At 39.0% G+C, this 288,358-nt stretch overlaps 1 protein-coding gene and 3 long non-coding RNA genes across 4 annotated transcripts; 2 read left to right on the top strand and 2 right to left on the bottom strand.

Moving 5' to 3' along the window:
• The first annotated feature begins 13,219 nt into the window (after nucleotides 1-13,219).
• LOC131552523 (uncharacterized) lies at nucleotides 13,220-15,800 on the top strand. The gene is made up of 3 exons (XR_009273993.1): nucleotides 13,220-13,521; nucleotides 14,007-14,044; nucleotides 14,126-15,800. It is a non-coding gene; the product is annotated as an uncharacterized LOC131552523 (long non-coding RNA).
• A 190-nt stretch (nucleotides 15,801-15,990) lies between these two features.
• LOC131552574 (uncharacterized) lies at nucleotides 15,991-18,572 on the top strand. Its single transcript, XR_009274011.1, has 3 exons — nucleotides 15,991-16,631; nucleotides 16,779-16,946; nucleotides 17,812-18,572. It is a non-coding gene; the product is annotated as an uncharacterized LOC131552574 (long non-coding RNA).
• Nucleotides 18,573-63,795: 45,223 nt separating this feature from the next.
• On the bottom strand, nucleotides 63,796-65,668 carry LOC131552705 (uncharacterized). Its single transcript, XR_009274036.1, has 4 exons — nucleotides 65,531-65,668; nucleotides 64,687-64,727; nucleotides 64,480-64,590; nucleotides 63,796-64,267 (listed from the first exon to the last, which is right to left on the bottom strand). It is a non-coding gene; the product is annotated as an uncharacterized LOC131552705 (long non-coding RNA).
• A 56,731-nt stretch (nucleotides 65,669-122,399) lies between these two features.
• LOC131552435 (CUB and sushi domain-containing protein 1-like) lies at nucleotides 122,400-288,113 on the bottom strand. The gene is made up of 58 exons (XM_058796222.1): nucleotides 287,714-288,113; nucleotides 284,281-284,475; nucleotides 284,042-284,180; nucleotides 283,618-283,805; nucleotides 280,482-280,670; nucleotides 277,375-277,491; nucleotides 276,857-277,072; nucleotides 276,542-276,730; nucleotides 273,742-273,911; nucleotides 271,942-272,098; nucleotides 270,569-270,760; nucleotides 268,418-268,544; nucleotides 265,778-265,980; nucleotides 264,890-265,081; nucleotides 260,761-260,899; nucleotides 258,442-258,629; nucleotides 253,720-253,914; nucleotides 224,307-224,423; nucleotides 221,301-221,414; nucleotides 219,702-219,797; nucleotides 216,805-217,008; nucleotides 213,419-213,543; nucleotides 210,184-210,280; nucleotides 204,636-204,740; nucleotides 195,497-195,615; nucleotides 195,301-195,370; nucleotides 195,068-195,184; nucleotides 188,605-188,814; nucleotides 184,729-184,917; nucleotides 183,554-183,731; nucleotides 181,740-181,885; nucleotides 181,156-181,236; nucleotides 180,953-181,066; nucleotides 179,405-179,593; nucleotides 178,067-178,213; nucleotides 175,892-176,080; nucleotides 165,590-165,775; nucleotides 163,475-163,669; nucleotides 160,846-161,019; nucleotides 160,061-160,234; nucleotides 158,811-158,984; nucleotides 156,511-156,699; nucleotides 154,703-154,876; nucleotides 152,826-153,008; nucleotides 148,757-148,933; nucleotides 147,475-147,654; nucleotides 145,706-145,879; nucleotides 140,776-140,949; nucleotides 140,586-140,659; nucleotides 140,363-140,474; nucleotides 130,054-130,233; nucleotides 129,624-129,686; nucleotides 128,754-128,915; nucleotides 127,864-127,976; nucleotides 127,533-127,620; nucleotides 127,231-127,363; nucleotides 126,879-126,935; nucleotides 122,400-124,784 (listed from the first exon to the last, which is right to left on the bottom strand). The coding sequence occupies exons 1-58, from the start codon at nucleotides 287,961-287,963 to the stop codon at nucleotides 124,625-124,627; spliced, it is 8,949 nt and encodes a 2,982-aa protein (XP_058652205.1). The 5' UTR covers nucleotides 287,964-288,113; the 3' UTR covers nucleotides 122,400-124,624.
• Nucleotides 288,114-288,358: the final 245 nt, after the last annotated feature.

The raw sequence follows: 288,358 nt of genomic DNA, 5'->3' as shown, positions 1-288,358 counted from the left end.
GTATCTTTTCAAGAGGGTATTTGCATTGTGGTTTCATTGATTTTCATTAGGCATGTTCCAGGCACCGAGCATGCTTTAAGTGAAATGAATGCTTGTGGAATATTTTTGACTTCAGTGTCTCATGGGCAGCTCACAAAATCACCCTTATGCATCCAGTGCCTGAGTTAGGTGAAAGATGAATGAAACTGAAGGATTACGCACTGGTCCAATGGGGCCAATGCCCCGGGGCCTGAGACTGTCAGGGGCCTCCAGCCGAATGACCTGCGGTGCCTCAACATTTGGAAAAAAGCTCCTGCAAATTGAAAGAGACAGATGAAGAGTGCTTGATGTGCCAGTGACTATTGTGTCAATGTGAAATACCCAACGATATGAGAAATGGGATCTGCCTCTGTCTCCTCAGACCAGTAGTGCAGCTGTGATTTTTTATTTTAATTTTTTTACACTCTTTTGCCATTTATTATACACATGTGTGTTCACTCTTGTAATTCTTGCCTTCTTATATCTGCAATGCAAATTCTTGTTATGTGGTCATTATCTCAAAATTCACATATTTCTTTTAGACATTGTACAATATAGGCTATATCCGAAGGAATTATTCTGCAAAAACAAATCTAGCCTTCACTTTAATAAATGAATGAACGGAATGTACAGGATGATTTCAAACTGAATTTCACCTCCATCAGACAGAATTCTTATGGTGCATATCAAACTTGTAATAAATATATTAAATACAGAGCCTTTTTTACAGGGCCTTCTTTAGCGCTGTTGCATACCGTTTTAAAGGAAAATGCCACCGTTTTCCCATATTATAATATGTTCTTCCCTCAACTTAGACGAGTTGATACGTACCTCTCCCGTCTCAGTGTGTGCACTCAATCGCTCTAGTGCGCGGCGCCACTATGCTAGCGTTTAGCTTAGCACCATTCATTCCTTAGGATCCAAACAGGGATGAATCTAGAAGCCACCAAACACTTCCATGTTTTCCCTATTTAAAGATGGTTACATGAGTAGTTACACGAGTAAGTATGGTGAAACAAAATAAACTTTGAGGGAAGAACATACTGTAATATGGAAAAACGGTGGCGATTTCCTTTAAATTAAGGACAATTGTCTAAAAATGCCAACATTTCTTTACAATTTATATGACATTAAAATACAGTACGAGGACAATTACATAAAATTATAATGAATTAAATCTCAAGATAAAGGTTGGCTTTGATATTAAGTCAAATCAAGTCAAGTCATCTTTATTTATATAGCGCTTTTAACAATACAGATTGTGTCAAAGCACTTAACATCAAATTGGAGGATAGAGAGTCAGTAATGTATAATGATGAGATTAAACACTCAATTTTCTAAATTTTCAGTTGAAGGCAATTCATTATTGAATTCAGAGATGTCATTGTCTAGCTCAGTTTAGTTTAAATAGTATCTGTGCAACCAAAATCGATGATAATCGCTAGAAATTAAGTGTCCCCAACTGAGCAAGCCAGAGGCGACAGCGGCAAGGAACCAAAACTCCCTCTGTGACAGAATGGAGAAAAAAAACCTTGGGAGAAACCAGGCTCAGTCAGGGGTCAGTTCTCCTCTGGCGAGACAAAACCCGCAGTTCAATTCCAATCGTAGCCATGTCAGATTGTGTAAAGGCTTATCTGATTCCCGTGGTCTTGTCCCGATGGAGCATTTTAATTTATAATTTAATGTATTTGTTATATTTGTGTTTTATTCATTATTTCAAGTTTTTTGTTTATATGATTTATTCATTTGCTATAATTGTAATGTATAGTTCAATGCATTTATTGTTTCTCTGCGTGTTTTTATAATATATATTTGTTATATTACCTAAACTTAAAAGTGACTAAAGGTTTTAGCACAGCTGTGGAAATAGATTCTGACATACAATCTAAATTTGTCCTTCCTTAAAAGTATAGTGTTACTTTAAAAGTAAATATTCTAATATACATATTCTGTTTTTCTTGAGTTTGTATTTTTATGCATATGCAATCTTGATTAAGACAGGTTGTTTTAGAAGTTTTTGTGAATGTTTAATTCTCAAAATTTCAAATAAAGAGGTAATCAAATTTAATGACCTTGTCTGTGTAAAGTTCTACTGATCTAAAGTTCTACTCATTCTACTGATCTTCTCAGATTTATTTCAAAGTAGAAATGTCTCAAACCAAAAGAAAGATACAATTTTGTTTTCTTCAGGAATCAAAGAATTGCCAAAGGCATCAGAGGACCATAATCCATCCTTGATGAAGCTATCTTTCATTTGTCTGGAATGGCAAAAGAGGAGGGTGGAGACAAACAAATAAACAAACGGAACACAGGAAGCATCAGATAATCGAATGACCCATCCTACTTTGTTGTCGGTGCATGATTTTCAGGAGTACTGAAAACAAGGATATGCTATTTACCATCATTTCTATATAACAGAGATATTTCCAGGCCCTCTTCGGCATTGAGATGGCCTCCTCGAACCCCTTTCCCTCTGGCTGAATGAGAGAGAAACAGAGTAGTTACTCAACCTCAGAAACATATCCAATCACCTGCTGTCTGCCGATAATGGAGCCAGGTGGAGGCCGGTAATAGAAAATGTGAATTGCCGTGTGTCATGCCATTCGGTGAAGAAAAAAACCAAAAGTGATTATCAATATTTCACCTGACCCATCCTTCTGTCAGAGTCCATTTCCATCCGAGGATTCCATTAAGCAGAATTCACACGGATACTGAAGTCCAGACAATAGAAAAAAAATCCACTACTTGGGCTCCCTCAGGTTTTGACGTAGAAGATATAGCAGATCCTTGTATTTGTGATGATGGAGTCACGGGAATCAGGGGCTCTGTGATATCACAAGTGACCAGACAATGGCTTCAGCAATATCAGGTATTCTTTGTCTTAAATTATCTGCTTCCTGCCCAAACGAGTGATAATATATCTTTGGTGTAGGACATCCATTTTCCAATGGTGCAAGATAATGGCTTTATTCTGGGTTCTGCATGAGACAGTAATGACTTGGGCCTCTGGAGCCAAATACTTTGGCTGAGCAGGCAGGTTGGCTGCAATTATCAAATAATAATCCATCTTTCATATTGACAATCCCTTTGCAGATATGGGCCATTCCTGGCCAAGTTTTATGCATCATCTCTACAGTTGTTGTTGTTTTTTTTGTTTTGTTTTGTGTGTGTGTGGGGGGGGGATGCCACTATTAATTAAAGCATCTTCATTTTATCCCCCTAAAGACATAGTTCACCCAAAAAAAATTATTTTGTAATTATTTATTCCACCTCATGTTGTTCCAGACTTGCATGCTATTTTATTTTTATTTTTTTCTGCTTCATGGGATATAAAAGGGGCATTTTAAAGAATGCAAAAAAAAAAAAAAATAAATAAATAAAGGCCATCCTGCATTTGGATGTCCTACAGAAGCTGTGTCCTGATTTAGGGGTTGAAAACAAAACAAGGTTCATAATCTGTCTAAGTGTGTTATATGTTCAATTTAGTCAATTTTTGTGCATAATAAAAAGTATAAACTATATATAAAATTGTATCTTAGCAAGATATGTCAACATTTAAAGCAATTGAAATTTTTATTTTACAGTTGTTCTCAGTCGCTTTGGTGCATTTCTCAGATCAGAAATGAAATTTTCAAAACTACTTGTTCAACTTCAACTTGTGCACATCATAAAAGCAGTTTTTCATTCTTCTGAACAAATTGTGATTGCTTTGGTACATTCATGCAACTGATTATGTACATTTGTCTGTGGTTTCCTACATTTTCAGTTGCTAATATCATGTTGCTCAAAATGTATTATATAGTTCTCTGGTCTTTCCCTTCAAAACATCTAGTCATTAGGTCATCATGTAAGCCATTAGATGCAAAATGGTTGATCTAGTTGTCATAAACTATCAAGCTTATTTTCTACACATTTCCATTTGACTTTTTGTAAATTTGCCATGAATTGTTCAAGTGAATCTTGACTTTCACTAATGAAGAGAATATAGATCATCAAATTATATACCAGTTCTCTGAAATAACTCAAAGGTGCATTTCCTTCAATTGGAAAGCATATATAGACAGAGGACAACACAAAAGTTACAAATTCTGACGATGAATGAACATCCAGGAAACGATCAGGGTCAACAGACGAGAGGAAGAAGAGGAGTCACGATGCTTGGTGGAAGGGCAGAGGCAAAACAGAGGAAGAGGCAGAAGAGGCCAAGGACATAGGTGCATATCAGATAAAATAAGGGCCACTATTGTGGACCATGTTGTCAATCATGGCCAATATTGTCAATATTGGGAGATCGACCATATCCTCAATAATTCAAACATTTCGAAACAGTCTCTTTCAATCAATATCCCACAAACAGTAATGTGTAAATTTGCATTTACAGTTTTTCTCAGTCGCTTTGGTGCATTTCTTGAATCATCCTTAATATTTGCAAAGAAGTATGTGCATTTCTGAAAACAATTTGTACAAACAGCAGCACAATGGATTTCCTGCAAAAACCTGTAACTTACTCAAAATCTTTAGTTCATCTCTCAAAAGTAAGTATTTATGTCAATGAACATATCAGTGCCATCAGAATGAAAAGTCCTTGTGTCATTGTTCACAAACAAGACAGTCAAAATGCTTAGTCATGTTGTCAATATAACAGTGTTAGTAATACTAACAGCACTCTGTTAGTATTACCTGATGTAAACTATGGCAACAGTTTGGATGACAGTTACTGTATTCAAATGCAGAAGGCTGCGCTTATGTATGCCATACATCCTTTCAAAAGTACAAATTTACACATTGCTGTATGTGGGATATTGATTGAAAGAGACAGTTTCGAAATGTTTGAATTATTGAGGATAAGGCCATGATTGACAATAATGACATGATTGACATGTGGATTGATGGTCCACAATAGTGGCCCTTATTTCATCTGATATGCGCCTCTGTCCTTGGCCTCTTCTGCTTATTCCTCTGTTTTGCATCTGTACCCAGAAAGCAAGCAGTGCCGGCCCAGATCCGGCCCACATCTGGCCCGCATGGATTTCACACGGCCAGATGTGGACTGGATCTGGGCCAAAACTATGTTGCTGTCTGGGTACCCTTCCACCACGCATCCTTCGTCTGTCGACCCTGATCGTTTTCTGGATGTTCATCCATCGTCAGAATTCGTAACTCTTGTGATGTCCTCGGTCTATATATGCTTTCCAATTGAAGGTTCATGAGATGCACCTTTGAGCTATTTCAGAGAACTGGCATATAATTGGTTGATCTATATTCTCTTCATTAGTGAAAGTCAAGACAGTTTATTTTTGACAGTTTATGACAACTAGATCAACCATTTTGCATCTAATGAATTATAAGATGAACTAATGACTTGAGGTTTAGAGGGTTAAGATTATAGCACAGAGAACTATATAATTAATTTTGAGCAACATGATATTAGCAACTGAAAATGTAGGAAACCACAGGCAAATGTACATAATAAGTTGCATGAATGTACCAAAGCAATCACAATTTGTTCAAAAGAATGAGAAACTGCTTTTATGATGTGCACAAGTGACTAGATGATGTGGAGGTTGAACAAGAAGTTTTGAAAATTTCATTTCTGATTTGAGAAAACTGAAAGCATTTTGACCATCTTGTTTGCAAACAATGACACAAGGACTTTTCATTCTGATGGCACTGATATGTTCATTGACATAAATACTTTTGAGAGATGAACTAAAGATTTTGAGTAAGTTACAGGCTTTTGCAGGTAGTCTATTGTGTGCACATACTTCTTTGCAAACACACTGAACAAAATTATAAACGCAACACTTTTGTTTTTGCCCACATTTTTCATGAGCTGAACTCAAAGAATATAAGTATTTTTCTATGTACACAAAAGGCCTGTTTCTCTCAAATATTGTTCACATATCTGTCTAAATCTGTGTTAGTGAGCACTTCTCCTTTTCTGAGATACTCCATCCACCTGTAGCATATAAAGATACTGATTAGACAGCATGATTATTGCACAGGTGTGCCTTAGGCTGGCCACAATAAAAGGCCACTCTAAAATGTGCAGTTTTATCACACAGCACAATGCCACAGATGTCGCAGGTTTTGAGGGAGAGTGCAATTGGCATGCTGACTGCAGGAATGTGCACCAGAGCTGTTGCCCGTGAATTGAATGTTCATTTCTCTACCATAAGCCGTCTTCAAAGGCATTTCAGAGAATTTGGCAGTACATCCAACCGGCCTCACAACCACAGACTACATGTAACCACACCAGCCCAGGACCTCCACATCCAGCATCTTCACCTCCAAGATCGTCTGAGACCAGCCACTCAGACTCAGCTGCTGCAACAATCGGTTTGCATAACCAAATATTTCTGCACAAACTGTCAGAAACCATCTCAGGGAAGCTCATCTGCATGCTCATCGTCCTCATCGGGGTCTCGACCTGACTGCAGTTCGTCGTCGTAACCGACTTGAGTGGGCAAATGCTCACATTCTATGGCGTCTGGCACTTTGGAGAGGTGTTCTCTTCACGGATGAATCCCGGTTTTCACTGTACAGGGCAGATGGCAGACAGCGTGTATGGCGTCGTGTGGGTGAGCGGTTTGCTGATGTAAATGTTGTGGATCGAGTGGCCCATGGTGGCAGTGGGGTTATGGTATGGGCAGGCGTATGTTATGGACAACGAACACAGGTGCATTTTATTGATGGCATTTTGAATGTACAGAGATACCGTGACGAGATCCTGAGGCCCATTGTTCTGCCATTCATCCACGACCATCACCTCATGTTGCAGCATGATAATGCACGGCCCAGTGTTGCAAGGATCTGTACACAATTCCTGGAAGCTGAAAACATCCCAGTTCTTGCATGGCCAGCATACTCACTGGACACGTCACCCATTGAGCATGTTTGGGATGCGCTGGATTACCGTATACAACAGCGTTTTCCAGTTCCTGCCAATATCCAGCAACTTTGCACAGCCATTGAAGAGGAGTGGACCAACATTCCACAGGCCACAATCAACAACCTGATCAACTCTATGCGAAGGAGATGTGTTGCACTGCGTGAGGCAAATAGTGGTCACACCAGATACTGTGGTTTTCTGGGCCCCCCCGGACCCCCCACCAATACAGTAAAACTGCACATGTTAGAGTGGTCTTTTATTGTGGCCAGCCTAAGGCACACCTGTGCAATAATCATGCTGTCTAATCAGCATCTTGATATGCCACACCTGTGAGGTGGATGGAGTATCTCGGCAAAGGAGAAGTGCTCACTAACACAGATTTAGACAGATTTGTGAACAATATTTGAGAGAAATAGGCCTTTTGTGTACATAGAAAAAGTCTTAGATCTTTGAATTCAGCTCATGAAAAATGTGGGGCGTGGAGAAAAAGTCAAGTCAAGTCACCTTTATTTATATAGCGCTTTTAACAATACAGATTGTGTCAAAGCACTTAACAGTATCAAATTGGAGGATAGAGTGTCAGTAATGTATAATGATAAGATTAAACACTCAATTTTCAATTAAAGGCATTTCATTATTGAATTCAGAGATGTCATTATCTAGCTCTGTTGCCAGAAAGTAATAAGTAAAGTAACAATATTACTTTTGAAAGGAGTAACTAGTAATGAGTAATATATTACATTCTTTGAGTAACTAGCCCAACACTGGTGCTAAATGTTCTCAATAGGTGAAAGATCTGGACTGCAGGCAGGCCAATTCAGCACCCGGACTCTTCTACTACGAAGCCATGCTGTTGTAATAGCTGCAGTATGTGGTTTTGCATTGTCCTGCTGAAGTACACAAGGCCTTCCCTGAAATAGACATCGTCTGGAGGTGAGCATATGTTGCTCTAAAACCTTTATATACCTTTCATCATTCATAGTGCCTTCCAGAACATGCAAGCTGCCCATACCGTATGCACTTATGCACCCCCATACCATCAGAGATGCTGGCTTTTGAACTGAACGCTGATAACACACTGGAAGGTCTCCCTCCTCTTTAGCCCGGAGGACATGGCGTCCTTGATTTGCAACAAGAATGTCAAATTTGGAATCGTCTGACCATAGAACACTTTCCCACTTTGAAACAGTCCATTTTAAATGAGCCTTGGCCCACAGGACACGATGGTGCTTCTGGCCCATGTTCACATATGGCTTACTTTTTGCATGATAGAGCTTTAGTTGGCATCTGCAGATGGTACGGCAGATTGTGTTTACTGACAGTGGTTTCTGGAAGTATTCCTGGGCCCATTTAGTAATGTCAATGACAGAATCATGCCGATGAGTGATGCAGTGTCATCTGAGGGCCTGAAGACCACGGGCATCCAACAAAGGTCTTCGGCCTTGTCCCTTACGCACAGAGATTTCTCCAGTTTCTCTGAATCTTTTGATGATGTTATGCACTGTAGATGAGGATATTTGCAAAGCCGTTGCAATTTGATGTTGAGGAACGTTGTTTTTAAAGTATTCCACAATTGTTTTACGCACTCTTTCACAGATTGGAGAGCCTCTGCCCATCTTTACTTCTGAGAGACTCTGCCTCTCTAAGACATCTCTTTTATAGCTAATCATGTTACAGACCTGATGTCAATTAACTTAATTAGTTGCTAGATGTTCTCCCAGCTTAATATTTTCAAAATGTCTTTCTTTTTCAGCCCTTTGTTGCCCCCGTGCCAACTTTTTTGAGACCTGTAGCAGGCATCAAATTTGAAATGAGCTCATTTAGTGGATAAAAGTGTACAATTTCTCTGTTTAAACATTTGTTATGTTCTCTATGTTCTATTGTGAATACAATATTGGCTCATGTGTTTTGAAAGTCTTTTAGTTTTCATTTTATTCAAATTTAAAAAACGCCCCAACATTTACGAAATTCAGGTTGTAGTAGAGGCCCTGAGAACTTTGAATTTGGCTTGGAGCAAAACTACAGGACAGTGAAAACTTGACGTTTTTTCAGAAACTCCCCTTTTAAGTTATTAATTTACCTGTGGAGGAAAAGTTTACTCAAGAAGTTTTGTAAATGTTTTGAATCTATTTCTATTATTATTAATGGCTATCAAAAAAAAAAAACTAACCAAAAAAAAAAAAAAAAAAAACAGCTCCTCTTGTTTTCTTCTAAGGTTTCATCAATTTATCTTATTGCTCAAAACCAATTGCATTCCTTTCCCTCTTTCAACATCAGATTAACGCGGCTGTGCTTTGAAAGGCTGCTGCCTTAATGACTTAGCCAAGCAAACATCCCCGGTGATCCACACGGAGGTTTGTGAATCCATATGCAAAATGAGAGTCTGCTCTGACTGATTAGTTTTCAGGAAGACAATCTTTCCTCCCTATTGCCTAGATTAGTTGTGATCTTCCATTGCAAACATAGCTATCTGGATGTCATCTAGCTAACACCGGTATTTGTCAGTCTCAAGCCAACGCTTCACCGCAAAAGTCCCCCCCCCCACTCGGTGTCAAAAACTCAAAAATAATCCATGTGCATGAGAATGATAATTAAGAGTGGAGTTAATCAAATCATAAAGCCATAAAAACATGCAGATGCTGGAAATATGCGGGAAAGACTTAATGGCTGTAAACAACGAATATTTTATCTTTGTCATAAAATCTAATCTGATTTTTTTCCCACAATATTATCTACACACATGAGCAAAGGCTATATTAGTCATCGGTGGCTGAACACTACCCTCATAGGGCTGCCGCTAATGGGGTGAAAGGTGGGAACAAATCAGGGGCCCACAGCTGGGGGCACACAACAGTTCTAGTGGGATAGATGTAGGATCCAGTATAATGTTTAATTTAATGTTCAATTTAATGTTTCTGTATGAAGTTTGACATGCTGAATATGAAAATAGCATTACTTTGTGTGTATCATTAACAGTGTTAGTAAAACCTAAAAAAAAATAAAAAAATAAAAAAATAATAATAATGTTGAAAACTAATCTGTTACAAAAGCATAACAATTAAATGGTACATGCATAATACTGAGCTGACAGCTGTTTAACATAAGCAGTTACCAAAAGTGAGTCATCCGATACAGAAGTGTATGTGTTGGATGATTTGTGTCACTTATGACTAGTCCCATGTTCTGGAATGTTCCAGAAAGCACTAGAACATTCCAGAATGTTACAGAATGTTCCTAGTCTTGCAAAAGCAATATACACGCACATCATCACGCACACACACACACACACGTGCGCACATCACGCACACACACGCACATCATCAATACACTGAATCAATTACACACTTTAAAAAAAAAAAAAATTCACTTACATTTTTTTATAGCCACACACACACAAAATCAATCCTACTTCCACTTCCAAACAGTTGTAATGGAACAAGGTAGATCAAACATCAACGTTTAGGAAGGGAATTAATAATTGGATTTATATGGATTTTTGACCGAATCAGATTTTTTTGTTTGTTTGTTTTTTTTAAACAACTGATCAAATGAATTGTAATTTCCTGTGTTTTGGGTCCAGGGCTTGTCCTTATGCTGGTAAAATGTGACTGTCTGTTCAAAGGATTAAAACTGGTTGCAAACTGCAATTCACTTAAAAAAAGGACAAGGCCCAGAGCAATATACAGTATATATAGCAGCTCAGACTTTGTAGCAACAGGCCTGCTCATAGCATAACTCAAACTATATATCATCTAGATGTCTTCTAGGAGAACAAGAACATCCATACTGAGAACATACTGCTCAAAGGGGCGGCTGGTGTTTATCAAAATCATACATCATCATATGTTAAAGACAGGTCTTATTACACGTTCACAACTGACATCACAATACAAGTCTCAAACTCAGTCTCAGATTGCATGAGTTTGTAGCTTATTTCAACCAAGAAGAGGGGATGTAACCAAAAGCTACAGAGCGTTAATGACAGCATAGCAAACATTTCTCCAGCATTGGAGGGGGCAACGTCACTTAATGACACAAAACATAAATCTCTGTAATCTGTGAGGGGTGTTTCACCTTGCCTTTGGCCCAAACTGCCAAGATGTTTAATCTGAAAACCTTAAAGGAAAAGGCAATCATTTTTCCTTTTGTTTACAATTGTGGGGGCAGCACACCCTATGGCTCATTGGAGGGGATAAGAATGGTTGTCTTAAGAGCTTGTGAACCATTCCCCTGACACTCAGCTGGAAATTGCAGCAGTCTTTTTTAGATATTGAGGGGTTTTATACTTATAAATGGCTTAAAAAGAAATGTCGCCCCTCTCTCCTTGGCCCAATAAGCAATGTCTTGAGGACAAGGAATCTCAATAAAGAAAGGATGAGCAACAAGGGGGCATCATTGTTTTTTTTTATTGTCCCTGGAACACATGATCTGCAGTGGAAATGATGCCACATATCTTCTCTGACAAGTTGCAGGGGACAAAATGATAGAGAGATCTGAAATTGATTTTGCACAGATACTAAAACAAACAAGGTCATATCTGGCTGGGGAGCTAATAATGCCCATGATCTACACTGTGAAATCGGCCTCTGCTTCTCACAAATGGAAAACACTGAGGTATAAATAAGGATGATTGCTCATGTTCTGTTTGAAATGGAAATGTGAATTGCCCTTAAACGGACAAAAAGCTAGGAAGGTTGCAATCCATTTACTATGCCCCAGAACCTGAGAGATCTACACTGCAGTTTCTGGATCGGTCTGGGCAACAGGGGTCAAAGATGTATGAAGCTTTGGAGATTTGAAAATGCTTCAGAAGACTTAAATTTATGAGAGTGTCTTGGCCCAAAACGAACAAGTAGTGCAGAAAACATGTTTAGATTAAGAGACAAATCTGAAAATCTGTGAAAATATCACAAGAGTTTGCAAATAATATTTTGTGTATTAAAGGAACAGTCCAAAAATAATAAATGAATAAATAAATAGAATTGCGTACTTAATCTCATAGGTGCATCTCAATAAATTAGAATGTTGTAAATAAATTCAATGCACCCAGACTTCTCTAGACTGAAGTAGTTTAAGCCTTTGGTTGTTTTAATTGTGATGATTTTGGCTCACATTTAACAAAAACCCACCAATTCACTATCTCAACAAATTAGAATACTTCATAAGACCAATAAAAAAAAAATACATTTTTAGTGAATTGTTAGCTTTCTGGAAAGTATGTTCATTTACTGTATATGTACTCAATACTTGGTAGGGGCTCCTTTTGCTTTAATTACTGCCTCAATTCGGCGTAGCATGGAGGTGATCAGTTTGTGGCACTGCTGAGGTGGTATGGAAGCCCAGGTTTCTTTGACAGTGGCCTTCGGCTTTTTTTTGGGGGTTCCCGTTTTCAGGACATAAAAATAAAGGGGCATTGTATGATTATTCCTTAAAGTTAGGTTTTAATAGTTTTACTAGTCGTAGCCTCCCAGATAGCAAGGTGACATTGATTCAATGTTGAAATTCCATCAGAATCATCATTTTGGTTGAGGTTGAAAATTCAATGCTAAATAATATTGGATCAATGTTGATAATTCAATGCTTTTCAGTGTTGAAAAGACAAATATTGAATCAATGTTGATTTTTGGTCAGCATTTCACTGGTGAAACTTTAGACTGTCAATCCCTCATTCAGCACTTAAACATGGTACATTTTCCTGAATTGTAGTGAGCACATGCTCATCAAACAACAAATTCTGTAAATTTTGTAAACTCTTCACCACTAGCAGAACTCAGATAAACCAGCTGGATATTATTATTATTATTATTAGCAGTAGCAGCAGTAGTAATGTTTTTACATTAGTAATTAATGTGTTCATTACCTCTTTTTGGCTAGCTAGAGGAGTACATTCAGCCAGAGACTGATAATAACTAAATGCTCCAATGAATGTCCTTGTAATTCTTGTGGTCATCCAGTTCATTAACTTAAATTAAACATTTTATTTTAAAATTATAATTAAACATTTAAATTATAATTATATTTATATTATTTATAATTTATATATTCATTATAATTATTAGATTTAAATCATGTGGAATTTACATACATTTAATGAATTGCCTAAGGAGAATAGAGAGAATTCAGAGGGGTTTTTCATGCGCCACAATCCAGTCCATTAGGTGGCAGTAATGTAGCTAAAGCTGGCTGCCAACCGCCAATCAAATCAAAGCGCGGGAGAACAGATTTCAAATGCGAAACGGACGGAGACCAGGCCTAAAGGATAACAGCAAATTGTTTTTAGAGGCAAGTAATAAAAGATTACTAAAAAAAATAAATAAAATCTTGACATAGAACATAACGCATAGAAATAGTTTTATATATATAAAATCCTTGTAACTTAACTTACTTTCTTTACAGAGAGTTCCCTTTATATGACGACAGCTGACAGATGTTGATCCTTCACTTAGCTACGAACACAACGGATTCACCTCAGATAAAAGAATTAGTAGTGATTTCATTTCGCGTATATTTCACTATTCATCTTCCGTTATAACTTACGTGTTTTTCTGGACAAGTCCGAGTGAACTGCGAGTCACATGAACGCGCGCCGTACAGACCAACGAACGGCCGAGGTAAGGATTTATTAAATATATTTCTCTGTGTTTTTCCACCAAACCCTACCAGACACAACAGTGAGAGTGTAATGTGTGTGTTTGAACACTGTGTGTGACAGCACACGCAGGCAGGCGCGTTTTTGACTTTTCTTCCTGGAAAAAAAAAACACATAAAACATATTTCTACAAACTTATTCGTGCCATCGACCTTATTTAAATTTCGTGGGAGGGAAAACCTTGCATTGTTTGATTTTATGTAATTTTTATATTATGTGAACAATTTTATATTACTTTTGTTTTACTGTACTCCTGTGACACACCTTAAAGGGATAGTTCACCCCAAAATGAAAATGTGCTGTTAATTTACTCGCCCTCATGTCATCCAAGGTGTGGGTGACTTTTTTTTCTCTCCAGTAGAACAGTAAAGAAGACACAAAACTAATTACAACCAATACTTGGTTAACCTAATAGAATTTTCATTCTTCATTTTACCCTTTTTGTAGCCCATCAGAGGGACATTTCCTTGGTTTGCTCACATCAGGTAAGAATGAATTTCTGTTGTTTGTTACCTGTGACAGGTGTTGCATACTCTAAACTTTTACTTTTACCTTTTTAAATCTAGGTCAGAGGATGGAATCTCCTGGATCAAGGTTAATAATAAAAGGCAAGTCATTGTTAAATGTACAAAATATGTGTCTTACAGCATCTTAATGTTAATACAATCTTTTATTTTGTAAAGGGACGTAAGATGCTTTTTAAGCTATTTATTTAAGCTGCAGCAGTAAATAGTAAAAGAGTCATAGTCTCATCTCCCGTCCTCAGGCCCCACCCCAGAATGTTTTAGATGTCTCACTAATTAAAACACCTGGTTCAGCTGTAACATGCTGGGAGGGGGGTCTGAGGACTGGAGCTGAGAAACTACACTAACGGTTATGAAAAATGAACGCTGTGCAGGCCCGGCTCCACGGGAAGCTTGGCCCACCCTGGCCCCACACATAACAGCCAATCAAAAAATTGTTGTGATATTCAATTGAGGTTCATATACTTTTTCTTTTTCGTTTTCTTACCGCCCACACCCGAATACGTGCTAATACTGTATTTTCGCGCATCAGGGAGCCGCTATCAACATGCGCGAAATTGAAATGCTTTTGAATGAGCGCTCGCGCCTTTCACTTTCACTTTCGATTTGGCGATCACGCGTACCCCACTGAGCAAAGACACGTCCAAACAACGTCTTTTGTACTTCGTTTTTGAACGTCCAATTTTGGTCCCCTGAAGGTGCAGACTGTGACGCCAGATGACGTCTTTTTTCCAACGTCCAATGAACGTCCAGTATTGATGTCCACAGGACCTCTGTATAAGGGCTAATTGTAGGCCAAATGTGGTCTTTGTGGACGTCTTTTCTACATCAAACTTAAACTCATTTTAGACATCATGTACTCAATAAATAAATATTTAAATAACAAATAATGTTTCATCACAGGTAACCTATATTGATATTCATTAACCATGCTGATAAGAACAATGTTGATATGTGTCTTAAATAAAATAAATATTACATTCATTAATAATGTCAATTTTCTGCACATGTCTTCGACGTCCAAAAAAAGTTACCTAGTCCGACGTTCAAATGTAGAACTGCATATTGACGTCCAAATGGGGTCTTGGTTAGACGTCCAAATAGCGGACCTAGTTTGCACGTCGTGTAGACGTGCAGAATTGGTCTTGGACCGACGGACGCAATATAGACATAATCTGCACGTCCATCAGACGTCTAATGTTTAGTGGGACAGTGCTCTGTGTAAAGGGAGAACATCTTACAAGATCAGATATTTGTCAATGAGCTAAGAATCTGTTGATGTATGGTTTCGTCAGTCTCAGTGGTGTAGTGCAGGGTATATTCAGGTATAAGGCTTATCAGTCGGCTTTGCGTAGCCTATACCTACTTCTAAATACCCTCTGATGCGCATTCTGTGGTGTCTCGCATTAGCCAAAATAATGACAGTCCACCACATGATTCGCTAATCAAATCGTCTGTGAATAAATGCAAATATTCCCTAAAAACACCCAGTAAAGACAGTGATGCGGTCAGGACGCGCCGGCTTCCCTTTAAATATGATTGATGATTGCGCCTGCGCCTGCTTTGTCCCCAGACAAGATGGCAAAATAATAATTAATTATTGATTTCTAATTTGAATCAGTACATTATAATATGAAAAGAAAAATCAAAAGGACCAGGTTTTTGCGATCAGATATTTTTTAAACCGGTAAACTCCTGTAAACTTTTCAGTCCAAGGATCCAGTAAGCGAGCAGCGTTCAAACAGCAAGTTTAAAACAGCTCTAATACAGAAAACCGAGATCAGAGATTGCGGAGAGTCGTTTCAGCTTGTATTTGGCTTAAAAGCACGAGTGTTTTATAATGGATTTTTTTCACTATATATAAAAATTGTAAATGGTATGGGGGAGGGGGGAGGGAGGGATTACATTTGCCCGTCACTGCCATGGGAGAAACGGTCAGTCAAACAATTCTGGAAAAATGTATCTCTTTTGTTTTTGTTTTTTCAAATAGAGATCATATTCTCCTATGATTCTCAGTAGACAACTAAACAAATAGCTTGTAATTTACTAGAGGTTCTGACAAAATGTTAATTGCTCCGGTCTATTTAATTTTTAAAATTTGAATTATGTATTGCAAAATTTGCACCTCTGTTGTGGCTAATATTAATTTCATAATTATCCTTACTCCATGAAGTAGCAGAACTTACGTGAAAATGTGCAAATGGCCCATTTTGGGGTGAATTAAATGCAAGTCTTAAATGTCACTGTTTATAAGGCATTCATCCTTTCACTTTAAAAAAAAATGGGGGCATAAAAATAGTAGCCTATATTCCCCCCCCCCAAAAAAAATCATAACCCCTGCCCACCTGGAATATCACTTGGGCCTGACGCTGTGTATCATAGAAGTTGTTGATATACTGTGGTTTTTTTTTTTTTTTTCTCAAACTGCTTTCCCATTGCTTATTCTGAAGTGACTGTAATACTGGCTGAACCAGTGTCTGGAGGTCTGTTTCATGAGACGCAGCTACCAGAGCGGATTCCTCAAAGTGAAGATGACAGATGTGTGATGGTAATTTACATTAAGATTTATTTATTTTTGTTTTATTTATTGATTGACAAAAGCATGTTTTTCATTTAACACGGAAACTTCATTCCCATGATATTTATTTGTAACCTATCCATGTTTCGTACAAATATTTTCCTGACGTCCTTATAGGTTGGCTGTTTTGCTGTTGGAGGAGCATCAGTTGAGGCATATATTAGGATGCTGGGCTGTACTGTAACCATTGAGCCGGCTTCTCAGATGAACTGGGCAGTAGAAGACCAAAAGATCAGCATGAAAAAAAAAACTCATTTAGAGACACCAGGCTCCAAGATGTGCATGGTAAGTCTCCACATGGGTCCTTTGGTCTTAAATTCAGTAAATTCAGAGGGTTAAGGCCCATTCAGACCAAGAGCGATAACTTTAAAGATAACTATGTTCATCTGTTTATTCTAAGCACACTCATCTGCTTTTTAGAAATCTGTCTTTATCGTTATCTTTAGTGTTATCTTCCTTGGTGTGAACAGGCCTTCAGTTCACTCAAAACTGTTGTTCCAAACCTGTATCAGTTGTTTTTTTTGTTTTTTTTTTTACAAAAGATGATATGTTGGTAACCCAACAGCTGACGGAAAACATTGACTTCCATTGTACAGGGAAAAGATCCTATGGAAGTTAATGGCTACTGTCAACTGGTTACCAACATTCTTCAGAATATCTTATTTTATGTTCAACAGAAGAAAGAAACTCATACAGATTTGGAACATTTATATATTGACTATATACTCTTTGAGTTTGTATGATTATATAATTTATAAACAATATAGAATGAGGCATTGCCATTTATATCAATATACAGTAGTTTGATATTACAGGCACATCTTAAAAATAGAGGGCAGAGAGTGAGCGGCTGTGAGGAATTTGTTCCAAACATGAAAAATGCTTTATATTAAGGGTTTCAAAATAATACGTATGTCTATAGGTGCTTAATTTCTATATTAAAATTAAATGGTCTTAAATTTGAATTCACCATGTTTTAGCTTGAATGTAAACCTTTTATCAAATTTCAAATTGCACTTAATTTTGTAGTACATAAGTCACATTTCCAAATACTTAGGACCCACCTTCTTTCAGTTATACACTACTACTACTAATCACATGTTTTACAACATTGTGCAGGTTTAACATCCTGTTTGTTTTTATACTTTAGATGCCTAACAACAACAAGGGAAAGTTGAGAAAAAGGAGGCCTGCTGTGACAGTGCAAAAATGGCTCGGTTGTGGTCCTGAACGGCTTGTGGGCATTGCCTTGTGGTGGAAAGCCCTGAGTTCATCAGACTATCTGTTTAATGAGGAGTAAAGACATCTTTTTTTGAATCAGAAAAGAAGCTTTTCACGGATTGAAGCTACAAGTCCTAAACAGCAAACTGGAAATGTTTCAGTCTGTAGTACTTTAGTGTTTCTGCCTTTGGTGAGTTTTCATTTGCATTTACTTCCATTTTGCAGATGCAGTTTGCATTTGTTAGGCCTATATGTGTCAGTTTTACAGGCTCTTCTCCTAGCATTTGCTTTATAAATTCAGAATGAACTGTTCCATGTAATTAAGTCACTTTGTCATTCATTTGACCATATTCTGTATGTAAATTGTATTTTAAGCTCTGTCTCCCAGTTTCACAAGGCTAGTCCCAGACTAAAATGCATGTTTGAGCTGTCTTAACTGAAAATAACGCTCTGACAGATATTAATGTCATTGGCATTGCCTGTCTCAAGATGCACACCAATAATGTTTATTTATTGCATAAAGCTGTTTAAGTATCCTAATTTAAGGCCTAGTTCTGGCTTAAGCTAAGCCCTGTCTGTGAATCCGTGCCTGTTTTGAGGTCACCACCAAGTTTTAGTTTTATTATTATTATTTTTTTTAAGAATCACATGTTTTACTTTAGTATAATGTTAATTTCCTGTTCAAATAGTGTGGGGGCAAAAATAAATATTTTTGCATGTAAACTGACTGATGTTGTTTATTTTGAGTGACTTTTTTATTTTAAAACCATATTAATTGCAGTTCTGCATGTTCTCTGATTGAAAGGAGTAAAAAGCAGGATTGATTTGATAATGTTTCTATGTTGATTCAATGTTAAATAAGTGATTTAATTTACGTTGAAGAAATGTTGATTTTTTTTTTATGACCATCTTGATCTATTTTTGATTTTTCATCATTGAAATAACATTATTTCAGGGTGCAAACCTGATGAAAAATCCCCCCTAAAATAATGGTAGGGGAAACACTGTAAGTGATAAAAAAAATAAAAATAAATAAAAGCGCGGCAAGACTCAGCAAAAAGGTGCGTTTGAGAACAACGTGTGGGCCGCACTAACACTAAACTTTGATGTCAAGTAGGGGGGCCACAAAATATCATCCCGCGGGCCTCAATTGGCCCCCGGGCTGCGAGTTTGAGACCCCTGCCATAGATTCTCTATGGGGTTCAGGTCTGGTGAGTTTGCTGGCCAGTCAAGCACACCAACACCATGATCATTTAACCAACTTTTGGTGCTTTTGGCAGTGTGGGCAGGTGCCAAATCCTGCTGGAAAATGAAATCAGCATCTTTAAAAAGCTGGTCAGCAGAAGGAAGCATAGTGCTCCAAAATTTCTTGGTAAACGGGTGCAGTGACTTTGGTTTTCAAAAAACACAATGGACCAACACCAATGACATTGCACCCCAAATCATCACAGACTGTGGAAACTTAACACTGGACTTCAAGCAACTTGAGCTATGAGCTTCTCCACCCTTCCCCCAGACTCTAGGACCTTGGTTTCCAAATGAAATACAAAACTTGCTCTCATCTGAAAAGAGGACTTTGGACCACTGGGAAACAGTCCAGTTCTTATCCTTAGCCCAGGTAAGACGTCTCTTGATGCTGTCTGTGGTTCAGGTGTGGCTTAACAAGAGGAATACGACAACTGTAGCCAAGTTCCTTGACACGTCTGTGTGTGGTGGCTCTTGATGCCTTGACCCCAGCCTCAGTCCATTCCTTCTGAAGTTCACCCAAATTCTTGAATCGATTTTGCTTGACAATCCTCATAAGGCTGTGGTTCTCTCGGTTGGTTGTGCATCTTTTTCTTCCACACTTTTTCCTTCCACTCAACTTTCTGTTAACATGCTTGGATACAGCACTCTGTGAACAGCCAGCTTCTTTGGCAATGAATGTTTGTGGCTTACCCTTCTTGTGAAGGGTGTCAATGATTGTCTTCTGGACAACTGTCAGATCAGCAGTCTTCCCCATGATTGTGTAAGCCTAGTGAACCAAACTGAGAGACCATTTTGAAGGCTCAGGATTGGCATGTCACCATATTCTAATTTGTTGAGATTTGGTGGGTTTTTATTAAATGTGAGCCAAAATCATCATAATTAAAAGAACCAAAGACTTAAACTACTTCAGTTCAATTCAATTTGAGTTGAATTACTGAAATAAATGAACTTTTCCACAACATTCTAATTTATTGAGATGCACCTTTTTATATATATATATTCAGTGTTAGTGCTGTCAAATGATTAATCGTGATTAATCGCATCCAAAATAAAAGTTTTTGTTTACATAATATATGTTGGTTTCTGTTTAGTTCCTGTCTGGTCTTATTTGGTATTTCCTGTTCTCGTTTTGTCAATTATCGTTCAGTCTGATCACCTGTGTTGAATTAATCATCTTGTTTGCTTCAGTTTCCTTCTGTTCTTCGTCCTGGATTAATGTTATTTTGAATAATAAAATAATAATAAACAAACAAATATATATTATAAAAATACACCGAGAAACAATAAATGCATTAAACTATTCATTATAATTATAGCAAATTAATAAAACGTATAAATGAAAAATTTCAAATAATGAATAAAACACTAATATAACAAATACATTAAATTATAAATTAAAATGCTCCATCGGGACAAGGCCACGGGAATCAGATAAGCCCTTTACACAATCTGACATGGCTGTGGCTGGAATTGAACTGCGGGTTTTGTCTCGCCAGAGGAGAACTGGCCCCCCGACTGAGCCTGGTTTCTCCCAAGGCTTTTTTCCTCCATTCTGTCACAGAGGGAGTTTTGGTTCCTTGCCGCTGTCGCCTCTGGCTTGCTCAGTTGCGGACACTTAATTTCTAGCGACTATCGTCGATTTGGTTGCACAGATACTATTTAAACTAAACTGAGCTAGACAATGACATCTCTGAATTCAATAATGAAATGCCCTTAACTGAAATTGAGAAAATTGAGTGTTTAATCTTATCGTTATACATTACTGACACTCTATCCTCCAATTTGATACTGTTAAGTGCTTTGACACAATCTGTATTGTTAAAAGCGATATATAAATAAAGATGACTTGTTTATGTTTTTTTTAATAGAATTAAAGAATCTTTACGTTTACTCTCTTGTCGTGTCCCGTGACAATATTAGTGTGTACTGTGTATATTTATTATGTATATATAAATACAAACACATGCATGTATATATTTAAGAAAAATATGTTGTTTATATATTAAATATATTTATATAATAATATAAATAAATGTATATACATGTAAATGTTTTCAAAATATATACTGTATGTGTTTATATACATAATAAATAAACAGCACACACACAAATATTATGTAAACAAAATGTTTTATTTTGGATGCGATTAATCGTTTGACAGCACCAATATGTATATATATATATTTATATATATTAATTTACAAAATCTTTTTATTAATTGCAGTTCTTGAATCACACCCACATTTACATAATACAGAACAACAAATGCTTCAATCCTGGCCCAAATTTATAATGTGCCATATTTGAATCTGGGCACATATGAGATTTAAAAGCTTTGACGGAGGCCAAGATGATCAGTGAATGATTTAACAATAATTTTCAGTTCTCACATAGCTATCATATAGCTTTAGATGGGATTGTAGCCTTGAACTGTAGCACAAGTGTCTTATGGACCACATATGGAAAAGACTAAAAGTGCAACAACACTGATCTTTTAGGGTTTATGCTATTTTAAATCCATGCAACATCCTTCTTAAATCTGTTCTACCATCATTTCCATCATGCTTTGCTCAACATCACATAAACCGCTGCCCTCTCAGGGGAGGAACTTTTGCAAGAAAGGTTAAAAATCTAGCAAAGCATTACTAGGCTCAATAATGTTACTTGCAGAGGTGAGCAGTATTGAACTGAGTGAACATATATTACATTTTTGACATTTCTTTCACAAAGTGAAATCTGACCATGAGGGAGCATTGCATTTCTTCTGAAATGTGTCAAAGTTTTACCCACCGCAAGCACATTTGGAAGGGAAAATACCTTACCTTATAACATTTTTTACAGTTTAAAACATTAAACATATCACTACCCAGTCTGCCTAAAGTTTCAAATCAATGACATTGATTATAGTAGAGCATTTCTACAACTCATAGCAACAACAATATTGTGGGGCACAGAAATTGCAAGCAAAAAGGAAACTGTGGACACTACAGTATATTTGGACATGATGTTTTATACCCTCCTGATTTCAGATTCATAGCCGCTGTAGTTGATCAATTTCAATTTCAACTCCACCTCACAGCTAATCTGAGAGATCTTTTATTGCTTTCTCCCAGAGTTTTACACCAGCAGCTGCTCCTCTGGAGACCAAGAGAGGGACCTTCTATAATTTCTCTACCATATGCACTTGGTATCATTGTTCACGGTCGCCATCTTCCAGACAGACAAATTGAGCAGCCTGTACAGATGGACGTAAGCCATGTATCTTTCTGCAATGACGCCCTTGAGAAATGTCCTGGGTTCCAGGGTGTACTGTACCTAAAAGTAGTTACGCCACTAACCCAGCTGCATTTTTCAGCAGCCTGACTGCTTTTTCAATAACTACAGTTTCTAACAAGTAGCACTGTTTTTGTATTTTGTATGCACAGTCTTGCAACCAAGTGAGCTCAGGAAATAATCAAATATGCTCTTAATATTAATCTATCATATTAACTTTAGGAAGTCAGTTCTTTAAAATCGATTAATTTGAATTATCAAATGAATGTCCCATAAACTCTCTGTGTAACATAAGTCAAACAACTCAAACTGCTAGAGCTTTGTGTTGTTTTTGTGTTTTAGATTTTTATATTTCTTCATCTTCTTTCATATATATATATTTTTTTCTTGTAAAACACTTTGTTTTACTAGCAGTTTCTGTGACACGTCAAATTGAATTAATTAAGTTAATTTTAGAATGCCTTTGCCAGTTTGCCTACTTTGTCTAAATTGATGCATAAAACAGCCTGATGATCATCATGTTCTCTGGCATGATTTAACAATGTTCCAAAGTGCATCTTTTGTGCAAAGAAGTTCATATGATCAATGCCACAAAGCAACTTAAATTTCATTAAAACACATTTCATTTCTCAAGGAACTAAATTCATTTAAAATTTTCAAGATTTTAAAACTGATCTCTCAGGGAAAAAAAAAAAAAAAAAAGACATGGCACTATTATATTCCATTATGTTATATAATATTAAAATGATTATCTATAGCTGAAGGACACTGTCTACTCTTTCCTCCAGCCCTACATTATCTTAAAAATGATCTCTGATATATTTAAAGGAAAGTAGAGGTATGATGAGGATTAGGGGAATTTTGAAGATTAGTTTTAATGACAGGTCTCAATCCTGATTTTCTCTCTTCAGACTTCAGCCTGTGGGGAGAGGCACACTCATATTTGCCCATCTATTTTGTCCCTCAAATGAGGTGATTTCAATTTTGGGTTTAGTAGAATGAAAAACTGTGGCAGAAAGATGTATTCTGCTCTTGTGTCTGCAATGAGACATGATTCCCATACAGATATCCACCACAGATTTGGCCTGTATGTGCAAAGAGTTTGTAACCACAATACGAGCTGCCTCAAAGCCTGCAAAGCTCTGAGGAAATCTAGACTGATATATGGAAAGCCTAAATATTAAAAATGAATAAAAAAATAAAAAAAAGTTTAGCTTTACCACCTAAAATAACTTAAAGTATCTGTGACAAATTGATGCCCATGTAATGGCTTGATGACCTCAGTTTTCTCCTGTGTTGACATGTTCTGTTATACGGTATAATGCACTAAATACACAGGTAGTTCCAGTCAGTTAAATCACTGTTGTAAACAAATGTTCTACCATACAATCTTTTACACACAGAGATATACTCATACACAAACATTCAGAAGCACAAAAACTTGTTAATGCTGCCTGGTGTCAATAAAATAGCTTCACTGCTGAAAAGCTGAATTATATTTCTCCCTAACAAGGTTGTAACGCCACTGCTTTTGAATTAATTAAACCTACAGCTCCACTATTAACCAGTAATTAACAAAAGTAGCTTTGAGGGTGTAATAAAAAGGCTTTAAATTGCCATGTTTTTTTCTCTTTTTTTTTTTTTTCTTTCCCAAATCTGTTAGTTTATGCAAATGTTTCTGAGCGGTCTGGAGTCCTGTTCCACTGGTTATTCTTTTGTCCTGACAGGACTTTACATACCTGACAGCCAGGTTTGAGCTTGCCAAGGTTTCTCCTAGTAGTTGTGCGAGTTTGATCTTGTTTGGCATCAGATTAAAGTGTTTTTCATGGATTAGGGGATATGTTTCTCACATTGGTGTATAATTTGGACATGTTGTTAAATAGTTTAGCTCAGTTTTCAAGTCTGTACCATTCTGTTTACATGGACAGAACATTTCTTAGTTTAGGTTCGGTCACTGTGCTCAGGCAATATGCCAATTTATATTCACTATTTAGGAGGAAATACCATTTCCTAATTTCCTTTGTTGAGCTGACAGAGAAAGGCTAAACTAAAGGCTACATTTTAAATGTTCACATCTACTCAATATTTTTGTAAATGTTTCAGAGTAGACAAGCAAATCCAGATCATCACAAATCTTATATACAGTTGCAGTCAAAATTTTACTGACACTTTGCTGTAGCTGCAAAATAATAATTATTTTACCAAAATAAGAGGGATCATACAAAATGCATGTTATTTTCTTATTTAGTACTGTCCTGAATAAGATATTTCTTATATGTTTGCATGTAGTCCACAAGAGAAAAGAGAAAATAATCATTGAATTTATAAAAATGTCCCCGTTCAAAAGTTTACATACACTTGATTCTTAAACGTTAAACTGCCCGCTGTTCTTCAGAAAAATCCTTCAGGTCCCACAAATACTTTGGTTTTCTAGTATGTTTTGTGTATTTGAACCCTATCCAAAAATGACTGTATGATTCTGAGAACCAATATTTTCACACTGAGGACAACTGAGAGACTCATACTCAACTATAACAAAAAGTTAAAACGGTTACTGATGCTCCAGAAGGAAACACAATGCATTAAGAGCCTGAAGGTGAAAACTTTTTGAATTTGAAGATCAGGGTAAATTGAACTTATTTTGTCTTCTAGGAAACGTAAGTATATTCTGTAGCTTCTGAAGGGCAGTAATAAATGAAAAAAGGTGATATTTAGGGAAAATAAGAAAAATGTACACATCTTCATTCAGTTCAAAAGTTTACTCCCCCGGCTCTTAATGCATCGTGTTTCCTTCTGGAGCATCAGTGAGCGTTTGAATCTTCAGTAATAGTTGCATATGAGTCCCTCAGTTGTCCTCAGTGTGAAAAGATGAATTTCAAAATCATACAGTCATAGTTGGAAAGGGTTCAAATACACAAAAGATACTAGAAAACCAAAGAATTTGTGGGACTTGAAGGATTTTTTTCTGAAGAACAGTGGCAGTTTAACTGTTCGGGACAAACAAGGGACTACCAAAAAAAAAAAAAATACCTCGATCAGCCACGATCATCCAGGTAACAACACAGTATTAAGAATGAAGTGTATGTAAACTTTTGAACGGGGTCATTTTTATAAATTCAACTTTTTTTTTTTCTTTTGTGGACTGTATGTAAACGTCTTTTATGTGAAATATTTTATTCAGGTTAGCACTAAAAAAAAAAAATAAATAAAAAATATTCATTTATAAAAAATTCATTTTGTATGATCCCTCTTATTTTGGTAAAATAATTAACATTTTGCAGATACTCTAAAGTGTAGGCTATGTGACATTTTGACCACACATGTACATGAACAACAACAACAACAAACAAAAAAACACAAAATGTTTATGGTCTTAAAAATGTATTATCTCACATGAGATAAATAATTTTATCAATGCCAAAGTTTCGTATTCTTCATTTAGTGTAGCACCATATAATAAAACTACACTACTTTTTGGGTTGACCTGTACAATAATTATATCAACTCTTGAAGAATGTGGAATGTTTTTCATTGTATATCAACAATGAAGAATGTATATTCAGATTATATACTGCTTAGCACTATACAATACCATTTTTTGAACAGACATAGAAAAGACTATAAACTATACTGAATAAGACATTTTGAGAAATCTGCAGTGCATAATTATTTTAATCCAGTAATCATTCAAATTTCATATTTATTTTTAAGACTTTAGGATTTTAAGACAAACCAGTAATTCAATGCTTGGTGACACACACACACACACATAAAATGAAATATGAGAATAGCTAAAGAACTGTATATGATTTCTGATTAAAAATGGATCCAAACATCAATCTTATCTCACCCTATTTCAACATTGCATGCATACTGCACTCCAGACTGATTATACTAGAGATAACACAATTGCTCTGTTGTTTTAATTGATCTGCTATAACAGCACAACAACTAATTAAACAGGGTCGATCCATACTGCTTGTGAAACTATTTGAATGTTCATCTATATAAGCCCATGGCTGTGGAATATATATTATATTCCAAGATGTAAGGTGGTCAAAAATAATAGAAAAATAATTGACACGCATTGTGTATCAATCAGTAGTGAATAACGTTAGAGTAAAGAAAACATACTCAGTTACTAACGTAACCTCGGTTCCCTGAGATACAGGAACGAGTACTCCATCTTGCTGAAGACGCTACGGGAAAAAGCCTTTTTTCAATCACACAGTGTAACTGCACGTCCATTGGTTTGTGCAGTGTATTAAAAACGAGCCGATAGCTTGGCAGCGGAGCTGAACGAACCTATGGCAATGAAGCCCGCCAGAGCCATCTAGCTATATAAGCGGGCACTTCACCACAGGATTTTCAGGTTACTTTGACTGAAGCGACGACTGAGTCGTGCAGCTACATAGCACGGCTAGCAATGCAGTACTCGTTCCTGTATCTCAGGGAACCGAGGTTACGTTAGTAACTGAGTACGTTCCCTGTTAATACTTCAACCGTACTGCGTCTTTAGAACCTCCACATTATTACAACCTCCATAAGCAAGTAATGCCCATAGGGAAGTTAACAATAAACTCCAGAGCTAAAACGGGCTGAACTCACGCCTTGGCCTGGGTAATCGTTCCAGAAGTTGTACGACAAGACAAGTAAACCGACCCAAAGAGCTTGAGCGTGTTACGGTAAAGGACTCCCTGTCAGAACTGTTTGCATAATGCAAGAATGTGTCCATTCAAGAAGAAAGGACTCTGGCCTGTAAGGCCGGGACGTCCAGGTTATAAAACCTAGCATATGTGGACGGCGATGCCCAGCCAGCTGCCACACATATTTCCGTAATGGACACACTGCTAGACCATGCCCAGGAGGAGGCGATGCCTCTGGTGGAATGGGCCTGTACTCCGATAGGACATTGCAGGCCCGAGGAAGAGTACGCTAGCGTGATAGCATCTACTAGAAAGTCTTTGCTTCATGACCGGATGCCCCTTGCCGCGGTTACCGAAGCTAAAAGGTCTGAACAGGGCGGAACGCTCAATGTAAATCTTAAGAGCTCTGATGGAGGAAAGAGCAAGGAACGGTCCTCCTAACGGTCTCGGTACTCTTCAGAGCGAAGGAGCGCAGAAAGTGCGATAACCTGCGCTCTGAATGGAGTGGAGAGCACTTTGGGTGTGTAACCATGCCTTGATTTCAGGAAGACCTTAGAGACGTTAGGCCCGAATTCCCGAAGGTGCCCTATTCGCTTTACCGATGCTAGTGCTAGAAGCAGAGCAGTCTTTAGCAACAGTCACCGAAGGTTGGTAGATTGTAGCGGTTTGAAAGGGGGTCCCTTCAGGGCCCTCAGCACAGTGGGCAGATCCCATGAAGGCACGGTGAGGGGGGGCGAGGTGGATTCAGCCTCCTGGCGCCCCTCAAGGAGCGGAAAACCGTGCTGCTCCAGCCCACCAATTGGCCCGCTATAGGGGCATGAGAGGCCGCTATAGCTGCTACATAAACTTTGAGTGTAGATGGGGAGCGTCCTTTATCCAGAAGCTTTTGCAGGAATGACAAAACCACTGATAAGTCAGAGCTAGATGGGTCTTCACCGCAGTTTAGGTACCAAGCGGAAAAAAATAGACCACTAAAGAGCATAGAGGCGTCTTGTAGACGGGGCTCTAGACTCCGAAATAGTGTTTAATACTCCCTCCGGGAGGTTTGTAGGCTCCTGTCGAGCAGCCAAAGGTGCAGAACCCACAGCTCGGGCCAAGGATACCATATTGTCCCATTCACTTGAGAGAGGAGATCCCGTCTCAGCGGAATGGGCCAGGGGGCTGCTACAAGCAGCCGAGTTAGCTCTGATAACCAGTGTTGGTTCTTCCAGATGAGGACCACCAAGAGAACCTTATGTCTCTGTTCCCTGATTTGCCTGATTACCTGTGAGATCAGGGCGATCGGGAGAAATGTGTAAAGGAGGAGGTTGGGCCAACCCTGACCTTCGAATAGTAAACTGGGCAGTGAGAGTTGTCTTCTGAGGCGAAGAGGTCTACCTCGGCCTCGCCAAAGATCTCCCAAATTCTCTGAACCGTCTGCGGATGCAGCATCCACTCTTCTGAGGGGACGTTGCTCCATGATAACATGTCCGATCCTCAATTCAGTATGCCCGGTATGTGTGCCGCCCTCAGCGAGCGCAGGTTGCATTGAGCTCATTCCAGAAGGCGCTTAACCAGAGTGAAGAGGCGCTTCGAGGAGAGGCCTCCTTGGTGATTTATGTAGGACACCACAGACATGTTGTCTGAGCAGATTAGCACATGGTGTCCCTTTAGGTCTGGCGGGAAGAACTGACAGGCACGACACACTGCTAACATTTACAGGCAGTTGATGTGAAGCCCTGCTTCTGCTTTAGAACCAAAGGCTGAAGGTCGGTTTGCCCTCACACAGCACTCGCCAACCTGTGTTGGAGGTGTCTATCGTGACAACCTTTCTTCTGTAACGTCCTGTTCCATGCAGCGAGAGCTCTTCCAAGGGGCCAGGGCTGTTACACAGGCCTGTTCTACACGGCTTCCGTGACGCCATGCATTGGATGGAACCCGTGGTTTCAGCCAGTGCTGAAGGGGCAGCATACGAAGCAGGCCCAGCTGTAGTGCTGGTGACGCTGCAGCCATAAGGCCCAGCATCTTCTGAAATGCTTTGAGAGGGTGAGTGGTACCGATCTTGATGGAGGTTAATCTTGGTAAAAGTGCAGGGAGCCAGAGACAGCCCGAAACCATGCACTGATAAGCCACTCCCTCGAAGGCGGATCTCAAGAATTGTCTGTGGTGGGGGGCTATCTGGATGTGAAAGTAGGCATCTTTCAGATCTAGAGAGAAGAACCAGTCCCCTGGGCATACTTGCGAGAGGATCTGTTTCAATGTGATCATTCTAAACGGCCGTCTCATGAGGGCGTGATTCAGGTGCCTGAGATCGAGGATGAGCCATCCTTTTTGGGGACGAGGAAGTAGTGGTTGTAGAAGCCTGACTCGCTCTAGCTGGCAGAACTGTCTCTGCAACTCCATTTGCCAGTAAATTCATCACCTCGGGCACAGGACATGAGCGTCTGTGCTCTGCACTAAGGTGGGAACCGCGCCGCTAAATCGCAGGGGTCTTTGAGCGAATTGAAGTGTTTAACCTCGTTTTATTATCCCCAAAACCCAGTCTGACACTCTGGGGATGGCCTGCCAGGCCTCGGCCCATGTGACAAGCATTTGGATTGGTTCGAGTGGTAGGCCAACTTGTGGGGACCTGACAATCGTGATAAGTGGAAGAGGAAATTTGCTCTATTTTGAAAATGTTCGTTTTATATTTTTCCTCGCTTTAACAGCGGCTGGTTGTGTGGGTGCTATTTGGACGGATCCATTGTTCACAACCGCAATTACAACAAACACAGTGCCGGCGTGAGATCATTCAAAACCGGTTGTTCAGCTCCGTGGCTCTATTTTTTCATTCTCTGAGCTTTGCTGAGAGAGGAGAAACGGGAGAGCGGGGCTGCCTTCATTGAAGGCATTTTACGAGCGGAGAAGAGCGAGACTCATGTTCTCAGTGAGAGCATTCCGTCTCACTGCCCTTCTGCATCGTGCAGAATTCCCCGCACGTGCCACACTCGCAGTGCAACATTTGCAACAACATGCTAGAAATTTGCTCTTTAGAAATTTGCTATTTTAGAACTCACAGGATAGCAGCCGGGGACAGCTGAGGGCTGCATGGCCGCTGAAAGCAGCTCGAGCTGGAAGCACAGAGTGAGAACAGGAGAGCGGCGCAGGTCGCTGAATCAGCTTTTGTGCTGCAGTGAGGCAAGTCAACGGCGAGTGGCTTCTCATAGGTCAGCGAAGGGATGATTGTCGTCGCTGAAGGAGAATTAATCTGAAGATCCTGTGGCGAAGCGCCCGCTTATATAGCCAGATGGTCGCGCCCATTCTGGCAGGCTCTGGCGGGCTTCGTCGCCATAGGTTCGTGCAGCTCGTCCATTGGTTCGTTTTAATACACTGCACGAACCAATGGATGTGCAGTTACGCTGTGTGATTGAAAAAAGGCTTCAGTTCAGGAGAAAAAAGTATTTTTCAAGTCTTTAGCAAGACGCAGTACGAGTGACGTATCGACAAGGAACTTCATTGCTTTTGCACCATCAAAATGTTTCTCTTAACCACGTCAAACATCATGCAAATAAATGTTTGAGTTTATATTGAAATATCTCTTGATTACAGACAATAAAATGTTATGGGGTCTTTTTCTTTTTGCACACATTAGCTGTTTAGCGCTATGAGAACAAGACCAAACCTCATAATTGTAAACCCAGGCCAAATCAGAGTTTTGATCAACAGTAAACTAAAAAAAAAAAACTTACAAATTGCTGACATTTTTAAATATAGCCCATTCAGGCACCACTTTATCAAGACTTTTAGATATTATTTTCTATTGCCATGAGAGGATAATTATTTCAGTCAATGATTAAATGAGTAACATTTTAGTTGTGTGTCGGGGGGGGGGGGGGATACTGTGAGAATCCATAAAATTTTTGCTTTTAAGTAATACATTGAAAACTGTATCATTAATTTTATTAGTCATTCTGCAACTTGTTACAACATCTAAACTACAGGAATACCAACCTACATTGTGCACTTTTTTCCCTATGTCCCAAAGAACATACAATATTAATAAAATTCTTACTTGAAACTCTAATGCAAGATGAAACATGTGAATAGTGGTTTCTTTTAAGTAAGCATGGTGCCTGAAGGGAATATATTGTTTAAAAAAATGCAGAGTCTATTTGAACTAAAGCAAATAGCATTCAACATGATGGATGCTATTTACACTACGTGTTTCTTTGCACAAGCGCAAATAGTGTTAGAGGCTGTGTATACTTTATATGTATACTAGTGTAGAGGCTATAGTGACAGATAGCATACTATTTGATTCTCAGTGTATTGTAGTACATTATAAAATGGTATGCAATAATAGCAAATTCAGTGTATATGATTATATTTATTAAAATCAGCCAGGACTCAAACCAAGATGTGAGCTGACAGTGCTACCCACTGAGTCACAGTGCTGCCCTCTGAGATGACATGAAATGGGAAAATGGAGAAAAATAAGATTAAAACGGGCGGATTCAGACTTGGGTTGGTCACATCAAATGCCAAACCAATATCCTTATTCTCCACACCATGTCTCCTGTTATCAGAGGGAGTTCTTCTTGTAATTTCTGTCTGTCTGTCTGAAGTAGACAATGGTGGGCAGAGTTATTGTAAATATATTTTGCCAACAAGAAGGACTATTTAATATGGTTATTTGAATGGTAAAAAGTGTATTAATTAACTATGAGTAAAAAAGTGATATTATAATTACAATACAGACTAGTATACATATTACTGTAAATACATGTTATTTATCTGTAAAGTATTGTTAAAAAAAAAAAAGTTACACTTTATATTTGGGTGTCATTGTTACAGTGTAATTATATATTTAAGTACGGAGTAATATTAATTATCTACATGTACTTACTATTGTCACTATGACTTAGTTCACACTGCAGGTCTTAATGCTCAGATCGGATTTTTCGCTGTTGTTCACATTGTCATTTAAATGCGACAGCCATCAGTCTCACGTGTGAACCGTATACGGCCCTGAAGTGACCCGCATGCGCAGAAGAAGACGTGACGTCGGACGCAGCACACTGTGTTTGCGGAAATAAAAATGGATGCTGATCGTGTTAGCGTGTGTTTAGCAATTTTTAAGTTAATGTGCAATCACGATTATGTGACGTTATCCTCGTTTCCACCTTGCTGTTGTGTTTTGTTCTTGAACTGTTCTTTGCTGCCTGCCCTGACCTTCACCTGTTTTTGTGGATTACTCTTTGCTTGTGCCTTGGATGATACTGTTTTTGCTGGTGTTTTGGCCTATTTTTTTTATTTTTTTTAAATTTATGTTTTTATTAAAGCCTGCATTTGGATCCACTACTCAGTTGTCATGACTCTCACATTAAAACTATATGGTTAGGGTTAGGGTTTGTCTTAGGGTTACTTGCATGTAATTAAGCATCATTTATTATCATTATAATAGTAAGTACATGTAACATATGTATCAAGGACACCTTCAAATATAGTTAACCAGGCTCAACAAACTTAAACATTTTGTCATGTAAATATGCATATAATGGTTATAATTGCATTGTTTTTTATCTGCATTCTTTTGATCTTACATTCAAAAACATTCACAAAATGTTAACCTATCATTGACGGAAAAACAATTGAAAGTGGGGGAAAAAATCTCATTGTGAAATGCAGTGCAGAAATGCTTTCTCTAGTTCATGTTGGCCACAATTATTTGTACCCAATTATTGCAACGTCTTTTTCCCAAGATATCAGCTCTGAGTTTTCTCTTATAATGCAGAGTTTGGAGAACATCCGATAAGATATCAGAGACCATTCCTTCATCCAGAATCTCTCCAGATCCTTAAGATTCACAGCATGCTGGTGCTTTTTCTTTTCAGTTAACCCCACTAGGGTTCAGGTCAGAGGACTGGGACGGCCGTGGCAAAAGCTTAATTTTGTGATTAGTTACCCATTTTTGTGTTGATTTTGATGTTTGTCTTTAGAGGCAGTCAGGTTTAGATTTTGTATCTGTTGGTATTTGACACATTTAGTCATTTTGCAGATGCTTTTATCCAAAGCGACTTACAATTGGGAAATACATAAAGCGATTCATCTTGAAGAGGTAATCAGACAGCGGATGTGCTCGCAACACCAAGTCTCAGGCATTGTTCAAATAAGTACAAGCTAGCAAGGGAAGGAATAAATAAAGAGAAAGAGAAAGATTTTTTTTTTTTTTTTTTTTAATTTTAGGATGAAGTCAAGTAGTGTTGAAAGGGATGAGTTTTCAGATGTTGCTTGAAGATTGACAGGGATCCAGCATTCCGGATAGGGGTGGGAAGATCATTCCACCAGCTAGGAAGGGTGAACGAGAATGTCCTGGAGAGTGATTTTGAGCCTCTCTGTGATGGTACCATGAGGCGTTGCTCACTAGCAGATCTCAGACTTCTGGAGGGGATGTAGATTCGTAATAGTGAGTGGAAGTAGGCGGGTGCTGAGCCAGTGGTTGCTCTATATGCAAGCATCAATGACTTGAACTTGATGCGAGCTGCAACCAGTAGCTAGTGCAAGGAGATAAAGAGAGGTGTAACATGGGCTCTTTTGGGCTCGTTGAAGACCAGTCGTGCTGCTGCATTCTGAATCATTTGTAGAGGTTTGATTGTGTTTGATGGAAGTCCAGCCGGAAGAGCATTGCAGTAGTCCAGCCTAGAAATGACAAAGGCCTGGAAAAGAAGTTGTGCAGCATGCTCTGTCAGAAAGGGCCTGATCTTTCTGATGTTGTGTAGTGCAAACCTGCAAGATCGAGCAGTCTTTGCAATGTGCTCTTTGAAGGTCAGCTGGTCATCAAAGATTACACCAAGATTTCTGATCGAAGTTGATGGGGTAAAGTGTAGAAGTATCTAGCTGAATGGTGAAATCATGCTGTAGAGTTGGAGTGGCAGGGAAGACAAGAAGCTCAGTCTTTGCCAGGTTGAGCTGTAGGTGATGTTCTTTCATCCAAGCCGAGATGTCTGCCAGGCAGCCTGAGATTCGTGCAGCTACCGTTGGATCATCTGGTTGAAAAGAGAGATAGAGCAGTGTGTCATCAGTGTAGCAATGGTAGGAGAAGCCATGTGCCTGTATGATGGGACCCAGTGATGTAGTGTATGTGGAGAAGAGGAGGGGTCCAAGAACCGATCCCTGAGGAACCCCAGTGACCAGTTGATGTGCTTTGGATACCTCTCCTCCCCAGGCCACCCTGAAAGACCTACCAGTGAGATAGGATTCAAACCAGCGAAGTGGAATCCCAGTGATGCCCAGTGATGAGAGGGTGGACAGGAGGATCTGATGATTGACAGTGTCAAAAGCGGCAGATAGATCCAGCAGAATGAGGACTGATGATTTGGAATCGGCTTTTGCAATTCACAGGGCTTCAGTGACCGAGAGTAGCGCAGTCTCAGTTGAATGGCCACTCCTGATAGAATCCATGATGCCATGCATCTGAACAAGATTCCCAGGACCTCCGGCAGAAAAACAGGCCCAAAACATTAAAGATCTTTTTTAAGCAGTATATTTAACTATGGACATGGGGTACTTTTTATCCCTGTTTAAACTAACTGCCAAAAAGCTCTTTTTTTTGTTTGTTTCATGAGCTGACCATAGAAGCCAGTGCCATTTGAAGTTCCAGTCGTGTCTGACAACTGAATATGCTGGAGTTTGTTTTTTGATGAGCAAAGAAAATTTTCTTGAAACCCTCCCTGAACATGTGGTGATGTAGGGACTGTTTGATTTTTGATTTTTTTTTTGGGCTGTCTGACCCCAAGACTCAACTAATCTCTGTGATTCTCCAGCTGTGATGTTTGGAGAGTATTTGGCCACTCAAACTCTATAGATATAGACACACGTCCCCTTCCAGGCAGATTTATAACATCTTTAGTTGATTGGAACCTTTTAATTATTGCCCTGATGGTGGAAATGGGGATTTTCAATGTTTTAGCTTTTTTCTTACAGCCACTTTTTATTTTGTGAAGCTCAACAATCTTGTTCTGCAGAACTATCAGAACTATATTCTTTGGTTTTACTCCTTGTGATGGATGATTAAGGGAATTTGGCCTTTGTGTTCCGCATATTTATAATCCTGTGGAACAGGAAGTCGTGGCTGGACAATTACATGTGCCTAGTCACCCTGCTGTGCTATTTTTCTTTTCTTTTCTTTTTTTTTTTTCTTTTTTTAAATATGACTGGGAATATATAATGTCCAACATGCATTGGAGAAAAACATATTTCATCATGAGATTTTCTCCCCACATTCAATTGTTTTACTTCAATGGAAGGTTAGAATTTTTGTGAATTTTTTTGAATGAAAGATCAAAAAGATCAACAATGCAGATTTTCACAGCTGTCTTTGCTCATATTTTGCAAGGGTTATATATTGGCTATTGGTGGAGGGCACTGTATATTTCTAAAAATTGGTGGTGTACAAGCACCGAAGAACTACAGGTTTGGCACATAAGAACAACAAAACAAAAACAAATAAACAAACAAAAAGTCTAATAGTTCTGCTGGTCCACTAGCATGCTGTTGGAGCAGGTGAACAGATGCCATCTGGTATGGCTGCAGAAATACACAGCTTGCAGAATTTAATAAAGATTTTGTGTTTGTTGCCTCATCCCACCAAAATGTAGGCTATACACCGTCACTAAAGCACAGCGTGATAAAGGATGACATTGATGAATGTTTCATCTCCATCTGACTAAAGAAACATAATGAGTATTAGGTACACACATGAGATGATTACGATGATTTATGAGGAGCAGTATTTTTTGTGTAGTTGTAGCAAGGGGGAAACACATGTGGGACAGTGTAACATGCTGTAGGCTTCTTCAACCTTTGTATACCAGATTTTATTTATTTATTTATTTATTTTGTGCAAAAACATGTTAACCTCTGATTTGCTGATGTGTATGTAAATTTGAGTTGCATAATCAGACTCTTGTCATGTAGATAAGAGAGGGCTTACATCACTTTAAGCTATTAATGCTTGATATATTGCAAACATTATTGTTGTTGTTTCTATTGTTATTATTTATTTCTTAGTGGACTGCATGCATTTAAACTGGAGACCACAGCTGTTTCCATCCACCTATTTTTATGCGCATTTTGGAATATCGCATTTAAAAAAAATGCTGAATGGAAACGGCAAGATGCGCATAAATTCTAAAAATGTGCATTAAAAAAAAACTTATGCGCACAATTGAGTAGGATAAACTTTTTATCCGATAAGAAAAAAAAACGCATAAACTACGATGGAAACACATTTACTGAATAAATTCCACCATGCACATTGAAAAAGTCACGTGACTGCGTGATGAGACGGGATAACTTGACTAACCAGTGGACCAATCTCGTTCACTGCATCTATATGTTTTTTTTTTTTTTTTTGTCATTCTGAAATGCCTGAGGAAAGTCTGTCATCAAAGTATTTCTGTATAATTACTGTCTTACATGGCTGTGTTCCCAAACAGCTGGCATCCACCTCCGAAAACAATGACCACCATATACAATGACCACAAAGAGCACAGGAAACTCTGGGCTTATGTATACAAAGGGTAAAAAGCTAACTAGACACAGTTGCACACAATAAAGGAGTAATCAACTAAAAAACTACAAAGGACTACAAACATGGTGCAGGGAATGAGGAACCAAACAGAGCAAACTATAAATCAAAAGTCCAACCAAAAGACACAAATTACACGACAGAGCCCCCCACCAAAGGCAACTTCCAGACACTCCAAAACAACAAAACAAAAAATAAAGTTCAAGAGGGTGGTGGAGTTGAGGAGGACTAGGGGCAGGGACGATGGGCTAGGCCTGTGTGGTGGATGTTGGTCTAGAGACAGACAGAACCATGGTAGAGCCAGCAGGGTGGGGAGCTAGGATGGAGCAAAAGACCAAAGTGGAGTCAGAACCAGGGTGGAGATATGGTGGGGCTGGCGGAGCTGGAGACCACGGGGGTACAGGTGGGCCAAAGATCCACAGCAGAGCTGGAGACCACCACACTGGAACCAGTGGGGCTGGAGACCACAGTGAAGCAGGAGACCACCAGCGTGGAAACAGCAGAGATACACATCATGGTGGAGCCAGCAGATCAGAAGGCCATGGTGGAGCAGGGACTGGGAGCCCAAGAATTCAGAGATGACCTCCATGGCCATTATGGAAAGCACAGAGAGTTCAAAAATGAAAGTGAAGTGACATGTGGCCAAGTATGGTAACCCATACTCAGAATTTGTGCTCTGCATTTAACCTATCCAAGTGCACACACACCCAGAGCAGCGGGCAGCCAATGCTGAAGTACCCAGGCAGCAGTTGGGGTCGTGCTCAAGGGTCTCAACTCAGTCGTGGTATTGAGATCATTCACTCCCCCACCTACAATCCCTGCCGGACCTGAGACTCGAACCCACAACCTTTGGGTTACAAGTCCAACTCTCTTTCCATTAGGCCACGACTGTGTGGCCCAGAAACACAAGATGGTGATTGCCATCACTGGAAGTGCAACCAACAATAGAAGAACCTTTGGGAACACTGAATTTGGTATCACCAGGACCACTGAACTTGGGATCATGAGACCACCAAACTTGGCACCACCGAAACCACCGGACTTGGGAGAGTTAACCACACCGGGCTTAAGAGCACTGCATCTACTGGGTTTGACAGACATCAGAGCGGGGGATCCACCACACTTGGCATGTGGTACTGACCATTGTTGTTTGTGGTGGGAAAAAAAATGCCTGGGGCTTCCTGTGGGTTAGTCACTTGTTCCACTGAGTTCCCTGCTGAGTGAAGTTAAGTCAGCTTTATTTATATAGCTTTTTTAACAATACATATTGTCAAAGAAACTTTACAGTATTAAATAGGAAAAATAGTGTGTAATAATACAAAAGGACAACATTGAACACTCAATTTCAGTTAAAGTAGTAACAGAACCTGCTCTACAAACTCCCTTAAGGAACATAACAGAAGTATAATACAATAACATGCAGTAAGTTGTCATTTTAATGGCACATTGTGTCCGTACTGATAGAAAACAGTAATAGACTTATCATAACATCAGTTTGTGCAAGGTCCAAAATTCCCAGGTGTAATCCTCGAGGGAGCTGTAGCCCTGAAAGAAGAGGACATGTACTCCCGCAGGTACTATTGAATCCATAATATATGGCTGGGTCTTCTGTTGTGCTGAGTGAACTCAAAAAACTGGGGAATGGACGGGATCCAAATGCAGATAATACTTCAATTAAATATAAGAGCCAAAATAAACAAAATAACATAATCAAAACACAGGTGCACATAATAAAATTAAGCTACTAGAAACCTGGCAAAGCAAAAAATAAATAAATAAGAAGATCAAAGTCCTGACAGAAAACTACAAAGGACTATAAAACATGGCACAGGTAACCAAACAGGGTTCCACAACCTGAAAGTTCTACACAAAACAAGAGCAAAAAAAAAAAAAAAGTGGTCTGGTAAAGTCACCTTTATTTATATAACTTATTTACAATACTTTTTGTGTCAAAGCAGCTTTACAGTTTTAACAGGAAAATAGTTGTCAATAATGCAAGAGGATAATAACAAAGAGAAACATTTTCCAGCTAAAGTCAGTTCATTGATGATTCAGTGATGTCATCATCCAGTTCAGCTCATTTCCAATAGTGTCTGTGCAATCAGTCAAGCATCCCCAACTTAGCAAGCCAAAGGTGACAGTGGCAAGGAACCAAAACTCCATCAGTAACAGAAATGGAGAAAAAAAAAAACCTTGGGGAAACCAGGCTCAGTCGGGGGGCCAGTTCTCCTCTGGTAAGTAATGCAAGTCACAAAACATGACTTAAAATGATTTAAAATGAGACAAACAAGCATGCAAATGAGGTAAAACAACTATGAACTCCACAATGACTTTTTTACGTTGAAAAATATTGGACAAATGAGGTGGCCTAATTTTAAAAGTGTGATATCTAGACCTTGGTCATTAGTCATTAGCCTGGCCACTGCTGTATATCATTGAATATTATTGTGAATAGTGGGAGTCTTTTGAGTAAAAATGGTTGAGAGCCACTGCTATAGAGCAAAAATAGTGCTCCAGAAGTAAAAAAGAAATCCTGTTTATTATCTCCATAGAGAAATTGTTTTTAGCTATAACATATAAACCCTCCAAAACAGACTAACCAGGTTGTCATGATACGTGTTCCTATAGAAGTCATAAGTCAGTGTGATTTCAATTTCATTCAGTAGCCAAATTCTTGGTGTACACCATGTACACTACCAATAATCCACAAGAGAGATCCATAAATCAGAGAAGTCACTCTTACTGGAAATAATGCCAATACCCATATTCATGAAGCATTGTGACTGATATAATTGAGCCACTCTCCCTTGCTTGAGTGTGTATGTGTAACTCATATCTAGAGTTGGCAGAATGTATAACTCATATCAATTTTAAATAAAGACTCTTGCACCTTTTTTAATACAGTTTATACATTTGATCTTTCATTAAAAATTAAAAATAAAATAAAATCTAACCGTTAATTGAAGGAAAAAATTTGAAAGTGGATGAAAATCACATTATGAAATAAATATGTTTCTCTAGTACAAAATGGCCAAAGTTGTTGGTACCCCTATTAATTCTTATGAAAAAATATCTCTGAAGTATATTCCCATTCATATTTACATTTTTTAGCACACCAGGATGACAATGAACATGAAATTATCCAGCTATGGCTTCCTGTTTCACAGTAACGTGAATATGAGGGAACACAGAGGCCAAACCCTACCTCCTGAAACATAGACCATCTGAAACTTATGGAACTTTTTTTTTGTGCAATCGAAGTGTGCTACACACAGGTGAGTGGGCCTGTACAAACCACCTGTAGTAGCACACTCTCCTCCTCTATGCGCACTAGTCACTTTTCACACACACTGCTGTGTGTATACAAATCCCACAAAAAGACTCAGTAATATACATATGTTTATATGCTCATGCACTACAAATCATCCTGCACTGTTCCCCAGCCAGCTGCTGACTCACAATGTTTCTCTTCGCACATGTACAGTATTTATCTTAAGCACTCGTATAGTTTGTATTGTTTGTATTTTTTAGTTTATGTATAGGTAAAAAATATATATATTTTATATATAGCATATTTATAGTCAAATCTATCAGTAGGATAGTTGTGTATAGGTTTATATTGTTTTACTTCACTGCTGTATTCCTGTATTTATGTAGCACTGTGGTCCTGTGAGGCACGACATTTCGTTCCACTGTATGCCCCCGACAATAAAGCTCAACTTGACTTGACTTGACTTGAAATTCCCTTAATCAGCCATCACAATGAGAAAAACCAAAGAATATAGTCGTGGGGCTTCATTTATAAAAATGTTGCACAGAAACCATCCTAAAATTGATCTTACGATCATCTCTCAAATATGCGTACGTGTGATTCATAAAACTAACGTACGTAGAGAAAATGCACGTACGCGTCTCTTTCAGATGTGAAATCTATGAATCGCAAATGATCTTGAACTTGCGCGCAATTGAATGGTTTCAGCTCTCTGCTTGTAAACGACTTCTAATCGTTTGGATCACCAGTCATCATCCAAATCCTTTCATTTAGAACAGCGTGCTGCAAGAACAGCTTACATTTCCAAAAACCTGCAGTACTCGAACAAGAAAAAGTGTGTACGTCTGCTCACAGACCCTGACGTGACGCTAAACACTTTTCCACGTCAAAGCCAGTTTTTACAAATATGAGCACTGATGTGGATTTAAGCGTATGCACACTCTAAGATCAAATCTGAGCAGATGCACGCTTTATAAATGAGACCCCTGATGTGCAGCAAAAGATTGTTGAGCTCCACAAAATAGAAAGTGGCCATAAGAAAATAGCTAAAGTGCTGAAAATTCCCATTTCCACCATCAGGGCAATATGCCTATTCAATATGTGAATCTGCCTTGAAGAGGACATGTGTCTATACTGTCTTAATGCAAGTCAATGGGGTAGTTTGAGTAGTCAAAGTCTCTCCAAGGATCACAGCTGGAGAATTGCAGAAAATAGTTAAATTTCTGGGTCAGAAAGCCAGAAAATCTGAGGAGAAAATCCTGTTGCTTCGGAGGGTTTTGAGAAAAAAATTAGAAAATGCTCTCATTTAAAAACAAACTCCAGCATATGCAATTGTCAGACACAACCGGAAATAGAGCAGTCGTGGCTTATAATGGTTAGAGAGTCGGACTTATAACCCAAAGATCGCGGGTTCAAGTTTTGGTACCGGCAGGGATTGTAGGTAGGGGTAGTGTACAGCGATCTCTTCCACCTTCAGTATCATGACTGAGGTGAGACCCTTAAAGCCCTTTAAAAAAAAAAAAGGCAGCAAATAAATGGCTGCCTGCTGCTCTGAGTGTGTGTTCACGGTCGGTGGGTGTGGGTGTGTGTGTGTGTGTGTTTGTTCACTACTCACTGCTGTGTGTGTGCACTTGGATGGGTGAAATGCAGAGTACAAATTCAGAGTATGGGACACCATACCTGGCTATACATCAAGTCCTTTCCTAAGAAAACGGGACTGGTCAAATTAAAAAAACTTTTTAGCAGCAAACACTCAAGATAGATTTGGTGCACACAGGGTTAAAAAAAAAAAAAAGTACCCCATTTGTTCAGTGCTGTATGTTTAATGTTGTGGACCTAATTTTCATACATGGCATCATGAATTCTATCAAATAGCAACAGAAAAAAAAATAAAAATCAAAACCCGACTGTCCCTGGCACAGGTTGGATCTTCCAACAGGACAATGATCCTAAAAATAAATAAATAAATAAAAATAAAAAATATGGGTCATTCAGGAAAAAATGTAGTTTCTACCATGCCCAACCCAGTCCTCTGACCTGAACCCTATAGAAAATGAGAGGGGTGAACTGAAGAGGAGAAGCACCAACATAGAGCTGGGAATTTAAAGGGTCTGGAGTGATTCTGGGTGAAAGAATGGGCTCTGATCTCATGTCAGGTGGCCTCCCAACTCATCAAACTCTGTTATTTTGGCAAAAAGAGGTTGCAAAAAGTACTGAATAAAAGTGTACCATTAATTGTGGACAATGTGTGTAAGTGAAAAAGCTATTTTTATTTTCTGGTTAGATTAGGTTAGATTTACATAAATTTCAAAAAAAAAAAGTTCAAAAGGATTAACAATGCAGATTTATTTTCTCAAGTTTCCTTGTTCATATTTACCAAGGGTACCAATAATTATGACCATTACTGTCAGCACGTCTGGCACTTTAACACTTTTGGCAAAGGATTGTAAAACAATGTTGATCCCACACTGCCTTGTGCAAGTTTATCTTCTATAGGGAATGGATCGAAAACACCCGGTCAGCTCCCCTCATTTTGTGGAAGCGGGCAGACACTCAATTGTGTGGACTCAAAGTCTCAAGAGCCAGAAGCAGTATACACATGAGGATGGACAGTGCTATAATGCTACATGACATTCTAAATATTGTGTGGAGTGCATGATTGTGCAGTAATTGCGGGTTACCATGGAGAAAACATGTCATGAATGTGAGGAATATAGAGGTATTAAAATCTGCCATCAGTCATCATTCTCACCAGACATCTCTCATGGCTGGATGTGGCTACAACCGACTCACCAGCCTTATGCACATTGTGTGGAAAATGGATCAGTGAATGCTGAATGTCCACATAATATCAGTTGACACTGTTGTTTGCAGTATTAAGCCACTGTTTATTCTACAGGCTGAAGCTTCAGGCCAGAAACACAGGCCTACTCTATGCAAGTACATAAACACAGATGTGAATGCTTGCCTATGTCTGTCCCATTGTACACTTACAGTGTACTCAAAGGGGCAATAGAGTTAGTTTCAAATGATGTGCAATGTGTATTGTATGATTATTTGCATGCATTTGTAAAATTTCCATATATATATACTTTCATAGGTACTTTTGAACACTTCTTACTCAACATATCTGGGAATCTTTTGTGTAGATCATGTTATATATTCTGTATAATAATTCCTTACATTTATATAGCGCTTTTCCAGGCACTCAAAGCGCATTGTGAGGGGGGGGGTCTCATCCACCACCAGTGTGCAGCATCCACCTAGATGATGCGACGGCAGCCATAGTGCGCCAGAACGCCCACCACACACCGCCTTATTGGTGGAGAGGAGACAGAGTGATGAAGCCAGTCAGCAGATATGGGGATTGTTAGGAGGCCATGATGGTCAGAGGCCAATGTGTGAATTTGGGATTTTTAATGACTACAGAGAGTCAGGACCTCGGTTTAACTTTTCATCCATCCATTTAACGGTATAGTCTGTCAGCTGTTTAGAATCTGAGGTAGAAATGATTGACTAGTGATTGATTTACTTGTTTGAGATGGCTTTATTTCAAAGAAATGGTCAAACTAGTTAGCCAAACGGTCTTCAGTCTGAATTATATAGTTTATTCACACACTAAATCATGTTAGGTGGTACAACTATAAGACAAAAGGTGTAAAGTAGAATATTTACCTATAAATGATTGAAATCTAACCTGAAATGTATCCTGTCATTTGTCAGAGATAAAAGAAGGCTTTATTAAAAATGAACACCTGCATGTGCAGCAAGAGTATCATAATATTTAAGCGCCAGGTTTTTTTTTTTTTTTACTGTGATATTAGCTTAAATATAGCAAACTTTTGTCATAACAGCTAATTAGATATTTTATTTTAATGATTTTTTGAGAAGTACTTGTAATTTTAGCTAGCTAAAAGAGCTAGTGTCCACAACTGGTCTTGTTTCACTCGATGTGGCAAAGCAAGTGTTAATAACCTTTGGGTTGTGTTTCTGCTCAAAATTCAGTTCAACATAGTGTTCTTTCTCTGGAAGCCTCACATTTTGTATGTCTTCCCTATTAATACATTTCCTGATATTTTATGGCAATATAATGTGATATAATAATACACCTGTTTTTGATTGAAAAATGGATAGGTTTAGTTGTAGACGTCAGGTTAGGTGCGCAACATCAACAGTGCAATGCAAGTAAAATTATTGTGGCTGTAAATTGCGACCAATGCTCTCAACGTCAAATGCAAAAATGTTAATTCATGCGTTTATGACCTCAAGGTTAGACTATTGTAATGCTTTATTAGGTGGTTGTTCTGCACGCTTGATCAACAAACTACAGTTAGTCCAAAATGCAGCACCTAGAGTCCTTACTAGAGCCAGGAAATATGACCATATTAGCCCGGTTCTGTCAACACTGCACTGGCTCCCTATCAAGCATCGGATAGATTTTAAAATCTTGTTAATTACTTATAAAGCCCTGAATGGTTTAGCTCCTCAGTACTTGAGCGAGCTCTTATAGTCCTCCACGTCCGCTGCGTTCTCAAAACTCTGGCCGTTTGATAATACCTAGAATATCAAAATCGACTGCGGGCGGCAGATCCTATTCCTATTTAGCACCCAAACTCTGGAACAGTCTACCTAACACTGTTCGGGAGGCAGACACACTCTGTCAGTTTAAATCTAGATTAAAGACCCATCTCTTTAGCCTGGCTTACACATAACACATTAATACGCTTCTATTATTCAAATCCGTTAAAGGATTGTTAGGCTGCATTAATTAGATCAACCGAACCGAACACTCCCCATAACACACGATGTACTCGTTACATCGTAAGTTGAATGGCATCTACGCTAATATTTGTCTGTTTCTTTCCTAGTCTGTTTCTCAGTCCGTATCCGATCAGATGGTGGATCAGCACCAAGAGATGATGTCTACAGCCCTGATCGTCAGCGGAGACCAGGACACCCAGATGACCCCCAGAGATATATCCCCAGATATATCAACCAAAAATAACAAAATAACTCAAATATAATAAAATACCTAACTACATAATACTACTATTGTTAGAAAATGCAACAAAATTAAAATAGAAATATAAACTTTTGAACTGCGTGTTTCGTCTGGTCAGAGGAGAACTGGCCCCCCGACTGAGCCTGGTTTCTCCCAAGGTTTTTTTTTCTCCATTCTGTCACAGAGGGAGTTTTGGTTCCTTGCCGCTGTCGCCTCTGGCTTGCTCAGTTGGGGACACTTAATTTCTAGCGATTATCGCCGATTTGATTGCACAGATACTATTTAAACTAAACTGAGCTAGACAATGACATCTCTGAATTCAATAATGAAATGCCTTTAACTGAAAATTGAGTGTTTAATCTTATCATTATACATTACTGACACTCTATCCTCCAATTTGATACTGTTAAGTGCTTTGACACAATCTGTATTGTAAAAGCGCTATATAAATAAAGGTGACTTGACTTGACTTGTATTAGATGCCTTACCATACAGTAGAAGCAGACGGAAGAAAGCTACATAGCTGGAGGCGTTTGTTTACTTGCGTAGTCTTTCTGCAAACTTTCAAGCTCATACTATGCACCTACACAATAGAAAAACCAGCATGCATATTTATGCATGTTTAACAGCATGCATAATATGCATTTTGAGGTTGTGTTTTGAAAAACAGTTTGAACTCAAGAGGGAATACAGTAAATGCATTTCTGAAAGGCTTGGCAACAGTAAACAGCCTGTAGTTAAGCTAATGACCTGTATTGCTTGTTTATTCCAATTATTAACCATTTATTGAACATTGGTTTTATTACATTGCTACTTTAAAAATAAAAATAATGTACTTTCCAAAATATTATAGCTTACATCATGATATTTCACAATAAAAATTATACAGTCATGGCCAAAAATATCGGCACCCTTCATAAATATGATCAAAGAAGGCTGTGAAAATTAATATGCATTGTTAATCCTTTTGATCTTTTATTTTTTTGAAAAAATCATTGGATAATAAGAATTTAAAATGGGGGGAAATATCATTATGAAATAAATGTTTTTCTCAAATACACGTTGGACACAATTATTGGCACCCCTTGAAATTCTTATGAGTAAAATATCTCTGAAGTATATTCCCATTCATATTCACAATTTTGAGGTGATTATGAACATGAAATTATCCAGCCATGGCTTCCTGTTTCACAGAAATATAAATAGGAGGGAAAACAAAGCCCAAATTCCCTTAATCATCCATCACAATGAGAAAAAACAAAGAATATATTTCTGATGTGCAGCAAAAGATAATTGAGCTTCACAAATTAGTGAAATGGCTTTAATAAAAGAGCTAGATCAGTGAAAATTCCCATTTCCACCAACAGGGCTTTAATTAAGAATTTCCAATCAACATAAAATGTTACGAAACTGCCTGGAAGCGGATGTGTGTCTATATCATCCCAATGCATGGTGAGAAGGAGAGTTTGAGTGGCTAAAGACTCTCCAAGGACCACAGCTGGACAATTGCAGAAAATACTTGAGTCTTGGGGTCAGAAAACCTTAAAAAAAAAAAATTGGCAAAACCTACATCACCACATGTTGTTTGGGAGGGTTTCAAGAAAAATTATCCTAGCTCATCCAAAAACCACCTCCAGCATATTCAGTTATCAAACACGACTGGAACTTCAAATGATCAGATGAAACTAAAAAATGAGCTTTTTAGCAGCAAACACTCAAGATGGGTTTGGTGAACACAGGGATAAAAAGTACCCCATGTGTACAATGAAATATACTGCTGTATTTTTGATGTTGTGGCCTATATTTCTGCTGGAGGTCCTGGCCATCTTGTTTAGACACATGGCATCATGGATTATATCAAATACTAACAGATAAAAAAATCAATAAGTGACTGACTCTGTTAGAAATCTTATAATGGGCCATGTTTGGATCTTCCAACCGTACAATAATCCAAACCCAAACCTCAAAAACAACACAAAAATGGGTCACTGAGCAACAAAACCAAGCTTCTGCTATGGCCATTCCAGTCCTCTGACCTGAACCCTATAGAAAATGAGTGGGGTGAACTGAAGAGAAGAAGCACCAACATGGAGCTGGGAATCTAAAGGGTCTGGAGTTATTCTGGATGAAGGAATGATCTCTGATCTCTTGTCAGGTGTCCTCTAACCTCATCAGGCATTATAGGAGAACATTTAGAGCTGTTAAACTGGCAAATGGAGGTTTCAAAAAGTATTGAATAAAAGGGTGCCGTTAATTGTGGCCAATGTGTATTACAGAAAAACATTTATTTCATAATGATATTTCCCCATTTTAAATTCTTATTATCCAATGAAAGGTTAGATTTTTGTTATTTTTTTTAAATAAAAGATCAAAAGGATTAACAATGCAGATTAATTTTCTTCTAAAGAAAATCTAAAAATTAGTTTGGATACCAAGAGAAGCTTTCGTGACACAAACACTAAAGATGTTGGATCACTTCTTTTTACAAAATCTCTTTGCTTCATCAGTGGAGACGAACTGAAAGTTCAACTGTCTCCTCTGTTAAAGAAACCTGTTTTTCATTCACTTGATCTTGATCATTGTTTTCACCTATGTTATTAAGTTATTGATTGCACCAGTGATTGGCTCTATTTAAGCTCCAACCTGATTGGTTTTTGTGTGCACCTCAGTTCTAATCTATACTTTGTAAAGCTTGCCAGATATTATCCTATTTTTTGTGTCTCTCCTCCCTGCTTTGTTCTGAGTTCACAAGATCCAATTCCACTTGATCATTTAGAGGTCTCTCACCATGGCAACCCAAGTTTGATTCCGAGCTGCAACAGTCTTGCATTATAAACCAAAAGTTTGATCTACAACAGTGGTCAAACTTAGCTCATGGAGGGACAGTCTTGTAGAGTTTACAGCTCCAACCCAAATGTCACCCTGCAAAATATTTTTTTTTTAGAATAAATATCAATTTTTGAAATATTAATATAAATAATGCTATTACTACTTAATATGGAGGAGGGGGGGGCTTGAATCATATGGCCTGCTTTACTTTAGAAGACTCAGATACAGTACGCGAGTGAAATTCTTTTTATACTTCTTTTCATCTCCTTTTGTGTTCCACAGAAGCTATGCCATACGAATTTGAAACTACAATAGGATGGAAAAAAAATATGATATTGTTATATTTGCACCTCTTATTTGCTCAAAGTTCACTATGCGTGTTCTTTCCTTTGAGTGTAGGCTAATTCCCTGCTTCCAGTATTTCAAAAAAAGCTACCAAATTAGACAATTTTTGTAACCTGATCTACTCTTGGTTTTCTTTTGGAAGTAATGTGTGGTAGACTAGAGGTTAGTTATCAAGTCTCTAAACATGGCAACCTGAGTTTCATTCCTTAGCTGGGCACCCTAGTGTTACACTTCCTCAGGCAATGTTTTTAATGGTCTGGAAAACAAAAGTATTTCAATACTGAACGAAAATGAAGAAATATAAAGTATGCCATAAAAATGATTGATCATCTGACACAGCAATGAATGTGTTGATAAAAATTACTGGTCATATAACAGAAACAGTGTTCAATGTATATTCTACTATATAGTAGATAGTTGTCACAGCAAAGTTGACACAAGGACTAACTATAAATATATGACTATAGGAATATGATACATTTGCGTATTCTTAATTCTCAGATTATTTTAGTATTAACATAATACATATTTTTACATTTTTACAAATTAGTTTCATAATTCATGAACTTTGCAACACTGACTCTGTTATTAAACCGAACTGCATTAACAGTGGACTTGAGCTGAATAATAACAGTTCTGTAGAGCTGCTTATAGTTAAATTAAGCTCATTTTGATGAACTTTGTACTTTTATTGAACTAAACTAAATCAACACTGAACTGACTTGAGCTGAATAGTGACACTTCTTTAGAGCAGCTTCATAGCTGAATTGAGTTTGCTTCATAACTAATGGACTTTGTAACATTTAAACTAAATTGTACAGAATGACATTACCTTTAAAGAGCTGCTTTACAGCTGAAAATGTATTTGCAATGTTAAAATTGTTATTAACCTTTTTATTGTGAAGATGCATTGAAACAATATATGTATAAATGTATTGTACTGCTAATGTTATATGAATAAACAAATGATAAAGCTTGGCTTACTGAATATCAGGTCCCTTTCTACGAAAGCACTTTGTAAATATGATCACGGATCATAACCTAGATGTGCTCTGTTTGACAGAAACCTGGCTAAAACCAGATGAATACAGTTTAAGCAAGTCTACCCCCCCCCCACTTTTAACAAGATTACTGTTATTAAAATGAACCGCGTCCAAAAGGCAAAGGGGGTGTCACAAATCAAGCTGGAGACAACGGGTAAGTGAAAGACATGAAGGTTTATTAACAAGGAGCAAGGGGTGATCGTTTGGAGCAAGGCAGGTGAGAATCCAACAAAGTAAAGTTCAATGATTCTTAGCTGAATACTGAGGTTTGGTTTCTGTGCAGGTTCAGGGGGGGGGGGTTCGTGATCCTGGAGCAGAAGAGCAACGTAGGAAGATCATCAGGAATATGGAGGCAAGAAAAGACAGGCAAGTAGCATACAGAGAAACTGGTAAAGTTCTGGGTAGTGAATGGTAGACCAGACGGTGAGTGACTGGAAGGAGCGTGCTTAGCAATGGTGACTTGACTGCTGATGACCGGTGCAGGGAATCAGAACGCCAAGTAATGGTGATCGTGACTGAGAACAGGTGTGAGCCGGGGAGGATTCTGGGACATGGAGGCCAGAGCTGGTGACAGAGACTCCCTGACATTACCTCCCCCTCCCGGAAGGCACGTCCCGCGCCGTAACAACATCCAACAGGAGGGGGGGGGGGGCACTCTGGAGGCCCCTCAGGACAGACACGGACAGGCTTCTACCGGGACGGTCGGCCTCCAGAGTGGGACCCATGATGGATCAGGGAGTTCGTGGGCGCAATGGCGGTGCAGGAGACACGGGAGGCCATGGCGGAGCAGCCCTCGAGCCTTTATGGCTGGAGCCATACTACCCCCCTCCCCCCAAACTTACGGGGCTGAACTTGGGGATTGGAGCCCTCTCTGGGCTTAACAGGGGATCAGGAGCCCTCCTTGGGCCAAACTCGGAATCTGAGGCCCTCTCTAGGCCAGACATGAGACCAACAGCCCTCCTTGGGCTGAACGGGGTGACAGGGGCCTTCTCAGGGGTGAGCTCAGGAACCGCATCCATCGAGGCAACAAGAGAAGCAAGCGGTTTGGGAATGGCCTCCGTGGCCATGACAGGAGAAGCAGCCTGCTTCTGAAGAACCCCAACAGACAAGACCGTCTAGACTTGCTCCTGTGGACAATACTTCAGGGGACATGACTTGATTCTGGATAGGTGCTGGAGCCATCCCACTGGCATCTCACTGGACTCTGGACGGGGCTGGAGCCATCTCACTGGACAGGGGCTGGAGCCCATGATATCCCCTCACACACCACCAGTATTCCTAGGGGCACGGAGGGCTTGAGTGTGCTGCGAACTGTGGCCTTAATTTTGGAGCGGTTGGTGTTTCTGGGCTGAGGACGAGGGTGGAGCTTTGGATGACTCGAGGATATTTTCGAGGAGCGGGCACTGACTTCAGAGCGGCTGGCAGGTTTGGAGGAGCCACAGCCGGCAGGCTTGACTTCGTAGCGGTCAGCAGACTTGACTGATGAGTGGCTGGTGGGCTTGGGATTGTCTAGGCCTGCAAGAAACCAAATTTTCAGCTCAAAATGGCACCGAGAGGAGTTTTTTGCCAGCTCCCAGAACTCCAACACGAAGTCCACCAATGGCTGGCCATTCTGAGCAAAGGGTTTCATCTTTTTTTTTACGGTCCGGTCTTCTGTCACAAATCAAGTTGGAGACAACGGGTAAGTGCAGGTTTATTAACATGAGGAGCAAGGGGTGATCATTTGGAGCAAGGCAGGTGAGAATCCAACACAAAGTACAGTTTAATGATTCTTAGCTGAATACTGAGGTTTGGTTTCTGTGCAGGTTTGGGGTTCGTGATCCAGGAGCAGAAGAGAGCAACGTAGGAAGATCATCAGGAATCTGGAAGTAAGTAAAGACAGGTAAGTAGCATACAGAGAAACTGGTAAAGTTCTAGGTAGTGAACAGTAGACCAGATGGTGAGTGACTGGAAGGAGCGTGCTTATCAATGGTGACTTGATTGTTGATGACAGGTGCAGGGAATCAGAACTCTAAGTGATGATGATGGTGATCGTGACTGAGAACAGGTGTGAGCCGGGGAGGAGTCCAGGGCTGGTGACTGGTGACAGAGACTCCCTGACAGGGGGAGTTGTTGCTACAGTTTATAGCAATATTCTCAGTATTTCTCAGAGGGCAGGCTTTAAGTATAACTCCTCTGAAGTAATGGTGCTTCATATAACATTATTTAGAGAAACAAGTGTTAATGATAAATCCCCTGTGATGTTTGTACTGGCTACTGTATACAGGCCACCAGGGCACCATACAGACTTTATTAAAGAATTTGCTGATTTTCTATCAGAGTTAGTTCTGGCTGCAGATAAAGTCTTAATCGTTGGTGATTTTAATATCCACGTTGATAATGAAAAAGAAGCATTAGGATCAGGACCTACCTAAAACATGTCTCAGGGCCTACTCGTTGTCGAAATCATACTCTAGATTTAATATTGTCACATGGAATTGATGTTAATGGTATTGAAATTCTGAAGCAAAGTGATGATATTTCAGATCATTATCTAGTCTTGTGTAAACTCCATATAGCTAAAGCTGTAAAGCCAACTCCTTGTTACAAATATGGTAGAACCATTACCTCTACCACAAAAGACTGCTTTATAAATAATCTTCCTGATTTATCTCAATTCCTCAGCATATCCAACAGCACAGAAAAACTTGATGATATAACAAACTATGGACTCTCTCTTTTCTAGCACTTTAGATACGGTTGCTCCTTTACGCTTAAGAAGGATTAAGGAAAAGAGTCCAACACCGTGGTATAATGAGCACACTTGCGCCCTAAAGAGAGCAGCCCGGAAAATGGAGCACAGCTGGAGGAAAACAAAACTAGAGGTATTTCGTATTGCTTGGAGGGAAAGTACCCTATCCTACAGAAAAGCATTAAAAACTGCCAGATCTGATTACTTTTCATCTCTTTTAGAAGAAAACAAACATAACCCCAGGTATCTATTCAATACAGTGGCTAAATTAACAAACAAATTAAGTATCAGCAGGTGTTGACATTTCATAGATCCTCTTTTGGGTATTATTAATTTGCCATTGTTATTAGGATATGTTCCCAAAACCTTCAAATTGGCTGTTATTAAGCCTCTCATGAAAAAACACAACTTGACCCCAAAGATCTAGTTAATTACAGACCGATCTCGAATCTCCCTTTTCTGTCAAAGATACTAGAAAAGATAATATCCTCACAATTATATTCCTTCTTAGAGAAAAATGGTATCTGTCAGGATTTCCAGTCAGGATTTAGACCGTTTCATAGTACTGAGACTGCTCTCATTAGAGTTACAAATGACCTGCTCTTATCATCTGATCGTGGTTGTATCTCTCTATTAGTACTACTACTGGATCGTAGTGCTGTGTTCGACACTATCGACCTCAACATTCTTTTGAATAGACTAGAAAACTTTGTTGGCATTAGTGGAAGTGCATTAGCATGGTTCAAATCGTACTTATCTGACCGCCATCAATTTGTAGCAGTGAATGAAGTGGTATCATATCGATCACAAGTGCAGTATGGAGTACCTCAAGGCTCAGTACTAGGGCCGTTACTTTTCACACTTTAATTATAATAATAAATGTAGCTGCAAAGCAGCAATTACCGGGGTTCAAGCATGTAAGCACATGAGAAAAAAGATTTTGTGTTTACATGGCTGTAACCACCTAAATCAGTGATTAAAAATAGCATTTTGGGCAAATGCAGGTAATTTACCAAAGAAATATGATGATTTTAAACACATCCAAAATGGAGAATAGGCTCACAGACACACAACATACATACACACACACTGAAATTAAATGATTAAACTAGTTTATTAATACTCTATAAGCATATTTACACACACACACACACACACACAAATAGAAATGAAATGGTTAAACTATCATATTAATAATCATTAAGCCTGCTTACACATAGAGACACACTCATACACGGACAGACATGCACACACATTTTGTTGCAGATATAGATATTTGAAATAAATGATAGGTGACAATAGTTTTTGCAAGTCTTCTCCTTTTAAGAGTTTATATTTCTCTGTGATCATAATATGGCAAAATTGTAAAAACTGACATAGCAAAATGGTAAACTTGAATTAAATGTGATTTTAAATGTTATAACAGTGATTTTATAATATCTCCACAAGAAAAGCTATGAACAGTTCTGTTTGAGAGTTTAATTAGATTAGATTAGATTAGATTCAACTTTATTGTCATTACACAAGTACAGGTACAGGGCAACGAAATGCAGTTTAGGTCTAACCAGAAGTGCAATAGCAGCAAGTGCAGGATATACAATGGTTGAATAAGTGCAGGACAAGGATATGTACTGAATATATGTATAAATATATATAGAAAGATGGTTACTACTATAAACAGAATTTACAGGTGAATATGTATAGTGAATAAATATACAGATGGCTATTACTATAAACAAGGTGTAAAAGTGCAGTGGAAGTGATTGCATATTACAATTAGACGTACGGTGCAAAATGCTAATGTAACATTGATAATGTAAATAACAGTCGGCAGTGCAAATGAGCATAATCCAATTTAGGTATGGTAGTGCAAGATACAAAAGTAAACAGTTGTTACTGTAATAAAAATTTACATTCAGTAGTGCAAATAAGGCCGATGTGAGGTAGGAGAGAAGAGTTAACAATATACGAGGAAGTGGATCAACGGGGTTAGAGTTCAGTAAAGAGACAGCTCTGGGGAAGAAACTGTTCTTTAATCTGCTGGTCCTGGTCCGGAGGCACCTGAAACGCCTGCCGGAGGGCAGGAGAGAAACAGTCTGTGGGCTGGGTGAGAGGAGTCCTTAAGGATGCTGCGAGCTCGATGCAGACAGCGTTTCCTCTGGATGTGTTCGATGGCAGGTAGTGGAGTCCCTGTGATGCGCTGGGCAGTTTTCACCACCGCTGCAGTGCCTTGCGCTCCGCAACAGAGCAGCTCCCATACCATACTGTGACACAGTTGGTCAGGATGCTTTCTATTGCGCAGCGATAGAAGTTCACCAGGATAGCCGAGGAGAGCTGATTCTTCCTCAGTGTCCTCAGAAAGAAGAGGCGCTGGTGAACCTTCTTGACCAGGCTGGAGGTGTTGGTTTTCCACAACATGTCCGCCGAGATGTGGATCCCCAGGAACTTGAAACTGGAGACACGCTCAACAGCTATTCCATTGATGTGGATGGTGTCGTGTGTGCCTCTTGACTCCTTCCTGAAGTCCACGATGAGCTCCTTCGTTTTGGTGGTGTTGAGGAGCAGGTTATTTTCAGTGCACCATGTGGCCAGGTGCTGGATCTCCTCCCTATAGGCAGTCTCATCGTTGTTACTGATGAGGCCAATCACCGTGGTGTCGTCTGCAAACTTGACGATGGAATTAGATCCATACACAGGCTTGCAGTCGGAGGTGAAGAGGGAGTAGAGAAACGGGCTTAGCACACAGCCCTGTGGTACACCAGTGTTAAGTGTGATGGATGTGGAGCAGGTGAATCCTGATCGAACATTCTGGGGTCTGTTGGTCAGGAAGTCCAAAATCCAGTTGCACATTGAGGTATTGATGCCCAGGTCTCCAAGTTTGGCTATTAACTTGGTTGGGATGACAGTGTTGAATGCTGAGCTGAAGTCAACAAACAGCATACGTGCATAAGTGTTCTTATTGTCCAGGTGAGTGAGCACAGAGTGCAGTGCCATGGAAACTGCATCCTCTGTGCTCCTATTGCTACGGTAGGCAAACTGGTGTGAGTCCAATGTGGATGGTAGAGAGTCTTTTAGGTGTTCCAGGACCAGCCGCTCAAAGCACTTCATAACGATGGGTGTGAGTGCTACAGGGCGGTAGTCATTAGGGCATCTCGGGCTAGAATGTTTTGGCACTGGCACAATGGAAGTGCATTTAAAGCATGTTGGTACGGCTGCTTGGGCAAGAGACAGATTGAAAATGTCTGTAAAAACCCCAGCGAGCTGCTCCGCACATGCCCTGAGAACACGACCAGGGATGTTGTCTGGTCCAGCAGCCTTGTGCGCGCTGATCCGGCTCAGTGACTTGCAGATATCTGTGGAGGAGAGTATGATTGGGTCAAAGCGAGCATAAAAGTAATTTAGCTCGTTCAGGAAGTTGACATCAGTGGCTGCGGGGGTGGAGTGGGTGGGTTTGTAGTCACTGATGGCCTGAATGCCCTGCCACATGCGTCGAGGGTCAGAGTTGGAAAAGTGTCCCTCTATCTTTAGCTTGTAGCAGTGCTTGGCCTTTTTGATGCCCCTCTTCAGGTTTGCTCTGGATGTGCTGTAGGCTTGTGCATCTCCTGATCTGAAGGCAGTGTTGCGTGACTTCAACAGGAGTCGCACTTCCTTGTTCATCCAAGGCTTCTGATTTGGATATGTGGTGATCTGTTTCTGGGTTGTAACACTGTCAATGGTGATATTGATATGATCCAATACAGAGGAGGTGTAAGAGTCAATGTCTGTGTGAGCGCCACTGGTGGCTTGAGAAGCAAACATACTCCAGTCTGTGTGTAGAAACCTTTCCTGGAGTGTGGAATCTGCCCCGCAGGCCACACCTTGATGGTCTTCACTGATGGCTTCACACGGTTGATGAGGGGTGCATATTTGGGGTGAGGAACAAAGAAAGGTGATCTGACTGTCCCAGGTGGGGAGGGGTGTCGCAACGTAAGCTCCAGCCATGTTTGTGTAAACATGGTCTAAGGTTTTGTTTCCTCTGGTGTGACAGGAAACATGCTGGTGAAACTTGGGTAGCACTGACTTTAAGTTTGAGTGATTAAAGTCACCTGCAACAATAAAAGCCGCCCGGGTGATCAGTCTGTTGTTTACTGATGGCTGCGTGAAGTTCTTTCATAGCAAGCTTGGCATCAGCATCCGGGGGAATATAGGCTGCAGTTATAATGGTGGAAGTGAACTCCCGCGGTAGATAAAACGGTCTACATTTAACCATGAGAAACTCAAGGTTAGCTGAACAATGACTCCCAACAATAGCAGAGTTTGTGCACCAAGCTTTGTTAATGTAAATGCACAATCCACCACCTCTGGTCTTACCGGAGCCATCTAATGTTCTATCCGCCCGGATAAGCCCGGGCAGATAGAACTTTAATAAGCCCTTTAATGGTGTTCCGCTGCCATCTAGTGGTTATAAATTGCAAATTCTCATACAACACTGTGTTTTTAACCTTTATAACTATAGTGTTATTTTTTGCCCAATCTCTCTTAAATATTGCATGCTTGTTTAGAATGAAATTATGCATCATTTTACACAGTTTGTGGGATTTCTTTTAGTATTAATAGGCCTTTGGGTACACTATGTAAATAACACATTTTAAAATGACCAGTTTGTAGTTGTCCAAATGCAAATGTTTAACATTGTTTTGATAATTATTGACCTAGAGAGTCTAGAGAACAGTACTGCACAGATTTGATTGATTTTGAGTTAAAAACTGAAGGCTATTTGACAAAAGCATGTTTTTAATTAATCTCAAATACCTAAAGTACAGTTTGATTGACAGCAGTGATCCTAGAGGCAAAGTTGATCAGAATGAGAAGATCTATCGTATGATATAAAGATAGTGTATTTGTGATTATATGAGCAATTTTTAGCAATTTGAGGCCATTTACCCTAGAAATCATGTGTTTTTGAAACCTTTTTAGCTGTTATAGCGCCACCAATGGTCTGATCTCTATGAAACTTTGCATGCTTGTTAACAGTCATCTGACACATATTTTCACCAACTTTCGTGAAGTTTCAAGTTTTTGTTTAGGTTTTATAGACTTTTGGGTATATGTGGCCACTTCGCCTTTTCTAAATGACCCCGTTATAGGTAACCAAAGGACAAAATTCAACATTTTTTTTGATAATTATTGATCTAGACAGTCCAGAGAATTACGCTGCAGTGGTTTGATCAAGATTGAGCAAAAAACCTTGGACTAGTTCCCAAAAGTATGTTTTTAACATAATTGAGAATATTTAATGAACTATTTGATTGACAGCAATAGTAAATGTGGTAAAGTTGCTCATTATGAGGAGATCTATTGAATGATATGTATATTGTGTGGATTTGTGAAACATTACAATTGATTACAGAGCCAAAAAATCTCGTTAGTGCCAACTAGTGGCCGATTTCTTTCAAAATTTTTACAGACCTTTAGGGGCATGAGTCGAACATGTCCATTGAGTTTTGTTTTCCGATCGACCTCCGTTAACCTTATCAAATAGGTTCTTACATTTCATTGGCAGATGGCGGCCATGTTTTCTTAGATACGTGAATGTCCCCATAGATATTTGAGCCACTTCGGACAAAGACACTGCATACCAAATTTCAAGTAGATCAGACTAACGGTTACCCAGTTATAGTTTTTCGATCTTATAGCGCCACCAAGTGGCAGATCAGCGTATTTTTTAATTTGACCAAAGTTTGTGCTCATACATATGTGTACCTAGTTTGGTGAAGATATGTCATTTCGTTCACGAGTTATAGCCTGTTTCGTAAAAATGGCCCAAGACTTTTAAACATTTTGGGGCCCCATTGCGAAAGTGAGTTGAAATTTAAACTTTTTTTTTTTTTTGATAATTATTAATTTTCAATGTCCAGAGAACATTTCTGCAGTGGTTTGGTTCCGATTGGGCGACAAACCTAGAACTATTTCGCAAAAGTAGGTTGTGAACATAATTGAGAATATTTAAATAACACTTCGATTGATAGCAGTGCTCCTAGAGGCAAAGTTGTTCAAAATGAGGAGATTTATCATATGATATGAATAACTAGTGGATGTGTGAATATATGAACGTTTTTTTACAATTTACGTTCATGTACTATTGAAATATTGTGTTTTTGAAGGCTTTTTTTTACTGTTATAGCACCACCTATGATCCAAACTCCATGAAACTTTTCATGCTTGTTAAGAGTCATCTGACACATGTTTTCACCAACTTTCGTAAAGTTTCAAGCTTTTGTTTAGGTTTTATAGGCTTGTAGGTATATGTGGCCAAGCCCCCTTTTTTAAATGAGCCAATTATAGCTACCCAAAGGACAAAATTCAACATTTTTTCGATAATTATTGATCTATAGAGTCCAGAGATTATTTCTGCAGTGGTTTGATCGAGATTGAGCGAAAAACCAGAGACTAGTTCGCAAAGGTAGGTTTTTAACATATTTGTGAATAATTAATGAACGATTTGATTGACAGCAATGGTTCTTGAGGCAAAGTTGCTCATTATGAGGAGATCTATCAAATGATATGCATATTGTGTGGATATTTAAAACAACACGTGATTACAGAGCCAAAAAACTCGTTAGAGGCAACTAGTGGCCGATTTCTTTCAAAATTCTTACAGACCTTTAGGGTCATGAGTCGAACATGCTCACCGAGTTTTATTTCGATCAACCTTCGTTAACCTTGTCTAATAGGTGCTCAAATTTCATTGGCCGATGGCGGCCATGTTTTTTGAGATACGCAAATGTCCTCATATACACCTGTGCCCCTTTGGACCAACACGCATGCAAATTTTCAAGTCGATCGGACTAACAGTCACGCAGTTATTGCTGTTTTTTTGTTTTTTCCCTCTTACAGCGCCACCACGTGGCAGAGCTGCGCAATTTTTTTATTTGACCAAAGATTGAGCTCTTACACATTTGTACCAAGGTTGGTGAAGATATCTCATTCCGTTCCAGAGTTATGTTTCAAATAACATTTGGCTAACGTTAGCATAGACGCTAATTGACGTACTGTTTCGCGCGAAAATCACAATTTCAACTTTTTGTTTGATAATTATTGATAATCAGTGTCCAGGGAATATTTCTGAAGTGGTTTGATTAGGCCGATTGGGGCGAGGCTTTGTATCTGAGTAGCGAGCAATACTTGTAGTGCTTGAACCCCTAATAATAATAATAATAATACATTTTATTTAAGGCGCCTTTCAAATCACTCAAGGTCACCGTACATCAGGGAGCAATGAATAAAACAACAATAAATAGCAACAATATCAATGAACCATAAAAAGAATTAAAGATTTGAGTGTAGACAGTAATCATGTAGGATAAGCTATTCTGAATAAGTGAGTTTTGAGTTTAGCTTTGAATTGGGATAACGAGTCTAAGTTGCGAATGTTAGCTGGGAGGGAATTCCAACGGCGAGGAGCAGCGCGGCTAAAGGCTCTGTGACCCATGGTTGTCAAACGAGCCATGGGTGTATGGAGAAGACCCATTGAGGAAGAACGAAGTATTCGAGAAGGAGTGTAGGGCTGAATGAGATCTGAGAGATAAGTTGGAGCAAGGTTATGGAGAGTTTTATACGTGAGAAGAAAGATTTTAAATTCAATGAGAAATTTGATGGGAAGCCAATGTAGCTGTTGAAGAGATGGAGTAATGTGCTGTATAGATGGAGTGCGGGTTATGATACAAGCAGCTGAATTCTGAATCAACTGGAGTTTATGAAGAAACTTATGTGGTAAACCAAATAAAAGAGAATTACAGTAGTCAATGCGAGAGGTGACAAGTGAGTGAACAAGAATGGCAGTGCTGTGTGGGGAGAGAGATGAACGAAGGCGAGCAATATTACGGAGATGAAAGTAACAAATCCGGGTTATTCTATTAATGTGAGCTTCAAATGAAAGAGTGCTGACAAAGATGACCCCCCCAAGTTCTTAACCTGGCGAGAAGGAGAAACGGAGGAAGCATCAATGGATAAAGAAAAACTACAGGACCTAGAGAGAATAGAATTAGTGCCTACAAGGAGTACTTCAGTCTTACTGCCGTTAAGTTTAAGAAAATTGGCAGAGAACCAGGTTTTTATTTCGTGAAGACAGTTAGTAAGGCAGACTGGTGGAAGAATGGAATCAGGCATAGTAGATGCATAAAGTTGTGTATCATCAACGTAACAGTGAAATTTAATACCAAATTTTGAAAAGATATTACCAAGTGGGAGAAGATAAATTAGGAACAACAGAAGACATAGGACAGAACCTTGGGGGACACCACAGCTAACAGAAAAGGGATGGGAGTGAAAACTTTTTAATTGTACGAACTGTGTACGATTGGAAAGGTATGAAGTAAACCAAGCGAGAGGAATACCAGAAATACCAATAACAGATAAACTGTTTAACAACATATTGTGTGAAATGGTATCAAAAGCTGCACTCAAATCAAGCAAAACAAGAATAGATAAGGACCCACCATCAGCAGCCATTAACAGATCATTAGTTGGCTCATTAGGCGGTTTCTGTACTATGCTTGGGACAAAATCCTGACTGAAAACACTCATATAAGTTATTATTACTAAGGTGAGCTTGGACCTGTGCTGCAACTGCTTTTACAAGTATTTTCAAAATAAAAGGAAGATTTGAAATGGGATGGAAGTTGTCTAAATTGTTAGGGTCTGCAGCAGGTTTTTTGAGTATTGGGGTTATAGCAGCTATTTTAAAAGATGATGGAACAGTGCCAGAGCTAAGGGAAGTAAGAACGATACGAGTTATAAGAGGAGAAAGAGAAGGAAGACAGTCTTTTACCAGGTGAGCTGGTATGGGATCAAGTGAGCATGTGGAAGAATTAGATTTGTAAATAAGATTAGAAATTTCTAATTCAGATGGCAGGGTAAAAGAAGAGAAAAGAATAAGAGGGGAATCGGTTGAAACGCTGTATAATGAATTACAATATGGGTTAGCCGGAGAGGCCAACTGTTGGTGGATAGCAGTTATTTTGTTACTGAAAAAAGACATAAATTCAACACATTGAGCAGTGCAGTACAGGTGTGCAGGAAGGCTGTCAGGTGGTTTCATTATACGATTTACAGTGGAGAACAAACCTTTAGTATTACAATCTCCAGACTCAATTAAATGTGAATAAAACCCATATTTGGCAGCAGAAAGAGCATCTTTATAAAGATGAACATGTTCGTTATACAGCTCTCTATGTACCATAAATCCAGTTAGTTTATAAAGGCGTTCCAAATGTCGCCCTCTAGTTTTTAGCTGGTGAAGTTCAGGAGTAAATCAGGGCGTAGAGTTAATGAAAGATACAGTCCGAGTTTTAAGAGGTGTAAAATTGTCCAGGAGTTGTCGTAATTCAGAATTATAAAAGGAGACCAGTGCATCAGAGGAAGAGAGTCACTGTATGGGAGGTCGGTGATTGCAACAGTAAAAGCTGAGGGGGTGATTTTTTTTTATATTCCGGAATGTCATAGAACGTTGTTGCTTGGATCTAGAGAGTGTAACATTTACATTGAAATAAAGCAATTTATGATCGGATATGGGTATTGCAGTTGCCGTACAGTCCTGAGTTGTAACACCTGAACAGCAAACAAGGTCCAGAGTGTGGCCTTTAGAATGGGTTGGAAAGTCCACATATTGCTGGAGACCAAAACTGTCCAGGCAGGAAATTAAATCCCTTGTGAGTGAGTTACTAGCAGTGTTCACATGAATATTAAAGTCACCCGGTAGAATAATATTAGGTGATAAGGTACACAGTGAGGTTAAAAATGCACAAAATTCACAGTATTTGGGTGGTCGATAGACAACAGCTAGAACTGTAGGTGTTGGACCGCTGATAAAGCAACTGACTCAAAAGAAGCGTACATTGATAAAGACAATGGAGATGCTTTATAAGTCGATTTGTGAAGTATAGCTAGACCTCCGCCACGTCTGGAGATATGAGTTTGCGAAATATTTAACCCCAGGGGACACGCATGATTCAACTCTAAAAAGTAATTCTCCTGCTGCCAGGTCTCAACCAAACAGAAGAAATCGAACTTACGATCATCCACAATGTCACTGATGAAGAGACCCTTGTTAGAGAGTGAACGTACATTAAAAAGTCCAACTTTGAGCTCATTTCCACCCAGTGAAGAGCTAGCTGATCTGGCTAAGCTAGCCAAGATGCTCTAGTCAACAATCCGCCGAGTATTCTGCGTTCAAGTCCTCCTGGGACGTTCGTACTTACGAGTTGACCAGTAGTTATCACGACGTCGGGTGCGTTCAAGTCACTTTGGTCGGAAAAAGATGGCGATTTAACTTTTCTACATAAAATTCAACAATTTTTTAAAACTCTACATCTACAAAATATTGAATGAAGAATGTGCATTAGTGTGTTTTTTTCTTTTTTCCGTTTTTATTTAATTTATAGGTGATGTAAACTGAATAATTATATATTATATTGTAATTATACAATAATATAATATTGTGTATATGTAACATAGTTTTATTGTACATTACAAAAAATAAATAAATAAATAATAATTTTATTAATTTCAACAATTTTACGGACGCTGCATATCTTTAGTCTTTATTGCATCCGACACGTTTTTTCACTGACACACCCCCAACTCGGAAACTCGGGGGCTTATGCTGCGTTCACGCCATATCGTAATTACCGTAATTCCGAGATGACAACACGTGACGTTCAACTCGGGGCTGTTCACGTCCTACAACTGGGGATTATCTGTTGCTATAGCGACAGTCAACAAAATGAGCCCGCGAAAGAATGTTGAGAACAACAACAAAATAACAGTACGAACACGGTATGTTTTTTTATAGTACATTATAGTATCTATATACATGCATCTATTTTCCTCTTTTTTTAGAGCAGTAATATAGCTTTCTTTGAAAGCGCCGGCATTTTTCTCTGGTTCCGCGTTAGGTGTAGCGGTCATGTGGTACAAGCCGTAGCTTTCAGAAAGCTCCTAGTTCACAAATTGTAATTACGAGTTCTGAGAGGACGTGAACGCTTTTTACAAGTTGGTATCTCGTAATTACGGTTATTACGATATGGCGTGAACGCACCTTTAATGCTGCCTTATCGGAATTATTGTAAATAGGAGTTTCCCAATCGGAAATTGGACGTGAACGGACTCTCAAGTCGTATTTACTACTGGGAAATTCGGAAATAATTTTGATATCCGAGTTTCCGAGTTGGGCGGGTCATAACCCAGATAGCAAAATTTGTCTGGCCCATCTCTGGGCCACAACCTTGCTTAGCTTCTGGCCCAGTTCTGGCTGGGTCCCCGGCCCGAAACTGGCACATACACTGAAAACCGACTCAAACAATTTCCTCTGGCCCAGATGCGGCCCACACCCTGTAAAATGACTCTTATTTATTGACGTGGTTCAAATCTGGCCCGCATACTGTAGAGTGACTTCTATTATTTTATGTGGCCCAGGTCTGGCCCAGACACTTTAAGCCAGATCTGGCTGAGATTTGGCTTGGTCCCCGGGCCGAATGTGGCCCAGAAACTGCTAAATGTAATTCAGCAGTGAAACACAAATACAACCATTTAAAAACATTAAAAAGGCTTTAATTATAAAATTACCAAATACTTTAATATAAATATATATGAACAAATTCACTACAGTATAAACATTCACACTTTTTAAACCACAAAGTAACAACTAAATTATATTTACTGTATATTTTATATATGAAGAGTTCATTTGCAGAAACAGATAACTTCGTTTTAACAATTTTTAAAAATCATGTTTTTCATTGTGCATTCCAATTAATCTCAATCAAACTGCATTCAGGTTATTTTGATTAGGCAAAGAATAACTAATAAATACTAGCTAACTAACACAAAACAAAAACACGATAACAAAAAACATGATTTTTTAAAATATTTAAAAACTGAGTTATCTGTTTTTGCAAATAAACTCTTCATATATAAAACATTATGTGTCATAATTCAGTTCAGTTCTTATCAAATGGTGTCAGTGCAGTCAAGTCAGTAATATTGCTGAATATTAGGAGTCTTCAACCAAGCAAGACAAAAGGCAACAGTGACAAGGAACCCAAACAAGACCGGGCTCAGTCAGGAAACAGTCTCGTCTGGCCAAACGAGTGAATGTGGTTTGATTATTCCAGGCTGCATCACAAGTCAGATTGTGGATTGATATCATTCAGAATATTTCATCCAACTTCTTCTGCTTGAAGAAACATCACGCCAGCAGGTGAAGCTGGTAGAAAGGGTCTGCGCAGAGGGCTTGTCTGGTTCTCGTAGTCTTTGCTGAGGATCTGTGCTGGGGTCATCAGTGAGGTCTTCACAGGGATCTGTCATCCAGCTGACATGGTCTCCGCTGACAGTCAGGGATGTGTTGTGGTCGCTCCTGGTGCAGGTCCACCATCTGGTCTGGATACGGCTGGATCAGCTGATTACTGTAACCTAGGGATAAGGGTGAGACAGTATATAAGCAACTAATATAAGCATTGATGTCATTCTTCTTACAAATTAACAAGTACATTAGATATTATAGGAAGTGTTGCTGCTTACCCTAATTGGTGCAGCATAAAGATCCTTTAAGAGATTTGAATTATACAAATGTGATAGTGTGTCATGTGTATGGATGGCTAAAGAGATGGGTCTTTTAAACTCACAGTGTGTCTGCCTCCTGAAGTCCTCCCTTCTGATCTGCTGGAGCCACCTCTTCAGTCCCCTTGACCTCCATTTCAGCAGCATTAGCTTGAAAGTTTTTTCCAAATTGCAGCCTTGAAATATGTATAAATATATATTGTAAGGTAATTATTTAATCTTAAGCATTACAGTTTTTTTACAATCATTAGAACCAGACCCAGAATTCGCACCTTATAAGTTTGATGAATGTTCATGCAGCAGCTCAGAATTTCTGTAAAAAAAAAAAAAAAAAAAGTCAGATTACATAAAAGTTTAATCTGAACACTATATATAAATTTGTTTGCTCATAATAATCCCAACCACAGTAAAATAAGTACTGCATAAATCACACGGCATATCTATGCTTCAAAAGTTTTCATTCACTCTAAAAACTGAACCTCAAGTGCAGCAGACAGATTATCTCCGTTCAAGAACAAAAGATGGTGCACTTACATTTTACGGCTCTCTTACGTATCTATAGTGTTTTTCTCTCTCAGAGCTTCCCACACGGCAGTGTTACCACAAAATAATTATTATTATTAAATTCAGATTGCACATATTGAATTGTCTTAGCAGGTGTAATGCTACAACAGCGTGCTCAGTTTGATTCACAAACAAATGACTCATTTGAATGGTTAAGTGAATCAAATCAGAGAGTCACTCGTATAGATGTTTATGGCGCCACCAGTCCGACTCCTTTGATTCAATAGCAGTCACTCGTTGAAAAAGACGAATCGAATGAATTCTAGCAAACAAAATAGAATTTAACTCATTAAAATGTAATTACCTAACATTATCGTGCACTGGATACAGCTCATCGGTTTTTCATATTAAAAAATTATATATTGTTTTCCTAAAGAGACCGCCTGACAGTTAGGCCTACCGTTACTCATCAACACTCAATATATCCGGACCGAACGGTTTTTCTGACGCTATTATCATCGCAAACCTAACAGAAACCATCTAAAACCTATACTCTTTGTGGCATTTAAACATCAAACAACACTAGATTGATCATTAAATAACTTAATTTACCTTTTTGCAGCTGAAGTATTCCTCTTGAGAACTGTGCCCGCCGAAATCTCCTCAGGATTAACCGCCAAATCTCTCTCTCAGGCGGCTTTCATTCTAGCAGCGGCCGCCGGAGACAAAACCAACTCGGGCCGATGGTAGATACACACAACTACACCGAAAAGCGGACCTGCCGCACGCATAACAGCTTTCAGCCGAGATCGCCCAGAGAGAAAAAGCCATCTGTCAGCCAGAAGTGTTTTGTAGAGTCGGCGCGGCTCTGGCCCATTATCTTCTCACCGACGTCGTGACTGAACCGACAGTGCCGCATTTCAGCCAGAATCGGCCCGAGTGTGCTTGCTATCTGGGAAACTTTAAACATGGTGGAGGGAACAACCATTGCTGCTGTCAATGCTGTTCTCACAACAACTACATTCCTTTGTCCTGTCACTAAAGTAGTGTATTTATAGGCTAGATATGAACGATCATGCAAAGCATATTGTATGTTTTATATAAGCATGTATTTGACTGAAATTCCAGAATTGTCAGCGAACTGTATAGCGCGGTGAATTTATGATTGTCAACCAATGGGATGCTACATTTTATTCTTTCCGACATTAAAGCACTTGAATACGACAAGCTTGTAATCACGACCTCATAAGTGGGAAATAGGAAACTTCCGATAGCACGTGAAGGCAGCTTGATTGGCTCTATGACACTCTCTCCTCTCCGCCTGTAGCTGGTGTGTGGTGAGCGCACTGGCGCCGTTGTCCTGTGGCTGCTGTCGCATCATCCAAGTGCATGCTGCACACTGGTGGTGGTTAAGGAGAGACCCCCACATAATTGTAAAGCGCTTTGGGTTTATTGCAACACACAATAAAGCGCTATATAAATGCCTCATTCATTCATTCATTCATAAGGTAAATTCAGGCCATATCGTAATTACCGTAATTACGAGATACCAACTTGTAAAAAGTGTTCACGTCCTCGTAGAACTCGTAATTTCAATTTGTGAACTGGGAGCTTTCTGAAAGCTATGGCTTGTACCCGGGTGTGTCTCACTAGAGCTGGGAATCGATTCCAAAAAGAATCGATTCCGAGGCGTTGGGAATCGAGAGTCGATTCCAAAGGTTGAATCGATCCCATCAAGAGGAATCGACTCCTCAGAGCTTATTTCAGTTTAACAAAGCTTATCTATGGGTGCCTCTCAAATGGAAGGCTGCATCCTACGAAGGCTGCACACATATAAATTCACGAAAATAAACTGAAAGAAAACGAGTCGGTACTGAGATCATCTGAATTTGAGGATGCAGCCTTCCGTTTGAGAAGCACCATTCGCCTCCCTCATGCTCGATAAAAGCCGTAATTACGAGAGTTGTGAGATAAAAGATTATTTTTTTATATATAATATATATATATTTAATTTTTATATTTGTATTATCCTTCGCCTCATGCTCGCTAAAAGTGATTAGAAGTCTGATTCGTTTCCACGAAAACCCAGCCAACATTGATATGTGGGCCCCATATGGGTTATACCCGGGCAGCATGGGTTCCATGTGGGCATGGGCTGAAAAAGGGCAATTTATGTGGGTCCCATGTGTGTTTCACAATGTGGGTCCCATATAGGTTTGACCATATGGGACCTTTATGGGATCTATGTGGGCAAAATTATTTCACACTTAAAATACATGCTTATACCTTTTAATTTGTTTTGGTTAATAGTCGCTTTTTAACAAAGAAGATTTTATGGATCTGATTAATATAACTACTTTTTAAATGAAAATGCATTATTTTCTATTGTGATGTTTCATTTTGTTTGTTTATCAAAATGTATTTGTTTTCTTTTACTGTAGCCTACACATTTTAGCAGGGACAATCACAAATTCCAGAATTTAAATGGGTCTCATACACGCTCAACATTATCTCGTCTCTGACAACACCTTCCGCTTGACAAAGTAGTCCTGATGAATTCAGCGTTTCGTTTCGAATTTATCCACATAATTTAATATCATAATATCATAGATCTTTGTTGAAAATAAGCGGACATTTAAAATGTAAAAGATTTAAAATGTTCAAAGTAGAGGAATTCCCGCCCCGGCGCAAGGATACAGTTTCCTCCAAGCGCAGTGGAGCGGCGGCGCCGTCGAAGCGGGAGACGGGATCACCTCAATCGTTTCAGCAAATCAAGGATGTGGATGCGGAGCGAAAATATGCAGGTACATGCAGATTTTCTAAACATATCTTTGTTAATATGTGTTTTCAAGCATCGGAAACTTTGTTTTTACAGTTTAAATGACCTTTAAACTATCTGTTTTTTTGGGGGGCGTAAGTTAATAACGTAAATGTCTCTGAGGTTTAAAATTGAGGTCATTTTTGCTGACTCTGACGTGTAATGTTGTTTTGTCATTTTTCAAGTGGTATAGCCAAATTTTGTTTATTTTAGACTTTCCTGCTGTATTTTGTGGCTGTAGCCGCCATTTTTTCCCCTGAGGGAAAAATCAATTTCCAGCCGATATAGCACTAATTTTGAACGACATAATTCTGAATTTGCTTTCTGACATAAGTTAAGTTCTGAAATATGGGATTTCAGGCTGTGTACCACCAAATTATTATGGCTGTCCTAATTAAAGTAAAAAATGAGTGATGTTGATTGCGGCATTAACTGCTTATGTTGCTAAGCCTTAAAACCAACCACACCTGTTCATGTTGAGTTTATGAATGTAGTGGCCAATCAGCGTTTAGATTAGTCATCGCGCCGGAGTTTTGAATTTCGCGCTGTGAATTCTGCATTTTCATCCTAAACAACAATGCAGCATGCAAGTAAGAGATTAATTTTACAGTGTGCACTGCTTCAGTGATTATAACGAGAGGTTTTACCAAGGTGCATAAAACCTAACATAAAAATTATTTGTGGTATTAATTAATGTGACATTGTGAAATTTTGTGATATACATTTACATTTACATTTAGTCATTTTGCAGACGCTTTTATCCAAAGCGACTTACAATTTGGGGAACACATGAAGCGATTCATCTTGAAGAGGCAATTCGACAAAGGAAGTGCTTGTAACACCAAGTCTCAGGCATTGTTTAAATAAGTACAAGCTAGCAAGGGAAGGAATAAGTAAGGAGAAAGATTTTTTTTTTTTTTTTTTTTTTTGTGTAGGTTGAAGTCAAGTACTGTCGAAAGAGATGAGTTTTCAGCTGTTGCTTGAAGATTGACAGGGATCCAGTACTCCGAATATGGGTGGGAAGATCATTCCACCAGCCAGGAATGGTGAACGAGAATGTTCTGGAGAGTGATTTTGAGCCTCTTTGTGATGGTACCACAAGGCGTCGCTCACTAGCAGATCTCAGATTTCTGGAGGATGTAGATTCTTAATAGTGAGTGCATGTAGGCGGGTGCTGAGCCTGTGGTTGTTCTATGAGCAAGCATCAGTGTCTTGAACTTGATGCGAGCTGCGATTGGTAGCCAATGCAATGAGATAAAGAGAGGTGTAACATGGGCTCTTTTGGGTTCCTTGAAGACCAGTCGTGCCGCCGCATTCTGAATCATTTGTTGAGGTTTGACTGTGTTTGATGGAAGTCCAGCCAGAAGAGCATTGCAGTAGTCCAGCCTAGAAATGACAAGGGCCTGGACAAGAAGTTGTGCAGCATGCTCCGTCAGAAAGGGCCTGATCTTTCTGATGTTGTGTAGTGCAAACCTGCAAGATCGAGCAGTCTTTGCAATGTGGTCTTTGAAGGTCAGCTGGTCATCAAAGATTACAGCAAGATTTCTGACCGAAGTTGATGGGGTAATTGTTGATGAACCTAACTGGATCGTGATGTCATGCTGTAGAGTTGGAGCGGCAGGAAAGACAAGAAGCTCAGTCTTTGCCAGGTTGAGCTGGAGGTGATGTTCTTTCATCCATGCCGAGATGTCTGCCAGGCAACCTGAGATCCTTGCAGCTACCCTTGGATCATCTGGTTGAAAAGAGAGATAGAGCTGTGTGTCATCAGCATAGCAGTGGTAGGAGAATCCATGTGCCTGTATGATGGGACCCAGTGATGTAGTGTATGTGGAGAAGAGGAGGGGTCTCAAGAACCGATCCCTGAGGAACCCCAGTGACCAGTGTATGTGCTTTGGATACCTCCCTTCCCCAGGCCACCCTGAAAGACCTACCAGTGAGATAGGATTCAAACCAGCGAAGTGGAATTCCAGCGATGCCCAGTGATGAGAGAGTGGAGAGGAGTATCTGATGATTGACAGTGTCAAACGCGGCAGATAGATCCAGCAGAATGAGGACTGATGATTTGGAATGGGCTTTTGCACACGCAGGGCTTCAGTGACCGAGAGAAGTGCAGTCTCAGTTGAATGGCCACTCCTGAAACCTGACTGTTTAGCGTCCAGTTTGTTGTTCTGTGAAAGAAACAATGAGACCTGGTTGAAGACAACACGTTCAAGTGTTTTCGCTATGAATGGAAGGAGAGAGACAGGTCTATAGTTTTCTATAAGAGAAGTGTTTAATGTAGGTTTTTGAGCAGTGGGGTTACCCGAGCCTGCTTGAACGCAGTGGGGAAGATGCCTGTGAGGAGGGATGTGTTGATGATGTGTGTGAGTGTCGGTAAGAGCGTGGGAGAGATTGCTTGCAGAAGGTGCGAGGGATTGGGTCAAGAGGACATGTTGTAGGATGGTTGGAGAGGAGAAGTTTGATACTTCAGCCTCCGTCAGGGGACAGAAGGAGAAAATGGGAGGTTTAGCAGTGGAAGTGGTTGGTTGGGGGTCCTGTGTGCGTGGAGGTGAGAACTGATCACTGATCGATCTAGTTTTGTCTGTAAAAAGTAGCAAAGTCATCAGCTGTAATAGAAGTGGTGGGAGGTGGTGGAGGGGACAGAGGAGAGAATTAAATGTTCTGAAGAGATTACGCATGTCTGGAGCGCTGTTGATCTTGTTGTGGAAATGTGAGGATTTGGCAGTGTGGACATCAGCAGAGAAAGATGAGAGCAGAGACTGATACCTACTCAGGTCCGACGGGTTGTTTGATTTGTGCCATTTTCTCTCTGCCGCTCTGAGTTTAGTCCGATGTTCACGAAGAACATCAGATAACCAGGGGTTAGAAGGGGCAGTCCGTGCTGACCTAGAGGAGAGAGGACAAATGTCGTCTAGACAAGAAGTTAAGGTAGAGCATAAAGTTTCAGTAGCTGCGTTTACATCCAGAGATGAGAAATGGGTAGGTGAGGGAAGAGAGGAGGATACCACAGAGGAAAGATGGGAAGGAGAAAGGGAGCGCAGGTTTCGTCTAAAAGTAACCGGTAGGGGGGTTGGTGGCACACGGGTAGCAAAATGTAGTGTAAATGTAATGAAGAAATGGTCCGAGATATGTAGCGGTTGTACCAGAATGTTATCTGCAGTACAATTGCGTGTGTAAATTAAATCAAGTTGGTTGCCTGATTTGTGCGTGCTAGTAGTGGTAAGGCGATTGAGATCAAATGAAGCTAGTAGCGAGTGGAAGTCTGTAGCATAAGGCTTGTCTAGGTGAATGTTGAAATCACCAAAGACTAAGAGTGGAATGCCATCCTCCACAAAGAGGACAACAACCCGTCCAGCTCCTCTAGGAAGGTGGCTAGAATTTGTCCAGGGGGACGGTAGATTACCACAATCTGGAGTTTTATCGGAGCTGATACAGTAATGGCATGACATTCAAATGAGTTGTAATTGCAAAGGGTAGAGCGGGTTGAGTATTTCCAATTGTGTGAAACGAGCAGGCCAGTACCCCCACCCCGACCAACTTGACGCGAAGTATGAGAGAAAGAGAAATTAGTAGAGAGAGCAGCTGGGGTTGCTGAGTCTTCTGGACGAATCCAGGTCTCAGTCAAGCCCAAGATGCTGAGAGTGGATTTTAAAGAAAAGGCATAAATGAAGTCAGCTTTGTTGACGGCTGACTGACAATTCCAGAGACCCACAGAGAACGCCAGAGGTGTAGTGGAAGATGTAGAGATAGGGCGTAGGTTAGCAGTATTACGTTGCCGTCTGCGAGTGATGTTAGAGCGTGGCTGAGAGAGAACCGGAATGTTTTGGAGACACATGATAGAGGTAGAAGGAAAGAGGATAGGAGAGCAGAGTGAGGAAGGAAAAAGATACTTAAGTGTGTAGCTTGGTGTCGTTGCTCGGTTCAAGTCGCACAGGAAAAGTCGCAGGTCTTTCCACTCCTCGGTCTTCACACGAGGAGGCTGAACACGACGGCTGAACGCTTCCGCAGACGCTTCCGCGTCAGCGCACACACCTCAAACAAATACACAGTCTTGAGTGAAAAAAAGCTGTGGTCGCTTTTAATTAGCACAACCACCAGCCAATCGCAGGGCAATGGCTCAAATCGAAACTAACACTTCGCACTTAAGTGCAGGAAAGGAGTTTGCACTGATGTTTCTTAAAGGGATAGTTCACCCAAATGTGAATACTCTGTCATGATTTACTCTACCTCATTTACTTGTTCCAAACCCATAAGACATTCATTCATCTCTGGAACACAAATTAAGATATTTTTAGAGATTTCTTGCTCTCCATTAAAAGTCTAATCCCAAAACTGACACTTTTAAATGTTCTTAAAAAGATCATAAAAAAAAAATCCATTTGAATTGAGCTGTTTAATCTAAGTCTTCTGAAGAGACAGTCACTTTAAATGAACAGATATAATTTATGCTTTTGTGCACATATAAACACTGATCAGCGGACAATGACATTTTAATAAACGGAAAGTCAAGCCTGCTTGCTTGAAGCATGAGAACCAATGAAGTTTGTTCTCATGCTAGTACCGTTGAACTTCTTTATATATTCACTGATCAATGTTTATATGTAAATAAAAGCTGAATATAAATCTGTTTACCATGTAATGTGATCATGTCTCTTTAGAAGACTTGTATTAAACCCCTCGATTCATATGGATTTATTTTACAATCTCTTTATGAATGTTTTGAGGAAGTAAACTTTCAATGGAGCAACAAAAATTGCTCAGATAAAAAAGCAAAAATCTTCATTTGTGTTCTGAAAATAAATTAATTTCTTATGTGTTTAAGATTAGTTACATAAGACCAGTTGTTGAGATGGTATGACCCTGTTGGTTTATCAAAATGTTAATGCTGATGTTCAACATTTTACAAAAACCTGAAAAGTATAAAAAATGTGTCAGAAAATGATAATAAAGTATTATATTGAACATTTTAATGTATGATTTTTCAAATTGCACACTTTCATGTTTTGTGAGTTTGTAGATAAATAAACAGTGGAATGTTCATGCAGAAAACTGACATTTACCTAACTGAAATACTGATGTTGCTTTTATCAATATAGTAAATAATTATTTATAATTATACTTTCCGTGTGAGATGCCTCAAAAAAACGTAATCAAAACACTCATATACACTATGTAGGGCCAGTCCAGTACCCATACTGGGCCTTAGTATATCCCACATGTGCTTCATAAGTGGGACCAATATGGGTCTTGTATGTGTTGCCCATTTGGGCCCCACATTAGCCCCAGTCAGGCCCCATATGAGATTCAGATGGGGCCCACATGGAACCCATGGACAAACCCATGTAGGGCCCATATTTACAGCCCGTATGGGCCCCAGTCAGGCCCCATATGAGATTCATATGGGCTAATTCAGATGGGGCCCACATGGAACCCATGGACAAACCCATGTAGGGCCCATATTTACAGCCCGTATGGGGCCCACATGGGCCCCAGCCAGGCCCCATATGAGATTCATACGGGCTAATTCAGATGGGGCCCACATGGACAAACCCATGTAGGGCCCATATTTACAGCCCGTGTCCAGAATGTTGGTCCTGCAGTGTGATCAGTTTCAAACCAGATGTTTAAAACTACAAGAGCAGTATACCCCTAGACGCTCCAGCTAGATGACAGGTTTCTGTCAGGTGGTCAGGAGGAGGGACCTCAGTATGGTCTCTCCCCTTCTTTGGTGACCTCCATGATGAGAGTACTTGTTCATGGAGTAAACCCTATTTGTCCTTGAATTTTTCGAATATTGTGGATTCAAAGGCACAGGGCTACATGATGATACCCCAGGTGGAAGACACGCTAGCGAGCTATCTCTACCCTGGGGGTGCATCATCACTCGAAAGTCAACACTCCCTGCCAAGCTATGTAGAGCAACATCTACACTTGTAGGGAGAGCATTTCATGCAGCAGGTCATGCTGGTGCTGCCCTGCACACCACAACGGTTCTGCAGGCACATCAGACTGACGTTCATAAACATCTGCGCGCAGGGAGGCAAAAAGCTCAAGAAAGCTTTCAATAAGTTTCTCCCCCACCGTGCTCTAGTGTCGGGGCTGTCGGCCACCCAGTCCCAACACGGCCAGCTCCTCTGAGGCGAGAAGCCCAAATTAGAGTGTGCGAGCTATGCGCCCCCTCATAAAAACTGGGAAACAGCTCATAGCACTCAACAGCGAAGAGGGAGCCGGACCTAAAAAAAAAAAATGTTGTTCTTTATCTTTATGACCTGAAGGAAGTCCTGAGGCTCTGCCCAGGACAATGGGTGTGTCCCCTCGGGGAGTGCCACGGAAAACTCAAACGACGAGAGTAAGGGCTCCTTCCCGGCACCCTTAGGGGATCGCTTTATAACTTCCGCCATCACTGGTGTTTCGGGGGTCAGCGATCTCCGGTGAGATGTTACATGTTCGGTTGTCTCCTGCCGTGTTTCAGGACACCAAACATTTAAGATTGGTTATCAACAAATGATCTTAAGGACGCATACTTTCATTAATAAATTTTGCCACAACGCAGGAAGTTCCTGAGGTTTGCTGTTGGGGGTTAAGCTTACCTGGGTTCTTCCATTTGGCCTAGCCTTATCACCCCGCACATATGCAAAATGTATCGATGCAACTCTAGCATCGGCAACTGGCTGATTTGGCCCAGTCTTAAGAGCATGCATTTACATTTACATTTAGTCATTTAGCAGACGCTTTTATCCAAAGCGACGTACAATATGAGAACAATAGAAGCAATAAGACCATCGAGAGTGCAGCAGTATACAAGTGCCATGCCAAGTTTCAGTTAGCCCAGCACAGTACACGTAGCTAGGGTTTTTTTTTTTTTTTTTTTTTTTAAATAGATAGAATAGGTAAGTGTTAGTATTAGTTGGTCAGGTGCTGGCGAAAAAGATGCGTCTTTAGATGTTTTTTGAAAATGGATAAAGATTCAGCTGTTCGAATTGTGATTGGGAGGTCATTCCACCAGCTGGGTACAGTCCAGGAAAAAGTCCGTGAGAGGGATTTGGTACCTCTTTGTGATGGCACCACAAGGCGTCGTTCACTTGCAGAACGCAAGCTTCTGGAGGGTGCATAAGTTTGAACTAGTGAGTTTAGATATATTGGTGCAGTGCTAGTTGTCGTCTTGTAGGCAAACATCAGTGCCTTGAATTTGATGCAAGCGGCTATTGGTAGCCAGTGTAACCTGATAAAGAGAGGGGTAACGTGAGCTTTCTTTGGTTCATTAAAGACCACTCTGGCTGCTGCATTCTGGATCAGTTGCAGAGGCTTGATAGCACATGTGGGAAGGCCCGCCAAGAGAGCATTACAATAGTCCAGTCTGGAGAGAACAAGACCTTGGACGAGGAGTTGTGCGGCATGCTCGGACAGGAAGGGTCTAATCTTCCTAATGTTGTATAAGGCGAATCTGCAGGAACGGGCCGTTGTAGCAATATGGTCTGTGAAGCTTAACTGATCATCGATCACAACTCCAAGGTTCCTGGCCATCCTGGAAGGAGTTATGGTTGACGAACCCAGCCGTATAGAGAAGTTGTGGTGAAGTGATGGATTGGCTGAGACCACGAGCAGTTCTGTCTTGGCAAGGTTGAGCTGAAGGTGATGGTCTTTCATCCATTTAGAGATGTCACTCGGACAGGCTGCAATGCGGGCAGCTACCGTCGGATCATCTGGTTGGAATGAGAAGTAGAGTTGAGTATCATCAGCATAGCAGTGATAGGAAAAGCCATGCTTCTGAATGACCGATCCTAATGACGACATGTAGATGGAGAAGAGAAGTGGTCCAAGCACAGAGCCTTGAGGAACCCCAGTAGCAAGAATTTGTGACTTTGAAACCTCACCCCTCCAAGACACCCTGAAGGACCTATCTGAGAGGTAAGATTCAAACCACAGGAGCGCGGTTCCGGAGATGCCCATCCTTCTGAGAGTGGACAGGAGGATCTGATGGTTAACTGTGTCAAAAGCTGCAGACAGGTCCAGTAGGATGAGTACAGAGGATTTGGAAACCGCTCTTGCCAGTCTCAGGGCCTCTGTAACTGAGAGTAGGGCAGTCTCAGTAGAGTGGCCGCTTCTGAAACCAGATTGGTAGTTGTCCAGAAGATTGTTCTGTGCAAGAAACAAAGAGAGTTGGTTGAACACAGCTCGCTCTAGAGTCTTTGCAATGAATGGAAGAAGGGATACCGGTCTGTAGTGTTCTAAAAGTGCTGGATTTAGAGAGGGTTTTTTAAGCAGTGGGGTTACCCAAGCCTGCTTAAATGCTGTTGGAAATGTACCAGTGTGAAGAGAGGTGTTGATAATGTGAGTAAGCGCAGGTATGACCGAAGAAGAAATGGCCTGAAGGAGGTGAGTGGGGATAGAATCTAGCGGACAAGTAGTGGGATGATTGGAAAGGATGAGTTTTGAAACTTCCGTCTCTGAGAGAGGAGAGAAGGAGGTGAGAGAGTGTGTGTTAGTCAGTATGAAGTTATCAGTTTGTGGTGTGAGGAATTGGTCACTGATGGTTCTTGTTTTATTTGTGAAGAAAACTGCAAAGTCATCAGCTGTAAGAGTTGATGAAGGAGGAGGGGGAGGAGGACAGAGAAGAGAAGAGAAAGTTTTGAAAAGTGTGCGAGAGTCAGAAGAGTTGTTGATTTTGTTGTGGTAGTATGTCGATTTAGCCAAGGAGACGTTTGCATGCGTTTCGACATCGGGATGTCATCCTTGCTCATCTTAACTATCTGGGATTGAGACTCAACGCCAAGGAAACGTTTTCTCTCTTGCCCAGGGCACAATGTATTTAGGGGTTAACAGGATTCTATCATAATGTGGGCACAGCTGTTTCCTACACGTATCGAATCCATTCTGAAAACCCTGAAGGATTTCAGGCTAGGCCAGAAAGCTACTGTACATTACTTTCAGAAAGTTCTAGGTCTCATGGCGACTGCATCCACGTGAAACCTTTGGACGTCTTGCACATGAGACCATTACATTTGTGGCTCAGAGCCAGGGGATTTAATCCAAGGGCCAATCCTCAGAGGCATATAAGGGTTACGCGCTAGGGCCACGTACCCTTTTCTATGTGGTTCAGACCCCGGTTTTTGACTTTGGGTCCCACTCTAGGCATGTGCTGTCGTCGCAAGATGCTAACGACAGACGCTTCCCTCACGGGCTGGGTTACCTCTGGAGAGGTCATCTTCTCGATTGGAACATCAATTGCCTCGGAATGATGGCTGTATTTTAGGCCCTGAAATACATCCTCCAGCAGGGGCTACCATGTCCTAGTGCAGGGGGACAAGGCTGTGGTAGTCACTTACATAGGTTGACAGGACAGACTGCATCCGTGCCACCGGAAAAGGCTTGCACAGCAGGTTCTGCTTTGTACGTGGGACAAGTTCTAGTCCATCAAGGTGATTTACATTCTGGGGCATATGAATGTTGGAGCAGATTCGCTGTCCGAATTTTGGAGCATGCTGTTGCTGCCCTTGAGGACGCTGAGTGCAAGCACTGTAATCGCTTCAATCGGAGTGCTCTGCTCGAGGCTCGCTTTCATTCAGGAAGGGGCGAGCCTCTGCGTCCTCATTGCGATTGTGGGGCTCGCGTGTCGAGCTGGCTGAGAGACGAAGGGCGTGCGAACTACCCCTCTCTCTCTCTCTCACATTTTCCCCGATCGCTCTGCTCCCAGGAGTCCTGGCCAAGATATGTCAACGAGGGTCTCACCTCTTACTGATAGCGCCCCGTTGAACGACCAGAGTGTGGCTCTCAGATCTAATATTCCTCCTTGAGTTGTGGAACATTCAACTCTGGCCTCTGAGGAGGACCACAAGAGATACTGGGTTTCCAGCAGGTGTACTACAGACTATACTGATTGCTAGGACTCCTTCCACTAGGAGAAGTTATGCCCTCAGATGGTGCTTTTTCGAAAGTTGGTGTATGACACCATGCAGACCCAGTTCACTGCCAGGTTGTTTCAGTGCTGGAGTTCCTGCAAGAGAAATTGTCCTCAGGCACATGTCCTGATACTTTCAGAGTCTATATGGCCGCCATTTTGGCTTGCCGCGTTCTGATTGATGGTGTTTCTGTGGGAAAGCACCCTCTAGTTACCTGCTTCATTCATGGAGCTCAGCGGTTGAGGCCGCACACCAGCAACAGTCCTTTCGTCTGACTTGGCTTTAGTGCCCAAGGGGTCTGGTTGGGACCCCATTATGAACCACTAGAGTCAGCGCCTGTCAGGTTTCTGACTCTAAAGATGTTTTTTCTCATGGCTAGTACTTCTCTGAGGAGAATTGGGGATTTGCAGGCTCTGTCAGTCTCGTCATCCTGCTTAGACGTTGCCCTGCACCTGCTGTGGTGGTCAAACTATCTTGCATTCTCACCCTATTATCTTATGGTCATTCTTTAAGCCTCTGACCTCCGCCGTTCAGCACACCGGAGCTAGAAGGACTTCATTTACTGTATCCAGTACATGCTCTTCGGATTTACATCCACCGCATTAGCCAGTGGCTTAAATCAGAGCAGTCTTTCATATGCTATGGCATTGGGTGAAGGATGCTATTGCCCTAGCCTACGAGGCGCTCAATGCCGCACTATAGGCGTGCCTGGACGTCTCTTCAGACAAAGGTTTAACCTGAAGTTGTGTACGTCTCACGTCTATTTATAACCTGCAGGTGCACGTAATCAATGACGTCACTCACCAAGGTTATTTAAGCCAATTCTTGGCGTGTTTGACACACGTGCTTCACAACCGGTCGAACAAAGAATGTTCTCGTTAGCGTTATTGAAACACAGCATCTCGTTCCCGCTTTTTCAGGGAACAGGGTTACAGTCAAGTGACCCGAGACGATCTAGGCCCGGCAAAATACACCAAATTGAGCAACTAACGGAATGCATAGTCGATATAAAAAAACTAGATAACGAGTAATTCCTTACTGCTAAATTCTGAAGAAAAAAACCCCCAAAAAAACCAGGTGTTAATTATTGGACCTAAAACCCCCATATGTAATAACCTAGAACAAAGTCTAACACTTGATGGCTGCTCTGTCGATTCTTCGTCATTAGTTAGGAACCTAGGTGTGCTATTTGATAGCAATCTTTCATTTGACAGCCACGTTTCTAGCATTTGTAAATCTGCATTTTTTCATCTTAAAAATATATCTAAATTGAGACCTATGCTCTCAAAGTCAAATGCAGAAATGTTAATTAATGCATTTATGACCTCAAGGTTAGATTATTGTAATGCTTTATTGGGTGGTTGTTCTGCACACTTAATAAACAAACTCCAGATGGTCCAAAATGCAGCAGCTAGAGTTCTTACTAGAACCAGGAAGTATGACCACATTAGCCCGGTTCTGTCAACACTGCACTGGCTCCCTGTTAAACATTGTATAGATTCTAAAATCTTGTTAATTACTTATAAAGCCCTGAATGGTTTAGCTCCTCAGTACTTGAGCGAGCTCTTGTCGCATTATAGTCCTCCACGTCCACTGCGTTCTCAAAACTCTGGCCGTTTGATAATACCTAGAATATCAAAATCAACTGCAGGCGGCAGAACCTTTTCCTATTTAGCGCCAAAACTCTGGAACAGTCTACCTAACACTGTTCGGAAGGCAGACACACTCTGTCAGTTTAAATCGAGATTAAAGACCCATCTCTTTAACCTGGTTTACACACAATACAGTAATATGCTTCTAATATTCAAATCCGTTAGAGGATTGTTAGGCTGCATTAATTAGGTCAACCAGAACTGGGAACACTTCCCATAACACCCAATGTACTTGTTACATAGTAAGAAGAATGGCATCTACGCTAATATTAATATCTACACTGTTTCTTTCTTATTCCGAGATCACCGTAGCCACACGGATCCAGTCCGTATCCAGATCAGATGGTGGATCAGCACCTAGAGATGACCCCTACACAGAGGCGGACAAAGTACACAACTTCATTACTTGAGTGAAAGTACAGATACTACTGGTCAAATACTACTCCACTACAAGTGAACGTTTTAAAGACTATTTTTACTTAAGTAAAAGTACGGAAGAACATGTTTTTAAAAGTACTTAAGTATCAAAAGTAAAAAGTAAATGCATTGTTTTATTGTCACATTGTTGTATACTTACAATAACTTGTGCCACAAATGCAACCTACTGAATACACTCATTAGCTTGTATTATCTTTGGAATCAAGAGCTTTTATGTTACAAAGCCTATTGAAATGGAACAACCGAATGAAGATAATCATCCTTATTTTTGTTTTTTTTTATTTAACACTCCTACAACTACATTTATTAACAACTTAATTTATTATTTGTTTAAAAGTTACAAAGTTATTTTGCAATGAGATACTGAAGTCTATGATATGGTTCATTTTATGCAAACAAAGCAAACATTGAAAAGAAAACAAATCTTTAGTCTTTTCAGAAAACTGGAACATACTCTCTCAGTATGGCCATGGGTGTGCAGGTTGCGCCAAAGAACCGTCTTTTTTAATTTTACCATCAACTGATCAGTGTTCATAAAATGCTCAGAAATCAGTGAACTTCACAACATGTGGCTAGGGTTGAGCATTGTTTGAATTTTATCGATTCCGATTCTGATTCTGCTTATTGATTTCAATTCTTATCAATTCCCAGTTTAGATTCTAAAGTTGTAAAAAAAATTAAGTACAACATTTTGACCTGTATGATCATTTAGCCTACATATTGATCATTTGTTTGCAAAAAAATATATGTATTTATATGCAGTGTTTTGACAATAAAATAATGCTCAGATTTATATACTTCCCTGACCATTTTTTAGTAGCAATTTACCAGTAGGCCTAAGTTATTTATATATATATATATATATATATATATATATATATATATGGTAAAGAATAGCAGCCATTTTTGACGGATACATTAGCCTACCATTTGTATTGCCATAGTTTAACTACAAAAATGTAACTATAGTTACTATAATGAATTTAATGAATATAATGAATTTTGTGGTTATTGAAGTTTTACTACAAATAGCATAATTATGGTTACTATAGTGAGATAATAGTAAATTTGTGGCTACTGTGATTTTACTGCAAATACCATAGTTATGGTTACTATAGTAAAAACATGGTTCATTTTCCAAAGGGCTTTAATGAGTTAACACATGCCTTTTTAGAGCGCTTTTAGCTGTGCAGTAGTGCAGACATTTACATTAGTTTAGCGGGGAAGGTCCCAAGGTTGTCAGATTTGTGTTAAAACAAAATCAGCCAAATGTCAATTCAAAGCTAGGCGGAAAACTGCAGACTTAGAAATACTCTTAAGACTTTGCAACACAGGAATGTCCTGGCAGATCGCAGGCTGAATTTTCGCAGAAAAAAAAAGGTTAAGTGAATCTGAAAATGCGAGCACAGGAAAAACTGCTACACATAACGACTTTCGACTTGAGGACCTTGATATAAATGTAGTTGAGTAAAAAGTATGATATTTGTCTTTCAAATGTAGTGAAGTTTCCAGAAAAAAATAATACTCAAGTAAAGTACAGATACTCAGAAAGTGTACTTAAGTACAATACTCAAGTAAATTTACTTCGTTACTGTCCACCTCTCTGCCTCTTCAGCCCTGAACGTCAGCGGAGATCAGGACACCTAGATGAGCCCCAGAGACAGATCCCCAGTGAGGATCCTCGTCACCTAGACAGCCATCGGGACAAGACCTCGGGAACCAGATGAGTCCTTTACACAATCTGACTTTGCTGCAGTTAGAACTGAACTGCTGGTTTCGTCTGGCCAGAGGAGAACTGGTCCCCCGACTGAGCCTGGTTTCTCCCAAGGTTTTTTTTTCCCATTCTGTCACAGATGAAGTTTTGGTTCCTTGCCGCTGTCGCCTCTGGCTTGCTCAGTTGGGGACACTTAATTTCCAGCGATATCGTCGACTTGATTGCACAGATACTATATAAACTGAACTGAGCTGGACGATGACATCATTGAATTCAATAATGAAATGCCTTTGATGTAAAATGACAAGATTAAATACTCAATTTTCAGTTATTGACACTATTTTCCTATTTTGATATTGGAAAGTTGCTTTGACACAATCTGTATAGTTAAAAGCGCTATATAAATAAAGGTGACTTGACTTGACTATGAATGCGACTTGACCTGGAAACAAAATCCGTTGTCCCAAGTTACCCTATATAATTGTAAACTTATTAATAATAAAAAAATGTCCTCTTTATGGCCTTAAAACTTTGGTGAGAAAAATACTTTTTGTCTTCTGTAAATGAAGACTTTCTATATGTATCCATTATGAGAAGCTTTTGGGAGTTACTGCTTCCTTTGATATGCTGTATCATGCACTTTGTATAAAAGGCCCTGGTGGATTACACTTCTGAGAGCTGTGAGCGGTCACGTTTATTGAGCCCAGCAGCACTCCTTACGGATTCACATCTATCTTTCCATCCTTATATCTGTCAGAGCTGGAGACCACCCTATCTCCCCTCCCCACCTCCGATAATGCATGTCACTTCTCATCTGTATCATACATAGGTTCTGACAGCGCAAGACGACACATCATTAGCATTCAGCTGTGCGTAGAGAGAGTGGAAAGCTTGGCAGGTGTGACTTTTTTTGTTGAACATGACAGTCAAATGGGATTATAAATTACATGGGAATAGTATTAATGCTGTTATGAGACAGTGTCCCACGAGGTTTTTCAGAAAGCACATCTCTATTGGGGAAGCAAGCTGATAATGTATCATTGAAGGGTATGTAGTGTGAAGCTGTGCGGAAAGCTAATGGACAACATCTTAATAAGTGAGGCTAGACTCAGGCTCATGCTCTCATGGGCGATTTGGAATAACTCTTCTGGAAAGAGTCAGCATGAGAAGGGATGGCTGCTCGTTAGAATAACTGCCATAAAGTTATTGCTTATTCAATCGTCCTGGCTATAGCCAGGTTAACTCCTCATTTACTTGCAAATTAAAATTATTCCTTTTTATGTAGAAAATTCAAAAAACATTTAAGACCATGCACTGTAATTCATGCAAAACTATTTCACCATAGTCATAGATGGCACATTGTTTGAAAAAGTGGTGAGGACAGTTGACGTGTACAGGTTATAACTTCAAGAAATGGCAAAGGTTAACATTAATTATTAATTAGGTTATGCACAAATAATTTAAATAAAAAAGGCATAATTACAAACCTGTATTATTTGTATTTTTTTTATTTTATTTTTTTTTGTACAGAAAACAAATTATTATATTTTTGAAGAATGGTGATAACCAAGTTTTGGTCACCACTGACTTCCATTGTATGAAATCAAACAGACAAACATATTTATCCCTTACAGAAAAACACATGAACTTCACATGTGCAATCACATTAAAATTGCATGTGAAATATGCAAAACATACTATATGAAATATGGTTTTAAGAACATTTTCATGTTCATTTCTACATGATCACACACGTGTCCACATTTGTTCACATAGAAATGTTCCAAAACCACATCACATGTGTTTTACATTTATTTCACATGTGATTTTAACATGTACTTGGACATGTGAAGTTCTTGAGTTTTTTCCTGTAAGGGAACTAAAATGTTAACAGTTTTACAGAGAATAATTTAAAGTTTGGTGCATTAAAAAGTACTTTGTTTCATTAAATGAAATTAAAGTGTCTGGCAGTGTCTGTCACATGATTTTGTTTCTCAGTTGATAGATACATGGAACAGCAACTGACAGTAAAAGTATGAATCATGCTTTGACTTTCAGGTTCTAATCCACACTATTGTAACTTTTTATTTTCATAAACCAAATTTACAGCTGCATGTCAGTGCATGTATTAGCAATGAGAACATATTTATCTGTTTGCATTTTGCTTTGTTGTGATTTTACTAGAAAAGAAAGCTGTAGAAAAGCTATTAGTTATAGTGTACATGCAATGAAAGAACACAGCATAACATTAAAAATAAAACATTGTATGCATTAGATTGCCTCTCATTTTTTCACACACATTCAATTGGAAATCGTAAAGATGGTTCCTCTATATTTGATTCATCCCCGCCGAGAGATCTTTCCTAAAGCGGTGGTGACCAAAGGTGTCACCATGTCAAACTCGTCCCCACTGTGAATGATGTCCTGTGACCACAGTGTGATCAATGGTGCGTGGTATTACGGTTGAGCTTTATTGACAGAATCATGCTGTCTAAGACAGCTTTTGTTACATTTATTCTGGTTTCAAGGAGATTCACGAGGTAGAATGATCAAATACAGATACTTTAATAAACACTAGGAATCTTCACAGAGACCATGCAACACGTAGCACCATGTAAAATTATATCGTGGTGCTAAATAAGGTGTTGCCTACTTGAGTTAAACCCCCAAACCTGAAATTTCATAACTGCAGTCATAACTGCAGTTGTATTCGCTCCTCTACTTTTAACCTAGCGATTGATCTTAAGTTTACACAACCTTATTTTGATGCTTCCTGGTGTGGAAGAGAATTGCTTTCTGATTAAGTTCGAACTCCATTGTTTTCATGCGAACAGGAAAATAGCCATTAAATATTTCCTGTGTTAATTACATGTCCCAGGCTTTTAATGTTCTGTTACTGCTCCCTAATCAAGGTCGTTGCCAACTTCACATTGGTATTCCAGTCGCCTCTGCCCTTGGTACTTTTAAACTCACATTTACTGTCAGGAGCGGTTTGGTTTCTGCTCTATCACTGGGTTCAGCGATGAAACAGCCATGAGAACTAGACAGAATAATGTAGCAGAGGGCGTCAGTGACCTCTACTGAGAGTCTGTCAGCCGTACCCTCATCATTACACTCTCTCAACAAAGACTCATAGGCTCAGCTCCAAAACCTAGGGAGTTGCCTACATAGGTAGCATTTTAAGTCATCATTGGTGCACTTATGATGCAAAGCTTGTACCAAAAAGTAGCTTTTAAGATATCTTCTTGATAAAAAATTAAAGCAGGACTGCATGTATCCTTTTTAGAAAAGACCGACCTATAATGCATCGTGACAAGCGCTAACTATTTTCAAGATGGTGGACAGATCTTGAAAAATATTAATTACAAATATAATTCATTCAATTTCAAAAACGATCAAAGTTTTTTTTAAACTAATATTTGTGTGTGCTGATTATTAGGTTGTTTACCTTATTACATAATAAAAATGATTTTTCAAAGTTGGAAAGATTATCAGAGTATATAAAACTATTTTAGTTTTTCTACTTCAAAATGTCATGTTTAATTTGATGCGTTACTTACAGTTTCATTGTAATTGTGAAATTTACTAGCAAATTCTGAATGAAAGGTTTGTTGTTTTTACACATGTATTTTTAAGTGTAGAGTATCTAAAGTTTCAATAATTGTGTTTGTAAGTGTATTTGTCAAAGGTGCTGGAGAGTGAGTGCATCTGCTAGCTGCACTCTGTGGTTTTTAAATACTGCCCTCTATGTTCAGAGAAATAAAAACAATGAAGCAATGCCCCTCTCGCTCTACTGAACCGAAATATCACTTATTCAGCAAGCTGAGGTCAGGACTTGACATGTGCTGTCACATAAGGGTTTTTTCTTCCTCGCCCACTCTCTCGAATTCTCTATTTCTCTCACGCTTTCCATTCTGTTCTATTTTTTTTTTCTTTTTTTTTTTACTTACGTGATACTGCCAAGAGACCTTCATCACACACCTGACCAGCATTTGACATGATTTCATGAGGAATTTTGTTTATTTGAGGATTATAGAATCTGCTCCGACATGAATACAAATGAACATCAACCTCACCAAATGCAATTGCAGTTTGATCAGTGTTTGCAGATATTGTCCAAGAAAATAAACACGTAAACCAATGTCAGCATGTGCCGTCAATGTAAAACAGGTGCAGACTTCAGCTGTGGAATATATTTAAATTATAGCCTAAAACATTATTGCACATTTGCAATTTGATTAACTCCCCCCTTCCCCTCATTATATAATAATGAAACCAATTATATAATATGCCTTATTTTAGAATATGCTAAAACGCTAAACAAAACAGACAGTGCATGCAAACAAATCATTTGAACTCCCCTCAAATTTAACATTGTGTCCAGTCCCAATGTAACAAATAACAAGCTGTTTGTTCCATATAAACTGTAGTTTTTGTTCTAGTGGCACAGCAGTTCAGATGAATGCCCATTTGTGGAGATTTTCATAGTACATGAAAGTATTGTATTTCAAAATATCAAGACAAATTGGATTTCTTATGACACGGACTGTTTAAAACGGTCTCACAGTCTTTTAGAATCAGTGTTTGATTGATGATATCTTTTTGATTTAGGGAAAGTGCAGCTTTTGCAGTCTTACACTTTATGTACAGTAATTACCTGCTGTAATTCCTCATCCAGTGACCATGTAGTGTGCATGCCGTGAAAGAGATGTTATGGCTCTTTAAACTGAGGGTACTTAGTATGATGAGCATAAACATACCGCATGTCATATAATTTGAAATATCACCTGCAACTTATCTAAAATTGCTGAGTTCATAAAAGTCATCAAGCTATTGAGTGTGGACCCCAGTTTACACTCCACGGCTAACATATATCCCCATAAAACTGCATTGCCTAACAGGAGTTTTAATTTTCATTCATCAATTCATTTTACAGCAAGCTTTTATTTTACCATTATGACCATATGCGTAGAAGAGATTACCAAATTGGAGGAAATATAAAATTATTTATTACAAGGGAAGTGATTATGCAAGAAAAAGAAAGAGAATAGATCAAATCATGTAATGGCCAGTGTCTCTTGAAATACTTATCTTAATGTCTGTGGAATCATTTTAGTAGTTTTGCCCCATAGGTTTGACTAGTTATCTGCTGCTGGTAAATGGAGTAACTACACAATTATGGGGGCAAAAATGTTTCTTCGTTGATGACCATTAAAATGTAGCATGTACATGTACAGTATATATCAATTATAGCAAATCTTTTCACACTTTATATTAGGTGGCCTTAACTACTATGTACTAACATAAAAAATAAATAAAAATAAGTACAATGTACTTATTGTGTTCATATTGTATTGCAAAACATTTCTGCTGCTATTGAGGTACGGGGTAATGTTTGGGACAGGTTTGGTGGTGAGGGTAGGTTTAAGGGTGGGTTAAGGTGTAAGGGATGGGTCAACAGTGTAATTATAAATGTAATTACAGAAATTGGTAACACTTTATTTTGATGGTCCCTTTTTTGAACATTCTGTTAACACAGTAATGTTGCAACTACATGTCAACAAACTCTCATTAGAGTATTAGTAGACTGTCTGCTTCATATCTGCTAACTCGTTTTTTTTTTGTGATGGTCTCCCAACAGACACTCTACTGACTGTAAGTAACTTTGCAAGTACGTCAACTTATTCTAACCCTAACCCTACCAGTCTACTAATACTCTACTAACACTCTAATGAGAGTTAGTAGATATGTAGGTGCAATGTTACTTATAGTCAACAGAATGTGTTAAAGGGACCATCAAAATAAAGTGAAACCCAGAAATTAATTACAGATGTTATTACATATAGGTATTTTTAAAAATATATGTACAATGTAAAAACATGTATGTACACAATAAGTGCATTGTATCAAATGATTAATTTAAATGTAAGTACATAGTAAGTTAAGTCGTGACGTATTGTGACCCATACTCGAAATGGTGCTCTGCATTTAACCCATCCAAGTGCACACACACAGCAGTGAGTAGTGAACAAATGCGCACACACACACACACACACACCCTATTGCTCTAGCGCCAGGGGAGCAATTAGGGGTTCGGTGCCTTGCTCAAGGGCACCTTAGTCATGGTATCGAAGGTGGAGATTCACAATCCCCACCTTCACAATCCCCACCTTCAATTCCTGCCGGCACGAGAATCGAACCAGCAACCTGCAGGTTACAAGCCCGACTCCCTAACCATTAGGCCACGACTACCCCAGAGAGGGGACATGTGCCGAAACCCGGGATCGAACCAGGGACCTTTAGATCTTCAGTCTAAGGCTGCATTTACACTGCAAGTCTTTATGACCAATTCCGATTTTGTGACTATATCCGATTTTTTGGACGACGTGCTTACATTTCTTTTAAAAGTGGCCCGTATCCGATGTGTGCATTTTACACTGCACTTGGTGAAACAAGCCAAAAATAGCATATGACATCACAAATCAATTTGAATAGTACATTGAGTTTAATTTATTGACATGGAATTCATATAGAAACGTTTTTAATGCAATAGTTACATCTATACATCAAAATAATTATATAGCCTAGAACAAATTCTTCAGGACAGTGATGTACGCAGCTCCGCTGAAAGCTTGCGAGTGGAATAATACTCAGGTGGTAGATAATGTTAAACATGTCACATCGACTGTGTTTTTTAGTAATTAAAACCAAATGCGTTCATCAGTGATTTTAATCAATCACACATGTTTGTGTGCATTTATTTTGTGGGTTCAATGGAACGAACGGGACTGAAGCGCTCGTCTGACAACAGCAGCAACAAGCACTCAGCATGATTTCAAAAGCAATACATTCAGTGTCAGATCGCCTTTTATTTAACACAAACGAACTAAATGAATACTCTGCTACTCAACTAGAGATGTTTCATTTGTTACAGGTATGTCTGTACCCTGAAATGTTTAAAAAACTCACTTTTCAATGACGTAGGAGTCGCATTTACAGGGGAATATCCGATCTGACCGCTTACACGGCAGGCGCAAATGCACGTATAATTCATATCTGATTTATTTCCACATATGAATGAGGCCTGAAACCGATCGGAGCATATCGGAATCGGAATTATTTTGTTTTTAAATACAGTGTCGGGCCGACTGCCAAAAATTGCATAGAAGCTTAGAAATCAGCATCATAGCAGATCATTTTATGGTAGTTTTTGCTAGTTTTGTTCTCAATATGTATCAAACTGTGAACGAACTGTGGCCGTGCTGTCTGAGGCTGAAACTACCATTTAAGGTAGAGAAATATGACATGGATATAGACATCCTCCGCCATCTGGTCACACTGTGTCTCAGTGGGATCTTCCTGAAAATTAAGACATTTAGCGAGAGATGCCCAGAGAAGAGGACCTCACGCTGGACTGCTCTCTAAGGCAAAAGAGGATGTGATTACACTCTGTATGGCTCATTTGTTCCTCAGGGAACACCATCTTGTTATGAATCAGCAAGTAAAGAACATTTTATGGCAACAGTGAGGAATTCTGAGAGCTCCATATTGTTTGCTGAATTTTGTATTGATTGTAGACAACAGCTGAGGAATATATATGTAGCTGGGCCCTGAGTGGCACAGATAAATTAACTAAATAATTTTAACCAAAAACCAAAAAAAAATACCATTGAAAAATAATGCCTGGCTACGCCACCTTGAATATTTCACCCAAAGAATCACCCATAAGACTTTGCACAGGTTCCCTACCCAGTATCAAGCAAGACATGGAGGCACAGTTATCCATCAAAATCCTTTATTAGAACAATATAAAAACAATATAAAAACTTTAATAAAGCAAGGGTTTGAAACATCAACTCTAAGAAAGACTTGCATCAACATAGAGCACTCAAAATCCACCATGGAGCTGCAGCCTAGATTACAGGGAAGACAATTCAGTAATAAATGATCTCCTGATCAGCACTGCACACTCACAAACAAGGAGCCCCCAGTGCACACAGCAGACCACAGCACACAGTGAGGAATGCCATCATCACCCCCTAAAAGGGGACATTTTCTCCCTGGTCAGTCAAGGCTTGTAGCTCCTGGAAGGCAAAAAAATAAAAATAAATTAAAAAAAAAAAATAAAATAAAAAACATTTAACACACACAGATTCACAGATTAGTACAAACAATCCTATACCAATTACAGAAATTACAAAAGTCTTAAACACAATACACTTAACACAAAATAATACCAATTGTAGAAAAAAAAGAATAAAACTATACCCAAAATAACAATACACACAATGTTAGCAAATCAAGAAAGTAAATAAACAACTTCAACAGAAACAATAACACAAAAGCTCCAGTTTCAACACTCAAAAGAAAATAAATCAAAACCCCAAAGACAACAAAAGGAAATCAAGCTAATACAAAAAATAAATAATAATAAAAAATAATATAACCCAAAAATCACATCAATACAAAAGACTCAATTACATTATAAACAAAGCAAAATAAAGTTTACAGAACACACACACACAAAAAAACAGCTAATGGTAATTCAAACAGAGTTGGGGGGAAAAGGGAGAATCAGGAAACACAAACAATTTTAACAAAGACTAGTTTATAGTGACTAATAACATAAACAAATACAACACTAAATAAGACAAACACTCAAAGTCTTTAGAGATGAAACGTTCACACAAAAAGAACAAGATTCTTCTGGCACTTGCAACCGTATCCCAAAACACATAGGAATGCAATACAATGTTCAACACAAAACAAAACAGCAGTGATATCCACTCTGCAATCCATGCAAAATAATTTTGCATGAGTTTGATTTCGGGCCTTCAATAATGAACGATGAACATGCTTTACCTCATCTGGCATGTGCACTGGTGCAACAGAATAAACAACACCACCCTTTTTCGCCTTCAGCAGCGCCTTCAAAACACGGTGCACGGAGCTCCACAAGTCTTAAATCTTATTATGACCTCTCTTACTGAAATCCTAGAAATACACTAGCTGACCTTTAATGAACGGAGCATCCTGGACATGCTGATTGTTACTGGTATTTCTACAACCTGCGGCATCCTCAAAAGCAACCTGGAGCCTGGATTGATGTTCCACGATGTTCATGGACTGTACCAGGTACCACATCATGTACTCTTCCGAGAAGGAAATCCACATCCACATACAGCAAAAAAAAAAAAAAAAAAATGATTCACCGGTGGCCTAGTGAGGAGTGGTATTATAACAAAACAATACTTGGGAAAGACAAGATACCCAATCCTTTATCCTAGAAATTGGGAGGGTAAGCAAGAGATTGTGCGGTTTACGGTTGACCCACTCGAACTGACCATTACCGGCCACATAGTGTGAGGCCATATATGAGCAGCACAACTGGTCCTGAGTAGGAACAGCCACACTGTATTTAGTAAAGACATCAGTCATTTCTGATCATTATAGTCATTCTCTATACTTGTCTGTGATGCCTCCAGGACTGCAATATCACCAGGACTTCATTGGGCCTGGACAACATTGCCGTACCAGTTCCGTTTTACACTCAATTCCCTGATGCTCATGCTCCTGATGCAGCAAGGTCAGCACCTCACGACACAAGGAAGCACAAGGAGAGCACAAGCGAGAAATACCTGTAGGAGCTCCTCTCCCCATCGGGTTGGTGAACACAACGATAAACCACCCTGTCCTGCTCAAATCTATCCCACTGCCGAAGCAGAACTAGAGTGGGCTAGGAGAGAAAACAATACTCTTCACGACTGGGATATGTCCTTCTCTCTTAGAAACTCTGGACCCCACTAAAAACGATGGACTACTCACTGGTTACCCACAACCTGATGTACCTCTACGGCTAACTTTGTACCAAAATTCTTGTGACCTGACTCACAATGCCCAGCTGGATCGAGCCATGAGAGGGCATCTTCATTAGTTCTCCTGGATCTATTCCTAAGTTCAAAATCAAAGGAGGCCAGTTGTGCAGCCTAGTGCTGTTCAGTAGCACCAAGTTTGGCATAATTCAGATGGATAAATTGGTTATTGTCTGTAAATACAACATGGAGCTATAATTGTACAAATTCCACTCAGTGGGACGAAAACTGTGGCTGGCATAAGCAATAGGCCCCACCCTGTCATCTTGCATGGACAGGACTGCTCCCAGTCCAGCATGCCTGGCATAACCTTCCAAGATGAATGGCTGGGAGAAGTCTGTGTATGCAAGGAATGTATGTGTCTGTGAAGTCTGTGTATGTAAACTTACTTTTTAGCCCCTCAATCTCTGTTGCCATTCAACAAAATGGTGGTAGTAACTCATAAAATCTAGCAATGAATGCAACTCCCTAGCTGTCTCCAGGCGATGTCACTGAGACACTGCTTAAATCGTACTCGGATCTGCTGACACTCCGTACGACGAGATCACATGCCCCAAATATCTTACCTCTTTCTGGAAGAAGAAACACTTCTCCAACCTTGCCTTCAACCCTTCCCGCTCCAGACAACTCAAGACTACCTCCAACTTCATCAAATGCTGCTCTACAGACGATGAAAACACCAGAATGTCATCGAGGTATAACAGCAAAGATTGACACTGCTGATCATTAAACAAGCGTTGCATCAGTTGTTGGAATGTGCTAGGATCATTGCAGAGCCCAAATGTTATCTGATTATACTCAAATAACCCAAATAGGAATTTAACTGATGGCTATGCATGCTGCTGCTATAGAGCAAGTATGGACTTGCTACTGCCAGTAGATACACAGACATCGTGTAAGTTATGCTGCTGCTGCTGAATAAATAGGCATCAATAAATTCCCCAAAAAGACAGGAACAAAGGAGCATAACACAATATAAGCCAACACATATGCATGCAGCTATAGGGAAAAAAATCTGCTGCATTCATAGACATACAGTATATAAATTATCATAAGAGAGAGAACTGTAAGACTATTGGACACTACAGCCCCCTAAAAACGAGACATGTGTACTGCTGTTGCTCCAAAGAGGCATCAAAACCACGTTTCATCTGTGTGTGCCTAGGCCTACTTTGCCAGATAGCTTAACACTAGTGAAACATGCATTGTATCTGGTTTCTTGACCAGCTTAAAATCTAGTGGCTTTATTAATGTGTATCTGGTCTACTGAAGCCCAAATTTATTTAACTAGGGACTTAGCAATGTGTGCCTGGGTGCCATACCCTTGAATACAAGATATGTGTGATATAGCTCAAACTTACCTAGTTAGAAACATGCACTATGTGTATCTGTAACAATAAATGCTATATATTGCAAGCTGATAGAGATGGGAGAGTTGGAAACCACCTGAACTTTTTCTTTTTTTAATTAATCAAGTGAGAGAGGCCAGTCCAAATGAACAGTCATGTTGACTCACAGCAACACGTTACAAACAACAAGCAGTATCTTGGCTGCATGAGCCTCTAGATATAATTGTTGTGCTTTTCCTTCCAGACCATATGAAATGATACTTACTAGAGAGGAGCTAGCAGGTGCTTCAGCACCCCCAAGAAAGACCAAAGCACCCCCATAGTACCCCCCAAAATAAAGATGATGAAATAAACAAAATATTTAAAAAAAACATTTGACTCATTACGCATGCATAACATGCAAAGCAATACAACATGACGTGATTTGCAGTCGCACTTTTCATAATGTCATAGCATTTTATTTTAAAAATGGATCGGTCTATGGGATTTTTTAATCCATTTTACTATCCACCATGCAAAAACCACAAGTCTGATCACTTAGGCCTGTGCCCGACAAAAGATTCTTCTAGTCAACTAGTCTAGTCAACTTATGTTAAACTGATTAATAAAATAACCTACTAAACATCCTTTAATATAGGCTAGTCATACTTGCGTATTATAGCTTATTCCGTGCGTACATAAAGCTTGCCGCAAAGCACTTGCAAAAGTAATGATTATGAATGCATCTGGGAAAAAGAAGACATTTTTTTATTTTTTGTTAATAAACTAGTGCTTTCTCGGTGTTGGCTGCAAACGTGAAGTTGTCGAATGCCGACGCTGACTCGCCATCTCCATAGTAATGGACGTGCAATTAATAGAGAAATGCACCTTTACATACAGACTACATAATTAAAGAATATTTGTTTTTATTTGAATTCGTTCGTATAATAGTATAGCCTACATTTCAAGCTTTCTATAGGCCTAGATTTATTTATTTATTATGTCTGTGGGCCGGTTCATTGTTGTGACGCGCTGAATTTCATGGAGACTGCATGAGACGGCAGAAAGCGCATCCAAAAATGACGGATCGGCTATGTATTTTAAGTTCTTTCCACAGGAAAAAACAAAAAACAAGGGATTGTGCAGACACCTCCATGCCTCGATAATACTCCCACACTCATAAACAGTTGACATATGCGCCTGCACAGTGCATATTCATCAAAATTAACGTCATAGTGAACGGCCAAAAAAAAAAAAAAAAAAAAAAAGAAAATGTGATGAGTCAAATAACCATGTAATAAAATGTTACAAAATCGACTGGGTGATTTTATTATTCATATGAAAAATAATAACCTGTTTTGGTCATATTTACTATTAATTGCCCAGCTCCACTGTCAATGATCTAGCACCCCTTCAGCACCTGCATTCAAAATACTCTGGCGCCGCCCCTGCTAGAGAGTGTAACTTTGCATGCAAACATATATCTGATGCTTAGTATAGATTCACGCTGCATGAATCTTGCTTCTTATATTGTGTAAAAAGCCTATTTTTTACTTACGTGTCAATACTTGGCTGTATCCGCAAAGAGAAATTGTGTTTCTGCTGCGGCTTTTGCTGCTGCTATTAAAATGTATATTATCATGCTAGCTTTGCTCTTTGCTTGTTAAACATCAAACATGATTTAAACATTGTGCACTGTTGATTTATTTAGGAACTGATAAATGGAGACCATGCAATGTTTTGTGATTTGGAAGTAATGAAATTCCATTTACTTATCTTAAGGTGATACATTTCAGGGAAACTCTGATAGTGTGCTGCAGCACCAGCTTACAGCAAACATCCTTACCTAAATTTTTTAAATGCTAAAAGTGTGCTCCGCTAAGCTGCATGTCTGGATATATACTTGGTTATAATACTTTTCATCATCATTGTTTGAAGAATTAATTCCACCATGACACTGAACAGACACTGAACAGTAACATCCTTTTTGAGAAAAATTCACTTTACAGCCTGCTTTTTGTGACTTTGGTTTTGGATTTTTGAGGACAGCATCATAGCATTGGCTTTAGTAAATAAAGTACATCCAGTAATATGTCTAATTTACATGAAAAGAAGTTGTTTGCACACACACACACACAGATTTCCATTTTTTGTGGGGACATTCCATAGGCATAATGGTTCCCTTATCGAGTCAGTCTCTCGACATTACGTATGGGGAAACTCCTTTTCCTCGAAATGCTGAAGCCTGATTGAATCACTCTATTGCTTTGCAATAGCCAATGGCGTCCGAGCATTCGCCTGATTGGCTGGTTTAGCCGCTATATAAGCGATGTCGGGCGCCAGAATATCTCAGAATCTTTCTCCTTCACCTGGAGCCTGTTTTTCGCCATTGACCTACGCGACTAGAGTGGACGACTCAGATAGCGATCCCCTCTTGCGTTCCGGCAGAGTACAAGATACCGACAAGATGTCTCTTTGCCGCATGTGTGGCGGGCCCGTTGACTTTCCAGATGCACACAAGGATTGTGCACTGTGTCTGGGCCGCGCCCATGCCGAGCGGCACTGGAAGGATCGGATTGCCAAGCCTGTGAAGAATTGCCAATCAAGATCCTTCGGGCAAGGCTGGCCGTTATTCGCAGCGGTAGCCCGCCGGCTCCTGCATCTCCCCCGCCCGCCGCCTTCGAGCCACGGGCCGGCAGATTGCAGGTTACTCCTTCAGGAGGCTTTAACGAGGGGCTGACGTTGGCCCAGCGCCCACATTGCCCTCGCACAACGGAGCCTCCGCTCGTCTATGTTGAAGAGAGTTCCCACCCTCCGACAAAAGCGCGGGAACTGGTCTCCTTCGGCTGTGAAGAGGACGACAACATGTCCACGAATGCCTCCGACCCGGATGCCTGGTCGGAGGTCCCTTCGGAGGCTAGCTGCACTCCGACTTCGTTGGATGCAGAACTTATGAACATCCTCACGGAGGCTGTAGCAGATCTGGAGTTGGACTGGGCAGCCCCTGAACAGCCGTCTAAACGTTGGATGGACGGATCTTTTCTCGGCGCGAGCTGCCAAGTTGACGTGCCACAGAGACCCGCCCCTTTCTTCCCTGAGCTCCACGAGGCGCTCACTCGTTCATGGCGCTCCCCTCACTCAGCCCGAGCCCATGCACAGGGAACTCAGCTTCTCACGACAGTGGAGGGAGCAGAGAAAAAAGGGTACGCACGACCGCCTCCCGTTGAGGACGCCGTCGCGGCTCACCTTTGTCCGTCCCGGGGTTGGAAGACCGCCTCATTGCCTTCTAAGCCATGTCGAGCCACAGCTCACATCGCTGAAAAGGCATATATCTCTGCAGGACACGCAGCATCTGCCTTCCATACGATGGCAGTCCTGCAGGTATTACAGACGCGACTGCTGAGGTCCCTGGACGAAGAAGGCCCGGACCCAGAGTCGTTCCGTAAGTTGCGCACGGCAGCTTATCTAGCCCTGGCCGCATCTAAAAAGGTCGCCCAGGGAATCGGCCGCAGCATGGGCAGCCTGGTGGTTCTACATCGCCACCTATGGCTGACGCTTACGGAAATGCGAGATGCAGAGAAGAAGCAGCTCCTCGATGCCCCGGTGAGCCCGCAAGGTCTCTTTGGAGTATCGGTGGAAGCTTTTCCCGAGAAGTACACGGAAGCACTAAAGCAGTCGAAGATGCTGCCACACCTTCTTCCCAAGCGATCTAGCGCTCCTCCCAGGTCGCGATCCAGATCGTCGTCAGCTCAGCGATCGGCCGGATATGCTGGTCAAGCTCCACCACCGAGCGCGAGCTTGCGACGCGAGCCTGAGCCTCCACTTCGTCAGAGGCAGTTTAAGAAATCCCGCTTTGGAGCAAAGCCGGCGCCCCGTCAGCAGGTTCGGCCTGTGGAGAATAAAAAAGAGCAGCGTTCCTAATGTTCGTGCCAGGAGGAAGAGGGCACGGTCCGTGCACGACAACGGGCCAGCGGCCAAGAGGGCATGTTCCTGCCCAGAGTTCGCTCGGCGGCTAGAAGCCAAGAATGTATGTTTAAATGTTATGTTGAAACCGATGGGTTCTGTTGCAATAAACATAAAACATTACATACCTCACCAAAAGAGCTCTTTTCCTCCACTATTACCCGCAATATAAGTGAAACCTCTCTTTCGGGGGACGTTTGGCGGAGCGGAAGTTCGGGGCAGCCCAAGTTATCAATGACGAATGCCTCCGTGCGACGCGCCGCGGGCACGTCACTTGTCGTTCCTTTAAGCAGCGGTGTTTCACCGGCGACTGGCACACAGCCCTTGCTGCGGCTAACACCACCGGCTCCGTTATCGAACCACTTGAGCGTGTGGGCAGCGCTCCCGTCGGCGTCAGATTGGGTGATCAACACTATAAAGCGCGGCTATACTCTTCAGTTCGCTCGCAGACCACCCCGCTTCTGCGGCGTGATTATGTCAGAAGTGTCAGAACAGAGCGTCCCGCTACTACGGGCAGAAATCTCCTCCCTCCTAGCCAAGCAGGCAGTAGAGATAGTACCCGAGGAACAGATGAAGTGTGGGCTATACGGCCGTTATTTGATCTGGAGTCTCTTTGGCGAAGCGGAGATCGACCTCTTTGCGTCGGAAGAGAACGCCCACTGCCCGCTATACTTCTCGCTGACGAATGCTACCCTGAAAGGGGATGCGCTGTCGAGCCGCTGGCCCAGCAGTCGGAAATATGCATTCCCCCCAGTCAAAATATTGCCGCTGGTGCTGCAGAAGATCAGAGAGGAGAGGGATGCTGTGCTTCTGGTAGCGCCAAAATGGCCCAACCAACCATGGTTTCCAGAGTTGGTAAACCTGTCGTCGGTCCCTCCGTGGCAGATTCCGCTGAGAAGGGATTTATTGTCCCAGGCGAAGGGCGCCATATGGCACCCCAGGCCGTAATTATGGGATCTGCATGTGTGGCAGGTCAGTATGGAGTGAATCAGTTAACCGTCTCACAACGTGTATTGCACACGATAACAGAAGCGAGAGTGCCTTCTACGAGGCACCTGTATAATTTGAAATGGAGAGTGTTCGCGAACTGGTGCGTTAGCAGGCATGAAGACCCGATAAGCTGTGATATCCCGGCTGTTTTGACCTTCCTGCAGGAACGTCTGGATGCTGGCAGTTCTCCCTCGACACTGAAAGTTTATGTGGCCGCTATCACTGCCTATCATAATATGCTGGAGGGCCGCTCGGTCGGTAAGAACCCCCTAATATCGTGCTTTCTTCGTGGGGCGGCTGAATCCTTCCCGCCCGCGCCAGATGCCAGAATGGGATTTATCATTGGTGCTCAGAGCGCTGTCTGACCCACCGTTCGAACCAGCTGAGTCTAGCGACATGAAAGTGCTCTCTTTTAAGACGGCACTGCTGCTCGCGCTAGTGTCTGGGAAGCGAGTGGATGATTTACATGCTCTATCAATCAATAGTGTTTGTATGCAGTTTGGCCCAAACGATTGTATGGTCAGACTCACGCCTAAACTCGGCTACACACCTAAAGTGCTCTCAACCCCGTTCAGGGCCCAGGTTATCACTATATAAGCGTTCCGTTCCCCCGAACGCCGATTCAGTGTCACAGAAGCACACTCTGTGCCCCGTGCGTGCGCTGCGTGCTTATGTGGACAGAACTAGCCAGTTTCGAACTTCGGAACAGCTTTTCATCTGTTTCGCGGGCACTAAAAAGGGTAGCCCGCTGTCGAAGCAGAGGCTGTCTCACTGGATTGTGGAAGCCGTACGCCTACGATTCCCAAGGGCTCGACTGCCCGTTAGGAGTGCGTGCCCACTCCACTAGGAGTCTGGCATCCTCATTGGCCTGGGCCAAGGGAATGTGTATTCAAGACATTTGCTTGGCGGCGGGCTGGTCATCTCACAACACTTTTGCGAAATTTTATAACTTGGATATTCCCTCGTTTGCACCACACGTTCTGTCAGTGCAGGAGGAGAAGGCTGAGCAGCCATTGGACGACTGAGTCGCCTAGGACACGCCCCAGCCTGGTGCGTGCTTCAGTCCATGGTTTCAACTAGGTCGTCTAGGCGAGACGGTTCAGAGTCATATTTATTCTTTGTGTCCATAAGTAATTTACTAAGTAAACAAGCACATATCCAGAAGTGTCCCCATTATATATGCCCGCTTATTCAGGCCGGCATTGTTTTTTCAAGCAACAACATGTTTGCTGCTTTATTTCTACCCCTTATATCACACCAGTTCAGTGCTGCTTGACGGTGTGCAGGGAGGCGCTGACAGCGCCGGCGCAGTATTGGCTAAATGTTTCAACTAGGTCTGATACCCGACCTAGAGGGGGAGGGGCGAATGGCGAGTGCTCTGAATTATCTTACTACTGCCTCAGCGCCTTGTTCTCTGCATCGGCTATGTGCGAGCTGGCCAGCAGGTTTTTTCACACGGCAGGGTTTTATACATTCCCCATATGTAATGTCGAGAGACTGACTCGATAAGGGAACGTCTCCGGTTACTCACGTAACCTGGGTTCCCTGAGAGGAGGGAACGAGACATTACGTAGACGGCTGTGTAGGAAAAACCACCCTACAGTCAATAGCTCTCTCTCAGTCGAAAGATTCTGAGATATTCTGGCGCCCGACATCGCTTATATAGCGGCTAAACCAGCCAATCAGGCGAATGCTCGGACACCATTGGCTATTGCAAAGCAATAGAGTGATTCAATCAGGCTTCAGCATTTTGAGGAAAAGGAGTTTCCCCATACGTAATGTCTCGTTCCCTCCTCTCAGGGAACCCAGGTTACGTGAGTAACCGGAGACGTTTTTCTACTGTATAAACTGTATTTTCGACATAGTGCCACAGTGCTGTATCAGCATTTATGGGTATTACATGAAACACATGGATTTGCACTGAAATACTGCTAGCAAAAGTGGTGCATGTGTTTAGTGAATTCGCTGTGGAATGTTACTTTGCCAGAGACTGAATTAAGTTGTGTTTCACAGATAGGTGTCAATTTGCCATAGATTTGTAGGTAACAGCCTTTATTATGGCTGCAAAGCATGTCTGCATAGCTGTTAATCTTGAATAAAAGATTTATTAGGAATAAATTATTGGAAGACAGTTTCACTCTTCAGCCTGATCGCAAAAGGACAAAAGAGTTGGTCGAACTGCATTTAATAGTTGTTGCTGTATTAAAAGAATATTCCCTCACAAAAATGATTCAGCATTTACTCATAACTACATATTGTTTCAAACCAGAATGCTGTTACTTTTTGAAGATTCTTGCAGCTGTTTTCTTTAGGACAGTTCAACCTCCAACCTAGTGCTCAAATAAATAAATAAATAAATAGTCTATATGACTTGAGGTATATTTATTTGCTATATGGTCACACTGAACAGAAAAGAGTTGTCACTAGTCAAGTTACTATTATTTGTATAGCGCTTTTAACAATGCAAATTGTGTCAAAGCAGCTTTAAATCAGCTTGATGGGTGGCTTTATATCAGCTTTACAGTATTTAGACGGGGAAATAATTTGTCGAAATAGTATCATTCTCCTCTGGCCAGACAAAATCAGCAGTTTAAATCTAGGCTAAAGCAGAGCCAGATTGTGCAAAGGACTCATCTGGCTCCTGTGGTCTTGTCCCGATGGCTATCTAGGAGACAGGGTCTTCCCTGGGGATCAGTCTCTGGGGCTCATCTAGTCGTCCTCGTCTCCGCTGACGTTCAGGGCTGTAGGGGTCATCTCTAGGTGCTGATCCAGCAACTGATCTGGATACAGACTGGATCCGGGTGGCTGCAGAGATACTCCTGGTTCTAGTAAGAACTCTAGCTGCTGCATTTTGAACCAGCTGGAGTTTGTTTATTAAATGTGCAAAGCAACCACCCAATAAAGCATTAAAATAATCTAGCCTCGAGGTCATTAACGCATGAATTAATGTTTCTGCATTTGACATTGAGAGCATAGGTCGTAATTTAGATATATTTTTAAGATGGAAAAATGCAGTTTTACAAATGCTAGAAACATGTTTTTCAAAGGAAAGATTGCTATCAAAAAGTACGCCTAGGTTCCTAATGTCACGGTGCACACAGCAGGGAGGAACAAGGAACACGGAGACGAGGATTAACTCAAAACACAGTCTTTAATGAACTCAAACAGGGCAAGACAAGGCAAGGCTGGGACACACAGGAACACCGGCGAGTAACGAGTAGACCAGATGAAATCTAACTAAACAGGCATGAACTAAATACATATGACAATAACAGATAATTACACACACACACCTGAACTAAATAAACTAATAAATCACACTGAACAAGGACAGGAACATGACCAAATATAGAAACATGAGGGCGGGAAACACAAGACACGACAGAGGACTGACACCTAGCTGATGACAAAGAATTTACAGAGCAGTCATCAAGTATTAGACAGTGATTTAGGTTATTACATGCAAAAGTTTTTGGTCCAGTAATTAACACTTCTGTTTTTTTCAGAATTTAGCAGTAAGAAATTGCTAGTCATCCAGTTTTTGATATCAACTATACATTCCGTTAGTTTTGCAAATTGCTAAGTTTCATCAGGTTGCGAAGAAATATAGAGCTGGGTATCATCAGCATAACAGTGAAAGCTAACACCATGTTTCTTAATGATATCTCCCAAGGGTAACATGTAAAGTGTGAAAAGTAAGGGGCCAAGTACTGAGCCTTGAGGTACTCCATACTGCACTTGTGATTGGTATAATACCTCTTCATTTACTGCCACAAATTGATGGCGGTCAGATAAGTAAGATTTGAACCATGCCAGTGCACTTCCTCTAATGCCAACATAATTTTCTAGTCTATTTAAAAGAATGTTGTAGTCGATAGTGTCAAACGTGGCGCTAAGATCCAGTAACACTAATAGAGAGATACAACCACGATCAGATGATAAAAGCAGGTCGTTTGTAACTCTAATGAGAGCAGTCTCAGTACTATGATATGGTCTAAAACCTGACTGGAAATCCTCACATATATCATTTTTCTCTAAGAATGAACATAGTTGTGATGCTACTACCTTTTCCAATATCTGTGACAGAAAAGGGAGATTCGAGATTGGTCAGTAATTAATTAATTATTTGGGGTCAAGTTGTGTTTTTTTTTTTTTAATGAGAGGCTTAATAACAGCCAGTTTGAAGGTTTTTGGGACATATCCTAATGACAATGATGAGTTAATAATGTTCAGAAGAGGATCTATAGTGCACTATCTGATGCGATACTATGGCTGACAGCTGCATGGTTACAATTTTATCTCTAATATTTTCGATCTTGGAAGTAAAGTAGTTCATAAAGTCATTACTACTGTGCTGCTGGGTAATGTCTGCACCTGCTGATGTTATAATTTTTGTTAATTTAACCCCTGTTTGAATAAATACTTGGGGTTGTGTTTTCTTCTAAAAGAGACGTAAAGTAAGCCGATCTAGCAGTTTTTAAGGCTTTCCTGTAGGAGAGAGTATTTTCCCGCCAAGCAATACAAAATACCTCTAATTTTGTTTTTCTCCAGCTGCGCTCCATTTTCCGGGCTGCTCTCTATTACTATACTGCGATCTGCTCATTATACCACGGTGTTGGACACTTTTCCTTAATCTTCCTTAAGCATAAAGTAGCAACCGTATCTAAAGTGCTAGAAAGAGAGAGTCCATAGTTTCTGTTACATCATCAAGTTGTTCTGAGCTATTGGATATGCTGAGGAACTGAGATAAGTCAGGAAGATTATTTATAAAGCAGTCTTTTGTGGTAGAAGTGATGGTTCTACCATATTTGTAACAAGGAGTTGGCTTTACAGCTTTAGCTATATGGAATATATACTAAACTAGATAATGATCTGAGATATCATCGCTCTGCTGCAAAATTTCAATGCCACTGACATCAATTCCATATGGCAGTATTAAATCTAGAGTATGATTTCGACAATGAGTAGGTCCTGACACATGTTGTTTAACACCAATAGAGTTTAGAATGTCTATAAATGCTGATCCCAACGAATCCTTTTCATTATCAACATGGATATTGAAATCACCAGCAATTAGGACTTTATCTGCAGCCAGCACTAACTCTGATAGAAAATCAGCAAATTCTTTAATAAAGTCTGTATGGTGCCCTGGTGGCCTGTATACAGTAGCCAGTACAAACATCACAGGGAATTTATCATTAACACTTGTTTCTTTGGATAACGTTATATGAAGCACCATTACTTCGAACGAATTATACTTGAAACCCGACCTCTGAGAAATATTGAAAATATTGCTATAAATTGTAGCAACACCTCCCCCTTTACCTTTTGGACGTGGTTCATTTTTGTAACTGTATTCTTGGGGGCTAGACTCGTTTAAAGTAACGTAATCATCTGACTTTAGCCAGGTTTCTGTCAAACAAAGCACATCTAGTTTATGGTCAGTGATCATATCATTTACAAAAAGTGCTTTTGTAGAAAGGGATCTAATATTCAATAAGCCAAGCTTTATCATTTGTTTATCTGTATTTTATCTGTTTTTTTATTTGTTGAACATCAATTAAATTGTTACTCTTACTTTGGTTTGGATGTTTTCTGTGTTTTCTAGTTCGGGGAACAGACACAGTCTCTATAGTGTGATATCTAGGTGAAGGCGTCTCTATGTGGTGAGAATTAACTGACTTCTGTGATGTGAGGCGGCTAGGCTAGGTTTAGTCAGTCTGTCTGCTTCCTGACCTGGGCCCCTGTTAGTCAAGTACGAACTCTAAGACTATGTGCCATATTTTGGCTATGTTTTGGCTATTAAGACTATGTGCAGTTGTGGGATCATTCTTCTTTTGTGTTAAACAGAAAAAAAAGCGGAAAAAAACCCGAATAATAATATAGGTTTGTAATAACAGGCTGAGTAAATAATGACAGAATTTTCAATTCCGTGTGAAGTAATCCTTTAAGGTTTATCAGCACAACTAGCTGTAACTTATTTGTCAGTCATCACATTTTGGTCAGAGAACACATTTGGTATCCAACATCTTTCAATTATCAATAAAGCATGCACATTGCAGTTTATGAAAGTAGCCTGGTGATTAAACATGCGGCAGCAGAAAATGGATCTTTATTGAGTGTGCAGATTAGCAGAATTTAATTTTATTTGACTCTGGCTGGTCTTTGTCAAGGAAGGTTGAAAATTTAAGCTGCTTTCCATTAAATTATTTAAGCATACGAAATGATTCTGAAAGTTAAGGAGGCTGGAATTGTTTGAAGATTAGCTCGCTTGATCCTCACTTTTTCCTGGCGACATCATTTTGGACACAAAGTCCTGGGGATGAGTACAGGAAGATTGTGCAGGCATAAGCTGATCGTAGTTTCAATTCAATTCCAACAACATCGCTCCTGCATTCATATTAATATTACCTCTGTAGACACTGCAGCGTCTGCTTAAAAACCACACTCTCTGAATCCATTATGATCAACAACAACAGAACAGAAATACTATTACTACTGATGCTAGTAAGTCTGGGTGATATGGCTAAAACAGTTTAGATAGAATTACAGATATTTTTCAGCATTTTAGCTATATTGAAATGCTGAAATAATATATAATATAATATAATATATCATATATTTTTTTACATGAACAGCGAATTTCAAACAGGTTTTTTTTTTTTTTTTTTGGACCTTTGAAGGGCTTTGGGTATAGGGGATGCCATTGTAGAAATGTTCAAAAACAAAGTGAACAACCTTCACAAAGAGTCCTTCCAGAAGTCTGTTAGTGAAGGGAACAGTGGTCACTCTAAAGAAGTGATTTCCGTTTGTGCATTTCAAAGCAAAGTTGGGGTTGATTTCGACTTCACATACAAATGTAAGTAGAACAGTTCAGTTTTCTTTATTTTAACGTAATATAAAATATTTTTGTTAGTGATGGAAATATGATTTCAAAAGGTTAAGAGGTAGCTATTTTAAGCAAGTTTAATTTGAAAACTATTAAAAGTAAAGAAAACACAATTAAAACATTTGAATAAAATAATACTAAATGTACATATACTGCTTAGCAGGGAAACACGTAGGGGAAAAGTTCTGAAGCTGTCATGGTGTTGAATTGTAGTTGCAATGCATAGCAGGTTTGCAGAAAAGACTTTCTTAAATGCTTATATGAAAAGTCACTTAACCCAAGGCAGAGCCTTCACTACAACACTCGTTGGTTGACTTGGGAGTCATGAGTGTGGAAAGACACATCCATCCTGGTGAACTTAAACTCAGATTGATGTAGCAGAAGTAGGTTGACATAAAAGGGTTGAGTACACCGTATCCTCTCAGTAAATGAAAGAAAAAGCAGCAGCAAGACCCAAGATTGCTCTTATTTTATGAGATATCTCCTCATTTATCAGAACTGACAAGTGAAATGATGATTTGTTTGGCAGAGAGCTGCTACACCTGATGCCAAGACGCTATTGTTGGGTTCATACACTATTTTGAGGATGGCTTTCTCACAAGATGCCTCAAGATTCACTGAAATGCCAGCAGAAATGCTAGATGTACTTCAAGCAAAAAGACGTTGCATACAATTCTCTGCACGTCCTCTTCAGAATATTTTAAAGAGATAAATTATTCTATATGATATAGTCTGTGATTAGTCACATTTGTGTCCACATACCATGTTTCTTACCCAGGGCCAAACACTTTTCCATTTATAGATTTATAAAACAAGGACCCATAAATTCAGTGCAGCACTTTGGCTGAGCTGTTATGCAAGATTTTTAATTATAAATGGTGCGGCTTAATTTTGCATGCTGTAGAGTATGAATGACAGAGAGGCAAACCAGGGTGTCAGACTGTATAAACTCAGATTTTCTATTGCCGTGCCAAAATGTGTTGGAGTTTAAATAGAAAAGCACATGTATCTGTCATCGTAACCACATGGGCTACAGTTTATGCAGAAGTTATGTCTGCAAGAGGTTACACAATTTTCCAGCATGTACCATTAGGAAAACAAAAATTGACTGAGACTTTTGTATCCCAAAAATGCAAGCTGAAAAAGAATTGACAAAAAACAATAAGGTTTATGTTACATCAATAGCAATACTCCTGGATTATTGTTTGTGCATATAACAGTGTGCATTCTACAACACTACAAAAAAATAAAAAATAAATAAAAGAAACTTTGCTGCAACGATTTCATTAATTCTTACACTTGCAATACATGAGCTATGTTCCAAATCTAGCTGCCTTGCTGTCTACTTCTAGGCAGCATGCTAACTGACATGGAGACTCAGCAGTGTCCATTTTAGAACACTCTATGCAGCAGCAACTCTGTATGTCAAACAAATAGTGAGACTTACAGTTTGCTGTTAGAATATTTCTAAGCGAACAAACATAATTTTAATTAGACTGAATTTTATAATTTTGTGCTATTGAATGAATGACAAGTACATTTCAGACAAGCATTTCTCGCGTTTTGTGTAATGCATTCTGGGATTGTCTCCACAAAGGAACCCTGGATCTCTTAGATGGCTGCATAATTTTACTACCAAAATTTTTACAATACATCTGGGATGACTTGAAATATTGCTTATGTGCCACTTTATTATTTATTTATTTTCTTTTTTCAACAGAAAGTCTTGAGTCCACTTGGGATGGGAAAAAACAGGAGGTCAGAAACTAGTGTGCACATCTTTCAAACATTAATTAAATTTGCCAGTCTTTTTTTTTTTTTAATCTACAATTGAGGGGAACATGTGTCTTTCAGGTTATTCTTCCATGCATACCATCTGAATTGGCATTGGCAAAATTCACACAGAGAACACTGCCTGAAATCTGTTTTAAACGGGTCATTGGATGCAAAAATTCACTTTTACATGTTGTTTGAACATTAATGTGTGTTGGCAGTGTGTGTACACATCCACCCTATAATGATAAAAATCCACCCAGTGGTTTTTATTTAATCCCTAAAAATAATATCCCCTTTTTCAAATCAAGCCGTTCTCAGCTTCTTGTCAGTGTGAAGTCACACGGACCCAGGCCCCTCTCACTATTGTTGATTCACACAGCCTTCTTATCTTAGACCTGCCCTGAGTGAGCTGTACAGTCTGCCATTGTGTCGACTCTGGTGCACTGAAAGACAAGAATGTCTCCTAAGCGATTGAGGTGTTCTGTTGTTGGATGTTTTAAGAGTTTTTCTCAATTGCTTAAACACATTGGTCTACTCAGACATCACATTTTCAAAACAGTTAACACACAGGGTGAAACAGAAGCTCAATGGCCAAAATGACTCATTTTGTTTGCAAAATGCTCCAACACTCACAAAACATTAAAAACAATCAACATAAGCAAATACTTCTATCAAACACCATAACTTGTGGTCAAATTAATTTATTCTTTCAATACATCATTACACAATGGACAACAAAATACAAAACACAGCTATCAATATGAAATTACACAGTTCAAACTCAGAAGTGTTGAATAGTTAAAAAAAAAAAACAAAGGAGACTTATGGGTGGGAATGTCTAAAAAAAACAATATAAAGATTTGACATACTCAGAACTTCACATTGGATATTTTCCCTTGCAGTGTTGCAATGCACCAATGGAACTACCTCCTTGCATGGCAAATCCATCAACAGTCCTCTCTCTTTAGGTGAAACCAGTCTTTCAATTAGTGCATCAAAAATGTGATGAGGCATTTTGTATTGAACTGATAGTTTGTTTGTGGCAAAGGACACGATCAATGGAGATGGCAGCACACATGGTGATATTGGCACCCCTCTGACCTGGCACTGCAACAGTGACCCTCTGCCCAATAAATGTTCCTCCCGCGTCTCCTCACATTTCACATGAATTCATTTGTGATGTGCTGCCTTCATCTTCAAGTACATTATCCTCTAAATATATATATATATATATATATATATATATATATATATATATATATCCATTGATCGTGTCCTTTGCCACAAACAAACTATCAGTTCAATATTATATATATATCATAGAGCAAATTATTCCAGTTGCATGTGGTATAGCAGTGCATTGCAATAACAATAATAAAGCATATCAAAATTGACATTATGACAAACACATAAATGGGACTGATGAAACATCTGCATTACTGTAGACACAGTTTGTTCTGCCAACAGGGCAATACAGTAAAGCTGAAATACACAGTGCTATACAGTAAAACTGTGACTTACCTGTTGTCATTTTGAAAAATGCCTGGCAATAGATGCCACAGTGCTCCGACTCAGAATGGGTTGGACCCTTTGTCCAGCCTCTCTAAAGGACAAACTATGATTGATGACATGGTCAATAATCAGTTCATGAATTTCATTTGAAACTTGAGCTGTATTTTCTCCTTTACAGTTATGCAACTCCTCCACCATGTGTGCAAACTTCTTTTTCTCTGGCCCCTGCCATGGTATTTTACTCTCCTTCCATGCCTTTGGCCTCTGTGATCCATACTTGCAAATAGCAGGACAGAGGTGGAATCTTTTGTAAAGGGATAAGGATTGATTGCTGATTGAAGAGTTTCAAACAAGTTTCACACTGGTGCATTGGAGATTCATAATTATGCAAGTACTTTATATCAGCTGTGAATAGATGTTTTCCTTTCGTTCAACACAATGAATCCAATAGAGTTTGGGGTCTTTCAATGAGATCTGTGGTGACTGTTTTGACAAAGGGTGTGAAAAATGTGTGAAACAAATGAAAAAGTGTTAAGGCATTTGAAAGAGAAGACTTCTGCTGTGCTAAGAATGTGATGATGAAGATCAAGTGGATCCCAGTTTCACTGAGTGTGTCTTAGCAAATGAGAAAAACTGTAATGAATATAGCAGTCGTCATTTACTCCCGACATCTGAGACTCTGAAGACGCAGTGAATTACTGTCAGTTTTGAAGGGAATGCGCCTCCTGATCTACCTAAATGCGTCGATGTTCGCGCGAATCATTTGTGACCCAGCTTCACCTACAGAATTAGTGAGTATAAGGGTTTTTTTTAATGAATCTTTGCAAATCGACTTTCCTAATAATGTGCTAGTTAGCAAGTTTAGCAAATTTGCTTAAAAAGGGAATTATTTATAATTAATTATAACTGGTTATAATTAATAATAAATATTTAGATTAGATCTTAGAATTAACTGTAGCAGAATCGACATTACAATTATTTGATCTGTCCGTCCACCAAGCAGACAATATAATTATTTATCAATTCTAGGAAGATTATTTTCCTGGCCAAGGAACAATAGCCTTCCTACTGCTTATACAGTGCTAGCAGTAGTTTAGCATGTAGCGAGGAGCAACATTCAGTGACTTTGAATTGTGAGAGGAACACAGAGACAATCAATTGTGAATAAAAGGGATTTAATAAATGAAACTATAACTAACGTACACCTAAACTAAGCAAAACATCATGTATACAGAATGAAGGGAAGTAAGGAAAAGAGAGAGAGTAAGAAAAAGAGAGGGAAGAGCAAAGAATGGCAGTATTTCACATCAGTTAACCACAACCTAAATGAGAATCATCAAAGAGTCACAATTCACCTTAAAAGGGGTTCAAACTTAAACACGCATCTAATTAGTTGTAAATGGCTACTTGCATTTGGTTTGCTGCTGAATAAGAGTCTTGATGCGGTAGACGAGGTTCTTTAGGAGTGAGTTGAAGAAGTCCACAGCAAGTCCACAAAGTTACTTGAAGGTAAACACTGCCAGAAGGTTAAACTCAATAGCAGAGTTTTGGAGTGTGTTTGTCTCAAGAAGAAGAGTTTTGAGCGTCGATTAGTCTGAGTTCGGAACTTTTGATAGTTCATTGCCGCACCCATTTTGTGGGTGGAGTGGCCAATCAGAGGCCTGCATTTTGAGCGGGAGAGACTTCCTTTGTCTCCGTTTATGGACCATTTGCATTTTATTTCTGATCTGGAACTCTAGCAGCTTTTAATTCAAAACATAGTAAGAATTGTTTGATGCATTTCACGATCACATAGTGTACATCATTGTGTGAGAAATAAAGAGAAGATCATTTTGATACCAAGAAAGTAACTTCCAGACAATATTAAAGCAGAGATACACTCATACACTTGAATATAGGCATTTAACGTCTAACTAATACAAGTAAAGGGTTTTAACTAAGTTAGTATAATAGGGGAATATACATACAACACATGCATATAGCAGATACATTTATAACTGCTTAATTATGGCCTAAATAAAGACAATGTCTTTAGGTGTGTGTGTGACGTGTATTGGAAATTGTGGAGACATACAACTGGTCTGTTGCCTGGCATGGGGGTCATTCTTTCCCCTCTGGAACGTGTTTGAAGCTTGATAGGGACACCATAGAGTCAACCTGTTTAGCATCCTTTTGATAGTGAAAAAGACCGTCTGCAATTTAGCACCCATATAAATGTAAACGGTGAGGCCAGGTCGGTAATTTATATGCAAATGTCAAAAGGCTAAAAGGTTTTTTTTAAAACAACGTGTAATCAGCCATCACTGATCCTACACAGATGTTACACAAGTTTCGTGGCTAAAGTAAACAATACTGCTTGTCACCCCACAGAAGAGAGGGGCAGGGTGACCAGAGCTCATTAGAATTTAAAGGAATATGCAACAAAACAGGTTGCTCTGAAAAGAGCTTGACAAGGTAAAAAGGGTGTTTTTTTACACTACCATTGAGAAATTTTAACTAAAGCGTGTTATAGACTTTTCATTAAGACCCTAAAGAATCCTATACATTTTTGGAAAATGGGCATCCAATGACCCCCTTTAAAGACTTTTCACTCCTGTTTAAAAGTGTTTTAAAATCCCTCCAATATAATGTGTCTAGGACCTTATCAAACTGTTATACTGAGACTGTATGAATGGTGGAAAGTGTAAACAAGTTCAGGGGTCAGGTTGTGAGTACACATAATTACGTTTAAAGGGGTGGTTTACTGCTTTTTTTCTTTGCTTGATTGTGTTTATGGGGTGCAATATAACATGTCTTCGTGTTTCGTTTGTTAAAAAACGCCTTATTTTTCATATATTTCACCTTTATTGTAAGCCGCTTTCTCCTCTGTCATTTGAACGACCAGTTGACTTCCTGATTCTATGAAACCACTCCCTCAGAAACAGGCAATGGGCTCAGATTGGTTAGTTGGGCCGGTGTGTTGTGATCGGCTAAACTGCGTACTGCACATTGTCCGGAAACTTCACGCCCATTACCTTTACGGGCGACAGTTGCATGTGCTCCGGTCAAATGTAAATAATGGTGTCAATATTGCCGTATCAGTTTGAGCCAGAATCAGACCCAGAAAGCGGTAATGAAGAGAGTCAAGCAGAACTCTATTGAAGCACGGCTCTTACAAAACGTTTCTGAATGGAAGTTTGCTGTTGTGATTACATATAATTGTTTGAAGTTTGTACACGTTTGTCTTATACACACAAAATAGCATTGAACTAACTGGCTACTATAACCAAACAGCGTTGGCTTGTGTTTACGTTCTTGATCAAATCGAAAAATTACGTCATAAAGTATACATGGAAAATACATTTACAAAATTAGTACATAATTTCAAATTCGGGTCCAAAATGTTTGTACTCGTTTGTCAAAGACACACGAAATAGCATTTAACTAACTGGCTACTAAAGCCAGCGTTGGCATTTGTTTACGACCTTGATAAAACTAAAACATTACGTCTGAAATTATACATGCAAATACATTTAAAATTATGAAATCTTACTTACAGGTTGTGGCCCAACAACTGCTGCCTCTGTTTTTAAAGTTGGAACTGCTCCATGTTTTAGTAATAGTTTCTGTGTGAATCCGGCATTGAACTCGTGTAGATTCTGGAAGCTGTCTTCCGTAAAATGCGCAGCACAGAGAGCTAAATTAGGATTGTAATTGTCAGGAACATAATCAAACATAAATTTTAACCATTGTTGACGAACTACAGCATCCGTAGGAAGCCCGAACACAGAAGACCTGACAGCTGGGTGAAAATAACACCGTTTCGACGGCATGGCTACAACTCTCCACTATAACTCTTCCTCTTTGACGAAGCCGCAGAACATGGCCTTTCCCCCTTTTTTGCATGTTCCGGAGGGAGGGGTTGATGCAAATTTATGGGTTTATTACATATGCAACCCGGGAAGTATCTCGTTGTAGTCCCATATGAGTCGTTTTTGTAGGCATTAAACTTCCTGATTTTTAAAAGACGATATCTCCACTTACGTTGAACTTTCAGCGCAGCAACTTTGCAGATACTGTTCATGCACCAACAGCAACATTACACACTATTTAAAATGAAAAAAGTGAAATCGCAGTAAACCACCCCTTTAAATGAGTGTTTAGAGTTAACAAGGTCCAAAGGTGTGCCCCTTTACAACACCTCACAAACTAAGACACTTGAAGGATGCCATGAAAATACAACCCGAAGTCCGGAAATGTTGGGACGTTTTTTAAATTTGAATAAAATGAAAACTAAAAGAATTTCAAATCACAATATTTTAGATAACATAACAAATGTTTAAACTGATAAATTTTACAATTTCAAATTTGATGCCTGCTACAGGTCTCCATATAATTGGGACGGGGGCATGTTTACCATCTCCTCTTCCTTTCAAAACAGTTTGGGCATCGAGGTTATGAGTTTCTGGAGTTTTGGTGTTGGAATTTGGTCCCGTTCTTGCCTGATATAGGTTTCCAGCTGCTAAAGAGTTCGTGGTCATCTTTGACGTATTTTCCGTTTAATGATGCGCCAAATGTTCTCAATAGGTGAAAGATCTGGACTGCAGGCAGGCCGGCCAATTCAGAACCCAGACTCTTCTACTACGAAGCCATGCTGTTGTAATAGCAGCAGTATGTGGTTTTGCATTGTCCTGCTGAAATACACAAGGCCTTCCATGAAATAGACATCGTCTGGAGGGGAGCATATGTTGCTCTAAAACCTTTTCATAGTGCCTTCCAAAACATGCAAACTGCCCATATCGTATGCACTTATGCACCCCCATAACATCAGAGATGCTGGCTTTTGAACTGAACACTGATAACACGCTGGAAGGTCTGCCTCCTCTTTAGCCCGGAGGACACGGCGTCTGTGATTTCCAACAAGAATGTCAAATTTGGACTCACTTTTCCACTTTGAAACAGTCCATTTTAAATGAGCCTTGGCCCTCAGGACACGAAGGAGCTTCTGGACCATGTTCACATATGGCTTGCTTTTGCACGACAGAGGTTTAGTTGGCATCTGCAGATGGCACAGCGCACTATGTTTACCGACAGTGGTTTCTGGAAGTATTTCTGGGCCCATTTAGTAATGTCAATGACAGAATCATGCGTGATGAGTGATGCAGTGTCGTCTGAGGGCCTGAAGACCACAGGCATCCAACAAAGGTCTTCGGCCTTGTCCCTTACGCACAGAGATTTCTCCAGTTTCTCTGAATCTTTTGATGATGTTATGCACTGTAGATGATGAGATTTGCAAAGCCTTTGCAATTTGACATTGAGGAACGTTGTTTTTAAAGTATTCCACAATCTTTTTACACACTCTCTCACAGATTGGAGAGCCTCTGCCCATCTTTACTTCTGAGAGACTCTGTCTCTCTAAGACATCCCTTTTATTAAACAACAACAACAATAATAATAATAATAAATAAAGTTAAACAATGAAAGCAAATGCATAATCTACCACTAGGAAGTCTTATGTTCAAGGGATAGTTAGTGAGTAAGTGGGAAATATGGCTTTAATGCAAATGTAATCTAACGCAAACAAACAAACAAAAATAGCAAACTGGAAGAATGAGTTAGTTCAGAGAACAAAGTAAATTAAAAGAAAACAGGACAACAACATAAATCAGATTCCAAGCTCCGACCTCTGAAGGAAGCCTAACCAACAAGCCTCTTCCAGAACAGCTTGCAACATTAAAGGTCCCATGACATGCTGCTTTTTGGATGCTTTTATATAGGCTTAAGTGGTCCCTAATACTGTATCTGAAGTCTGTTTCCCGAAATTCAGCCTTGGTGCAGAATTTCAGCCACTATGAGCCAGTCCCACAATGAGCTTTCCTTAGGACGTGCCATTCCTGTGTCTGTAGCTTTAAGGACGAGAGAGGCGGGGCAAGGTGGAGCTGTGGCCTTAACAAGCTTGCGCTACCATGCGCTAATGTTGACAATGGATGTATCGCAATGGCTCATAGACACGCAGTCATTCAAGCTTTTCAGTTTGACCCAGAATCTGATCCGGATGGAGAAGCACCGGATGAAGAAATTGCAACTCAGCGGCTACAGCAGGACGTATCCGAATGGTTAGTTTAAAATATTGTGTCTGGATACGGTACTTTAGTTGGTTTGTTTATGTATGCTGTTACAGTTATTATCATGTAGCTACTGCTAGCCATAGAGTCGGATGAAGGAACTAAAAAAATACTTTGGTGTTCATTTGTTCATTGTTTACACCTATCGCCATTTCTAGCCACTGGGGGACCATAGGCAGGCTAGGGGAACTCATATTAATGTTAAGAAACCTCATAAAGTGAAATTTTCATGCCATGGGACCTTTAAGACAAAAGAATACTTATTGATAAGTACAATGCCGGAAGGAGATCGTCAAATTTGGGACAAGTAATCAAGACTGATGGTCAAAGAGATAGCCATCACATGCGTTCCACGCTGGAAATCACGAGCTTCCTTAGATTTACTTTTTCCCCACAAGACAAAGACTGAGACTGAAATTCTTTAGGAGACCTTTTAACCTCTCTCTGGTCTTCACCGAACATGTCCCTATGTCCTACATAGAACTACACAGAGACTTTCTTTTTCATATGCACATAAAATCATCCAAAAGGACATTGCTAGGCATAACACTATATTATGTATGTAACCACACATTAGACTATCATGTTTTAAGCACATATTATGTATGTCTTTTTAATAACTATTGTATGACTTTAAGGTTTATTCATGTTTGGTATGTATGACAATTCTAGCTTGAAACATTTCTTCCAATTGATTCTTTGTCAAATGTATCATATTCTGGTTATAGAAATCACATCCAAAAGTATACTTTGCAAAAGTGTGTAAAATTCGGACCATGTGACTGATAACATGCTGATTTATGATGGAAGGAACAACCCTAGCTAAGATAATAGCCTATCTAATTGGTCAAGACACCAGATGGGATGTGTCCAAAAGCCGAGTTTAAAAACTCAGGACACCATCAAACCTTCTCCCTTCTCGCCCTTCTCTCTTCTGTCTTCTCGCCACCGCATTTTGACGCTGCTTTTTAGCGCTCTTTGAGCATGCTCTGGCCTACAGGCCAGTTGCTACTTAACACCACGATGAGAAGAAAAACCACCTAGTCTCGTTACACCCTTTCTTTCTTTTATTTTAGTTTATTTTCCGTTGCGAGTTTCGTGTTCTCAGTTTAGGTTTTGCCGCCACGCCTTGTCTCAGAGTTCAACTCGAGCCTGTGACCATCTCAAAACTTCAACCAGACCAACTCCGCATCCTCAGCCAACGCCCAAGACATCACTTCAACGACTACTGAACTTCCAGCCAATCAGCACTTGGGAAACCCCTTTTCCTGCAACAACGACGACGACAAAAGGGAATCCCTGTAACACAAAGGTAACGCAAGCAAGTAACCTCCCAGATTCTAACTGAGCTGGTGCATTTAATATAAATTTTAGCCTCACTGAGAAACTCAGTTTAAATAAGTGATTGATGGTTGTTCAGGTCTATGCAATAGCCCATATTGCTGTAAACTTGGGATTTCACATTTTCATTCTCTTAAACTCATCCTGTACTCATTTTCTCTCTTTCTGCAACGTGTGAATGTGTGAATGCTTGTGTTCATGTGTTAGATTAGTTTATGTCTTAGGTTTATATAAATAAAGTCTTATTTATATTGAAAAGAGAAGTATCTTGTGTTTTGTGCTTACAAGTTAATGTCTTAATCTGCCGATCTTGTTACTGTGCTTACTAATAGTGTTTTCACTATATTTTGGATTTTAATATCCAGTGCAGAATTAATGTTATACGGCTCGTTCAGTGAATCGCTGGCCGACTCAGTGATCAGCCGCAAGACAGTGATTCTGTTCAAATTCCCTATAAAATCATAAATGATTCCCTTTGAGCTAAATTTAATTATTTACATATTAAACCCTACATTACCATGGCTGCAAAAGACACATCAGCAAGATAAGACTGTTTAACAATCCAAAGGAATTTACAGAGAGTTTCATTCTTGCTTTTAAACAGACAAATAAACCCTTTTAATCCTATACATTCAATATATAACTTTCTGAGAAATGTATAAAAATGTACCCAATCTTCCCTTCTTAAAATTTTCTTTTATATTGTTTTGCCTTTGTATTAATCCTGTTTGTGTTAATCCAATTTTTATTTCCTGAATATTCATTTACACTATATAACTTTTTAGTGTTATAGGAATTTTAAAGGTTCTCTCTCATCAACAAAACCAAAACAGAGATCAACCAGAGCCTCAACAAATTGCATCAGGAATCGCTTTCAAACAGGCAAGACGTGCAAGTATTAGTCTTCTTAACTGATACATTAAGTATCAGCAACTCCTTTTCACAAAGGTGTATCAGAACTAAGAAACGTCTCGGTTACGTATGTAACCCTCGTTCCCTGAAGGAGGGAACGGAGACGTCACGTCGGATGACCGACGAATTGGGATCTCGCCAGAGTGTAACTAAACGAGCCAATGGACATTGGCATGCGATCATTGCATCCAGCTGCCGCTGATCACAGCGTGAGTATAAGAGGCAGCAGGTGCACCGCATTAATTTATGCTTTCGCTGAGGAGCCGAGCCAGTGACCCGGCCGCTCAGCGGTGATACAGCGACTGTGGCGATGGGACGTGACGTCTCCGTTCCCTCCTTCAGGGAACGAGGGTTACATACGTAACCGAGACGTTCCCTTTCAGTTGGTCACTCCGAGTCACGTCAGATGACCGACGAATTGGGATCCCTACCAAAGCGCCACAGGAGCTGCCCCTTCCAGTGCCCTGTGTAGGCCTCCTGATCCTTCCTATAAGGCAGACGATAGGACCGGGCTCTACACAGAGAAGGTCAACTACTGTTGTCCCTTGAGCAACCCAGACAGTAGGACTTGGATAACACTGGGAAGCGTGCCCTTCCGTTTGGAAGAGGCACACTGCGGAGTCATCTCCTCCCAGAGGGGGCTTAAGTGGCATTTAGACATGTGAAGTAACCCCGTAGGGCCCTATTGCACATGGAAGTCTCTGAGATGGCTTAGGCTGCACCATTAGAGATGGCAGAACGTGGTCTGCCACGGGAAATACGGCTCTAATAAGCATACCGTGGAGTACACATATGGAATCCCGGCAGGGTCTCTCATATGGGCACTAGCCTCACATCAGATTTCAAGAATTCATTGGCTGAAAGGCCTGGCGCTGGACGCTCCGCCACGTCCGGACGCCGGAGTGCTGGAGGACTCGACGGGGTTAGCCTGGTTAAGGAACTCTCTGGAGAATTAGGCGTAAGAACGCTGCAAGCCGACTCTGAGCTGGGCCTCTCAGTGCCACTACCCGTTTGAGGTGAGAACACAGGAGGAAACCGGTTCGACACGTAGGCTTTAAAACCTAGCGAATGTGTTAGGAGTCGCCCAACCCGCAGCTCTACAGATGTCTGCTAGCGAGGCACCACGAGCCAGCACCCAGGACGATGCGACACCCCTAGTGGAGTGAGCACGCAACCTGAGCGGGCAGGGCACACCTTCCCCTTCTGCTGTCCTCCGTAACAGACAAAGAGCTGTTCTGAGGTCCTGAAGCTCTGAGTTCTATCCACGTACTGTCGCAGTGCACGTACAGGACAGAGCAAAGCTAGGGCTGGGTCTGCCTCCTCCAGGGGCAGCGCTTGCAGGTTCACTACCTGGTCCCTGAAGGGAGTGGTAGGAACCTTGGGCACATAGCCGGGCCGGGGCCTCAGTGTTGCACTGGAGTCAGCTGGCCCAAACTCAAGGCACGATTCGTCGACCGAAAATGCCTGCAGGTCCCTCACCCTCTTGATCGAGGCCAACGCAGTTGAAACCTGACAACCAGATCGTGCTTCCCCACCGACCTCCCCTCTACGGGGTCGTGGTGAGCGGAAATAGCAGCAACATAAACCTTAAGGGTGGAGGGGGACAAAAAGGAAAGCACGGCTCTGATCGAACATCTCCGGGGGTCCTCACGGTGAGGAACACCATTCGACAAACAGGTTACACTTCAGCGCATAGGCCCATCTTGTGGACGGTGCTCATGCTGAAGCGATAGTGAGAGCTACCTCCTGGGGCAGATCATCTAGAACCTCCGCATCCCGTCCAGGGACCACACATGGAGTTTCCACAAGTCTGGACGTGAGTGCCCCATCTCTGAGAAAGCAGATCCTTCCTCAGAGGAATCGGCCAGGGAGGGGCTGTCGCGAGGAGCATGAGTTCTGGGAACCAGGTCCTGTTGGGCCAATATGGAGCCACTAACAAGACCTCCCTGATCTTGCACAGTGTCTGTGCTAGCAGGCTCACTGGGGGGAACGCATATTTGCGCAGGCCCTGGGGCTAGCTGTGTGCCAGTGCATCCGTGCCGAGCGTTGCCTTGGACAGGGAGTAGAACCACTGGCAGTGGGTGGTTCCTGGAGATGCAAACAGGTCTACCTGAGCAGCTCCGAACCGACTCCAAATCAGCTGGACCGCCTGGGGATGGAGTCTCCACTCCCCAGGGAGTGCTGCTCGAGACAGCTCGTCGGCCGCCTGATTGAACACTCCTGGGATGTGGATGACACGAAGGGACCTCAGATGCTTCTGACTCCAGAGGAGGAGGTGGCGGGCGAGTTGCGACATGCGACGGGAGCGTAAACCGCCTTGCTGGTTGATATACGCAACGGTCGCAGTGTTGTCCGTACGGACCAGAACATCCTTGCCCCGAAGGTGCCCTCTGAGGCGGCTCAAGGCAATGCGTACTGCCAGCAACTCGAGGCAATTGATATGCCAACGCAGTTGGGGACCCGTCCCTGACACTGCGTGCCTGTTGTACGTGGCTTCCCAGTTTCTGTGGGACCGCCGTCCTGCCTGATAAAGTCTTGAGGCAGTGCAGCACCGACTGAGCACGTTCCTGGGTGAGGAGTGCTGTCTGGTTGACCGAATCCAACTCCATGCCGAGAAAAGAGATCCTCTGTGTTGGCACGAGTTTGCTCTTTTCCCAGTTGACCCGAAGACCCAACTGGCTGAGGTGCCTGAGCACCAGGTCCCTGTGTGCGCACAACTGCTCTTGAGATTGTGCAAGTATGAGCCAGTCGTCGAGGTAGTTGAGGATGCGCACACCCCATTCTCTCAGGGGAACAAGGGGTGACTTTCTGTGACTTTGATGAAGACACGAGGCGAAAGGGACAGCCTCAAGGGCAGGACCTTGTACTGATATGCCCGACCCTCAAACGCGAATCGCAGGAATGGCCTGTGTCGCGGGAGAATCGAGACATGAAAGTACGCGTCCTTCAAGTCGATCGCTGCACACCAATCTAGGGGACAGACGCACTCAAAAACGCGTTTCTGCGTCAACATTTTGAACGGCATCTTGTGAAGTGCACGGTTCAAAACTCGCAGATCCAAGATCGGTCGTAACACACCGCTTTTCTTGGGCACAATGAAGTAAGGGCTGTAAAACCCCGACCTCATATCGGCTGGAGGGACCGGCTCTATCGCGTCCTTCGCCAGCAGGACTGCAATTTCCGCACGCAAGACAGGGGCATCGACGGCCTTGACTGAAGTGAACCGCATGCCCCTGAACTTGGGGGGACACCGGGTGAACTGAATCGCGCAGCCGAGTCTGATGGTCCGCAGGAGCCACCGAGACGGACTGGGGAGCGCTAGCCAGGCTCCGAGAGACCGTACCAGCGGGACCAACGGGGCCACTGACGTACCTGTGGTGGGGCAGCAAGGTGGAACACAGGCCTGGAACACCGGCCCGGAGCCTGTGATGGCCTGGCCTGTGATGGCGGGGGGCGGGGTCTGGGTGTGCAGTGTAACACTCACCTGATTCCTCCTTGTGAGGGAGGAAACACAGGAACCCGGCTTGTGACAGCCCGGCGTGTGACGACTTGAAGCGGGGACTCGAGTGCTACCGCCCTTACCTGGTTCCACGAATGGGCAGGAGGGGTGCTCTTGGGCAACCCACTGCTGCCTGCTGGCGAGAGAGGAGGAGGGAATTGATCCCGTGATGCACGATTCACCACTCTCCTTCTCTTGAGACCCAGAGATTGAGGAAACTGCTCTTTTATTGATGTTTTGGGTATCGCTGGCTGCTGGGCCAGCGGCAGAACAAAAACAAAACGAAACAAAAGATTCTCCACCCGGCCCTCCTCCAGGGGAGGAAGTGGTGCGGTCAACATCTCCCGACGAGCAGTCTCCTCCATCCCTGGGTCGCCCGTCTCAGGGCCTCTTGCACTTGCACTTGCCGCCAGGTTTGGCGGGGGCCTGGACGGGCTGGGCGTCCTGCCTGTGACCGGCTCCACGATTTGTTTTGGGCAGTGAAAGGTGCCTTCCACGATCTTGTAAGCTCCTCATGCACTTCCGGAAAGAATGGCACCGGAGAAACCACTCATCCAGCCGCAGTGGAGGATTCCACATGAGCCAGACATTCTCGGCGGCCCGGGAAAGCATAGCCGTCATCTCTGGGTCTGGCTCGGACAACGCTACCACACCCGAAGGGGGCAACGCAGCCGGGTCGTCATCCCCGGAGAGAGAGGGCTCGCCCTCCGATGCAGCGATCGACATCTGGTCATCAGAGGGGACACCGAAGGAAACGCGTGGTGCACTCTGTCCAGCAGAGGGCCCAGCGCGCTCCTTCGGCAGCTCCACCGGCAGCTCCACCGGCTGCAGAGTGCTTGAGGGGTGAGTAACTCCTCTTGGGGAAGCCCTCACTGTCACCCTCAGATCACCTCTGACTCCACCAGATACAGCGCCGCCCCAGGAACGAACGCTGGATCGTGGCAGAGGCAGAGGGACTCTGCCATGTTTGACATCTGTTATGGAGTCTATTATGCAACTCCGAGATGGTCATGTCCCCACAAGAAGAACATGAACCATCCACAAAAGCTTCCTCAGCGTGCTGAATGCCCAGACACGCGAGGCAGCGATCGTGACCGTCCTGAGGCGCCAGGAAACGACCACACCCAGAAACGCACGGGTGATAAGACATCTTTAAAAAGACGCGATCACCCGTGTTACTCTTTTAGAGAAATTGCTCTTTCAGAGAAATGCTCTTTTAGTGCTGAAGCACGCAGGGGAGCTGGCCACCGCACACTCCTAGTGTGGCTGTCAGCAGAAGACGAACTTTCTCTCCCGCCCGACGTGACCACCACTGCTGCGCCGTAACGCCCGCACTCACTTGCAGAACACTCTCTGTGGAAGGGGAGCTGTAGCTTCACCACTACCGCTCGGCTCCGAAGCGAAAGGATGAATTAATGCGGTGCACCTGCTGCCTCTTATACTCACGCTGTGATCAGCGGCAGCTGGATGCAATGATCGCATGCCAATGTCCACTCGAAGTGGATTGGTCTCTCTGGCGAGATCCCAATTCGTCGGTCATCCGACGTGACTCGGAGTGACCGACTGAAAGGGAACTGATGTTTCCTGCAGGCTTTAGATTCGTAGAATATCAAATAATTCCATAACTTTTATTTTTCACTCTGCTTCAGCTTTAACCCTCTTCCTCTACCAGAATGTGTGTGTGTGTGTGTGTGTGTGTGTGCACTGGTATTCACTACATTCTGGGGACCAAATGTACCCACAAGGATAGTACTACCAGAAAATGTTGACCTTGTGTGGTCCCCATGAGGAAACAAGCTTATAAATCATACAGAACAAAGTTTTTTTTTTTTTTTTTTAATCTAAAAAGCTTTGTGTGAGCAGTGGTTTAGTGGTAGGGTTAGGTTAAGGGGATAGAAAATACAGTTTGTACAGTAGAGAAAAAAAACAACAACAACAAAAAAGGTTTTTGGAAATGTAAGCTGTTCTTGCAGCTCGCTGTTCTAAATTAAATAATTTGGATGATGACAGGAATCTTTTACATGTTAATGACATTAATTAGGAGTCGTTTGCAAGGCAGAGAACTGAAACCATTCATTTGCGCGCAAGTTCAAGATAATTTGCGATTCATAAATTTCACATCTGAAAGAGGCGCGTACGTGCATTTTCTGTACGTACATTCATTTTATGAATCACATGTACGCATATTCGAGAAATGATCGTAAGATCAATTTTAGGAAGGTTTCTGCGCAACATTTTATAAATGAGGCCCTGGGTCACTACTCAGCAGTGTATTTTATTTTGAGCTTATATATACAGTAGCTAGTATTTTCTCTGTATTTTTTTTTATTCACTATCAGTAGGGTGATTTCAGGGATATATTAATGGCTAAATGTGTCACAATTTACCTGAATTCATGCCTATATATTTTTAAAATTCTGATTTCATGAGGCATTACATCAGTGGTTTTCAAACCTCTCCATGGAGTACCCCCAGCACTGCACATTTTTTATCTGACACACCCATTTCAGATCTTGCAGTCTCCACTAATTGCAGTCTCCACTAATGAGCTGATGAGTTCAACCAGGTGTGATAGATGAGGGAGACATACAAAATGTGCAGGACAGGTTTGAGAACCACTGCATTACATTTTGTATAGAATGCAAAATATTTAAATCCCCTACTTACAAGCATACCATGCTAGTGAATTCCAGTCAGATACAGTATACGTCAAGAAATTCACAGAAGAAAAACAGAAAGAGCACTTTTAGAAAAAGTTTAATATTTATCTCAAATAATACTTTTCAAAATATTTGTCATTTAACAATCTGCAGTACAGTTCTCTAGGGTTCATGATTTTGCTCACGTCAAAGAACACATACGAGCTGAATATTTCATAAAAGCTCGTATATATTGACATTTGTTGGAAAATTTGAAACCATAGATATATACTTATGGGTAGATAAACAATTAATTTACATTTTTATACAGTAAAAACATTTATTTTAACAATTTTACCTACATTAATCAAAAAAGTACAGCATATTTAATAATTTTACAAATTCTGCATAAAAAATATATTTCTGTACAAAAACATCTTTTGCACCTACTTCAAGTCAGCAGCACATGATCGAATGACAATGGTGAGTAGCACGATTGTTGGTCTGAATGCAGTTTTACAGCTCGACAGTCGCAAAACTATTTTACAGTCGTGAGGAAACAAAACTGTACAAAACGCAACTGAACAAAGAAACATTATTGCAGCAAGCCTGAGAAAAGGCAAGACGTGGATCATCCGCAGTGTGAGAAAACCCACACCGCCCTTTTACTGCCAACGGGCCGAAATGGTTCGATCGGAGAGCATGACTCAACGGAACACATCCAAACGCATTTGGAAACAAAACGTGGTTTTGACTGAAAATACAATCAACGTGGAAATGATATGATATCCGACAGCAAGCCTACAACAATGTCATTGTGCACATTTTATGCTCGATGTGTAGCGTGCAAGTGCATATGGTAACACAGCATTGAGAAAACATCAGGCATCACGTTGTTCACGTGGAAAAATGGGAGCACTTACAGGTTTAGCACATGCACTGGAATCAGCGTGGTCATGACATTTAAATCACAGTGAATATGCACCCCAGCAGCCCTACGCACTTCATCTAGGTTAATGTACTAATGATATGGGTCATTGGGAACCGGTGTGGCCCGGTCATGCTTCTGAATCTAATAAGGCAGTGTTTCTTTGAGAGTAAGTTTGATCTTAACCCCGCTGATTTTGTGTCTCTAATGGGCACGGGAGATGCACACTGGTTCGGAAAAAGGAGGAATGGAAAAATAATAATAATAATAAAAAAAGCATCAACTTGTGGGCTCAGATAAATCTTGTATAGGCATCCACACAGAGCTGATGAATGAACTCAAAATCTGCGCCATCAACATACAGTCATGTTCTGCACAAGAGGTATATTTGATATGTAATGAAAGCAAATTGGTGATACGGCAAATTGGTGAGTAAAGCTATTATGATTTCAAACGTAAAAATGAAATGTAATTTGTCAGCATACGCTAGTCCAAGCGAGTGATCCGACACCCCACGAAGGAACAGTACAACATGTGCGTGACGTGGTGTACGATGAATGCATTAAAAAGCAATCAAAAATGATGATCGTAAGTTTCAATTGTGTCCTTATCACCTTGTAAACATAAACAGAACCTCATTTCAAAAATAAATTCAGTCTCTCTTGATAGCCGTAGCATGACATCATGCTCTCTATGGATGTGGGTTTATGTTTATATACATATGGTCAATAAAACCCTGTATATAATTTTTTGTTTCTTCCAATACATTGATTTCATATCCATTTCATACTAGTGCAAAATTTGTGCGATAAAGTTTATTCTCCTTTTCAACGCAGCGGTTGAGTTCCGTCCTCCACCCGGAGGTGAGCGTCTCTCCTTTGAGCTTGTAGCGTTTTGTCACCTTCTAGGTGGAGATCTATTAAGTGTGCTAAGCCACAGTAGTCCAGTTGCTTTCTTGTTTTGTGGTTTGTCTTCACTGAAGAAAATACATAGTGTCAACAACTTTGTGGCGTTCAAAGACACTTCAGCATCTTTCCCAGGAAGTCTTTTAAGGGGGAATACATAAAAAAAGATAAAAGCAAAAAAAACCTTCATCCTTTAAGTGCCACGTACGGTACAGATCCCAGAATGAATGTTGACCTTAGTTCTGGCCGAACATGCGTCAAGTGAGCTTCTTTCTTTGAAAAATCTTTTTTCTTTGATGTTTTTTTTTTTTTTCTGGGGTTTTGTTGTTGTTGGGGCTTTTTTTTTGTTTTGTTTTTTTCTGTAAAAAACATAGTCATCAGTTTTATTTTGTCCATTTTAAGCTTGTGATAAAAGTAAGTCGCATCTGTAGCAAAGTGCAGTCAGTCGTAAAGGAGTATTGGCGTCTGGTACCCACTGCTCCGCTGCTTACCCATGAGGCCGGTCGGTCCAGAGCTGATAATAAAGGCTATACTACTGTGCAGACTGTATTGAGGGTCGTATCAAACCTCACAGCCTTTGCCTCTGTTGGCTTCATGTTTGTATCATACATGGGATTCTCAAATGAAGCTTGTCCATTAGTGTTCTCGTGACCTGCATATCCGTTGTACTGAACTTTTGGTCTTGTTCTGGAAAGGAGAAAAAACAAAGACGGCAAACGATTAAGAGGAATAAGGACTTCTTTCAAAGCCAAAACACAAATGTATTCATTTGTTTACATTTATTACAACAAATTCCAGTGTCATTTTCAATTACGGAAGAACAACATAAACATTAGACATGTTAGATAAAACCTAAAACTAAAGAACACGATGTCCTCATCCAACAATGGGAAGTGACAAATGTGTTAGCCGGGTTAAATTACTAATTTAGGACAGGAAAATAGAGTATGAAAATTTTTCATTCAAAAACAGTTAGAGAAGCAGTTCATCACAAAATTAAAATTTGGGCATTTACTCACCCTCATGTCATTTCCACCCTATACATTCTTACATGAAATGCATTATATAAGTAGTCCATATGGAAATATCCTTACTTACATGGAACACTGTACTTCACAATGCATTTTGGTCAACTTGACATTTTTACGCAACACTGTATTAAAAATGCAAAATAATTTTATTTCCAAGAATATGTCACTTGCTTGAATTAAAAATGTAATGTGACAAACGCAATGAGGTCAGGTGATAATGTGGCATACTACTGCTTAAAACATTTATGGTGGAATAATGCCTATGGAATACTAGCATACTGTGGAGTAAATGCTGAATTATTGCATACTTTTCTTCCAAATAGTACAGATTTTAGCATTATGCTGCATTGTCAAGCATTGCTGTGCTTGTCACATGACAAATTCTTTTGCATTTTATTTTAATTTTGAGTAAAACTCTTGGCTGATCTGATCAAATATTGAATTACTTTCAAGTCATTTAGCATACTGAAATGTGATATCAAATTGAGTGCATTGTGTTTTTCCATTCCAAGTGCATTATGCTCTGTTGTATAATGCATTCTGGCAAATGTAGTTGATAATCTAGGCAATGTTGGGGAAAGTTACTTTTGCGTTACTTTCACGTTACTTTTTAAAAATGAGCAGGGCTTGATTTTTTTATAATATAATAAATTCTGTTTATAGCAAATGTAAAAGCCCTTTCACACCAAAAAGTGTAATGAATTAACCTCAGGCTGAAGGAAAAGTACACTCTTCAGCAATAAAAACAAACAAAAAAAAAAAAAACAATGAAGCACAATTGTTAGTTTATCTAAAGTTATTTTTGCTTATTAGTATGGTTGAACTGGATCATCAAAGGTCAGCAGCAAAGACATTGGTTAATAAAATGGGATTAGATACACTTGTGTTATTTAACATATTTAATTATTGCAGGTTTGCTCATATTCTGAGTTTGCATTTCACTGTTTTAATTCATTTTGATGAATACTAAATCTATTTTTTTTTTTTTTTTTGCGAGTGGGATGAATAAATGCACATTCACATTTAGTCTACAACTACAGTAACATCATATTCACACAGCGCACACAACGCCTCTGTACTTCCGATTTCTCCCAATATGGGGACAGGAGACTTGTCAGTCAATAAATGGGAAAACAAAGTAACTGTATATTTTCTTGTAAAGTAAAAAGTAATGCGTTACTTTACTAGTTACTTGACAAAAGTAATCTGATTATGTAACTCGCGTTACTTGTAATGCGTTACCCCAACACTGAATCTAGGTATTCTATATGGTAATATGCTATTTGTAAAAAATTTCAACTGGAAATTTTGCTGCTTCTTACAAACAGTAATAAAAAAACAAAAAAAACCACTGACTTCTTGATTATCTAAATTTTGAATACTGTAACTGATTCCTAGGCTTGCTTGGATGATTCATGATCTTGCTCAATTGTACAGTCTAAATCTAAATAAATGACCTACATCCTGTTCCCAATTCATATTTCCACTGACTAACATCAGACACAATTCTCATGATATTCTGGTGGCAAATGCACACAAACAGAAATAAGCAGGATGACTTTTAGTTGGTCAAATTAGGCTTGACAGAAATGACATCTAATATGGGACTACAACAGTATGGAAGTCACTTCTTTTCCCATAATTCCTGCACTCTGCCCTGCTTTAGATGAGATGAGCAAATAAAATGCAGACAATGAAGGTGTGGCTGTAAAGCGTTCGTCGCCTGTGGCATTAGCTTCCGGTGACTTACCTGGAGGCGGCCAGGTCTTTGGGTCTCTCATTGTCATCTGTGCCTTGTGATAGAGCCCTGCCAATTTTTTTTATTATTTTAATATCGGGGAACTGTCATGCTTCATGACAACTTTGTCACATTGTTTTATTTGTGTAGGAAAACTCCCTTGCTCCTTTTTTTAACATTGCCTTGATTTTAACTCAGTGGCATTTTAAGAGATTTTAATTGCTAATATCAGTAGGCAGATGCAATATCGGTCACAATTACTGGCTTGGCAAAGGAGTTTCCTATCACTACAGTGACACAATGCCAATTCACATTCATTACGGACAAATAACATCAACACACTGCTAAAGTCAGCTGCTCTTACCTGTGTTTGTAGAGGTAAAAGGCAAACCCTGATAAAATAAGCGCAAAGAAGGGCACTAGAATGGCAGCTGCCACAGAACTGCTGTTTGTGCCGTAGTAAGGATTAGACGGATCCATATCTGTGGTAATAAGACCTGAGGGAAAATTCAGAATAAACTATTTGAAATTACCACCTGCCTGAAAATCTGTCTAGAATCATAAATTAAATAAGCATTAAATCTATAAACATTATACATTTTATTATATTCATTTACTTTTCATGATTTGAAAGGCAAAGAGAAACTATGAAATGAAATAATCTACCTTGTCTTGTTAACTGAAACTTCCCAAAATCCTTGCTGTGAATGTGCCCTTGGTAAACAAACATTTTTTTCTCCGTTTCTGTTGTAACCTATACAAAAAAAATAGACATTAAAGATATAACAGCAAAAAAAAAAAAAAAAAAAAGCTTTTTAATATATAGCCCTATTTTGCCAAAGCAATGACTTTCAAATGTATTACTAGACTGCCGAAGATAAAGATAATATTAAATATAATATAATATAAAACTTGCAATGCAAGATTGCAAATGACATGCACAGTATAAAATACAATGCTTTATTAATTTGATTATTACCACGTTTGTAATACTCACATATCCATCCATTGCCCAGTTATCGTTTTTGAATTTGCTAAAATATTGTTCTGTTGGTCCTCTTATCTGGTAAACTTTTAATAATAGATGATTTTCTTCTTTCTTGTAAGTTCCTGCAAAACAACCCAAGAAAAAAAAAAAACAAACAAAAAAAAAAAAACAACCACAACAACATTATAAGGAAATAATTAACTGAAATAACCAACAATATCCATCACATGGAATTTCTTTTATAAACCTGCATTTGTAATGCTTTTCTGTTTATTTTTGGTCTAGGACTAGGAAGTAGGGCAAAGGAAAACATATTTGGGAAATGCGGAAAGCATCCATAGCTATCAAGCCAGCTCAATTCATCTGAGAAATTGGATGTAATCTCAGCACTGAAGTAATAAGATGCAATGCTAATTCAATTATTTACTCTCCATCTCCCATCAAAGTAAGAAAATCCTTGTCTTTCAGCATGTTTAATATGTAAGAGCAGACTCCTAAATATCTTCGAACAAGACAACATTTGGATCAGTGACACGTCATATTGTTGCCGCAGCAGCTGACCGCACATCAGTTGATTTCTATATTGACCCACAAAGAACGCAGTTTCTCGTTGTGACTATCAACGCTACTTAATAACATTCTTCATTCCACTTTACATTCACACATTAGTCCATGTTTCCTACTGTGCTCAAGTGCAAATAACCTAAAGTAGTCCTGCTCACTGACATCTGTGTGGATATATTTACAGATATAAACAGTATAGCAAAATGTCATCCAACTGACAAATTTGTCCTGTCGTACAATTTCTTGTGTTGTCGCCTTTTTTATCCATCATACTGTACCACCCAAGTCCTAGTGTCTTCATTGAACATGGTGTCAAAACCTGACAGAAAACTTACCAGAGAGTTTAATGTGCACCCCGCTCTGCTCCAGAAGAGTGACGTTGACCCGGCTGGTGGTGGCATTGAATGCATTGACTGTTACTGTGGCAGCCTGTCTCTTTCCCAGGTACTCATAGAATCCAGCCCAACCAGAGTTCAAAGAGAACACATCTGCAGGAACTAAACACAACACATACAGTAATCATTCCTAGATCTATGCAATTTAATGAAATACATTACAAGCATATGCACTTGAGTAGCTACAGGGGCCCCAAGTATTTGGGCATTTAAGGCACACATAAAAATGTACTAAGGTAACAAAAGACAAGCACATTTTATACTGACAGTTGACTTTATTTAGTTGATTTCACTAGTAAAATTAGTTGATTTCACCAGTAAAATTAGTTGATTCCACTGGTAAAATTTCACCAACATCAGCTGCTTAAACATAATTGTAAAAATGGCACAGAAAAATTAAGTTAGTTCTGAGAAAAGCAGACTTTGTTTGCAGATGCCACTTGTTACTAATATAACAATAATTTAAGAGTAATTGAAGAGTCTAAAAACTTTTGTTAAAGGTGAAATGTCTCATTTCTGCCATAGTAGCGGAAAACAGGTTTCCCAAACACTTCTACAAAACCTACGAAAGGTTTACAAATAGTTGGTCTTTGCCAGTCAAAGCGGGATAGGCAATCAAATTTTAACAATGAAAATAATCACACTTCACCTTATCTTTGTTACTCTGACATTTTAAAAATATCATTTTCAGAAATGCAACATTACAGGCCTATTATTTCCAGTGACCATGGTTCAACTTCATGTAGGCCAAGTTTATTTTTGATGACAGCAAAATGGATCATTCAAGGGTAAGCTTGAAAGGTTTCATACCACGAATCTTGTTTTTCTGCAGGTCTGGATCCTCATTTGATTTGCTGTTTATTTTTGGTCCAACTAGGAAATAGAGCAAATAATTGATCATTTGACATTTGTGGATGCAACCTGCACAATGGTAATGACAGTTAATCAAAGTTTCTTGCTGGAGTTTCTCTGAGAATGAGTCACTTCTACATCAATTGACAGACATGAGTAACTTTCATACATTCATAAATGCTGACTCTGCTGTTCTGTTTAACAATGCACATTTTCAAAGAGTTTAAACAAGTCATGTATTTAGTCTTAAATGGTTCCAAGAACTAAACATATGTATCACTATAAATTAATAAGTGTTTTTTTGTTTTTGAGTAAACAGTGTCAGGATTTTCATGTTTGGGTGCAGTAACCCACATTCCATAAGTTATCAGTCCAGTTGTTTCAGTACCTTTGCAGACTGGAGGTTTGCCTGACCACCTCCCATCTGCTTTGCAGGTCCTGTGCTCTGATCCTCCAGATAGGTAGAAACCATCTTGGCATGTATACATGAGTGTGTAACCAAGAGTAGGCAGGTCTATAGCCTTCACGTCTACATGGGATGGCGTCTCAGGCTGCCTACAGGCATGTGCTAAAAAGTGAAAGAGAAAGAAAAAAAACAAACACAAAACAACGATGCTCAAACTAATTACCACAGATCAGAGCCAGTTACTTCCAATGGGCAATCACATAAACCCATGTATTTTGGTCCTTCAAGGAAATAAGCCTAATGGTCAGACTTAAGTATCACTTTAATGCTAGTTAGTTTATTTTTTTATTTAATTGTTTGTTTTTTGGGGTACACTCTATTTTGATAGTCCACTTTAAACATTCTACTACTTTTAAGTAACTTTGCAATGGCATGCTAGTAGAATATGTTGACATGTACTTGAAAAGTTACTTAAGAGTCAGTAGAACATGTGCCATCAAAATAACATAATTGATGATTGATGATATTAAGCAGACAGTCTACTAATACTCTAATGATTGGTAGTTGACATGTGGTTGCAAAGTTACTTATAGTATGTCTAAAATAGAGCATCAATATAAATGCTACCTCTTTTTGTCTTTCCCAGATGTCTATATCTCTATATCAAGGACATAATAGACCCTACGTACAATTATAATTATTTTAACATACTGTATATGACCCTGGACCTGTCAATTTTTCAAAATTGAGACTTATACATCAATTTATACATCAAACTTTCCATTGATATATGGTTTGTTAGGATAGGACAAAATATGGCCGAGATACAACTATTTGAAAATCTGGAATCTGAGGGTGCATAAAATCTAAGCCTTTAAAGTTGTCCAAATGAAGTTTGTAGCAATGCATATTACTAATCAAAAATGAAAAGTTTTGATACATTTATGGTAAGAAATTAAAAAAATATCTTCATGGAACATGATCTTTACTTAATATCCTAATGATTTTTGCCATAAAAGAAAAATCAATAATTTTGACCCATACAATGTATTTTTGGCTATTGCTACAAATATACCCCAGTGACTTAAGAATTAAGGTTTTGTGGTCCAGGGTCACAAATATCAAGAAGCTTCGGAATTGTTTAAATTGTTTATCTTGCATCTGTTTTTTTTTTTTCTTCTTTTTTCTATTTAATATTATGTTCAGTAATGTGTCTTATTATATTATTATTATTATTTATTTATTTTATTTATTTTGCAACATAAAAAAAAGGGAAGAAAAACGTAAGTAGAATGCTTATTTGTTCCAAGGTGGACATATTAGGACATCACTACCGATGTGAGGAATCATACGCTACTGTTCCCATTCAGTCGTTCACATTCGACGTACGTCGGACTGACCGACGAATAGGAATCTCGCTAGAGAGGCCAATCTGCTTCAAGTGAAACTAAAACCTATCCATTTACACACATTTAGATTAAATATGCCACTCTCATGGAGTTTAGTGAACAAATGAAAAGAAATCATTATCCAGGAGTTGCATGAATTTAAGCTGTAAATAGAATATCGTCTCGGTTACATAGGTAACCCTCGTTCCCTGAAGGAGGGAACGGAGACGTACGTCGGACTGACCGACGAATAGGAATCTCGCTAGAGAGGCCAATCTGCTTCAAGTGAAACTAAAACGAGCCAATGCACATTGACATGCAATCATATGCAGCAGCTGTTCACCTCGCAGCGCGGGTATATAATGAGCAGTAGGTGCGTTGCATCTTCAGCTTTTCGCTTCGGAGCCGAACGGTTGTTCTCAGCTGGAAGTGATCTAAAAGAGTCTCTGCAGGACGATCTCTTTGTGTGAAGAGTGTGGGTGAACAGCACAGCAGTGGGGTCGAATACTCTCTGGCTTTCCTTTTCTTCTCTTTTTTTCTTGCCTTTTTTGAGCAGAAAGAGCTGCAAAAGCCGTTCTCACGGCTGGTAAACGGTGCGCTTAAAGAGCGCGTAAAAGCTGTTTTAACAGCTGGTAAGAGAGCGTCCTTCAGAGAGAGAGAGAGAGCACACGACAGGCTGCACAAAATCCCTGTCCGTGTTGCCGCGGCCGTTCCCCTGCGTGCTTCAGCACGGATTAAAAGAGCAAAGTCCCTAAAAGAGCTTACACGAGTAGAGCTTGCGTCTTTTTAAAGATGACATTCTACTTGTGTGTTTCTGGATGCGGTCGTTACCTGGCACCGAGAGATGGTCACGAGCGTTGCATCGCATGTCTGGGCTTAGCGCACGCTGAGGCAGCGTTTGTGGATGAGTTGTGGGAGGATGACCATCTCGGAGTTGCGGTCGAGACTCCAGTTCCTGCAAAGGGGCGGAGTCCCAGTGCCGCTGCCCCGTTCCAATGCTCCTCAGAGGGTTGCTGTGGCCGCCAAGCCTTCAGCCCGTGGTCAGACCCCTTGATTCTTCGGGCAGGAGTGCCCCTAGAGCAGGTGTCCCGGCATGCCGTGGTCTTCACAGATGCCTCTGCCACCGGCTGGAGTGCCACGTACAACGGGCATGCAGTGTCAGGGGTGTGGACGGGCCCCCAACTGCATTGGCATGTCAACTGCCTCGAGTTGCTAGCAGTACACCTTGCCCTGAGCCGCCTGAAGGGGCTGTTACGGGGCAAACATGTGCTGGTCCGGACGGACAACACTGCGACTGTTGCGTACATCAACCATCAAGGAGGTCTGCGCTCACGTCACATGTCGCAACTCGCCCGCCATCTCCTCCTTTGGAGTCAGAAGCATCTGAGGTCGCTTCGCGCCATTCATGTCCCTGGTGTGCTCAACCGTGCGACCGACAAGCTCTCACGAGCTGCGCTGCCGGGAGAGTGGCGACTCCACCCCCAGGTGGTCCGGCTGATTTGGGGAGAGTTCAGCGAAGCTCAGGTAGACCTGTTTGCCTCGCCAGAAACCTCTCACTGCCAGTTGTTCTATTCCCTGTCCGGGGGGACACTCGGTACAGATGCACTGGTGCACAGCTGGCCCCAGGGCCTTCGCAAATATGCGTTTCCCCCAGTGAGCCTACTTGCACAGACCTTGTGCAAAGTCAGGGAGGACGAGGAGCAGGTCCTGCTAGTTGCGCCCTATTGGCCCAACCGGACCTGGTTCCCGGAACTCTCACTCCTCGCGACAGCCCCTCCCTGGCGAATTCCTCTGAGGAAGGATCTTCTTTCTCAGAGACGGGGCACCCTTTGGCACCCGCGTCCAGACCTCTGGAAACTCCATGTCTGGTCTCTGGATGGGACGCAGAGGTTCTAGGTGACTTACCCCCTGAGGTACTTAACACCATCGCTTCAGCACGTGCACCGTCTACGAGACGTGCTTACGCCTTGAAGTGGAACCTGTTTGTCGAGTGGTGTGCTTCTCGCTGAGAAGACCCCCGAAGATGTTCGATCGGTGTCGTGCTTTCCTCCTTGCAGCAAGGGTTGGAGCATAGGCTCATAGGCACATGCCACAACCTCATCGATGGTAAGTATGTGGGTAAGCACGACCTGGTCGTCAGGTTCCTTAGGGGAGCGAGACGGTTAAATCCTCCTCGACCTCCCTTCATACCCTCTTGGGACCTTGCTCTGGTGCTTCGAGCACTCCAGATTGCTCCCTTCGAAACTTTGCAGTCAGCAGACTTAAAGATTCTGTCTATGAAGACTTTGTTGCTGGTTGCATTGGCCTCCATCAAGAGGGTAGGGGACCTGCCTAGAGTTCGGGCCGGGTGACGACCACGTGGTACTGAGACCCTGGCTTGGCTATGTGCCCAAGGTTCCTACTAGTCCCTTCAGGGACCAGGTAGTGAGCCTGCAAGCGCTGCCCCTGTAGGAGGCAGACCCAGCCCTGGCTTTGCTATGTCCAGTTCGTGCCTTGCGACTGTACATAGACAGAACTCGAAGCCTCAGGACCTCAGACCAGCTCTTTGTCTGCTACGGAGGCCAGCAGAAGGGAAAGGCTGTCTCCAAGCAGAGCGTGGCCCACTGGAAAGTGGACGCCATCGCCTTGGCTTACCAAGCACAAGGCGTGCCCTGCCCGCTCAGGTTGCATGCCCACTCCACGAGAGGCGTGGCATCCTCCTGGGCGCTGGCTCGTGGCGCCTCGCTGACAGATATTTGTAGAGCTGCGGGCTGGGTGACGCCTAACACGTTCGCTAGGTTCTATAGCCTTTGTGTCGAGCCGGTCTCCTCCCGTGTTATCACCTCAGGTCAGAGGCACAGAGAGGTCCCGGCTTAGTGTTGGCTTGTTGCGTTACATACGCTTATTGCTCCAGAGAGTCCCTACAAGGCAGACCCTGTTGAGTCCTCCGATCACCCTTCGGCAGCCAGACGTGGCGGAGCGTCTGGAGCCAGGCCTTTACTCCGTTGTATCCTTGAGAACCGGATTTAGGCTAGGTTCCATATGTGTGACCCTACGGGGATCCCATATGGTGTACTCCACGGGTTGCTCCTAAACAAACCCGTGTCTTTCCCTCTGGGAGAACCCACCTCTCGTCAAGTTGGAGTCACCCCAGTACTTCCATATGTAGTACAGCCCTACGGGGTTATGCCGAGTTCACACTGCACGATTTTAGCCCGATTTTTCACTCGCCGACAGGTTTTGATAAATCGCTGACAAATGCCCGACATCGGAGGCAAATCGGAGCTCGTTCACGCGAGTGACAATCGCGCAGTGTGAATTACCAAAGACGCGATCTGAGAGAATCGCCGACACGTCGCCGACGCCTGTGAAATGTTTGGCATGCTAAATATCTGGAGCTGTCGGCAATTCACAATCACGCTGTGTGCAATGATTTCTGACTGAAAACTACATCACAATGACCTTCAGCCAATGAGAGACAAAGATACAGGGCAGAGGGAAGTTCGGTGAGGAGTTATAGACCATATCAGTATTTTAATATGTACAATTATATCATACAGAAACAAGCACAAACGCTTGACCAGCCGCAACATCAGCATAACAGTTACTGCAAATTATTATTTACCAGAACACAATCCCTGTTCCCTGCATCTCCCTCCTGCATAATCTGTTTTTGTTTTTGTAGCTGGAAATCAGCGCACAGACCATTTGCAGGCTATATTTTTTAATACTTCCAGTCGCTCGAGAACAACGGTCTGACGCACGCGGGTTCTCGCGTTATTTCCTTATCACTTCTCGCGTGTGTTTTGTTGTGAAACGTAGTTTGCAGATCAGACAGAGTTGTTGGCGATTCTTCCTATTGTGAAATCGTGCAATGTGAAAGCCCCTGTCGCCGATCCATCGTGCAATGTGAACACAGCAGCGACTGAATGCTACCCCAGATAGTCACGCAGTGTGAAAACAACAGCGATCCGACAAGTTTGAAAATCGTGCAGTGTGAACTCGGCATTAGTCCATATGTACTTCTCCACATAACTCCTTCGGGGAAGGATGTGGCTTCCGCAGCGTTCCTTTCCAGTGAAAGGGTATGCTTTCCCAGTGTTATCCAAAAGTCTCACTGAATGGGTTTTGGGAACAGCAGTGATCGACACTCTCTGTGTTTGCCCTGTCCCACCGTCCTTAAGCAAGGGGGTACAGGAGGCTGGCTACAGAGCGCTGGAAGGGGGCAGCTCCTGTGGCGCTTTGGTAGGGATTCCTATTCGTCGGTCAGTCCGACGTACGTCGAACGTTACATAGGTAACCCTCGTTCCCTGAAGGAGGGAACGGAGACGTACGTCCCGTCGCCACAGTCGCTGGACCCCGCTGATGCTGCTGCCTTACCTGTTCGGCTCCTCAGCGAAAACCTGAAGATGCAACGCACCTGCTGCTCATTATATACCCGCGCTGTGAGGTGAGCAGCTGCTGCATATGATTGCATGCCAATGTGCATTGGCTCGTTTTAGTTTCACTCGAAGCAGATTGGCCTCTCTAGCGAGATTCCTATTCGTCGGTCAGTCCGACGTACGTCTCCGTTCCCTCCTTCAGTGAACGAGAGTTACCTATGTAACCGAGACGATATTCTATTTACAGCTTAAATTCATGCAACTCCTGGATAATGATTTATTTTCATTTGTTCACTAAACTGGCATATTTAATCTAAATGTGTGTAAATGGATAGGTTTTTGTTTATTTCATCACTTTTATCACACACAAAAAAATAACGTGTACGTAGTAGCATTTATTATTTATGCTGTTAATTTTTTATAACTCCTGATAAATCTGTTGCAAGGTGTACGCATCACGTCCATGTTGAACTGGCTGGTGCAAATGTGTTATTTGTTACATGTATGAATTAAATTAAGAATGATGGATTTGAGATGTTCATTTCTGTTTATTAAATATGTCTCATGCAGCTTTTTTCTAAGAATAAAATGGACCTTAGCAAAATGTGGTGAGAACGTAAGAATATATATAAATAAAACTCACATACTCTGCACACATTATAGAATATTAGAGTGTCTCTAGAAAATGCAGAACTGCTTTCAAATCCTCAATGGAAAAAAAACAAATCATTCTGGCCTAAAACTCATGCCATTGCTTGAGCAAAGCCAAGTCTAGTCAATGCATCTGTATAGAGCTTTTCACAATAAACAATGTTTCAAATAAGCTACACAGAAAATCATAATGTTTTTAATCATTATGAATATATTCATGACTTGCATTTAGCAGATTAGTTCTGGACTAAATATAGTTTAGATTTTGTAAAGATACAAGCAATCAAGCAGTTGAGATTTGCAATATAATGTAATATACTGTACAGTATATCACTGTATACACAGTAATATATACAATGGTATGCATTTCTGTATGAGATACTGTATGTATGCAGGAAAAGTTGGAAATGCTATATATCCAACTATTAATATATTATTGGTTGATAATATTGTTTAAACTATTGGTATCAGATGCTTCTGAAGACAGGAAATTGGAGAGTGGTATTGGCTTAAAAAATCTTGACCAGAGCATCCCTAAAAAATAAACAGAGAATTGCAATAAAAGCAATATCAGAAAGATTTACAGTGGAGTCCCAGCTGCATACTATAGAACGGTCGAGATAAAGCCACACCACGGAGAGAAACGTTCTGGGACATGCCTTGAGTGCTGCCATCTTCTATAATATATGAGGCATGTCCTCACACCTCACTTTTCGTCAACTCAATTCTCCCTGCTTCTCAGCTTCTGACAGTTTGACTGCTTTACACAAGCAAGACGCCCTAAGGATTTGGTGGGGCGCTCTGTCAAAGTGGTCCACAAATCTCAAATTTATGTACAAGCTGTTTAAACTCAGCTAACTTTAATTCTTTTGCCCACATTTGTTCCTTTTGCAGCAATCTTTTCAATACAAAAGCATCGCAATGTGGAATTCACATTTACAGCTTAGAGGATAATCACTGGGACAGTGGCAAGGATCAAGTGCATGACACTGCTCAGAGAACTTCTATCAAAAAGTAGATTTGCAAGAGCAAACTTCTCTCTGCTAAGCTGTCAGAGTCTTTGACATCAGCACCCTCAGCCGCCCTAACTCTGAAGTAATCTGTACTTCTTCAAACAATGCCCTTCTGCAGTAATTTCCTGTGTAAAGATCTCGCTCTCTCTCTCTCTCTCCTCACCTTCCTTTGTTTTCCTGATAGTACATCATCAATCACGCACTGATGAAACCTTGTTTCGAATGTAACGCTATGGCTGTGTTCCAAAACCTAAGGAGCTGCCTTGCTGTCAGACGCCCACACAGGAAACTTCCATTTGAGGCAGTACGCTAAGTGAAATGGAACATCATAAGTGCCCTACATAGACAGCAAATAGTGCTCTTCACATGTAGCACCTATCAGTTCTCCCTCCTAATTGACTTCAATAGAGTTTGCTGTTAGCATGTTGCTAAGCTAACACTGTGATACTCTAATTCTGTTTTTACACTAGATGTTCTGCTCAGCGACAGTAAATGGAGATGGCACGACAAAAGAGGCGAATCGGTGATTGGTCACGTGAGAGATTATCACGATCTGTTTCGATAAAAAAAGGAAAAAAGAAAACTAAAAATAATACTGATAACAAAACTACGAATTCTACTACCAATAACAATATAAAATGCACTAAGGATTAATAAGCTGCTGGGTTCATGAATATTAATCACGTTGTCTACGTTCGCTCTAATTAATTTGCTGAAATCAAAACAGGGGTGATAATAGGTGAGCGCCAGCCAATGAGATTGTAGTTTGCACATACGTTCCCCCACATCAAGGGACCCGGCAGTTATTAAAGGAACACTCCACTTTTTTAACTTCCCCCAGAGTTAATAAGTTGAGTTTTACCGTTTTTGAATCCATTCAGCTGATCTCTGGATCTGGCAATAGCACTTTTAGCATAGCTTAGCATAGATCATTGAATCCGATTAGACCACTAGCATCGCGTTCAAAAATGACCAAAGAGTTTCGATATCTGTCCTATTTAAAACTTGACTCTTCTGTAGTTATATCGTGTACTAAGACCGGCGGAAAATGAAAAGTTGCGATTTTCTAGGCTGATACGATTAAGAACTATACTCTCATTCTGGCATAATAATCAAGGAACTTTGCTGCCGTACCATGGCCACAGCAGGTGCAGTGATATTACGCAGCGCCTGAAAGTAGTCCCCAGCTAGGTACCTAGTTATAATATAGCTGGGGACTGCTTTCAGGTGCTACGTATCACTGCGCCATGGTACAACAGCAAAGTTCCTGATGTCGCGGAATGATAGTATAGTTCTAGCCAAATCGGCCTAGAAAATCGCAACTTTTCATTTTCTGCCGGTCTTAGTATACAATATAACTACAGAAGAGTCAAGTTTTAAATAGTACAAATATCGAAACTCTTTGGTCATTTTTGAACGCGATGCTACTGGTCTAATCGGATTCAATGATCTATGCTAAGCTATGCTAAAAGTGCTATAGCCAGACCCGGAGATCGGCTGAATGGATTCCAAAATGGTAAAACTCAACTTATTAACTCTGGGGGAGTTGGAGAATGAGCCTATTTCCAAAAAAAGTGGAGTGTTCCTTTAAAAGCTGAAGAATTCCAAGGGAACTCCATTATTTTGACAGGAAAATACAACAATGAATATCGTTTACATGTAGCGTGTCAATTCTGTATGTTATAAAAGACTCTCTTGCTCTGTATCTTCCTTTGCGTGTGAGACAAAGCGACGGCGAGCCGTGCGCCTTCACACTAGAGTTTACAGTATGTCAAATACAACACTGTGCATCCATTCAGATAAACTGAAAAATAAAATGATAATAATATTATAAATGATAGTAACGCCACATTTTATTGTCAGTAACGGCGTTGTAACTGGGAAAACAGTAATTAGTTTGATTACTCGTTACTGAAAAAATAACGCCGTTAGTAACGCCGTTTATTTATAACTCCGTTATTCCCATCACTGGTTAAATGTGACCTTGGACCACAAAACCAGTCATAAGGGTCAATTTTTTGAAACTGAGATTTATGCATAATATGAATAAATAAACTTTCCATTGATGTATGGTTTGTTAGGATAAGACAATATTTGGACGAGATACAACTATTTGAAAATCTGAAATGTGAGGGTGCAAAAAAATCGAAATATTGAGAAAATAGCCTTTAAAGTTGTCCAAATGAAGTCCTTAGCAATGCATATTACTAATCAAAAATTAAGTTTTGATATATTTACGGTAGGAAATTTACAAAGTATCTTCATGAAACATGATCTTTACTTAATATCTTAATGATTTTTGGCATAAAATAAAAATCGACAATTTTGACCCATAAAATGTGTTTTGCCTAAATAAACTCTTAATTTTATTAATTAAATTAGTAAGGTAGTTGTTAAGTTTAGGTGTGAGTTAGGAATAAGGGATCTTAAATATGGTCATGCAGAATAAGGCATTATTAAATGCTTTATAAATACGAATAAACAGCCAATATCCTAGTAATATGCATGCTAGTTACTAGTGAGAATTGTTCCTTAAAATAAAGTGTTACCAAAACTGTGTGCAACATAATAATGTGTAGAACACTCAACGTATAAAATCATCTATTTTTAATTTAGACCGATTTATTTTAAGCAATTTTTTTTTTTTCAATATTGAATGCACTCCTTATTTTTCCCATCTTGTTTCGATTTTTTAAATGACCTTATCACAATGCAACCTGGTATTGCCTTCTGTGCAAAGGATACATGCAATGTTAATTTAGATTTTGGCCAAAAGAAGGTTACTCAGAACAGCTTTCACGCTCAGGGCGACACAGTTGCTGCCAGCATAGGCAGCTCACTAGCTTTTGGAACAGAGTCTGTAAATAGCGATGCTTACCAACACACTCTGGTTGCATCCCACTCCATGTTAAGTTTTCTAAACACGTTCTCGTTGTTGAGCCGAGGATGTGATAGTTTTTCCGACATCTGAAGAAAATTTTACTTCCGACCTGAAAGAAGAGAATTACATTATTGAGATTGAAATCCCGATACCAAAGAAGCATAACCTGTAATTTACTCAACTAAAGAACAGGGAATGATTGAATGTCATTTGTTCTCACCTCAAATCCCTGAGCCTGGACTGGAATTCCATATGATGGGGTTCCGGGATCCTTACATACATTGCTGGTTGGATCTACAAATATATATATATATATATATATATATATATAAGAATTTATTTAAATTTATTACAAATACTGCATGGAAATATAACAGCATTCTTTTTGTCCAAGGTACATAGTGGCTCACCAATGCAAGAAGGCTGTATTCCACTCCATGAACCCTCCGCCTCACAAAGTCTTCTTGAGGAGCCCACCAGCAGGAATGGAGGTCTGCAGTAGAATGACACCTCTGATTTGTAGGTGAACTGCCGGCCCTCTATGAAGCCCTCTGCAGGGGTGCCTGGCTCTCCACATAACACCGCTATAAAGGACACACACACACACACACACACACACACAAAAACAGTTAGCCCACTAGTTTCAACAGGATCCTTGCCTCAGTTCAGCTACTTTCTTTTTCAAGAGTGCAGTTTAGCAGTGAAAGGTGTTGGTGTATTTGAATTTGACAAATTTTAACAGTCAAACAGGACTAAAAAAAGTAGTCACACTGTTCTAGTTGTGCTCTTTATTTGCATTCTCAGGTTCTTCACTTGTTTTTGAGTTAAGGCATTTAGAAAGTGCTTTAACATCACATTTACGAGAGGATCAACAGATGGCAAAGGGCTACTTCATTACAGCTAATATAGATAAAAGCCAAAAATATGTAAAAATAAATAAATAAATTAAATCAACATCGATTTGGTATTAATACAATGCTGAAAGAAGTGAGTCTACAGTCTGCATCTGAAAATTTATAGTAGACACTTTTCCCCCCAAGTTTTTCATTTGAAGTTGAATCCATCAAATGTTTGGATGAGAGGCTGAGTAGTCCTAGGTGTCAGCATGGATTGTATGGTGGAAGGTGCCTGACCAATGACTGCTTGTACGCTAGGACAAATGTTTGAACTTGATTCTAGCAGGCATAGGGAGCCAGTAGAAGAAGTGTAGCTTGAGGTGTGATCTAGGAGAATCTGAGAAGGCTGAATATCAACCAGCCTGCGGTATCCAGAATGAGCTGCATTGTGAAGTACTGTATGTACTGTAGGGGAGACCAGGACTAGCTGTCATCCTTTTTCATAAGGCAAAAAGCAAGGCATATTTTTACACTATAGCGTATGCAAGTTAGAAACCTGCTATTCTATTCTATTCTATATGCCAGATTGTCAAGCATTTGGATTTGGGAAGAAAAAAAAGAAAAAAAATCCTCAGATATTGTTCTTTTGATTAGTTTGCACAAGCATGTTGCCAAATAACATGCATTTTCAAAATCTTTTATCTATTCAAAAACATGTAAGAAGATATGTTTTCAGTAGACTTTCAAAATTTGCTTTGCTTGAAAAAACACAAAAGTATATATAGAGTATAACATTTAGTTACTTTTTTTTTTTTATTTGATCAAGTTAGTTTTGCATCGAATACGATGTAATTTTTGGTAATCAAGATCTGGTAGTAACAGCACATTTTTGGGAGAGCGATTCGCAGACAGCTTTCCTTGCGCATGAAGTCATCCACATGCCAACAAACCAAATGATAATCTGGCAAATAAATAATTTACGGACAGTTACATACTGTATGTAACCGTTGAGTTGTCCACAAATGATATCATTCAAAAGTTTTCTATTTCAGGTATGATACTGTGTGTTCATTGAGTTATACTGTTTAATGATGCTCCTTAGGCAGACACACTGCGCCACAAACTGGTTTAACTAAAAGATGGAAAACAAATGTTTTCTCATGCTGAGCGAGCAACACACATACAGGTGCTGGTCATATAATTAGAATATCATCAAAAAGTTGATTTATTTCACTAATTCCATTCAAAAAGTGAAACTTGATTATTATATTCATTCATTACACACAGACTGATATATTTCAAATGTTTATTTCTTTTAATTTTGATGATTAGAGCTTACAACTCATGAAAGTCAAAAATCAGTATCTCAAAATATTAGAATATTTACATTTGAGTTTGAATAAATGACCATCCCTACAGTATAAATTCTGGGTATCTCTTGTTTTTTGAAACCACAATAATGGGGAAGACTGCTGACTTGGCAATGATCCAGAAGACGAACATTGACACCCTCCACAAAGAGGGTAAGTCACAGAAGGTCATTACTGAAAGGTGTGGCTGTTTACAGAGTGCTGTATCAAAGCATATTAAATGCAAAGTTGACTGGAAGGAAGAATTTGGGTAGGAAAAGGTGCACAAGCAAAAGGGATGACCGCAAGCTTGAGAATACTGTCAAGCAAAGCCGATTCAAACACTTGGGAGAGCTTCACAAGGAGAGAACTGAAGCTGGAGTCAGTGCATCAAGAGTCACCACGCTCAGACGTCTTCAGGAAAAGGGCTACCAAGCCACTTCTGAACCAGAGACAACGTCAGAAGCATCTTACCTGGGCTGTGGAGAAAAAGAACTGACTGTTGCTCAGTGGTCCAAAGTCCTCTTTTCAGATGAAAGTAAATTTTACATTTCATTTGGAAATCAAGGTCCCAGAGTCTGAAGGAAGAGTGGAGAGGCACAGAATCCATGTTGCTTGAAGTCCAGTGTGAAGTTTCCACAGCCAGTGATGATTTGGGCTGCCATGTCATCTGCTGGTGTTGGTCCACTGTGTTTTCTGATGTCCACAGTCAACGCAGCCATCTACCAGGAAATTTTAGAGCACTTCATGCTTCCTTCTGTTGACAAGCTTTATGGAGATGCTGATTTCATTTTCCAGCAGGACTTGGCACCTGCCCACACTGCCAATGGTACCAAAGGCTGGTTCAATGACCATAGTGTTACTGTGCTTGATTGGCCAGCAAATTCACCTGACCTGAACCCCATAGAGAATCTATGGGTATTGTCAAGAGGAAGATGAGAGACACCAGACCCAACAATGCAGATGAGCTGAAGGCCACTATCAGAGCAACCTGGGCTCTCATAACACCTGAGCAGTGCCACAGACTGATCGACTCCATGCCACGCCGCATTGCTGCAGTAATTCAGGCAAAAGGAGCCCCAACTAAGTATTGAGTGCTGTACATGCTCATACTTTTCATGTTCATACTTTTCAGTTGGCCAAGATTTCTAAAAATCCTTTCTTTGTATTGGTCTTAAGTAATATTCTAATATTTTGAGATACTGATTTTTGACTTTCATGAGCTGTAAGCTCTAATCATCAAAATTAAAAGAAATAAACATTTGAAATATATCAGTCTGTGTGTAATGAATGAATATAATATACAAGTTTCACTTTTTGAATGGAATTAGTGAAATAAATCAACTTTTTGATGATATTCTAATTATATGACCAGCACCTGTATATGCATGAGGAAACGAAATACAAAAATAATTTACAGAGCGGCAGAGAGACATCCACCAACAGGAACATTCTGTTGCTGTTTACTGTCAGGGACTATTTTTTCTAGTGGAAGGATGGTATCTAATGGTTTTACTTCAAAAAGTAACATTAATACATATTTTTGACTTTAAGAAGTTATAATATTTGTTTTAGTGAAGTGTGGCCAAGTATGGTAAACCCATACTCGGAATTTGTGCTCTGCATTTAACCCATCCAAGTGCACACACACAGTAGTGAACACACACACACGCACATGCACACCGTGAAACACACCCGGAGCAGTGGGCAGCCATATTGCTGTGGTGCCCGGGGAGCAGTTGGGGGTTCAGTGCCTTGCTCGAGGGTCTCACCTCAGTTCTCAGTGGTATTGAGGATGGAAGAGAGCGCTGGTTATTCACTCCCCCCACTGACAATTCCTGCCACTTCCGCAAACTTCGGGTTACAAGTCTAACTCTCTATCCACGACTGCCCCAGAAAAGCGAAAACACCACCCGTAGTCGGCAGGATTATAAAATAAATAGGGTACTTGAGACATGCTGTATTGTGAATGCACTCCGCTTTTCATCAAACCTCTTTAGCTGTGACCGTATTCACTCCATGACCTCTCGTACCTTACTTTACATGAATTCAAATGTTCTAATTAATAAATTGAATAAAATTACAAAATATAAACACAACAGCTTGACAATGTAAAATATTTAAAAATAATTAAATCTAGTTTCCAGAACACAGTTCATTTAAATCGTATTATGATTTTATTGTATTAACTTGTTGCTCAGCATTTATCGCAAGTATGCTATTAAAACTTCTTGATTCTGAACAAAAAGTTTGAAACTAGCATAAAAACACTTCTGGAGAAAACAAGCATTTGTGTCTTTTGTCTCCAAACTTTTACTGGGATATAGTCTTTGTGACATCTTCTCTGTCAGACAACTAGCCTGTTCTCTTCTATATAATAGTACTTTTTTGGTGTTTGTACTTACAATATGGTTTCTTTTTTCTGGCACTTTTAACGAGGATTTCTGTTGTAACAGCTGACATTGTGTCAAAGGCTTACAATAAAAGCCAGAAGGATTTAACAGCAGATTCCGTGCATGCACCTCGTACCTCTTGCGCTGCATGCCGGAAAGCCAGGCTACTTGAGGGATCCATTTATGATGTGTTGACACTTGTATTGAAAATGTCAAAACAGGTTTTATGATGTGCTGTAGCTGCATTTCACACAATTTCAGTCAAGCCATGAACCTTCCATCATAGCGACACAATACTCCAAACACAACAAAAGCCGCCACAGAAAATATCAACTTTTGGCCCACATATGGATTTACGGCAGGGTGCTATGATGGTCTGTATGGTGCGATGCCAGAAATTTGTCAAGATGGTTGAGATTTTCCTATATCATTTATACTGCAGAAGATGTATTTGGACAGCTATCAGTTTTTTGGTTTGTTTTGTTTCTTCAAATCTGAGAGTGACAAAGAAATGTATACTGTACCTTGTAAATTGTAAATACAACTTTCCATGAATTTTCAGTGGACAAAATTAACTGCAGAAGGCATTCTAAAGTACATCGGCACAAAACAAACTGTACTTACATCCCTCACAGCCTCATTTTCATTTGTAATTAAATATGCTGTCTACTGAAGCAAAACACATTGTTTACATCCTCTTTTCATGGATGTGCTAATGGAGTTTAATTCTGTTTTCTGTTAATGGAACAGAACGGTACTTACGCAGACACTGTGGGATTTCGCCACGCCATGTGCCATTCCCTTCACATGTGGCTATTCCAGGAGAGGACAACTGGTATCCTTCAAAGCAGCTGTAGGTAACACTAGAACCCCACTGCAGGTCTGAGCCCTCCACTCGCCCATTGCGGATAGCTGGAGGCTGGCCACACATGATGACTGAAATACCCCACCACAACAAAGTTAGACAGTATGCAGTATTCATGCATTGGCTCCCTTTTCATTTTATGGGGTGGAATTTGAATTGGCCAAAGCTCACTGGATCTTCAGTATATTACTGCATTGCAGTTTAAAGAAATTTAACACACTCATACTACAAAAGATTTTTGACAATACACATAAATTATAATTAGTGGGGCTAATCCTGTCAAAATTTACTTATATGTGATATGCAGAATATACAGAACATTCTCAATACTAAAAAATAAAATAATAATAATGTAAAAAGTATTACACTTTCATATAACTTTAAAAAATCATCAAAATGTGGCATAAATTACAACATTCCGCAAATGTACTCTCCCACCATTGTCAAAACATACAGCATATGTACTTGATGCTTAACAGCAGAATTTTTTTTTTTTTTTGTCAATATCAAAATGTTACAATTAAAAATGCACAATAATGCATTAAGGACATTTTACATGCAGTAACTGAACACCATCTCTTGTAAATTTTGCACTGTTTTTAATCACCTTTTTTCCTTCATAAATGGTCCTGAGGTGTGACAAATGAATTTTTTAAAAGTTCCATGTAATCTCCAAATTAATGAGTTCATAAATGCTGCATGGCTAATCATTATACTATAATTAGAAAAGTGTTTTGTCATACTGCAGGATGTGTCTCAAAATATTTCATGTCAACTACACATATAGTATATAAATTAAATACAAGCCTCTATAGTTGTCTTTTTAAACAGTGATCATCAATATAAACAAATGTTTCTCGAAGTGCCCCATGTAGCACTAAAATCTACACTTACAGCAGTCATTCTGAATTTTATTTGACTGTCCTATACATTCAAATTCAAAATCAAATTCCATATTCTGTTTGCTACCTCAGTTCAAACTAAGGGATAGAACTGAAAGGCATTTTAAAGGCATTCCGAAAAGCCGACAGCCCTGATTTCATCACCATCATTAATATTGACTGAAGATGTGTCCAAACCCAACACCTCCTTCTTTCACTTGTTCAGACGCGGAAAAGGAAGATCTGAAAGAATAGTATGCTAACAAGGGGCTTAGAGTTATTTATTTTCTTTCCATGATCATTACGTTCCGTTTGCTAATGGGACGAAGTGTATCGTTAATGGGAGGAAGCGATGATTAAATGGGATTATGTACTAAAATCATTCTGAGTTTCAAGCATCCATTGCATTTTTCCTGCGTCCGAAAACATGTATCTGGTATTTTCTAGAAATGATCATGACTGACTCTGAGCTGTCTGCATTGCACCACTCGCTAATTTCATTCTGACATCTGATAACATAGATCCTACAGATTTCATGGCAACGTCTCCTTGGAGTTCATAAGTGAATAATCTCACTTGCCAGGCAAGTAAAAAAAAAAACAAAGATCAAAAACATCTGAAAGGCTTTTGATGTTGGGATGCTAAGAACTCCACAATATTAGTATATCTTTTAAAAGCTCTCATGATGCTGTTTTGCAGAGTGACAGGAAATGCTGCACTCTCTGCCTGTACAGAGAGAATTGTGGAGAACTATATTTCCTTGTACATTTAGAAGTTGAGCTTACCTCTGCAGTTTGGTTTGGTCTGATTCCAAGTGCCATCTTTGCTGCAGCGTAGAGTAGATGAACCAGAGGGCTCCATCACATATCCAGGGTTACAGCGATAGTGGACGGTTTTGTTAAATATGAACTCATTTCCAATATAAATTCCATTGCCAATTGGACCAGGATCCCCACAGCTGATAACTGCAAAATGAGAGAACAAGCTAGACTCAGACATTTCATTTTTTTTTTTTAATTCTTTAATAAAACATAGAGATTGCAGTTGGAAATATATTATTTATAATAAAAATAAGCAATTTCTAGACAATGGAATGCAATGAATTGAACATAAATACATATATTCTTTCTGTTCACATCAATTTGCACTCCATGCAACTTCATATGCATTTCTAGCTTTAAGACATTAAATAGACAGATGTGGGTATGGGGTGTAGATGGATGTGAAAAAAGTAAACCATTACAGAATAAATATGCAACATAACAATATGAGAAAACAGGGGTCTGAATTCTGTATATTCAAAATTTTTCATGACATTTGGGTTAAGTTTGGGTTTGTATTATTTTCACCGTAATGTAGTTTCAAAGTTGGGAATGCTTACAAATTGCCTTTGTTTAATGTACTTTGTTTTAAATTTCTTGTTTCTCATTAAAAATATATTATCAGAACAACAGTGTGAGTAAAAAATTAACAAGAAATGTCAGAATGTCTTCATAGTTTGTTCCATCCACCTTTTGTTTTAATGACAGCAGCAATAGAGCTCCACAAATTTGTGTAAAACCTGATGATCATGTTCATTCAGTATGATTTGAGACCATTTTGTGCTTCAGTGGAATCAAAAACATCTGACCTTTTCATAGAAAAACATGATTAATGTCACAAAGAATCTTGACTATGTTAATTTGTCTTTGTTTTGAATTTGTCTGCTTTATTCAGGCTTAAATAATATTCTACATCTCAGAATTTCATTGCATCAGATTTTGGACCCCATTGTATATTGTCCCATTACTGGCTATTGCACAAAACTTAAATCACACAGCTAAAACTTTATGGAATGATAAAGATTCCTTCTGTTGCCCCATCCCCCATTTTTATTATTTTTTTATTTTTTTATTTGAATTGATGCATTGACTCTGTGTTAACAGCGGTGGATTACGTGACTTGTGGCAGAACTAATCAACTACCAGTGCAACTCCTGAAGCACACAGGGTTCATTACATAAGCAATCCTTGTGTAATTACAAAAACATTTGCGATAATCAAAGAGAGTATAGGTTGTGGGTCTAACCAATGCAATCTGGTGCTGAGCCAGTCCAGGTGCCATTGGTGGTGCAATGGCGAGTGGTGAGGCCAGAGGTCTTGTAGCCCTCCCAGCAGGCGTACATCACTGAGCTAGGAAACAGCATACCGTCGCTGAAAACGATCCTGGCATAGGCCGGCGTTCCAGGGTTTCCACAGGATACAGCTGGGAAGGCAATCAAAGACCAAAGAAGTTAAAGAGAGAATGTGAGGAGTAAAAGATCGCAGCTCTGCGGGACTGAAAACGCAATGGAGAGAGAAGAGCTTCTGTGAAACATATCTAAGGGCTAACACCACAAGCAAAACACTTCCAATTACACCACAAGCACTGTGTTTTACAGCCAGCAGAGTTTTGTTGGCAAGGTAGATGAACTTCCATTTCCAATTAGTTGGAGCTTTTGACGAGTGTTTTTTTTTTCTTTTCCCCCTCATACTTTGAAGTGGCATTTTCAGATAACAGAAGTAAAGATGATACGCTCCAATGTGGTTAATTAGAGTTCGAATTCTAATAGCACAGACATGCTTGACAGCCATAAATTGGTTGGGTGTCCATACGACAGTTTTCACCAGTGTTTTTCTAAATTATTACGACTCACGTGCAACAGCTAATAATATTTAAATTATACATTTTGACTGCTATTGTGGAAACAAAGAACAAGAAATTAAGAGTGTTTTGCAGTGTTGTTAGCAGGGTAGATCAACTTAGTTCCAACTTTTTTATCTATTTATTTTTTGGTACCTTCAAATAGTAATAACTAGAATTTAGATTTATTGGAAATTAAAAAGCTGCACAGTGGTGCATGGTAACAGCCTTACATCGGGTGTCCATACTGCACGGCTTTACCTAATGCTTTATAAATTATGATGAACAAAGCGCAACAATTAATTATATACTGTATAAATTACTCATTTTCATTTCTATTTAAGAAACAATAATTTAATTGTCTGTGCCAAATTTTGAATTATATTATTGGTCGTTCCAATTTAAGGCTCTTCATATTTGGGTTGATCCTCAATCTAAAGTTTCATTGAGAGTAATCGAAGCAGACAAGGTTAAAACACATAGGCTCCAAGATGTTTTATTTGCTGGCATAGGAAATAAAAATGATAAATATAAATTTGGCCCGGTTGTGGCCAATTCTATTAGGATCTGGAAAAGGGTGGAACGTCTGATGGGAGGACCTTTCAAATTTTGTAACAACACACCCTTATGGCACAACTTTATTTTTGTATGTGGAAATCGGCCATTTGTCCAGCCTTCTTGGTCTACATTGGGCAGAAACACATGCGGTGACTTATATGATAACCATGGACTCTGCTCACTTCAAGAAATAAAGTTTTGTTTACCAGCATCATCATATTTTGTCTTTTTTCAGTTACGTTCTGGTCTCAAGGCCTATGGAGTTCCCTGGGCATCCCCTATTTCCTCTCATCCTATATGGGATTGGATCGCACCACCCTCTGGTCGGCCATCTGTTTCTTTAATATATAGTGAACTTAATGATCACACTGCAAAGTCTCTTTCTATTAAATCTATCTGGAATCATGAATTAACAGATTTTGATGTATCGGTTGACTGGGAGAGGGTGTGGTCTAATCTCATCTTAACTTCTAAAAACATGGCTCATCGTCTTATCCATTTCAAAGTCATCCATTGAGCATACATAACTCCTTACAAGAGGTTTAAAATGAAACTGCAATCAACATATAACTGTCATATCTGTAACATTGTATCAGCAAGGACTTTTCTCCACATGTTTTGGGAATGTCCAATTGTTGTCAATCTATGGACTCATGTGAATTCTGTTTTGTCCTTTTTACTACAAATTGATTTCATGTCTAATCCAGGTTTATGTCTTCTCAATGACGATTCTAACTTCTGTACAAGTTCATTAAAGAAGAGAATGTTGTTTGCTGGTTTTACAGCTGCAAAAAAGGCAATAATACAAAACTGGTTTAGTCCGCACATGTGTGCAAAAACATTTTGGATTCATAGCCTCCTTAAAATAGTGACTTGTGAATGTACAACAGCACAAATTAACAAGGCTAAACCTAGTACCATTGATGCATGGCAATGTTTTCTTCCAACATTTTGGACTATATAAAGGAATGACCATATAAAGTTTTTATTTTTATTTATTTATTTATTGTCCTTCCTTTTTTCTTTCAGATTGTGAAATTGTTGATGGTGATTGTTGCTCCCCCCTCCCTGTTGTTTGTTTGAATGGATGTTGTTTTGTTGATTTAAAGTAAAAAAATAAATAAATAAACAATAATTTAAGAGTGTTGTTTATGCTCCAAGAGCATAGTGAAGATCAACTGATTGTTGGTTAAGTTATAGTTAAGAAATAATTATGTTACTAAAAACTTCTACAATTATCTTTGAAGTTTTACCCTCTCTGGATTATTTTAATAAACAGAAATTTTGTTGAAATAGTTGGAGACATAAACGACTCACTTAATCTTTATTATCATCAAGTTTGTAGTTGTAATTTGGCCCTCATATCCTCTTGGATTAAATAATATACAATTTAAGTAAATAGAGAAAAACTGGACCAATTAAGAGTTAATGGGATCCCAGTGGAAGGCTGCTGTAAACAGATATAGCTCCAAACTTTAAGTCATTATTTGTAAATGGCAACAGGCTTGTGTTTTATTTCTAGTATCTGGAAAGTATTGTCTGTATCCTTACAAAGCTCACCGTTGAGTTACCCCCCACAGCGATCTGTCTCAGCCATGTGTTAAAGCCCTTATTCAATTATGAATGTGCCCTGAATAATGTATATTATCGATCTATTTTACGCAACCCCATCGTACTGTCTGTAGCAGAAAACAAACAAATAAATTAGGGATAAAACACATTAAGCTACTGGGCACATTGTTTTTGTCCTCTAATAATATGGTATAAATACTTCCTGGGGTGATTCCGACTTCTAGCTTCCAGGAGGTTTATTTGCTGAGCGCTGTTATTATTTTGTTTTCATTTGAGAATAAAATTACAGATTGAGATATACAGTGGACCTGTGCAATGAAACTGACGAATGCATAGGTGTTGGTTAATTAGATAGAACATTTGATTAGTTGATTTCCATTAAACTAAATATAAATTATACATAAAGTAATTTGTATAAAATTTGCTAACAGAGTCAGGCAAAATGGGTGATCAAAAACACATACAGGGACTGCATTTGGGAAATATGGAGGAAAACGACAAAGAACATGAATATGGACAATCCCTTTTGGTACATATATTGTTTTTTTTCTGGGCATTAAATAATGGTGCATATTATCAGTAAACTGACTACCGCAAACCTTTTAAATCACTTTACATGACTCATTTAAATACTCTCCTCCCATAAATTTTGCAACTGAAGGGGACATGCCTACAAATGCATATGCAATAAGGTCAGTCGCAAAAATAACTAGATTGTCTAGGAATAAACTACTACTTTATTGATTTTAAACTCTCAGTCTAGTTTCTCTTAACAAAGAAACCAATTGAACTTTTTCAATAACAATTTAAAAAAAAAAAAAAAAAAAACCTTTGCTCAGACTCTGAATCATGTCAAAACGTCCTGTATTTCCATTAGCAGTTAGCTAGAGCAGGCTATTCACAAATCCTTATTAAAGCAATGTATCATTACACACCATGCTAATGACAGGCCTTTTGTGTGGCTCCACTAACCAGAGTCATTGAGTTAACTGGCAATTACCGATTTTAGGCCAGTTAGCATCAAAAGATCAATTTTACACTAATTACACAGTACAATTCAGGAAAAGAGTGAGCAGAGCAGGTTAAGTGAGGTTCAGAAACAAAGAGAACATGTTGTAATTTGAGCCTGCTTTAGGTTCTAAGAATATATTTAAACCTTTTTAAAGGCACAAACTAAAAACCCCTAGTCTCTCAAGCATACATTTTTCTCATTAGGCCGTTGCCTGTACTGGATCACAGTTTGCTCGGAGGAACGCTTGCCTTTCTGATCTAATTAAGCTCAAGTGCAAAGCAAAATCCTGGTGAATTTCGCCTTGTGTGTCTCTCAGGTATCTGTGACCCTCACCTTCACACACGGGCTGGGTTCCGCTCCAGGATCCGTTCTGCAGACATGTGCGCTCGGAAGATCCGATCAGCGTGTAGCCCGCTTCACACGTGAACCGTAGGAGGCTTTTATGTCTGAACTCCTCCCCAAGACGAGAACCGTGAGGAGGAATTCCCGGATCGCCACAGAATCCCGGATTATCACCTACAGTTTGGACAAAGGCAGGACTCTCACTGACCACCCACTTTCTTAGCAGCCTCGGTTCCAGAAATGTTTTTCTCCACAGGGATTTCAAACAATTATTAAATAAACATTTACGAAGCAGGCAAAAAACTGAGAAAAAACATTACATTTACATTTGATCCAAAACAACAAATCGTATGAAAATTGTACCAAACTGTGAAGTTTATTCACATACTCATGCCATGAATGACAATTAAATAAAAAGATGCTAAAATATAAGACAATTGACTCCTTTTATAGCAACGTTACATTATGGCCTGGTTTCACAGACAGGGCTTAGACTAAACCAGGATTCAATTAGGACATTTAAGAAATTTTTATAAACATGCCTTAGAAAAAAGATTACTGGTGTACATTTTGAGACAAAATAAAGACACTGATATATTTTAAAATCAGTCAGAGCAAGTTTCTTTCAGTTGAAACAGCTCAGATTTAGATTTTAGTCTGGGATTAGGTTTAAGCCTTGTCTGTGAAACCGGGGGTTTAAGTTTTTTCAGTCTTCAGATATATACAACAATGTGTAACCCTTTACAACACTTTACTAGTTAACTATTAAATATAACCAAACAGTACTTCTACAGTAAGTTAATTACTGTAATTAACCTAAACTAATTTTGACATTACTAATACATGTTTAAAATCAAAGGTTGCATCTGTTAACATTAGTTAATGCACTGTGAACTAACATTAACAAAATTAAGAATATCCTTTTAATTAATTAACCTTAACAAAGATTAATAAAAGCTGTATATTGCTCATTGTTAGTTCATGTTAGCTAATGCATTCACTTACGTTAACTAATGGGATCTTATTGTAAAGTGTTAAGCCCCGTTCACACCAAGAACAATAACTATAAAGATAACGATATTAGCGTCCACACCAGCGGCCAATATCGTCTGTTTATTCTCAGCGTATGCTCGTCTGCCGCTTTAAATTTTCAAGCTCGTTATAGAAGGATGGATTCTGATTGGTTATCAATGTTTTTATCGTGATTCCAACAATATCATTTCTCTGTGCCTTTATCGTTATAGCTGCTATTCTTTAATATTGAGAATGATTTTTAGAACTATATTTTTATCTTTATCTTTATAGTTATCGTGCTTGGTGTGAATGGGCCTTTACTCAAATATATATAATTTTCAATTATTTATAGGTGTGGGTGTCACTGCTGAGCTTTTTTGGCACAAGTCCTGTTTTTCTGACTTCTCTGATTGGTGGATTTTTTTCTTCAAAAGGAATTTGGAAATCCTCTGCAGCAACAAATCAGTTTCAGAGCTCATGCTAGATCTCTCTTAAATGTAAGTTACTGCTAAAATCAGTTTTTTCTATGAACGAAATGAATGTGTGTTCTTCTGACCACACTGCTGTGCTCTAGTCCAGGGCAGTCTGGTCTACGTTATTATTTTATAAACACATCACATAAACATATAATGTCAGAGAGCTGACTGATGCGCACATCATCTGGACTTTGAGGAAACAACACTTTGTCGGCGCTGATGTCAACAGCAGTTACTGTTTAAACTTTAAAATCTGTCTGAGCTCAGAAATACACTTAAGTCTGAAGTAAGCTGAGCTGCTCAGACAGAGGCTTAAAGATCAGCCGGCTGGTCTGCAGTCTCCCGCCCTGAGGCTCTGCCACCTGCTGATGTGTGTACCTGAGCAGTAGGGTGGAGAACCGCTCCACCGGCCATCCTCTAGACACTGGCGCGTGGCGTTCCCCACCAGAGTTCGGCCCTGGCTGCAGGAATAATGGACCACGGCTCTGTTGGTGAACTTCTGGCCCGACATGACAGCAAATGGCGGTGTGCCGGGATCACCGCAGGATATTGCTATGGGGGGCAGAAGAAAGCAGACCGAAGATCTCTGATAAGATACTTCAAAACTGCTAAAACTTCAGTGTTCTTTTGCATATTATTAAAAAAAGTTGTATTTCTGCCGCATTGCCTCAAAATTTATGTGGTATATCTATGCAGTGTTTGGTAACACTTCATTTTAAGGTGTCCTTTTTACATGTACTTACTATTATAATACTAATAAAATATGCATAATTACATGCAAGTAACCCTAAGCCAAACCCTTATCCTAACCCTAACCATATAGTAAGTACATGCAGTTAATTAATATTACTCAATACAGTATAATGACGGCCTGGTTACCCTTTTTTACATTATACTGCATATTATTTTTAATGGTAAGTGTGAACAACAGGCATAAGCTACACTGTTGTCACATGATCTAACCTTTGAGGCCTGTTTAATTCAAGCAAGTGGTTTCAAGTCAAAACCTTGGAAATTAATATGGTTCATTTGCACTTTATTCCTTTTTTTTTGTGTAAAAATATCATTTGGTAGTCTGATCAAATAGTCAAGAAGGAGATGGTAAAATCACAGCTGATATTCGTTCTGGTTCATCTATCACAGTGAAAACTTAAAATTAATGGTCAAGTCAACCACACTGCATCGCAGGATAAATTACAGAGCACTGCTTACAAACTATATACTGCAGAAAGAGTAAATGCAGTATGCTATTATACTGTTTCATCAAACATAAAGCCACATCCAGACGCCAATCAGACATTTTCCTAAGAGGCAATCACAAAGGCTGCTTGCATTTAAACAGCTAGGGGGGAAAAAGTAAAAGTCGTGAGATGTGAGATGATGTTAACTATTTTTAAATTGACACATTTAATATACAATGTGTCAAGTTATAAATACACTTAAAAATACAATGCTCACAGCAAGACATGCTGGGAAAAAAGCAAACAAAACAAAAAAACAGATGCGAGACAATGGCAAAAGATGTCCGTCTGCATTTGTATACTGACCAACTATTTCAAGAACATTTCAAGAACATTTTGACAGTTCAATAATTGTCTTGTTTACAAAAGTCTTGTCTTTGTTACAAAACTGGTCCTTTATGCTGTAGTGGTGGAGCTTTTAAAGGGATGAATTTAGAAATGCAACTTCTAAGAGATGACTTCAGTGTGCTGACAGTTCAACAGTTATTGTTACTTTTAACATTGTAAAGCACACTGTCAGAATGCCAAATCTCTAAAATCATTCCCTTTAATGCACAAGTTCTAAAAATATTAATCATAATAATAATAATAAAAGATAAACAAAAATAGTAATCAGTCAGAAGATTGTCTCTTTTTTTAAAGCAAAGATACCTAAATATCTTAGTAACTTGCGCAAGACTTATAGGATATAAGTATGAACTAAGTTTATTTATTTTTTTATTCAATTGCCAAACATATTCTCTGAAAAAAGGTCTTAATAATCTTGAATAATTTTTCTTCTCCAACGAATTGAGATTGTTTTAAGAATGTTGGATATTACTGGAAACAAGAACCTTAATTCTAATTTAGAAAATGTTTATTGAAGCATAACAGCAAAGCCATTTTTGGCACTGCATGAATCTCTGGACGAGTGTGTATTGGACGGAATACGAGGCTATCACTCACCAAGGCACTTAGGAAGTGATCTGTCCCAGAAGCCATTTGACTGGCAGGTGAGGACGGAGGAGCCGAGCAGATAGAAGCCCCTCTTGCAGTGATACATCACGGTGTTTCTGTAGTTGAAGCTCTCGGGGTAGCGCTGTTGAGAGTGACGAATGGTGTTCTCCACAAAGCCCGGATCAGAGCAGTTTACCACTGCAAGATAAAAACAGCCAGATGCTTAATGTCTGACAGGGAAGCAAGAGTGAGGAAAGACAGAAGAAATCAATGAAGGAGGCTGAACAGTAGGATCGTTGGTGCAGCCTCTGGAGCAATTTCAATCAACTCCAAACCGTAAACCGCACTTTCTTTTTGAAGATATGGATTATAAGAGGGTGAATAGTGCTTCTTCAGAACTTACTTTGCCTTTTATCTGTGCACTTCCTCAACAGCCATGGGTCTTTTGTTTTTCCGTGCATACCTAGAACATGTCATGCATGCATTCTGATCTAAAGTTGAAATATATTTTCATGCAGTGAACATTATTCTACACATGTAACTGATTCTTTCTATGCTGTAGTGACAGATTTTGACAGATGTGGTCATATTACATTTTTCTGTACTCAAACTGGGAACATGCTGTTCTTGGCATGCTGTGTCGACCATGCAGTTACAAATTCAGTTACTGCCCATCGCAATTTAAAAAAAAAAAAAAAAAAAGATAGAAGTTGACGCCATGTCCAGGGGAAATAAACCAGACTGCCTTGCCTCAGTGGCAGCTGTCAATGTCTCGGCACTCAATTAAGCCCCCTGGGAGAGGAAAAGTGGGTGGACAAGCAGCTAAAAAGTTGATAATTGGCACCTGTTATTGGTGTGTTGTTTTTCTTTGTGAGACATCATGATTTGATCTGAGTGTATCTTGAAAATACATATCTTATCAGAGCAGCTCAGTATAAGAATGAGGCATATAATTGTGATATGGTTGACAGTTGTAAAACAATAACAATTACTTGTGAGAATTCAGGTTTTTACAAATGTATATGACAATTCTACTTCTTTTTTTGGTCACAATTTATTTGAAGGTTTAATTCTCACTATTAATAAACCATTAACTACGACTTTTACCTTAATAATCTCCTAATTTGCTGCTTATTAATAGTTAGCAAGGTAGTTGTTAAGTTGTATTGGGTAGAATTAGGGATGTAAAATATGGTCATGCAGAAAATGTACTTTATATGTACTAGTAAACAGCCAATATGTTAATAATAAGCATGCTAATAACTAGTTGAGAATTGGTCCCTATACTAAAATGTTAAAATGTTTTTTTGTGTGTGTGTGTGTGTGTGTGTATGTCAGTCATACTTTTAAATTATATATAACAGTTCTCAATTATGTGTAAAAAAATATATATTTTCAAATCTATTTTATTCTAATTAAAATTGTGTGTATTAACATTTCTATTTTTTTGTGTAATTGTATATGACTGTTTTTCCTCTTAAAGAACTGTGTGTTAGAATTCTACCTTGTTCATTTATATATGACAATTCTACACATCTTTTGTGCATTTGTGCATGCATACCTTTTTTTTTTACAATTGGATAATAATAAGCTTACAATTATACCAATAGTAAATGTCCTTTTTTTCTACTAGTGAAATATATGCACACATGGTTTAGTCAAAACTATTAAACTGGCCATAAAAAAAAGGTCTAGTTATTTTCTAAATACCAGCAAAAACACAAAGCTCACATCAACTCAATGTTGGATTTGTTTCATGGAACAATGCATCCACACAGAGGAACGTCAGCCGTTCTCCCTGCTGAGTGCTTCATCCCTGGGCTCTGGCTGAGCCTGTGGGGAATTGTCCATCTTAGAAGCGTTGACCTGCCTCCATTTTCCGTCACGATTCAATTTCACCAGGCCACCATCAACAACTTCCTTTGCACATTAATTAATCATTAAAGTGACAAGATGTGCACAGTTACTCCTACTTAATGTCAGAAAGCATCCCACAATGTCACACGGGTTGCTGCAGACCCATTTGACTTTCAAATCGACACTTCAAGATGGGAAATGACACACAGAGAATTATTTGCACATTGCTTCTTGTCATTCACTGGCTGACTCAGACTGCTGAGCACAGATGCTGGTTTCGCTCTGTTAATGCTAAGCCCATGAGCTGTGGGTGTTAAACAGCCTCACTAAGGAGCTTCTCGCATAACAAGACGGTGTTCAAGGCTGCATCTCCGCTGAGATTTTCAACAAGGGACAGGCTGCCTGGAAGCATTTGATATACAGTAAAATCGTGTTTATTGAAAGGTTCATACCCTTGCACACAGGAAGAGGGTTGCTCCACTGTCCGTTCATGCGACACTGCGCTCTGGATGCACCGTGCAACAAATACCCTGTGTTGCAGGTGAAGTTGACCACATCGTTGAGATTAAACTCGCTGCCGTTTGTCCGACCGTTCGCAGGGTTTCCAGGATGGCCGCAGGTTATGGCTGTTAAGAAAGGGAGAATGGTCAATCACTTCCTTTTTGAAGCTGCTGAAAGGGCTTGTGCATATGTTGAAGTTACAATTTTTTACTGAAAAGTGTGGTTGTAAATTAAACTTTAAAAAAAAAAAGAAAGAAAAATAAGACTTCTAAAGACACTTTGGTCGCACTTTATTGTAAAGTCCAATTCTCGCTATTAACAAACCATTAACTACAACTTTTGCCTCAAACTCCTAATTTTCTGCTTATTAATAGTTAGTAGGTAGGAAGGTAAGGTAGTTGTTAAATTTAGGTATTGAGTAGGATTAGGGATGTAGAATATGGTCATGCAGAATATGTGCTTTATAAGGACTAATAAACATATGTTAGTAATAGGCATGCTAATAAGCAACTAGTTAATAGTGAGAATTGGTCCCTATACTAAAGTGTTAATGACACTTTTTTAAATTAATGCTTTCTTCTGCAAATAATCTGATGCCTTGTAATTAATCAAGATCACCAGATTAAAAAAAATTGCATATTCAAGGCAGTATATACTAGATCAAATCTCAACTGCTTGTTATATCATCAAACAATATAAATGTAAAATGTATTATTGCCCATCGATATATTAAAAGTTGCTATTTAGTACATCCTACTTTAACTGCATATATAGTATACTGAATGTAAAGCAAATATATAGCAAATCTCAGCTGTGTTTGTTGATATTGACACAAAAATATCAACTGTATTATGCCACAGCTTTCTTTATGAAGTTGGAAATACAGTATATCTCAACTACCTGATTTTAATTTTTTTTTAATAACCTTAACTATTCAACTGCTTGATTGCTTGTATCACCACAAAAACACGTAAATTATATAATCTCCCAGATATTAACATATAAACATTAACATCATGATTTTTTGCAAAGCTGCTTTGAAACATTGTGAAAAGCGCTATATAAATAAATTAGACGTGACATGATTTAATTATTATATAAAATATCTAAGTCATTAATCTAACTAAACATTTGAATATTCTGACAGACTTTAGACAGACCCAGAAAAGTATTCATTAAAAATTAAATAAAATACACTTACGAACACACACAGGTGCTTGGCCTGACCACCTGTGGTCTTGTTGGCAGATACGAACCGACGTCCCGATGAGCCGAAAGCCCAGGTTGCACTGATAAACGACTGTGTCCCTATAACTAGATCCATCACCACTGATGTGGCCGTTAACAATGGGATCCGGAGAATCACAATGACCAGCTGAAAAACATTTTCAAAAGTGGTCAGATTCAACAAACATCTCATGAAAATCAAATCTTGTTACTAAACAAACACAAATTCAAATAACGTGTTTTACAGAGCATGAAGCACAGACACATCAGCACCACAGAACGTCCGGAGAGCACTCTGGCAGTCACCGCTTGACATTTTGATGGAATGCCCTCCGTGCTGTTTGGTCAAGCAGCAGGTGATGTGTCTAAGGGTCAGCGCTGATCGTCAGACAGTGGCATATCTTAGTTTTTGCTACTCTCAATGCTTGTTCAAGGATTTTTCCCTAGTTCCAGTATTATCTAGCACTACAGAAGCCATAAATTAATATTGGCAACACAAGACTATGTGAATTTAGGGTTAGAGCTGTGAATGTCTGATAGGAATGTTGTTCTGGGACTAACAAAGAATGTCTTTCTAGGAACATGTCCTACTTAGGGAAATCACATAGTTCTTAGTGCTGTACAATAACTAGAACTATACAAGCATAATATAATAGAGTAGGAAAACATCCAGTAAACAGATTTGCTTTTCTCTACACATGAATGGTTCAGTAATAATAACGTCCGATCACAGAAGCCCTGCTGAAAGATGCTACTTACCCAGACATTTGGTCTCATCTCCACTCCAGAGACCGTTAGCCTGACACTCCCTCACATGCGAACCCACTAAAGTGTACCCTGTGTTACACATGAAGATAGCCGTGGCGCCATAGCTAGTCAGGGTGCCCATCTTCTTGCCATTAGGAGGGGATGGAAGCTCCCCACAGGAAATGACTGGAGGAAATAGTCAATGCAGTATCTTGAATACACATGGTAATTTTAGCTGAAAAAAGGTCACATTGCTGATGATGGGCACCATATGCCATTCTTATTCACAGTGACTACTAGCTACCAGGAAATGGAGGGGTGAAGGGGGCATGGCTAAAAGCAAAACAGATGTGTTTTTTATACTCGTGGACATTTCAAGGGTGATAGAAGTACACTACCAGTCAAAAGTTTGCGCACTCTTTACTGTTTATTACTACTGTTTTCTCACTTTTTTTTTAACAATGTAGTATCGAGAAAAAATAAATAAATACATAAAACAAATGTAAATATACAAAAATGAAATTGAACATTTAGTTTATTGTCATGCTTTAAATACCTACATACAATTCTAGTTCCATAAAGATAATCATATAAACATTTCATGGTATTTACACTACTTACACTACTGTCAAAGAACATGTACATACATTTATTTTGTTTTGTTTTGATTAAACTTTAGGTTAAAATGTACATAAATATATTAGGGACATTTTCTACCATTTTAAATAAACATTTGGTCACACTTTACTTTAAGGTCTAATTCTCGCTATTAACAAACCATTAACTATGACTTTTGCCTCAATAAACTCCTAATTTGCTGTTTATTATTAGTTAATAAGGTAGTTGTTAAGTTTAGGTATTGGGTAGGATTAGGGATGTAGAATATGGTCACGCAAAATTTGTGCTTTATAAGTACTAATAAACAGCCAATATGTTAATAATAGTCATGCTACTAAGCAACTAATTAATAGTGAGAATTGGTCCCTAAAGTGTTACCAAACCTTTAAGTAGCTTTTAATTGTTTACAAAAGTTTGATTTCTATATTTAGCAAACAGTTGTTCAACAGTATTTATTCATATTTATTATTGTATGCCCTCATTTTAAATAAGAGACTACATGGTATATTTACACTTAATATGTTAATTAGAGTAAACTAAGAACAACTGCAGATTAAAAAATTAAGAAGAACTGTGAGTGAACTGGAAGAAAAAAATAAAGCATTTTTTTTTTTTTTTTTCGTATTCATAGTGATTATGTAAACTGGATTGGTCACACTTTATTTTAAGGTACAGTTCCCATGATTAACTATTAACTACAACTTTTGCTTCAATAAACTCCTAATTTGCTGCCTATTTGCTTATTAATATTTAGTAAGGTAGTTGTTATGTTTAGGTATGGGGCAGTATTATGGGATCTAAAATATGATAATTCAGAACAAGGCATTAATATATGCTAATTAACAACCAATATGATAATAATATGCATGCTAGTTAATAATGAGAATCGGTCCTTAAAATAAAGTGTTACCACTAGATTCAAATGTGAGCAGTGATTGGCCATTTAAAACTTTTGCCAGGGTGCTAGGGAGATTTGAGTGTCAGCGTGTCGCTGTGATATTGTGGTATCAAGTTATGGCTCATATTCCTGCTTCAGTGTAAGCCTATAAGATTGTATATTTGTCTAACAGGTGAAAATCATAAATCTGGTCACTTAATCTCTTTCTTCAACAATAAGCACAACTTGAGGTTTTATTTCTCGTCTGTAGCGCCAACGATACAGGATTAAATACACAAGATTTCATACCTGGGGTTAGGTATTTGTTCAAATCCATAACTCTGAGAGTGAGCAACAGTAATAACGATGCTTACCTTAGCAAACAACACTAATGCATTTTTAGGTGCATGCACTAGTCACACAATCAACACACATTTATTTTTTGACATTTTAAGAAGTCCAATTACAATTTAATCCCCAGCTGTTTGCATCTGTTCCTTTCATTAACAACTTACTCATCATGGTGCGTAAACACATTAAAAATTAAGCTGCCTCTGATTAGAATATTTACATTTGCTCTCTGACCTCGAATTAGTTAAAGCATTTTTCACCGAAGACTTAATCACCGTGATACTGTTTACACAGCCTGTCCCCATGGTGGAAACCGGGCCACGATCAAAACTGACTAAGCAGTGGATGGCGTCTTATGCGCGCATGCTAAATCCAGAGGATTACGCTTGGATCAGTGGAGAAATAAACGAGACGTGGTATAGAGAGCGGCCAGATTTCAGACATATTAGCTACCCTAATGAATTTGTTTCATTAGCTCACAATGGATGCTGTTTGGTAATTAACACAGTGATCTTTTCGTGAAATCCCAAGAGCGGAATTTGGAATTCAATTGTGCTTTTTTGTGGGGTCTTCTTAAAGGAATAGTTCAGCCCAAATTGGAAATGTTATCATCAATTATTCACTTTCATGTGATTTTCTTTCTTCTGTGAAACACAAAAGATGACAGACAGAGCTTCTTTTTTTTTTTTTTTCTCCATACAATGAAAGTGGACGATGATTTATACAGCCAAGCTCCAAAATGGACAAAAGTGTATGTGCGTCTGTCTCGTTGTGTTTGTGTAAAAGCATTCTTACTCTTGCAGGTAGACTTCTCCTCCAGCCCTTCCCATGTTGCATTAGCTAAGCATTTGATGGTCCTCCTGCCCATCAGATAGTAGCCCGGGGAGCAGCTCAGCATTATTCGTGCGCCGAACTCATTCAGCGAGCCCGAGATGAGACGCCACACCATGTGTTCTGAGAGCATGCTCTCAATGTTAGGGCACTGAACCGCTGCAGGACAGAAAGCAAAGAACGCATTAATGGAAAACCATGACCTTGTGGGTCCTAGAACTGGAATAACTAGAGCTTACAGGAATTATGGGATAGATATACAATACCAGAGAAAAGTTAGGACACACTTGACTGAATACATGCTTCTCATGGCTTCTCAAAGGCTGCTTTACGTGCTTGAAATTACATTGCACTAAAACGTCAGGTAACACTTTCGTTATTAAATCATTGACAAACATTATATAATGCTTAACAGATCATTCGATAAAATTTGCACTAATTAAACATTACCTAATGATTATCAGATCATTATTTAATGTAAATTGAAATCCTTTTAGATGTCATTAAACTTTTAATTCATGATCAGGCACTTTTTGACAAATGGTTTACAATGAGTAAAAATGTCATTAATAAATCATTAAACATTATATAATGCTTAACGGATCTTTAGGCTCATGTACTTTCTACAAATCTACAAATGATTTTAACAGAAATTATACAATGATTATATAACAATCCTCAACAGCATTTAATCATTATATAACATCTGTTAATATCATTTGTAGATTTGTAGAAAGTACACGAGCCTAAAGTTTAATGACATTTGTAAGCTATTTCATTTACATGAATTAATGATCTGTTAATCATTAGGCAATGTTTAATGAGTTTACTAGTAAACATTAAGTAAATTATCTCATGTTTCTAGCTATTTGAATATTCTATCTGTTAAGCATTATATAATGTTTGAAAATTATTATAAAGTGTTACCAAATGTCAATTTTCTACATTTAAAATGAATGAGTAGCCAACACGTGTCCAGAGTATGCTATTTAAAAAGCATCCCATAGGCTGTGTCCAAAATTTCAATGAGGTTGTTTATTTTTGGTTAAAATTACACATTTCACATTCACCATTGTTCTATAAACTCACACCATTGGTTGAGAATCTTGGACTGACTTCAAATGAAAAGAGCAATGTTTGAAAGAGTTTTCACTCTTTCTAAGTCAACCTATGAATGGCTTGGCTCTTGTTACATTTCGTTAGCACATTCGAGATTGGAAAATGTGGTTGATTTGTCTTGTGTGTTCATATAAAGGTGGTTGAAAACTGAAGTGGAAACATAAGGTTTCAGAGGAACAATATTGCAGCCAGCACGGAACAGATGGTCCTTTGATTGAACAGCACAGTGCATAGCTCGGATTCAAAAGAAGCATAATTTGGTGCGGGCGCATCAAACTTTGAGGGAAAAAAAAGGCATGCAAGCTAGGTCAGGTATACTAAACAAGATCTTAAGGAGACCAAAACATCTTTCCCTCCCACTGCCTTTATCTCTCACATAATGTTCTCTCCCCCCATGTTCTACATGACAAAGGTTTCATGTCCCTCAGCTCGCACTTGTTTAGATAATTACAAACATCTCGAGTGCTGTAGCTTACAGCTAGTCTCAGACACCGTGGATGTGTCATACTATCATCTGAAAGCTCTAGAATGAAAGAACACCTTGACATAGTGTTACGGAGCAGGGCAGAAGCCTCATCCTTTCTCCTTTCTGTCCATGATGAGGAATATCATAATATTAAATGACATTATCTGTAGCAACATCGGCTGTAATGAGCGTCTTTCTCACCGTGACCTCTGAATGCATAATACACGGTTATTTGGCTGTGGGCTCTTTTTGTCGGCTTTGTAGGCTAATGGTAATTCAGGTCAGAGGGGGGACATGCCACATCATACCATTTGTCTTGTTTGAGTTGCCAAACCACAAAAAATCAAGTCATTATTGTTAATTTTGCCTATTACCTGCCCTACATTACTCTCAGAGGGGGAACCGAGCGAGAAAGCGGCTGACTGCGGCGGTTCAATGAGGCGGTAGATTTTAACATGCTGTTGGCATAGAAACAGAGGGCTTGATTTGCTCACGTAAACAGCGGGTAGGATGTGCCACGTTGCTCCAGGTGCCATCCTCCAGGCAGACGGCGGTGAGCAGGCTGCTCGCGTCAGGCATATAGCCCTCCTCGCACTGGTACTGCACCTTACTGCCCACTGTGTACTGGAAGCCATGGAACGACCCATTAGCAGGAGACTCTGGCGCTCCGCAAGACACAGCTGCCAATCAGACACAAACAGCATTACAGGTGGATATGTGCTATACAGCGCATCTATATATAGAACTCTCATTCTATTCAAATTCTTACAACACCAACTGACTTGACTTTCTAGAAAAAGCATACCATATCACTCCTTCTAAACACAGGAAGTCGCAACAAAAATATTTTCTTCAAAACTGAAGCTAAATAAATTTGAACAGGTGATTTATATTATTTTTCATTTAAAGTAAAGGATATATTATGATTTTTTTCTTATTTTTTGCTTTTGCTACAAGCATTATATAATAATAGTGTTTTTTAATGTGGAAGTGTACATTATTGACTATGATGAAACTGAAGACTTGATTTTCATAATAATTAATAAGCATAAATAAGCATAGTAGATTTAAAAGTTAAAATAAGTAAACTAAGCAAAATATATTTACCATTTTTATTAATTATTTTGAATACTGAATACAACATTTTACATACTGGATGAATTTTACATTACCATGCATTATGTGCACAATGTTTTTGATATGTTTCTAGATTCTATGCATAATGCATACAGAAATACAACCATATTGTTATTATTTTTTATAATGTGTTATGTTGTAATAACGAATGTCTTGGAAGTAGGAGCTTTGCAGGAACACTTGAAGAAACCATGAAATATTATGAAAAATAAAAATTTTGTTTATGTATTTTATTTATTTATTTATTATAAACCCAAACCTGATCGAAATTCGATGTAATATGTTAAAACACTATACAATAAGGTTTCATTTGTTAACATGAGTTCACTACATTGTTTAAAATTAACTAACAATGAAGAATACTTTTAAACTGTGGGCCACATTTTAATTTCAACATTAATAAATAATTATATTCAAAATAATTATTTAACGACTTGATCTAACAGTGAAAAGGTGTATTTACTGTTTATATTTATATTATTTTAAATGTATTGCTCATTGTTAGTAAAAAAAAAAAAAAAAAAAAAAAAAAAGGTAGGGCTTTCTCAGTTCTGGCTCCAAAGCTTTGGAAGACTTTGCCTCTCTCTATTAGATCATCCCAGTCACTATCTACATTGAAATCATCTCTTAAAACATCTATTTTATATATACAGGCTTATATATACAGGCTTATGCATAACTTGTTTACACCTTTAGTATAATTATGTTATTATTATGTCATTGATGTCATTATGCCATTATTATGTTATGTTATGTTATGTTATGTTATTATGTTATTGAATTATTTGATCTCCTGCTGATTTTGTATGTTTGCACACTGACAAATAAATGATCAGTCTATCATTTTAATGGTAGGTTTATTTGAACAGTGAGAGACAGAATAACAACAAAAAAAAAAATCCAGAAAAACGCATTTCAAAAAAATTATAAATTGATTTGCATTTTAATGAGTCAAATAAGTATTTGACCCCTTCGCAAAACATGACTTAGTACTTGGTGGCAAAATCCCTTGTTGGCAATCACAGAGGTCAGACGTTTATTGTAGTTGGCCACCAGGTTTACAAACATCTCAGGAGGGATTTTATCCCACACCTCTTCAAGTCCTCTACAAGTCATTAAGGTTTTGAGGCTGACGTTTGGCAACTCAAACCTTCAGCTCCCTCCACAGATTTTCTATAGGATTAAGGTCTGGAGACTGGCTAGGCCACTCCAGGACATTAATGTGCTTCTTCTTGAGCCACTCCTTTGTTGCCTTGGCCGTGTGTCATTGTCATGCTGGAATACCCATCCACGACCCATTTTCAATGCCCTGGCAGAACATGGCCCCGTCCATCGTCGCTTTGATGCGGTGCAGTTGTCCCGTCCCCTTAGCAGAAAAACACCCCCAAAGCATAATGGTTTCCACCTCCATGTCATAGGCAGCATTCCTCCTCCTCCAAACATGGCGAGTTGAGTTGATGCCAAAGAGCTCGATTTTAGTCTCATCTGACCACAACACTTTCACCCAGTTCTCCTCTGAATCATTGGCAAACTTCAGACGGACCTGTACATGTGCTTTCTTGAGCAGGGGGACCTTGCGGGCGCTGCAAGATTTCAGTCCTTCACGGCGTATTGTGTTACCAATTGTTTTCTTGGGGAATATGGTCCCAGCTGCCTTGAGATCATTGACAAGATCCTCCCGTGTAGTTCTGGGCTGATTCCTCACCGTTCTCATGATCATTGAAACTCCACGAGGTGAGATCTTGCATGGAGCCCCAGAGATTATTTTGTGTTATTTTGTGTTTCTTCCATTTGCAAATAATCGCACCAACTGTTGTCACCTTCTCACCAAGCTGCTTGGTGATGGTCTTGTAGCCCATTTCAGCCTTGTGTAAGTCTACAATCTTGCATCACTAACCTTGACCTTGATCTAGTAAATGCATTAACTAATGGGACTTTATTGTAACATATCACTGAAGAAAAAAACAAACAAAAAAACACTGACTTGAACCTGATTTAAAACATGTTGGTCAGTCAGGTCCCATTGGTCTCGGGTCGGGTAGTAGACCTCTATTACATGCAACCATTCATATCTAAAATTAGCTCTTTTAAACAAGAAAAAATGAGGGGGGTCTCTAAAAAAATGGCAGGCATAAAGAAGAAAGCAATGGGACCAATTAAATCTCTTCCTTGTTAAAATGATCACAACCTGAATAAAAAACAGGCCCTGAGCCCTCCCCTACCTCAGACTGAGCTGCTGGCAAACTGCATGGATCGCTCCCACCACTTAAAGAAATTATTGGCCTTAATTAGCACCCATTCTAAATGCCCTTCAATACAAATGGGGCCTAGCCAGGGTTATTCTGAGTTGCGTGCAATGGTAAAAGGATATTAGTGCGATAACCTCCAGTCCTTGGAATGGTGTCATTTACCTTTGTGTGATTAAGATTAATGAGATTCCATGAGTAAAATCTTTGCTTGTTAAATGTGTAGAAAGTTTGGCTGGTATCTTTGTGGAACATCCTTAAAAGGTCAGAATTTAAGTGCGGCCCTGGGCACCATTTTTGGGCAGCAGTCAGCAGAAGCTTTTCATTCACTAGAATGGTCTGAGCCGGATAGCGCACCTGCCCATGACATAAGAGCTGTGTGCTAACAGGGATGCAGTTTTTATGTCATAAGGGTCTTTTTTTATTATTGAGATTTATACATCATCTGAAAGCTGAATGTTAGAATATGACAATATTTGGCTAAGATACAACTATTTGAAAATCTGGAATCTGAGGGTGCAAAAAATTGTTGTTTTGTTTTTTGTGATGGTTGTTCATGAGTCCCTTGTTTGTTCTGAACAGTTAAACTGAGCACTGTTCTTCAGAAAATTCCTCCATATCCTGCAGATTCTTCTGTTTTCCAGCATCTTTTGCATATTTGAACCCTTTCTAGCAGTGACTGTATGATTTTGAGATCCATCTTTTCACACTGAGAACAATTGAGGGACTCAAACACAACTATTTAAAAAAGGTTCAATCATTCACTGATGCTCCTGAAGGAAACACGATGCATTAAGGGGGTGAAAACTTTTGAGCAGGATGAAGATGTCCAATTTTTTCTTATTTTGATGAAATATCATTAATTTCCCATTTAGTACTGCCCTTCGGAAGCAACAGAAGGTACTTGCATGTTTCCCGGAAGACAAATTAAGTACAATTTACATTGATCTTCAAATTCAAAAGGTTTCATCCCCCGGCTCTTAATGCATTGTCCTTCCTTCACCATGCACCAGTGAATGTTTGAACCTTTTTTAATAGTTGTGTTTGAGTTTGAGTTATACATAATCTGATTGGCTGATAAAAGTGTAATATTCTAGTGATGAGAGAACTCCAGTCAACTCAAAAGAATAACAACTGCCTGGTAGATAATGATGACTACTGGCACATTTTCATGTATTGTGTGTGCATAATTATTATGCAAGTTGATATTCTGATCATATATATTTATTTCCAAGAACATTTTACCAATTCCAAACCACATCAATCTTAATAACTACTAATTTTGTATTGATTCATTTATAAGGGATATACAGGTGCATCTCAATAAATTAGAATGTCGTGGAAAAGTTCATTTATTTCAGTAATTCAACTCAAATTGTGAAACTCGTGTATTAAATAAATTCAATGCACACAGACTGAAGTAGTTTAAGTCTTTGGTTCTTTTAATTGTGATGATTTTGGCTCACATTTAACAAAAACCCACCAATTCACTATCTCAACAAATTAGAATACTTCATAAGACCAATAAAAAACAAAAAACAAAAAAAACAACCTTTTTAGTGAATTGTTGGCCTTCTGGAAAGTATGTTCGACCCTTCCCAAGATGGCGGCGCGAGTACATCGCGAGGCTCTGGGTCTCTCCAGATTTTGCGATTTTGCGGTATTTTTCTTACTCATCTCGGGCCTGTTCGTGCAGAACAGCTGTGCCTTTACATCGTACACCCGTTGTGAGCTTTTGGATATCGGTTTGCAATTTCCGACACTTTTATGGACAATCTTGACTCCTTCCTGAGATCGCTAGGACACCGAGGCTATGCACCCTACCCGGCCGGGCGGAAGTGCTCGCAGGCGGCGTCGAGATCGTAAACAAAGGCGGGGAAGCGCGGAGGACTAAGAGCTAAGCTAAGGCTAACACCACACCGGCTCTCTTTACCCAGCATTTTCCTTGCCAATGTACGGTCGCTAGTGAACAAAATGGAGGAGATTCGACTCAGCATCACACACAGCAAGAAACTTTTGAACTGTAACGTCCTAATCTTCACGGAAACCTGGTTAAACAGCGGAATACCGGACACCGCTATTGAGCTAGCGGACGCCACACACTCGGGCGGATAGAACATTAGATGGCTCCGGTAAGACCAGAGGTGGTGGATTGTGCATTTACATTAACAAAGCTTGGTGCACAAACTCTGCTATTGTTGGGAGTCATTGTTCAGCTAACCTTGAGTTTCTCATGGTTAAATGTAGACCGTTTATCTACCGCGGAGTTCACTTCCACCATTATAACTGCAGCCTATATTCCCCGGATGCTGATGCCAAGCTTGCTATGAAAGAACTTCATGCAGCCATCAGTAAACAACAGACTGATCACCGGGCGGCTTTTATTGTTGCAGGTGACTTTAATCACTCAAACTTAAAGTCAGTGCTACCCAAGTTTCACCAGCATGTTTCCTGTCACACCAGAGGAAACAAAACCTTAGACCATGTTTACACAAACATGGCTGGAGCTTACGTTGCGACACCCCTCCCCACCTGGGACAGTCAGATCACCTTTCTTTGTTCCTCACCCCAAATATGCACCCCTCATCAACCGTGTGAAGCCATCAGTGAAGACCATCAAGGTGTGGCCTGCGGGGCAGATTCCACACTCCAGGAAAGGTTTCTACACACAGACTGGAGTATGTTTGCTTCTCAAGCCACCAGTGGTGCTCACACAGACATTGACTCTTACACCTCCTCTGTATTGGATCATATCAATATCACCATTGACAGTGTTACAACCCAGAAACAGATCACCACATATCCAAATCAGAAGCCTTGGATGAACAAGGAAGTGCGACTCCTGTTGAAGTCACGCAACACTGCCTTCAGATCAGGAGATGCACAAGCCTACAGCACATCCAGAGCAAACCTGAAGAGGGGCATCAAAAGGCCAAGCACTGCTACAAGCTAAAGATAGAGGACACTTTTCCAACTCTGACCCTCGGCGCATGTGGCAGGGCATTCAGGCCATCAGTGACTACAAACCCACCCACTCCACCCCGCAGCCACTGATGTCAACTTCCTGAACGAGCTAAATTACTTTTATGCTCGCTTTGAAAGAGACAACAGAGAAACTGCCACCAAGCTCAATCCCTCAGCTGACCACCCACCAATCATACTCTCCTCCACAGATGTCTGCAAGACACTGAGCCGGATCAGCGTGCACAAGGCTGCTGGACCAGACAACATCCCTGGTCGTGTTCTCAGGGCATGTGCGGAGCAGCTTGCTGGGGTTTTACAGACATCTTCAATCTGTCTCTTGCCCAAGCAGCCGTACCAACATGCTTTAAATGCACTTCCATTGTGCCAGTGCCAAAACACTCTAGTCCGAGGTGCCCTAATGACTACCGCCCTGTAGCACTCACACCCATCGTCATGAAGTGCTTTGAGCGGCTGGTCCTGGAACACCTAAAAGACTCTCTACCATCCACATTGGACTCACACCAGTTTGCCTACCGTAGCAATAGGAGCACAGAGGATGCAGTTTCCATGGCACTGCACTCTGTGCTCACTCACCTGGACAATAAGAACACTTATGCACGTATGCTGTTTGTTGACTTCAGCTCAGCATTCAACACTGTCATCCCAACCAAGTTAATAGCCAAACTTGGAGACCTGGGCATCAATACCTCAATGTGCAACTGGATTTTGGACTTCCTGACCAACAGACCCCAGAATGTTCGATCAGGATTCACCTGCTCCACATCCATCACACTTAACACTGGTGTACCACAGGGCTGTGTGCTAAGCCCGTTTCTCTACTCCCTCTTCACCTCCGACTGCAAGCCTGTGTATGGATCTAATTCCATCGTCAAGTTTGCAGACGACACCACGGTGATTGGCCTCATCAGTAACAACGATGAGACTGCCTATAGGGAGGAGATCCAGCACCTGGCCACATGGTGCACTGAAAATAACCTGCTCCTCAACACCACCAAAACGAAGGAGCTCATCGTGGACTTCAGGAAGGAGTCAAGAGGCACACGACACCATCCACATCAATGGAATGGCTGTTGAGCGTGTCTCCAGTTTCAAGTTCCTGGGGATCCACATCTCGGCGGACATGTTGTGGAAAACCAACACCTCCAGCCTGGTCAAGAAGGCTCACCAGCGCCTCTTCTTTCTGAGGACACTGAGGAAGAATCAGCTCTCCTCGGCTATCCTGGTGAACTTCTATCGCTGCGCAATAGAAAGCATCCTGACCAACTGTGTCACAGTATGGTATGGGAGCTGCTCTGTTGCGGAGCGCAAGGCACTACAGCGGGTGGTGAAAACTGCCCAGCGCATCACAGGGACTCCACTACCTGCCATCGAACACATCCAGAGGAAACGCTGTCTGCATCGAGCTCGCAGCATCCTTAAGGACTCCTCTCACCCAGCCCACAGACTGTTTTCTCTCCTGCCCTCCGGCAGGCGTTTCAGGTGCCTCGGACCAGGACCAGCAGATTAAAGAACAGTTTCTTCCCAGAGCTGTCTCTTTACTGAACTCTAACCCCGTTGATCCACTTCCTCATATATTGTTAACTCTTCTCCCCTACCTCACATCGGCCTTATTTGCACTACTGAATGTAAATTTTATTACAGTAACAACTGTTTACTTTTGTATCTTGCACTACCATACCTAAATTGGACTATGCTCATTTGCACTGCCGACTGTTGTTTACATTATCAATGTTTACATTAGCATTTTGCACCGTCGTCTAATTGTAATATGCAATCATTTCCACTGCACTTTACACCTTGTCTATAGTAATAACCATCTGTATATATATTATATTGATAGTACATATCACCTGTAAATTCTGTTTATAGTAATAGCCATCTGTATATTTATTCACTATACATATTCACCTGTAAATTCTGTTTATAGTAATAACCATCTTTCTATATATATTTATACATATATTCAGTACATATCCTTGTCCTGCACTTATTCAACCACTGTATATCATGCACTTGCTGCTATTGCACTTCTGGTTAGACCTAAACTGCATTTCGTTGCCCTGTACCTGTACTTGTGTAATGACAATAAAGTTGAATCTAATCTAATCTAATCTAATTTACTGTATATGTACTCAATATTTGGTAGGGGCTCCTTTTGCTTTAATTACTGCCTCAATTTGGCGTGGCATGGAGGCGATCAGTTTGTGGCACTGCTGAGGTGGTATGGAAGCCCAGGTTTCTTTGACAGTGGCCTTCAGCTCATCTGCATTTTTTGGTCTCTTGTTTCTCATTTTCCTCTTGACAATACCCCTATGATTCTCTATGGGGTTCAGGTCTGGTGAGTTTGCTGGCCAGTCAAGCACACCAACACCATGGTCATTTAACCAACTTTTGGTGCTTTTGGCAGTGTGGGCAGGTGCCAAATCCTGCTGGAAAATGAAATCAGCATCTTTAAAAAGCTGGTCAGCAGAAGGTAGCATGAAGTGCTCAAAAATATCTTGGTAAACGGGTGAAGTGACTTTGGTTTTAAAAAAACACAATGGACCAACACCAGCAGATGACATTGCACCCCAAATCATCACAGACTGTGGAAACTTAACACTGGACTTCAAGCAACTTGGGCTATGAGCTTCTCCACCCTTCCTCCAGACCCTAGGACCTTGGTTTCCAAATGAAATACAAAACTTGCTCTCATCTGAAAAGAGGACTTTGGACCACTGGGCAACAGTCCAGTTTTTCTTCTCCTTAGCCCATGTAAGACGCCTCTGACGTTGTCTGTGGTTCAGGAGTGGCTTAAGAAGAGGAATACAACAACTTCCAAATTCCTTGACACGTCTATGTGTGGTGGCTCTTGATGCCTTGACCCCAGACTCAGTCCATTCCTTGTGAAGTTCACCCAAATTCTTGAATCGATTTTGCTTGACAATCCTCATAAGGCTGCGGTTCACTCGTTTGGTTGTGCATCTTTTTCTTCCACACTTTTTCCTTCCACTCAACTTTCTGTTAACATGCTTGGAACAGCCAGCTTCTTTGGCAATGAATGTTTGTGGCTTACCCTCCTTGTGAAGGGTGTCAATGATTGTCTTCTGGACAACTGTCAGATCAGCAGTCTTCCCCATGATTGTGTAGCCTAGTGAACCAAACTGAGAGACCATTTTGAAGGCTCAGGAAACCTTTTCAGGTGTTTTGAGTTGATTAGCTGATTGGCATGTCACCATATTCTAATTTGTTGAGAGAATGAATTGGTGAGTTTTTGTTAAATGTGATCCAAAATCATTACAATTAAAAGAACCAAAGACTTAAACTACTTCAGTCTGTGTGCATTGAATTCATTTAATACATGAGTTTCACAATTTGAGTTGAATTACTGAAATAAATGAACTTTTCCACGAAATTCTAATTTATTAAAATGCACCTGTATAATTGTCCATGAAGGCAGGAAAAACTGCTTAAGTTCAGGTGTGCACAATTATTAAGCAGGTTTTCTTTTACAGAAAAAATGAGCCAAAAAAGAGATTTAACTCAGACTGAGAAGTCAAAAATGATTAATTATTACTCACTTTGATAACAGAGTTAAAAAAAAAATGCAAACCTCACATAAAATAATAAAAAAATAAAAAAGCTCCTATTTAGTTTGACCTCCTGAGGTTAATGGTCAACATTTTCTCAAGGTTAAGCACAACTTCTTTCACTGAATATTTGTTAGAAGAAGAAGAAGAAAAAAACATCAATGACTTTCTTTTAAAAGTTTTAGACCCTATTATTCCTACATTATTCATGAAAAGTGCAATATACTTAATCGTTATATAATCAACTCAGCCTCATCTCTTAACCTGCCTTATACTTGCACAAATAACAGCTGGAACAATTAGGCCTACATACAGTTCATTCGCTAACTATTTTTATGCAAGTGCATGTCTGATGGATGACTCGTCTTGCTAATGAACGCACAGCAAACCTCCAGAAGAGACCATTTTCTCTGACAATGCTCTGAAACAGAAGACAAGAGGGCTCGGAGTGCGAAAGGAGAAAGGGCGGACAAAACGCCACGTAGGCTGAAGGATAAAATTAGCACCTCAATAAGAGGAAGGAGCAGAAAAGGAAGCATGAACAATGAAATTAAGAGAACCCGCGACACATCAAACACATTCAATTACATTTCTGTCTTAGTCTTAGCGTGACTGAAGAGTCGCCCATTATGACATTGGGACAAAGGACACTCGTGATCTCATTGCACAGTCCTCGACGGAAGTGTTTAATGGAATAAAAGCGGCTTCTCGTCGAGGCGTGCGGAGGTGCTTTTGAGCGCCCCGCAGAATGACACATTTTTTTTCATATGCGAGGAGGCAGGTTGTCTTTTCAAGGCAATTCCCGGTCATTTAAATGAGGAGAATGAGCCAGTGAATATCTCTGCCGAGTGTGAGTTACCTTGGCACAGTGGGGCCGGATTGTCCCACTGGTAAAGCCCATTGGGATGAAGTCTGCATGTAGCATTTCTGTGACCCACGAGCCTGTAGCCAGCGTTGCAGTAATACTGGAGCCTGCTGCCCGGCTGATCTCTCGCCCTATTGATGACTCCTCCATTCTTGGACGGATCGTTCACACTGCAGTACGCAGCTGTGGGAGATGGAAATAAGCACAGTTTGTTAAACTATGATGTTCAGGGTTATTGAAAAATTTAACTTCTTCAAACCATTTTTGTCTAAGTGAAGACATTGTGCACTTTTTAACCTTTATGTGGATTTTAGTGTACAGTAATATGATGGTTTTTGTGTGTGATTATAATCTAAATTATAATAAGATTTCTTGTAATAAACACGTTTTAAGCACTATTATAACACACTTATGCATCTTATCTGTTATAATTTCCTTTGAAACTAGGCTAAATATATTTCTTAAGGATATTTTTGCTGGTAAACAAGACAGAAATACTGATTAAAAGCTGTTGATATGCCATTGACTTCTATACAATAAAATAAGTATACTGCCGGGCAATGTAAAAATCTGTGTCCTAAAGCAAAACCAGTTCTCCACTTCTTTGGCAGCTTTTTATTGCACAGAAAATTATATCTAAGAGTAATCCATATTTTTGGTCCATTTCATCACAAGAAAAAGACCATACACTTAAATATATATATATATATATATATATATATATATATATATATATATATTTATTTCATCTGCTAAGTTAATTTAGTCAACTTTTATGGTGGCACACGGCCATTTAGATGAACTTAAAACTATGTGATGTGAACTAAAAGCCATACAACTCAAACTTGGATTTTATGAGGTCTTTAAAACTGTGTTTAAGCTTGATTCTGAGATAAAACGAAAGAGAAAATGCAGCTTGATGGTTATGAACAGATCATTAGATCTTGTTTTTGATGTGACACAAATACAAGTTTACCCATCATAAAAAGGAAAGCAGAAGCTCGAGGGATGTCAAAGCTTAATCTCACTTCAGACAGATCAAATCAAATGCATCATCACACCAACTCTGCTGAGAGGTTTAGACTTAGCTGTGAGTGATTAACTAGACCTAGCATAAAAAAAATACATCCATGTGGCACTGAATTTTAATTTTCTTTACCCTGAAAGCCCAACAGACAAAGAAAGGCGGGAAAAACCAAGGAGGGACTTGAAGTTGCTTCTCAAAGATGCTTTATAGAGATAACACAACAGTGTTATATTTATCAAAAAGCGTTACCTACTTCCTGTAATCATTTAAATTTAAAAATCTAAAAACACAGTAGCCACTCAGAGGTTTAGAAAACACAGTTCCTCCGAGCGACATAATGGTTTCTCTTTCTGTCTACTCTTGACAAAATCCAATAAACAGGAAACATGTGGCAACACACTGGAATAATGGGCCTGCGTAGGGCATAGCATGTCAGAAAGATCAACTGAAATGAACACAGGGAGCAAGAAACGTTGACAGAGAGCCAAAGAAATGGAAACGGGTGAAGAGATGCCGAGTAATCATGGCCACTGGCCCATATATCATGTTTAGCCATTGGTGGAAATGTCGGTCAGAAGCATACGACATGGTAGTTATTCAGCAAAATTCATTACTGCATCTTTGACCTCTATTACAACAGACTTGCCAATGGCTCCCTGAAGGTAGGACGTGTCTGGTTCTAGCCTAATGAGGGCCAACTTAGAAAAAGCTGACTTTTTTTTTTACTTATTGACCCATTTGGATCCAAAGCAACAACCTTGGAGGGCTAAATGGTGGGAATTAATCTGAGGCACATATTATTACGTACTATTGAATTTCCAACAGGCTAATTAGAAAGAATTGTAAATGTATTCCTGATTTAAATTCTTGGATGCATCAAATGTGGAATCAAACATGGAGCTAGAGAGAGAGAGAGAGAGAGAAAAAAAACTGTCTTTATTTGACAACACATTCTGCTCATGCCTTCATCAGGACTAAAAGAGTAAAGATGTTGTTTTGTTCTTTGATTTCTCCTTTGTACGAGTGTTGCTGGTTTTGTGCACAATAAGTGCTTTGCTTTTTCCAAGTTTCTAAGAATAACCCTACATTAATTCTGGATGCATCCACGCATAACATGAAATGGTGAAATATGTTTAACAAACCTGTGTAGCGTATTTTGAAGCCCTTCTTGCTGGTCGCATGATCAGTTGACCATCTGAGGTAAAGCTGGTTTGTTTTGCTAGTGAAATTCAATTGTGTGGAGTGGTTCCCACTCAAAGCCACCAGCAATGGACTCTGTCCAGATGGCCCTGGTAAATAAAACATCACAAAAATAACAAGTAAAGATAAATATTGCAAATCACAAATCTATTGGGCAGCAACAAGACAGAAGTGACTTTAGGAAGGAACAAATGTTGTAGAGCAGTGGTTGTCAAACTTTTCAAGCCAAGTGCCACCTTTGATCAAATCAGCATATCCAAATTCAACCTAGTCATCACAACTGTTTACACTACACTGTTTTTCCTGTCACTTGGCTGGGTCCTTCGGAAACGCTCAGAAACACATATGATACAATTTAAAAGTTTTATGATCCATTTCATAACCACTAACACCTAAAAATAAATATATTTCTGAATCTGGAGCAATATACTGTACCTTTGTTAATCTTACTTGCCTTGTCTGTTAATAAGTAATTGGATTGCTCTGCATTGTCCAATTGATGGTCAAAACTGAGTGATAAATTCAGTGCTTCTGAGTAAAATTCAGACCAACCATTAAAGGGATAGTTCACCCAGAAATGAAAATTCACTCTTAATTGACTCACCCTCAGGCTATCCGACATGTAGGTGACTTATTTTCTTCATTAGAGCAGTAAAGAAGATTTATAGTAATAAGATGAATAAATTAGTCTTAATCAACTCATAAACAATGAGAAACCATAAAAACTTTAATTTCACCCCATTCATTCAAGTGCTTAGTTCATGCATGCAAGTATCAGCAGCTAATCAGTTCTTCGGTCTGAATCGTTTCTCTTCATAAGACCTCAATATATCATCAGGAGCCACAGGTATTAATTTTGTGTTGCCTGTATATGATTTTTTGACTCTCAAAGTGATGGCAGCTGTTGACAATTTGTGAAACACCAAGGACCATGGTTTCAGCTAAAAATCTTCTTTACTGCACTACTTCAGAAAAAAAAAAAGTTACCTACATCTTGGATGGCCACGTTTTCATTTTTTGGTGAACTATATCCCTTTAAGCATGCCTCCTAAATATAAAGCTTTTTTGTCTCAGTTCTTGGTTTGACCTTTTGTTTTAATAGTATGCATTTACTTTTTAAAACTGGTCAAAATGGCTCACAAATGATTTGTCCACAAATATATTTGTGTTATGAAGTGTTGTTGTTAGTAGAATAGAATAGAATAGAATATAGAACAGAATAGAATAGAATAGAATAGAATAGAATAGAATAGAATAGAATAGAATAGAATAGAGTCTACCATCAAAGATCTCCAGTTCGTCAAACTGCTTCTCGCTCTGGAACATTTCCACATAAATGGCGATGGTGAAGGCAGGCTGCACTCTGATGATCCAGGAGCAGGTCTGGGAGTTGGGGTAGTTTTTTGGGAATCCAGGACTCAGGATCACGCCAGATGAGGCAGACCGTTCCTCATTTGCAGGACACTGAGCTGTAGCACAGACATAGCATTTCACAGGAATCAGGACTATTATTGCAAATCACAATGTGGTTATCCTACTAACAAAGCACAAGATGCAAGCTCCAGAGTATTCCAGTAAAAACAGTAAAGTTGAAAAACTTTCTCCAACATGCGCAGTGCTTCTCCTGGATTTACCTCAGGGGCCTTGGTTTGAGGAAGCAACAAAGTGAGTTGAAGCTTTTTGTTAATCCGCTTTGTGGGCGGGAGGGTGGAGGAAACAAACCAGGAGAACTATCGCTTCTTCATGGCACTGTACAGAAAGTACAGACAAGCCAAACGGCTCAGATTTACAACTGAAAGCTTTTCTGTGGATAACTGGAATGCTTCCCCATTTGCTCCCAAGACAGCTGTCGGCTACTGTCTATTTGTTACCATACAACAAAACAATGCAGCCTCTGGGGTAATTCAGTGCCATCTTTTTATGGATTACAATTTTACAAGCTTTGATTACAAGAATCACACTAATGATTCAACATCTTTATTATTTTAGATTGGTGGTCCCCAGCCATCTTTAAATTATTTACATGAAGTATTTCCTTTTGGTTGTGATTTGTAACTCACATTATTAAATATATTCTCATTACTGTAATATAGTACTTTATTTGTGTATTATTATTAAAATAATAATAATAATAATAATAATAATAAAAATAGATGTGCACATTCTGGAGGAAATAGCACTATTGAAAGTTTAGGCAAGTTTAAGTTTTAGGCTTTATGCTGCATAAAAGTCACTTTGCCATCATCAGGATGCTAAGCTTGCATCTTGTTTTCTGTCAGCACAAAAACAAACAATGCAAGGTATGCACTATATATCATTAGGTTAAATATCTGCATGAGATATCAAATCATAATTCAGTATGCAGCATATGTTAAAGATAATATACTACCATGGCATATAAACACTTTATACCATTAGTTTACAATTAATATTATTTTACATTTCAGCAATCAAAATGGGATTTTTTCATTACAGTTATTAATATTACAAATATTATTGGTAACACTTTAGTTTAGGGACCAGTTCTGACTGTTGTCTAGTTGCTTGTTAGCATGCATATTACTCACATATTGGCTGTTTATACTAGCACAATATGCACTATTAATTCCTTATTCTGCATGACCATATTTCAGATCCCTTAATTCTTCATACCTAAACTCAACAACTACCTTACTAACTATTGATAAGCAGCAAATTAGGAGTTTATGGAGGCAAAAGTCATAGTTAATAGTGAGAACTGGTCCCTAAATTAAAGTGTGACCATATTATGTATTTCCATATTGAAATATATATCTCACATATTTCAACAGGTTTTGTTCTTCACTGACCTTCACACACTGGTGGTGGACCCTCGAACTGCAGGTGAGAATTCAGTTTACAAGTGAGCTCATCGCTGCCAACCAATGTAAATCCAGGAAAGCATCGATACCTCACAATGTCACCTGCATGGTACAGTAAGACAGTAAGAAGAATTAAACATGTTTTAAATCATGACTTTGATATTCTTGCATAAGTGGACAGCTGTTCATACCAATTTCATAGTCCTGGTCTTCAAATAATATCTCTGCTTGTTCAACCGTAGGGGGAGGAGGGCATTTCTTGAGTCGATAAGCTAAGGAGAAAAAAAAAAATGAAGCAATTTGCCTTTTTGTTCACCTTTATAGGCATGACACATTTCATACAAGGAAACCCACTCACAGTATCAATTACATATACAACATGTGACAACATTCAATTCTATGCATCGACATACTGGGAGCCCAAGAATCTCAAGAATAAAACCACACATCTATAACTCGCAAATATGCCAGACTTGTTCTGAAATGAAAGTTGGAGGTATAGATGAAAGACTGGTTCATTTTCACACTCCGATTTTCCTATGCTTTTCAACAACATGCCGGCATGCTGACACTGATATCAAAGAGGCCAAAGGAAAGCTATTTTTGACTCTTCTAATCTCCAGAAATAACGTGATGTCATCAGAAGCAGCAGTCATGCCTCCTTAGAGTATAAAAACAAGTTGAATCCCATGTTTCGAATACATATTTCGAGCGGCACTTTACGGTATGCATTGCACTTCAGCGGCAACATTTTTCATTTGAAGGAGAAACTAACCATGGAAATTGAGGACAAAGAATCCACTTGTCGAGAAGTCGCTGTGGAACTTGATAAGAACCTGATTGAAAGTGCTGTAGGCTGACTCGAGGGCTGTGTTGCCGCTGAAAATTCCCAGCTGCGGGTAGCTTTGCTCTGGGCCGTCCCTGGAAGAGGAAACACGCATTGAAATTACATTACAACCTGTGATCCAGCCATTAAACAGCATTATAATCCCTCAAAATTCCAAGTGGTTTGAGAAAATTGATTTACTTCCAAATTTACAGTGAGATTGTGCTGACTTTTGAATAAAAGCATTACATTATAGACCAGCTTGTACGAAAACAGCAAAAATGATGACTTAACAGACTAGTCCGCTTGTTTAATGGCTTTTGAAGATTAATGGACAATATTACTGGGAAAGTGCCGGAGATGCATATTTCCACATTTTTTAATCAACTCAGTACTGTTTCAGATTATTCAATGGGAATTATGACATTCGGCTGTGCGCTTTGTGATTATTACAAAATACCTACAATTTAATGAAACAAGATTTCCATTCAGTCATTTCTGTAACTTTAGTAAAAGAAATGAAGGTGTTTCAAATAAAGAAATTGGGTCAAAGAATATGTTGAGTCATATTTTTTAAAAAAGTACAAAAGTATTTCAATTAGTACTTATAAAGCACATATTCTGCATGATCATATTCTACATCCCTAATCCTACCCAATCCCTAACCTTAAAGTGCCCTTATAATGGGTAATGAAAGGTTCATATTTTGGTTTTGGGAGTCCTCAATAACAGGTTGACATGTATGCAAGGTCAAAAACACTTTCACTGTCTAACATATGCCTTTATTTCTACCTTACTTGCTCAGCGACTCCCAAGCGATTCATTTTTTCAAACCTCTCCTTTGCGTGACGCTAATCTTCGGTGATTGGTCCGATTGGTCTCATTTTCACTTCATCATGCCTGTAATGCCCGATAAAGCAGGTTTGTGAGGGCAGTACAGTGTTACCAGGGAAACCGCTATTTTTACTGCTCCAAAAGCTGCACATAGTGGCAAAGAATGAATTTGCGTTTTCATTCAGACCAATGCAAAAAGACCCACAAGTGGGCGGGCAATATGTTGATGTCAACATGAAACGGCTTGGGATTCGTTTTAAAAATGATTCGTTTCAATGATTCAGAGTCGGCTCTTTTTTTTGAGAGACAATAACTTTATACACGGTGCACTTTCAGATTTAAAACTTTGTAGGATGTTTTCATTCACTTAGAGCTGTTTTGCACACTGCATGAAAAGTAATTTCCAAAAATCCATAATAGGAGCACTTTAACAACTACCTTACTAATTATTAATAAGAAGCAAATTAGTAGTTTATTGAGATAAAAGTCATAGTTAATGGTTTGTTAATAGAGAACTGAACCTTAAAATAAAGTGTGACCATTTTTTTTGGAATATTTTTTGAATGAACTGTAACTTATTAATATCCCCATATTAATGACAGGGTATTAACTGTTTTTGTAATTTTTCTAAAAAGGTTGTAAATTGAGGCTTTATTTTCTTTTCTGTTTTTCACAAGAATCACCTCAATGCTTTGAGTGAAAAGCTTTACAACTTCAAAGACAACTGAACTTTTCTTGAAATCTTGCTTTGCACAGTGACTACAGACTACAAATGTCAGTAAACAAAGTGGAGCTCGATTTGCGTAATGATTTGCTTGATGTATGACAACAATAGCAGCATTAGTCTAGTTTGAAAGCTTAAATAATTGTCTTGTCCTCATCTCAGGCTGATATTTGCCAAACGACTCGTTAAATGGAGCTGTGCTCACCAGACAGCGATATAGTCAGTCACAGGCTCAGTTTGGAGCAGGGTGAAGTTGATGTAAACCCCATGACCATGGGGCACGGTGATGAGCCAAGTGCAGTCCTGAGAGTCTGGGTACTCGTTTGGGTACTCTGGAGAGAAAATGGTGCCGTTTGGAGCCGTCACGTTGTAGCCACAGGGAGCTGTGTGCAGATAAACATCATTCAACCATGACTGCATTAGTAATCTATCTTTCTGAATAACGGCTAATGTTAAACACCAGGGAATGCAAAATCAGAACAGTGACGGCATTATCTGACATTATTAACTTACTCTCATGTATATTTATGTATTATATATCTATAGATTGTTTTTGAAGAACTGAAGAATTTTCATGCAGTTATTTTTCATAATGCTTATATGGACTACTTTTATGGCACTTTTCTCGTGTTTTTTTTTTTTTTTTTTGAGTATTACAGATGTCACTATGAAATGTTGCATGGAGAATGTTATGTGGGGGAAAAAAATAACACAGGAGTGTATAAACTATGACAAAATATACACATCTTCTCTTTGAAGACTACTATAGTAGATAGAACGGTTTCATTTGCAGAAGAGTGAAAACTGAAGAAGAGAACAGAACATTCCTGAGGCTGCTAGAAGAAGACTTGGATAGAATATACTGGCACAGAGTTCACAACAGAATAACACAGTTATGATAAAAAAGAAAGAAAAATGGCCCAATAGTCTTTGCAGTGCAGATTCCCTGCAAACGGAAGCCTAGGAGGAACACGTTGAGCGACTGATCGATAAGAGACAGGTCGGATTTCACACTACACTACCCACGCTAATCATCAAGGCTACAATTTAGAACAGCTCCCAGTAGCATATGTCTCCACTGTTCAGGTCTTCAAAGTCTGTTTTAAAGATGGTTTTAAAACACAATGGCTCTTATTGTACTAGTAATACAAAGTAGTAACACTTCTTCATTTAAAGAGCATAGTTAAAAAGACATTTGGGAGAGTATAATACTTTGTATATCTCAAAAAGTCAGAATTCTTAATGTTTTTTTGTTTCAAAGTGTGGGCAAAGAGGGCTGAAAATAACTGTGTGCTAATCAAAACACAACTTGAGAAACTTGAGAAATGCTAGGGACAGAAGGAAAAAGGACATTTCTTTCCTTTCTTCCCTTCCTTTTACCTTCACAGCGAGGAAAGGGGTGGTTCCACTTCCTGTTAATTCCATGCTGGCATGTTAGCACAGGGTAGCCGACCAATACGTATCCCGGGAAGCATTCAAATGTTATGGATTGGCCTGCGTTGAAATCGCTGTTGATGATATACCCGTTGTGGAATGGATATGGGTCTTGACAGTTTTGTAATTCATATGCTACAAGAAAAAACAAAACAGAAAATATGAATATCTGCAAAGCGTCTGGAAGTTGAAGTATGATATTTACTAGTGGGCCCACTTGAAATAACTGAAAAAAAAAAAAAATAATAAATTAAATAATTGTTTCATTAATTTCCTTATGCTGTTTCAAACCCATGCACATTTATTTTGTGAAACATAAAATAAGATGTTTATGCTTCTCTGAAAAAAAAAAGACATTAAGAAAAACAATATTACATTAGTGAATAAATGATGACCAGAATTCCATGGTTTCTTTATTTACCTTCCTTTCCCCCCAAAATATGTAAACCCAAAAGTAAAAAAAAAAAGTAAGACCTGCATCATATTTTATTTATTAATTTCTAAGGCCTCTAAATCATTAACATGATCAAATCTGCTGAAAAACATTGCCTTTTGCCTGCTAATTGATAGTACATATGTTTTAATAAGCAAAAGGCCTTTTAGCATAATTCTAAAGTATAATATATATATACAGTGCCTTATTTTATTTATTTTTTATTTTATTTTTGCATATTTGTCACACTTAAAAGATTCAGATCATCAAGCAAATGTTTAATATTACCCAAAGAGGTAACACTTTATAAATAACTGCACGCTATGAATCATTAGGTAAGCATTAGTAAATAGTCAGTTCATCCTTCATAAAGCATTGTTCCAACATTAATAGTCATTAGTAAGCAGTTTATAAATACAGCTATAAATGCCTTATTCTTGATTTATAAGCATATCTATTACAAAGGAGATTTAAAGGCTCATTTATCTTCCTAACAGAAAAAAAATAAACAAACACAACACAGAGGGATACAGAACTCAGAAATATTTATTTCAAGATGAAAAAAAAATGAAACTGTCCAACTGTACACTTTAATTTTTATTTTTAGTTGTACAGTTGTACAGTTTCCTTTTTGCATCATGAAAAAATATTTCTGTGTTCTGTATCCCTCTGTGTTGTGTTTGTTTAACTTGTCTGTTTGGAAGATAAATGAGCCTTTAAATCTCCTTTGTAGATGCTTTACGAGGTATGAATAGTCCTCACTTTAGATGAGCTCACAAAAATAGATGGCTGGCAACTACTAAATGTTTTATAACTACCTGACTTAATCATGAATTACAGCAGGAATATGTGTTAATAAAGCATTTATTAACACACTGAGCAACTATTATCATGTGTCTAAATAATAAGATTCATAAATGTACATTTAAATAGTTTATTAATCATTTACTTACACTTTCTAAATGATCTGATGAACCACTGACAACTCCTAAATAACTGGTTTGTAAATAACGTTATAATTTAGAAATTATAAACTGATCATTAATAAAGTATGAAAATACAATTATTAAACATTATAGATATGCTCAAGAACAAAACATTTATAGCTGTATTTATAAACTGCTTACTAATGCCTATTAATGTTGGAACAATGCTTTATAAATGATGAATTGACTATTTACTCATGATTAACTAATGATTCATAGTGTGCAGTTATTATAAAGTGTTACCGAGTCTTTCACATCGCTGTGGAGGAATTTTGGCCCACTCTTCTTAGCAGAATTGTTTTAATTCAGCCACATTGGAGGGTTTTCGAGCATGAATGGACTGTTTAAGGTCATGTCACAGCATCTCAATTAGATTTAAGTCCGGACTTTGACTTGGCCACTCCAAAACCTTAATTTTGTTTTTCTTGAGCCATTCAGAGGTGGTGTGTTTGGGATCACAGCTTGAGGTCACAAACTGACGGCCGGAAATTCTCCTTCAGGATTTTCTTATAGAGTGCAGAATTCATGTCATCCAGGTTCTGAAGCTGCAAAGCAGCCCCAGACCATCACACTACCACCACCATGTTTGACTGCTGGTATGATGTTCTTTTTATGAAATGCTGTGTTGGTTTTACGCCAGATGTAACCGGACACACACCTTCCAAAAAGTTCAACATTTGTCTCAACAGTCCACAGAATATTTTTCCAAAATCTTGGTGATAATCAAGATATTTTTTTGGCAAATGTGAGACGAGCCTTTGTGTTCTTTTTGGTCAGCAATGGCTTTTGCCTTGGAACACTCCCATGGATGCTGTTTTTGCCCTGTCTCTTTCTTATTGTTGAATCATGAACACTGAGGCAAGTGAGGCCTGCAGTTCTTTAGATGTTGTTCTGGGTTCTTTTATGACCTCCTGGATGAGTCGTCATTGCGCTGTTGGAGTAATTTTGGTAGGCCGGCCACTCCTGGGAAGGTTCACCACTCTTCCAAGTTTTCTCCATTTGTGGATAATGGCTCTGTGACCGTGGTTCACTGGAGTCCCAAAGCCTTAGAAACGGCTTCATAACCCTTTCCAGACTGACACCTGTCAACTATTTTGTTTCTCATCTGTTCTTGAATTTCTTTAGATCGTGGCATGATCGTGTTGCTCTTTAAGCATGCTTTACTTTGTCAGACAGGTTCTATTTAAGTGATTTCTTGATTCAACAGGTCTGGCAGTAATCAGGCCTGGGTTTGGCTAGTGAAATTTAACTCAGTTTTCTAAAATAATGTGGTTAATCACAGTTCTTTCATGATTTAACAGGAGGGGGCAATTAATTGGTTACACTTTATTTTGATAGTCCACTTTAGACAGTCTACTTACTATAAGTAACTTTGTAACTACATGTCAACTAATTCTCATTAATTTGCAACTACATGTCTACTAACTCTCAGAGTAGACTGTTAGGGTAGGTTTAGGGTTAATAGAATAAGCTGACATATACTTGCAAAGTTTCTCATAGTCAGTATGTTGTATGTTGTGGACCCATCAAAATAAAGTGTGAGAAGTTATTAAGCAGACAGTCTACTAATGCTCTAATGACTGCTAGTTGACATGTAGTTGCAAAGTTGCTTACTGTTAGTAGAATGTCTAAAGTGGACTATTGAAATAAAGTGTGACCAATTAATTTTTCACATAGGGCCAGGTAGGTGTGTTTTCCCATATTATCATATATGGCGCGACAAAAGCCTAATGTAGAAAATCAATTAACATTCACTCAATCAACTATAAAATGACAAACATTCACAAAAGTGCCTACATTATGCTAAGGCGTTTATGACAGCTAAACACGCAAGGTGTTGCTCATCTCTGTGTATCGTCACCAGTATGGTGAAGTAGCAGAAAGCTTGTCAAACTAACATACAAGCATCTCCAGGCAGCATTTCAAGTGCAGCGCTTATGATCAACAGCTTTCTAATCATATTCTTTCATCCTGCATCATTGTTTGTGTATCAAAACACGGCATCAGTATTCCCCCCCCCGCAAAAGCCCGTCTGCCAGCACAGATCAAGGCTGTGCCTGGCTCTTTTCAACTCAGACTAGAGTGGATAAGAAAAGAGAGAGACGAACTGTTTGACCTACAAGTGAGGAGACCAGACAATGGTGAGTTATTTATATCGAGTGGAATCCAAGTGCACATCCAAATGCACCGTCTTATTGATTTCAAAATGCTTTCAAGACCCCGGCTGTCATAATGGAGTGTCCTCCCAGTGATCTCAAAGGAAGTGAATCTTTAGATATTTCCAATGATCTTAGTAAAAGGCCGTCACTCCCACATGAAGGGTCAATATGAAATCAAGGACGGCTGATGTCTGCAGGAGAAGAGAGCAAATGGATGCAAATGGAGAATTGGGAAGTCACCCACCTTGGTAAGTGAGTTTGAAGCCCTGTCTGTTCTCGGAGTGGTCGCTGTAGAAGTGGATGACGGTTTCGTGCGTGCTGCTCAGTATAGGGGGCGGCACTTGGCTTCCGCTGAACTGTCCAATCAGAGAGCTACTGTGGTGTGGCCCATTGCGAACCTCTAAAAAATCGTGGTTATCCTCAGAGGTGAAGTTGAGAAATTGGATGTGTGCCCCTGCGGAGTGATCACAGTGGTTAGACTTTCACAGAGTCAAACAGGCCGTCTGTCACATGACTTATGTTATGTGCAGAATTTACATATGGAATCTCATTAAAGCGACAGGGGTTTTTAAACAATAACTCTGACTGGCCTTGACAGACAAGCTCTTGCCGCTGCTAAGAGAGATGATGTTAATTGCTAAATCACAAATCGTTTTCCCTCATGTTCATATGTGTGGAAAAAAATGTAACAGCTGTGTTAGCACAGTAATTGGCTTTTTGTGAACTGTGGGAAAACAGGAAGGGAGCATATTACTAATAAACTGACTTTTATCCTACAGACTCCAGAGATTTAGTTTATCAGCATCAAATATACGTGAAAATGTGGTTTATATGGATTTTAGAATGTTTCGAAAGTATTTTGTTTGTGCCTTTTTACTTTAATAACAGCATCACTCAAGCTGACATGGACTTCACAGATTTGTGGAGTATTAATTATTCAAATGAAAACTGTCATCGTTTACTCACCCTCATGTCATTCCAAATATCTAAGACTTTTGTTCATCTTTGAAATACAAATGAAGATATTTTTAAATGAAATTAAAGATTTCTGTCCCTCCATTGAAAGTCCATTCACCCAAAACCTTGATGCTTTAAAAAGTCATTAAGAAACCTAATCCATATGAATCGAGTGGTTAAATCCAATTCATCTGAACAGACACAATTGCTTTATATAGCATGATGAAAATATTTAATTTAGGCCTTTTCAAACGTGAAAATATATCTTTAGCCAAGAATTCACATAATGTATCTCATAACCTTGTACTTTGGTTACATCTGATCAAATGCACATTTTCATTCTTTTGCTTGGGTTGAACACATAATTTTTTGCTTAGTTGGAACAGCAGCTATGCTAATTTCTCTCTATTACTTTCTCTGTTTCGGCATCTCGTGGCAACTAGGAATTACACAAGCTTCAGTCTGAATCCAACCCTTACAAAGACCTGAGATGACCAAACAACTGAGAAGAGATGATGCCAACCCCCAGAAGACCTCAGATGATTCCCAAATTTTGCTATAAGTTTGATCGCAACATATAATCATTGCTGTCAATAGTGTTCATCGTCTTTTTTAATTACATGACATTAACTAACTGCTTGATTTTTACCGTACATTTCTGCCATTTGGACATCAACTTGAGATAGTCACCACTGATAAGCTATTACTAAATATAATGTAGAAACTTTAATGGTGAAAAGCGCTATACAAATGATATATAACAAATGAAATAAACTTGAATTGAATTTTCAAACGTACATGCTTGATGCACCAGAGACAATGAGGTTGCAGGTCAAGAAAGCACTTTTGAGCTTCAGTTTAAAATTTTTTATGTGCTATATACAGTGGGGGGGAATGCTGATTTTGTATGTTTGCACACTGACAAAGAAATGATCAGTCTATAATTTTAATGGTAGGTTTATTTTAACAGTGAGAGACAAAAAAAAAAAACAGAAAAACGCATTTCAAAAAAGTTATAAATTGATTTGCATTTTAATGAGTCAAATAAGTATTTGACCCCTTCGCAAAACATGACTTAGTACTTGGTGGCAAAACCCCTGTTGTCAATCACGTTTCTTTTTCTTTACAAACATCTCAGGAGGGATTTTGTCCCACTCCTCTTCAAGTCCTCTCCAAGTCATTAAGGTTTCGAGGCTGACGTTTGACAACTTGAACTTTCAGCTCCCTCCACAGACTTTCTATGGGATTAAGGTCTGGAGACTGGCTAGGCCACTCCAGGACCTTAATGTGCTTCTTCTTGAGCCACTCCTTTGTTGCCTTGGCCGTGTGTTTTGGGTCATTATCATGCTGGAATACCTATCCACGACCCATTTTCAATGCCCTGGCCTTGATGGTACATGACCCCGTCCATCGTCCCTTTGATGCGGTGCTGTTGTCCTGTCCCCTTAGCAGAAAAACACCCCAAAGCATAATGTTTCCACCTCCATGTTTGATGATAGGGATGGTGTTCTTGGGGTCATAGGCAGTATTCCTCCTCCTCCAAACACGGTTGAGTTGAGTTGATGCCAAAGAGCTCGATTTTGGTTTCATCTGACCACAACACTTTCACCCAGTTCTCCTCTGAATCGTTCATTGGCAAACTTCAGACGGGCCTGTACATTTGCTTTCTTGAGCAGGGGGATCTTGCGGGCTCTGCAGGATTTCAGTCCTTCAGCTACCAATTGTTTTCTTGGGGACTATGCTCCCAGCTGCCTTGAGATCATTGACAAGATCCTCCCGTGTAGTTCTGGGCTGATTCCTCATCATTCTCATGATCATTAAAACTCTATGAGGTGAGATCTTGCATTTGTGAATAATTGCACCAACTGTTGTCACCTTCTCACCAAGCTGCTTGGCGATGGTCTTGTAGACCATTCCAGCCTTGTGTAGGTCTACAATCTTGTCCCTGACATCCTTGGACAGCTCTTTGGTCTTGGCCATGGTGGAGAGTTTGGAATCTGATTGATTGATTGCTTCTTTGGACAGGTGTCTTTTATACAGGTAACAAGCTGAGATTAGGAGCACTCCCTTTAAGAGAGTGCTCCTAATCTCAGCTCCTTACCTGTATAAAAGACACCTGAGAGCCAGAAATCTTGCTGATTGATAGGGGATCAAATATTTATTTGACTCATTAAAATGCAAATCAATTTATAACTTTTTTTAAATGTGTTTTTTTGGATTTTTTTGCTGTTATTCTGTCTCTCACTGTTAAAATAAATACATTTCCTTGTAAGTGGGCAAACGTACAAAATCAGCAGGGGATCAAACATTTTTTTCCCCCACTGTGTATACATATATCTCTTACAGGTCTGTGAGAGCCAGAAATCTTGCTTGTTTGTAGGTGACCAAATACTTATTTTCCACCATAATTCGCAAATAAATTCTTTAAAAATCCTACAATCTGATTTTCTGGATTTTTTTTTCTCATTTTGTCTCTCATAGTTGAGGTATACCTATGATGAAAAAACTTTTTAAGTGGGAGAACTTGCACAATTGGTGGCTGACTAAATACTTTTTTGCCCCACTGTATATATATGTGTGTGTGTGTGTGTGTGTATTGTGTGTTTATATATGAATAAAAAACTAAATGAAATATGTTGTTCAACATATAAAGGGATCATGTCTCATCAGAAGACTTGGATTAAACCGCACGATTCATATGGATTATATTTACTGTGTCTTTATAAGGACTTTGAACCATTAAAGTTTTAATGGTGAATAGAAATACAGTGGAGGGACAGAAATCTCTCAGATATCATTGAAAATACCTTCAGTTCTGTTTTGAAGATGAACTCAAGGCTTATGGATGTGAAAAGACATAAGAGGGAAAATTTAATGACATTTTTAATATATTAATTCTACAGCTTACTTAAACTTACTTATAAATTATGTTAATACTAAAGTAACAAGACACCATTTTGCAGTAACTACATCCATACACAGCATACACAGACATAGATGGTTGCAAACCTAGGGTGCAAAATGATGGGGGCAGCAAGAAATTTTTTGATCTATTGTGCCACTAACCTCTCGCATTACTGACAGTGCTTATGTGCTATGCTATGTGCAGAGTGCCGGGAATGAATTTTGCGTACCGGCAGTTCTCATAAACTCTGCTCCGACTCAGCTCGAGAGAGAGAGCACATTCACTCTCTTTGACATACTTTGAGTCTCTGTTCCCTCTCTGTTTTTTTCTAAAAACATATGCTTTGATTGAGTTAGTTAATTTGGTAAGTCTCTGTCAAGACTAAAATAATTCATTTGACAGTACTGACAATTTAGAATATTTTTTAATTAGATTTTTTTTATGGCCTGCACATGATACTTCCTGATGTATCACGATACATATGGTATTGTGATGCTTGCATGATGATACATATTGCATAATGAGGTAGCCAACAAAACCCAGGCATATAGCCACCCTACACCACTGGTTCCCAACCTGGGGTCCACACCAGGGTCAAATATGGATCTTTTTCACTTTATTAAAAAAATAAAAAAATGCTCAGGAGGTAATCAGGAAGTAATTTGAGCAGGCTGCTTGTTAAATTTGTTATTTTATTTATTTTTTAATATCTATGAAGTTGTTTATAATATTAATTAAAAGCTTTTTTTTTTCATCTTCAGTAAATTGGAGTCCAAGTGTTGCCAGCATTTCAGTGTTTTGTGTGGTGGGCGGAAGAGGTTTTGTTTATTTCTGGTTCCGTAGCTGTCACTTAAATTCATCAACGTGTAGCTCCAAGCCAGCAAGAAATAGCACAGGAAAGATGCCAGTGCAATTTTTTTACAATTACACACCATTAACTTCACCTCATCTTCAACAATTATTCATTCTTTGTCTCCAACCACAAGATTTGAACTTAACATTCATTACATAAAAGAATATATTTGGATGATACGACAACAAAAGAATCAAACAAGTCAGTCGCTTTCACTGAAAGCATGCGTCGCTCTGAGACGCCTTGGGCAGCTCTTTTAAAGATTAGCTTTATTGTCATTCTGATGCGGTGCTATCCTCTAACTGCACTTAACTCTACCTATTCAGACTGTCCTAAAAGCTATAATCAGCACCAGCAAAGCCATCTGTGTGTCTTATTCAAATGATTGTAGCCTGTTAACAGTGAAAGCTAATGCATTTTTGCTACACAGTGCAAGCATGATGGTTCTTGCTCTTGCTTGTGCAGCGGCTGCTTGATAAGGCAGAAAATTGCTTTTGGATATCTCAATGTTACATTGTTTTCTTCCAAGTTAGAGGGGGTTGGAGAAGAAATAGTTGCGCTCCAGGATAAGTATGAATGGCTTTTTTAAATGACATGCAATTACCTTGTTAACATCTGGAATGGTTCTTTTGTTCTCAACTCATCTGAACTGTGAGGCGGGAGAAAGCAAATGGGCTACGACTAAATGACTTCAGAGAATTGCATCGACTGCTCAAACAACATCTTAAAAGTTGAGATAAATTAAACTAAATAACGCCCTTGTATCAAGTGGCAGAACATCAAATGGTAAGGAAGTATCATTTTATGTCTGATGGTATTCAGATTGATGCTGTCCGTTTCTGGGTATCTATCTGGGTAAATACCTAATGCATGAGTTTACACATGCAACAAATTCAACGGATATCATTCATGGAACACAAGTTAATTTCTATGTTTAACGTTGCAAAACCATTTTGACGCACTGAGTTGAATGCAAATTTGAACACTAATAAAATAAATGTGTTCTGAGTTTGAACAAAAGCACATAAATATAGACATTTTGACTATTATTTTATGACAAAACAAGTACAAATGTTGTGTAGGGTCCGAGTAATTACACGAATAAGCTAGTTAGCTAAAATTTGGTTCTCTTGCTGGTGGAAAAACATCCCAATTTTGCAGCTGAAAAATTGAAGTCAACATGAAATGCTGTACCCTCCAGAGAATAAGTGGTTTGGAGAATGGATGAAAGGACATTTTTAAGCCATTTTACCTACCATTACTACTGTAAAGTGATGTATTTCTACAGGATTTGGTAGGATTTGATTTTTTCATCAAAAAAAAAGAAAAAAAAAAAAAGAAAAAGTCTAACATACTAGAATGGGTTGTATTGAGAATGAGAGCGAGAAGTCTGTGACATAATCCAAAAATTAAACTTGCATCAGAGGTAGAGGCATTTTTTATGTTTATGTTAATTTAATGTTTATTATTTGTTTACAATAAGACCAGGAAAATCCATTAAATTCTGTCATCATTTACTCATCCTAAAAGTTGTTCCAAACCTCTATGAATTTCTTTCTTCTGTTGAACACAAAATAACATATTTTGAAGAATGTCGGAAGCTTAACATTTGCTGGTAGCCATTGACTTCCATAGTATGGAAAGAAAGAATTTAAAAAAAAATCAACGTCTACTAGCAACTGTTTGGTTACAAAAATTCTTCAAAGTATCTTCTTTTGTGTTTATACTTCATACAGGTTTGGAACAACATGAAGGTGAGTCAGTTTTTTTGGATGAACTATCCCTTGAAGAAAATAAGCATGGTCAATTTTAAATTCATGTTTACTTTTAAGTCAGTACATTCACTACTTTAAGTTAGTTCTCCCTCAACACTTGTCATAGTTACCAGCACACTGCAATGTACAAAATGAAGGGGAAAGACTCCTTAAGAGAAAGCATTTGAAGCTGTAATCTCCAGACAGCTGATTCAGTATTAGCTCTCAGCGCACCCACCGTATCCAACAGGAAGCACGATTCTCCAGGTGCAATCCAAGTTTCCAGGGTAGTTCCCAGGGAAACCCGGGCTCAGGACCACATTGCTCATATCGCACAGGGTCCCGCCGCACTTGGCTGAAGAAACATAAGGAGACATAAAAGAAAATGCCCAGGGTGTTTGAATATTTAAAACTATGAAAAAGCCATATGGTTAAAAAAATCCGCCATCTGATTATTATGGAAAAACACACCGATACAGAGTGGAGGGGGGTAGTTCCAGCGACGCACAGTTCCCGGCATACACGTTATGTGAGAATGTCCCTGGAAAACAAGAGATCACATGATACAGCAGCTTCTCCGTCTTGTTATTTTTTGCACTTTTCTACCCGTGTGCAGGTGCAGCATGTTGTATTTGTGTGTGAGGGCTGCAGATAATCAGCAACTCACCTGAAGCACGTACCCCGGCTCACAGCTGAATGACACAACCTCGTTCACCATGTACCTGTCACCATTCTTGATGCCATTGGCCGGGATCACAGGCTCCGGGCAGGTCGTCAGTCCCACAGCTAAATGGGTTAGAGAAGGCATTAAGACATGTTCTTAATATAGATTCAGCATGTTACACCACAGCTCTCATAAAGGGGTAAAATTATAGTGTCAGGTACTCCTAATCATCTGAACGCATGTGCTCATTGTAATTTTATGCTGTCTTTTATCCACTTGATTTCAGCAAGTAAATTCAGGACCGTGATGGACTGTGCGAGGCTGTTGCCATGGCGACGGCTGTGATGTGGTTCATGAGACTGTGCTTTCTGCATTCCTCTTCTTGAGATATGCCACACGACGGGTGGCATGACGCTTTTGTGACAGTGGTGTGTGCTTTTTTCCGTGTTTTTGCAAAAATCACTCATAAAGTATAATGCGGATATACATATACAAACAAAAGATGACAAGAGACTATTGCTTTTGTGACCTATGATAGTCACTACAACTCAACCAATAATACATTAAGGGAAAAACACAGTTAGATCCGAAGAGAATCATACTGCATTGACCACTGAGAGAGAGAGAGAGAGAGAGAGAGAGATGTCATTTGGACAAATAAACAAACAAACAAACAAACAACCAAAAAAACAAAAATATTGTTAACATTTCTCAAATTATATTTATGGTTTGGCTCAAACTGTAAAATTTGATTGTATATGGCAAAACTTTACAATAAGCTTCCAACTATATTTAACCCTGCTGTTCGGTCATTTTAGACCAGAAAACTTTTTTTTTTTCTGAATTTTTAAAAATCGCTACTTCATCGGAGCGATACGAAACTTGGTGACTTTTATGGCAGTCGCTATGTGACCACAAAAAAAATAAATAAATAAAATCGTGGACTTGATTCAAAAAAGCTAAATGGCCGTAAAAAAAAAAAATAAAGATTCACACTTGTGTTGTTCGCGGTCAAAAATGAAGCACACAAAATACGAAAATACAGATAATTTGTTGTGTGTACAATCTACAAATCATTCACGATGCAGAAAAAGAGTGCACCGCAATAAAGGGGTGACACTCCAAAAATATCAAGAGTGCAAGATAGACACTTCCCCCACAGACACATATACTGTATATGAACTAGTGTGACTGCAACACAAAGCATGTTTTTCCAAATGCATGAAATAAAATCAATAATTCAGCCAAAAATGCAGTCAAAATACAGACACCAAGGAAGGGGTTACACACTAAAACATCAAGAGTACAAAACAGACACACACTCAAACACACACTCAACTTACACACTCACAGACACACACACACAACACACTATTATACACACACAGATGAACTGGTGCGGCTGTAACAATATGGCAAAATTGAGCCAGAAGACTAAAATAAGAGGTTGAAATCAGATTGATTAATCTCTAATAAAACATTCCTATTCATTTTTTGTTACATTTTTGTTGAATTTTGATGTTATGTGTAACAAAATGCCTTTCTCTGTGTTCAGGTTTGACTGTAGTAAAGTGAATGCAAAAACTAACATTTCAAACCAAAATTAAAAAAATAAAAAAATAAATAATAATTCTAAACCTTTACAAAAAGTTCTTTGAAAATGTCTAAATATATATCCAGAGCCACAACTTAATAAAACTAAGTATTTATGCCTAAAAACCACTAGAGAGTTTATAAGCCTTTTATTTAGAGCTATGAAGGAATCCAGTGGCTAAATCATGGAATTGCAGATGTTTTTCTTTTTTACTCCGACCAGGTGGCACTAATCTGACTTCAAAAATGGGATTTTAAAGGCATTGTCTCTATTTTAACATGAAATACTGCCATAATTGAAAAGTAATATCAAAATCTTAGAAAACATTTTTTTTTTTTTTGTATTATTTTCAATGGGAAAACATTGATCATAATTATTGCATAAATATGAATTAGTACCATGAAACTCTCTCAAAATACAAAATAAAAAATATTACGGAACAAAAATATATTACATTAATTTTACTGACAATGAAAAAAGTTACATTTCGGGTGTTCGGTCAGTTTTGAGTGTGACCCCCAAATGAACAATACCAGAGGGTTAATGCATTAAGTGACATTAACTAACAATGAGCAATACATTTGTTACAGTATTTATGAATCTATTAATAGCTCAGGTCCATTAATAACATTTTTGCTTCATTTTAATAATGTATTAGTAAATGTAGGAATCGACATCAACTAAGTTTAATAAATGATTTAGAAGTATTTTTCACAGTAGTAAATTAATTTACTTAACTTATGTTAACAAATGTAACCTATTGTAAAGTGTTACCAAGATTACTTATTATAAAGACCAAATACCTATTAATATATTTTATTTAAACAAACCAAAACCAAAATACTGCTTAATGTAAAAATAATATTATTTTTCCTTGACATCAGCATAAACAAAAGATAGGTCAGCTATAATACAAAAGTAAACTTTTCACATTTTGTTAATCAATGTTTAATTTAGTTTACTTACTATAAATTAACAAAACTTTGAAAGACCTTAATCTTTATATGTTTATTGTGAAAAAAAAAACAAAAACAAAAAAAACATCATATTTTCACCAGAAAAATAAATAAACCCATGTAATTTTTCCAGTTAGTATATGTTCTGCTCATTAACATTCTGGTGACAAGTGAAAATACTATATAAACAAACAAAAAAAATATTATTTATTTAATTATTTGTTTCTTTGTGGTGAGAGTTATTTGCTTTTAGACAAAATTAACAAAACAGGTTTAAACTGGAAACCATGATTTTCTGATTGGATCGATATATAAATGCATTTTAAATAACACAGTCGCTTCACTGTTTTCATGTTAACGCTGAAGCAGAATTTCTCACGTGTTTTACTGTAGGGTCTCTCGGAGGATGTACTATGAAACTGGGAAGGCAAAATGCTTATGTTCTGAGAGCTGAGCCAAAGTTGACAGCTCAAAGCTAATGGCGATGCTGCAAAATGAAACAGTTTGCCAAGAACCTCTCTTTCTCACCCCATTTCATCTTTATTCATTGCCCTCCAGTAAGTCAGAGTCAACATGATTCTCAAATTTTCAACAAAGCTAATGTTGCAACATATATTAGCGTCTTAGCGTCCCTCTTAGCGTCTTAGAGTTTTTTTTTTTTTTTTTAGTCCAGTCCATTTCAGTAAGCAAAGTTCCACTTCTACTTGATGTTTCTGGGTTAAAGTCATAAGGAACAACATCTATCTTACACAAACAACAAAAAAAAAAAAATAGTTTATATTATTTACATATTATGGGTTTTGTTCATTTTTTTCTGGTGTTTTTCTTTTTCCTTTGTTTTGTACATTAAAAAACTGCAAACGATGCTTATTTTAAAAAGACATTGAGATAAAAAATGAAGAACAATTTTGAAATTGTCTTCATTTATAGGAAGCAAACTTAAAAAATAAATAAATAAATAAACACAATCTTTAGTAAAAATTACGGTAAAACTTTATTTTAAGGTCTCTTAACTAGTTTCCTTTTTCTACATGACCATATTCTACATCCCTAATCCTACCCAATACCTAAACTTAACTACCTTACTAACTATTAATAAGCAGCAAATTAGGAATTTATTGAGGAAAAAGTTATAGTTAATAGTTAATAAGTGTTCCCTATTCTAAAGTGTTACCAAAATTACACTTTGATATTATAGATAAGCTTTTGTTTGTGGTGATATTTAGATTATTAACCAAAACCATAAGAAAAAATGCATTTGGCTAGTACATTTTTTTTTCCTCAATCTAATTGATTTATTATGTAGTAAAATCAAGTCATGCCTCAGTAAATGTTTTATTTATTTACTTATTTACTTACATACATAACCCTGACAATAATACAGTCAAACCAAAAATTATTCAGACACCAGATATAAATTTTGATATATATATATATATATATATAATTTTTTTTTTTTTACTAGTGGGTGCAGGGCACTATAGTTCATTTATTCAAGTAAGGATAGCAAAATAAAGTGAACTGTGACATATTACACCCAACAATTCTTCATACAGTGGACTACCAGTAAAATTGATAAAAATTTGGGACCAAAAATTATTCAGGCACTTTGACCTTACTATGTTTTGCTTAAGTGTTTTTTTTTTTTTTTCTTCTTTTCTTTAATTGCTAATGAGACCTTTTTACACGACAGACTGAACAAAATTAAGCATTGCTTGGTAACTGGTTAACCTAAATTGGTATTATCTAATTATGTACTCAAATTTAACAGCTGAATAAATTGTGGTTGATTGTAACCCATTACATACCTTTCTATCAAAGTAATCGTATTACCATTTTCTAAACTTTAGCAAATAAACTGTGATAATGTAAGAAATATTGCAGGTGGCTGAATAAATTTTGGTTTGAATATATATACAATAATACAACGAGAAGCTTTTTTTTTTTTTTTTTGGCTACTAACTGTTGTTTGGCTTTTATTATAGTACCTTAATTTAACTTAATTTATTTACTAAAATTCAGTTCACTCACAGTTCATAATTTTTAAGTAATTCCAGTCACAGTATTGTATGGTCCAATTTTCAATACTAATAAACCAATATCTATGACTTTTGCCTCAATAAACTCTTAATGTGCTGCTTATTAATACATAGTAAGGTAGATGTTAAGTTTAGGTATTGAGTAGAATTAGGGATGTAGAATATGATCATGCAGAATATGTGTTTTATAAGTACCAATAAACAGCCCGTATGTTAATAATTGGCATGCTAAAAATAAGCAACTAGTTAATAGTGAGAATTGGTCCCTATACTAAGTATAACCGTAATTTCAGTCATATTCTTGACAATGTCTCAGTGGTTGAGTTGTTAACAAACTGGTTTCAAACATGAAATTCCCTGATATTCTCAAATATAATCACCTTCACAGAGTCACGAGACAATTATATCTCAATGGAGGCCCTGCTTCTTCTCACTTGACTTTCACCTGCTGTTACACCAACATACACATTTCACAACATGCTTTCAGAGAACATTATGACCTTGAGGGATAAAAAGATGATTTTACATCTGCTGGTGTCGCTGTTGGACAGTGTTACTTAAAACGACTCATTTACACATTGTTTGATGCATATTTCTTTTGCCTCATTTCTGTACAGTTATTTTCTCATCCGTTTTTTGGAAGATGCGCTTGACAGCTTTTCCTCCGCAGAGAAAATGCCCCTGATTAATCCGCTGGAACACATACAGTAAAAAAGACAGAGCACAAGAAGGGAAAGAGCGATAAAGAAAAAGAAGAGGGGAGCTTATCTAAACTCAGCCCAGGGTCAAAATGCCCCAAACTCACAGAACTCCACATCGCACTTATCTGTGTTTACTAAGCAGAGAGATGCAGATAAGTGATTCACGAGGCTGCTTCCGCTGTATCAGAGCAGTTACAGTGCTTAATGCTGTTTTTGATGGAGTTTAATTAGTTTGGCTTTGCAAAGTCAACATACTGTTACTTAAACCTTTTATGGGACCAAAATGTTCAAATGTAACTTCTAGTGCTTTCAGATGATAAAATTTTCCATCTATCTATCTACGTGACTTGTTACATGCAACATTACTGCAGGCAGTGCTCCCTCACCAACCCTTTCACAGATGAGAGTAAGAAAAATGGATAAATTGGGCTGTCCCACTGAGAACACTGCCCTCGCAAACGGACAAATGGGACAGAAAGTGAATTGGTATGGTGGTTTATATGAGGCTTGGTCTGAGCACACTAAAGGTCACAGTCTGAAAGGCTTGCAAATACACACACACACAAGCTCAAACTTAATGATGGTAGAGAAATACTGGCACTACTGGAACTCAGGGTTAATTCAGATCAAGTCTGAAGGGACATTCACATTGAGAAATCTCATTGGCTTTTTAAAATTTTATTGATTGATTGATTCCCTCCCAGCAAATGATCAGTGCAAAATGTTGAGTGCTAACCTCAGGTTATCAAACTAAATATTAAAGGTGTGTCTTTTCTTTTCTTTTTTGACCCTTGATTTACAGTTTTTCTCAGTTGCTTTGGTGCATTTCTCAAATCGTCCTTAATATTTGCATTATGTGCATTTCTCAAAACAGTTTGTACAAACAGCACCACAGAATAGACTACCTGCAAAAGCCTGTAACTTACTCAAAATCTTTAGCTCATCTCTCAAAAGTAAGTATTTATGTCAATGAACATATCTGTGCAATCAGAATGAAAAGTCCTTGTGTCATTGTTCACAAACAAGATCAAAAGTCATGTTGTCAATATAACATTATAAGTAATACTAACAGCACTCTGTTGTCAAGTCAAGTCAAGTCACCTTTATTTATATAGCGCTTTTAACAATACAGATTGTGTCAAAGCACTTAACAGTATCAAATTAGAGGATAGAGTGTCAGTAATGTATAATGATAAGATTAAACACTCAATTTTCAATTTTCAGTTAAAGGCATTTCATTATTGAATTCAGAGATGTCATTGTCTAGCTCAGTTTAGTTTAAATATTATCTGTGAAATCAAATCGGCGATAATCGCTAGAAATTAAGTGTTGTAAACTATGGCAACAGTTTGGATGACAGTTACTGTACTGAAATGCAGAAGGCTGCACTTCTTATGTATGCCATATATCCATTTCAAAAGTACAAATTTACACATTACTGTTTGTGGGATATTGATTGAAAGAGACTGTTCCGAAATGTTTGAATTATTGAGGATATGGTCGATCTCCCAATATTTAGCTGCATCCTTCAGCCATTGTAAGGCCATGATTGACAAACATGGTCCACAATAGTGGCCCTTATTTCATCTGATATGCACCTATGTCCTTGGCCTCTTCTGCCTCTTCCTCTGTTTTGCCTCTGCCCTTCCACCAAGCATCGTTACTCCTCTTCTTCCTCTCGGCTGTTGACCCTGATCGTTTCCTGGATATTCATCCATTGTCAGAATTTGTAACTCTTGTGTTGTCCTCTGTCTATATATGCTTTCCAATTGAAGGTTCATGAAATGCACCTTTGAGCTATTTCAGAGAACTGGTTTATAATTGGTTGATCTATATTCTCTTCATTAGTGAAAGTCAACTTTCACCTGCACAATTCATGGAAAATTTACAAAAAGTCTAATAGAAATGTGTAGAAAATATGCTTGACAGTTTATGACAACTAGATCAACCATTTTGCATCTAATGACTTACACGATGAACTAATGACTAGATGTTTTGAAGGTTAAGGCTATTGCACAGAGAACTATATAATACATTTTGTGCAACATGTTATTAACAACTGATTCACGAGTTTGCCTGCCCATTCAGCCCTGCCAGGTAATGGTAAAACAAACTTGGCTTGCTGTCCGTGAAGGAGGCTCGAAACCCGAGGCTCGGCTTGAGCTCCGAGTAAGAAACCCCCCTTATGATGATACAGTGTGGATGAAAGAGAAGGTATTTAAAGGAGGAGAAGGGGTGGTGGAGGGATGCCGGAAGAATAGTCGCTTGGACGGAACAATGACTGCTGCTTATATACGGTCGTAACGATGATTGACAGGACTGGATGATTAGGCTCCTCCCGAACCTGCGTTGTGAACTTCATTAATGTAGGAAACCGCAGACAAATGTACATAATCAGTTGCATGATTGTACCAAAGCAATCGCAACCTGTTCAGAAGAATGAGAAACTGCTTTTATGATGTGCACAAGTGACTATGATGTGGAGGTTGAACAAGTACAGTAGTTTTGAAAATTTAATTTCTGATCTGAGAAATGCACCAAAGCGACTGAGAAAAACTGTAATACTGTTAATTAATTCATATAAATAAATAAATAAATAAATATTAAATCAACAGATCATGTCAAAATAATGATCATTTAGTACGTTTTTTTTTTTGGATACAGTCAAGAATATCAAGACCACTGAGGCGGGACAGGCCAAAATTACCAACATAATACACATACAATTATTCTTAAATAAATTAATGAATTAATAATAATAATAGTGCTTAAATGATTTAGAAATGGTAACGGACACCAAAGTGTGCCTTACTGATAGAAAGTGGTACATAATGAACTAATCCTGTGGTCACTCTGCTACACCTGTGTGAACTTGAAGGGAACTGACTTCATACATCCATTAAAAATCACTGGCAGCTGGTTAAAAGTCATTGCAAGAATGGCTCAGAAAAGTGAAACATAAATAATATGCTTTCGTTTGTGAGTGTTCAAATAGTAAATATACAAACTAACAGATGCATAATAGATGAGCTTTTTCAGTTATATTTTGGTTCTGAATTTTAAATTGTAAACATAATTATTCATAGCTGTCCATACAAAAGTAATAACCATCATCTGCAAAATCCATTTAATACTTTAGTGTATTATCTGAGAACGGAAAAGGGTCTAAGTTGTCATTTTATTGACATTTAAAACCCTCACTCCTGCTGTTTGGTAAAATATTGAAATAAAAACTTTAATCATGTCAGAAGATTTAGTATTTGCACATTTGCCAACTAGATTTTGATAATAATTTGAATTAGACTTTATTTTTCTCTTTTCTGTTTTCACTTTAATTTTAAAGTACAGCAAAAACAGCAATTTTGTTGTGCGTTTTTGTCATGTTTATTAGTCATTAGTGTTTTTTTTTTTTCTCCTTATCTGACACATTCATTTCAGTTCATGTTCAGTCTCTTTGCTACCTAGTAGATGTAGATGACACTGAACAAAAAATGTACGTTTGAAAATATACTTAGAACTTTTTTTTATTTTTTTTTAGATTTTTATGAACCATGTAAGGCTGAACTGGATCCCCATTGTTTTCCAATTTTCTTCGTGCTGGTATCACCAAACACAGACGCCGCGGCCGAGCAAATAATGAGAGCTGGGGTGCGCTGTCTTCTGCCTTTACCTGGCAGCAGAGCGGCGAAAAGAGAAAAAAAATACAGCTCAGTGTGTGTGCCGTGTGTGTTCGTGTCCCCACCGTGTGTGTGTTTGCCGGTCAAATGTAGCGGCGAGTCTTGCTCTGGACTGTTACCAAGGGCAGAGAGTTCAGGATAATGAAAGCACCATAGTGACATGTTCTATACTTACTTTTGTACTCAAGGTGAAATCCAGCCGCGACGACACTGATATCTGTATGGAAGTGCAGGTAAAGCTGGTTGGAGGTGCTGTTCAACAAGGCTGGAGCTGTTGTACCTGGAAGATAACACCAGAAAGGGGCATGAGCAGGAAAAGGGCTGGAGTTATCACACACACGAACAGTGTGTTCTCATTCCAGCGCACACACACACACACACACTCACACAGTAGCTAAATGATGAGTGTGTGCACACATGCAGGAACAAAAGGGCAAAGGGAGGTAAGCAGTTGTTAATCACGGCGGGCATATCGCTCCCGTGAAAGACTCGCCCGTTTTGGACATCAGCCAAATGAAACGGAGTCAAGTAAAAAGGGACAGCAAAAAGGAAATGTTTGACAGGCGCTAGTCATTGAAGTGTGTCGCTATCCTTCTGAGCTCTCAGGGGGGAACTTTCATCACAGCTCAGAGGGAAGAGTCACTTATCATCAGACTAAAAAGCAAAACAGCTACTGCCACTCTGGATTCAAAGTAGAGGATTTTCCTTCTGCTTATACATATATGGACAGAACTAATAAAGAGTGTGACATCTTTAATACGTGGAGAAAATGCAATGAGTACTATATAACATCCTTAAAGTCAACATGAAACAGTGCTGCAGCGCAGCTTCCATAATGCGACATAATGAAACGGGAGAAAAAAACTGTTGGTCAGGACTTGATTTTATCCTTGGAATTGGTTGGATTGTGAAAAATGGGCATTATGTATTAGAATAGAGTCAGGCAAGAGGAGGGGCAGATCAAGGAGTGAATTGATAAATTGTTCACTGTAAAAAAAATAAAATAAATAAAAAAAGCAAAAAAAGCTGTGGTTCGGTAAAAATACATCCAAAACTCAAAACACATTTTGTTATGTTTATGTTCCTGTTGAGTTTCCTGTTTTTCCTTTTGTGGTCATGTTCCTTTTCTTGTTAAGTTAATTGATTATTCCTTGCACCTAATTCCTAGTTCCTAATTATCCTGTGTATAATAGTTCCTGTTTGCTCTGTGTTCCTTTGTCAGATCTACTTCGTTGTTTACGTGTGTTTGCGCTTTTATGTTGGATCATTCCCCTGTGTTTTCATCATTAAAGACAGTTTAAGAGTATTTGTGCCTCCCTCGTGCTTCCAGCAAGACACACCGTGACACATTTATAGAACAAGCTATACATTTTTATAGTTTTATACAGTTAATATTACAATCATTTCACATTAAGACCAGAAACGTGAAATTTTGATTTCATGTTGGCTATAATATATAACATATTTTCTAAAATGTCATATTTTTTTACTCTTAGCCTATACTTTTTTGACATTTATCATTTTGGAAAATGTTTCTTTGCACCAAAATAGTTGTAATTAACTATTTTCTATCTCGACATCTCGAGAATTCAACAGGCTGTATCATTAAGACATTCCTGCCAAGTTGCTGAACACTGAACAAGCACTGATAAGTAAATGTGGGCGGATATGTGTTAAAGAAATGGTCTGGGTTCAATACAAGTTGTGCTCCACTGACATGTGGCCTGATATCAATTACCACACAAATAATACTGAGTTGTTCCTCAATTTAAAATAAATAAAATCACATTAAAAATACAGTGCAAGTTTATGCTGCAAAGCACTGCACCAGGTTAAATTTTGAAATACATACAGTCTGGAAAGAATTGCAACAAGGCTGGCAGTGTGATGGATATTGAGCAGTTCTTGTGTTTAGTGTTGTTTGATAAATGGCATGCAGTACAAACATCTGGATGGTACTGGTTAAGTAGGTTAAGCTATTTGTCAGAGACTATATTTGCATTTTAATTCAGACTATCTGCCATTTTTTCCACACTGATTGATCTGAACAGACAATGTGGATATAGAATTAATGTTTGTGACGAATTCATTTCAAAATAGAACAGGCCTTCAGGCTAAAAAACAAACAAAACAAACAAAAAAAATGTTGGCAGCACTTTACAATAAGGTCCCATTAACACATTAACTGGCAATGCGCAATACATTTGTTACATTATTTAATAATAATAATCTTTGTTAATGTTAATTAATAAAATACAAATACAAAAGTATTTTTCATTGCTAGTTCATGTTAATTAATGTATTTAACTAATGGTAACAGATGAAACCTTATTGCAAAGTGTTACTGTCTCACTTAGGGCAACATTACACGCTGTATGCGTAAACCAATACATTTGAAGAATGTGATTTATAATGTTAAAAAATTTAAAAAAAAAAACTGGACATCTGTATCTCACAACACTGCGGTAATACATGAAGTTGAGCTCTAGCACAAAATGAACATTTCTGCAATGCATCAGAATCCAACATCTCGGGTTCCTGCAGGCTTCCCAGCTTCTTTTCTCCTTTGAGCTTATTTGCTTTTACCCATATTCTTTTTATCTCCCTGTGGGAATGAAGGTACAATTCAAATACTGTGTAAAAGTAAATAAGGTTGGTGTAAACAAGATTGTAAAAAGAATCAACAAATACTGTTTATAGTATTCAGTGCCTTAGTACGCCGCCGCATAGCGACTCGGGATGAATGCTTAAATACACCCACATAGCCATGGCATGCGCTTAGAGAACTGTTTAGTTTGAGAAGAAAGATTTCTTTCAAACTCACATCTGTAGCGTTTATTCATAAATGGCTTGTTTATATCTTTACACAAATGCCCAAAATGGTGTCATGCAGTTGCCAGGAAATGGTTCCCTCGCATCTTTTGCATTTAAAACATCCTGCCGTTCTGACTGCTAATACTCCAGTCGATCCCAGTCCAAGTACATTAGACTGATGACCGAAGCCTGAAAAATGCTCCTTTGCGCTTGAATGATTTGACTAATAATTTTTGGATGAAGTTTGACAGCTCCACAGAGCTCATCCAGTGTCCAGATATTCAGCAGTCTATCATCTCTATTAGGGACAAGGCAATCTAGAGAGGATCTTAAAATGCTCAGACGAGACTCGGATGAGCTTAAATGGTCTTTGCCAGACATAATATGTTACACTTACAGTACTGAATCACATTGGATGCCAAATAGGACAAGGAGTGATGCATCCTCACAGATTAGGGGGATTTGAGAAGAAGGATTCTTTGTGAAATACATGCCCACGATTGGATTGAACCACTACAGACCGATATTCCTTCTAAGCTGAGCACTGATGTTGCTCCCGCACAGATGGGAAAAAAAAATTGCAAGCAGAAGGCAGACTCAAAAATGTGTGGGGTAAAAGCGAGATGAACAGGCAGCGTTTGAACTGGAGTCCAACCACATGTCCATTCATTTTCAATATGCAACTGAAGCTGTGGGAGATATGCTTGGGATAATATAAAATAATTATCAACTATACAATCATATTGACTATACAATCATATTACATATAGAAATCATTATGTCTGATTTTATACACACACACACACACACACACACACACACACTAACAGTCAAATGTTTGGATTAAATTCATATTTTTTAATGTTTTTGAAATCTCTTAATCTCGTATGCTCTTATTTGTCTCTTATGCTCACCAAGGCTACATTTATTTGATCAAAAATACAGAAAGCAGCAATATTGTGCAACATTATTACAAATTAAAATAACTACTTTGTCATTTTAATATACAGTCTCAGTCATACATGTATATGATTGTATATAAGATAAGTATATGATTCTGCTAAAGAGGCCGAAAGGGGCTGGGAATATTGCTGAACACTTGGAGATGCACCATCATTTTTGTGAAATAAAAAAAAACTCTTTTGGGGAAATAGTGATTATAGTCTGATCTCGAGCATTTTTCATCTTCAGAATCATAACGTGCAGTCAGAATAGGTAAATAATGACAGTTATATCTTTTAAAGACACACAAAAAATGCATGCAGTTGTAATTAAATTGGTATTTGTTGAGCCGCAATTAATCCCGAATGATGTAAAGTGTGGGGAGACAGAAACACAAAACATATCTGACAGTTTAATTACGGGTATTATCCTAATGGATTTGTGACTAGAGGAAGAATGAAACGACCGATTGTGATGGGCGAGTGTGCGGGGGATATAAAAGGCGAACACGCAGGCGACAGGAGAGCGAAGAGTGCATTTTAATGGGCAGCCAAACACCATGCCTAATGAAACTGGCTCCTGATTCCCTGCCATGTCTTACCAATGCTCACAAATGACTCCGGGCTTCTATAATTTGGACCATTGAGATCTAAATGAGGGGAAATTACCGTTTTATCATCAAATTCAATCATAGACTGGCGTCAGGTGTCTCGGGAGACCGGGTGAAGATGGTTTAGCATTTAAAGAGCTTCTTGGCTTTTGAGAATATGGCTTGGGGAAGGTGAGGAGTGCTAGACAGTGTGAAGTGCCACTGAACACATGCCTTAGAGCAGACGGCGCTCCCTGGCTGGGTGACCTTTCACCAGCATGCTAGTGTGGCACAGAGGCGGAGTTCATTACAGCCGTGTTGAAAGTGTAGCTAGAGGCCTGGCCACGATTCTGTCTACTGAGAGAGTCCCCAAAAAGGTTAAGCCTCCTCTCTCAAAGGAAGATATTGCCCCCTCTTCCTAATCCTGCTGTGCGACTTTTTTTTATGTGTTTTTATTTGTGTCATTTTTTTATTTAATTTTTTTCTGTTTTTGAATAGCTTGATCTTGATTTTGAATAGCTGTTTTTGATTCTCATTATATACTTTGTATATTTTAATTTACAGTTGTTAAAACGGTTTGGGTAGTTGGTGCATAATGTGCTTTTTTTGAGTTGTTGTTTTTTTTGTTTTTTTTCTTAAATCAATATCATGTTTCTAGGTTAACAAATGTTTTAGGGAAATCTTAGGTCACGTAACTGGTAACTAGTTCCTTTTTTCACTATTTTTAACCATCTTTTTTTTGTCTTAAAATGTTCATTTTAAATGCTGGTGATTTTTTACATATGCAGCCTCTCAGTTATATTAAATAAATATAATGTTACAGATATCAACTTTCCAAAAGTATTACACACCAACTATGAATTACTTAAATAAATAATCAAAGAAACAAACAAAGAAAAGAAAGCTAAACTATAAATTAAAGCACAAGCAGTAGTGATGGCATTCATAATACTCATAACATTTAATCTTTCAATTTTAAACATTCAGCTTTTTGGTCCAGAACATTGTGATAATGAATTGGGATGAAATAAATGTGGCTGGTGGTTTTCCAACTGGAACCCAAAAGACTGTAAGAATTGATACTGTTAATCAACCAAATGTAAAATGAGGGCATTCATCTGTTATGTAAGGGATGGCACATGGACAGCCTTCCAGGACTGGAGCTAATTTCAGCACTTCCAAGAATCCAGGGGCATAAAACCAGTGGCGGGGATTGGCTCTCAGTTTTATTGCAATATGAAACTGTAATGAGCCATAAAGAACTACATGATATGCAAATGAGCTTTAGGAGAACTTTTGTAAATCAGATGCCGAATCACTCCAACAGACTATTATTGAAATAAGCAATTAAAAGGGGATTAATAAAGACAATACGAACCTGAAAAGCTCCCGAGCTTTGGAGCTGTCATATCGCCACCGTCATAGATTTCTAACGAGTCCCAGTTATGCTCGGTGGCAAAGCTCATGACTTGGATCTGCCAAGAAAATGGAGATACACATTATGAAATGACAAAATTCTGCACAATTAAAATTAACTCATGTAATGGCCACAGTTTTTCAGTATTGCTTATAATCGTGGCCAAGGTGTCTTTAACCAAAAACAGACATTTTGTTTTATGCAACAATTCTCCACCCCCTATCTGAACCTAACTTTTGCACTACTGTACCTTAAACACATCAATATGCAAATTACTTTATAGGTGGATAGGTGTTGATATTTAAATATTGTCAATGTCTGCTCATGGATATGTTAATGTCATTACTATTTCAGATTTTTTTTTTTTTTTTTTTTTATTATTGATTGATTGATTTTTATTGATAGCCTGCTTGAACTGTGGAGATTGTTTGGAGAAAAATGTCAATCTTTCTATAGTATCAGTAGTTCAGAGCACCTCTTGAAATGCTGAAATGGCAGTTTCTATGACTGTACAAAGCATATAAATATGAGGTATGGGATTGGGTGTCTGTTGTCAAGCATCTAACATTCTGACATTGTATTGTTTCGAACTGAACACATTTGGTACCACAATGTGGGGTTAACAGTACAATTTATTTTGATTTGTTTCTTTTAATTTTTTAAATGTTTACTTGGATACCTTATGCAGCTGTCAGATTACCTAAAAATGTTCAAGCTCTGTTAATCTGTGTCTTTTAAAAAAAAAAAAAATTAGCTTTCTTTGCATGTATTATTTATTTTTATTTTTTTCATCACACCCTGCCACATTTTTATTACATTGGTACGTATTGCTGTGTTTTTATTATGTTGCTTCAGGTACATATTGTGGCAGTTCAAAATTCAAATGTCTGGGGAGTGTCACTAAAAAGTTAATGCTCTATCATGTTAGAAATACCCCCTACCTAAACTACACCCCCAAACCTAAACCTACCTGATAGTAACAAATGCAAACAAATGTTGTTTTGACAAACTGTAGTTTCACGGGATTCGCACCAGAGCTCCTCACAAGTAAAATCATCTAAGCTACTGAGCAAACTGTGTTAGAAAATCCAAATGTATGAAGCTGTATATGTAAAACTAAGGGTGTATTCACACCAGGAAAGTCCGCTAGTTCACTTGCTTTGGTCCAGACCAAATACAATGTTGATTTTTTTTGTTGTTGTTTGGAGCGGTTCGCTTTCACACTGCTCTTTTGCAAGTGAACCAGAATTTGTAAACAAAACCACACGTGTGCTTAAGGTCATCCATTCATTGGTTCATCCATTCAACCGTACCAGAGTTCGTTTGGAAGCGGACCTAGACCACCTCTTCAGCTGGGTCTCGGTGCGATCCGCAGCAAAGGGGGAAACGAACTTGAGTTTGATTCAATCGAACCAAACAAGACAGGTGTGAATACACCCTAATGTTAGGCATTCTTAATTTAATGACTCTGGTCCTGTAAATCATACTTTGTGTGAAAAGAAATGAAAGTTGTCAGAGTTTTACTGCCTTTAGTGTTAATTTCAACTGAAAACTGCAGTTACATTTTTTATTGTAACCATGGACTACGTTGGCAAGAGTGATGTAGAAATTTTCACCATGAAGCTTACACTGGTGATGCACCGGTGAGAAAACAGAAATTCACAGTAAATGATCTAATTTTCAACAGTAAAAAAATGTTTTAAAGATTGTTGTTTTGTAAAACATCACAGTTATATACGATATGAGAACAGTAGGGCCTGTAGATAGGGAGTACGTGTTATTTAAGAAAATTATAATTATATTCTCAGAATGACATAACCCCCCCCCATCTAGTGGGGTAAAACCAACCTGTCCTCCAACCAATACGCCCGTATAGGTCGTTTGTCCAAATCCCTGAAATACGACCCATCAAAGCGTATACTACAATTGTGCCCCTATTGGCAACAGGACATTTTCATATTAATGTTTTGTACTCTTTTATCTGTGCTATAATTCAGGTTTCGTGTAGCTCAGTTGATAGAGCATTGTGTTATACGATGATATGCGATCATGGGTTCAATCCCAGAGAAAACACGTGCTCACAAAATGTGCACTACAAAATTTTTGCAGGATTTCTGTAAGGGGTAGGTTTAGGGGTGGGGTTAGATGTGGTCATTCGTACGAATTACCGTGAGATCGGTGTAAAAAGTCCACACATTGCATTTAATTAAACACACATTTTGATTGGCAATGACAGTCATATGTCATTCCATAACGACAGACACGTTATTTTTACGCACGCTAGAGGGCGCTTAACTTTAAAACATAAATATAGGTCGTAAAAAGGCGCTTGCACAAACTACCTATAGGGTCGCTTTTTGTTGGAGGACAGGCTCATCAAATGTATTCTAACTAGTTGGTTGAATAAAAATATTTGGATTTCATATTTAAAAATTACCTCAAGTTAGCATCAGATAGCTAATTAGCTAGCCAGTTAGCATAAGCTAACAAAATGTTTCAAATAGGCTATTATAATTTTGTAATTCATAATTATTGATTATATTCTTTACAATTTTAAGCTAAAATGGCCTGCACTCTGATTTTGCTTTAAATGTTTAAAGCAAATTGCTTTGTCAGACTGGGGGGCATTTTACCCCACCCATGGGGGCGTTTTGCCCTATAGGTGGGGTAAAACGCCCCCTTTGGTACAAATTACATTTTTGTTAAAAATCTAATAACTTGAAAACTCCGGACATTTTTCATACTTGGTTTATAATTTATGCCATTGTCACTAAAACTATGATAACTTTTTCGGACACATTTAACTTTTGTTTCACCGGAAAAAAAAAATCACATAATCCTTAAGGGGGGCGTTTTCCCCCACTCTATCTTACGTTTTTTTTTGCATAAAATTAGGTAGAGGCACGTATTTCTAATGAGCCTGGGGAGCAACAATGCATACAATGCCACAATCAAAATTTTTATGATTTATCTTGACTTTCATTTATGGGCATGCTCTACATTTGGCATCTCTTTTGGATCTTTTACATAAAACAAACAATACTTTGAACAGCATAAAGCACATTATACAATGCTAAATTTAACCTGTGTAATTCACTCCCTTGCTGCGTGCAAAGGAATCTTTTCCATCTTATCATTTCAGCAGGTGTAGCTTTACTGCATTTGATGAGTTCACACGTGGCTCTTTTGTACTTGCCTGGATACCAGCTCCTTCGGTAACAATGATTTTCCACACACAGTTCAGGCTGTTCCCATAAGGCTCTGGGAACCCGGGGGAGAGGATGGTACCTCTCCTTTCTGTCAGATTCCCGCTGCATGGGACTGTGGAGCAAAACAGAGGCAAAATGAGCTCATGCTGAGGATGGAACAGCACAAGTGCCTGAACTGAGTCTTATGAGAAAGACTCTTTTGACACAAGATGCGATCACGCCCCAGGTAACATGAACCAAAGCCATCATCACCCTGCTAAAACATACATTCTCTGCATGAGAAATGTCTTTCTGGGAACACTTTATATTTCCCAATAAACAATCTTACATCACACTGCCTTTATAAAGCCTTATAGCTGTAGAAGCTGAACAAATTATTCATAAGTCAACATGATCAACAAAGTTGACCTTTTTTAATGCACGTTCCTGGCCTTACTTTGAACAATTCATAGGTGCATGTTATTACATACACACACATAGGTTTCCATGTTTTATAGGGACTTCCCACAGACATAATAACCCTACTCCTAAACCTACCTCTCTATATATAGATACTGTACATATATTAAAAAAAAAGAAAAAAAAACACATTTGTATACACTGTCCACCCATTTTCAGGGGCTCAAATGTAATTGGACAAATAAATATAATCATAAATAAAATCTTCATCTTAACATTTTGTTAAGAATCCTTTGCAGGCAATGACTGCCTTAAGTCTGGAACTCGTGGACATCACCAGAAACTGGGTTTCCTCCTTTGTGATGCTTTGCCAGGCCTTTACTGCAGCTGACATCAGTTGTTGTTTGTTTGTGGGTCTTTCTACCTTTAATTTTGTCTTCAGCAAGTGAAATGCATGCTCAATCGGGTTGAGATCAAGAGATTGACTCGGCCATTGCAGAATAATCCACTTTTTTACCTTCAAAACTCCCGGGTTGCTTTTGCTGTATGTTTAGGGTCATTGTCCATTTGCATTACGAAGTGCCGTCCAATCAACTTCCCAACTGAATCTGGGAAGAGAGTATATCTCTATACACTTCAGAATTGATCCGGCTGCTTCTGTCTTCTGTCACATCATCACTAAACACCAGTAACCCAGTGCCACTGGAAGCTATGCTCATACCATCACACTGCTCCACCATGTTTCACAGATGATGTTATGTGCTTTGGATCATGAGCTGTTCCAAGCCTTCTTCATACTTTTTTCTTCCCATCATTCTGGTACAGGTTGATCTTAATTCCAGCCGTCCAAAGACTGCTTTTGCAGAAGTGGTCTGGCTTTTTTAGAATTTTTTTTTTTTTTTGGCAAAGTCTAATCTGGCCTTGTTTGCACCTTGTGGTAAACCCTCTGTATTTGCTCTATTGAAGTCTTCTCTTGATTGTAGACTTTGACAGCGACACATCTACCTCCTGGAGAGTGTTCTTCTCTTGGCTGGATGTTGTGAAAGTGTTTTTCTTTACCAAGGATAGAATTCTTCATCATCCAACCACTGTTGTCCTCCGTGGACGTCCAGACCTTTTTATGTTGCCGAGCTCACCAGTGCATTCTTTTTTTCTCAGAATGTACCAAACTGATGATTTCACTACTCCAAAAGTCTATCTCTCTAATAGATTTGTTTTGTTTTTAAGCCTAACAACTGTCTGTTTCACTTGTATGGAGAACTCCTTTGACCACATGATATGGGTTCACATCAACAGCTTCCAAATGCAAATGGCACACTTAGAATCAACTCCAGACCTTTTATCTGCTTAACTGATGTAGAAATAATGAAGTAATAGCCCACATCTGTCCATGACATGACTTTTGAGTTAACTGTCCAATTACTGATGGTCCCTTGAAAAAGAAAGGAGGTACATATTAAAGAACTGTAATTTCTTAACATTTCCTCCAATTGTGATGAGAATACCCTCAAATTAAAGCTCAGAGTGTTCACTCTAAGCCCATGTTCATTATATAACTTTAACTTGAATGTGTTTTGGTCAACAGCCAAAATAATACAAATTGTGCCTGTATCCAAATATATATGGATCTATCTGTATATAATTTTGTATGAATTCCTCATTGGTCCCCATAATGCAGGGAATACCAGGGTGCGGGCGCACACACACACACACACACACACACACACACACACTCACACATTCACCCAATCCCCAGCCTGATTTCTGAACCTCACACTTTGAAGAAGTAGAAATATGAGAGGTCGTGTTCAAGGCATTTCACTTCAAGAATACTTAATGTAAGGAACCACAAAATGGGATTTGCTGAAGCTCTGTGAAATCAAAACTGACCTTTTAATGCACATTCCTGGAGTGATTCCTTTTCAGACGACATTAATTCCCTTTTTTAACCACTCCTCTCCAACTACCTGACACATTCTGTTATGTGTTTTTCTCATTGAATACCTTGTCTCACTCTGAATTAAATTAATATGCCAGATTACAAATTATGGAAGCAAAATGTGTCATGTAAATTAATCCCTTTCTATTGATGGGCATTTAAAAATTACAATTATTCCATTTAATTAAAGTAGATTGTTTAGTTGTTTTTCCAACATCTGATTTTTGTGGAGGTTTCTTAAAAGAATGAAGGAAACATTTTTCTGCAACTCCAGAGCAATTACTTACATGATATTTTTGGCTTCAGCTCTCTCCTTGCTGGTATTATGGACTAACCTCTTTGTTTAGAGAAAATTGGTTCCAAATGGTGTTCCACGTTGACTTTAATTCATGGATGAAAGAGATGAATGAGGAATGACTTTTATGTTGCGATTAAAAAAGCTAAATATATTAATTTCTATTAATATTTAATAGATATCTACCTTTCAGTTTGTAATTCCTAAGAAAAACGGGGAACTGAGATTTGAAAGCAGAGTGAAATGAGGACGTGCCTTGAGAATGATAAAATCGTGACAGCACTATAGAATACGGCGACAGCTAAATGCTCAGTATTAAAGCCTGGAGGTTATGGCTTTGAACTGAAGGCTGTGGCCCAGAGGCCCTTGGATTCAGTTTCTCAGACCCTTGAGGATGGTAGTATAGAAGGAAATATTAACTAGAGGCCTGACATTTTAAATCCTCATAGAGGCCATCACCATTTCGTCCTCCAGCAGGATTCTTAACCCTTATTAGTTACTTCAAGGTTAGTAGAGACCACAGGAAACTCGCACATTTACATTCTCTAAGGACTCGAGAAAATGCAGGGCTATAAATCAACATTTGAATGATGGTACCTGTTAGCAAGCATATAAAAGTCAAATGGAATTTGTACTGTCTGTGTTGCTCTATTTCTAATGCTCAGTTACACTGAATTGTTTAGTCCTGAATAAAACATGACTAGTGTGCATTTTTCTTGGATAAATCCAGGCTAGCTTACCTATACAATTCGGGATGGTGTCGTTCCACTGTGCCAGAGCGTTAGGAACCGCGTGACACTTGATGGCTTTGGATCCCTGGAGAAGGTATCCGGGGTTGCACTCGAAACGAACAATGGAGCCAGCTGAGAATTCTGACCCGATCCGCCTGCCGTATCTGGGCTCTGGGATGGAGCTGCACTGTGTATCACTGGTGCGTGGAACAGCTAGTGGACAGGAAACACATCTCTAATCAAAATGGTGCAGATGGAGGCTTGGAAACACACCGGCTCTGTTTCAAAACCCAGTGACCTGCCTTTACATTGTTACAAAACAAATCAAACAAATGCTGTTCTTTTGAACTTTCTCTTCAGCAATGAATCCTGAAAAATTTGTAACATGGTTTCCATTTCCAAAATGCTAGCATTTTACAAGGTTCCATTTTTTATCATTACTTAATTACTTTAGTTCATGTGAGCTAAAACAATGAAAAATAATTCTAACTTTCATAGTTAATGTTCATTTCAACATTCATTAATACGTTCTTAAAACTCTTCTTAAAACTGATTAACTAACGTTAACTAAGAATACTACTAATTAACTAAACTGAATGAATTTAAAGAGAGGTAACACTTTAGTTTAGGCACCAATTCTCACTGTTAACTAGTCTCTTATTAGTATGCATATTACTAGTATTAATTCCTAGTTCTAGTCTTCTTCTCGTCTCATTGTGTTGTCTGATTACCTGGTTGCCTGATTATCTGCCTGCCTTAGATTTATCTCGTCTTGTTCGTTTGGACTCTGATTGCACCTTGCCTGTAATATTGCTCACGTTATCGGATTACCCCTCTTGTCAAGCCCTCTAGATATTGTTCGTCGACCGAAGACCCACGCATGCCCTAGGAATATTCTTTGCCTTGCCTGTGTTGTACCTGTCATGTTATCTGACCCTTGCCCATTTCATGACCACGCCTTTTGAAATAAAGCCTTACACATGGATCCGCACGTCTCATGTTTTGATCACTCAAGTCACAACTTTTGAAACACAGATAACGTTCCACATTTGTAACCTATTGTATGGTTACCAGTGCAGCGGTGTACACTGTGACTACTTTAGCACTCTTTTTATAGAAAACCCATATGTATATTTATCTAGCACATTTGTATGAGCATCTTCATGACCCTAGCACAGAGAACTTTGCTGGTTTTGCTGTTTTTGCTTTGCGAACATTGTAGCAACTTGGTTCTTTTTTTTCCCTGTTTGTGCCTTAACTTTCATCTGACGGCTGTGAATATATAAGAAGAGGCTGGTGGGACCATCCACCATCACCTGGATGCCTCCATGAGCCAAATGAACTGTCCTAACTGTCAGAGAACATTTCTCATACACCCGCTGCTCTCTCTGCGCCCATTGCTGTACACTATAAAACGGCGAGGAGAGATATAAAGAGACATAGCAGGCTTGCCGCGGTCTGCGCTGTGTGTGTGCGTACGCTGATGCGGCCATGAAAGATTCCTATTGTATCTTTTTATAAGGCAGCTGATAAAAGGAGTTAAAAAGAGTATTTTATACAGTAATTTACGGCATCTTTTAAAATGAGGGAAAATGCCTTGCATGCCCTGTCCCATCTTGCTGCTGTCTGGGGAGTTTGACACGTCAGGGGTCATTTAAAGGAATGGTTCACTTAAAAATAATTTACTCACTCCAGTGTTGCCCCCAAAAATAATACACCCAATTAATGTTAGTAACTAACATTAATTATCAATGAGTAATACATTTGTAACAGTATTTATTTATTTTTGTTAACGTTAGTTAATAAAACACAACTGTTCATTGTTAGTCCAAGTTAGCTCAGGTCCATTAACTAACATCAATAGAAAGTATACTTTTCATTTTAATAATGTATTAGGAACTGCTGAAATCAACATTAACTAAGATTATTAAATGCTTTAGAGATATTTTTTTCATTGCTAGTTTATGTTAACTAATGTAGTCAAGTAATATTAACAAATGGGACATTAATTGGGTGTAACACTTTAGTTTAAGGATCAGTTCTCAGTATAAACTAGTTTCTTATTTGCATACATATTACTAGCATAAAGGCTGTTTATTAGTACTTATAAAGCCTTATTTTAACAATTTAGTATAGGGACCAGTTCTCTGTATTAACTAGTTGCTTATTAGCATGCCTATTATTAACATATTAGCTGTTTATTAGTACTTTTAAAGCACATATTCTACATCCCTAATCCTACTCCATACCTAAACTTAACAACTGCCTTACTAACTATTAATAAGAAGCAAAGTAGGAGTTTATTGAAGCAAGACTCATAGTTAATGGTTTGTTAATAGTGAGAATTGGACCTTAAAATAAAGTCTGACCGCCTTATTCATATTACTGCTTTATTCTGCATGACCATATTTTAGATTCCTTAATCCTACCCCCATACCTAAATTTAACAACTACCTATAGCACTGAAATGTTATATAGCTCTGAAATCAAACCAAAGTGGCAAAAAAAGGGAAGAAAAAAAATGCAAGGCAACTCTCAAAATACTCATGAGAATAGCGCAGAAATCATTCTCCCATTCGGCTCTACTCAGAGCTAAATGCATTACAAATTATATCAAATTCAAGCCCCTTCCTCATTTGACTCTATTGTGTATTGGTTATGACATTGTGATTGCAGCTGTTAACTTCTCTGTGTGAAATATAAAGGCTATTTCCCACAGTAAGCGGGCTCAGGCATACTGATCAGCAGGCCGCCCCTACACTTCAGAGGCGTGATTTCATCCTATACACGGTGCCAATATATACACAACGCAAGCACACCAAAGGCTAACTGAATGTTGCGGATTTAAAGATTAAAAAGCTCTGCACAATGACCTGTTATTGACTGAATGTTGAGTGCTCGCTTACCTTGGTAAACAAAATGGAATCCTTTGGCGGACGGGCCACTTTTTGCGCTGAATCTCAGCATGATTTGGTTTGAGGTGGCCAAGGGTAAGGTTTCTCCTGCAAAAACACAATATGGCAGATGTTGAAGTCTCTCAGAGTTGCTTGTGGAGGCAAATGTGCTGCAACCAACTGTAGTCTTAAGGTATAGCGTACATGACAGATGGCTTAATAACTCGGATCAGCCTCTGGGGCAAGGGTGGAGAGAGCAGGTCAACAACAATGGGCCTAAAACTGATGGATACCCAAGGAAATACTCAAGCTGTCTGCGGCGTGTTCAGAGATGCAGTGGGTAAATAAAAAATAAAAAAATCCCCAACCGAAAGGATGACTTACCCTTGAGCTAAACTTTGAGCATTCAGATCCAAAATCAAAGTGTACTTTTACAAAGTTGTATCCAAAGGAAGAAACAGAGTGCTGATATAGATGGCGACTGAAACACTATAGTTGAGCCTGGAGGGTTAAACACTCTAACTATGAATTGAGTGGCCTGTCAGGATTTCTGGCCCACCGCTTACAAAGCTGAGATAGAAATGATATGAATTTACAGCACTTCCCATGGGAATATAGTGTTGCACAGCAGACCATGAAGATATACAGTATAAAAATGCCATACAAACAGTTTGTGTCCAATGGCCGCCATCAATCCTGCGAAGACTGTGGAATTAGCAGTGATTTTCGTTTTCTTGCCATTTTATTACCTTTCACTCAATAATACTGACAATAATTCAGCAGGAAGCCGCAAGGATAACATTTTCTTTTTAGAAGGAATTAAACAAGTCTGGAACCAAAGGATGAAAATGACAACATAGATCCAAGATTTAAGATTTATTCTTGATATAAATATAGTGGGCCCAACAAATATTGCACACTTAAACCACAGTTAAAAATGTATGAATGCTAATGAATAAATCAAAGAAAAAAAAATCAAACCAAGCAGCATTCATTTTGAAGGAAGATAGCTTCTCTACACAAGCTTACTTTAACAGAACACCTCCATGAACACTAAAAAAAAAAAAATCACCAATTGATTAAAAGTCATTGCTCTATGCCATTTGCATTTGTATTGTGGTGTGTAATGCAATTTAGGCCGTTTTGTTGGAAGAAAAAGACTGCTAACCAGCATATACTGTAAATGATCCCAAAGCCGTATGAGACATGAAACTGATTTCATTTGGTCTTTCAGGGTGATGTACATGTCCAAATATGTATTTGTTTTTGAAGATTTTATGAACATATTATTTGCAAAAGAAGACTTCATTTGCCTGAGGCTGAGTAAGTGCTTGCTCACTGTCTGTGTAAATAACAGAAATTTCAAACAATAAAAAACAAATACAAAACTATTAGCAAACGCTTGCCAAAAATGACACTCCTTCTGTATTTCCCCCTCTGAAAGGAGCCATTAAACCTCACTTGAGACCTCGTTCACTGCTCAATTGTCTGCACAATTGTCTTCTCACAGATTTAAAAAGCCATATATGCCTGTTCTTTTCAAAGGGTTCTGTGCATTTCAAAGCAAACTCAAAGCAACAAAACTGGGGTGAATGTAAAGCTATTACTTACCGGAATGAGACCCAGCCAGGGAGCTTAGCAGCCTAGAATTCTGATTGGGCCCATCAAATAGCTCAACAGAGTCGTTCATGGCTGTCTGGAAATAGGCAAATTGCCCAAACACCACTGAGGAAACAAAATGAAACGTGCAGAGCGTGTTACAATCACCACTGCTGAGAAGAGATGATAACAAAAGAAGTACAATGAATGAAGACATACTGTAAAGTCACATCGATTTCTCATCGACACACATGATTCAGGTCGATGGTTTTATAAGTGTTCGTTATATGCAGTCTGCACAGAAGTATGCATAGTCACATCAAAATGGCACAAGAGATTCAATTCATTATAATAGAAAATTCTGATTACTGAAATTGTGCCGTGAAATTGTGAATAAAATGTGCATACTGTAAACCCATACCGCAGAACACCATTTTTAATACTGCAGCAGATCTGTTCTAAAAACAATCACCCATGTGGGAATTAAGTTGCAAATCGTGAGCTGGTTCTTTGCTTGTGATTCACAAACAAATGACTGAACTGGATCTTTTTAATGAAAGAAACCAAACGAATCACAAATCAAACCCACAAGATGTTGATTTACGACAAGCACTTTATGCTTGAGAATTAAATTAGTGTATTTACTGAACTTCTTGTTCAAATAACAATATATAGCTGTTAGTGATGTGTGGATGAGCTAAAACATCACCCGAATCTGCAGCTTCAAATAAATTATTGTCTGATTTCGATAACTGCACCCGATCGTCACATTCAGGGTTCATACGATTATGAAAAACCTGGAAAAGTCATGGAATTTTAAAACAGCAATTTTCAGGCCTGGAAAGTTTTTGAAAAAATAAATAAACTCATGAAAAGGAAAAGTCATGTTTCACAATTCTCTGTACAATAGAATTATGTTTAATCAGGTCCTGAATTTCAGTGCGGTATTGTGCATATATCGCATTACTGATTCCTGCAGCTTTCGACTTTAAAATGAGGGAAATTCCTGCAAAACATTTATTCAATATAGCGTGTAGGTTAGATGAGTATATAAATTCACACAAACCATTAGATCAAATCAGTCATTTGAAAACAGCATGAGTGATTCAGCTGTACCGCGTCTTCTCTCTTTGACCTTCTCTTCACATCGGCGCATCGAGAGCTGAACGCTGCGATACAAGACTTTAGCTCACGTTTCGGTACAGTTGACAGAATTGTTAATTGCCTAATCGGCCATTGTTGTCTATGCGCTCACAGTCACATCCACAGCAAAGCTTGTTGCACTTAAGTGGCCAAATACTCACAAAATGACGTCAAAATGGTCGTTCTGGGGAGTATCCTCATAAGCACTGTCGGTTTTGTCTTAAGTTAATGTAAACAGTTGCGAATGAAAACGCATGTGTATCAGTATTGGATCCATGAAATAGGTCTTGTGACAGCAGCCTAATAAAGTTGTGCCATCTGTCATTAATGTTAATCAAACAACAAAAGACAGAGAAAATCCCTCACTGATCTTGATAATAATGTTTTGTTGAATAACTTTAATATGTTAATTTACAGTTTAATCAATATCTGTAGCCTATTTAACACACGATCATATTTTAGGAAATGTAGTTAATATTTGCATCATTAATGATTTATCTTATCCACCCGCAAATAATCAGAATGCAATTTTTTATTACCCGACACCAGCGCCAATGGATATAACCGTCATCCGCGCATCACTAAAGAGTCAAGTAATGTTTAGATCAAAGTACTATAGTGTTACCATCATTGTACTCTTAATACCTAAAATCATGAAGCTCTGTCTGTAATGCATGCATTATGGGTATGTTTAGTCCCGTCTGGTGTCCATTCCGTCTGACCTGAGATCAGTGATGAAGCTGTGATTAAACGCGTTGGCTTGCCAGAAAGGACACATGGTTCACACGGTAGGGCATGAGAGACCAGGGAAATCACAGAGGCATGCTGTGCATGTCAGGTGCTGGTGTGAGAGCCAGCTAAGCAGAGAGGGGTGGAAAGGGGTCACCCTGGCCACTGCGACGACTCTATTATCTCCTCTGTAATGAGATGTCGGCCCTCGCTTCATACTTAAACGGTACAAAAAAACTGAAGGGTCGCTGCTAGTAGCTCTGTAAATATCAGTTTGACTGGATTTCGTTTGGCTCACAAACACTTCAACAAACTTCAAATGTTAAAGCTTTACTTACACTCCTATTTGCAATGCATGAACTGCAAGGATGAACTGCAATTTAGTAAACTGATTCTTCATATTACCTTAATACAGGGAGACATTTAATGTAAATGTGAGAACTTTGTGAATTTCCTTTGAGTTTATGCTTTTTGCTTTATTATTAATTCAATGCAATTAATTATTGATTCACACCGTGTGTGTGTGTGTTGTTTTGGCAGGAAGAGTTTTACATCAGTTTATATCTACAGGCTGAGGACTCACCACCTGAATGAAGTGGATTATTCAAGGTAACTGAGTTTATACTGGCTATACAACCTACTAATTCACTTTCCAGTACTACATGTGTGATGACAATGTAACCTTATCTAACTCTAATGTTCTTTAACAGAAAAAAAGAGAAGTGAGGGTACAAAATAGAAATATATTAGTTGTTATATCCTTACTTTTGTTTTATCTGTTAATAAATTGTTAATACATTTACAATTCAGGCATTGACATTTTCTATGCAATATGATTGCCTGGCAGTTTTATTGGCTTATGTTCAGATATTTTTATCATTATTTATGCATTATGAGTATTAGCATTAATATATCTATATCTATATCTATATCTATATATATATATATATATATATATATATATATGTGTGTGTGTGTGTGTGTGTGTGTGTGTGTGTATACTGTATATATATATATATATATATATATATATATATATATATATATATACAGCATATATATATATATATTATCTTTTATGTATATCCTACTCCAAGAACTCCATAATCTGAACGGTGACCTTTTCAAGTAACTTTATTTACTTACCAAATTCTCCAGACACTGTGATGTAGTAGGAGCAGGTCTGGCCTGTTGTGTAGTTGAGAGGGTAATTTGGGGATAATACCACTCCCTCTGATCCAGTGTACTGCCCACCGCATGGTGCTGAAAAGACAGAAACAACCCTAAAGGTTCATACTTTCTCTTGTTCAGTCCATATGACACAAGGTAATGAAGTCATTTTTAGTACTGTATTAGATACATGATGATCAGTGAGGCTAAGGGAGCTCTCCAAATTTCAAAAGAGGAAGAGAACAGGAAACTACAAGCAAAGTCATTTTTTTCATTATGTTGGGTCAGATCTAAAAAAAATGTACTTTGCCGTTGTGCTTTCAGGAGTCAATTTGTCACATGGCTGAGTGTCATAGACTCTGTTTCATGTCCACATTCTGTGTGCTTAAGGTACCTTCTAATCCCCCGATAGAGCACTTCCAAAGTCAATATTTGGCCGATATAATTTAATTTTAAATCGTAAAAGAATAGGGATTAAGTGTGCATGGGCATATAAATTCACAAGAAGTGAACAGTGGGATTCAACAATTGCATACTACTATAGTACTACACAAAGTTTGATGAATCATTTTATATTAATTTATAATATATATTTTGGTAACACTTTAGAATAGGGAACACTTATTCACTATTAACTACGACTTTTCCCTCAATAAATTCCTAACTTTCTGCTTATTAATAGTTAGTAAGGTAGTTGTTAAGTTTAGGTATTGGGTAGGATTAGGGATGTAGAATAAGGCATTAATATGTACTTAATTACTACTAATAAATGGCTAATATTCTAGTAATATGCATGCTAATAAGCAACTAGTTAAGCGACCCTAAAATAAAGTGTTACCTATATTTTTATTTAAGCACACCTAGATACATTACATATATGAATGTATGGTCATTTGCATAATATTCATATAAAGTTAGGCTAAAATAAACTAATATAAACCAATAGAGTAATACTAAAAGTAAAAGTCACATTAAATTTAATACTACATATCGATCACATTAATCACTAAATTTAGGGGTGCATGCATGATGAATAATAACATTTTTATTAATTGAAATACATAATAACATGTTTATATTAACACACACAGATATATATTATATGCATATTGTACTGTATGAAAGTATGGTCATTTATATTATATTTATTTACATGATCATATCATTATATTTAAAACTCTTAATGACGTTGTAGGGCATTTCAAATGAATGAATTATGCCAAGCAAAATGAGCTTCAACAGAAATTCCCTGCTGAGTGTGTAGGGAGCAAAAATCACGATTGCAAGGCAGACCTTATTTAAAAAGAAGGCACTGTTTGAATAACAGATGAGTGGAGTAATTATCAGAGGAAATTAAAAAAAGAATGGAAAAGCAGTTTTGACTGACACACTTTGAAACACTGCTGTTTTTAACAATAAATCACCGTACATCAAACATAAATCACATCAAAGACAGAAGTAGCTCTCCCTAATAACAACTCAACAGTAATCACAATTCAGGCCCAGTGGGTGTAGGTATTGTGTGTACAAACTAATGACACCAGATCATTGCATCCTGCAGCAAGCGGTTCGCTTAACTCCTAAACATTTATTGGAGCAAGAAAGTCAATAACAAGATATTGGAAAATGTACATACCTTTATAAAGCAAGGTTAATTTGCTTAGGCTTGACATTGATTGCACAAACCAGCTTTATGGTAGTGCTACTAGAATGGCCTACAATTAACACATCATGCAAACCGCGTGGAAAGGCTATTGGAATTGCTATAGCCTCTGACAGGTATTTTAGTAAAACTGATTCGTAATTCAGGTCTGAGTGCAAAGAGGGAGTATTGAGGAGGAGCAGCCAATGAAGACTATAAATCATCTGTGTGTTGGTGCACTGGCGTGTGTTATCTCTTTATCAGGCCCATAATGGGTAGAGGCTAAATGCTTAGGTGTTTGACTGTGCATGACAAGAAAAAAAACAAAAAACAGGCGAAAATCAACCACAAAGGTCACCAAGAGGATTATTGACAGTGCCAAGCGTAAAAATTTGAGGCTAAGAAGGTCAGCAAAGAGTATTTGTGGAGATATTAATCAATGTCAGTGCTTCTGTCACACCTGGCCCATAGCGTATGACCTTGTAACCGATGGACCACCTGCGATAAGCAGTGTTGGGGAACTCCACTTTTAGAAGTTATTGTAAGAAATCAGCCCATATTTTGGCATTTGGAGATAACTGTGGTCGATAACAGTGCCTGCTTGGCCGATTAAAAGAAGTGCTACCACCCCCGTATCAGTTCCAACATCTCAGCAAATGTTATTTATTTTTCAGACAAAATGTGTGCAATAGGAGTTTATAAGTGTATAAATGTTACGTTTGTCGTTTTATCATTCATTTATATATACATTATCTTAGTGTAATACATCCTGCTCTCTAAACATTGGCCATCAAGAAACCCATATCAGTTGACTAATAATAATTGCATAACTTAAAATAGCTATTAATTACCAGGCCTATGTGAAATCTGCAGATGCACTGCATTGCACTACACTGACTTGAGGAAAATCTATGCGACTCTGTAGTAGATTTTAATATGATAAAATGTGTTAAATTGAATTGAGATTGCTAACCTCTTATTGTCAGCTGAAATCATAATAAATTAGACAAAATATGTAATAAAGGAGTACGCAAGAAGCCATGGATTTGTAGAGCTAGAGGGGGCAGAACCCATGCAATCCTGCTCACTTTATTATATTGTTATTCTAAGCCACCTTATTTTTAACGTAAGCGCAGACACGGCCATTATTACCTTAAAAGGTGCAAGACTTTTGGGCCAGATTTACTAAACAAAGCAAATTAGCACGAGAGTGCAATTCCAAGAAAGCACTGATGGGAGTGGAAAGTTCGGCAGTCGATCTACTGACAATGCGCAAATTAAAGAACACGGACGCAGCCAGATCATTTCCATAATGACCAACGCAATCTACCAAGAACAGCGCAAATTAGCGTAAGGTCACAAAAAAGCAAATGATAAGTTCGGATAATGTCTTCTTCTGGCATTCGAAAAAAATTAATATGAGTGGGGGAATAAATTCTGTCCTCTACAACGAGCTCTCTGTTCTCTGTGATGCTTCCTCCATGGGAGCAACAATCACAGCCATGTCAAGCGCATAATGGGTTAAGACATGCTTTTTTGGGCGGTAAATAACGACGCAAATACCAGTAAATTGACTACCACAAACCTTTGTAATCCTGATGTTTGACTCATTTAAATATTCTCCTCCCATATATTTTGCATCTGAAAGGGAAAGTCCTACAAATGCTTATGCAATAAGATCAGCCACAAAAATGACTGTCCACACCTTTTTATCGCGAATTTTTCACTGCATATTTTTAGTAAATCCTGACAGTAGTTTTTTAACGCCAAAAGAGGGTTTGAGTTGGCACGAGCTGTTAGTAAATCTGGCCCTTGGTGTCAGATGTTTCAGGTTATTTTAGTTGTACAAAAACAGTCTGTTATGATACTGGATATTGCTAACTGGTATTTGTTGTTATATTATTTTCATTTATTGTCATAATCATAAGCACGCAAGTAGCACAAATAGTTATATAGTTTATTGCACTTTGTTGTTCTTCTAGTTATTTACCTATATCAGCTAATACATGAGAAATCTCAAATATTCACAGGAAATAGCTTATCAATGGCTGAAAAATAAGGTGGAATGATAGCAACATGTTAGCTAGTGTTCTCTTACTATTCATTCTTTGAAAAAAAAAAAAAAAAGCTCATACTTTTATGGCACACTGAAATCAACGTGAAATGTAGATTGCAATCATCCTTTCTTCCCTATAATGCTGTATATCCGAGTTAAATGGCTTCTCAAACGAGAAGGAACCCCCACCCACCCCAAAAACACTTCCACACTTTAATATGTAGCCTATATATCTCAGGGTAGTTACACCATCTAGATACGTTTGACTTTTAAGATAAAAAAAAATTAATAAATAAATAAAATGAAAATTAATTTCGGTCACACTTTAGTTTGGTCACACTTTCTAATTCAGAAAGTCCTCACTAAAAAGAAACCTGATTACATTAAATGTTATTTGTAAAACACCCTTCCCAAGAGCCACTAACTGTGACGAGCAGCGAAAGAGCATGAGGCTAGAACTAAACAAGTTCTCTGTGTACCTAAACCCTGGCATAACTCAGCTCGTATTTGCCTTTATCTCCATGCCAACGAGTAACCTGGCCTTCCAAAATCACAGTCCACGCCACCTGTGATCTCTCTGCTCTGGCTGTGTTCCTTTCATCCCTCAGGTCTCAGTAACAATGATCTTCAATTGAGATTCCTCGCACATCAGTCCCATGCTAAAGCCTCTGGGCTCTGGCACCCACAGGTCTGTTGCTTCATCTGCCTCACAATGCTTCTGTGAGCTCATGAAAAGCTGGTGTCAGAATGCAGCTGAGGCTCCCCGTTTTCTGCATATCAAACTCACTCCTGTAGCTTTGATCACATCACCTTCCCTTCACACTCACCATGAGAAGACTGTCTGGAGCTACACACACACACATACACACACACACACAGAGTTGTGCGTGTTTGTGTGCAAGTGGGCATACGCAAATACACACACACACACACACACACACACACACACACACTGTGCCTTTTGTTGGAAGATTTGCCTTTAGAAACCTGCAATTTCACACTGAGATGGAAGGAAATTTCAGGTTTTTGGAAATATACATTTTTCAGGCCTGACTGTCTGGGGTTTCATTCTTTCTTTCTTTTATGTGTGTGTGTGCGACAGGCTGTGAATAATTGGACGTTTTAGAAATCCCTTTTGCCCCCTTTGCACCTGCAAATAGCACATTTAGTAGGCCGTAATAGAATAAGTAATTAAGTACAGGGATACAATCTCTATCATACATGACAATCACCATCTTGAGGTGACAGTAGATAGCGACTACTGTCATGAGCCTCTCTGTACATAAGGTCATACTTTAGTCTGGCAACCAATTCTCACTATTAACTAACTAAGTAGGATTTTTGCTTCAATAAACTCTAGTTAGTGAGGAAATTGTTTAATTTATGTGTGGGGTAGGATTAAGGGATCTAAAATATTAACATGTGCTTTATAAGTACTAATAAACAGCCAATATGCCAGTAATATGCATGCTAATAAGCGACTAGTGAGCTAAAACTAAAAACTAAAGTTAAACAAAAGCTAAAAACTAAAATAAAAGTATAACCAGTTATTCAGATGTCATATTGTGTGTGTGTATAATCTACAACAACAGTAATTGGGATTGGTTGTAACACTGTTAGAAACAATGTAATGTAAACAAATGTTACACATATAAAAAATAAGCAAGATGACCTGCTAATTCAGTTCTTTCACTTAGCATGCATTAACCTGATTGAAAATCAGACTATGATTGGAAGTAAAGTGTTTGTTTTCATATAACAAAACTGTATATTTGTCCTCTTAATATTATGGTAACACTTTAGGGTAACACTTTATTTTAGGGTCTCTTAATTAGTTGCTTATTAGCATGCATATTACTAGAATATTAGCCATTTAGTAATTAAGCACATATTAATGTCTTATTCTACATGACCGTATTCTACATCCCTAATCCTACCCAATACCTAAACTTAAAAACTACCTTAATAACTATTAATAAGCAGCAAATTAGGAATTTATTGAGGGAAAAGTCGTAGTTAATAGTGAATAAGTGTTCCCTATTCTAAAGTGTTACCCATTTTAGTTTGGGGACCAATTCTCACTATGAACTATTAACTACCACTTTCACCACAATAAACTCCTAATTTGCTGCTTATTAGTAGTTACAAAGGTAGTTGTTAAGTTTAGGTATTGGATAGGATTAGGAATGTAGAATATGGTCATGCAGAATATGTGCTTTATACAGTAAGTACTAACAGTGTTGGGGAGTAACTAGTTACATGTAACGGAATTACAAAATAAAAGTAATGGGTTTATGTATATACTTTATTTTTTTTTAAGATTAACTCTTTTTTTCTAAGGCATTGTTAGATCCAGTGTTTCCTGTCATAGCTATGCAAAGATTTGATTTCAAAAACAGTATCATAGCTATTAAATTATTTCTTGTTATGATTTTAAATCTGTATTTCACTTCAGCATGATTTTAAAATACGTCTGATTTTGTGGTGGCTGTGCTTCAAAGGGGACATTGGATGCCCATTTTGCACAAGGTGGTATGATTCATTAGGGTCTTATTGAAATGGTCTCAGTGGTCGTGTAAAACAACACCCTTTTTACCTTGTCAAAAACAGCTCTGTTCACAGTGACTCGTTTCGGTGCATATCTCTTTACATGCTAATGAGCACTGCTCACCCCGACCCTCTCTTCTGTGGAAGTGATCCATCCTTGAGCTTGAACTTTTTAACAAAACCTGCCTTGAATTGTCCCTCATTCATAAAACAGTCTGGAGTAAAATGATTTGCGGAGCCAGACATAAACGAATTTAGTGAAAGTGAAGAGAAGTGACATGTGGCCAAGTATGGTGACCCATACTCGGAATTTGTGCTATGCATTTAACCGATCCAAGTGCACACACACAGCATTGAACACACACACCGTGAACACACACCCGGAGCAGTGGGCAGCCATATTGCTGCGGTGCCCGGGGAGCAGTCGGGGGTTTGGTGCCTTGCTTAAGGGTCTCACCTCAGTCATGGTATAGAAGGTGGACGAGAGCGCTGGTTATTCACTCCAAAATCAAAATGGCTTGATAATTGAGACTGTTTAGGTTTTTGGGGGATTAAAAAAAGGAGTGCATTTCTATCATTGTAGGGTGGTTGTGTCCACAAACTGCTAAGACACATTTATATGCAAATGAAGATATTTTTCATCCAATGTCTCCTTTAAAATTAAAATATTATAATCTTAATTCAAGTGATGAAATATTTCGAAAGTCTAACAGTAATCAGTGTTGAGTACTACTGTAAGGTTAGCCCTGCCTGGTTAACATGTTTGAAAATGATTAACAGTTGAAAACATTAGAAATTTATAAAAGTAATCAAATGTAATCAGTTACATTACTTTAATAAAGTAATTGAAAAGTTACACTGTAACACTTTAGAATAGGGAACACTTATTCACTATTTACTACGACTTTTCCCTCAATAAATTCCTAATTTGCTGCTTATTAATAGTTAGTAAGGTAGTTGTTAAATTTAGGTATTGGGTAGGATTAGGGATGTAGAATAAGGTCATGTAGAATTAGGCATTAATATGTGCTTAATTACTACTAATAAATGGCTAATATTCTAGTAATAGGCATGCTAATAAGAAACTAGTTAAGAGACCCTAAAATAAAGTGTTACGTTACACTACTTATTACATTTTAGGGTAATTTCCAAAGTAACCTTCCCAACACTGAATACTAATAAACAGCCAATATGCTAAGTAATATACATGCTAATAAGCAAATATTTAATAGTGAGAAGTGGTTACTAAAGTACTACCAAATAATTTTGCTAATTCAGTTTGCATATTCAATGATTGATTTATAAATAAACATGAATGACTGTTTTGGCTGACAGCAAATCAGATTAATGCAGTTCAAAATATCAGTGCAATGATCTTGAAGAACAAGACAACATCTCTGCAAAAGGACATCAAAAAAAAAAAGGGGGGAAAAAAGATCAGTATCATAAAAGAGAGGACGATCAAAACCTCGTGGTAACCTATGTGGCACTAAATTCAGCCCTATTTATTTTTGGATTCCTATCTTTTATCTTTTTATGTTCAGTAAACACCCACCGAAAGCCCAAAACTGCTAAACAAAGAGCGCATAACATCAAAAAACGCATTAGCCTACATAAGAACAGGTCACTGCAGGATAACTGTATCTTTCCTAAGACGGCAGCTCATTAGCTGTTGTTAGCAGCGCTCTGTTATGCCCAGACTGCATGCGTGGCTAAATGTAGCAGCCCATGTGTTCCTGCCTCACATAAGCATGAAGACAACAGCTGTGGCTGCCACCTGACGGACCCGAACTTCACTCGCAAATCCAAAGCTTGAACATAGCTGTGCAAAATCATGCATACATGAAAAGGAGACTTCGGCAGATTAAAAGCAGCTGTGTATCCGTACGGCCTCTGAGAGGCGCCATCCCACCATGCTCCCAACCCCCACATCCTCTCACTATTTACAGCCAGGGAAGAGTCCTCATTCAATGGTACTGAGACAGTCTTTTAGTTACTATGGAAATGAATAAAAGATCTGTTTGGGTGAGAAAACCAAAGAAAGAGAGGAAAATCCTTCATTATTTAAAGGGATCTCACCTCTTTCTAATGAGTTTTGTCTAAAAGCTTGAGGACGTGGCTCTGGGCCACATCAGTATTCCAAATGATAGTATGGAAATTACTATGTATTTCCATACTATGTATGGAAACCAAAAAAAAAAAACCATGCGGTCAGTGACTGCTCAACGACTTTTCCAACGTATAGTCACAGCATTAACTTGTTAAGCTGTCACTAACAATATTAAAATCAATGCTCTCGTTCAGAAATGTCCATTCTGCAAGCAGTAACTGTTAAAGAATCAGAATTGTACTTGGGAAAGGCAGGATTATTGGCTGTTAGTGGAGTTATTGGAGTGTTCTGATGAAACCCCATTAACCCTGCATGAGCCACTAATGCATAAAATGCTGTGCCATTTCATCAAACAGCTGATGTCGTACTGATGCTCATGGCAATTGCACATAGAATCCGCTTCCATGTGTGCAGTCTTTGGGAGAGAGGACCTTAACATTCAAACCGAGTTTTCCCAGTCCTGCTCATCCTGATCTGCATATCTGCAACAAGACCTTCACTCAGAGGCACCACAAAGCAGTGCTCGTTTAGAGGAGCATATGCTATAGTATAATTTTGGGCGAACAGTTGACTGAAAGTTGATAAGATGATCTGGGGTGCATTTCTGTATATAAACCATTGTTAGCCACCAATGACTGCAAATTCTGTTATTACCAACATAATTCAACAATTCGGTACAGCTCTATATCTGTGATTAGAAGCATAGTTTCTTGTTAGTATCATAAGAGGTATCATATCGATCACAAGTACAGTATGGAGAACCACAAGGCTCAGTACTCTGAACCGTTGCTTTTCATGCTTTACGTGTTACCCTTGAAAGATATCATCTTGTTAGTATAATGTGTACTTAAATACTGTAGATCAAGCTCTTGGGCACAATAAGCAAGCTAACATGCAGTACATTCTATATCCTTTATCCATTATCCTTTATTATATCCATGTCAATATATACATATATTTCATTCTATATATTTCAGTGTGTCAACAAGCATGAACAATAAATGCACAAGGGAACCCTAGAAAATTAGAGAATGAGAATGAAAATGAGCTTTATTGCCAGGATTGTTTACACATACGAGGAATTTGTTATAGTGACAGAAGCTCCACAGTGCAACAGAATGACAGTGACAGGACAGGGCATAGATAATAAAAAGAATAATATACAAATATACAAAACAGACAATGTACAAAATAGCAAAAACACAGGTATGATATGTGCAAATTTGAAAGGTAAATAAGTATGTGTGCTAAAAAAATAATGTATAATAGTGTTCATGAGATGGATTGCCTGAGGAAAGAAACTGTTCCTGTGCCTGGCCGTTCTAGTGCTCAGAGCTCTGTAGCATCGACCAGACGGCAACAGTTCAAATAGGGAGTGTGCTGGATGTGAGGAGTCTAGAGTGATTTTGCCAGCCCTTTTGCTCACTCTGGATAAGTACAGTTCTTGGAGAGTGGGGAGGGTTGTACCAATGATTCGCTCAGCAGTCCGGACTACCCTCTGTAGTTTTCTGAGGTCAGATTTGGTACCTGAGCTGAACCAGACAGTTATTGACGTGCAGAGGACAGATTCAATGATGGCAGTGTAGAACTGTGTCAGTAGCTCCTGTGGCAGGTTGAACTTCCTCAGCTGACGAAGGAAGTACAACCTCTGCTGGGCCTTTTTCACAAAGGACTCAATGTGATTGTCCCACTTCAGGTCTTGAGAAATTGTGGTGTCCAGGAATCTGAATGACACCACTACAGTCACAATGCTGTTCATGATGGTGAGTGGGGGGAGTGCAGGGGGTTTCTCCTGAAGTCCACGATCATCTCCACAGTTTTGAGCGTGTTAAGCTCCAGGTTGTTAAGACTGCACCAGACAGCCAGCTCCTTAACCTCTTGTCTGTAGGCAGACTCGTCAACGTCCTGAATGAGGCCGATGACTGTGGTGTCATCTGCAAACTTCAGGAGCTTGACAGAGGGGTCATTAGATGTACAGTCGTTCGTGTAGAGGGAGAAGAGCAGTGTCGAGAGGACAAAACCCTGGGGGACGCCAGTGCTGATCGTACGGGTGCTGGATGAGAATTTTCCAAGCTTTACTAGCTGCTGCCTGTCTGTCAGGAAGCTGTTGATCCACTGACAGACAGAGGTGGGGACGGATAGCTGAGTTAATTTGGGCTGGAGGAGTGATGGGATGATGGTGTTAAAAGTGGAGCTGAAGTCTACAAACAGGATCCTCACATAAGACCCTGGTCTGTCTAGATGTTGCAGGATGTAGTGCAGTCCCATATTGGCTGCATCATCCACAGACCTGTTTGCTCTGTAGGCAAACAGCATGGGGTCCAGTAAAGGTCCAGTGATGTCCTTCAGATAAGCCAAAGCCAGTCTTTCAAATGATTTCATGGCCACAGACGTTAGAGCCACAGGTCAAGTCCAGTAATTTTGGGTTTCTTTGGGACGGGGATGATGGTGAAGCATTTGAAACATGACGGGACTTCGCACAGCTCCAGTGATCTGTTGAAGATCTGTGTGAAGATAGGGGCCAGCTGGTCAGCGCAGGTTTTCAGACAGGCTAGTATCACACCATCTGGGCCTGGTGCCTTCCTTCTCTTGTTCTTTCTGAAGACCTGACCCACATCATCTTCACTGATCTGCAGTGCAGGAGAGGGGGAGAGGGGGGTTGCAGGAGGTGTTTCAGACCTTTCCACACTGAAGCAGGATCACTGGAAGAGAATTGGTTCCTTAGCTTTCCAGAATAATTCCTCTTTGCCACTCTGATCTCCTTTTCAAGTGTGTATTTGGCCTGTTTATACAAGAATCTGTCCCCATTCCTGCGAGCATCTTCTTTGGCCAGAAGGAGCTGTCTGAGTTTTGCAGTGAACCATGGTTTGTCATTGTTGTAGGTTAAATGAGACCTGGTAGGAATGCACATATCCTCACAGAAACTGATATATGATGTTACAGTCTCTGTGAGCTCGTTCAGATCGGTGACAGCAGCTTCAAAATCACTCCAATCAGTGAGAAAGAAATAGGCTTGTAAATCCTGCTCTGCTTCATTAGTCCATCTTTTTACAGTCCTTAATACAAGTTTAGCTGATTTCAGTTTCTGCCTGTAGGTTGGTATGAGCTGAACTAAACAGTGATCAGAGAGCCCCAAAGCTGCCCGTGGGACAGAGTGATATCCATCCTTTATTGCTGTGTAACAATGATCCAGTATATTACTTTCTCTGTTGGGACATGTGATGTGCTGTCTGTATTTTGGCAGTTCACAGGAGAGATTTGCTTTATTAAAGTCCCCTAGAATGATTAAAACAGAGTCCGGGTGTTGTTGCTCAGTCTCTGTGTTCAGATCAGCGAGTTTCTGTAAAGCCAGGCTCACGTGCGCTTGCGGAAGAATGTAAACACTCGCGAGAATGAATGAGCAAAACTCCTGAGGCGAATAGAACGGCTTATAGTCAATGAAGTGCACTTCTAGATTGGGACAGCACATCTTCTTTAACACAATGACATCTGTACACCACCTTTCGTTGATGTAAAAGCATGTCCCTCCGCCGTGTGATTTCCCAGTTGATTCTGCATCGGGATCCGCTCTAAACAGCTGAAAGCGCGCTGTCCAGAATGGCGTCATTCAGCCAGGTTTCCATGAAACACAGAGCAGCAGAGTTTGAAAAATCCTTATTTGTCCAGGAGAGCAGCAGAAGTTTGTCTGTTTTGTTGGGTAGAGAGCGGAGATTCACCAGATGGATGCTAGGCAGCGACGTCCGAATTCCGTGCTGTCTGAGTTTCACGAGCGCGCCGGCTTGCATCCCCCATCTGTGCGTCCTAAAGCGTTTGATCAACGCTGCTGCTCCGCCAACTACTGTTCAGCAAAACGTCCTAATAATCGAAATCCGGTAAAAGATTTTGTGGTGTGTTCTGCCGAATGTTCATTAGTTCATCCCTGGTAAAACTGATCGTGTTTGAGAAACAAAAAACAGGAAAAACTAACAAAAACAGTACAAACACTTGGAGAGCTAAGCACTGTGGCCATGTGCGGCGCTATATTAGATTGTTTCCCCAGAACACCCTAGCAACTGTTCAGGGGTGTATTTTCTGTACAGTAATTTAAATCGTTGCTTAGCCACAGTGGTAGGATGCATCAGAGTATGATGTAAGAGGGAACCCACGATGATTCAAACTTCAAATAAAGCAAAATGATGGAAAGCATAAATAGTGAAGTAGTCTTTAGATGCCATGTTCATTACAGAAGCATCTCTGAAAAATTGTTGTGAAGAAAACTGTTGACTGAATGAACAGAATGTACTTACATGGGAGTGAAGTGTACAACATTGCCATACTGCATGTTAACAATAAAAATGCAACAGCTTTCTGTTGTTTGTGTAAATGAAATATAACAATTGACAATCAACGAATTAGCAATTATTACTCCATCACCTGTGCATGACATCATTAATGACAGTCTTGGTTTAAACCAACGTGGTTTAAAGACAGAGGTGCATCCATGTTACTATGGCTTATGGAACCAGTTATGACTAGCTAGTGAATTTTTCTCATGCTGCATCCTACCACTGTGGCTAAGCAACGATTTAAATCGCTGTACAGAAAATGCACCGATGAACAGTTGCTAGGGTGTTCTGGGTAGTTGCTATGGCATTGCTAGATTAGGGTTACCATTTGATTATTGTTCTGTTGCAGGACAGTAGATGTGATTTTGCAGGACAATTCAGGACACGTGTGAGAGAGATAAAATTAATGCTAACACTTTATTTTAAGGACCAATTCTCACTATTAACTAGTTAATGTTAATTAACTTTAACTTTAATTAGGATGTTTATTAGTATTTATAAACAAATATTAATGCCTTATTCTGCATGACTATATTTTAGATTCCTTAACCCTATCCCATACATAAACTTAACAACTGCCCTTACTATTAATAAGCAGCAAATTAAGAGTTTATTAATGTAAAATTCATAGTTAATATTTATTAAATAGTGGAAATTCTTCCCTAAACTAAAGTGTGACTAAATACATTTATTAGACTGTGCAATAATTAAATTGGTTTACCGCATTTAGTGCATATATTTAGCACTAATATAGTGCATACATTAGTGTTGTCAAATGATTAATCGCATCCAAAATGAAAGTTTTTGTTTACATAATATATGTGTGTATACTGTGTATATTTATTATGTATATATACAGTGGGGCAAAAAAGTATTTAGTCAGCCACCAATTGTGCAAGTTCTCCCACTTAAAAAGATGAGAGAGGCCTGTAATTTTCATCATAGGTATACCTCAACTATGAGAGACAAGATGAGAAGAAAAAAAATCCAGAAAATCACATTGTAGGATTTTTAAAGAATTAATTGGTAAATTCTCGGTAAAATAACTATTTGGTCACCTACAAACAAACAAGATTTCTGGCTCTCACAGACCTGTAACTTCTTCTTTAAAAGGCTCCTCTGTCCTCCACTCGTTACCTGTATTAATAGCATCTGTTTGAACTTGTTATCAGTATAAAAGACACCTGTCCACAACCTCAAACAGTCCAACTCCAAACTCCACCATGGCCAAGACCAAAGAGCTGTCAAAGGACACCAGAAACAAAATTGTAGACCTGCACCAGGCTGGGAAGACTGAATCTGCAATAGGTAAGCAGCTTGGTGTGAAGAAATCAACTGTGGGAGCAATTATTAGAAAATGGAAGACATACGAGACCACTGATAATCTCCCTCGATCTGGGGCTCCACGCAAGATCTCACCCCGTGGGGTCAAAATGATCACAAGAACTGTGAGCAAAAATCCCAGAACCACACGGGGGGACCTAGTGAACGACAGCCCCAAAACATTACTGCTCTAGAGGAGATCTGCATGGAGGAATGGGCCAAAATACCAGCAACAGTGTGTGAAAACCTTGTGAAGACTTACAGAAAACGTTTGACCTCTGTCATTGCCAACAAAGGGTATATAACAAAGTATTGAGATGAAATTTTGTTATTGACCAAATACTTATTTTCCACCATAATTTGCAAATAAATTCTTTAAAAATCCTACAATGTGATTTTCTGGTTTTTTTTTTTTCTCATTTTGTCTCTCATAGTTGAGGTATACCTATGATGAAAATGACAGGCCTCTCTCATCTTTTTAAGTGGGAGACTGACTAAATACTTTTTTGCCCCACTGTAAATACACACACATATATATTGAAATATTCAATATATATTGAAAATATTTACATGTATACATTTATATTATTATATTTATATTATACATAAATATATTTATTATATAAACGTAACATTTTCTTAAATATATACATGCATGTGTTTGTATTTATATATACATAATAAATATACACAGTTTACACATATATATTATGTAAACAAAAACTTTTATTTTGGATGCGATTAATCGCGGTTAATTGTTTGACAGCACTAATATATATATATATATATATATATATATATATATATATATATAAAATATAATAGCATTCATCTTGCAGGACACAGGGAAAAGCTTCCAATTTCAGGACTGCCTCGTCATCCTAGACAGTTGATATAATGTTCTAGGTGGCTACTGGGGCATTTACAGATAAGCAACACATACAGAGATATGCATTTTGTTAATGCATGATGTGGATGTCTTATGAAGATAGATTTGAAGTTTGAAGGGGTGTGTTCTGAGCAGTTGCACGAATGTGGTTACTTGGGTGTTGCTAGGAAAAGGTAGGCGGCTGTTAGGGTGCTCTAGGCAGTTGTCGTAGCATTGCTAGATGGTCGCAAGTGTATTGCTAAGGATGTTCTGGGTGCTTGATAGGGTATTTACAAAAAATTGTTGTATAAAGTGATTTGCAGCGACTGGAAATCATTCATTTTCAATGAGTGACAGCAATGGTTGCTGTTGCTCATAGAAAATAAATGACTTCCCGTCGCTGCAGATCATTGTGTTATGTGGGCATGTGCAGTGATGCGGTAAAGTTGAGAGCAGTTGCAAATGAGCAGCAGTTTGAACAGAGATTTGAAGTTTTGCCAGGTTGTTACTAAAAGCTTTTGTGGTTGCTGGGCAGTTGTTAGGGTGTTCTGAGTGGTTTCTACAATGTTGATACATGGTTTGGTATGTTGTGTGTGTTAATGGCACCTTGTTGTTAGATTAATTTATAACCAAATTAACCACAATATTCGATAATCAAATATGCAAAGAGTTGCTGTAAATGTTACAGGTGTTTTTATCTCTTTGGAAATCTGAGTAGTTTTAGGTGCAGATTCTGTCAAAGTGCCTTTAAGACAGGTCATTTAATATGGTGGCCATCTTGTTTATGTCCTTAGACAGCATTTTTATGCGGGTAATCGTAAAAAAAAAAAAAAAAAAGAAATAAGAGAGGAAAGAGAAGGATTTTTTTTTTCCTTTCTGTGGTTTGCTTTACAGCTTTGCCTCATGATAGCCAAATGATCAAGGTGATCATTTACAAACACCGACATGTATTAAATTGCAAACCTGTTTGCTTTACTTTCTTTCTTTTTTTTCAGAGCCTCTGACTATTCATATATCATAGGGATAGGAATATTTGACATTTCTTGGTTAGGCCTGATATGTTTATTGCTATAAAAATGATGGGCAACTTTTTTCCATGTCAAAGTTGTGCTGCATGTAAGAATGATAGTAGAAAGAGACATTCATTTAAGGGTTCTACAATGGGTTGTGTTTATAATAATTTGCAATTTGAAGTTTATATATTCATATTTTTTTCCTTCTGTTCTACTAAATGCTGGAATACACAAGATGACTTTCAAAATCTGAACAGATTTTAAAACACTGGGCATTACACACTTACCAACTTTGCAATAGTCACAGAGGAAAAACTGGCCATCATACATGAAATGACTGAGAATCATACACTACCAGACTTTAAAGTTGTTCCGATCACAACAAACTCATGCAGAAACGTGTGCCTTACTGCTAGAAGACACGTGACAAATGAAAACAGCATGCATTCTAAAATCGGTTCAAAATATCAAACATGTTTGATATCCTCCAACTTGATGGAGTCATAATCTGAAGCTAAAATCTGTGAGAGTCTGTGACCATCATACACTGTTCATTTTTCTATGAAATCTATCAAATCAAATATGCAGACTTTTATAAGTATGAGGGGACTGATAATGTTTCAATATGTACTTTAAAGTTTATATATGATTGAAGCATAAAACTTGTTTTTATTGTTGTTTTGTTTTTCTTCCAAATGGCTGTATTGTAAGAATAACGGTTAGCATGCTTTAGAAATAGAACAGTAAAAGACATTAATGAGATCAAGTGTGGAATCTATAAGTATATATACAGTAAATGTGACATTAAATGTGTTTTATTTTTTCACTTTTTAGATGGGGGGGTTATGCTTTGAGCACTTTTGTATTTTTATGGCCTTCAAATAAAGACTTTTGAAGATTATATATATGTATATCTATCTATCTATCTATCTATGTATATATATATATACAGGTGCATCTCAATGAATTAGAATGTTGTGGAAAAGTTCATTTATTTCAGTAATTTAACTCAAATTGTGAAACTCGTGTATTAAATAAATTCAATGCACACAGACTGAAGTAGTTTAAGTCTTTGGTTCTTTTAATTGTGATGATTTAGGCTCACATTTAACAAAAACCCACCAATTCACTATCTCAACAAATTACTTTTGCTCTAATTACTGCATCAATTCGGCGTGGAGATGATCAGTTTGTGGCACTGCTGAGGTGGTATGGAAGCCCAGGTTGCTTTGATAGCGGCCTTCAGGTCATCTGCATTGTTGGGTCTGGCGTCTCTCATCTTCCTCTTGATAATACCCCATAGATTCTCAGGTTCAGGTCAGGCGAGTTTGTTGGCCATGGTCATTGAACCAGCTTTTGGTACCTTTAGCAGTGTGGGCAGGTGCCAAGTCCTGCTGGAAAATGAAATCAGCATCGCCATAAAGCTTGTCAGCAGAAGGAAGCATGAAGTGCTCTAAAATCTCCTGGTAGATGGCTGCGTTGACTGTGGACTTCAGAAAACACAGTGGACCAACACCAGCAGATGACATGGCAGCCCAAATCATCACTGACTGTGGAAACTTCACACTGGACTTCAAGCAACATGGATTCTGTGCCTCTCCACTCTTCCTCCAGACTCTGGGACCTTGATTTCCAAATGAAATGCAAAATTTACTTTCATTTGGAAAGAGGACTTTGGACCACTGAGCAACAGTCCAGTTCTTTTTCTCCACAGCTCAGGTAAAACGCTTCTGACATTGTCTCTGCTTCAGAAGTGGCTTGGTAGCCCTTTTCCTGAAGACGTCTGAGCATGGTGACTCTTGATGCACTGACTCCAGCTTCAGTTCACTCCTTGTGAAGCTCTCACAAGTGTTTGAATCTGCTTTGCTTGATAGTATTCTCAAGCTTACAGTCATCCCTGTTGCTTGTGCACCTTTTCCTACCCAAATTCTTCCTTCCAGTCAACTTTGCATTTAATATGCTTTGATACAGCACTCTGTAAACAGCCACACCTTTCAGTAATGACCCTCTGTGACTTCCCCTCTTTGTGGAGGGTGTCAATGTTCGTCTTCTGGACCATTGCCAAGTCAGCAATCTTCTCCATTATTGTGGTTTCAAAGAACAAGAGATACCCGGAATTTATACTGTAGGGATGGTCATTTATTGAAACTCAAATGTAAATATTCTAATATTTTGAGATACTGATTTTTGACTTTCATGAGCTGTAAGCTCTAATCATCAAAATTAAAACAACAAACAAAATTAAACTTTTTCAGGACATTCTAATTTATTGAGATGCACCTGTATATGTATATATATATATATATATATACACAGGGACTGAAATTAACTTTTTCACTCACCAGCCAATTTGGCTGCTAAATCTTTAAGTTACCGGCCATTCATAACTTCTACTAGCCAAAAAAAGAGAAAAACACGGAAATAAACCAACAGCTTGAGGCTGTCTACACTGGACGTGGCAAAGTGACCCGTTGCAAATAATTTTGTGTCAGTACTAAGGGTGTGCGATATTGACAAAAAAAATTATATCTCAATATTTCTGGGATTTTATCGATAAAGATAATTAGACAAATTTTGCTTAGTGTGTTATTGTGCTGATATCTTAAAGACTACCGTGGACAACTGACTCCTATAGTTTTTGATATTCTTCATATTATGTGTGGTGGTCAGTTCACAGCAGTGATAGAAATGAATTTTTTCCAATAAGTTTAAATTGATTTTTACCTTTTATGGGCATTTTTACCTTTATAAAGCCATTTTTTCTAAAAGTGTGCATCATCTTTTGAGTCAAATTCTTACATTTAATCAATCAATTATAATAATAATACATTTAGGCTGTTACTAAACAAATGAAATCAGTATCAAGAAAATTCATCTTTGCAGAAGTTTTTGGCATTTAGATGTATTTTCACATGTTAATGCAGCTTAGAGGGACATGGAATGCTTTAACGTCTCGGTTACATAGGTAACCCTCGTTCCCTGATGGAGGGAACGGAGATGAATAGGAATCTCACTAGAGAGGCCAATCTGCTTCGAGTGTAACTAAACGAGCCAAGGCACATTGGCATGCAATCATATACAGCAGCTGCTCACCTCGCAGCACGAGTATATAATGAGCAGCAGGTGCTTTGCATCTTCAGGTTTTCGCTGAGGAGCCGAGCAGGTAAGGCGGCAGCATCAGCGGGGTCCAGTGACTGTGGCGACGGGACGTACGTCTCCGTTCCCTCCTTCAGAGAACGAGGGTTACCTATGTAACCGAGATGCTCCAACCCTTGCTGCAAGAAGGAAAGCACAACACCGATCGAGCATCTTGGGGGTCTTCTCGGCGAGAAGCACACCACCCGACGAACAGGTTCCACTTCAAGGCGTAAGCATGTCTCGTAGACAGTGCACATGCCGAAGCGATGGTGTTAAGTACCTCAGGGGGTAAGTCACCTAGAACCTCCGCGTCCCGTCCAGGGACCAGACATGGAGTTTCCAGAGGTCTGGACGCGGGTGCCAAAGGGTGCCCCGTCTCTGAGAAAGAAGATCCCTCCTCAGAGAAATTCGCTAGGGAGGGGCTGTCGCAAGGAGTGAAAGTTCCGGGAACCAGGTCCGGTTGGGCCAATAGGGCGCAACTAGCAGGACCTGCTCCTCGTCCTCCCTGACTTTGCACAAGGTCTGTGCAAATAGGCTCACTGGGGGAAACGCATATTTGCGAAGGCCCTGGGGCCAGCTGTGCGCCAGTGCATCTGTAACGAGTGTCCCCCCGGACAGGGAATAGAACAACTGGCAGTGAGAGGTTTCTGGCGAGGTAAACAGGTCCACCTGAGCTTCGCCGAACTCTCCCCAAATCAGCTGGACCACCTGGGGGTGGAGTCGCCACTCTCCCGGCAGCGCAGCTCATGAGAGCTCGTCGGCCGCACGGTTGAGCACACCAGGGACATGAATGGCGCGAAGCGACCTCAGATGCTTCCGACTCCAAAGGAGGAGATGGCGGGCGAGTTGCGACATGCGCAGACCTCCTTGATGATTGATGTACGCAACGGTCGCAGTGTTGTCCGTCCGGACCAGCACATGTTTGCCCCGTAACGGCCCCTTCAGGCGGCTCAGTGCAAGGTGTACTGCTAGCAACTCGAGGCAGTTGACATGCCAATGCAGTTGGGGGCCTGTCCACACCCCTGACACTGTATGCCTGTTGTACGTGGCACCCCAGCCGGTGGCAGAGGCATCCGTGAAGACCACGGCATGCCGGGACACCTGCTCTAGGGGCACTCCTGCCCGAAGAAACAAGGGGTCTGACCACGGGCTGAAGGCTTGGCTGCATTCCGGAGTGATTGCCACTTGGTACGTGCCGCGTTACCACGCCCATCTCGGGACTCGGCCGTGAAGCCAGTGCTGAAGCGGTCTCATATGAAGCAAACCGAGCGGGGTTACTGCCGCTGCGGCTGTCATATGCCCCAGGAGCCTCTGAAAAAGTTTCTAGCGCGTCCTTCGCCAGTAGGATTACGATCTCCGCACGCAAGACATGGGCATCGACAGCTTTCACTGAAGTGAAGTGGACACCTCTGAACTTGGGGGGACGCCGGGCGAACTGAATCGCATAGCCGAGCCTGATGGTCCGAATGAGCCAGCGAGACGGACTGGGGAGCGCTAACCAGGCTCGCAGAGACCGCGCAAGCGGGACCAAGGGGACCGTAGGCATACCCGCAGTGGGGCAGCGAGGTGGAACGCAGGGACGCGGCTTGGGGGGCTCTCTTTGGGAGGTGGCCCGTAGCAGGGTCTGAGTGTTCTGTGCAACATTTACCTGGTTCCACGGTCGGACAGGGGCTGCAGGAGAGGCTTGAGTGACCTTCTCGAACTGCGCACTGCTGTCCGCTGGCGACAGAAGAGGTGGATGAGAGTGGAGAGGTTTTACTCTTCCCACTACTCTCCGAGCCCTCTTCGGACCCGGAGATGATAGAAACTGCTCTTTTATTGAAAATTTGGGTACCGCTGTCCGTTGGGCCAGCGGCGGAACAGAAAGAAAAGGAAACAAAAGATTTACCACCCGGCCCTGCTCCGGGGGAAGGAGCAGTGCAGTCACCGTCTCCTGAAGAGTAGGCCCAACCATTTCTGGGTCGCCCGTCCTAGGGCCTCTTGCTCCTGGCTTTGCCACCCCTCTTGGCGGGGGCCTGGACGGGCTGGGGACCCCGCTTGCGACTGGCTCCACGGCGCCGCTTGGGTGGAGGCTGTTGCTGCGGCGCAGGAGCGGGAAAGCCACAGGGGGTCGCCCTCTGCGACGAGCAGGCTGAGGTGCTGCCGCCAGCGGGGTGGATGCAACAGCAGACCACCATGGCAGGATGTGACTGTTCGCCTGGACATCGCACGACCCACTGACCGTAACCTTCGTCGCCCGAAGCGTGAGGTCCGTCGCAGCACGAAGTTCCTGAAGAACTTGCGGATCATGACCGCCCTTGTGCAGGTCCTTCAGTGCCTTGGCCTGATGGACCTGCAACAACGCCATAGCGTGTAAGGCGGAAGCGGCTTCCCCACAGGCCTGGTAAGCCTTGCCGGTAAGGTCCGACGAGTGCTTACAGGCCCGGGAAGGGAGAGACGGCTCCCGTGTAACCCTTATCCACACCGCCATCAAGGGTGGTGAGGGAGGAGGGCCCACCGGCACGGTTTCGGGCAGTAAAAGGTGCCTTCCACGTACCAGTGAGCTCTTCATGCACCTCTGAGAACCAGCTCGTGCCACCCCGAGAAACCAATCGTCCAGCCTTGAGGGCTCGGGACACGGTGGAGGATTCCACACGAGCCCGACCCTGTTGGCGGCCCGGGAAAGCATAGCCATCATTTACGGATCTGTATCGGGCACAGCTACCATACCCGAAGGAGGCAACTGCGCCGACACATCATCTCCAGAAAGGTCTGACTCACCCTCCGATGCAGCTATCGACATCTGGTCATCGGGAGGCGCGCCAAAGGATACGGATGGTACACACCTTTGAGATGGCCCAACACGCTCCCCCGGCAGCTCTACTGGTTGTGGAGTGCAGGAGGAGTGAGGGTTCCTAGGGGGTTGGTTCCCCGAAGGAAGCGTACTCACTGTAATCCTCAGAGCACCAGCGCCACCGCTCGCAGCAACCCTCTGAGGAGGATTGGAACGAGGCAGCAGCACTGGGACTCCGCCCCTTTGCAGGAACTGGAGTCTCGACCGCAACTCCGAGATGGTCATCCTCCCACAATGGGTACATGACTCATCCACAAACGCTGCCTCAGCGTGTGCTAAGCCCAGACACGCGATGCAACATTCGTGACCATCTCTCGGTGCCAGGTAACGACCGCATCCAGAAACACACAAGTAGAATGTCATCTTTAAAAAGACGCAAGCTCTACTTGTTGCTCTTTTAATCAGTGCTGAAGCACGCAGGGGAACGGCCGCGGCAACACGGACAGGGATTTTGTGCACCCTGTCGTGTGCTCTCTCTCTCTCTCCGACGCTCTCTTACCAGCTGTTAAAACAGCTTTTACGTGCTCTTTAAGCGCCCCATTTACCAGCCGTGAGAACGGCTCTTGCAGCTCTTTCTGCTCAAAAAAAGGCAAAGAAAAAGAGAGAAGAAAAGGAAAGCTGGAGAGAATCGACCCCACTGCTGTGCTGTCTGCCCGCACTTCTTCACACAAAGAGATCGTCCTGCAGAGACTCTCTAGACCACTTCCAGCAGAGAACACTGTTCGACTCCGAAGCGAAAAGCTGAAGATGCAACGCACCTGCTGCTCATTATATACCCATGCTGCGAGGTGAGCAGCTGCTGCATATGATTGCATGCCAATGTGCATTGGCTCGTTTAGTTACACTTGAAGCAGATTGGCCTCTCTAGCAAGATTCCTATTCGACTGAATGGGAACCTGCAGTTACAAATACATAAATAAAGTTTTGATATTTTAAACATGAAATGTTGAATACTGATATTTGAAATTATTTTAAAAATGAAAAGTTCAAGTTCAAGTTCAAGTTGAGCTTTATTGTCATTCTGCTACATGTGTGGACATATAGTGGAACGAAATGTCGTGTCTCGCAGGACCACGGTGCTACATACTAGTTAAACATAAAATGAACATACAACAATGCAAATATAGGAAAAACAATAGAGCTATACAACAGTTTAACCATCTGACTACACATATACTATAAATACTATAACTACTATACCTAGTTTACTACACATACACAAACTGAGACTGTACAAGAACTTTACATAAATACTGTACATGATACTTTAAAGATACTTTAAAAGATACTTTAAATGTAAAATTAGTTGGCAATAGGTGGCAGCAAGTCACTGTTAATAAGTGAGTCATAGCGATTGAACCAAGTCATTTAAACGGTTGATTCATTCAGGAACTAAACACTGTCAAGTTGCTCAGAGATGCAAAACAGTGCTGCACCTGTATTTGGAATGTTTTTTTGTTGGCAAAATAGAGTAAAAAACAGACAATATGGTGTCTAAAACGTAAGTCTCTTGATATTAACTTTTTGTTTATTGAACTGTTGTATAAAATCAATATCACATTTGCAACCATGCTGATTCTTTAAGAAAAAACAACACTCTTCGTGTGATATTGATTAAGTATATGAATGGTTATAAATATATACATTTTCTGCCCCCTTATCTTGAATTATGTGATCATTCTTAATGCATATTAATAGACTGAATCATGCAGTGAAAGAATGCACTCTAAATGCGCATGCGCACTAGTTAGTCTAACCAGACTTCATCACGTAGTCGCGTATGAGTGCACTCTGTTTTGTTTGGTTTTTGCAATATACTCGATAATGTCATGTCTCACGAGTTCAGTTTTTTTCAGTTTTTACATGAAATTAATGAGTGAACATAACTTACAAAAAGTAACCCGCCAAATTGTCTAGTGATTTGACGACGTTACTCGCCACAGCTGATTTTTACCCGCATTTGATGGGTTGGCAGGTGTTAATTTCAAACCCCATATATATATATATATATATATATTTATATACTGTATATGTTTATAATATATATTTATTTATTTTCCCCATGAAGGACATTGTGTGCGCTATTGTGTGCACCCGAGAAATGTGAGTACATACATCTCAGTTTTTGCTACGATCATTGACAATGCACAGTCCTGCTTGTCAAAATGAAGTTTCAAAAATCAAATTCAAATCAGCCATTTTGATCTGTCAAAAATGGTATGATCAAAAATACAGTAGATATGTAAATCATGTTGTAAGAAAAATGGTGACACCTCAAAAAGGTAAAAGACTAGGGATGTTTGTTCCTATTTCTAATATGTGTATTACTTTTATTTGTTTTCCTACAAGTGGTTGGTCTCCTGCTGTCTCTGACTGAACATGGGCCTGTTTATTACTGTCATGTGTCTGTGCGCAGCACATGTGCATTGTACGTATGCATCTGCTCGTATGGCTTAACTGATGAGAGAGCATCACACCCCATTAACTCCTAAATGATCTTGTTAAAGTCATTATCCTGGCCTAAGGCTCCTGTATTTTAGCTATGCTTTGAACAGTATGCGCACTGTGTAGCGCTGGAGGTCGACACAATGGATAAATGCAGTGATGGCATGCTGCCTCTCCTTGCTGAAGGTGACATAAATAACAGATTTTGGAGACTAGAAATAAACTGAAGTGACAGACAATATGATGAAATGGCCCGTGAAACAGCAACATTTGCTTCACATCTCCCTTGGATTTCAAAACGATTTCCAATTGTGCCTACTGCACTCTTTTCAAGCCATCACCCACCCCACAAAGTGAAACCCAGATACATCCGTTCATCCGCTGCCGCCCCCCAATCAAATCTGACTCATTCTCACTGAACTACTTGGAAGCACCCACTTTGGCTAAAAGGTCATAAGTACTCAGCAAGCCATTTACCTCATTAGCTTTAAGCATGGGCTATTGATAAAAGGAAGCTGCAGCGGCAGTGTATAAAAGCATCGCAAATGGCTCACAGTCTCTCTTCTAGTTCGTCTAACCTCACACCTCTGCACCGAAGAGCTCTGACTGAGGACAGCTAAAAGGATTAACCTCCACAAACTACTTTCTGTGAATCAATCATGATGACCACCACAAAATGCTTCTGTTTGCCATTGATTAGTGAATGACTTCTGACTGACAAACAAGAAGAATATTGAGACATATAGTGGGGTCCAAATATCACAGATAATGCTGGAACTCTGAGTATCAATGTGTCATTTAATAGGATACTTCACCCAAAAATGAAATTTCAGTCATTTACTCACCATCATTTCATTCCAAACACAAATTAAGATATTTTGGCAACACTTTAGAATAGGGAACACATATTCACTATTAACTAAGAGTTTTTCCTGATCAAACTCCTAATTTGCTGCTTATTAATAGTAAGGTAGTTGTTAAGTTTGGTAGGGGATAGGATTAAGGGATCTAAAATATGTTAATGCAGAATAAGGCATTGCTATGTGCTATTTACTGTAAGTACATTTGGCTAAAAGGTCATAAGTACTCAACAAACCGCTAATATGCTAGTAATTGCCATGCTAATAAGCAACTAGTTAATTGTGAGAATTGGTCATTAAAATAAAGTGTTACCAATATTTTTAATTGAACCTGAGAGGTTTCTGTCTCTCCATTGAAAGTCCAAGCAACCAACATTTAGAAGACCCAAAAAGGACATAAAGGCATCCTAAAACTCATTAATATTTAGCAGTGTAATCCAAGTCTTGTGAAGGGATACAATTACTTAATATGAACCAATATAATTTAGGCTTTTATTCAGATATAAACAATCGACACACATAGAGCACATCACACATAGCAAACACAAAATGGATTTATTTTACAGCGTCTTTATAATCTTCATGAATCTTCTATATTTTAGTTGCCTAGACTTTCAATGGAGGAACAGAAACCACTCAGGTTTCTTTAAAATAATATCTTAATTTGTGTTTCAAAGATGACTAAAAGTCTGAGAGTGAGAGTGAGTAAATGACAGAATTTTCATTTTTTCATGAACACTCATGAAGACTTTTTAAGACTTGAAGTAAAAAGATTGATGGACACCAATGGTAATCTAAATGTAAAAAAAAAAATGCACCAAGACTTCTTTTACACCAGAAAGACTATCCTGGTAAACCAGTTTCACTGGCTATGTTTACCATTGAACTGGTTTGCTGTGTGGTTCACACAGGACCAACCCAGCACCATCACAACTACAGAAGTCAAGTTCAAGGCACACTTTGAATGTTGGATTGACAGCCTTGCCTAGAAGTTTTAAACAGTCTGAAGTCTGCATGTTATATGAGCCTTTGAATACTTTGTCAGTTTGAAGAGGGATCTGAAGTTTGATGTGACGCATACCTTGTCATGTGGTGGTGAAGGTGTTCTGAGTAGTTGCTAGACAGTTGCTAGTGTTTCCAGTTTGTACAAAACTGCAGTAAATCAGCTTGCTTGTGGTTTCAACAGGACTGCCTAACTGAAGCAGCAGAATTGCACGTTTGAACTGCAATTGACTGCAACAATCCGTTATTAAAAAAACAAAAACAAACAAACAAAAAAAAGAGGTTATCCATGCTACTATAAAACTACATTATTAAACAAAAAAAACAAAAAAATCCATGCTAGCGTTATTTAAAGAGGCTGATATCGACTGAGCCAGGCTGTCCAACCTCTCCAGGATCCAGTTGTCTCTGGTAGACATACTCACTTAACTAATAGAGGAGCCGGGGGGGATTCTTAGCAGGCAGAAAACTAATGGATCGTGCGAACGTGGGCTTGCGTACACTCTGTGCGGATGATTAAGATCAAATAAAGCATCTCTCATGACACAATCAGATGATTATGTTAGCTCAACAATGACCTGTATAGGAATATGTCTCTACCCCACAGTTACAGCTCATGCATAAAGATGGGTGAAGCAACGTGCTGGAAATTCCATCAGTGAGGACAAACAAAATGTTCCTGGAGTGCGGAAATGAGGCTGTCTCGCAAAGGGCATCAGCAGCTTTCCATCTCCATCAAAAGAGGTTAAATAATCAGCAGATGCTACTGAGGTGCGAAAACCCTTGTTTGACCTTCGGATTGGGGTCAATGATGTTCATTGCACGTTCATATCGATAACCTGGTGTTGTATTTGAACACACTGGGTTCAGAGGGAGCACACACTTCTTCTGTCATGATTTGAGCTATTACTACAAAAACACTGGGAATTACATAAGAGTGAAGTGTATGATTTCTGCACTGCTAGTGGCACAAAATGAAATTAATATCTTTTTATTTGAGCGGTCCAACTGGGCTGGACATAACAACACTGAGGATGGGCGTTGGAAATGTGTTTGTGCAATTATGATTGGTCGGATTATTGAACCACATCGATTTGCACTTCACTGGAAATGATGAATTGTTGAAATATCTTTGAAGTGCAACATGAAATTTGGGTAACGCTCTAGTTGCTTATTAGCATGCCTATTATTAACATATTGGCTATTTATTAGTACTTATAAAGCATACATTAATCTCTTATTTTGCATGATGGTATTTTATATCCCTTAACCCTACCCACACCTAAAAAACGGTTAACAACTACCTTACTAACTATTAATAAGCAGCAAATTAGGAGTTTACTGAGGCAGCGCAAACTGTCTTTTATCCTTAAAATAGTACTGTCAGGATTTAATAAAGACGCGCAATGAAGAATTAGCACTGAAAAGGCATGGACAGTTATTTTTGTGCCTGACCTTATTGAATATGCATTTGTAGGAGTTTCCTTATCAGATGCAAAATTTATGGGAGGAGAGTTGTGATTCACGCAACGAGATTTACTAACGTTTGCGCTCGTCAAATTACTGGTATTTGCGCCATTTAACGCCCAAATAAAGCATGTCTTAAACTGTTTTACGCTTGAAATGGCTGCAATTATTGTTGGTAGGAAGAGGCACTGCAGAGAACAGAGAACGTGTGGTAGAAGGGAGAGGATTTTTCCACATGTATTAATTTATTTTGAATGCAAGAAGAACACATTATCCGAACATATAGTTTGCCAAGCCATGTTATTTTTATTTGCTTCAGGAAATAAACGATGACTTGGATGCCTCAACTAGGAGTCACGCATACCAGATCTATCAAAACTTCTCTGCAACCCTTCATTTTTTGGCCTCCGGTCCTTTTCTGTGGCTTCTTTATTTCTTTATTCTTTATTTGCGACTATGCTAATTTGAGCTGCACTTGGTATATTGCGTTGGACGATATGTAAATGAGATGTTGAGTCTGTGTTCTTTAATTTGCACGTTGTTAGTAAATCACCCGCAGAAATTTCCCCTCCCATCGGCGCTGTTTTGGAATTGCGCTCTGGCACTAATTTGCCCTGTTTAGTAAAACTGGTCCCATTTCTATAGCTTTTTTTGTTTGTTTGTTTTTTTATCTGATTATCTTGGATTGGAAACAGAAATCATAAGCATATATAGTGGCTTTTCATATATATATATATATATACATACAATAATTTGGATTACTTTTGCAAATCTTCAAATCACTTATTAACACTATTTGATATGTCTATATGCTTTGCCTGAATATTTGACCAAAACGCAGGTTTGAAAAAAAGAAATGTAAGACAGACAGAGGGGGAAGCTGAAGAATCGAGAAAGGTCTCGGTTTGACAGGAAATGTGTGAATGAGTGGCACTTGTCACCACCCAGGCTCTCTCATCTGTCACTGAGGGACAAAGACCTAGGCGCTGTTCTTTTGAAGGCCTCTGTCTGCATCTGTCTCTCTCTGTGTAAGCCAATGGGAGCACCAGACCCCAATGAATATTAGCTGGGTACTGGCAGTGTGACAGAGTAGAACTATGCATGCAACAAAGGCTAATCAATTAACCCTCAAGATTGCAAACAACAAAAGGAATACTGTCTCTGATAAGCAGGCTGCTACTAATTTCTTTAGACGAAGAAGTGCTTAATCAAATTAACATGCATCAATACTTTGAATTTAAAACTGCAGGAAAAAAGGCTAAATCAAGGTTCTAAAATCAATAAGCTACCAACCAATCTGTGAAATAAATTTAAAAAAAAAAAGAAGCAATGATTAAAACTTTCCATTACTAGTGGGCGGTATTAAAACTGAAAAAAAAAAAAGTATGCCATAGTATGAATAACGAATCATGGTAATGGAACGGGAAAAATGATTTATGTATTAAATATTCATGTCACATGTCTATTTTTAAATAATCCAGTGAATTAAATACTTGACAAACAAAAGTCAATCAATCTCATTAATTTGAATTTAGAATTTGACAGACACAAGCCAAAATATAAGTCTGCCATCAGTGTAAAAAAAAAACAACAACATTTAAGCCTTTGTAAAATAATCAGGTTACACACACCTATGAACACATGCCTGTTGAATTGTATATTAATGTGACAAGTTGCCTCATTGCTCTGCATCAATAAATATCTAAACTCCTATTTAACCCTTAATGCCTCTGTAGAGAAACTGCATTTTCAGGTCCTACCTTTACACGTAGGCAGAGCTTTGTCCCACACAGGTTTCCCATCAGCCCCCATGATGCAGGTGAGAGTGGGCGGTCCTGCAATGGTGTACCCAGAATCACACTGATATGTTACAGTTGATCCCAACTTGTAGTCCATTCCCAGTCTAGTTCCATTCATTATGTTCCCAGGATCAAAGCATGCTTCTCGTGGCTTTTCTGTAAAGAAATAAGAATAAGAATAAAAAGTTTTAAAATTGCAATGTGAAGCACAAAACATGTTTCTTCAATTAATGGATGCCCCATTTTTTCAGCATAGTCTACGTAATTTCGGACAAATGGATTTTGAACGTTCACTTTGATGTTCACAGATGTGTCCGGGGAAGTGTTAGAATGTTGCAGACCATATTCTTTTGCAAGCAGTTACAGGTTTCAGCTTGCATCACCGTGAATCTTTAGCATAAACCCGCCTTAAACAAATGCCACCTTCCAGCGCCCTTCAAAGTTTTTACAACAGGCTGATTTCAGTCATTTGATCACATGATTTTTAATTGATTGACAGCCTTAGTACTTGTAATTCAACTGACCCTGAACAAAATTAATCAGATGCACAATCGTATCCCGCACTTGTGTTCCCTGCCAGCCATTCTCAGGGCTGAGACAGGTAACAGACAGAAGGAAAAAGAGAGGTAGCATAAGAGGAAAAAGCAAGATCGACAGTGAGTGTGAAGAGGGAGCAGGCAGTTGCTTGAGGGCATCATGCATTAAAGTGAACTAACACCAGGGGAAAGGCAGGTGAAGGCGCCGGGGCAGCAGAAGATGGTCTCTGTCCTTCTGGCACCCGACACGGGGAGAAGGACAGTTGGAGAAAGCTCCGGAGGTGGTGCTTGAAGAGGCTGCCAAACAACTTGACAGTTAACAGCTATCTGCCTGCGCTTTAGGGACCTGCGAAAGTGGGAAGGAGGTGGGGAAGATTCTATCTGCAAAATTGCAAGTGTGCAACACAATCTACCTCATTTCTGCTACAACACAGGAACAGCGAGTGCACCTGGAGTGCACCACACAGACTAAAAGGAATAGGTCCCAAAAATGAATATCCTGTCATCATTTATAGCATATATGCTGCCTTCAGGAGTCGGAAGCTTAACATTCAAACAGAATCTTCACAGTCCTGCTCACCCTGATATGCATATCGTCATGTGATTGCCCACTTTCACTGCCACCATATATACATCAGATTTATTAACCCCTTATTACTAAGCCCAAATTAAATGTGATATTTCATTTTTTTTCCTCCTGATTTTGGATGGAATTCAAGTGAAATGTGTCAGGATTGCCAGACTGAAAGGTACAGTTTGCTCAAAAACGGACCATTCTACTAAAAGTTATTAATCATTAATGCTTATAAAATAAAATACTTTTTTTTTTTTTTTTTGCTCAAGAGTTTGGTTAGGAAGATTCTGGATCCATAAATTCTAAATGAATCATAAATGAACCGTGCTTGTACATGTTTTTAAGGATCACTATAATATATTAATATTTCTCTATTTATCAATCTGTTGTGTTTTTCCTAAAGGTATAAAAGTCTTTGGACTGTAATATTGTCATATTCATTTCTTTCCACTAGTAAAGGCATTAATAATTGTGTTCACTGGTGTGTGATGAACAATAGCAGATAAAAGATTGGCTTTATATAAAGAAACACAGTGAGCAAATAAGGACACTGAATTAATTAAAAGAAAATGCAACAACAAAGAGAAAAAGACTCTATCATTTCATTGTCATATATGACACGTTCTAATTAAGGCTTCGATGGAGATAGTGAGATACATATTTAGGCCTCAGAATAGAGGGTAAACAATGCAAACTAGAGAATAAACAGCAAACAGTGATATAATTGTGATATAATTTCAGATCTGAGCTTGGGAACAACTGCACAGACAACACCAATGATTCATCAAGGAGAAAGTAGCATCCTATCAATGTCTCCTACTCCAAACTTGTGCAGTTCTAATACTAACAAGGTCATATAAAATATCAAAGGTCCACTTATGATGTTAGTGAAGGCTATTTTATACTTAAAATGATTTAGCTTTTCTTGACCATTTTTCCTTCTTCTCCCGCCTGTAAAAAATTTAAACAGACCATTTTATACATAGTGTTTATTTAGTTATATTGCATAGTTTTTCAACTAATGCAGTCTTTGCAGAATCTTTACAAAGTACTCATGAAATTGTGCCAAACAAACCTGTTATTTATTCATTTGTTGTTTCTAACATTGTGATTGCAATGATATGCAGGTGCTATATACGTCCAGAAACAATTCTAATGTCCCACTAATGACATAGACTTTAAAACTTTTAAAAACAGTTTTAGCAGAGATTACATACTTCACCTTTAAATTGAAGTTAGAAGACGAAATGCAATGAAATACTATCAATATTATAATCAATACTGCAAAACTAGGTACTCCATCAGGATTTCAACCACTGCAGAAGTGCAGAATTCGAAGAGTTCCATCACCTGTGTGTTGTGATCGTGTTCTCTGATGAGCTTTCATGGCAAAAATCAAACTCCCATGCATCACTCAGTTTCCCGATAAACACGGGGCAAACTTAATGTCACGACATGAAAGTGAAATCCTAAAGCATTGTGGGATGTTGAGACCATCAACAAAGCAATATAATACATTGGCAAGCAAGCTTTTAAATGCATTGGGTATTCATGTGGAGCAAAGACAAAAGGTTGAAGTCAGAGTTCATCTACACTGTGCAATAGGCTGCCATTAAAATAATTATAATTAAAATATTCAACAATCCATGAACTGCACTTTTACTCAACCATAATCATCATATAAAAAGGGCCGCTGGGAGTGGAAATGATTTCAGGGAGGTGCACAGCACGTTAGGGACAGTGCATTGTCATTGTCCCATGCCCTGATTTTCGAAATACAAACTCACATTCTTTTTAAAAGAGCATTTACAAAGAGCGGATTGGCGAAAAAATGCGCATCCCGTGGGGAATATTGCCAGGTATTCACTGAGAAAGGTTAATAGTGTTACTGAAGAGAAACACAACATATAACTCAATACCACTTAAGAGCTTTTTTGACTAATCACAGGAAAGTTACACCCTTGCGAATCATTTAACATATGCTCTTTCACTAATGCATGAATTTAGTACTCCAGGGGTGCATTTCCCGTGCAACAATGTCACTCACTGATTAACTACCACGGTACAATGCATCATTGAGGAAGCTAGTCACGACTGTTTCCCAAACATGGTCGCATTAATGACGTCACATGCATACGGTGGAGTAATAACTTCTGCTAATTAACTGATGTGAGATCTAGATGCCACGAACATGGCAGCTGACGACTGTTTGTGCCCTGTCATTTAATGTTCGATTTATCAGGGGTTCTCTCTTACATCATTCTCTGGAGTTTTCTTTTGCGTACTCAAATAAAAAAAATGTGCTGATTGTAGATATACTAAAATATATGGATGGAAACGCATATATATATATTTAACTGGAATCAAAGATAAAGAATGCACTGCATGATAGCTTATTTTACCCAAGAACACGATCTCTTTAATTTCTCATGTCATACAAACAAAAAATAATGCTTGAAACCACAGTTTGCAATGCTGTTTGCGAATGTTCGTTTGAACTATGTTGGCACCAATGAAAATTGTGACCATATCTGGCTAATAAAGTAAAAAATAAGACTTATTTAGAAGTCAAATTTAGGAAAATACCAGCATAGTAATAAAATCTAGCAGACATGGGATGAAAGCCACAAAGCCCTCCAATTGTAATTCAGTAGGTCTTTAATATCAGCATCTCAGATATATACAAATCCAGTGTGTGCTTTTAACATGTCAGAGCTCTCTCAGCCTCATCTTCTTAGGGTGAGCAGAAAATAGTTGCAAAACTCTAGAATCCTTATCTGGTCATCAGGGTCAGTGGTTAATGGGTGTTACAGTATTGATGAATTCTTACTTGAATTCGTAAGTTATAAAAGGGATGCTCAACATTAGCTATTGTCATGCTGAACCTAATTCCATCCAAGACACAGTTTTTAGATAATTCAGATATTTTACCAGCCTTTACAGTCCACATAAAAGACAAAAATCCATTGTTACTCATTTAAGAGGAAAGCAAATCTAATTACTGCAGGGTCCATCAGCTTTAACTGACATAGCAGTCAAAACTATCTGACGTTCTTGGCTTTTATAGCCAAGAGAATCATGCAGTTTAAGCAAAACCCATCGAGAACATCTCTAGGTCATATTTCACTCCAAATATGAAAGAAAAAAGAAAAAAAAAAGAAATTGTAAGTTGCCTATTTTTAGGATCGCTAAGATTTCTTGCACTTTAATGGCAATTAAGCATATTTCCTTCTTATTGTATCATTCTGATTATCTCAAATTTCATGTGTATTAATATAATGTGTGATTAATAATGAAAAAAAAAACAACAAAAAAAAAACATTTAAGGACAATGAGAGGTCAAGGAGAATTCAAGGACAATGTGTGTTTAAATGTCACAAGGCAAAAAATCTGTCCTGGGCAGCACTAAGTCTTGTTTTGTTTTGTTTTAACATGTGACCTGGACATGTTTTCATGACACTCGCCCCTTAAATATAATCTGAAAGTGAACACTGACCCAGTGGTTGTGCTTCACTTGTTTTCCCAGCCCTGCCCTCAAGGGAACAAACCGTACACCTGCAAGGTGAAACTTGCCTTTATATTCGATAGCGAAACCAGACATCCCCAGGGAGGCATCACTGCGGAAGGCCAGAAAAAGGCTGTTTCCACTGCTTTCGATGCGCTCAGGAACCTGGTTGCCCTGCAGACTGATGATCAGGGGTCCGTTGGAATCCTCACCCTCATAGATATGGAGGAAGTCATAGCTGGGCTCCATGTTAAAACTGCACAACAAATGGAGAAAGATTTGGAGATTGCTATATGCATAAGGTCTCACTGATGTAGTAAAATCATTGATTTTATATACATTTGACAACACCCTTCCAAATACAAACATATGTTAAATTTTGGATGTCAGTCTTCTGCATTGAAAGGTCATGTGCATGTGTCCCAACCAGGAAGCCTAAGATGCTTAAACAACAAGGCGTTCTTAGACTTAACTGTATGGCTTTTTCATGAATTAAAATGTTTCAGTAAAAAATATGTAAATAAATATTGCTTTCTAATATTATGTATTGATATATTAAAGCATACAATAATTTAGAGAAACTACTTTTATGATTTATTTGATAAATGCTTTTAATGAACAAGGATGTTAATCCAGGAACATGTTCAACCCATGCATTCTTGCTTAACCTGCTTCATCAGAAAGCCCACTATTTTCCAGAAGTAAATCCTTCTTTCTAGTTGGTCTGTTTTGGAATTATAATGGAAGTCCATGAAGTCCTGATCATTTTGGCTGAGTGAAACATAAGCAATCAGAGTCATAATCATTCTAAAGATTCAAGTATGTGAGTTGATGATTGTGATTGTGGATTTGTGTGCAAGGGCTGAGATACATGACACTCATAATAAACTGCAGTGATTTGAATTCATAATATGTTTCAACACTGAGGCATTTCCACCCCCAAGTATAAAAAAAAAAAAAAAAAAACAGTAGCTTCTTAGCAATTCTGTTTCAGGTTTTCATCTTCTAAATCTGCTCCATGCAGTCTGGCTCCATTTTGAAGACTTTAGGGTAACTTACAGTATTATCTGAAATTAAGTGCCCCACAATGATAAAGTTAAAGTTTATTTATTAAACAAAATGAAATATTAACTGTCAGTGATATATTGATTTGTCTAGAAATGCCACATATGTACCTGGCACACTCCTCTGAGTGATTGTTTATTAAAGGGGTCATGAACATTATTATTATCATTATTATTTATTTGTTTGTTTTAATAATGTTTCCAGGGTGCACTGATATGTGTTTTTTTTTTTTACATCAAAAACAGTCATAATTCACAAATAAAAGACCATTTTTCACCCTGATTTTAATTCCTTATTTAAATTTTCTGTTTAATGTATCTTTTGCAAACCTTTGGTATGTTTTAACTAGTACACCTGCTGAGTTTAGCTATTTGATGAAAGGGTTGATTACAGCATAACATTTAGATCTACTCACAGGTTGCAGTGCTGTACACTGTATCACAGTCATGACTGTTGATTGTGTGAACACAATGGTCTTGCCATTGTAACTTGAAATTTGCACTCTCACAAGTGCTTTCATTATAAACAACACAATCAACACAATGCAAACACAATTTAAATATGAGATTCAATGAGTAGTGTAGACAGTGGCATTGATTATAATGGGATTTTTGGCGAGAGTACAGAACTCAGTCAGCGTTGAAGTGAAGTGCCAGACAGCTCCAGTGATTATAAAGGGAGTATTATTTTTCAGTTTAGGCATTAGAATTAAAATAGTTACCTATATGTTGTGACATTACTGTCAGTTCTATATATTTCTTTAAAAAGTCTATTTGCAAAGCCTGTGTTGATTTGTGTCTGGTTTAGCAAAAATGCAGTGAAATCACCAGTCAATTTCCTAACATTAGTATCCTTTGAAGAGCAATGCTATTTTTAGTCCAGTGATGCCTTTTGACATTTTTATCCTGTTGGTTCATGGATAGGCCAAAGAGACAATGATGAAGAAGCAGGTGTTGTTCTGTGTCTGCGCATTGAGTCTTGTGTATTAATCTCTATTGTGTAATAAAAGGAGGAATTACAGAATGTCTTGTTTTAGCAGCTTGGTTTTAATTAAAGCACTTTTTGGACTAATGAGGAAGGTCTGAGTTCTGAATCTTACAGTATATTTATGAAGGACAATAAACAGAGAAAATTCTCAATTTCTCAATTCACAACCCCATTTCACAATTAAAATCAGTCTAAATACATTAAAATACACTTCAATTTATATAAACTGGAGTTTAGAAATGCACTTGTGAATAGTGAATAACCCTGTAAGAGATGTTACACCCCTTCGGGTGTCATGAGAGTGAGAGGCACTCAGCGCTGTATGAGCACATTACCTTTTGAAGATTAAAGCGATGACAAAGTCAGGGTTGACTTTTATCCGCCAGTCACACTCTTTTCCTGGTGGGTAGGGTTGGGGATAGTTGGGTGATAGAATTACCCCAGCAGGCCCTGTCACATTGCCCCCGCAGGTAGCTGTCATAACAAGGAGAGTCAGGATGAGAGTGTGATCCTTCAACACGGTAAAAATAAACAATGTTACAGCAGCCTGATTATAGGATGATTACTCTGGGCTCATTATCAGTTAATATAGCAGGACAACTACACCCCACAACATTAAATGATAATAATCAATAAATGAAACTAAGATGAATTGTGAAGGAGATTGTGCAGGACTTTATTACCCAACCATCTAAGAGAATTGTAGATGTGAAGGGGATGTCTTGTTCAGAGAAACAATCATTGATATACTGAGTACACTGCCCGTGGAAGAAAAAAAAAAAAAACTGTACTAGATGTTTGGCACTGAGCAGCACTGTTATAATAGGACCTGCCAATTTTTGCTGGCTTTATTTCTGGAAGTATTTCTCTAAGCATCTAAAACAATTTTTCTAAGCCATGAACCAAATCAATGAGCTCTGAGATCACAAGATTAAAAATTTGGTACGGAGCAAACACTGCTATAAAAACTGTGTACTTAATGTATTTTACAACAGAATAAACTACGTCACATGAAGTGTTGCAAAAGACTGAAAAAAAAGGTACAGAATTATAAGTATTGTTCAGTAACTTTTTTTTGTTTAATGAAGGTACAACAGTATTTATCATCCTCTAACAACTTTTTAGCTCATGCTAGGTCTGCCTTGAATAGTTTAAATATTATCATTAAAAATCTATTTCTCTATGGAGAAGATGAATGGGATTTTTGCTTCCTGAACCTGAGAGGACCTTGTAAAATTTCATGGCAACTGGCAAAGCATGACATCAAAAAAGTCAATAGGGACACTGGAGAAAAAAATATATTCTTTAACATGCTTAGAAGGTGCACAGCATACGGCCTGACTGAAAAAAAAAAAAGAGAGAGAAAAGAAGCAGAAAAATACTGGAGGTCTGAGAGAAGGTCATGGTAATAATATAAAAGCAACTTTGTAATGCAGTGGGTGAGACAGCTCTGCTTTTCCCTATAACGCTGAGCTAATATGCATCTCTCTTAAATCTCTACTACAAGACCACCTGATACACGAACGCTAAGTTTTAACAGTTTTATAATGCTATTACTTTATGATTGGTAGAGGACAACTGAGTAGAGTTAGAAAAATTACTGTGGTGGAACAGTGATGGTTTACAATGATATACATTGCCTAGCGAAAGTATTCCGTTCTCTCAGGTTGGATTGAGACCGTCGGTGGACAGACATTTTCAAATGTCTCAAGAAATATTTGACTGGGTTTAAATATGGGCTCTGGCTGAGTCTCTCAAGGACATTCACAGAGTCGAACCTAAGCCACTCTTGCATTGTCTTGGCTGTGTGCTTAGAGTCATTGTCCTACTAAAAGGTGAACGTTTAGGCCCGTCTGAGCTCTCTGAGTCAGGTTTTCATTAAGGATATTTCTGTACTTTGCTGTGTTCAGGTTTTTTTCTACCATGACCAGTACCAGTGCCTCCTCCATATCATGATGGAGTGCAGTCACCACCAACCCAGGCTCACTGGAAATGCATGCTTTCCTTGTGGCGACATTTCTGCAATGCACCTTACTGCACGTTTTGCTGCAGTTACAAAGTGAGTGGCACAAAAAAAATGTGTGTTCAATGTGTGACTATGGCAATGTTCTTATTATGTTGGTACAAGCACGTATTGCTGCATTTATATTATGTTGGTTCAGGTACATATTGTGGCGGTTCAGAATTTAAATGTCCGGGAATAGTCACTAAACGTTAATCGTGCTGGAAAATAACATACACCAAACCCAACACTAAACCTACCCGACAGTGTTAACAAATGCAAAGTGATATCAAAAACACATTCGTTGATGCAACCGTGCTATTTTAATTTCAATGCTGTATCACGTGAGCTACCAAGCAGACTGTGTTGGAAACTCTGTCCCGGTAAATCATACTTTGTGTGAAAAGGATTAAAAGTTGAAAGATTAAAAGATTGTCTGAGTTTTACTGCCTCTAGTGTTCATTTCAATTGGAAACTGCAACGATTCATACGTATAGGTAAGTTTTTTGAGATCTGCAGAAATGTAGGTAGAGGCACGTATTTCCAATGAGCCTGGATAGGTCACCTCCTTGCTTCACCAGTGACGAGCAGTGCCTTGTTTACTCCCGATATGATGTTTGGAATTGAGGTTCATCAAACCAGAGAATTTTGTTTCTCATAGTAGAGCCCTGCATTTCGTCCCGGGCCCGATGGGCCCCGACTTTTTTACGCCCCTAGGGCCGGGCTTCGGGCCAATTTTCACGTCATAGTTCAGACGCGGGCCGGGCCTCGGGCCTGTTTTAGTTTTCTCCTTATTTTTATATTTTAGACATCCATCAATTAGTGATGAAAAGAAATTGCCTCGCTGGTGGAAACAACACGAGACAGTGCTACCGCGACAGTGAAGAGCGGCTCGACGGTGTTTAGTGTCCAGCAGCAGCAGAGAGCGTTCCGTCAGCGCAGATGAAGAGTTCTGCGTTCAAATACACGCAATAAAGCTTGCCGTAAAGCCCCAGCAAAAGTAATTACCATGAATGTGTCCGCAGGAAATAGTGAGGAGATATTTGAATTACTTCCTAATAAACTAGTGTTTTCTGTGTCAGTGTTGCAAAGATGATGATCCATCTCTGCATTAGACGCACCTTAGAGAGAAGTGCATCTTCACGTATTATGATTATTATGAATTAGTTTTAGTTTTCGATTTTATTTATTTCGTTAAGTAGTAATTTAAAGCTTTCTATAGATATATTTATCATGTCTGTGAGGCATGTATTCGCTGACTTTTGGTTCATTTTTGTGACGCGCTCCTGTTCAAGAGGAGACAGCAAAAAGCGCATTGTTTGCTTTATTTATAAAAAGAACGTTTTGTTGATTTGTGAGTGCACACAAATAAAAGTAGACCCTTTACAGTTCCGAATGATGTATTACTTTTACCTTTATGACCAACAATTACGGCCTATTTTACGTTGTTTCCATTGAAAAAAATGCAATTGATTGCGCTGGTGCCTCCATGTCCTGCGCTTTAGCTTCCACTCTCCGCACAAACTATTGGATACAGCGCACATTTATCTTTAAAGTTTAAACATTGTTATATGCTTGCACTGTTTTAGTATATCTATAGATTTTATTTTAGGCAAGTCGTGATGATTTGGCCGGACTCGACACGGGCCGGGCCGGGCCGGGCTAGGGCCTGAGCATGTCGGGCCAGGGCCGGGCTAGGGCCTAAATTTGAGGCCCGTGCAGGACTCTATCTCATAGTCTGAGAGTCATTTAGGCACTTCAAGCAGGTTTTCATGTGTCATGTCCTGAGGAGAGGCCACTAAGCCATAATATGGCTTTGTTTTTTGCTCCGATATAGATTAGACCTGTTATACCTTATATATACATGCTAGACCTTATATAGACAGATGTGTGTCTTTCAAAAACACGTCCAGTCAAATTAATTTTGATGGACTCCAGTCAAAGTGCAGAAACATCCTAAAGATGACCCAGTGTAATTATTTGTTTTATTTTTATTTTTTTTAATAAAAATACCAACAAAAACCCAAATCTGTTTCCAGAATTATGGCATAATGGCCTACGGAGTCAAGTTTGATTTGAAAAAATAATTTAAAGCATTTTAGCATGAGGCTGCAACATAAAAAAAACAAAAGTATTTACATTAAAATCTAATGTACTTCAGAGAAACTATATTATCATATAAAATGTGTAAAAATCTTGGACCATTTCAATAAAAAAAAAAAACACACAAACAAGCAAAAAATCAGTGGTTTTGTTGCATCATTTGTATGTATAAAGTATCGTCGCTTGGTTGTTTGTGTCTGTAATTAATCACTCTAAATCAATGTATTTCATTGACAGCTGTAATTTATATTAATATTTCACTTTAATGTATTTAACAGCATATCCGTTTTTTTTTTTTTACTCTGTAAGGAGCTTTCTAGTAAGCAAACTAAAAAGCACAGAGTCAAGTCGGATCTCACCGATGCAGGTGGGTGGGTCCGGCTGCCAGAAAAATCGGCTGTTGAGCTGAACGCAAGTGATTTCAGACACTCCTTGAATCTGGTACCCAGGGTCACACTGAAAGGAAATGGTGTCGCCAGGCTCCCTGCTGTCTCCGTAGCGTGTCCCATTTTGAGGGGTCCCTGGGTCGTTGCAGGTCGTGGCAACTGTAGCTGAAATAAAAAGATAAATTTTGAATCAGCTGTGGATCAGTGAGACATTAGAGAGAGCGGAAAATCACTTATTCATGAGAAAACGGACCTCTGCTCTTGACTAAATATGCCAAGTCACACAGCAGCTCACATATGCGATGGTGTTAAACTCATGTTTATGGAGATTTTAATTTAATTATATTTCATCAATCATATCATATTACTGTCAAAAAGTCAAATAAAATATGCAACAGATTCTGCTCTCTTAACAAAAATATGCTCCATAACCACTTAAAAATAAATAAACAATGTATAATAAGAGCAGAGAGATCTGAGGAAATTAAGAGAGAAAGGCTTTGTTACAACAATAGCTTACTAATTACTATTATTAGTATATTAGTTATTGTTGCACACAATACACTATACTATACACTGCACTGCCTGCCATTGTATTTATTAGATGACATATTGGAAAAATAATTATTTTGTATTTTCAATCTAAAACTGATTTTTGGCAGTCCAATTTAAAAAAAAAAGAAAAAAGAAAAGAAAGAATGGAGTATCCCATGCAGCATGCTAGGTTGTACTGCTCGTCCAGTTGCCATGCGTATTGAAAAGCTGCATACACTATACAGTATGCACATTGCAAAGATATACACTAAAAGTGATATGCTAGTATGCTGTTCTAAACACAGTCACTGAGAAGCTGATACATACTAGAGAACTGGATGGAGAAACCAGACTTGCTAATGAAGTAATCGCTGTCAAACTGAAGCGTGAGGATGTTGAAGGTACTGTGAGTGTCCTCGGGTAAAAGCGATCCACTCCACTCTTTCAGCAGAATGCCACTCTCCGCTGGTCCATCCCAAACCTTCAGAATGTCATGGTCCACTTCTGTGTCAAAGACTATGAAGTGGAGGCTGGGAAGGTCAAAAATAGTGAGAATATTCAATTTTGCTATATTTTCTTTCAAACACATTCACCTGCAAATTAAAACATAATTTATTAACAATAACATAACAATAATTTATCAAATAAGAAGTCCAGACTTAGAAAAGATATGCTGTAAAAATTAATTCAGAATTCAGAATTAAAGCTACAGTAAACTATGTAACTTAATATGTAATGCTCTCTAGTTTAAAAATAAAACTGCATGCATCTTGCAGAAGAACATTGCTTGCTTTGTTTCAATTATGCTCCTTGAATGTGGTTCGAGGCACAGATATAGATCTTAACAGAGTGGATGGACAATTTAATAACATTATTGTTTTTACAACAGGTAACTCCCGAGTTTACCATTTTGAATGATCATCATCATCATTTTCATCAGTTTTATCTAATTCATCATGAAAGTGAAAGTGACGTGACATGACATGGCCAAGTATGTTAACCCATACTCAGAATTTGTGCTCTGCATTTATCCCATCCAAAGTGCACACACACAGCAGTGAACACACACCCACCCAGAGCAGTGGGCAGCCATTTATGCTGCAGTGCCCGAGGAGCAGCTGGGGGTCCGGTGCCTTGCTCAAGGGCACCTCAGTAGTGGTATCGAGGGTGGAGAGAGCGCTGTACAGACCTGAGACTCGAACTCACAACCTTTGGGTAACGAGTCCGACTCCCTAACCATTAGGCCATGACTTCCAGACTTTATGACAAATAAACTTTCAGCTTCATGCTACCCAAAGCTGAATCCACTTTTTTTTGTGTGTGTGTGTACGGATATGACGTGACAAGCAATTTCCTGTGAAATGCATTTTGATATCACTAAAATATAAATTATTATTAAGTTTATCAAAGTGTATTTGGATAAAGAGTGAAGACTCTCTTATTAATAACATTTAGTTTTTTGAGAAAAAAAATGAAAAAGTTACACAGGCTAGCTTTAAAAAGTTGTTTCACAGAAGAACCAGGTTTAAATGCTGAACGTCACATAATGCAACCTTACATTTTAAAAGACTAAGCAAAATTTGACCTCATTAATATGTTTGGATCATCTTTGCCAATACTTACTAAATGCATACAAAACATTTTCCTCAGCACTGAACTGATCAAACCAAAAGGCCTTCAGAATATATTTATTCCTATACTGAGCCACTGGGATTTATATTATTTACACTCAACAGGGCTGTAGTCTGACCTCCTCGAGTCGAGCACAGCACTGCAGCTGGCATGTAAACACAGCACTGATCAACTTAAGTCACAACAAGGACTGTCTCTGTGGGATGTGTGGGTGGACAACCACGAGTTCTGCTCTCCACAAACACAGTGTTATTCATTCAAATATCTCCACACCGCTCATAAGTGACATTTCATTCACCAGCAGGGTCCTTTTTGCCAGCAATGGAATTGTATTATGAACCTATATAATGTTATATAGGTATGACAATAACTTTTCTTGCATAAAAATACAAGAAAAATATTATCAACAAATAGCTTAATTACACATTATTTATTAGTAAATTGTTTAATACATATTGTTTGCATAGATGTATTTCACTAATTTAAGTTAAATGTTACCAATAAAAAATAAAACATGAAATATCCCTTTAACATGAAAATAAAATCTGAAGGGGGGCAAAACATCAGTGTTTTGTCCTCTCAGTGCAGCCTTTTGAAAAATGCGAACAACCATGTCATCATACTAATGCAACATGCTCGCAACTGTACGGAATTATGCAAACATGATTTCACTTAATACATCTTGAGCCTAGATGATGTTTAAAAAAATGCAGTAACTGTGCAAATGTATGCTATGGAGAGAAGTCACAGAGGGGTGTCTTTCACCTGTGAGCTGGGAGCGAGAGATGGAGTGGAGTTGTAGCGGAGTGATTACAGATGCTTTGAGCGAGGAGGGGAAATTGCTGTTGCTCCACTCCACTCACATACTCTGCTCGCCAAAGTCAATTTTTACTGGCTTTCAGTGCTTGGCGAGCGTTCATTCTGGACCCTGCATGTATAGAAATAGTTTAAACACCTGCAGCACGCAAATTACATGACTCAAGCCCAATGGTATGGATTACATCCCACTCTTACAACGCCTCCTTTTATCTGCTCTTATAAGCCATATTCTCCTTAAACGGATCAACCGAATTGGCTTACCTGAGTTTTGCTCCATTTTTGAAGGCTTAACTGGCTTATCGCTTTTTGTGTCTCTATTCTCTTTGCCCTTTCACTAACCCTCCCCCTCTGTGTAACGGTAATGCACTTGTAGGAACAGATGCCAGCCAGTGGTAGGCCGTGCAGCGGGGTGAAATGCAATCACCATGCTCCTTTATAGGTTGTATGGGAATTATATGGAAATTAAAGGAGGGGTGGTAAAAACATAACATGGTTTGCAAGCAGAGGTTTTCGTACCTGATGGTTTTGCCTGTGTCCGCCTCAATGGACCAGGTGCAGTGAAGGTTGTTGTCATAGGGGGCCGGGTAACCAGGAGACAGAATCCGTCCAGATGTGGCATCGCTAATGTGTCCTCCGCACTCGGCTACACACACACACACACACACAAGAATTAAGGTCTTTAACTAGATTTGCATTTCCAGAAGGAAATATCAGTGCTTGCAAGCAACAAGACAATAAATCAAGTTTTAGTTTACTACCAAATACTACAAAATGAATTATAATGACAAAAATAATAATTCAGCATATAAATCAAAGGAGAATGCAAATATAAGATTACATCATAGTTGAAGGTTACATCTTTAATGCGAACCATGAAGCAGTGGAAGCAAAGGGGGATTTTGAGACTGTTTAGATTTTTAGCATTAAATTATAGTCCAAATATAAATATTTAAATGAAGCTGCATTGAAGTTAAATTATAGTATACTGTGGGTATTTTTAGCCATTATGTATATAATGTAGCTTGCAGAGAAAATAGAAAATGGGTTTATTATGTCGACTAATTCAAATAAATGCATACAGTACAATGTCGGCTCAAGGCAATATTCTCCATTTTCCACACCATTCTCTCAAACTGCATCTTACCCAAGAAGGTTTAATTAAGGAATGAGTACAACACGGTAAAGACTTTAATGCGTCTATCCTAAAATACTCTCTGTGTAAGTATACAGTGCTTGGCCTACAGAGTAATCATTTACCTCATCCTAACCACAGTGAGAGCGCATCTCTCCATTCCCCCAAGCACTATATTTGCTCATGGGTCTCACATGCAATTACTAAAGCTGAGTCTCGTAAGGACGTTCTCTTCATCAGAATTACAGTATGTAGTCACTCTTGCATTCGGTTCACGCTCAGTATACCACCCCGTTGTAGAAAATGCACTAGAATACCTTGTGGGTGTCCATACTTCCAGGAAGTCACAGCGTACAATACCATAAACAGTTTTTTTTTTTTTTTTATAAAAATTTATTTGAGATCAGGAATTTGTGATTATTTGATGCATTCATTGTGGAGCTGTTTTGTGTAGTATGCAAAGTATTGTTGTTTTTGATAACTTTGATTAGGTATTAACCACTACTATAACAACTATACTGTTCTCTATAACTATTCTGATCTGATGACATGATCTTTCCATCACACAATAAATTCTTTTTTTTATTTTTTTATGCAATTTATAGTTGCATAAATATGTGCAGGATTTGCATAAAAGTAAAAGTCATCAGACTATTCAAATCTTACAAATCATCTATAGAGTCAATGGGAATGTTGTCTCTTACCAGGTTCACCAGAAGGTGCAAGCAATATCTGTCTGGTTAAGATAAAGCAAAATAAATCTCTGAGGGTCTGCATACTCTACATACTGAAATACTGAATATAATATCAGCTTTGGGAAACACGATCAAACTTCATCACCTTTCTTCTGTGATGGTACATGTGCCTTGAGCACTGCAAAGTAAATTAATCTATGAATAGTTAATGGAATTCCCTTTGCTTAAGTCCCATTTGCTGATCTCTATTGGATTACAACCTGTTACATGAGTTGGAGAGGGTAAAGAATGGTGCAACTGCTGAACTTTATCATCAAACCAAAAATATATAAATCCAAGCCAAATATACGGTAGGGTAAAGGAGAAATTATTATTTCCATAACTAAGCCTTCAATTTTCATTTAAAAGTCTTAAAGTTTAAATTTCATAGCATTTGTATCAGAATATATTTTAGGTATTTAAGGGTTGTTTTGATACTCATCCTTTCCAGTACACTGACTTTTTAAAAAAAAAAATGTTTTTTTTTTGTTTTTTTTCACCTGCTTTTCACTGAAGATTTAGAGGTGATGACAAATGTTGACAACCAATTAAGAGACTCTTTGACAGGTTTTCGTGAGGGATAGGAACTCAAGCCCTTCCCTGACAAACATTTAATAGCAAAGAGAAAACCTTCACTTGAAAGATCAAATGTGAAAAGAACCATTCTCTTGCAAAGTACAGCAGGACCATCACTGGATATGAAACAACTTTAGACGGGTACAGATTGTCTAGAGATTGGTCTAGGGTCTTTATATCATCAAAGTAAATGAATTTGTGTAGTTGTTGATGTTATAAACTCACCAATACAAGATGGAAGTGGTTTGTCCCACACCCTACGGTCTCCACTGAGGCACGTCAGTGTGCTGCTTCCATGCAGTGTGTATCCAGGATTGCAACTGTACAAAATGTATGTATCTGCAAAATGGCCATCGTCTTGGATTTTGTAGCCATAATTAGGTGTCCCTGGCTCCTCACATTTGACAAGGTCAAAACCTGTAGAGAGGCAGGATCAAGGTAAGCCAATTTGAACGGTAAAAAAAGACATCTGGCCACCTGAAATCAGCCTCCTGGCAGGCTGGATCAGCCTCTTGCTTAATAATGACATAAAGGTGGTGCAATAAAAGCTACACCTGCTCACAACAATTACCTATGCAGCCCCCAGGAGCCCACCTCAAATTAATACCAGCACAGCATATGCTCAACTCAAAAATCACCCTTTCAAACACGCCGTCCATTCTACCTGATTGGTTAACGCACATTTCCAATGCAGGAACATTTCAAGCTAAAGCCTTTTCAAAAAAATGTGTCATCTGAAAACAATAAACCAGCAGAGCTGCTTTTTAATACATTCACTATTCTCCTTCTTTTGGCTGGGAAGATGGTGGTAGTCTTAACGAGGAAATAATGAGGAGTGGATAATGAGGATATTATCAGACTGTCTCTGACCAGCAATTAAAACCGTAATATCTTGCACATGCTGTGCCTTTACTGTCTTTGTTTCTACACGTTCTTTCTTGTAATTAGAGTAGTAGTATTTGATTTTTACGCATTTGCTGTCAGAATGTGTGTGCGAGTGTAATAATAATAAGAAGAATAGTTTTGCGTATGTATGTATTTATTTATTTAAATTATTGTGCTTCTGTTTCACAACCTTGATAATTAAATGATAAAAAAAAGGTTTGTTTGGGAACTTTGATATCATTTCCCACAGTTTAAGTAGGTCCTTAAATAGTTAGCAAAAACAGAAAGCAAAATGGCCACTGCATTTAGTGCATGCGGGATGTGCAAAATATTATTATTTTGTCAAAACTGTCAGCAGTCAGGCATCAAATTAATGTCTCACAGTGGTGACAATTCAATAAATTGAGCTGAAAATCAGTTTCAAACCATCCTGAAACCACCATTCATTTTTAATCAAAGTGAATGCTAGATTTGTCAGTGTTTACAGTATTATTATTTTTTTACTATCTGACAGTGTCAGTATATTGATTGTGACTTTATATTGAGTGACAGACAAGGAAAACATACGTTTAGAGGGAAAATTGGAGAAGCAAGATATTTCACTCAAACACAGGTGAATACCACTAGACATGTTCATAAGATTCATTCAGAAGAGTTAATTTACATATAAAGCTGTTTTTGTGCACTTCTGTAGCTGTTTCTAAAGAACTTACTACTGTACGACAGCTTGAATCCTTTGCTGGTACCGGTACCATTGCTGTTAAACTCCATCCAGAGATGGTTGGATGTGCTGTTGAGGATGACATCCGACATGTCGTTTTTTGTAAAATTGCCCAGGAGTCTTGATGAACTATCTTGACCATCATAAACCTATGAAAACCAAAGACCAAAAGAAGCAGGAATGTTTACTTGTTTTGTCAGCAGCCAGTCACAGAACTGCTTGTTCTGATAATATACCTTGTGTTTTCTCAAAATATTGCCTTTTGGTGTCTGAATTATGTAATTGCTTTGTGAAATTGCATATATTTTGAAACAATAACCTCTGCAAAGAGAGGGTGGCAAACACTGCGGCATAGGGAAAAATATTAAAGGTCATAAATCAATGTCAAGCAGCAGTTTTCCACTTTTCTGTGGCGGAGGACACTGTTTCAAGCTTTAATGGAAAATATCATGTGATTCCAGATTACATGTGCAGAATTTGCCACTGGTCTAAGGACAGACTGTTTTCACTGGTTGTCTACTATGGTGCAAACTGAAAAAAAAGAAAAAGAGAAAGAAAAAAAAACAGCCTCAAAAATCAGCTGAAATCAACTAAAACGGCCAATCAATAACATCATTAATGAGGGAATAGCGGTTTCCTTACAAATCTTGCAAACCTTGCCAGATTTACAAGTCTAAGACCTAATTTGCTGACAGATAAATATCCCTTAATGTTGACAGACAATATTTTGATGAATCATTGCAACAGAGTCACTATAAGTGTGACAAAATTTATGTGTCTGGAATTGCACCTCATTCTTATCCTTCATTTGTGACTTAATTAGTGGCCTTATTGGTCTTAAGGGACCATCTTTCCTCTGTGATGGTACATGCGCCTTGAGCACTGTAACGTAAATTAATCTATGAATAGTTAATGGTGTCTCCAAGTCCCATTTGCTGGTCTCTCATGGATTACAAACTGTTACATGTTAACAGTATTGCAGAGGTGTTGCAATCGCCAAACTTCATCAAAGTTCTTGAAACTCTATTTGGTGTTTGCAACGTCACAACTGACCACATTCACATAGAATTCAACTGATGTGGCCTTTAGAGTCTGAACTACACTTTTTTTCTTTTTTTTAATGAATGAATGAAATAATTAATTAATCAAATGTGTAATATCATAGTATTTAATTCACAGTTTGAGCCAATATGCATATTTACACAATCATTTAACATATAAACTAAAAATGTGTCTCCCAAAAAAATGTATGTATGCAAATTATATAATATCCAAAGTACACATTTCTAGTAATTGTGCAGTTAATTCTCATATTATATTTACAGAAAGCTTTGGAATATTTGTCCTCTCCCCAAATTTGTCAGTAGTAAAACACAGTAATAATAATTTAATTCGAAAGGTCATATTGACATATTAAGATTTTGCTTTTGCTATTTATATATATAGAGTCAAGTCAAGTCACCTTTATTTATATAGTGCTTTCAACAATATAGATTGTGTCAAAGCAACTTTCCAATATCAGAATAGGTAAATAGTGTCAATAATGTATATATATCATGGAGGATCAAAACCTTTCATCAAAGTTGTCCTAAAATCTAAAACCAAAATGTGTTCTGGTTTTAGGACAACTTTGATAAACTTTTTTGATCCACTTCAAATGTTGACTACTATATACATACATACAACCATGCATACATATAATATATATATGTTTTTTCGGGTTTTTTTAACCAGACATCCAGCTAAAAATAATGTACAGTGATATAAAATGACTCAAGTTGGTCATTCCTACCTTGAGGAAATCTCCCTCGTGAAGCTGGAAGGTGGTGGCTGTGATTTGAATCCCCTTGCCTCTGTCAGTCTCAATGCGGTAGATGCACTCATGGTTGTTATCGTAATTTGCTGGGTGATTGGGGGACAGCAGGACACCCTGACTGCCCACAGAAGTGGCTCCACACTCAGCTAGGCAAACCCAGGAGGTATGGATGGGAAAGATAGGTAGAAAAAAAAAGAAAAAAATGAGAGAGAAGCCAAATGTTCACATACTGAGGGCAGAAAGCACAAACTTATCAAAGCTGCACATGGCTGTTAAAAACTAGGGGTTGGTAACAAATAAGTTGGGTTCCCTTGAAGCCTGTAGTGCCCTGACAGCTGCTACTCCATTTCCTACTGACAGGCCAATTTTAGGCCAAGGTTTTGTACCGTCTGGAATTTGAGTCTTTGTCATTTTGATGAATCACTGCGAGAACAACTTCAGAGGAATGCTAATTAATAGAGGCCTTTATGCATTGGCTAGTTGCTGGTCACAAAAGCTCACTGCTGTGTTAGGATCAGATGTCCTTCTGTTTAATATTCTGCACCAGTGACTCTCTAAGTATATAAGCAGATGTTGCTTCAAGACCTTGAGCTCAGCAACTTAAGGTAAAACTCTCCAATAATGGCCTCCTGGTTTCCAGACTTTTTAAAAAGGTACCAGTCCCTCAGAGACAAACTACTGAGATAAATCAAGTTGTTTTAGTTTTTTTTTTTTTTTTTTTTAGTGCCAGAGGACACCAGTCAGTAATTAGTTTGGTGTGACACAAACCAAAAATTTAAAGGGACCACTATATATAAAAAAATCTATTTTGCACATTTCAATTAGCATTTTATTAATATTTAATCTATCTGTACATGCATACATACTGTACATAGTGCACATACATATATGCAGTGATTGCAATGTTAATGCAATAAATCAATCAGTAATACTTATTTATTATTTTTTTCTAAACCATTTAAATCAAATATCTCAGGTGTCTAGCTTTCACCCGCACCCATTTTAGTTATCTAGCACCCTTATTGTTTGGGAAACTCTGGTCTGGAGGCTTTCAAAAACTAGAGATAATTTCATTTAATGAGAATTTCCCCATCAACCCTTTATCAATTTTATGTAGCTAATATAATCCAAACCTCTTGAGGCTAATGTTTGTTGTGTTCACCAGACCAATTAAAGACACACTCACATGCTCTTATTACACCGCCACGATTAACTACTATTAAAACCCCGTCCAACAGGAGGACTGCACAATTACAACCAATTATTTTGTCAGCGCTTTTAATGGTGTCCACAAATATTAGACCTTAACCACTTAACTGCCACTATTATGGCAAGGTACATCTCTGAAAGTTTTTTACCCTACAATGTGAACATTTACTGTGTCAAGTTTCACTATAAATAAAACATTAATAAGATGGGTGAATAGTCTGAGCATTTAATAATGAATTTGAGGCATTGTAAAATGGGCTCAATTCAGGGTGAAAAGAATAGACCAGATTTCTAATAATATGCATTGGCTAAAATTTCACTCTAGTTCTCCCTTTCTTATATGGGACATTTTATGACCAAATTAGCCTGAGCTTTATTAAAATGTCAACAGACTCTTAGAAATCATTGATTTAATCCATTCTGAATTGATAACCCAAAAATAGAAGTAATGGTAGAAATCTGCATTTCCATATATATTTAAGAATTTAAATGTCTATTCAACAACTCTAAAAAGTGTGAACAAGACATTTATTATGCCATAAGTATTTTATGTAGACCCTTTCTATGTTTTAAAATTCAGTTAGGAATAAAACCGTAACAAATTTAGATTTAAATCAACAATTCCAGTTTCTTAACATCGCATTCCTTATTAAGAACAACCGAATACAGAATAACAAAACTAAAATAACAGAAAAAACTAAACTGCTCTAAATATGTATTTTTAACCACATTTTAAATCTCACAAAATGAAGTGTGTGAATGCGACACAAAAGCTCAAGACTAATTTTTGAGTCTTTTTGCTTATATTAATTCTGAATTCCCAACCCTTACATTGATTTATCACTTTCAACCTGCCTGGTTGAAACCTGAACAATTGTCTAAAGCAAACCTGAAAAGAATTGATGCATTAATGGGATAGTTCAAACCCCCCAAAAAATTGTACAGTCATTTACTTACCTTCATGTCATTGTCAACCCATAAGACTTTCATCTTTGAATTTTAGTATTCTGTCATAACTTAGTCCATCCACAAAAGTCTATGTAATTAGCATTTGCAAACTTCCAAACACATCATAGAAGTGATCCATATAAATTATAAGGTCACACTTCTATGCTATTAAGAAACCATTAACTACGACTTTTGCATCAAAAAACACTAATTTGCTGCTTATTAAAAGTTAGTAAGGTAGTTGTTAAGTTTAGGTATTGGGTAGGATTAGGGATGTAGAATATGGTCATGCAGAACAGGTGTTTTATAAGTACTAATAAACAGCCAATATGTTATTAATAGGTATGCTAATGTGTAACTAGTGAATAGTGAGAATTGGTCCCTACACTAAAGTGTTACCAATTATACAAAGCAATCAGATCTTTTGAGATGACTTGGATTAAATTGCTTCCTTCATATGGATAACTTTTATGACAAAATGTATAAAAATGATCTAAGACCTTATGAATATAGAATGGCATGAGGGTGAGTAAATAATGTCAGAATTTTCATTTTTGGGGTGAACTATCCCTTTAATGAACACACTGATGTTTGAGAAAAGTAAATTATGTCAACCTACCCACACATCTGGGCAGGGCTGCACTCCACACTCTCCGGCCTCCACCCAAGCAAGTGATCTTACTCTCGCCTTCCAGACGGTAGCCCGCAAAGCAGGAAAAGACCAGCGAGTCGCCAACCCCGAACTGGAAGCCCACCCTCCTGCTGTATGCGGGTACTCCCGGATCCTCACATGGCTCTAAGTTGTACTCTGTGATACAGAGACATAATAACTCTTAAAGCTCCAGACTGCTTAGCCAAGCATGGGTTAGAGTAAGCACCATGACAACCATGCCTTCAAGCACACTATAATGAACAGAATGAGTGATGCCCCCACCAGAGAAGGTGATATTGAATCCCTCGTATGACATAGAGAAGTCCGAGACAAAGCGTAGCTGGACGCTGAAGTTGCCAAACAGGCCTGCTTTGATGGAGGGCGGCAGGACGGAGCCTGTGAGCCTGGCCACCGGCTCAGTGAAGCTGCCGTCCTCGGTAATGAGCAGGTAATCATGGGAGTCCTCCAGGTGGAACGTGTGGAAGAGAAGCTGCACTCCTGGGGAGTTTTAGATGAGATTAGGGCCGTCAGTCACAAGCAAAATCTCCGTTTCAACCTCACAACCCACTGAGAAGCCTTCAGAGGGAACGTAATACTGATCGAAACAGAATCGCATTTGCCCGACATGGTGCTGAGTAATAAAATGTAGAGAAATATGAAAGGTATCTTAAATTCGTTATCAAGGGTAATTTCAAAGGGCACAGAAAGGAACCTCATGGGTAAAATCAATGTGCCTCAAACTGTTATCAGTTTCAATAGTTCGTGCAGCTCTCGTGGCTGTAACCTGTTCTTTGTCTTACCTTTCCCATGAGACACTTCTACCGTCCAAGTGCAGTTCAGAGAGTTTGGGTAGAAATCTGGAAAACCAGGGGAAAGAACTGTTCCCGTTTTTCCGTAGATATAGCCCCCACACAAAGCTGGAAAAGCAATAACAGAAAGAACTTATGTTTGAATGGCCTACTTTCCCTGAAAAAGAGTAAATCTAGCCTTGAAGTACATCATTCATCAATAATTCTTTTGGTTGGAGCTTAACTAGATTTTGTGACATTGCTATGCAGTTAAGTTCTGCATGGTTTCAGCATTTTTCTCTATGGTTGCTAGGATGTTTTGGGTGGCTGCCAAGGTGCTGCAAACTGTTCATTGCTCAAATAATATAATCATCAATGGTTCAAATATAAGCCCAGGTCATGTTGTTGCAGATATCTGGGTCACACACTTGACAAACAATATCCAGAACATGTAAAATGGTATTTATTTATGTAAAAACTACACAAAAAACTTGTAATGCTTCCTCTCTTTGTAGCGAAACTACAAGATGACGGATGCAAAACATGCAAAGCAGCAGAGTTTAACGATAGTCTAACTAATAAGAGGTTGACATCGGATACAGCACAACTACTTGTAAAAAGATCAAAAGGAGATATAAGAACTGAGACAATTTTCTGACTGGCGAACGTCTGTCAGTGGAGACAATCAAAAAAGGGCTTGTTTTTTTCTCAAAGTACCAGAGCTGTAAGACAGACATCATAACAGAATACTGAATGTGTCCTTGAGCCATGCTCATCATCCTGCTTTTATCAAAATAAATCATACGGTGCAGGTTATGACAGGGCACACATTTTTGAGCCTCAGTATTTTGTCCTTAAACGGCCCATTAAATCTCTTCATCAAATGACAATTCTGGCTTATTAAATATGAAGTCAGTCTATCCCAAAATTAGCACAACATTTCATAAGGCAAACTAATCGAACAGAACTAAAGCAGAGTTTATCCCTTAGCATCCAGAGCATCAACCTTTAATAAACTTGGAGAGTTCATGAACGGAAGCTGAGATTTGAGTTATACAGTCACAGGTAATTGGTGGCACTGATTGTTGGTTGGAAAAACAGCTTTAGTTGGTCAAAGGTTACATCACCTAGTAAATATTCATGATGTTAAGTTAAATAATCCTACCCCCCCACCCCCCACACATACTTTTCAGAATATTCACTACTAGCCATAGAAATGCATCATTCCTGTACAAAATTTTGTTCACAAATTTGCAGCAAATATTTATTCTTGGTGCAAAAAGGCCTTCAGGCAAATCGGAGTGCCTAAATCGCTATTAACCATGCAGTGCAATCACTCCAATGCAGTGCCTGAAGTGGGTTATTGCTGTTTGACTCTAGTGTAGGTTGTTTATGGCTTCCAAACAATGCAGCAACATAATAACATGTAGGTTCCCCTTCATGCTGCCAGAACAGTTCTGATGCATGGACATTAGCAGCAAATTCCTACAAGTTGTGAGGCCCATAGATTTGATGGTCCAGCACATCCCACAGATGCTCAACTGAATTGAAATCTGGAGAATTTGGAGGCCAAGGCAATACCTTGAACAATTTGCCATGTGCCATGTACATTTTTTGCAGTGTGGCAGGGTGCTTTTATACTGCTGGACGAGGTTATCGCCATCAGGGAACACATTGCCATGAAGGAGTGTGCATGGTCTGCAACAATCTTTGCAGGTGGTGGTATGTGTCAAAGTAACATAAATGCCAAGATCTAAGGTTTCTAAGTAGATCATAACACTGCCTCCACTGGCCTGCTTTCTTCGCATAGTGCATCCTGCTGCCATCTCTTCCTCAGGTGAACAACACACGTACCTGGCAATCCACCTGTTCTAAAAGAAAACATGATTCATCAGACCAGCCAACCTTCTTCCACTGTTCCATTTTCTAGTTCTGATGCTCATGTGCCCATTGTATGCACTCTGACCGTTCTGTTGCAGCAACCTTTAATGCACTGTGTGCTCTGACACCTTTCTGTAATGGCCAGCATTAAGATTTTAGCTCTTCCGTGTGATCGGACCAGAAGGAATAGTCTTTGCTCCTAATGTGCATCACTAACCTTGTGGGCCCCTGCCCCTGAAGCTGGTTCCCTGGTTGTCCTTCCTTGCAAATTTTGACTTTTCAAATGAAAAAAACTTTTAATTTTTGGAGATGGTCTAACCCAGTCATTTACCCAGTCAACTCTTCTCTTTCTGCCAAATACATGCCACCCCTTCAAAGATGCCACTGTAACAATATAATCAACGCTATTCAGTTCGCCTGTCAGTGGTATTAATGCTGTTGCCGATCAGTGTAGTGCATCAAACAGCATGTTAAAATGGCTCGACAAATCAGAATTTTAAGTCTGAACTCTCCATTTAATAATAATAATCAGCCTGACAGGAAGGAAATGTGTAATATTTTATGAACATGTATTTACATTCCCGCAAACAAATGGGGAGTATATGTCCTGTCTGTAACGAAGGTCAGGCTCTGGTGAGAGCCCATCATGCTGAATCAAAGTCTGTTAGAGCAAACGCACAGAGCTGATAAGATGCAAGCATAAGAGAACATTGGGAATTCTGGAACAGACAGGCAACAGCCTGATTGCTATTACTGGAAAACACTTTGTTTACTTCAATCCCTGTAATCGGAAAACAAATAAGATAAACAGCTTTATAGAGCACTCTCCTGTAGGTATCTGGTTAAGGAATTCCATTATTTGTTCCCGCTTCCCTGTCCTTTTCTCCTTCCCATTTAAGGTTATCTATGAAACAGCGCATGCCAGTCACCTCTCCTCTAATCAAAAATGTATGAACTCAAATCTCAGAGGAGTGTTAAGAGGGCTTACCCTTTCCCCTCTGATAAAACTGTAATGCGGCCTAGCAGGGTTGGATTATAGCCCGGACCAGTGCCCTCGGGCCCCAGATTTTTAGGGGCCTCGAAAGTCTTCACCAAAGGAAACTGAACCCCTGGGTGCTTAAAGCATAGAGTGCAAGCTGACACCAGGGTCCAATTGTTAGGCGTCTTTACACTGGGTGGTAGGGAGGAGCTGTTTCTCTTGTACATGACCAGAATCGAGAGAGCTCAACATGGCCTACCGTCACAGCTGGGCAGTGCATGGTTCCACTGATGGTTCCTCTCACACACAATGGGTTCATCATCACTCAGAGTATAGCCTTGATCGCAGCTGAACGTCACTCTGGAGCCGATGGCAAAATTGTTCCCGTGCCTTTTCCCATTCACCGGGATACCTGGATCTAAACAGGAATCTGTTTCCATCATAATGCCTGTGAGGAAGTAACAAAACAAAAAATATTTCATTTCACCTTCAAGGTCTAAATTGAAAGGGGGATGTGTCGGAAGCACTTTACACAGTATAAATCAGCAGATATCAGTCCCCCAGTGGTCTCTTTCCTTGAATCAATACATTTTTATTTCTACTTACCATTTCTATATTTTGAATATCATTTGGAAAAAAAAAAATGACAGCATTGTTTTTCTACATTGTTTCCCCTCAGAGGCTGGCATTTGAGGAATATTTCCACCTGTCAGTTTCACATGCATTCGGATCTATGATTTGGCCGCTGATAAACCTCTGATAGCCGTCTAAAAGTCTGAAAAATGGGAACACTTTGACACGGACGAGTTTCATATATATCAGGCGTAATGTCAGAGGTAATTTATTGGGAGTCGTGAATATTATTTGAGAATCATCTCATGTTCCCTCTTGCCCACATTTCTCATTCTTCTGTCTCTACTGCAGCACATTACATTATAATAAAGATGTTAAATTACTGCTGAAAAAGAGCAACTGGAGACTATTTGTCAAGCCATTTAGTTTTTATAAAGATACCATTTGCATTTTTCAGTTAAGCTCATGGGGGTAAAAAGTGATCAAATTAAATTTTACACACAAACCTATCTGTATAGTTGCAATAATACAAACAAGCAGGCACGTGGATATGTGCTATATTTCTAACAAGCAGTGCTAAATTTCTTAATAATGAGGTTCTGGAACAAGGATTGGTGTATTTAACACTCCTATCAAAATGCTGCACTTGAGCAGCAGGACACAACAAAATCAGATTTCAAAACAAACTAATTAAAAGGGAAAGTGATTAAATTATTAAGGGGCCACTCTGCCCCACCACACCCCCTCATGACTAATGAGTAGACTATACAAAGGGCACCCACCTGTCTTGCATATTATTGGTCCTAGACAATATTTCTGCTTGCAACTTTTTATAGCTGATAGCTGAAACATCACATGTGGCACCAACCAAAAGCAAGTTTTAACTAAAATAAACATAAATGGTTGTAATAATAACAACAACAACAACAATAATAATAATTCAATTCCTATTGTCTACATAAGAAATTGTTTAGCATTTATTTAATCCTTTATCTTTAGCCAGATATTTTAATCTGCATTTTTTTATTTTTTTTTACAATAATGTTAACTTTGTCTATTTATTAGGTTGAAAAGTGTTTACTATATCAATAGTTCTGTTTTTAAATTAAGATAAGTTGATTAAATTGATAAATTGATTATTTTGTTAGCTGGTAAGATTACTTTGTTCATTTACATCTTTGCCTGATAAGATGATTACAAAATGTTACTACTTCTGGTTTTACTTTTTCTATAAAGATAGTATAAATGATTAATTGTATCATTGATACAATGAATATCACATTTGACTTTTGTATAGGTCCTTGCATGATTTTGAGGTGAGGCGACAGGGATGTAGTAAAGAGTAAAAACATGTAAATGCACAAAATAGCATTTAATCTGCTTTTAAGTTTACTGACTTATTATTGCAAATAAAATTAAAATCTCTGGTTTGACTCCAATTATGTTTCATACACAGTATAGTGTACGATAATTTTTATAGTTGATTTTATTGAACTATGTACCTTGCCCATTTTAATACAAATAAATGAATTACTACATTGTAATTAATTAATTAATGTTACATACATTGATCACATAGGTGACAAAATCTGAATTGATGGGTGAGTCACCCTTGGCAAGACAAAAAAAAAATGGAGAAAAGAAGCTGTGATGTTCTCTTTTGCCAAAAAAGGTAAGGAAATATCAGCACCCATAATGTACTGAGATCAATCCAGCTATCTATGTAAGTGGAGAGACAAAAATGCTGAAATACGATCTGTAGTTTTCACAAATAAACCGGCAGGTAACATGGAGAAAGAGTACACACTGCTTATTTACATATACTAATTTACATATACTATAAAGCTGGCTGAAAATCAGTGTGAACTTTTCCTTTAACTGGTTTGAATATTAAATGGTTAAATTTAAATGTCCATTGCTATGCCAGTTTAAGGGAGTGTATTTTTTAGACTTAAAAGCTAAATAAATAAATAAATTCAAAGTCTTGCAAAAATACACAGAAACACACAATGGGCTAAAACAAGGGTAAAGATCTGTAGTGTTTTTATTGATTGAATATTTGATGGAATGTTTGGGTTTCCATCAAGACGAAGAACTCATAGAGTTTCTTCTTGGCAGGTAAACTAAACTTCAAGTTAAACGTATTCCTAATACGTTGGAACTTTAATTGAAAGTGGCCTTTTAGAAAAGCTTTTATGCTAGTGGTGGTTTATCTGTTCTCTATTACACACAGGTTTTTACCTCTATATCCCTGCGGGGGGTCCACTAAAACAGATGCCAAATCCGATTTTGGCTTTTTCTGGCTTAATCCCTCTTAGCAAGTCGACAATAACTACAAGAGCATTAAAACAATAACTATGCTTTTAACAATAATGATTTGTCGATCTGTTGAGCCTGCACTAACAAACAAACAGGCCTTGTGTCAGCGGGACATTAAACTTTAATCGCACTCTATAGTGCAGTTTATAAACCCACCACCACCAACAAACATATTCAAAAAGAAAACAAACTATATTTTCGGATCAGTTTAATTATTCACAGAGGTTCCTCACCTCTCTTAAAATTAGCTATTGCCTCTGGATGTTGATATTGGTCATGTGATGCTAGCACACATGTTGGGCTTCTCAAAATAATTTTTAGACAACTAGAAAACTATAATCTGATTGTAACCCTGGAGAAACCGTTCCAATTACATTACATGCACCAGAGAGCGTGTCCAGCCAAAATTTGTGGAATATTGCAGAACCGCCCACCGTGGAGCGTGAAAACCCAATATCTGTGCATTTAAATCACTGCAGAGGAAAGATGAGAAGCTGACTCACTCTCATAGCGGATCTGGAAGCCTTCACTGGAACGGCTGTTGTCGGTGGTAAAGAGCAGGTACATGTAATTGCCAGTGCTGATGAGGAAGTGGGGGGCCTGAGTGCCGTGGTACTCGCCGATCAGAGGCGACGAGTTGGAGGGTCCGTCCCGAATCTCCAGCGTGTCGTAATTAACCTCCGTCTGAAACCTGCACGGGAAATCAGAAAGAGCGGAACATCTGCTTACGACCCAGGTCTTTAGCAGAATTACTCTAATGAGGGAGATTAAACTGGAAGGTTAACGAACAAAATTGTAAAAGCGAGAAACTATACTGAAGAGACTGCTGCCAGGGTTTCCAGAAAGGGGACAGGGATGGGTGTCCAGGGGTTTCACATGCAATGAATTCCAAAAAAAAAATAAATAAAATCCAAAACAAATCAATACCTGTCAAAAGATATCTTGATGGCATGATCCTTTCTGGCTTCAATCACCCATTCGCAGTTGAGGGAGTCTTTGTAGTATCCGGGCCAGCCTGGGGACAGTAAGACTCCTATGGGAGCCGTTAGATGTCCGCCACATGGAGCTGGGACAGTGAGAGTGCAGAAAAATAAAATGTCAACAGCAGCCCATCTCACAAATCTCAGCAGCACCTTCAGAAGTGTAACGTTTAAGAGCTCTCTCACCTTCACACCGGGGGACGGCCGCATTCCACACCACGTTTCCATCCTGGATGACACAGGTGATGGATTCGGATCCGTGGGTTTTGATGAAGCCCTCATCGCATGTGAAGAGCACTGAGCTGCCCAGTAAGAAGTGCTCTCCAAAGCGCTGCCCATTGATGGGAATACCAGGGTCATGACATTCATTTTGACCAAAAGCTAGACATGGGATAAAAGTATAATCAGTGCTGAAGCATATAATACTTAATCTCGGTCCTGCCTGCTCTTGCCTGAGAAGATATCAGCACTTAACATTCATTAAGAGTACCTAACCTTCAATTAAGTCAACTATAATTATCTTTTAAGGAACAACTAACACAACTGATCTTGCCCAGAATGCCCAGTCTCATAAGGCAAATGTTGCAGTAGTAAAAAGTACCTGTGCGGCACCAAGACGTCACTAGAAGTTGACCTTATTTTGAGAATCCGCAACACACGTGTGAAAACAACGCTAACATACATGATACCACTAAACCTTTCACATACTGTATATAGCCGCCTCGGTACTCTTCAGATGATAGCATGTGTTTGAATGATCATGTAGGGGCAAATATGTATGGGTATTGTGAATTACAATACACTGTTGTATGAATTACATAAGTTTCCATAATTGTCCTGTACAGCAGTACAGTTGAGTTTAGCATGGTAACAGATATAATGCAGTGCATGTAAACAAAGCTAATATACACAGCTGTACACTCTGATGGCAACTCAATTTCTAATTTATTCTACAAGAGGCAATTTTTTTTTTCCCATCAAAATGCCACTTTGGTAACATCTGGATTATCTTTGAATGTTACCTTGTGTTTAAGTTATGCTCTCATGTAGAAGCAAAAACATTTTGTCAAGATTTTCCATTATAGTAGGCATTACAGTATTACGTAAGTTTAATTGTTCTGTACTATGTGGTCAAACATACCATGCACACAGATAGTAGGGTTAGATTTAGGGTTAAAAGCTACAGTAATGTATACAATACTGCATAATGCAAAGCATATATAAAATATAACAAGGCATTAATTTACTTTGCTTTAGGGTATAGCTGAATGCTTGATTCTGATTGACTGAATTATTTAGAATTATTTCAATATTGCACACTACAATTTGTGTCGTAGCAGCATTAATACCACTGGGTGAGTGTTAATTTTCATAATTCATCAGTCATTTGTTATTCCTTACTTAACTTTACATTAACAGTTACAATTTCCCATGAAAAATAAATGTGAATCATGAGAAAAAAACCACAGACGTTGAGGCGGTGCATGGATAAACGTCAACAGAGAGCATTCAGTCGCATTACAGCCTTCGTTTCTAAACCCTCTATTTTTTTCCGCCACACGGTGGTTTGAGACACACTCAAGACGGCTTGAAGATTTTCATCAACGCTCTGTTTTCCCTTAACACAACTCTGCAGACAGCTCACATGTGTGTCGCACATGCATCACAGATGTCAGTGTGGAAGCTTCAATTATTCAATATGTGCACTCGCAGAAGCAGAGAATCCTGCCAAAGCTATTTTAGTGTTTTCATTTGGTGAACACATCTGTCTGCGAGGCCCCTGTGGAAGTGTGATGGCTAATGCATGGAGACCTTGCGGCCAGGGCTTAGGGCATATACGCAGCTCTACCCTATTCCCAAATGACAGCCTCATTGTTCTTACGGCCATGCCTGACAGTTGCTCCAGCGCCACTTTGGGAAACATGTCTACTCCTTTCTGAGACAATGACACACCATTACTGAAGCAGCACTGTTGAGATATCAAACCACACAATCCACTGACACTGACATTGCCTACAACTACTGGCTCCATCTACCACCCCATTTTGTTCCCACATAGACATGCCAAGACGGATCTCGGTCACAGTTTCATCTATTCACTAAAAATATAAATGTGTTCAGTTTCAGCTATTAAGCTCACTGACTTGAAGTATCCCTAATGGCGTAATAACAGTCGAACTATCTTTAAAATTGTTCATAAAGAGCAATGCCACATTTATGCATTTAGCAGATCCCTTTAAAAAATCCAAAGCATTCATCAGTATGTGTTTCCTAGGAATCAGACCATTACCTTGGCATTGCAATGACATGATGTACCAGTTAAGCTACACTACACTGGTATCAAAGTTACATTCCAGAGAGGGCAAAGCAAGCTAACTTTTCAATGACAAGCTAGAGGAAGTCTCACAATTCCGTTGTGTAAAATTACATACATAAGATGCTGCTTTAGAATTTGTTCAAAAGAAAGTATCTAAATCATGCTGCCTACTTTTTGGTAGAGTCTGTCTATGCCTTAATATGCGGTCTACGTAGGCAGCTCACTGGGTTTCACAACAGCGTCATTGTGAATCGAGATTATCAAGGTCTGCAGTGCACCAAGACCTAAATACTAAAACGCATTTCTGTTTAAGTTCAAAAAGCTCATCTCAGTGGAAATCATATTTGTCAATGTAATTTTAATAAAACCTAAAAACTAATTAAACTCAGAACTCTTGCTATGCATGACTACATTTTGCTTCATGTGGGGAAAAAAAAAAAAAAGAAATCCAAAGCTTGTTGCTGTAAAATTGGAATCCCTTGAAAGTTGAACTGAAGGTCACAATGCCCTTAAAGTGCTGGAATTATGAAGTATAGCATTTTTCACAACGGAGATATGCCTAATGAAAGGTGCTGGGATTGCACCATAACATTCTCTACCTTTAACAGTCAATATTACAAATGAATCTATTCAACTTCAAAGATATTACTCTGACTTAAATCCTATAACAAGCTGCATACAGCAAACACATAAAATAACCCTTTGTTCTAGCAAGATGCAGGGAGAAATAAGATAATTGGCTAATTATATGGCAGATCTTGCCTTTCGAACAAAAGAGCCAATCACCAATCTGCAAAGTCACCACCTGGTCTTTATGTGAAACGTGGGCTCAGATTTTTCTCTACACTGTACTTGCACATTGGGCTAGAACAACCTAAAAAAATACTGTATACTTTTTCTTTTTTTCTTTTCTTTTCTTTTTTTGAATAAGAAGCAATGTTTATGATTACTTTTTGACATTTTGGTATTTCCCCATTCAATTAGATAGGAGCTAAACTTGCATGATTGAAAATAGCTGCCTGACCACATTCCCAAGATGGCTGCCGAGTGAACTGACTTGCCTTGTGAGGGACTTTGTTATATCCCAGTTTAATATGCAGATATATTGCCTTATAAGCAATCCGTAGGATGATTTCCCTGAAAAGGTGAAACAATGCGGCTCTGTGGCATTATCAAACATTACTCTATTTGAGCATCCGAACCAGCCCAACACAGCTACATTATTTGTGCCCCTAGTGGTGCAGAAATTGCACACTTCACCTCTAAAAATAATACACAACATAGTATTAATATCGGATTTACTTGTGTAGGTGATGTTAAACCCCTTTCCCGTGTTTGAGTGGTCCGACTGGAACTCCAAGCGCATTATATGCCCATTACTGGCGATCTGCGATGGTACATCCTTCCCAGAGAAAGTTCCAAAAGTGGTGGGCTCTGGCATCCCATCGTCTTTCACAATAAGATAGTCAAACTGGGGCTCCAACTCAAAATCGCTGAAAATGAGATGGATCCGATTGCCTGGCTCCGCTATAATGAGCCACACACAGTTCATGTTGTTTCCGTATTCCTCTGGGTAGTTTGGCGAGAGGATGATGCCTGACGGAGTGGTGAAATTGAAGAAGCAGGAGACTGTGGAGATGAAGACAAATATATATATAATTCCATTACAAAGGTTACAATATTTATTTTCATTCACAATAGATACGCTATCAGGAATACTATTTTTTCTCTAAAAAGATGAGAGAAAAGAGGATTCACATAGACCATGATAATGAGTTGTTTGGTACTTGCTTCCTCTTATCGCAATACTAAACAAAAATACCATTGCATGACAGGATTATCTCAGATGGATTGAGGGATATATTCACTACAGTTGTGCCTTTGTTTCAGTTTGAGTGTGCATATATTTATTTAATTATATTTTATTCTTTTTTCTTCTAATTATTA

The sequence above is a fragment of the Onychostoma macrolepis genome, chromosome 13 (assembly GCF_012432095.1).
Source record: "Onychostoma macrolepis isolate SWU-2019 chromosome 13, ASM1243209v1, whole genome shotgun sequence".
In the NCBI taxonomy this organism is placed as follows: Eukaryota; Metazoa; Chordata; class Actinopteri; order Cypriniformes; family Cyprinidae; genus Onychostoma; species Onychostoma macrolepis.
Note: the sequence above shows the minus strand (reverse complement) of the source record. Positions and strands in the feature narration are given on the sequence as shown.

Coding starts and splice junctions, on each gene's coding strand:
- LOC131552435 (XM_058796222.1), bottom strand. CDS start 287,963: ATGAACTGTGTGTGGCTCATTATAGCGGAGCCAGGCAATCGGATCCAT. Junction 195,616..204,635: donor ATTTCACCTTGAGTACAAAA/GTAAGTATAGAA, acceptor TAACCCATTTAG/CTGTGGGACTGACGACCTGC. Junction 158,985..160,060: donor CCAAGCACCTGTGTGTGTTC/GTAAGTGTATTT, acceptor CTTTCTTAACAG/CCATAACCTGCGGCCATCCT.